This window comes from Notolabrus celidotus, chromosome 3 (genome assembly GCF_009762535.1).
Source record: "Notolabrus celidotus isolate fNotCel1 chromosome 3, fNotCel1.pri, whole genome shotgun sequence".
NCBI lineage: Eukaryota > Metazoa > Chordata > Actinopteri > Labriformes > Labridae > Notolabrus > Notolabrus celidotus.
Window position 1 is genome coordinate 20,987,324 of NC_048274.1, and position 288,358 is coordinate 21,275,681.

At 39.0% G+C, this 288,358-nt stretch overlaps 14 protein-coding genes and 1 long non-coding RNA gene across 19 annotated transcripts; 11 read left to right on the forward strand and 4 right to left on the reverse strand.

The window, feature by feature from the left end:
* Window positions 1-6,643: 6,643 nt before the first annotated feature.
* On the reverse strand, window positions 6,644-24,266 carry LOC117808965 (fibulin-7-like). Its single transcript, XM_034678631.1, has 9 exons — window positions 24,171-24,266; window positions 14,244-14,351; window positions 11,458-11,617; window positions 11,202-11,372; window positions 10,536-10,661; window positions 8,545-8,736; window positions 8,320-8,457; window positions 7,784-7,919; window positions 6,644-7,616 (listed from the first exon to the last, which is right to left on the reverse strand). Exons 2-9 carry the CDS (start codon window positions 14,307-14,309, stop codon window positions 7,253-7,255), a joined length of 1,353 nt encoding a protein of 450 aa, XP_034534522.1. The 5' UTR covers window positions 14,310-14,351; window positions 24,171-24,266; the 3' UTR covers window positions 6,644-7,252.
* Window positions 19,669-36,344, forward strand: LOC117808972 (C-type lectin domain family 18 member A-like). Of its 2 annotated transcripts, XM_034678634.1 has the most exons (12): window positions 19,677-19,951; window positions 20,988-21,079; window positions 25,385-25,618; window positions 25,752-25,849; window positions 26,271-26,392; window positions 27,256-27,363; window positions 29,660-29,752; window positions 30,749-30,855; window positions 30,960-31,089; window positions 31,251-31,347; window positions 31,892-31,983; window positions 35,284-36,344. In XM_034678634.1, exons 1-12 carry the CDS (start codon window positions 19,828-19,830, stop codon window positions 35,319-35,321), a joined length of 1,335 nt encoding a protein of 444 aa, XP_034534525.1. In that variant the 5' UTR covers window positions 19,677-19,827; the 3' UTR covers window positions 35,322-36,344. The 2 variants fall into 2 exon arrangements, 1 of the variants encoding a protein (XP_034534525.1); XR_004630414.1 differs by lacking the exon at window positions 35,284-36,344 and having other exon boundaries at window positions 19,669-19,951; window positions 30,749-30,866; window positions 31,892-31,911.
* A 22,247-nt stretch (window positions 36,345-58,591) lies between these two features.
* LOC117810972 lies at window positions 58,592-60,894 on the reverse strand. Its single transcript, XR_004630895.1, has 2 exons — window positions 60,792-60,894; window positions 58,592-58,765 (listed from the first exon to the last, which is right to left on the reverse strand). It is a non-coding gene; the product is annotated as an uncharacterized LOC117810972 (long non-coding RNA).
* Window positions 60,895-76,118: 15,224 nt separating this feature from the next.
* On the forward strand, window positions 76,119-135,101 carry si:dkey-234i14.2 (heterogeneous nuclear ribonucleoprotein C). 2 transcript variants are annotated; one of them, XM_034680986.1, is made up of 7 exons: window positions 76,123-76,409; window positions 84,692-84,767; window positions 123,976-124,026; window positions 130,839-131,008; window positions 131,509-131,622; window positions 132,799-132,956; window positions 133,701-135,101. In XM_034680986.1, the coding sequence occupies exons 1-7, from the start codon at window positions 76,388-76,390 to the stop codon at window positions 133,737-133,739; spliced, it is 630 nt and encodes a 209-aa protein (XP_034536877.1). In that variant the 5' UTR covers window positions 76,123-76,387; the 3' UTR covers window positions 133,740-135,101. The 2 variants fall into 2 exon arrangements, with proteins under 2 accessions (XP_034536878.1, XP_034536877.1); XM_034680987.1 differs by lacking the exon at window positions 123,976-124,026 and having other exon boundaries at window positions 76,119-76,409.
* A 1,306-nt stretch (window positions 135,102-136,407) lies between these two features.
* Window positions 136,408-138,245, forward strand: LOC117810973 (5-hydroxyisourate hydrolase-like). Its single transcript, XM_034680988.1, has 4 exons — window positions 136,408-136,609; window positions 137,415-137,554; window positions 137,681-137,816; window positions 137,964-138,245. The coding sequence occupies exons 1-4, from the start codon at window positions 136,556-136,558 to the stop codon at window positions 138,051-138,053; spliced, it is 420 nt and encodes a 139-aa protein (XP_034536879.1). The 5' UTR covers window positions 136,408-136,555; the 3' UTR covers window positions 138,054-138,245.
* A 1,204-nt stretch (window positions 138,246-139,449) lies between these two features.
* On the forward strand, window positions 139,450-142,883 carry pdcd5 (programmed cell death 5). The gene is made up of 6 exons (XM_034680837.1): window positions 139,450-139,697; window positions 140,807-140,847; window positions 141,229-141,290; window positions 141,737-141,828; window positions 141,925-141,996; window positions 142,080-142,883. The coding sequence occupies exons 1-6, from the start codon at window positions 139,632-139,634 to the stop codon at window positions 142,125-142,127; spliced, it is 381 nt and encodes a 126-aa protein (XP_034536728.1). The 5' UTR covers window positions 139,450-139,631; the 3' UTR covers window positions 142,128-142,883.
* A 1,884-nt stretch (window positions 142,884-144,767) lies between these two features.
* Window positions 144,768-149,679, forward strand: mvda (mevalonate (diphospho) decarboxylase a). The gene is made up of 10 exons (XM_034680370.1): window positions 144,768-144,968; window positions 145,170-145,240; window positions 146,473-146,587; window positions 146,699-146,845; window positions 147,058-147,257; window positions 147,398-147,472; window positions 147,585-147,803; window positions 148,335-148,450; window positions 148,642-148,750; window positions 149,135-149,679. Exons 1-10 carry the CDS (start codon window positions 144,908-144,910, stop codon window positions 149,213-149,215), a joined length of 1,194 nt encoding a protein of 397 aa, XP_034536261.1. The 5' UTR covers window positions 144,768-144,907; the 3' UTR covers window positions 149,216-149,679.
* A 454-nt stretch (window positions 149,680-150,133) lies between these two features.
* On the forward strand, window positions 150,134-153,169 carry LOC117810506 (cytochrome b-245 light chain). The gene is made up of 6 exons (XM_034680371.1): window positions 150,134-150,329; window positions 150,737-150,806; window positions 151,488-151,562; window positions 151,680-151,763; window positions 151,898-151,979; window positions 152,389-153,169. Exons 1-6 carry the CDS (start codon window positions 150,272-150,274, stop codon window positions 152,578-152,580), a joined length of 561 nt encoding a protein of 186 aa, XP_034536262.1. The 5' UTR covers window positions 150,134-150,271; the 3' UTR covers window positions 152,581-153,169.
* Window positions 153,170-155,751: 2,582 nt separating this feature from the next.
* tcf25 (transcription factor 25 (basic helix-loop-helix)) lies at window positions 155,752-182,571 on the forward strand. Its single transcript, XM_034680485.1, has 18 exons — window positions 155,752-156,132; window positions 158,006-158,140; window positions 158,248-158,319; window positions 158,580-158,704; window positions 161,494-161,559; window positions 161,661-161,746; window positions 162,865-162,995; window positions 164,949-165,048; window positions 167,240-167,333; window positions 167,483-167,575; window positions 171,962-172,067; window positions 172,183-172,342; window positions 172,512-172,599; window positions 172,899-173,057; window positions 173,154-173,244; window positions 174,858-174,937; window positions 175,097-175,172; window positions 181,022-182,571. The coding sequence occupies exons 1-18, from the start codon at window positions 155,908-155,910 to the stop codon at window positions 181,187-181,189; spliced, it is 2,055 nt and encodes a 684-aa protein (XP_034536376.1). The 5' UTR covers window positions 155,752-155,907; the 3' UTR covers window positions 181,190-182,571.
* Window positions 182,572-185,429: 2,858 nt separating this feature from the next.
* mc1r (melanocortin 1 receptor) lies at window positions 185,430-189,459 on the forward strand. Its single transcript, XM_034679581.1, has one exon. It carries the CDS (start codon window positions 186,349-186,351, stop codon window positions 187,324-187,326), a length of 978 nt encoding a protein of 325 aa, XP_034535472.1. The 5' UTR covers window positions 185,430-186,348; the 3' UTR covers window positions 187,327-189,459.
* Window positions 189,460-195,748: 6,289 nt separating this feature from the next.
* def8 (differentially expressed in FDCP 8 homolog) lies at window positions 195,749-209,935 on the forward strand. The gene is made up of 12 exons (XM_034680857.1): window positions 195,749-195,936; window positions 197,979-198,102; window positions 201,344-201,438; window positions 201,580-201,729; window positions 202,775-202,916; window positions 203,864-204,028; window positions 205,272-205,399; window positions 205,803-205,916; window positions 206,220-206,300; window positions 206,641-206,781; window positions 207,952-208,061; window positions 208,374-209,935. Exons 2-12 carry the CDS (start codon window positions 197,988-197,990, stop codon window positions 208,465-208,467), a joined length of 1,335 nt encoding a protein of 444 aa, XP_034536748.1. The 5' UTR covers window positions 195,749-195,936; window positions 197,979-197,987; the 3' UTR covers window positions 208,468-209,935.
* A 1,585-nt stretch (window positions 209,936-211,520) lies between these two features.
* Window positions 211,521-223,092, forward strand: LOC117810775 (AFG3-like protein 1). The gene is made up of 17 exons (XM_034680732.1): window positions 211,521-211,725; window positions 213,039-213,129; window positions 213,250-213,309; window positions 213,412-213,527; window positions 214,070-214,219; window positions 214,321-214,395; window positions 215,934-216,058; window positions 216,150-216,423; window positions 216,582-216,719; window positions 216,830-216,983; window positions 217,065-217,172; window positions 218,629-218,754; window positions 218,876-218,986; window positions 219,442-219,557; window positions 219,704-219,904; window positions 220,822-221,016; window positions 221,174-223,092. Exons 1-17 carry the CDS (start codon window positions 211,615-211,617, stop codon window positions 221,399-221,401), a joined length of 2,379 nt encoding a protein of 792 aa, XP_034536623.1. The 5' UTR covers window positions 211,521-211,614; the 3' UTR covers window positions 221,402-223,092.
* A 1,202-nt stretch (window positions 223,093-224,294) lies between these two features.
* On the reverse strand, window positions 224,295-246,282 carry dbndd1 (dysbindin domain containing 1). Its single transcript, XM_034680064.1, has 4 exons — window positions 246,202-246,282; window positions 240,719-240,865; window positions 234,919-235,056; window positions 224,295-225,682 (listed from the first exon to the last, which is right to left on the reverse strand). Exons 1-4 carry the CDS (start codon window positions 246,230-246,232, stop codon window positions 225,528-225,530), a joined length of 471 nt encoding a protein of 156 aa, XP_034535955.1. The 5' UTR covers window positions 246,233-246,282; the 3' UTR covers window positions 224,295-225,527.
* A 5,811-nt stretch (window positions 246,283-252,093) lies between these two features.
* mthfsd (methenyltetrahydrofolate synthetase domain containing) lies at window positions 252,094-258,814 on the forward strand. 3 transcript variants are annotated; one of them, XM_034680060.1, is made up of 9 exons: window positions 252,094-252,298; window positions 252,444-252,547; window positions 253,211-253,324; window positions 253,412-253,486; window positions 253,822-253,935; window positions 254,053-254,143; window positions 255,050-255,162; window positions 255,396-255,521; window positions 256,981-258,814. In XM_034680060.1, the coding sequence occupies exons 1-9, from the start codon at window positions 252,271-252,273 to the stop codon at window positions 257,713-257,715; spliced, it is 1,500 nt and encodes a 499-aa protein (XP_034535951.1). In that variant the 5' UTR covers window positions 252,094-252,270; the 3' UTR covers window positions 257,716-258,814. The 3 variants fall into 3 exon arrangements, with proteins under 3 accessions (XP_034535951.1, XP_034535954.1, XP_034535952.1); XM_034680063.1 differs by lacking the exon at window positions 253,211-253,324 and having other exon boundaries at window positions 252,095-252,298; window positions 253,373-253,486; XM_034680061.1 differs by lacking the exon at window positions 253,412-253,486 and having other exon boundaries at window positions 252,096-252,298.
* Window positions 258,815-260,834: 2,020 nt separating this feature from the next.
* Window positions 260,835-264,429, reverse strand: foxf1 (forkhead box F1). Its single transcript, XM_034680460.1, has 2 exons — window positions 263,057-264,429; window positions 260,835-261,898 (listed from the first exon to the last, which is right to left on the reverse strand). Exons 1-2 carry the CDS (start codon window positions 264,033-264,035, stop codon window positions 261,735-261,737), a joined length of 1,143 nt encoding a protein of 380 aa, XP_034536351.1. The 5' UTR covers window positions 264,036-264,429; the 3' UTR covers window positions 260,835-261,734.
* Between the last annotated feature and the right edge of the window lie 23,929 nt (window positions 264,430-288,358).

Here is a 288,358-nt window from a genome sequence, read left to right on the forward strand (position 1 = left end):
AATTACTCTACAGCCAATCCATATCATCCCCTGATTGACTAATGTGGAATTTGGAGGTTCATTCAAACATACCACATGGATAAATAGCCTAGAATAAATGGCTGACTTCAACGTCTTCCCTGCAGAGGGCGCTGTTGTTGGACACAAAATTCCAGCGGTGTAACACTCTTAACAACACATCATCAATAATATTCATACAACCCCAAACTCTAATTACTGGCGTAATAGCATTAACTTACAAATGATGTCTACTGATGGCAAGAGGAATCATTACTACTGCTGCATTTGCAAAAGTTAATAACTTGTTCAAACAAGCATAGACGCATTCAGAGGGGCGGCCAGCTGGCTTCTTTGAAATGATGCACAGGAATATAACAGCTGTGTGATACTGAAAGAGTAGTTGTTGAAGCAGATAGTGAACAGGAGGGGTAAGAGATGGATGCTATTAATTTGTGTGTGTCTGTGTGCACACATCCCCTGGCCTCAGTGCCTTTGTACATGGACACCCCAGTCAAAAAAAGTCTAGACACACCCCTGTGCTCAGAATGAAATGTATTACCTTGTGTGACTACAGGGCTCCGTAATGAGCAGAGGTCTAAAATCAGACTTCATGGTATCATGTCACCTGATGAATAATGTAAAGGGTAAATCGGTTGTGTGCATCAGTATCCATCCAAAGTTTCCAGTGTGATGTTCACTGAGAGTATGTCTTGAATATTAAGGAGGACTGTGACTTGTTGTCTGATTGAACTTGCAACAACAAAATCGCTGGTCTTCCAAAGCATTCAACACATTTTCTTTGACATTTCTTCTGTTTAAAAAAATAGAATTTGACCCTTAAATAAAAAAGGAAATAGAAAAAATGTCAAAGCATTGAAAAAATGATGCTGGATTGTATCAATAAAATGAATGATTCATGCAGCCCTTGAAAACTTCCCTCATTCGTGTAAATAATGTTAATTAAACTCTCATTTTCACTCAGTGTGTAGAAAGCCTTTAATCAATATGATTCTGTTTTCATATTCACCTGCATGGCATGAGGATGATAGAACATCACAAAAGGAGGATAATCCATTTGAAGTATTGAGGAGTGATATCACCTTATGGCAAATTGCATATTGTGGTCAGTTTGATCCTTTGATAGGCTAAGCCTGTGAAAATATTTACCTCTAACAGAGTGTCCCAATGTCTCCTATTAGTACATGTCAACATGAAAATAAAAGCAGATGTCCTCAACTACTGTCAGGTCTCTTAGCTCAACAATATGACTCATCAAATAGATGAAACCTTATCAATCCACCTCAAAGATTCTTGGACAGAGTAAATCATGTTTCCTGATGTTGTGTAATATGAAGATTGATCAAGTGCTATTAATCTTATTGCTGGATTGAGTTTCACTCCTGCAGTGCTCACCAAAAACACATTAAGCTTTGGATGCATTTTATACGTTGAAATAAGTATGTGTTTCAGCTGTTGGAAGAAGTTTAGTAATTTCTTTTTACGTCTTCAAATCAGAACAATGTCATTGATTTCATACAGTTCTTAAGTAAATAAAAAAAAACTTAGAAATTGATTGATTTGAAAACGTATGTGCAAGACAATGTGTTTAAACAGTTGATGCATATAAATTGATGTATAATTTTTAATTAACCAACCAGCCATAGCAGGTCACAAGTTAAACAATGAACATTTTTTTGTAAAATAGCCACAATTTAAGTCAAGATATATTTTTTATAATATCTGCTCTTCATTTAACTCTGTTTTTTCTGTCACACATATACACATGGTTACTCACCTCCTTGCAAGAACTCACCTATCTCAACGTATCCCCAGTGTTTGGATGTCTGCCTCTCTGACGCGTCGGCTCTGTCAGTCTTGTGTTCTGTCCTTTATAGAGAAGTTCAGTGACAGGTGACTTGACAGCATCTTGACGCCACGATCCCATAAAGCCCCCAACACATCTTCACTGAATTCCAAAAAGAAATGTGTGGGCACTGTTCTCTCTCCATTTGAAAAGGTGTCAGCTTTACTGCTGCTGTATGAAAAAAGGTGTCACTTTCAATCAATGCCTTTGTTCTCTGACATGAGACGATCATCACACTGTTTATACTATTTACACTCAGCAACCATTCACAAGGGGCTCATGTAAAGTCTGAAATGACTAAATGCTACAGTTCTGACATAAACTTTGTCTGTATAAATACAATAATGTTGAGTTATCACTGACTCTTTCACAGAGGCATTAATCGGAGTTTGTTTCAAACATGATGACCTCCAATAACCGTACATAAAAAGGATCTGCCATAGAACCACTGAACGGCAGTACCCTATCACACAGCCTAAGTAATACAGACGAGTTCAAATGACTACTATTCTGACAAATCCTGGGCATTTCAAAAACTCAGTATAGCTGTAATCTCTTTGTACAGATTTTGAATGAAACTGGATAATCCATAAGTGTGGGATCATATTTTGGTAAGATTTGTTCCGGTGTTTGTTTGTATAGTCCCTGTATAATTATCCACTAGTGTGTAAGCTGACATTGGTGGAAAACAGTCAAAACAAGGAGGAAGAAGGCAACACATCAAAGTGAAATCTTGTACCAATCAGTGAGAATTGAACGAAGATTCAGTTTCAATGATAGACTTTAAACATGACCAAGTACTGAAAAAGAAGGCTCAGGACTCAGTCTATGTGATGGATGAATTGTTTATGCACAGCACAATAATACAACATTGTTAGATAATACACTACTGTCATCTGTTTTTCTTGATTTCATCACTGGGTGTCTGTGTTCAATAATCCTCCTGGAAACATGACAACTTCACAAAAGTTCACACTCAACTATTGATTGTTTCTCAAAATTGTCACCTTCAGCATCTGTGCTGCTGGCAGGCGTGCACTGACAGAAAAGCTCACACCTGATCTGACATCGAGTGACACGTTGCAGTGTGATGCTGCATGTCGTGAACGTGAGAGGTCAGGAATTGGAGGAACTTATCAGACCACAGAGGAGACAGTTAATCATGGTCTCAGCAGGGTTCATCTTTGGGTGTCTGCTGAAAGCAGGGTGAGCTGACTGTACTTCCTTATCGGGGATGTGTTCAGACGTGTTGAAGTGCTGCACACATCAGAACTGATTGTAGGATGCAGTGTTATTTACAGTAAGTGTGATCAGTTATTTGTGAACTTCTGAACAACACATTTTCCTCAACATTGCACACTGTATGTTGGGACTCTGAACTGAATGCAGGAGGTGTGGCAATGGCACAGTGAAAGGATGTGGTGTGGACACTGTTGGATGGACATTGATTAAATATCTATATGTGAAGTATGGGTAGAGGGCATCTGACAGTGGTACGATGGACATTTTGTTAGCTCGCCCAAAATGTCTTGTTAATCCTGATATTTTGTTATTCTCATTATTTGTGCATTTTGTTTTTTTATTGTCTATATGGTATTTTTCTTCTCTGTTTGTTGTTTTTTCTATTTGTCTGTTTGTTTTTCTTTTTCATGACGGTCAAAATCACACATTTTATCGTTATTTATTTGATTTTTTTTCACTCTTCGGCCTGGCACCATTTGGTCCTGTATGTTGTGAATATGTGCTGTTAATAATTTAAAATCCAATAAAACTTAAGTCATAAAAAACATTGCACGCTGTACAATATGTGTAATAAACAACGAAAAGTTACAAGTGAATCATAATTATCAGATACAACTTCAACTGTTTTTGTCTCGTGATTTTCACTTTATCTCATATTTTTATAATTTTTTTCTACTGTACATGTTATAAACAGTGACATTACACGTCATCAAAATAAAATCAACATCTGACTTTCAGTACATTTGCACTATGTCTCTGGGAACAGCAGGGGGCATTGTAACACTGTGGTTTGAATATGTACAAGAACAAACAAAGGTTTCCTTTTGCCATAAGTTCAACACATCAACAAAAAATGAAATATACTTTTAAATATTCGTCTTGAAATAACCTGGTATTGATGTATCATTACATCATTTATGAAATGCATCCTGCAAATGCATTCTTATAGATGACGTGATGATATAAACACAGAAACTGTTAACAATACTGAAGACTCCTCAACCTCTTCCTGTACAGCTAGCCACCAGACATCCACCACTAACTAAAGTATCGACATGTGAGAGTGCATATAAGAAAGAAAAAAACTTAAATCTGAGTGTTTCTAAAAACTATCAGGGCCTAAATGTCCTGAAATGATAGAGAACATTTTGGGAGTCTCTGGTTCAAACCTTTGCTTTATGTCTTCCCCCGCTCTTCACGCTGCACATGTCCTGATAGAAAAGGAATATTTGGCTGAGGTCTTTTTTAACAAGCACTGGTTACACCGGGAGTCCCCAAAAGTTGGCTGATGCCTCCAGAAGTGAGAACATTTTTAATGTTTATTACTAGGGCTGTCAAAAGATACATCATGTTTATTCCAAATCACATACAGCTATTCTTACAGTGTCATTTGTCTCATCCACAGGAGTGTGGAAATTTGCATTCTCCAAAATAGTGCTCTTTCAGCTTTTGTGACATAGTTGGCGACATCAGTCTGGTAAGCAACACCTGCATGCTTGGCTTAAAGTGCTTTGGTGATATTTTAATTCCATTTGACATGAAGTGTATATTCCTTTTGACTTGTCAACTGAGTCATATGGAAGTGTAATGTGCCATTCAAAAGTCCAATGGTTTTATTTTCTATCACATCAGCAGCAGGAAGCAGGAAGATGCTGCAGCAGCTCAACCACAGCGTGCCAAAGGGAAAATAAAGTAGGCTAGCACATGATTTAAACAAAAGAAAAACGTTAATTTTAGCTGAATCACATTAAAATTAATACTGACAGCTCTAGTTATTACACAACATTTTTTATGCTCATGTTATTTGTTTGTAAGCCCTGTTGCCTTTAGTGGTGTGCTGATCCTCGGGGAATAGTAGAGGCAGCCTTACACCATCACATTTTGCCCTCTATGTACTATACTTACCCTCAGCAGAGAGAAGAAGAGCTTTCATGACCAAAACAAGTGTGGGAACGACGGGCATGCCTCCCCTTTCCCCCCCTCCTCCCTTCACCTGCCTGTATGCCCACATCTAATGGCCCGGAGCCGACCTGATTGTTTAGTCCTGTCTGCACTCTCCGCAGACCCAGTCACACTCTCCTTTGTTCCATTAAACTTCAGAAGAGGCTGAGGTATTCCCTTTCAAAAAGTAAGAGGCAGCGATAACCTCACAGAGGGTGTGCAGGTTTCTCATGGCCAGACCTCACAACCAGACTGATATCAGGATATTGATTTCAGGCCTGTCCACTCTGCCAGCACTCAACAGGAGAGGTTTTTATCTGTACGGTGTGACTTCACCACACTGGGGAGAGCTGTAAAAAAAAAAATGGTGGAGATGGCAGAGGAGGAGTGGGGATTGACGGATGAGAGGGTGGATGTAATATGATAAGTTAGAGGTGTAGAGGGAAGAGGGAAGTGAGGGATAGAAGATGAAACAGTGCAGCAAAACATTAAGCTCCAGGCAGATTTTCCTAAAGCCCATCTGGTTCCTTTTTCTGTAAGCCACTGTTTGCAACAGGATGGACCTTGCATCAAACAGTGCTGTCATTAAACACAGAAAAAAGGCTTTAAATGAGTGGAGAAGGGGTTTTGTTAGGGTTTAAGGATGGGTGCATTGCAGGGACAGAAGGTAGAAAGAGTCTGGCTGAACTTTGGATACAGAATCATGACCACTCCCAGAGGGACAGACATAAGGACAGCCTCCCTTTCTACCTCTCCCTTGCTTCTTCTATTAAGACAGAAGAGGAAGGGACTGAAGAACAGTGAAAGGTCTATTCTGCTCTGGTAATAAAGACAGCAGCTTTTAATTCAGCCTGCACCCCTCAGCCTGTGACTGACTAGCTCCAGTGAATCGTCCTCTATTCAGCCTCCTCCATTCAGCCATCACTCTCTGTCTGCCTCCCTATCTCCATGCATCGTTTTTCTTCACTCAGCGTGCAATCTCGTTTTCGGGACCCGTGGCTGCAGCTTCCCCCTTTCTGCTCCCTCACTCAGTGGTGTCATCTGTAAAACTCAGTCACAGAAAAGGAGCCTCCTCTGCGACTGAAGGCATCCTGTTTTCCTCCGGTGAACCTACACTTTGCCAAGTTTTCCACTTTAGTGCAGTTTTTTTTTTCCGAGAGGGTTTGTGTAACAGCAAGGAGGAAATAAACAGATGGTGCAGAAAAGACGATACACATTTCATCGCACTTTTTACAAAATGCCACATTTAGCTAAATATACACCTTCCCATGCAAAGGAAATGATCCCACCTACATCACCTACAGGGTGCATGTGACATGAGTGTTTGTTTCTCACATTTACAAGTTCAAGTTATTCGTGAACTGTAAGAACACTGTGGCACTGCTGTGTACGGAAGGAACTGGAGTGCTTCCAACACAACCGCTGCTGTGCACTTTACAGCCTGTGAAAGCTGACGACACATATTAGTGATTTAGAAGGTCTGGTAAATCTGTGGATTCAAATTCTAATAAGCAAGTTAAAAATGTTTTGAGATTGGAAATGCAATGACAAACTTTTCAGGGTTTCAATATTTTTCATTATTAGAATAAGAGGCATTGACAGTATAGCTGCACCAAAACTGGAATAAAAGAAATGATATAATTTAACACATCTTTATGCATCATGATTACATGTCCAGTAAATATAACTCCGTGACAACAAAGCAGGATATTCTGTCAAAAGTAGCTCCTCTCTGATGGACTGTGTCTATGTTCACAGTTCCTTGCTGTACTGTTACCTCATATCTGTCCCTGTCATACCTACCCCATGAAATACATATGTATGAAATAATCAATACAAACTCTGTTCTTGTGGTCAAACAACACAAACAAACATCAAAACATTTTCATGATTACAGCTCTTTTTCAAATGGCCCTGCAGAACACATATCCTACATTTAATGCAAAGTTCTGTGCAAAACTGGTATTGATTTATTTATCACTAGAGGATCAATTCTGTATAGGTTTGTATGTGTATTCTTGCTGACCTTTCTAAACATTTTATACTAGGCTGCAGCAGCTCATGAGACAAACAGTAAAGGCTTCTTTTGATTTACACTTGTATTAAACATCAGATTATATTAATTATGTCATCAAACATTTATCTCAACAAACCAGCCCTGTGAATATTGTGCTTCTGTTTTTCCCTGTTTTTCAACCTCTAGTTTTAGAACTCATACTGAGAAACAAACATAGTGACTTTGGTAATAAACCTCCCCAAGTGGACCCCCTTCTCCAGCTCACTCATCTCCACTTCCGCCTCCAGTGCCGCGGGGCCCTGCACGGGGCTCACCAGCATCAGCTGACCCGTCTGCCGGTCCGAGCGCTGGACTGTGAAGTGCCTCCGAGCGAGCTTTCCCCCCAGTAGGGAGAAGCGAAGTGTGTCACCCATTGGACGCAGTGCTGAGACTCTGAACATGACACGAGGAGCCGACAGATTAGAGACCACAGCCAGGTAGTGGTAGGAGAAGGAGTTTGGGGTCTGGGAGCATGCCTTGTTGTCCAATGGACAGGGGTTACGCTCACAACGCCTGGAAGTAAAAATGAAGAGGTAGGACAGAGCTGGGGGTGAGAAATGATGTTCACAAGCTGATTGTCAAGCATTTTGTCATTTTACCCTTGATTTTTTCTTTCAGTGCATCTAAAAAGAAAAAATAACTGTGCTTGACCGTGGATTTTTGTCAAAGGTGTTTCTTACATTGGGGATGTCTTGACATATGTAGCATGAGGGATTTTGGGGCATTCCACTCGAACACAATGGAAACCTCCATATGTATTAATGCACATCTGGTCCTTTGTGCAGTTGTTTTGTCTGGTGGCACACTCATCAATGTCTGAGAGGAAGCATTAACACAGTAAAAAGTTAGCTGAAGTATCATAAATGCTGCATAAAAATCCAATTCCCATTTTTTGACAACTGTAGCCATTTTTGTGATCATATTTTAAGTAATATCCTGTAAAAGATTTTTCTTGTCAGTGATGAAAAGAGTTATCAAAAGTCAAGGTTTGGTAATGGTGATTTGATCTCCTTCATTTAGACTAAGCAACACACACTAAAGCAAGTATATTATTTGTTGAAATGGACCAAGAAGCCAGGGGTGTGTTGTTTTGAGTTTCATCAGCAACATTAGAGAGTCTTGCTTTCTTAAGCATTTGATAATGATTTGTGAAATAACCAAAAACACAATGTGTTATACTATGTGAAGAAAGAAAGAAGAAAAAGCCCATGTGCACCTTTGCAGCTGCGTCCATCTCTGGTTGAATTGTATCCAGCAGGACAGGAACAGCGGTACCCTCCAGGTGTGTTAACACAAGCGTGCAAACACAGTCTCCCAGTCTGGCCATTATGGAATAGCTCACATTCATCTATGTCTGAGGTAACCAGTGAACACACAGTTAGCTTCCTTTGCTGGGGCATTAAATATGAACATCTGTTTCAGTAACAGGTGTTATGCATACCAGTGCAGGTGTTGCTGTCCCTGCCAGAGATGGTGTATCCTGGATCACAGGTGCAGTGGGTGGTCCCTTGTGTTATAGTACAACGTGATGGACGAACATAGAGCCCTGTGGTGGCAGCAGGTAAGGTGGCAGCAGCAGCAGCATTAGTGGCTGGGGAGGTAGCTGCAGAGGTGTTTGTCATGATGACAAAAACTGAATGAGGAGGACAGGGAAGAGAAAAGTAAGAGGTTGCAGAGGATGTTTTTATTTCTTCGTACTATACTTTTATTGCAGAATCTCTGTCAAAAGCTCAATCATAGTCATTATTACTATTGAATGTACATGCATTGTTCATCTTGGTCTCACTCATACAATGTGTTCAGATATGTGAAACAGCAAGTGAAGTCAGCATTGTCTGTACTATGGATCAAGAGGGGTGGCCAGGGGTGGCATAGGACCCTTTTGGAAACAAATTTGCAACTCCAGGTGCCACAGTAAACTTCTGAACTACGATTGGCTATTTGCCTTGTCAAAGGCTGGATTTGTGTAAAAACAAACTATTTGGGCTGTGAAACAAAAAGTGTAGCTTTCTTTGCTTTTCAATATATATTTTTTAATATATTTCCTTTTACTCTAAATTGCCTGTAGCTGTGATTGTGTGCATGAATGGTTCTCTGTCTCTACATATCGGCCCTTTGATAGGCTGGCTACCGGACCAGGGTGTACCCTGCCTTGCACCCAATGACAGCTGGGATAGGCTCCCGCACCCCGGGACCCCAAACGGGATAAGCAGTACAGCAAATGGATGAATGGATGGACATTTACTCTATAGAGTCCTTTAAATTGGTTAAATATTTTATCTTTGAGTCCTTGTGAATTGAGTTCCCACCAGAGTACGTCGAGTCGCATATACCACTTGAAGCCAAGCACACTACCGATGCAAAGAACCCTCCTCCTCCTCCTCCTCCTCCTCCTCCTCCTCCTCCTCCTCCTCCTCCTCCTCAGTATTATTACTAAGTAATTCATATAAATCTGTCCATCTGTTGTTGCTTGTTGGGCTTGAGTTAGCAATGGTATGCTTTCAACATATCTTTTTAAGCATGCAGTATCTTTGAGGTTATTCTGGAGAATTTTCTAACATCATTTGTCATTGATTTGGAATATTGGAATAATAAAATACTTAAACTTGTGTAGAGAAAGCACATCTGTCCACTCCCAAATTGATTAGAGTATTACAAATTTGACAAATATATCTAGAAGGGATACAACATGTGAAATTAACTAGTGATTAACTAATCTAGTTTAGTTAACTATCGACAATCATGCAATTAATCACGATAACAAAAATAAAAATGGTTTACAGCCCTATCAGTACTCAAATACAAAAATATGCCCAGGTATAAGCCATCTATCTACTTTAATGCTTATATATGAATGATCAGTGGCAAGCGAAGGGATGATTTAAGGCTACTCATTTGTGAGTACACTATACTCCAGGCCACCCCTGCATAATTCATTGCTCCAATTGGATCCCCCTGAAAAAAAGCCTGCACTCACCCCTGAATGTCTGCATAATATATGTTGCTCACAGGACTGTTTTCCATAATAAAATGTTCAATCATGCACACATTGCTGTCAAAAGACTGTACAAAATTATTTTTAGGCATCCTCTTCCAAAGAAAATGGTCCATGTGGCATAAGAAGGGTTTCAGATTCTGCACTGGTACTGCCTTCTAATGAACACTAGACCTACAGTTACAAACTATATACTATCGTTCAACTATAAAATAGTTACAAATAAATCACAGTCTCTGTTACCACTGCACCTGAAACATCTTCACCCTGGACTTCAGCCTTGAATTCATTAAGACTACTTTGTTGCATGTTGCAATGGCCTGTGCAAGCAAGCCAAACCCTTGGACAATATAATCACCTTTAACAGACTTGAATCAAAACATTGTCTTAAGTACAACAGCAAAACATTTGTGTGGTCTGAGTGTGTATATACCCACATTTCGGCAAAGGATTCTGGCAGGTAGCTCCAGCCCAGCCCTTTGCACAGACACAAGAGAACTTGCTTGTTTCATCCACACATGTCCCTCCATTCAAACATGGAGAGCACGCACACTTGTTGTTGTCTTAGAGAAAAAACAGGAAGATATACCCTAGATGAAACTCTTTATTGGAGTATATGAACTTTGAAGGGACGAAAGACCATATGCAGCCTCTTTGATGCCCTATAAACATGATAATACAGTATGTGCCTTCAAGAGGGAATTAGGACAACATGTGGTATTGTAAAGGGCAGCCAAAGTGTACATAAAGCCCTGTCCTGATCAAACAGCCTTTTAGCTGTTATCTTTAAGTTAGCAAGCTGTCAGACGAGGGTAGAATATCACATATCACAGAATCCAATGAACTCTTTGGTCTACAACTAAAATACATAAAGAGGAAATATGATCATGGACCACATCTGAAATGTATCTCTGCATAGAAAATGTTGGTGACATGCATTGAGCACAAAAAGAGGAATTGCAATAGAGAGCAGAAGAAGGGAGAGTAACAAAGAGGACGATGACAGGGCTGTAAAATGTGATCAGTGGGATAGATAACAGGATCAGTGGCGGCCAGAATAATAAAGAGGAAGGTGAGGCAGAAGATCAGTGCTGGTGACTCACCTCGACAGGAGGCCTGCTGACCACTCCAGGTCAGGGTTTCCTGGCAAACCCTGCTCTCTGATCCTACAAGCTCATAACCAGGGTCACAAAGGAAGTGAACCTCATGGCCCACACTTTGAGACTTGCCAAGTTTCCTTCCATTAAGGGGTGCCTCCAGTTTTGGGCAGGTACCTGTAGGTAAAGTAGAAGGTGACGCAAAAAGACATGGCAGATATAAGTCTGTCAATTGAGTTAGATTTTGAAAGGTTTTCCGAACTGTTGGTGGCTTTTGTGGTTGGCTTCCCTACTGCGCTCTGCAACAGGTTAATTTTCTTCTTCAGGTTGCGAAGACTTTGCAAGTTGGAGGTTTCATATGCCGATAGGAGCTTCTGGACCTGCTTCAGAGATCCCTGTAGTTCCTGTCTACTTGGACAGTCCTGGAAAAAAATAGAGAGGGTGACCAGTTTAAATAAATGTAGCTTTTTTTTTTTATTACACAATAGCTTGATCAAAACAGCATTACAATTAACCAACAAGATCACAAAACATTTAAGTTTGTTTGAATCAAAGATGGTTATTTTTTAAACTGTACTGTGTCCAACATCTGCAGCGTCTAGTGCGTTGAGCTATTCAGTGTTAATAATTGGACCTTAAAAGCAACAGAAATATGGTCATAGTTTGCCACTTCCAAATATCCTGTGCTATTCTCCACCTCTCCATCAGATATCCTCGATCTTTCCCAGTTTTCCTAATCAACACACATGTTCCCATTTTATAAGCATCCATTTTTTCACCCTACCCTCTCCACTGTCATGCCTCCGGATTAAGTTGTTTTATTTAATTCCCTCATGTTTCTTTCTTGTGTTTCCTGTTTTATTTTGTTACTTACCCTGCCTCTGTTTCAGGTCTGTTTACTTTCTTCTCCTCTGAGTTTTTCCTGAATACCCCAATGTGTTTCACCTATGTCTTGTTAACTCCACTCCCAAGGTACACTTAAGCTCACTCTCCCCTTCCTTCTGTGTCAGTTCATCTTGTACCCTAATATTTGCATTCCAGCCTTGTTTTCCTTGTGTTTGTTTATACTTGTTTTGTAAGTTGGGCTGCTTTTTGACTTGAAATTTGGGTACCTTTGCCTGCACTGTTACTTCCTGTGTACCAACCTTTGGTCTGATTAAACAGACTTTGAGCTGCCTTTTTAGTTAGGGTCTGATGGATTGCAAATCTTGTAAAGTCTACATGTAATTAGAATAGTGCAAAGTCAACATATCAGATGTTGAAACTGAAAATATATTTTCATTTTAAATTTGATACCAGCAATACATTTCAAAAGATGGGACAAGGGTATTTTTACCAATATGTTACATCACCCCTTGAAGTGGTGAGAACCTTGAGTTGAGGTTGTATATGAGGTACAGAGAAGTTACTGCTTTAGCCCATAAAAGAAGAAGTTAAAGAATTGTTCACATATATATTGGTCTACAGGATCATAAGCTACTAAATTAATTAATATGTAAGAATTAAAACAAGTCAAAATACTTTTTTAAATTTGAAAGGTGTTCCATCTTTGATTAATTTGGTCAATGCACTTATTAGAATGCTTCACAACAACCCCCATATAATCTCAAATGTCAAGGAGCTGCATTCTTTGTCTTACTTTTTTGAATTATAACTAAGAAAATATTCAGCTTATATCAAATACCTAAGAACACCTGAGTTAACTTTTTCAATATGCACACTCTCAATCTCAATGCTCAGCTAGAAAAATAAACAGTATAACCAAAGGTACAGTGTGAAATAAAATCACATTTTTAACCAAAACATGAAAACACCGGTCCTCTCTTCAGCAAGTGAACAGATGTAAGTCTCTGTGCAGACGGAGCAGCACAGAGGCCGGGCTGTTTTATGCATTAAGATCAGATTATGTTTGGCCACTCTAAGTCTTTGCAGTGGGAACCTCCTCCTCTCAAAGCTGCATACTGTAACCCAGTCATAAAAACAGAGACACCCTCTGAAGGTAACCAGCTGACCAGTCTTGTAATGTGGTTTTTGGGTGTGATGCCATGTGAAGGATTAAAGTCTCAGTTATATGAAGTTATGCAACTTTGTGAGAGGGACTGAAATGAACAAAAAGTTAATTGACATGCATTATGGGGTAATACATTTTGTTAATTAAGTGGTGGATTTAGGGTTCTGACTAAGGTTTAAACACCCTGATCATAAACATCACGTCCTTCCTCTCTATAGGCTAGAGTGGCAAGGGAGGGGCACCGACTTGTTTTTCATCCAAGTTCCCTCCTTCATTCAACAGCCACATTAATTCTGTATGCCATGTCCTAAAATGTGTGTTTCTCAGACAACCAATTAGTGTTTTCGTCCTGCCAGAGTTATGTAACTAGAGTCAATATTTGTTGAAAACACCTTTCTGATTTGGACTGGAGTTTGGAGAGACTTCAGTCAGTCAGGGGTTGGCTGGTGTTTATAGTGTAGCTGTCAAAGGCCTCTTTCTGCCTGTGCTAAGCTACATTTCACATGGCTGCATGTTGACTGGTTGTGAAGGAGGTGAGTAGAAAGTACTAGTGCTCAATATGTCCATTCGACCTTACCAGATTTGATCATTCAATTTCATGTGAATTGACTTTGAAACACAGAAGTACAACTTTTTAACAACATATACCCACATGTTGCAGACCTAGACTATGACACTTGTAGTCTTATCAACATATAAGTATGCAGGCCACCTCTCAGTAATGCCCAAAACACAAGAAGCACCTTATACACTCACAGACATGCATGCAAAGTCATAATAAAGTGATACTTCAAAACAGAGTTAGCTTTTTGGAAGTTTGCTGCCTTGAGAGCCTTGAGAGCAGTTGATGCCTCTGCATGCATTGTAGATATTAAAAGGTAATTCGTCATCATTTAATCAGTTCAATATAGAATAGAACTTTCTTTTTCTAATATGTCGAGACTTTTACACTTGATTGATATCATATATACTGTTGCATCCCGCAGTAGTTGTAACTCCTGAAATATTTCATTAGTTGTGACACTTCATAAACTCACCTGTCCAAAAGCAGGATTCAGTGAGAAGAAACACAAGGTGAAGACTATCGCAGCTGAGGCAAACATGTTTCCAATGGTTCCACTCCAGCTGAAGATCAGTCCTCCAATCTGTAACAAGTTGCAGGCAGTAGGTGAGCTTGGGGTGTGTGCAGGGAATGACCAGAGTGGAAAAAGTGCTGCAGCAAAACGCTGAGGAATGTAGGGTCTACTCTTCATGAGCCAATCAGGGAGAGTCATTTAAAAAATAGTAAACACATTTTTACCCCTTTACTTAACTTGGTGTGCACTTCTTGCCTTTTTAAAGCAGCATAGTTAACATATTTTTTAAATCTATAAATTTAGAAGTGGAAGAAAGCTGAACATGCCGGACAATATGTTCTGGATCATGTACAGTCTGTAACAGAAATATGAAATGAGGACATGGACTTTCCAAATGCAAATACAACTGTTCTACCATGCAAAAACTAAGAAAAAAAACCACAGCATTATAGCCTGCCATCACCAGTTCTTAATGTTTCATATTGAAGGATTTCTCATGCAAAAACAATATTAATTACAAGAGTAAAACTGAGTCATATTTTTATCTGCTCTTTAACAAAAATATGGAATACAGAAAAAGTTTGAATTATGTATTTTTACTTGGTTTTTTTTAATATTTATATTGCAGGGAAACATTAGTGAAGTTAAAATGAAAACCAGAAAGCTGCATTTGCTCCCAGAGTTGGACAAAGTGTTCCCTGCAGTGATAAAGGGAGGCTGCTGAGACCCTGTGTGCCCTCTGCAGGAATATATTCATACATGATTTCAAGTACTGTATAACATTTTGACCTAGCAAAACAACTGTGCTAGGTTAAAAAACAAAGGGCCACACATGACATTGGTATATCACGAGAATGTCAGGGAGTACAAAGAAGTCTATAAATATGTCATATAATGATTAGGTCTATGATTTACTGTGAATTAGAAATCTAGCAGATTCCTTCTATTGCTCATTTAACTTGTACTCCACACCCTTCACAGCTGACTTTTAAACAGTGACTTTCAGTAAAGCATACTAATAATGCCACTCTTATACCTGTTATGCTTTACAATAAGACATTAAACTTTGTGTTTGGGAAGCATCATTTCTGTGAAGCTGCTTTTAGAAATGTGAAGCAGGCAGCTCGGTTTCGTCAGTCCTGGCTGTTGAGGCCAGCAAAGAAATGTCATATATCTATTATCTATAAAACGATATGTATCTAAGAATCTGTAAGAATTTAAATTAACATTCACTCTTTGGCCAGCAGGGAGCACTCCACTGGTTGCAAAAGAAGTATAACTGTAAGAACAAGATCTAAAAATGTCCCAACTTTAAAACCGATTTACTTATTGAATGATCACTTTTGAATTCAGTTATTAATGTTATTTCTAATTTCAAGTCTACTTCAAGTTGTTTCAAGGTTTTTATGGAAATTATGGTCTGAGGTTCAAGGTTCAAGGCTACTTTATTTGTTCCTGTAGAAAGATTTGGTTTGCAGTGAGTCAGCCTCCTTTTTAATAATAACCCACAAACAGCATGAGAGCTACAAAGTGACTAAGTGCTCAGTACTACAAAGGTAAAAACAAAACAAGAAATAAGCAATCAATAAGAACAAGATATCAATTTAATCAACCATCAGTCACATTGACAGTAAAATAGAGGATAAGGTGAAGTGTGTTTAATGACACAGCTACCTGTCGTTGACGGTCATTATCATAGCCATAGTCTACCAGGATAAAGCTATTAATGGGAATCCACTCTTCTGTTTGGTAATTTCTGCTTCCCAAAGAAAAAAGGTGGTGACAGCAGAAATGTCAAACGCAATGTTTTCAAGTGTTAGCCAGTAAACGAGTGGGATTAGACAATGTGGCTATGTCTACCCCTTTAGTAGTTTGTTGCATTAATTGTACAGCGAAATCTGTTCAAAATCTAATAAGGTAATTCAATCCGTAAAGATGTGAGTGTGCAAGAGAGAAAACATGTATTGCTTAGATAAGCCTCTGTCCTTACTGTGTTCAGCCAGCATCACTGCCAAGTACTGAGAGAGTATTAAGGATGCTCAGACTCTTGAGCACTGCTTTGAGCTCACACAGGAGGGAGCTCACTGTGGTCCCTGCTTGTTGGATGTACCTGAGAAATCATCTCAGTGGGAGGCTGCATCTGACTGATCCCAGAACAGACTGTGTGCACAGCTGTGGTCTGGCTCAGCAGGGTCAGGCAGTCCCTGACTGATGCAGCAGAATCACAGCGATAAGAGACAACTGATCATCCTGGGGTCTGAATCCTCAGTGCTAAATACATTCTGCCCACTGGGGAGACAAACAAGAGGGAGAGTCCATTGTGTTGCGCTGCAGGCAGACACTGAATCGGCCCACAGTGTGTGAGTCATGATTCTTGCCTCCCAGTCTGGGTTTGTACTAAAATAACTCTTATAGTGTCCAAACAGATACAGATGACCGCTCCACCTTGCACCTTTAACCAAGTAAAGTTATTCTTGTTAAAAGATCTGCTATGATCCGAGAAAACCATATTTGGATTAAAGACAAAAAAATATCACCCGTTGCTCAGCCTTTTCAGGAGTCAGAAACAAATCTTTGTTAGGTGTGACTCATCTGGACATCAGTCTCTCTGAATAAACTCTCCCATGTCTAACACTGGAGGACACTCAACTGAGAATAAATCTCTTTCTGTCATTTGGATCAGGTGATGACGACAGAGATGACAAAGCAAAAAGTTGTAACAAGGTCTGACTGGCAGTAGTGACACACCAGCTGTGGGTGCTGAAGAGTGGCCTAAAATAAGCCCCTTTAGAGATTTTGATTTTTGGTGCATTGTAACCTACCACTAAACCCCTCATTCACTCAACAACAACATTTATTTAATAGTACAACAGTACTGTTATTATCTTGGTTGTGATTGTTGTTTTTTTATTATAAATGTATAATTTTGTGAAATAAAAGTTCTACCTTTTCATATGTAAGTTGTGAAAATCCATCTGTTATGACATTATCACAAATAATCTGTTGTCTGTTTTCTTACCCAAAATAACCAACCATTTGTTCAGTGAAGTTTTTGGATGACACTATACTGTTGTTGCTGCTCCATGGCTCAGAGTCTGACCATGGTCCTGCCTTATTTGACTTTGTAACATGGTGTGATGAGAGCTACTTTGACCTTATTGTATCCAAAACAAATTATATGATTATTGATTTTCGACACAATACTGTACACAAAGTTAGTGTCATTCATGGGGAAGATGTGCAGACTGTCGAGTCGTACAAATATCTGGGAACTGTGTTTGATTCCAAATTGAAGTTCGATTTTAAATAACATTGGTATGAAAAGAGATTATATTGCCTTTTAATCATTGTCGTATCTTACTGTTATTTATTTATTACATTAACTTATGTCCTTCACAGACCCTCTGGTCCCATGTACAGACCCTCTGGTCCCATGTACAGACCCTCTGGTCCCATGTACAGACCCTCTGGTCCCATGTACAGACACGGTGCTTGACTTGTGACTTGTAGCATATATATATGATGGATGTATTGTAGATGTTAAACTTTGTATGGTAAGCTATAAATGAATTGCCCTTCTTGGGATCAATAAAGTTGTCTGAATCTGAATCTGAAAATATATTTGAATATTAGTTGTTTTTTTCCGATAGGAGAGATTTTCCACTTCACCCTGACAAGTTAGTTAGTCTTGAATGTTTAGCTACCTGTTACAATAATTCCTCATTAGAGCCTCTGTTGGCAAAGTATGGGTCCAAAAGACCCCTCTCTGAGAAAAACAGTATATGTAGGTAAATGTATGAAAAAAAAATCTAAATTCATGTTACATGAATGAGCAGTTTGGTTTGTGAGTTTTGACTGACCGATTTGACATGCTTCTATAATCTATAGAAATAATCTATTTCATCAACTTGTTCTGTTGCCATGACTTTCACTATGTGTTCACCAGAAAATAAGATTGTATGCTTTATTAAATTATCAACATATATCTGAATATATATGTAGCCCTCTGTCACTTCTTGCAAAAGTGTAGAAGTGCACTTTTCAGGACCACACATCAACTGACATGCAGCTTTGTTAAGAGCAGCCCATCAAAAGTTTTAAGACCTCACTTAACTATGAACTCAGTTACAAAGTTGGTATGCTTTCTAAAGTGTTAATAAAAAAAGATTTGAATATTTTTTGAATCATTTAAACCATGTGTTTAACTGAAAAAAGTGCAAAGAGAAAATATCAAATGTTGAAACTGAAAGATTTTACTGTTTCATGAAAAATATCTACTAATTTTTAATTTGATGGAGACCAGTTCCTGGAGTTTTGAAAGTAAAATGTTATCACATTCATGACTACTTTAGGATTTGGGCTGCTCAACAGTTCAGCGTCTCCTTTTCATATTTTTCATTTCATGATGCACCAAATATGAACACACTATACTAATGATTTAATACACTTAAATCAAATCAATACCTGGAATATAGGATTAAAATGTTTTAAAAAAAACCTGCCGTGAAAAAAATCTGGGCTTATGACCCTGTAACTATTTTTTCAAGGGTACTGGGATAAATGTCCATGGTTCACACTTTTGTCATGGTTTGCACACCTTGACTGGGGACTCGACTCGTAATATCAGCTAACTATGTTGGACCAATAATGACATTAAAAAGCTTCTGCACAAAATGTTATCTCAGGGCTTGAACTCAAGTTTATAGTGCTGTGTAGGTGCTTTAACTTGTGTTAAAATGTTTTTTTGCATGGACCCCAGGAAGAATATTAAGTTTTCATAAAAAAAGATTGAACTAAGCTGAGCTAATAAAATAATAAATTAGTGTACTGGTGAAATTGATACTGTCATGTTTTCAAAATGGCATTTTTAGCAATTAACTGCAAAAGAATAGCTTTGAATGATTTTCGCCTGAATCAATCAATTAATCAATTAATCAATTAATCAATTAATCAATCAATCAATCAATCAATCAATCAATCAATCAGTCTATCTATCTATCTATCTATCTATCTATCTATCTATCTATCTATCTATCTATCTATCTATCTATCTATCTATCAATCTATCTATCTATCTATCTATCTATCTATCTATCTATCTATCTATCTATCTATCTATCTATCTATCTATCTATCTATCTATCTATCTAAAGAAGAGAATCCAATAATAACTTTCTTGTGATATCTTCAGTGTTGATAAGAATGTGTCTCCTTGCATTAGCACCTATCTGCACTGCAAAACGTGCAGGAGTAGTTAACTCAGGCTTTAGCACTGTTTCCGTGGGCTGAAAATGAAACAATGTAAAATGCGCCTACTCTTCCCATTAATGCAGAAGGTCTTTCAGATGTAACAAAGTTGAGGACATTCCAAAGACTCCACTCCCCAGTCCTTGAAAAGTAGACTAATTGGCTAAACAGGGCATGTGCGTTGCGCTGCAAGCCGGCTGTGAGTAAGAAGAGGGAGGAGGAGGAGGAGAAGAGCAGGAAGACAAGAGAGCTGGGAACAAGTGGTCAGAGTTAGTTTGAGACACTCCACGAGTTCACGATGCGCCCTCTGACAGCTTCTCTGTGTTTTGAAATGTTCGTCGTTTTGTTTCTGCTGCTTCCTTTTATCCACGCCAACCGGATTATCAGAGACACAGCAGACCAGCAGAGCTCCACTGTCAAGGGTAAATTATTTTACTGTAGTCTGTGCGCACGAGTCAGGTGGCCACGAGGGACTATATTCTAGGAGGCAGGATGAATTTCTGTAACTTGTCAACAGCCGAAAAGAAAGTAAATTACTAAAGTAATAGCACGTATGCCAAGTCTAAGATGATACATGTGTTTTGACTCTTGTGTTAGTATCAGGTGGCAACCCTTTAGGCTGTAGACTCAATTGGGCTTAGCTGTCCAACTCCATCTGGCTAAGTACCAACAGAAACTTTCTCTGCCTGCTGTACAACTGAAGTTTGGCATCAGCTGTAATAATTACCATTTTAATGATTTTTTTTCTTTTTTTCTTTTTTTTGCCAAACTCAGGAGAAATGATCTAACTCCTCTGGGGAGCTGATTGAAGGAAACTCTTCAACTTTTTGGATAAAGTTGCTCTGATAATATGAGTAAAATGTAGGGTGTAGAAATAGTGAAGTTGAAGCCTATTCTCAAAGTGTGTGGTCTGGAAAGTCTTTAGGATTTCAGACAATTGAATCTACCACAGATATACTGTTACAAGTGTGTCATTTTGAAAATTAAGAAAAATCTGAAGACACATTTACTCAAATTCAGTAAGCTCTCACAAATGATAATGAAATATAATGAATATTTAAGGAAGAACTGACACATTTAAAGGAACTACTTTTAAGGAATAATCGATCTATGTGCAACATGATCATATCTGTTAATGGTTAAGCATTATTTTTTCATGATGGCTCTTATCAGCAGATTATTTAGACCTGAATATAGTTTCTGTAGCCTAATACGCATTGGAGGTTTAACAGAATAGGCCCATACAGAAATGTGATGATTTTTAATCACAAAAAGTGTATAACAGTTCTTGTAAGATTTGAGTGTTTAACCTCTTGAAAGCAACAGCAGATGCTCTAACTTCAACTCTAACCCTCTCTTGACACTCATTCAGACATCCTGCCTACTCGTTTTAATAGTGTTGCCATAGTGATTGTAGAAGAGCTACACTAACTCAGCATTTGTGTTTTTTTTTTGCAGGGCTCGGGGTAAAGGAGCACTCGCAGATTGTTGCCCAGCACAATAGACTGCGCAGCTTTGTCAAACCCATCGCAGCCAACATGCAAAAAATGGTTTGTGGCATCCATTGTCTCTTTCTTTCTCTGAATGGTTTGAGTGCTGTCTCCTTTATGTGTGTTTAAGACAGTTTGACATTGACCATTTGTAAACAGTCTGCATTTTTTGTTGAAAGAAAAAGGGCTGGTATGTTATCCACATTGTAGATTTTCTGAATAGAGTTGAGTTTCTCTCTGCAGCCCATTTTTGCCTTATGTTAAGACTTACTTTTTTGCAACATAGCCTCTCTTTCTCCACTTGTGAGAGATTCTGTATTTCCCAAGTGTTAGCAGTCCAACAAACATGCTTTTGAGCCAAAAGTAGCTCGCAGCTAGCTGACAGTGCAAAGCAAAGACAGACAGTAATAATGATGATGATGGGAGTGCGGATGAGATATGTTGTGAAGTGAAACCCTATAGCTGAACAACTTTTATGAGCACCAAGGAGACTTCAGGGTGGAGCCGTTTCATTTTTCAGTCCTCTGAGAGCAAAGCTGTTTATTTCACAAAAAGACCTTTGTGAGAAATGAAATGATGAAGCTAATGCAGGTATATCAAATAATAATAGGGAATTTGTGACAGTTTTAAACCTGGACCCTGTTTCAATTATGTTTTAGGGCGTCTAAATGACTGTTAGGTTGAAAATGAAATTTAAGGTTTTGAAATTGCACCATTAGATAACTTCAGCAACCAGCAGCGATTTGGGCTAAAGGTTGCAACAGGTAGACCATGACTTGAAAATGCACCCAACTATGCACACCAAGAATGTCCTCTAAAGTTGATGGTTTTAGCCACTGACAGATTACAAGAGAGATGGATGTTTTTGTTAGGGATCGGCCACCTTTGACTATTTACAAAGCTCCATCAGCGTCAGCGGAAAAAAGCACCTTGCAGTTCGTGCTGCCTCAAACTGCAATTTAGATATTGGTATTTTATGACTTTGGTATTCTAAAATATTAAAAAAATACAACACAATATTTGTTCAGCACAGATTAACAAAAACAAACCAAGTAATAAAGGCAGCCAATAAAGGCTGCTGTAGACTAGCCTCTCACATGTCCTGCAAATACAATTACAGATTTTGTCCGTGGATTATGATGGGACTTATATGAGAACTGCTTGGTGTTTAATAAGCACTCTAATCTTAAACACACTTTCTCTTTCTCTCTAATGGCAGACACCTACAAATAAATCTGTCAGCGTAAATAGCAAGCAGTTTAAGGACATACTGGACAAACTTTGGACAAGCTACTTTGAGGATCATTCAATCAATGTGGAATTCTTGAGACCCCTGTGGACAAGTGGCACCCAAATATCAAGAACCTTATTAACGACATAGTATCAATAGGACTAAAGCCGTCAGGTAGCTATAGAGCTACTGCAGCTGTTTAAGGCACTTCTTGGCAGCTATTGCAGATACCACTTCCCACAACTTCCGTGGAAGCTTCCATTAGCTACCAAATGCGTCGCAGCAAGCTATCATATGCCCTACCAAAGTAATACAGGCTTTGGTCCCTGGTCATATACAAAAGAGACAACAAAGCAAAAATGGTAACTGAAGGAAATAGTAAAAAAAATAATATTATATTTTCTATATAGCTCTCGTAGTTATCAGAACTAATAATGAAGCCACAATGGTCCAGTAGCTTACTGGACCTGTTTCATGACTTCAGGCTGAAGCAATCAGCTCTAGAAAATTCAGAATTTTTTTGTTATAAATCAATGTCTATAAATCATTGAGACCCCAAACATGCAAAACTAAGAAAGTGGTTTTAAGATACCAGAGTTTCCTCATAAGTTAAGCTTTCTTCATCTGTAGTTGTGATAGTATCAGATTCAGCAGTGTGAAACAGTAGAGTTCATGAACCATTTGTTTGCTGTGGTGTTACCGAAGCTGCCTGCAGCAGAGTTAATTAGCTGTGTAAATTCATGTGAGGGTTGCACAATGCATCTATTCTGCTACTGGAGTCAGATTGAAAAAAAGCAACAGCATACATTGTAAGTCTCTTAATGCTGCTGATAAATATATAGTTAAATCATGCTGAATGTACAGCAAATCTAGATATACATTTTCAACTCAGGAGTTTTTAATCCCATGTACACTTCAACCTTATCTGCTCCCTATCTAATTCCATCTACTGCTTTGACGTACAGCCCAGTTGCCTGCATATAATTGTGACCAAGAGGTGTAATGATGGATTAAAAAACCCACAATGCACCAGATATCCACAGGGCCTAAATAAGATTTGTACCTGGGCAAACTGTCACTTTGTTGCAGATTACATCCTCAAAGCCAGCTGCTCAGACTTAGCTCTTTTCTTCGACTGCTCCTCAGCGTAGAGAACTGCTCTCCACTGATAAGGCGGTAATGAGAAAAAGACGATGTGGATAATCACTCTGCGTTCAAAACTCTGGTATTACAGGTAATTTCCCTGTGAAAGCCCTCAGAGGAAGCTCAAGAGGCATATTAAAGAGCTTTACTGATAAACGTTAAAAAGCTCAAGGCCTCGGCTGTGTTTGTGAGTGTCTGAATAAGGGCTTTTTTCCACTCAGGGATGAACCAGTTAGCATTATGATGAGATTGTGCTGAAGTGATTATAATACAGTCCTTTAGGCTTTACTTTCAGGGTTAGATAAAATACCAATATTTTAGCAGTGAATGATGCCCCTCCCTTTCTCAACCATCGCCCTGTCTGCATATTTTCTTTGAGTTCTTCAGGCTAAGAATTATTATGAGGTAATAAAACTGCTCTAAGAGGGAGATATCAACGTGCACCTCTAACTTTTGATATGTAAATCTTGTGTTGTGAGATTATTTCTTTCTTTCATAACTTCTTAAGCTCTAAAATTTCATTTTTGCTGTTCATAAGGTGAAAATGAAACAGCAGAAATATTGAGTATTGTTAATTTAGTTCATTCATCATACAACTGTGCCTGGAACTATAACAAAACAATACTTATTACATAAAGTTAAACAACAGGTATGACAACAGTGTATCTAATTAAATCCAAATACATCTATTTCTCTTTTCTGAGAGGAACAAAACTTTTATTTGTTTTTGTGGTGAGTGATCAAAGTGTAGCGAAATGGTAAAGATGGCCATCTTACTTCAACGACTCACTCCAGCACGATTTCTCACATATGGACTGGGATGTCCAGCAACACAGCACGCATCACCCTTCATGTCTCAACCATGGACTTTCTGAAACAAAGACATAACCTCTATTATGTTGTTGATGTAGCTAACCTAGCTGTCTATCAACTGAGAAACAAGCAAAGAAGTCTGGCAGACTCAAGGGGCCATTGTAAACCACACACTAGTATCATATCTCTGATATCGGTTTTAAACATAGAAATAGTTGTTGAACAGATTGAATAGTTCTAGTTGAATAGTTCTTGTATGTGTGCTTCATAACATGCAAAATGTGAAGAAGATTAAGCATAGCTTCATAGTGTGAGAAATGGGGATGAACACTTCACAAATCTACACCTCTCCTCATCTAATTACACAGTAAGTTATGAATTCCCTGAGATGTTTGCAGAAAAATGAATGTTGGGGAATGTTTTAATGGAAACCAGTCTTTTGTTTCAGCCAACACTGCAAATCTTAGAGTTTTCATGGTGCAGCACACAATGAGTTTTGGTCTCTTTTTTTGGTCCTATCATAGACCAGCAGCCTGCCTCAAGTGTCTTTCTGCATGTTGCCTGCTCGGCTCTGACCGCTGAAAAGGATTAAGCGGGTAAAGAAAATTGCGTATGAAATCTCAGGAACGACCTTCATGTCGAAGAGCTTTTCTTTCATCTGGTTGTAATAAAAATTGACACACTAAAATGTGACCTTCATTTCAGATTTAGAGAGCATCTACAAGTTGACAGACGCTGGTGACATATTTTGTTATTGAAGGAGTAGATAATGAACATTTCCAGTTGAAAGTATTAAATTAAATTGTACAGTTATAATAAAGTGTCTTCAAATTAATTAATTATTCATGTAGAATAGAATGTTTCAAGATGCTTTTATATGTATGAGCTCTTGACAGAACTGTACATGATAAATATGACATTGATCCCTTTACTGAAATGTTTACAAAAAAAAGTCAAAAAGCTGATGTACAGTTTAATCGGAAGGCTGTGTAAAGTCATTTTAAACTTTTTAATCCAGTCATTGTGCTGGTGAACTGTAGACCTCCACTGAAGAAGAGCAGGCAACATACTGCTGTAAAAGGAATCAAACTTTTCTTTTTCTTTGAGCAACTTTTACTGTAGTTATCGATTTTCAATGGCTGTATAGTTATTATTAAATCTGAATGTTGTCTCCATAGGAGTGGAATGAGAAGTTGGTGTTGCTTGCAGAGGAGAGAGCAGCATCGTGTCACGGCGATCTCCCGTCTCTGCACTCCTCACCTGTCAGTCACGTCGGCTGGAACACACACTTTTCTGTGCATGGTGTCAACTCCTTTCAAGACGCCATCGACTCTTGGTTTGAGGAAGGAAAAGATTTTCTCTATTTGAGTGGGCAGTGTGGAGAAAATGCAACCTGTCAGCACTACACACAGGTATTAATACACAGATACAAACTTGACTTATGCTTATGAAGATTGTATTTTGAAAGACGTCATAAATATACATTTGCTTTTCATGCTTTGTTTTCAAAGTTCTAATGTAATGTGTCTTTCTCTTGGTATGTAGATGGTGTGGGCCACTTCAAGTCAGGTTGGCTGTGCCACTCAGCTTTGTCTGAAAGATGGTGACCTCTGGGAGATATTTGTTTGCGCATATTTTCCTGGGTAAAAGTACCACCCTTATTCTCCCCCAAATGAAAGCATTAATTTCATCCCCCCAAAAAAGATGAAAGAAAATCAGTCAACAGCTTTACATTTTATAAAAAACACTCAGTTTTTTAGAAAAGCAGACATTTTAATCTGTCTCAGCAAACAAATTATCATATAAAAGGCTGAAAGCGTGTGCATGTTTAAAAATAGATTATAATCCATGTTTATATATTTATTTCCCAGGAATAATCCTTGTATTATCAATACTTTTTTCTAGGTCTTTGTATGATATGATACTTAAATTAAACAGAGAAGGTTCCTTCTCTGTATATGGATTTGATTTGATATTTTAACGGTAGTTTGAGACTCCTACCACTCCTCTATATTGTGTCCGTTACTATGAGTGAATTTCAGCATATTTCTTATGTTGCTGTAGGGGTAACTGGGAGGTCAATGGCCGGCTGGTGACACCCTATAAGACCGGTTTGTACTGCTCTCTCTGCACCTCCTCCATGTCTGGCTGCTTCAGACTGTGGGACCATGTGGGTGGATTATGTGGTAAGACTATATATGTACAATATACAAATATACTGTGTGTAAGATGTTTGGAGTGTCCAATCGTAGCTAAAGTTTCTTATGTTTAAACCTTTTTATAGAGTATTAGTCAGCAAATTTGGCTTTCTATGGACACATGAAATAACTCTCAGTTAGCATTGGGTGAGGTCTTTACCAAAAAGAAAGTAGAGTTATAGTTTCATAAAAACATTCCTCCAAGATTAAACATAAAACCATGACAGAGATTATTATACATTACTTACAGAGTGTTTTAAAGAGCAGTTATAAAAAAAACATTAGGGGACATTTTTCCTTTCTTGATATGACAGCTGAAGAGAGACTGGGAATGTGGGAGTAAAGAGAGGGGGTGACTGCAGCAATGGGACGTGGCCGACCACCAGTGACTGCTGTGGCAAGGACTATGGCCTCTGTATAAGGGACACACTCTTTTACTACTAAGCTAAACTAGCACCCTTAAGAACAAATATTTAAGTTTAAATCTTCATTTATCACTTCTCTACACATAACCATTGTGCTCCTCAAAGCCATTTCTGCTACCCTGCCATCAGTTACAGGATTATCAACAATGCAAATGCAGTCCAACTACACAATTATAACTATTTCTGCTTATGAAGTCATTGAATTATCAGTTATTTTCAATGCAGTTTGCATGTACTCTAAATACTATATAGTTGCTTATATCTTAAAAGTGCAAGTCAAAAATGAGTACAAAAGGTCACAGTTCTATAGTTAAGTTTAATGCTGACAGGTGATTTGAGATAAGGTTATACATTCCAGATGTTCATTTTGCTCTGTGCATTTGTTTCTGTGTGTGTTTGTCGTTGTCCATGCACATTTGTCATCAGAGATCCCAAAGAATCCATGTCGTATGAGCTGTGGTCTGCATGGCCATCTCAACATTTCATCCTGCAAGTGCAAGTGTGACCCCGGCTTCACTGGACGCCTCTGCCAGGGTAAGCTTAGCAATATCAAAACAGAGTATATATATATATATATATATATATATATATATATATATATATATATATATATATATATATATATATATATATATATATATATGGCAAGCCGTTCAGGAAATTAATATATATGGAATGAAGTCTGAATATATGGATTGAAAGTCTGAATATATTGAATGAAACTTGATATATATGGAATGAAACTCGATATATATGGAATGAAGTCTGAATATATGGAATGAAACTTGATATATATGGAATGAAACTTGATATATATGGAATGAAGTCTGAATATATTGAATGAAACTTGATATATATGGAATGAAACTTGATATATATGGAATGAAACTTGATATATATGGAATGAAGTCTGAATATATTGAATGAAACTCGATATATATGGAATGAAGTCTGAATATATTGAATGAAACTCGATATATATGGAATGAAGTCTGAATATATTGAATGAAACTTGATATATATGGAATGAAACTCGATATATATGGAATGAAGTCTGAATATATTGAATGAAACTTGATATATATGGAATGAAACTTGATATATATGGAATGAAGTCTGAATATATTGAATGAAACTTGATATATATGGAATGAAACTTGATATATATGGAATGAAGTCTGAATATATGGAATGAAACTTGATATATATGGAATGAAGTCTGAATATATTGAATGAAACTCGATATATATGGAATGAAGTCTGAATATATTGAATGAAACTCGATATATATGGAATGAAGTCTGAATATATTGAATGAAACTCGATATATATGGAATGAAGTCTGAATATATTGAATGAAGTCTGAATATATTGAATGAAACTTGATATATATGGAATGAAACTCGATATATATGGAATGAAACTCGGAATATATGGAATGAAAAATCACGTCATGTATGGCCTGCGCCATCTTGTCTTTCTGGGGTGTGATCATAGGGGTGTGATTTTGTTTTCCGGTTAGACGTAGCTTTTAGTAATGCAACCGTGAGGGAGGCACGAGATGTTTTCACTGCAATTTTAATTAATGAAGGGGTTATCAACCCCTTGGGTAATGCATGTGCTGTTAAGTCAATCCGTATAGGAAAAAGGAACCCACCCCTCCTCTATATTAAGTTGGTTTCATCCAAAAGTGATGATCGGACCGTCTGCACAGAGAGACGAGAGGAACACGAAGCAGTGGGCTGCAGAAGCATTTAGGAGGGTAGTAAACAAGTGAAAATACGAAAATATTAAATATCACAGGTTATACACACTTCTACAAAGGCTAAAGATATTGCCCCTTCTTTATTCAGGTGGTTCAGTCCTCTAGTTCGCTAGCTAACTTTTGTTATGACTTGTGATAATGTAGCATCCTGTTCAATCTTAACAGGTGGAGCTCATACCTGTGTGCATCATCTGACAGTGAGTGAGTGTAATGGAAAAGTACGACCAAATTACCACAGGTTACAGAGGTAGAGGAAAATGTGTCCCCTCAGAAACACTAAAAAGAAGTGCAAAAGTTTATTTTCAGAGAGACATTAATAAAAGATGAGTCTCTTTGATGACAATAAAACAATACGATTATAAGTGGTGTTCAGAGTACTTATTTAAGCTTTCATTCAATATATTCAGACTTCATTCCATATATATCAAGTTTCATTCAATATATTCAGACTTCATTCCATATATATCAAGTTTCATTCAATATATTCAGACTTCATTCCATATATATCGAGTTTCATTCGATATATTCAGACTTTCATTCCATATATATCAAGTTTCATTCCATATATTCAGACTTTCATTCCATATATATCAAGTTTCATTCCATATATTCAGACTTTCATTCCATATATATCAAGTTTCATTCCATGTATTCAGACTTTCATTCCATATATATCGAGTTTCATTCCATATATTCAGACTTTCATTCCATATATATCGAGTTTCATTCCATATATTCAGACTTTCATTCCATATATATCGAGTTTCATTCCATATATATCGAGTTTCATTCAATATATTCAGACTTCATTCCATATATATCGAGTTTCATTCCATATATTCAGACTTCATTCCATATATATCGAGTTTCATTCAATATATTCAGACTTTCATTCAATATATTATTTCCTGAACGGCTTGCCATATATATATATATATGTATATATATATATATATATATATATAACCTACCGACCTCATCAAAATTAGTTCTCATTTATATCCTAGTATTTAAATATTTAAAGTAGGGAGGCAGATATAACTTTGCTCCGTGTCTGTTTTTCAGTGCGGTGCAGCATGCAGTGTGTACACGGCCATTTCAAAGAGGAACAATGCTCTTGTCTATGTGATGTTGGCTATGGTGGTGCTGAGTGTGCAGGTGAGTGCAGATCCCTTTATTGTACTTTATGTGTTCTCATTTAAACACAAAGAAGCAGAGACATGATATGTACTCTCAGACACTGAGGCTTGTTTAAAATGTAAAGTAGTGCTGCTTAATGCATCAGAGTAACATTATGTGGATGCTTCTGAGTTCTGTTTTACTCTGAGTTTGGTAACTTGATGAAAGAGTGGAGAATAAATGGTGAAAGCAAAGGCATGATAATTAGTTTAAGGTGGCATTAAGAACTTGTAAGCTGCTATGAGATTTATAAGTTTCAGTGTTACTGTTTGATAGCTTTTAGGCACTTTTGTGAATTACAGCAATGAATCAAGGTGAGGCTAAATACGCCAACAAAATTATTTTCTGATTGCTGTTTGGGTTCCTTTTACTCATGTCCTTGGACATAATGCTGCATGTTTCATCTGCATTAAGAACTGCGGTTGCTGTTTATTTATTTATTTAACCTTTGTTTAACCAGGCAGTCCCTGGAGATTTAAATCTCTTTTTCAAGAGAGACCTGAGTTTAAATGATGACTTTATATCATCGTCTGATCATTCATCGTGAGTGATAATAGATGGTCAGAATCATTACTGGCTATTTATTATTTTTTTAAACTATTTTTTTGTTCTTATTTTCAAATAACACACAACAAGCACAACTTAAAGGAGAAGTATTCCACTTACGTTTGTTTGCTTTACATATACCTTAAGAGACAATTTCCTATATCCAAAATATTTGTTAATACATTCTTATCACCTTATTTCAAAATATACACACGTTATAGTATAAATTACACAAGTGTATTCGAGGTAAAATTCAACTGAAATTAAGTCAAGGAAGATAAATAAAAAAATAATATAATAACCTTGCTGTGATTTTCTCCATAATAAAGACAGCTTTAACTCTGTCTCTCAGTTGCATAATGCTGGGAGGTTGTGGATTCAACCAGGATGTTGTTATTTTTTACTGGTTATTTTTATATGTGCCCACAGAGAAAGTGCAGTTTCCCTTCCATAGCTGTGATGTGATGATAGATGGAGACTGCTTCATCGTGTCTTCAGAAGCTGACACCTACTATGGAGCTAAGAGTCACTGTCAGGTGAGAGACAGGTGTGTGTTGACAGTTTAAAAAAGGAGACAAGCTCTACATCAAATGAAGACATACTATACTTTTGTAAACATGTATTTTGTTTTAACCCACAGGGAGGAGGGGGTATTCTTGCCCAAATCCACAATCAGAAGGTTCAGGACATCCTGGCGTTTTTTCTCAGTCACCTGGAGACAAGCAACGAGGTCACAAACACTGACTTTGAGACAAGAAACTTCTGGATTGGTACAATCTTTCATCTTGATCATCCAAATGAATATTAATAGTATTTTTGTTGTGACACTATCAGTACCTACCAGCTCTGCTGTGGCTTGGAGCAGTTGTAGTAGCAGGTGGAGGTTGCTGAGATGCTGAGGGGATGAAACAGCAATGTTTTTGCTCCACAGGTTTGACATACAAGCCTTTGAAAGACTCATTTCGCTGGGACACAGGCGAGATCCCCAGATTCAGCAGCTTTGCCTTTGGGCAACCTGACAACCAAGGGTAAGAGACACATTTATCCACAGATGTTAGGTACTGCAGAGCACATCATAAACAGTGAGGGCCAAGACACACAGGAATCGAAAAAACACAAACATGTCATCTGAAGGGTAGAATGCTACTTTGTTCGCAGGGGCTCTATGCATTTTTATCTTCAGATATGTCTGCCTTCAAGATCACTGCAAGATCATTGTAAAATATTATTGTAGTATGGTCTTCAATTTATTACTTCCAAAACATAATAATGATTTTAAAGCACTTAAAATCTACAAAGATTGTTTGTAGGATTCTATTTTAGAAGAGCAAATCAAGAAAATATGATGTTGTGAAGTGCTCACCACTAGATGTCTCTCTCTTTCTGCATACTCCATCTCTGTCTGTCTGTCTGTCTGTCTGTCTGTCTGTCTGTCTGTCTGTCTGTCTGTCTGTCTGTCTGTCTGTCTGTCTGTGTCCTTCAGCTTTTCAGAAAACTTCTTAACTGAACATAAAAAGATGCAAGAATAATCTCAGCAGTCAGAGTCTTTTCCTTCCTCTCTTGTCGTTCTAGTTTTGGAAACTGCGTAGAGCTGCAGGCATCGAGTGCTTTTAACTGGAACGACCAGCGCTGTAAAACACAGAACAGATACATCTGCCAGCATGGTAAGAATCCTTACAGAAGAGTGTGGATGAAAGAGGGGAATAGTTGACACAATTTTTTGACATATTTGTGGCACAAAACAGAATAGCTGATGTTTTATGGTATTGCTTTGTTTTGCTTCTCTGAAAATGTCACTCATTTGGCCGCAGGGTTAAATGCATTTTTACAACCATTTGATGCAAATACAACAAATAAAAACCCAAGACTGCAGACTTCATTGCAAAACAGATTTGTGTCGACAAAACTGTAACGCTAGTAATGTTACCTCAGGAGGAAATGCAGGCGTTATGTGTGTCGGTCTCCAGACAAAAGGTGCTACCCTCAGTTGTCCTTTTCTGATCATGACTGGTGGTGATGAGAAAGATAGTATTTTGAGGGAAGTGTTACTACAGCCTAGGGGCATCCCAGAAGGTGGATGACTATTTAGTGACTAGGTTCACGTCCATCCTTATGTTTCAGCAATGTCACTTCACCCAGGGTCTGCCTGATCTCTAACAGGTGGATGACTTCTGCAACTTTTTTACGTGATGCCAGTTTGATGACCTAACCATACAGGGTCAATAAATGATCAAGTTACAAAGTTATTTTGAACTGTTAGTAAACAAATGGCTCATTTCACATTCTTCATGCTTATCTTACCAATGGTTGTAGTTTAGGGAGCAGTATAAAAAACACACCTACCAATGACACTGAGGGCATCATGAAGTATATATGGATGAGCAGCTGCTGTGTGGATTCATTATAATGGGTAGTTTTACTATCTGTTCAAGTTCAATGAACTGTTCTCCATTATTTTACATGCTCAGAACTTTGCTAAATTCAAAGTTCAGAAGTCTTCAATCTCAATGATAATTTGTCATAAATCTGTGTGGGGAAATTAGATTCAGTGATTTTTTTTCAAACAAAATAAATGGTTTTAATGTATCTTTTTACCAAGCTGATAAGCCCACACCTCAATGAGATAAAGTCTTGGTAGGTCTGATAAACCTATAAATTCATAGTCGGGTGTGACCAAACAAAATAGAGCAGAATATCCAATGCATTTGTTTTGTTTTTACAGTCTTGCACTGCATACAGTAGAACTATATTTTGTTTCCACCGTGGGTGTGTTGGCACTGGTAGATTATGTAAATTCTCAGGGTTATTTTTTGTTCACTGTGCTACAATGTTTTCTTGGTGCTCTTGTGCATTACAAAGTTGGATGTGAAAACTTGGACTCTTTGATAGACATCTTTAGAGTTTTCTCTTTCAAACAAGAGCAGTCAGTATGCTTAGGTACAGCAACATAACAGTCATGAACGTAGGTATTAGGTGTCAGTGGACACCATAAGATGGTTGAGATATTGGTACATTACAACAAAACATTTTAACATTTCAACTGTCTATAATTAACTTAATGTCCAAGGAACATGTCATTTTGGCAGCAACCTATTTATTAAAACCAACATTGATGACAACAACAACAACAGCTTATATAGACTTATGCTGAGTTCCAATAATAAAAGTATTTGTGTAGATATTATTGACTAATAAATGAATACAACTTAACAACCTCAATGAAAGAGTAAAGGGATAAGTCTTATTAGGTTTGCAAAGTATGTAAAGAAATATAAAGTTTAATGAGCATTAAATAATTTGATAGCAGAGGGACTGAAGGATAAGTTGTTAGTTTTATGAACAGGTACACAAAAAGACGTCTTCATTGCTACAGAGATGATTCACCAAAGAGAATATGTCCAGAAAATGCTAAAATACTTGTAGCTTTCTTTACAATCTGGTGGTAACATATGGAATTAAGAATTATTTGCCTCACACCTGCTATTTTAAAAAATATTAAAAAGCATAAAGTTAATTTTACTATTTGGCTGCTCTTTTTGGGGGAAAGCATCTTCAGTGCCAACAGCTTCAGAAATGTTTCAAGAAATGTGCCAACAGATGACAGGAGGAACAATACGAAGGAGGGTTGCAGGTCATGGTTGTCGCCTCAACCAAAAAAGCAAGCAGCAGTCTGGTTTACCAGTTACTGAGGGAAATATGTGGTCACTACTGGTGGATGGATATTTACAGATATATGTTTTTAGATACGTAGGACTTGTACAGTAAATCAAAAGGGCAGAAAAAACAGTAGAGTGGTTAAAATCAGCAAGCTGCAAACTCAGGTTGCTTTTTTTATCACAAGAACTGTGTCTCTTAGTGGATCTTTAAACATGTATATTCCTTTGGGTCGTTGCATGGCTGGGTTTCAAATTCAAAACAAGCTTCACTGAAGAATTCAAACCATCACACCTGCCACCCCTCTGTGTCTAGACAGTTACTATAATGTTTTTCACAGCCTGTCAGTGATAATCACAGCTGAGTGGAGGGTTAAATGTCAATCCACTGTGTCCATTAATGATGTGAACACAAAATTGATATCCATGTGTGATCCTGCCCACACATTTAAACATAGCACTCAGTCTAAATCAATGGCACTCAGCGCTTCACCATCAGAGCCTCTGAGTGATCAATAAATGTAAGCCCCACAAAGGGCTGCAGTACTGAGACCCAATCACAACACTTACATTGATTAAGAGGCATCTGGTGGTGGCAGATGTTTGGTTTTGTTTTCTTTATTGTGCTTTTAGAAGTGGTTGATGTCTAATCTGGTATTGATCACTCATAGCTTAACGTCTTCAATCTTTTTCTGACTACATTTTTACAGTTCATATTAAAGTAGTTGCTTTAAGTTTTTGAGACCTCCATTTGTCATCTTCTTTTAAGTTTGTGTTGGTGTAAAACAGCATGAAAACATGGATCAAATAAACTTGAGGCTTGAAATTATATTTGTGGTATGAAGTAAAAAAAAAATCTTCCATCAATCATTTTCCCAGCCTTCCTTTCAAAACAAAAGCAGAATTTCACTGGAGCATCAAAAAGTGAAATGCATAAATTCAGCTGATTAAAAGCATGCAGAGCTCTTCATCCCATCACAGCCAGTTCCAGCCTGCATTGCTGTGTTGTGTTAATTAGCAATAAAATGATAAGTGGATATCACACAGCCTGTGGCAAAGACTCTAAGTTATGATTCTCAAGAGTGCTGTCTGCCAGTGTGCAGCCTGTGTGTGTGTTTATGCGTGCAGTTTCAGTGTTTTATTTTATCTTTTACATCTTCATAGTCACAAGTATAAAGGATTGTAGCTTTATTTAGAATGCATAATGACTGTTTACACTTGACTGTTCTTCCTTTTTATATATATTTTTTAATTTCCAGAACACAAAATGTTGTGTCCATAATGTTTCTTTTTCATTGTTTAACTTAACAGCTGCAGAGCACATTGCCAAATGGGAGGATTTCAGGTGACCTGGATTTATCAGAGTAATGAAACCAGATGGGAGGTGTGTGTACCTGTTTGTTTAGACCATAGACTGTATAAACAAGGATGACTCAACAGATCCCCCAAAGTGAAGCCAAAAGTCTTACACCTGGTATCTACTTCTGCAATGACTGTCATGAACACTTATGTTTCGGAGTGTCCACACCACGGCACTCTCAATGTACTTACAGGAAACCATGGGGAATTAATCTGAGCGTATTATGTTTAAACTGGAGCTGATAAATGTTGATCAGCAGTAGATTAATTGCAGTTGTTATCAATAAAAAAGAGAAGAGACGTCGGAGGAGGTGGAATGTATGGCCGCTGATACCAAGTGGACCGATCACAAGCCTTGCAGTCTGTGTCGTTTTGATGCATAGTTACTTTTTTGGTGTGGTGCATGTCAGATCACTACATAGGTACAGCGCTACATGAACCCACAGTGTATGCTGTAGGTTCTCCAAAGCTGGCTGCAATTGAGGTTGTATCGGCTGCCTCCATGTTAACAGATGAAAAATGGGTCAGACTTCCAAATTCAAATGCATGTCATACATTTTTATCAATCATGCTTTCTATTGTTACAGCAAGCTCACATCATACTGATTCATGTTCCAGCGTTACTTTTTTCGGAGAGGCTTAGTCTTAATTAGTTATTTGAGGGGGATGTGATTTCAGGATTGACAGCTCTAAACTATTGACAAATGCAGCTTTCAGGTTAGAGAAGGAAAAGTGAGAGAAAATATAAAAAACACTGAACACAAGAGGAACAGTAACCATGAGTGTCCACTTCAAATATATACTGTACTCCAAATCTCTTACAGGCATGCCATGGCTCCAAAGTGTATCATGAGTATAAAATGTCAGCGCCCATCATAGTGATAATTTGGCTTCACTTTTCCACAGTGGGAGGAGATTGAATTGCTGTTGTCTGTACAGTCAATGGTTTTGACTGTTCATGTTTTAATGTTAAATGTGAATATTTATCATTAAATGGATGTAAGTAACTTGAAGAAGTCATTGTTTACTTTGCATATCCTCCTCTGAGGCTCTCATCCACTGCCATACATTTGTGCTCTTTCCTTTGTATCCTCTCCAACCTCGGCCTTCAGCTGACCTCAAACCTGCTTTGGTCTGCTATCATTAAAGGATGAACCTTCCTCCAAGTGTTGCTTGGAGTATGACACAGAAAATAGTTTTTTTTTTATAGCAACATCTGTTTCCTTTGACAAAGAAGAGTGGGGACAAATAACACAGAATAAGACAGAATGGATAAAAAATCCACATCTCATTAGTACATTTACTGCCCTGTAATTTCTACACGTTTGTGATTCCTGATTTAGAAAGTGTAAAATCTACTGATGTTGATGATTCCCTGACTTTTCATTTAGTCCAACCACAAGGCTAACATTTTTGCTTTTAGAAATTATTTAATGTGGTGCCAAGACACTTGACCCAGACATTATTGATCAACTCACTCAGGATAACTTGCAATAACTTTTGTGATCCCTTATCTTTTTCCATTAACTGCCAGCGTCAGGTTTACATTTCCAATAATTTTGTTTACAAGTCAATACTGAAAAAAACTCCCATCAGCCAGCACCTGACCCTTGTAGGGTGACGCTTCCCCTGTCAGGCGAAGGGGCAGGACATGAGGTGAAAAGGACCCTGCTGAAGTCATGTTTTTACAAGATATCCAAAATGGAGGGTGAAGAAGAGCAGATAGTTGTTTCAAATAAAATATAAATCCTACAAGAATTCATTATAAAAAGTCAAAAGAGCTGAACATTTTATTCAAACCCTAGACTTTTTTTCTTTGTTGTTTCCAGTAAATTGCTCTAATGTTGCTCATGACGTGTTATTTCAGACAGACACTATTTTATTACTGAGACGTGTCAGGCAGGTTGATGATGCCTAAAGTCTGTGTAAACCTGAAGCTGATTGGAGGCAGTAGATTCATCTAACTCCTGTCAGAATAACACACATTGAATCTGCTAACAGATTCCTGAAGGTGCTTATTGTGTTCTATAGCCGATTCCCCCGCAGCGCTCACCAACAGTGACTCAGCAGCTGCTCTGTCTGAATGTAGAGACACAAAGTAACTGAAACCAGAGGAGAGAGGAGGAAAAACAGTACTGACTGATATATGAAGTAATTTAAAAAATGAGAAGAATAATGGTTGTAAAAAGATGTTCACCTTAAAATATAGGAACAAAAGGTCACCACACAGTTAACCTTAGACCGACTTCAACCCAGCAATTCACTTTGACAAAGAATCATCAGAAATATACAGAGAAAGACTTTTAAAATCTTCTTTATGTGTAAACTTCTAAATTTTAATGCAAACAGAGAAACTAAATACATAGAGTAATCAACCCAGGTGTGGACACAGGACACAGGTGAAACTAATCAGGTTAATCAAAAAGGAGGGAAACACACAAGAGCAGGAAGTAAGCCTAAACTGGAAACACAGGGGATCAAGAACTACTAAATAATACAGGAAACACAAGACCAGACTAAGATACACAAGAAAATACAACAAGAGACATTGATCACTAACACTCTGTAACTAATTGAAGTGGTACCAACCATAGAATATGAGGGATTGTTGTTTTGGAATGAATCAATAAATCATCTTCAAATTAATTATTATTGTCAGATTGTTTATATATTTAGTTGTTTGTGGGATAAAAAGAAAGATGATGAATGGTAAGTGGTTGGGTATGAAAATTGGAATCCTGACAGGGAGAGCAAAGACCTATTTTCTTTGCATCAGGGTCCTGCTAATAACTATTTTAAAATCATCAATCCTTGATGTTTCAAATGTTAAGCATAATTTTTTGAAGTAATTTTTGACAGAGTAGAAGACAGAGTAAATCCTGGGAAATGTCTGTGTCAGACCAACTGGAGGCCATGATTTTCTAATTCAAACTAAAACTGAAAAATGTTACAGTCAGACATCACTGGAATTCCCTGTGTTGGTGCGAGACTGTGTGTATCTGCACTTTGGTTTTGGTTTGTGCATGTGGTTTAATTTGGAAAAGGTCAATGACTGTGTAATGGCAGCCTCCAGGTCTGACACCATGCCGCCCTCTGAGTGAACAGAGGGAGATCCTGCGGGGTGGTGGATGATAATACACTCAGAGAGAAAAGGATAAAGGCTGCAGATAATGGGGTCAGACCAATGTGCACAGCTGCAGTGAAATATAATAAAAACAGGGCTGATGTCACAGGGTTAAACATCTGGGAGCAGGAGCAAACCACATCCTAATTATCTTTCAGCTCCTCTGTGTCTCCGCTCTACTTTTTACTATTGAAAGCACTGAATATTTTCTGTCTTTAAGCCAAATATAAGAAGTTGTCAATATGCATATTGACATTTAACAACTATACCATTTATCTGTCCCACACTGCAGCCTGATCCTCCATAAAGGAACTTTTCCCTACTTTCAATAAAGATTTTCTGTGCTTGACACTTCGCTGATCTGGGGTAGTTCCCTCTCTTCACCTACAGTTCCTTGACTAGATGTTGATGTAAATAATCGACCCATTGGAGTTGGAACCTGCTCTTTGTCTCAACCTCTACCTAGTCTGTAGGTCATCCTGTCATCCTCCTTTGTTTTCATTTTGTCTCTCTTATCTGTGTGAATGATTGCTTCCCTCTACTTTGTCTGTGCTGACTTTCCTTTTTCAAGGTGTCTCCTGAGGATGAGAGGATGGGAGGTTGAAGGAGTCTAAAGTTACAAATGTCCTTCTGAATCCATACCCACCACATGTTTTACGATCTAGATTTTCTGAATTTTGAGCTTTGTGAGTCTTTTGTGAGGTTTTTCTGTACAAACGGCATCTTGTGTTTTTTCTGTATTTCCTGGGCATGGGTTGCTTTAAAGGACTGACAATATAACAGCTTCCCGACAGTGAAACCAAAAGTTCAGAGCTTCCTCTACTGATTGGCTGCGGGAAAGGTACCAAACTCTTTCTCCTCCATGTTAACAGATTGAACATGTGTCAAACATTTAAATAAGTCAACTAAATACATAAAACTTTGAATGTGAATCAAATTCACAACACCTTGTACCACCTTCTACCACTTCATACTGCCTTGTACCACCTTGTGCTGTTGGTCCATTTTCGTTCTGTACTTTTAGAAGGTTTTGAACACAGAACCATCAGATTGGAAGGTAGCAGGCCTAGCCTCAACACCACAGGGCTGCCAGGAAGTGCTTTCTTTTGTAGGCCTTTTCATTCCACGATTTGGATATTGTACTTCAAAAACACATTTCAAACTGCAGTGCGAGGAAAGTGTTTCATTTCCAATCTCCAATGAACAGTCCATGTTGGGATTCGAAACCCAGGACACATGCATGGAAAGGCAGCAGCCCTGTCCACAACATCACAGAGGTGCCTTGAAGTGAATGCTTTTTTTTTGTTATTTTCATTCCACCATTTTGTTGTAGCAGTTTAAAAGCACTGCACAACCACATTGTTAGGAAACTGTTTCATTTCCATCTCCTATTGGAAGTCCGTAGCAGGTTTTGAACCCAGAATCATCAGATTGAAAGGTAGCAGTCCTATCCTCAACACCACAGAGCTGCTCACAAGAGCCTTCTTTTGTAGGTATTTTCATTCCACCATTTGGATACTGTACTTCAAAAGCACAGTTCAACTACAGTGTAAGGAATGTGTTTTCAATTAGTCTCCCATGGACGGTCCAGCATTCGAACCCAGGATCCTTGCACTAAAAGCCAGCAATTCAAACCCCAACACCATAGGCCAGCTTGGCAGTGATTTCTGCTTTAGGTCTTTTTATTTATATCTTCATGGTACTTAAAAGCACAGCTCGGTCTCCTTTGTGATGGAAACATTTCAATCAGGGGAGACACAGTTTGAAGATTAAATGTGATTTATTACAACTTAATGAATAATGAAACTTGACAGAAATCTTTGGCGTAAGAACTCTATGGGGATCATTTTTTGAGCGTAGGATGTGTGAATTTGGCAGCAGAATAAATCCCCCTTAAGTCCAGACACTGGTGGTGGTGGTGGTGGTTGATGAATCCTAGGAATGAAGACTTGCAGAGACCAGGTGGAGATGGGGAGGTGGAGGGGTGCGCACCATCAATGCAAGAAGGAACTAGCTGGAGAGAGAGACACATTTAAAAAGACAGCAGAAAGTTGACAGGCTGACGATTAGGGCGTGCCACTGAGCTATTGGATGATAGCCGCCGCTGATTAACCAATGACTGCTCCGGAGCATGCAGCTGGAAGCGGGTGAGCTGTTGGATGATGATACTTCACACAATAAGCACGCAGTACCCACCACCTCACCACAGGCCTGCCTGGTAGTGCTTATCTTTTAGGTGTAGTAGTGAAATATAAGCTGTTCTTTATTGTTTCATGTCTTTATGTTGAGCTAAGCATAACTCCATTATGAACTTTTTGTGGAATAATATATATCTTCACATCTCTGTTATGGAAACAATACCTTATACCACTTGTTATGCTCAGGTTTAAGAAACTATATGGGAAATAGACCAATACCAGACAACACTCTATTTAACTATTTGAAATTTGCTGTCCTGGATAAACTTTTTTGCTGATGTGTTGGTTCATTTACCTTGGCACAGTCTGAGCGTGTCCTGAATGTTTGTGTGTGTGCGCGCCCGTGTGTATGTGTGTGTGTGTGAGAATGTGTGAGTGTGTGTGTATGTATATGTGTGTGTGTGTGTGTGTGTGTGTGTGTGTGTGTACAGTTAATGTGTGTGGGTGAATCTTCTCCTCAGACGTAATGCTGCGTAGCTTCCTGCTGGTCTCATGGTGCCCCCTGATAAGCCGATGCAGCAGCAGGGTTCAGAATGGCGCTAGTGGCAGTGGAATTAGCTTCCATTGTCATGATAATGACAGTGATACTCTTGCCCCATCCCCGACTCAGACCAGCCATTGTATGGAAACAGGAATGCAATTTCTCCTGCAGCGGCAACCGACAATCCTCTGTGAGAGTGAAAGGTCCCTAAATGACTCTCCATTCAGGCAAGGCTGTGGGGCCAGCATCCAATTAAAGTGGGAGCAGCAGCACCGCGCCATTCTGAAGACCTAAAGCTGTCTCTAAACACACATATTAAGCAATCGAAAAACACACGTACATACACACATCCATTAGCCGCTGTATTTTTCTCTTACAAAGAACATCTAATCCCCTAAACTATCTTTCTCCTTACAGCCTTAATTCTCCTGGGGGACCAGGCAGTTTGTGCTAAATAACACGAGAGCTTTGTTCAGCACAATACGCATACAGACTCAGAAACATGAGTTATTGATTTGAAAACACTTAAATATTGGAGTTGGGAGACAGAGTCCCTGAACAAAGTGGACTCTCTCCTTACCTCCATCCATCATGGTTAAACTCTCTGCTGGTGTTTATGGTATCAGACAGCCTCCTCTGGGCTTTATCTGGCAGCTGAGGCAGAGTCACGATGGAGGGCGAGGGGTTTCAAAAGTGCTCACGCTACCAAGCCAAGAGTAAAGTGGCTGTAAGACTCTGGAGTCTGAGAGCTGAGAAGAGGCCTATCGAGCCAGATATAAAACATTTTTAAGAAACACAACTAATAATGTCTGATGATGATGACTTATAGAGACGCTCCTCAGACTAAAATAAACACTTCCATTGAATGTCATGTTAATTTAGCAGCCACCTTTCTTACTAAATAATTTATATACTGTGATTAAACTAATTATACTGACTGTCTCTGCTCCTATTAAGGAGCTCGTCATTTTTAATTAACTGAAAACACTGTGATAAATGTCAATACACATTTAAATCACTATTCATGGGTACATTACTCATAATGTTGTCGGTTGTACCATCCTTATTCAGTAATGCACACTTTCAGAGTCTCACCTGCAAGATCTCAAGACTCTGTTTTTTTCACACAAGAGGTGGAAGAGATAGTGTAATTACATGGCTGGGTTTAGCACTTGATTAACTTTACAAAGCAACATTTCACAGCAACTATCTACTGTTTCTTCTGAGCAGACCATGGCTAAGGATTGGGTTCTAATCTAATGGCCCTTTTCCACCGGCCCGTCTTAGCCCTACTCCACTCGACTTGACCTGACTCTACTTGGTTTGTGTTGCGTTTCCACGGGTGCGGTACCTCGTGCCAGATACCAGTTTTTGGTATCTGCTCTGCTCTGCTCTGGTTCCAAGCGAGCTGAGCCGAAACTAAAAGGTGACATCGACGGACTGCCGGCCACTGATTGGTCAGAGAATGTCGTCACCGAAGAGTCATGAGCGCGACGCCAAACACAGGAATCAAACACGCCATTTTAAAAAAATGACATTAGTACTGTACAATGTCTGCACGCAAAGTTTCTCAGTGGTCCGTTGACGAGGTCCAGACTTTTTTGGGTGTAGTGGCCGAAGAACGGATCCAATGGGAGCATGTCCCCCATTGTTTGTGTTTGTTGTGTTTGTGTCGCGTTCAAAATGACGTGAGCGCAGTTTCGACGACTCCGCCCACCATGAATTGGTACTTGGGCTGGTGGAAAAGGTACACAAACCGAATAGAGCCGAGTCGAGTAGGGCTGGAACTGTGGAGTGGAAAAGGGCCATAAGACTGGTGGAATACCATTTATTATATCAATACACAGATAGAAGTCCTGTCAGTTTGAAACTTTTTTTATTGTTACATGTGAAGTGTTGATGTACTTTGGTGCAGAAACCTTGTGCTGTCAGAAGCCATTCTATATAGAGTGACTAGGACACCCCAACTGTTTTCAGACATGCACTCTGGAAAATGTCTTGGTAATTGAAGAAGCTCTGTCTCCAAAAATGTTCCTGGGTTGATAGTTCACACGTTCCCTTACGTTGTCTAGCCTCCCGGGGTCATAGGAGGACATGACAACAAAACGACTGGCTCTCAAATGCAATGAAAGCAGATACACCACCTAAAACACACCTTTGAATGATGAAGGACGGAATCCAACCACTTTGTGCCTCACACCTCACTTAGCAACTAGACTAACAAATAACCTTGAATTATCAACTTAACAAGAACTTCATGAAAATAGAGAAACTGGCATCAGTTTTGTTGGCTTTCAGTACTTTGCTGGCAAGCACAGAGAATAATATGCATTTTCAGGCAGCACCAGGCATGAAGTAGAAAATATCCATCAGATGATATTATAAAACGGGGGTGTAGATGAAAGCTCTCATCAGACTGCAGGATTTTTTTTCTTGTTGTAAATTGAGCTCTTATGTGTTGAAGCATCTTGTGATAGTTGTTGAAGGCTGCAATCAGTCTCTAATTATCGCTCTTTACATCTCAATGAGGAAATCCAGCTGCACAGTCGGATCTGATGATACAGGAGGAGTAAGTGTGTGTGTGTGTGTTTATGATGAGAGGTGGATGATACTTACAGCCAGAATTATGGGGTGATTTCTAATCATCTGAAAAAATAAACTAAAGATTGCAGTAAGTACTCCCTTCAAGTCTCCACCTGCTTGTGTCCTCCATTTAATGGAAATAGAACAACGCTGCCATGCTCCTTGTAGCCGTTTTTAACATATTGGCAATTCTGTTTTGAGGTTTTGTTGAAAGCACAGAACATGGTTGTATTGAAAGCACATAACATGAAAGTATTCAAAGAGCCTCCATTGTGTTAGTAAGATTAAATTATGATTATAAATTAAATGTAATTATTTCTCTGAACCAGTTATGCTCCTCTAGTTTCTTTTCTAGTTCTAAAAATCTGAAATAGACAAAGACAAGTATTCGTTCAATGAAAAAAACACAAAAATTATACTTATCAGAGTTTCAGATATGAACACAATTTAATTTGACATCAAACCAATATTCGGTGGAGTCAGGGGACCGCTATGATTATTCTGCTCGTCCTCAATCACCATTAAACCATTATTTCTGTCCTTTATCTACACGATGCCCCCCTCTCTCGCTCTGTCCGTCTGTGTCTCTAAAGCTTGCTTTGTCTTTTTCATTTTCTCTTTTTGCAGCAGACAGTATTGAGCGGTCCACAGCATTTGGATGCAAGATGAACTTTGATAAGAGTTAATGAGAACACAGCATTGTATGGGCAAAGAATGGCTCAGGCTGCACTCAAGAGCCTCCTCACCAGGAAATGGACCGTAAAGAGCGTCAGACACACACTCCTCTGGGTTTGGAGGAGGAGATGAGAGTCAGAGGAAGACAATAGAAGAGGCAGAGGAAAGACAGAAAGAAATTATGTGAAGAGTAAAGAATAGGAAGATTTTGTTTAAGACACAGGAATGTGGTACAGAGCACACACATAATGACAGGTAATTACTGTTATTTTTAGAGTACTACACATGTTTTGTGCTTAGCACCTGTATTTTATCTGTGCTTGAGTACAAGTTGAGTCAGTTCTCTGTTGTGGTTTCTTCAAACCACACAAAGGAAAAGAAAATCAGAATTTAAACTATCAAAGCGATGTATGCTGGGAAGTAAGCTAAAATGTATCTCCAGGCTTCAAGTCATAATGACTCGTGTTTTGAGTCATGGATAGTTGTGAAAAATATGAGTCAGAAAGATAGGTTTAAATAACTTCAGATAAATAATATTTTGCACCATTCAGCCATAACATTATGAATTTTGAGGCCAAGTCAATACCTTGTACTTGCTGTCAACATTCTCCTGGACTTTTGCTCTGTAGTCCATGTTTGATGCTCACGGGTCCATTGTAGGTTCTTTCAGTGGTGGACAGGGGTCAGCATGGGCACCCTGACCAGTCTGCAACTACACACCCCCATAACTGCATCACACACTGTGATGTACTTTGTGTTCTGACACCTTTTTATCAGAACCAGCATTATCTTTTCAGCGGTTTCAGCTCTAGCATGACCCTGTCGCTGGTTCATTGGTTTTCCTTTCTTGGCCCACTTCTGGTAGATACTGAACCCTCTATACTGGAAACACCTCACAAGAGCTGTATTGCAGTTTCAGGGATGCTCTGACGCATATGTCTAGCCATCATAACATGGTTCTACTTAAAGTTGCTTGCATGGGATGAAAAAAACCCTCCATGGACAGCTTTGGCAATTGCCATTTCATTGCAATTTCTTCTAAATGCAGACAAAACAAGACTTTTTTGTTATCATTTTTAGCACTATGAGATCAGGGTTGTCTGAGTTAATTGTCACCACAGATGGTAAACCATTTCTCCTTAATATCTACATGTAAATGACTGGGGGTTTGGATAGATGGTACCCGTCTTATGCAAAGCATATCCAGAATGTTACTTAAGAGCTGAAAGGATTAAAGGTGTTGAATCTTAAAACAAGTCTTGCCCCTCTTATTGTCAGCCTGAAACTAATGGAGGCTACCATTTTTTTTACTATTATTCACTGTGTCAGTAAGGGGTACATAATTGTATGTTAAATGTTTTTGACATTGTGATTTGTAGTGCATTGAAATTTATTAAACAAATTGTGGTTTTATTTTTCACCATTTTACTTTGTATGCTAAGGGGAACTGGCCTACTTTAATCCAGACATTGGTTTGTTTTTATTTAGAAATCCCTTCTGGGCAAAATTACCCCTCACTTGTCCTCTCTTTATCTTTATTCTCTAAAGGTCCAAGTCTAATCAGGAAAGAGGGTTTGGGATTTTCTGCTCCTAATGCATTAAAAACAATCTGCAGACTTATCTTAAACATTAGAACTTTCTGAGCCTGAAAATTGTTACATCACTCATGAAATCTATTGAGTCCAGGTTGTCTGAGTGTAAATGGTTCAACTCTTATTTTAATGTTTCTTTCACCGTTGCCTGTTTATTGGTGAAACTACATCCTGATGCCATGGTTAGATCTCATTTTCATGTATGTGTGAATATGAGTGTGTCTGGTTGTTTGTCTTTATATGTCAGCTAGGACCGAGCCCTTGACTATGACTCAACAACGTTTGCAGGCTCAACAACTCGCTTAGCTCTTAGAATTTTGTCCAGCCTGTTGAACCAGGGAGATTTGTCCTTCTCTTCACTAGAACCTCCACTTTTGCCAAGCTGGCCTCATACTCCAAGTAGCTCCAAGTCAACTAATGAGCCATTTTTGTAGGTTAACTGGCTAACATTAGAAAGCATTTTGAAGCCAATATTATGACATAAATGGTGACCATGTCAAATGGTGACTTTCAGTGCCTTTTGTTTTTCCTTGAAATATATATCTGATGGGTGTATTTTGACATTACATCAAAAAGATGAGCTGCATACACAAGACTTTTTCCACAATTCAACAGCTTTTGCTACCATGACAATCGGCTTAAAGTCATCAGATAACGGAGTCACTCTTTTCACCAAAACACCAGCTTCCCACTATGCAAAATAGTTATTTTGTTTATCTCTACAATGGGAGAATATGGCTGTGATGTAATAACGCAAGGACAGCCATGCAAGGTCTGTACTTTGGCCCGCTTTGCAAAGAAAACAACATAAACCTCAAATTCCCAAATAAGTTTCATTAGTGAGGTATAAAACAGTTTCCACTGAAAACCAGGTAAAGTACAGTGTTGGGTCTATTTTTCAGGCCAACATTGTTCCTTATCAGTTTATGAGCTTTTAGCGTTGATCAAGCTTTTTAGTTGTTTCAAAAAAATGCTCCTCTTTGCATCCTGTCTGCCTGTCGCAAAGCCCCTATATTTAATCCCTGTTAAAAGACATTAAGTGCACAGTCTTGTACATTTGCATTTTACTCATATCTTAATGCTCCTAATCTGTGATTATAAGGTCATGGCCCATGGCTGACTGAATAACATGAAGGATTTATAGTTCACAGTTCAGGGCTTAAAATGATGTGTAAGACTTTTCTAAAAAGCAAATCCTAAGAAAAATGATGAATTAGACGCTATCTATGAGAATCCACCCAGACATTTCTTATTTCCAGGTTTATAAAACAAAATGACGGCGTCTAGAAAGCCAGTCATAATGGATGTCTTAGCACATGTATCACAGGGAATATTCCCTGCCTAAATCACCTACCATGGTCTCTGTCTGCATCACTGTGTGCTTATTGTGCTGTCAAACCTGAATGAGAAATCTACGGTGGCCCTGAAGGGCAAAACACAACATTTCAGAAAACACGAGGACATTTCAGAAAACCCAAGAACCATAAAGAAAGCACAACGACATTTCAGAAAACACAACAACCATAAAGAAAACACGACGACATTTCAGAAAACACAACAACCATAAAGGAAACACGACAACATTTCAGAAAACAACATTTCAGAAAACACAACAACATTTCAGAAAACAACATTTCAGAAAACAACATTTCAGAAAACACGACATTTCAGAAAACACAACAACATTTCCCAAACTGGAAAGGGGAGGGACAACACTTCTTGTTTCTGATTAGAACTTGTCAAGTTTTGTTGACCGTTGTGTTTTCTGAACTGTTGTTGTGTTCTCTGTAATGTCTTTGTGTTTTCTGTATTGTCTTTGTGTTCTCTGTAATGTCGTCAAGCTTTGTGAAATGCTGTTGTGCTTTGCCCTTCAGGGCTACCGTAGAAACCACTGTTTCACACAAAGCATAAAGAAAGTTCATCACCAGTTCTATTTTTGTTTAACTAAATGTATTTTTATGATGCAGCTTTTTTACATGAGCCGTGATAGGGTAGCTTACTTTTTTCCATCTGGTTTGGCAGTATGAAGTGTTCACAACAGAAAAGAAGTCTTTAAAATCACTAGATATTCCCTTTCCTCTATCTAAAAAACTTGCCTGTGGCGTAAGAGTTTGAACATTGTGGGAGAAAACTCTCATGTAGAAAAGCTCTTGGGAGTAGATTAAGACTACTTTGGTTCAAAATATATTGATTTTAGAGAGGCCTGTTTCCCACAGCTATTCATCCTCTGAGTGAGTAACTATAGAGCTTGGAAGTATATAAACTATCAATATACTGTCAATGTATCTCTTATTTGTAACATATTTCCTGTTTTTTTTAACTTGTTTTTTAAATTAGCCAATTTGAACTGATTTGCATCAATAGTTTCTTTAAATATATGATTTTCAGAATTTTGTGTGAGGTTATGTAATGCTTATGATACTTATGAGATCAATGTCCTAGCATTTATTTTTATTTGCTACAAAAAACACTAAATGTTAACAGGACCAGATGGTACGTACAGTACACATCTTTTGTACCTTTAATTAGAAGCATGTAAGAAGCAGGGAGCAATGGGGCAAAATATTGAAAAGAGAAGAGGACTGAAGAGCAACCAACAAATCGAGATACTTACACGATATAGAGACAATAATGAAAGAACAGGAAATAATGATGAAATCTGAAGTTGGGTGACATAATGTGAGATGAGAGTAAAAGCAAAATAACCACTACATGTTGTAGAGCAGTGGGGGTGCTTGAAAACTCCAGACAAGAGGGGCCTCAAACAGCAAAGAGGAGAAAAGAGATCAGGAGGAAAAAGGGTGGAACATCTTGCTGCTGATAAATGAATAAATAAAGAGTGGCGAGAGGAGAGGGCTGCTCAAGGATGTCATATCTTAATTGAAAATGACAGCTCCAATTAAAAATGTAATCATTCTGTCCGTTTTCTAATTAAAAGCAAAACGACTGATAGTTTTGACTCATTAACTTCAAAGAGTGATGCAGCCTGACAGAGTGGGGGAAGTGTATCATTGGCAAAGTGGAGAGGGAGCGAGCAGATGAGAGGAGTCGCATCTTCTGGTCAGTGGATTAGTGGTTGAATGATATAACCAGGAGGTAGGAAGCAAGTATTCAGTATTATGAAGAGTGTTAAGTGCTACAAGAAACAGAAAACACTCCCAGCAATAAAAGTGAATTGGAGCAGCCTCTTTATCATTACTTCTCTCCTGGCTCTCAACAAGCCAAGAAGAAGCTCATTCTAAACCGATACTCATCACCTGAGTCAGGAATTGAGTTCTGATAAGGCTGTAAGGTCTAATCGTTCTATTACTGTTAAACGGACGACTTTCAGGTGAGTGGGTCTGTGTGTCTGTAGGTTGAAGAAAAGTTCCAATAATGGCTTCAAGAAAACAATTAAGGCCAACAAGAAAACAACATGTAAACATAAAAGACTTTTGACATGAATCACTTTTATTTTATAGCAGATTAGGCTGATTTAATTAAAAGCAAAATCTTCTAAACTTGCCTTTGCTTAACTAGTCCTTAACCGCCACAAGGACAAAGAAGGATTTCTTTTTTGTGTGTAGAGGCAAAAAAAATAAAGGCTTTAACACGTCTTTTTCTCTCCTGTCTTTTGTCCCCTGCTTGGTGTCCACCAACTCTTGAGAAAATAATCTACTTTTAGCTGTAACTGTAGCTGCTGAGTGCTTCACTATGTTTACAGCTGATATGTCAGAAGAGGATATCCTATTTGAAACCAGCTGTAATTTGGCCAATGTCAATCTGCACCTAGTTAGAGTGAGACCAGCTGAGGAACAGTCTCATTGGCATTACTTGTTGGTTTCTAAAGAGGCATTATGAATCCCACAGATGGCCACTATATTGGAAATATTGTCTCCAACTAACTTCCAATGACTCTGCAAACCAGCAAAGAAGTTGTTTAGTCATCATGGCGAACAACAACAGGAAACACACAGGTAAGTCAATTCAGCCACACCTCTAATGATGCATATTTATGCATAACTCTAAGCCTTAATCTAATCAAAACAGTTCAGCCTCTGTACAATATATGTGAATAAAACAAATGTTATTGAGACCAAAGCTGTTCTTTACCAGGCTGCAAACATGTTTATTTCTATGTTAAAAATTTGGGCATTTTAGTGCGGACTCTAATGGAGCCAGCCTCAGTCTCCAGCTTTGATACAGTTCTAAATCCGAAAAGGATCATCATACAGAATCAGCCTTTTGCTCAAAATGTAAAGAGTGACTGCTCGGACTATGTGTTTCATGTCAAATCAGATGGCTTCCACTTATCAGGTCGGGTTCCTGATAGTTCCAATCAGACTATGGTATAAGCAAATGATTGTGAACACTTGAGTGTCACATTGTTGATTTCATTTTAACATGCTTCCATTTTTCACCAACCAACAAGAAACTCTTTAATTGGCCCTAACAGTCTCTATCTGTACAGGGTATTAGTGATGTCAGTCAAGCTTACATGGGATGTAATATTTGCTGTTTTTAAAACTAATTTAAACATTGAAAGAATACCACACTATTTCCTGGCACAACACACATACAAGATCATTGTGGCTGGGAGATTGCCCAGTCATTTGGATGAATCATAATTCTGTTCTGATTTCATCCCAGCACTCGCAGACACTCAACCAGCAGATGTGCGAGGTGCATCAGACAAAGAAACCTGTCTATTGCTGTCGCTCTTTCTTGATTTTCTCCTTTAAACATACAATGTAAAAGCATTGTTTTGATTATCAGACTAATTAAGCTGAAAAATTGTTGGAGACTAAAAATCAGATCCAAGTAAGAAACGTATGTTTTGTAAGATCTACATACTGTATGTCCAAGGTAACCTCAGTGATATGGGTTTTTTTTCAGTTACAAACCAGAGCTGCCTGGAACTGAACAATTTTCTGCTCCTCAAAAAGCAACAGAAGAGGAAGTTGGTAGCTGATGTGGTCAAGTTCACTTTCCCTTTTCATATGACAAAATTACCCATAGTTCACAAACCTGTAGGATCTCTTCACACTATTCTGGCTAGCATGGAGCTACTATGACAAACCTTACCAGACCATCAAAATTATGGAAATATCTAAATATCACTTGTAATATTTACAGGAGGCAGTGAGAGGTTCAGCTCTTTCTGTGATACTTACTCTTCATGTTTATCTTTTATATAAAAACAGTTGCCACCTCAGCTAAGATATTTTCAAAGCACTCAACAACCCAAGTGTTTATTAGGTGTGTTTTTAATAAAGGACAACTTCAGAAAATGATGGGAGACAGTTATGCTTTATAAATGTGAAATGTTTCATGCATTGTTGCAGCTCATAACTGTTGGTTTTGATGCCTTGCATTGTTACGAATCTGCTAGGATGCTGTTAAACAATATGTTAGTTTATTATCTTTTGGATCATTGATACATTTTAAATGAAAACTTTGCCACATTTCTGCACTTTGTGTTGTTAATGCATCATTAAGTGATAGTAGTGCACTTCAACACAGCACACTTAAAAAACCATTAGGCTTTAGCCAACTTGGGATCGAGTCTGTTAAACTGGATTTAGGTAGCCTCCATTAGTTGAACTGTTCAATACATAACTTTCACATATTTATAAAGTTTTCTATAAGCGCATGCTGATGGTTAGATATGAAAGACACTAAAAAATGAAATTGGGTTAAGGGTTTCAGTCATCTTTAAAAGTTTATAAAGCAAAACCATGCTCTTTGCATTGGAAGTCAACGACTTGCTTGTAACAAAAACAGACTCAAACGTAAAACTGCAGGAGTGAGTGTTTTGAGCTGTTATAACTATGGGTACATTTGTTTTTTAAAGAAGAGGAATCTAGCATAAAAGTCTTTGTGAATGATAAAAACTGAAGGAATCCAGGCCTATGGCTAGGATGAGCCTGGCAGCTCACCTAGCTACTGTAACTCCCCTATCTGCTGAGAAGCTTTGATGAGACTGATTTTTACCTGAATTTGCTTCAATCTGCATTTCAACTGGTTTTAAATCAACAGTTATGTTCATTATGGAGAGAAGAGGAGTGGACCTCTACAGACCAGCACGTCTGGTCAGCAGCTGTTCCTTCTTCTTTGAAGACAACTACTGTGTTTACTTCATTTTTTTTTTTTTTTAGTTATATTTTTGGGGCTTTTTTGCCTTTATGATAGGACAGCTGAAGAGAGACAGGAAATGTGAAGAGTAGAGAGGGTGGGGGAAGACATGCAGTACAGCGGTCGGGAGTCAAACCGGCAACCTCTGCGAGGACTATAGCCTCTGTATAAGCGCCCCAATTGTGTTTACTTCTCATAGTAGCTATTGCAGATGGAGTGAGTGAGGCCTTCACATTCTGCATAAATTTATATCCAAATTTGATTTTGAGCTTATTTTCGCACTGTCCATAAATACCTTCTACGTAGCTTGACTTTTTTGATTGTGTGAATATTTTATTATTACGAAATGCATCAGCAAACATGACAATGTTTCCTGTTCTCAAACACAAAAACACCATGTATACACTGGCTATAAATACAGGTGTTATTTTTTTCATTTTTTGAACACAAGGCCTAAAGCTAAACAAAGCCTGGAATTATCCCAAAGCAAGTTGTCCTCTCACAGACAGGTAATCATTTCCAGCTAATAGAGGAAATGCATCATTAGACCATTAGCTTGCATAATGTTACTTTATGTGGCAAGTGGAAAACAAGGCTGACTGACCTTGATTCAGCCCTAAAACACATAAAGCTTTAGAAAAAGAAGAAAAGAGAGTAGAAAAATAACTATAATAGTCAATAATTATCTTGTATAGTGTCAGTTGTAGGCCACAGAAAATCACCAGAAGCTGGATACTGAAAAAGCTATGAAGTCATTATTTATTCCTGTCTGGATGGCACAATAGAGTGGAGTGTGATCTACCCGACAGCTAACATCTGTTGCAGCTTGTGCTCGATGGAGAATCTCCACAGGATGAATTAAAAGGTTTTCAAATTAAACAATTCATTAACTTCATTACATTGTTTATATATTGAGTGCCTATGATCTTTTCCTTAATTGACAAAGGATTATAGGCTGCAACCTTCAGGAAAAATAACCCAATAGAGAGTTTTGTTTCCCTCTACAGAAGAGTCAGGGCCAGGCATGAGAAGAAAAGGAAGAAGAGGAAGAAGATCGTTTTTATGGTGCACTCTGTGAAAAAAGTTAAAAATGTTGAGAATAAGGCTGTAATTTGAGGGAAAAGCTGAAAAACAGATATCAGAGAAAAGTCAGGTAGCTGAGTGTGTATGTCAAAGCTGCTACGATCACATTTTCAATAGTCTGTGGTGCTGTGTTCATTGCTGTTTATATCTGATCAGGGTCTAAAATTACCTTCATTAAAAATGTTTCCTATATGTGTGATGTGAAGAGTAGAAGAGATGACTGAAGTCGATAATTTCAGTTACATTCTTCAACAAGCCAAACAAAACTTGAATATGTTCCCAAAAAGAAGGATAAAATGATGATATTCAACTGTCGCCCTAATGGTAAATTAATTTCTTTAATGAACACGGCACGCCAGAATTATCTTGCACACATTCTCAGGGGCGTAGAGTAACTTGCCACCAGCTGTGTTGCGAGAAACAAATGGGGGGGTCGTGAGATGTCTCCCAGAATGTTTATTTTTAAAGTTGTCGAAAATAGTACATTTCACCCATTATAATAAAAAATATACTTTTCTTTCACTGAAAGTAGTTTAAATATGTCATGCATTTAGTTAAAAGAGTATGTGTTTACATTTCCTGAGAAAGTTGGTCGTCATCATTTTTGCGTACGCATGGTCTGAGGAAGTTCTAAATTTGTTCGTAGTGTAAAAACAAATTCAAGTAAGAATATATTAATGAATCCCAGATTTGTGCTTCAAACGTGCGTACGCACAGTTTAAGCACGTATTTGTGTGTACGCACTGTTAGTGAATGAGGCCCAATAAGGGTAACCCTTTGTATCAAAATATATCTTCCTCCTCTTATTATTTTTGCGTCACTATCCCTATAGCCCTAATACTATGTCATATCCTTCAGACCTAGGGGTCTTTGAGTTTGTTTTGCACTACTTTGGTCCAGTCCCTCTGCTCTCTTCGTTATTTTACAACGGAAGTAGACAGCTGCTTCCTTTACAAAACAAAGAAAAAGAAAAACTCTAAAATTAACTACACTATCAATTCCCAACATCACAGAGCAGACAAAGTCAGACGTTATCTAGTAAGAGAGAGATACGTCCCATATGAGCTGATAAAAATTCAATAAAAGATAACATTGCTTCATACTGGCAGAAACAGGAAACTGTTTTCCCACAAGTATGTCAAACCAAACTGAATGCATGTCTGAGTAATTCAAATATCTTTCATAAGTCTTGATTTACAAAAATAATGAACACATTCTTAAAACTTCTCATCTTACCTTAAATGAGTTCAATTGTCACAAAAAGTTGACTTATTCATGTTGACTCCATGCAATACAGTTAAGTATGATGCACTTTTGCGCTGTGCTTTTACAATATTATTTAAAGTGTTATCGTAAGTTCAGAATTAAGAGTTAAGATTTGTATTCATGCACACAATACATTGGATACTTGTCAGTACACGCTTTTCAGAATTAAGTCCTCATGCATAAAAAATATGGCATTTAAGGGGGATATTCAGTTTTTGAAGATGTAAAGTTCAAAATACAAGTGCATAAAATAAAGCAATGTCTGTAATTGGACTAATTTTCATGTTCTTTGCAGAGTTTGATGTTTCTGTGTATTTTTTTGTGTGGTTATCTTGTCTCTGATTTCTGTCGGACTCTGGATGAGAAAGAAACATGCGGCCAGGGAAGAGGGATTTTTTTTAGTCTCACCTGGGCAGTCTGGGTGAACAAGACTGTCCCTGACATGAGGAGATAGGGCTGAGGGGGATGATGAATGGGCCTGTTTGAGAATGCTACTCAGATCAGCCGCTCTCTATTGTGTCTGTCTCATTGCATGAGGCAGGGGAAGAGGTGCTAATGCAAAGTTAACCGAGTTCTACACTCTCACTATCTATCAGCATAATTGAATCCTTCTAATTGCTGCTCAGAGGATGGCCGATAATAAATTGGATTATCCTCTGAGAAACCTGCTCTGTATGTTGCGAAGCCAGTTTGTCTTTGTTCAGTACAACAGAAATTTGGATTGAACGTATGGCCTGTCTGTGTGTGTGTTCTGTGTCCCAGTGTAGTCCGTAGAGAGAGAGCCTCGTCCAAAACTGAGATCAAACTGGACAAAGGAGACTGTTATCTCATGCTAAAGTTTCCAGCATCAAAACTAAACCCTATCAACAGAGACACGGTCAAATGTCATGTTTAACAGACACTGTTTACTGGCCATTACTTCCAGGAAGAGAAGATAAAGGTTTTAGCTCCAGGTTTTTTCTTAACTATTCATCATTTTGTGACAATGGAGTTATAAACATTTTTACAACCTCTGAAGAAAGAAATTAATCATAAGGTCCCAAAAAAATTTAAACCTGCACACCACTTTGATTAAAAAAGAAACAATGGTACTTAGGAATGGTTATAAAAAAACAAGAAACTTTGCTTTGCTGCAGGCCCTTAGCTAGAACAGTTAACAGAGCGAATGAGGTGCCAGTTAAAGGCTGTGAAATGTGTATCTGGCCGCAGGCCTCCGATAATCACCCATGCCAATTCATGCTGCTGCCACAGTTACCTAATGCTCCAAAAAAGTGGAAACTTTCACCATCTGGACTCTGCCACACTGATTGAGCCCTTCATCACTGATCACACGTACAGGTAACTGCACAAACACACAAACAGGCATGTATACACCACCATCAAAACTCACACAGACACACAATACAGGCACACGCTGGATCAAACCTGGACTGTAGCTCGCTGTCCAATTGAGTTTGCAGGTCCAGTAGCAGAACATAATGAGGTTTTCACACTGAGACACTCCAGCCAGGGAGAGTGGCGGGTGAGGGCTGCATTGGGGGGGGAGTCAGTGGGTGTGACAGAGAGAGAGAGGGAAGGGGAAGGAAAGAGAAAAGGCACTCAATGATAATGTATGAGCTGTCTGCTGTGCTCTATGTTGGGGAAAAGAGTTCAGTGTTGCATTTAAAAAGAAGATTATCATGTCAAGATACAGTAATACCTCGGTGAACACTGATTTTCATTGTTACTGCTGCTCGACTCTGTCTGTCTGGCAGTGAACACTAAGAGGGGATAATCAGGAGAGGAGGGTATAACAAGGACATGTTGTCTCATAGTCATCTTTAAAATGATCACATTGACTCAAACCAAGTTTCAACATCAGACGAGTTCCAATGTGTTTTTTCAATTAAACTTTACTGCCTAATAGAGTTTACATTACCATGGTTATGATTAAAAATGTAGGGCCTGATTCATGACAGGGTTGTGCAGCTTTTACCTGTGCAAGTGAGACAAAAAGACACTGCCCACTTCACAAAGTGCTCAGTATAGGGTAAAATGCAACCTGAACTCTATGCTGCAGAGCCAACAGTATCTCTAGTGTTGCTAAATGAGCCATAATGCATTTATTTGGGGCAAAACTGGCCCAAACTACCACAGAGCTGGATAATTGTATGGGTATCATTAGCACTATAGGTGGTATGGACCTGCACATACAGCAGCAGATGATGGGCAGTTCTTGGGGCTATAAGCGGTTGTAATCCCTCCTCAGTGAATTCCCCACTATGGACTGAAAGATGAGTTAGCAGCCCTTTAGATTAGTATGTAGGTCACCACAGGTTCCAGTAGCACTGAAAGCTTTGGTTTTTATTAACAAATTGATTTCATATGATTATTTTCATAGCAGTGCAGTTCCCAGTGACAGTGCCATAATAAACAAATCACCCTCTGGATGACCCAGAAATAATATATCTGAACATAAAGGCTGTTTATTTAACTCTGATTCAACTAATTTTAAAATAATTAGCAGTTAAATCAGTCAAGCTGCTCTTTGTTAGCACACTCCAGGAAGTTGGCTGTATTTAAACTGTGAAATTCAGTCATGTCTGTCATGAATTGACTCCACAATAAACTGAAAAGGACTTTCAATCTCCATCCACCTCATCATATACTGTATGTCGATATATTTCAGGATGAGAGCGCACGGCAGAGCTTGGTGTATCAGGGCGTGGAGATGCTGACAGCTCATCTCAATCCAAAAAAATGGAAACTGGAACAAACTGCACAGACCTGCAGATTTGTGTGCGTTTTGGGGGGCTTGAATATCATAAGTGCAGCTTGTTTTGTGGATTGGACATTGTGAAGTTTATTTTCTTGCTATCATTGGTTTCCTCATGGTTAAGTCTGGAGCTGTATCATCCTTAAGAAAGGCTTGTTGTACCCCCGACACACACTGTGCCAAAATTACGCTATCCCCAAACACAGAGGGCATGTTCGGTCCTGGCCTTTCCTATTACTGAGATTTTGGGGAGATAATGGAAGCAAAACATTGCTCTGAGCTTGTATTTAATTCTGACTGCCTCCATACCTCACCTTCCCTCCAGCTAAGTTTCTTCTTCTCTTCACTTTCCAAACTTATCAACTGACCCCACTTTTCCAGAGAGACTGCTGCTGTGCATCTAGATGCCTTCACCTGCCTCTGTATCTTCTGTACAACCACATTACTCCAAGTAGACTCCATTTCTTTGCCCCATGAAGGCTGTGCTATCTTCGGCACAAATCCCACATGCCTATGTTGTACCTGCCCTACAATATCCTAATGTCTAAAATCTATCTGAGCTTGTAAAACTGCCTCCCTCAAATGATGTAGCCCTAACCTATGCTTTATCTAAAGATAACCATAGCATGCATTATTTATTTAGCTGCTATAAACAGATACAAGAGTGAATATTAAATGGAAAACTGATACATGAATATTTTTCTATCTTATTTGGAACTAACATATTAAATCATTTATCAATTTTTAACCTTTGCCTGGTAGAATTAATCTTGTTAAAAATCATGCATGGTCCTCTGCTCTTTGTCCTTCCCTTCAGTCAGAATGTGGTAGATTATAGATCTGGCTTCTGACCTTGGTCAGTTCTAGAGTTTCGCTATATTTAACTTCCCAACCAGCTTGAACACAAAGCTGGACCACTTTGTGTTCAAACAAGGATTTAAAGCAAGTTTCAGCCTTATCCAAGCTTCACTGAGCTGCATCGAGATGTAAGAGGAGAAGGGGAGATGATCTTTGAAAGTAAGTGCACAGACTGTTGCCTTTTCAGCCATGGGACTTTCTCAGAACTCTCCATTGTACCAGAACAGGCATGCACTGCACTAGTAGCTCTAGTGAAAGAGCTTTATTCTGCTATACTGATTCTTAGGTAAGATTTAAAGAGCTCAAATATTGTACTGCATGCATCCTTTCCATCTATAGATGCATTAGGAAGTGTACCACTCCATGTAGCCGAGAACCATAGCAAGAAAGCAAAATGAAACTGAAATGCAATTGTAAAGGAGAGTGCCCAGAACCCCAGTTACTTACTGGTATTTTTGTGATATGTGTCGATCAGATGGTTCTTTAAGCTATAGTGTCAGAACCAAGAGAATGACTTCAACTGCGTAAACCTACTTGGGACTTGAGTTTATTCGACGTGCTGTTGGAGAGTGGAGTGGAGATCAAAAACATTTTTGCATGTGCATGAAGATCAGGCAAGAGGTTCACTAGCTGTGGAGCTAGCTGAAAATGATGGGACTGGTATGGGATGTGGATCGTATTGTCTGGGACCAAATGTCTGAATTTCTGAGAAGAGAAACAAGAGTAAGAAGTAAGAAGTAAGCGATGGTGTTAAGTTAACTGGGTATGTGAGTTGCTCTGAGAATGAACTGATGGTGGGCTGAGATTAATAAGAGTCTTTTGAAAGGATGTATGTGCATGGAGATTTTGTGCAGCCTGTGAACACAGGGATGTAGAGAAATCTGTGATAGCTTGAGAAAAGTCAGACACAGAGGGAGCAGGCAAAGGGGTTTGATACGACCTCTCCACCAGGGAGAGCCGATGATGCCAGTAGAGGCTGTGGGAGTAGTTGAGGCCTGGTGACGTCACATCTGATGTCGCTGGCGTTAGTAGGCGCGGGTGAGGAAGCAGGAAGCGCTGGAAGTTTTATTGTTGATGCTGTTGCGTTTGCAGAGGAGTACAGACAGAACAATCTTGCCTTTTTGTCATAGCTGTGGAAGATAATGCCTTTCAAGTTGAGGAACCGTTGCAAGCGCACTGCTGAATCTCCTGACCGTGGTCTGACTGCCCGTATCCAAGTGAAGGATACCTGGTTTTGAAAAGTTTGGTGTATAGATCCTCATCAGTCCTATGTCTCTCTGGATTTTAATGGAATTCAAACAATTAGTACAATTGTCAATGTTTAGACTTAGACTTAATTGTCCCCTTGGGGAAATTCTTTTCCACAGTACCTTTCTGCATCTCTACAGACATAGACAAACACAAGCACATACACATACACTGTAAGCTCAACAAAGTATCCACAAAGACATCAAAACTCAGACAGTCATCTCATTCAGCGAGGCCTTTTGTTCAGGCTCTCTATGACAGCAGGAATCAGGCTCCTGCCAAGGCGTGCCCTTCTGCACCTCAGTGCTCTGTACCTGCGTCCTGGGAGGAGTGGGATGAGGTGGGTGTTTGGTGGATGTCTGATGTCCTGTTCTATTGAGGTTGCGATGAGTCTGATGGCCCTGTTGCTAAAGTCTGTGAGGTTTGATGTGGGGAGACAGACAATTTTAGAAGCTGTGGTGGTTATGCGTGTGAGTTTGGCCTTGTTTTTTTTACAGATAATATGTTGTAGAAGCAGGTGGAACAGTACAGGAGGATGGATTGAGTCATGTTTTGGTATAGCAGCAGAAAGAGAAGGGGGGAGACATAGAGTCCTTTTAATTTACGAATGGCTGACAGTCTTTGATGGTTCCTTTTTTGAATGTCACTGGTGTGCTGGTTATACAACTTACTTACGACCATAGACACAGAAGTAAGTTAGTATTTGACCTGCCGACTTTTAGTGTGACTTCACTAGAACATGGCCTCTGTGAGAATATGATTTATTCCTTGAAGATTGAATTAGATGAACTTGATGATTTCAAAGAATTTTGGATTTACTGAAAAAAAATCATCACATCTCTTTGATGTTTTAGGTTAGAATACTATGTTCTGGCTTGTGCTAAAGGTGCTTTTTTTGTCTCAATAGTAGAAAGTGCTCAACAGACATTAACTCAGAAATTATCTGCACGATAAAATCTTGAATGTTTGTGGCAAGGACAACATCTGTACTGCAGGATTTGATCAGATTGAACTCTGCAGGAAGGAATTTGTGGAGTGTGGCAAGGTGGAGGGGGGAAACTAAAGGTTTGACATAAAATAATGAAGAAACAAAAATCTAATTGACCCGACAACGCCACCTGGGGAATTTCACTCAAGGAAATAAATAAACACCTTAAGTAAAAAGGCAACACGGGTTCAACAACTGAATCGAGACAAATTAAATCACAGGCAAAACAGTCAAGTAGGGAAAATGTTCAATACAGGCAAAACAGCAGCCGATAAAGGTCTGAAATACAAAAAATAATTCAATACATATTAAAACTTTTTTTTATAACCATTTATTAAATATGCAATCAACCCTCAAGTTGCCTGACTTACCAGTTAACTGGCTTCACTATTACAATGACAAATGGGGACAGCTACCCAGACTTTATTTAATTTCAAGTAAATGCAAAATTACTTAAAACAATGTGGGAATAATTATTTTGAATGTTTAACCTACCTCAGTGCAAGGAGCATGTGGCAACCAGCAGGCAGACAAGACAAAGAGGCACCCATGTTGCCACAGGTGCTTTATATCTGGTTCAGCTAATTAAGGGGCTGGACCTGGGGAGGAGTTGACTTACTTTCAAGAGGCTGCATTCAAGGCCAATGATTAAAACCAAGACTAGATGCACTGCTCCCACAACAGGAGCATTCTCCACATTTCAATGTGAAGTGTTAGTGAAATAAACAAATTGAAACATTTGGTTTACCTTGACAATGTCACTAGTTTTGGAAAAACAAATGACAGCAGCTTTTTAAACTACAGACTACAGAAGGAAACACATAGGCTTTCTTTGCTTTTAAGTCAGCTGGGCTGCCTTGTTGTAACCTACCTTGATCAATTGTATCTTGCAGATCACAGAGATTCGTTTTGTTCCTTGGCTTTTGTTTACTGTTTTGGAAATAAGTCTCTTCAGGGCTCCATATCGGCTGTAAATCAAGAGAAAAAAGAAACAGATAACTCTGTTACCACCATTAAGAGCCATTTGTGCATAAGTGGGATAAAGACTTCAAGTAAGCTTTAGAGATTTTAAATAGCCTCACAGAAGCTCCAGTTCTTACAACTGCCAAAACAAAACTGCCTTAATTTTGAACACATTTATAAAGGCACAATGAACTCTTTAAGTCAAGTTAGGTATCTTCATACAAAAGAAAACCTGCCAGAACAGCTATGTTGGATGCAGCAGGATGTCAGTGGTTGGTCATCATAAGTCAAAAGCATTGCTCTAAAATACACAAGATTGATGTTGATCCACTGCCACATTGTCTTCATTTCAACAACTCTTGGCCCAGTTAGAGGCATCTGTCAGATGTCTGAAATTAGGATACACAGTCACCGCTGCAGAGGTGTTGATCTCATGGGTTTATCCAAACATGTTGTACCTAGAGCCTATTGCAACGCCTCTTTTCTGAGCACCCAGCAACTGCCCAAGATGACAGTAGAAAAAGACATACAAGGCAGGGGGAATAATGTGTCATGACATTATTCTAAAGAGTGCTGATTGTGCCAACAAGGGAAAACATCCTGATATGTCTTTGTTGCATGGAGAGTGGGATGTGTTTACTGTCTAAGATTCAACATTGTTTAGAGGGAAGAAGCCCCCAATCAAACCATTCTGCCTGAAATGATCACAACAAGAGTTCAAACAGACTGTCCTTACATGATTAATCAAACACCCCCTGATTTGTCAATACCTGTGGCCTGAAGAGAGTGATGGCGAACTGGTCCTGATGAAGGTACTTGTAAGTTATCCAAGGTATATTAAGAGGGAGAAAATGGCATGTGAATGCCATGACAATATTGTTACACTACACAATCAGAGTTGATCGGATGGGCTACATTATTGTTTTTGTGTTGCTTTGTTCTGTACTTTTATTTCATTCACTCACTTATGGTAGAGGCTGCTACAGTGAGGGACCGTCAGTGTTAGCTAATCTCATTCATACACATTCACACACCTCTGAACAACAAAAGGAGCAATTCGGGGTTTAGTGCCTTGCTCAAGGACACTTCGGAGCTGGGATCAAACCTCCAACCTTTCGACTGATAGGTGACCGACTCTACCCACTGAGCCACAGCCGCCCCCAGTGGGGAGTCATAAAGGCCAAGGCTGTCTTTTCTGTTTGTAGTATTGTTTAGAGTCTGACTGTAGACAGAAGAAGTGAGAGGGGAATTGGAGCTGAGAGACATCTGAAGCGGTTGGTTCGCTGTATTTGCATGCAGACGAGTCAGGTTGGCTTTTGCCGAATACACTGATGTGTTGTGAATTTTGGTTTTTATTGCATCTCAGTTAAACATTCAGGGTTCCCACTCTTTTCCAGAGATCATTTTCCAGGACATTTCCAGGACATTTTCATTGATGATCAAGCTGGTATGACCGTCTAAATTTAGTTCATAATTTAGTTCCTAAATAGTCTAATATGTTCATCTCAGTGGAAGTCTACATTGCAAGACATGTAGTCTATGACTATCAATGAAATCATCTCTTACATACTTAAAAATGATGGCAAATTGATAATAGAATAATGCAACCACAGATGTACAGCACTTCACTTTATTAGTGCAACCAAGTAACAATGATGGGCAACTCTCATCTCAGCTTTCTCTTTTCTCCAAAAATATAAAATGAACAAAGAAAAAAAGAAAAGAGCCAGCAAAGGACTCTGGAAGCTGCCTTACTAAAATAAATAAATAATAATAATGATCAGAGGATCAGTGCTTTAATGACCTAAATAGAACTGAATGACAAAAATGGCAACAAATGTTTCTCAACTCAACTCAGACTCAGACTTAATCCTGATATTCATCCTGCTAAGTGGTCGATATAAAACAAAACAAATGTCATGTTTTTTATTTGAGTTAAACTCTTCCTGCATGGCGATGTCTATTATGATCAGTGATGTCAGCGATACAGCGTGGAGTTTCTGTGTCGCTCTGTTTGTTCCCTTTGTTTTCACTATCAGGAGTTTGCACTCCTAATAGCTAGACCAGGGGTTCTCGAACTCTTTGGAGCCAGGGACCCCTTACAGGTGAGAAAATAATCCCAGGACCCCCTCATAATTGTAACACAGATTAAACACATTAGTGATGTGTCATGATCAAAAGCTGCGGCTCTGAGAGTCGATGCTTTATAGTGAATCAGAAGAGCCGGCTCACATCCAGAGAGAGCCGGCTCCCAGTTAGTTCCTTTCCCTGCTTAGCTCTCACAGTGCTCAGCCCCAGCTCTGCTCACAGCAGAACTTTGTTTTGATTGGTCAGCATGGCGGCCATGTGGCCAATCACATGTGAGGATATAGGATACAGGTGATGGAGGGGAGGCTGTGTATCGTGGCTTCATCTGTTCCTTCTGAGAGGGTTAGGGTTAGGGTTCTTCTCAAAGACCGGGCAAATACTCACTGAGAGGAGAAACCGGATCTGACCATCCAAGCTGAGGCATCTGATTTTACTCAATATCAACCTGAGGACATTAATAATGTTTGCTTGAGTTGGTTCTGGTTCCGTTCTGGTTCCATTCTGGTTCAAGTCTGGTTCGGTTCTGGTATGGTTCTGGTACGGTTCTGGTTCAGTTCTGGTACGGTTCTGGTTCGGTTCTGTTATGGTTCTGGTATGGTTCTGGTATGGTTCTCGTTTGGTTTGGTTCCGGTTCGGTTCCGGTTCGGTTCTGGTTCAGTTCTGGTACGGTTCTAGTTCGGGTCTGGTTTGGTTCTGGTTCGGTTCTGGTACGGTTCTGGTACGGTTCGGTTCTGGTTCAGTTCCGGTTCGGTTCTGGTTCAGTTCTGGTACGGTTCTGGTTCGGGTCTGGTTTGGTTCTGGTTTGGTTCTGGTTCAAGTCTGGTTCGGTTCTGGTACGGTTCTGGTACGGTTCGGTTGGGTTCTGGTTCCGTTCCGGTTCGGTTCTGGTTCAGTTCTGGTTCAGTTCTGGTAAAGTTCTGTTTCGGTTCGGTTCGGTTCTGGTTCGGTTCTGGTTCAGTTCTGGTATGGTTCTGGTTCGGTTCTGGTTCGGTTCTGGTTCGGTTCTGGTTCGGTTCTGGTTCGGTTCTGGTTGAGTTTGATTCTGGTTCTGTATGCTTAAGTTTAGTTCTGGTTCTAACCCTAATCACAACCCTAACTCTAAACCTAACCCTAATCCTAACCCTAACCCTCCTAACCCTAACCCTAACCCTAATCCTAACCCTAACCCTAAACCTAACTCTAATCCTAATCCTAATCCTAACCCTGACCCTAACCCTAATCCTAACCCTAATCCCAACCCTAACCCTAACCCTAATTCTAACCCTAACCCTAACCCTAACCCTAATCACAACCCTAACCCTAACCCTAATCACAACCCTAACCCTAACCCTAATCACAACCCTAATCCTAATCCTAATCCTAACCCTAACCCTAATCCTAACCCTAACCCTAAACCTAACTCTAATCCTAATCCTAATCCTAACCCTGACCCTAACCCTAATCCTAACCCTAATCCCAACCCTAACCCTAACCCTAATTCTAACCCTAACCCTAACCCTAACCCTAACCCTAATCACAACCCTAACCCTAACCCTAATCACAACCCTAACCCTAACCCTAATCCTAACCCTAATCCCTAACCCTAACCCTAACCCTAATCCTAACCCTAACCCTAATCCTAATCCTAACCCTAACCCTATCCTAATCCTAACCCTAATCCTAACCCTAACCCTAACCCTAATCCTAACCCTAACCCTAACCCTAATCCTAATCCTAACCCTAACCCTAATCACAACCCTAATCCTAATCCTAATCCTAACCCTAACCCTAATCCTAATCCTAACCCTAACCCTAATCACAACCCTAACCTTAACCCTAATCCTAACCCTCACCCTAATCCTAATCCTAACCCTAACCCTAATCCTAATCCTAACCCTAACCCTAATCACAACCCTAACCCTAATCCTAATCCTAACCCTAACCCTAACCCTAATCCTAACCCTAATCACAACCCTAACCCTAATCCTAACCTTAACCCTAACCCCGACCCTAATCACAACCCTAACCTTAACCCTAATCCTAACCCTAATCCTAATCCTAATCCTAACCCTAACCCTAATCCTAACCCTAATCACAACCCTAACCCTAGTCACAACCCTAACCCTAATCCTAACCCTAACCCCAACCCTAACCCTAATCCTAATCCTAACCCTAACCCTAACCCTAACCCTAATCCTAACCCTAACCCTAATCACAACCCTAACCCTAATCCTAACCCTAACCCTAACCCTAACCCTAACCCCAACCCTAATCACAACCCTAATCACAACCCTAACCTTAACCCTAACCCTAATCCTAACCCTAACCCTAATCCTAACCCTAATCCTAACCCTAACCCTGACCCTAACCCTAACCCTAATCCTAACCCTAATCACAACCCTAACCCTAATCACAACCCTAACCCTAACCCTAATCCTAACCCTAATCCTAACCCAAACCCTAACCCTAACCCTAATCACAACCCTAACCCTAATCCTAATCCTAACCCTAACCCTAACCCTAACCCTAATCACAACCCTAACCCTAATCCTAACCTTAACCCTAACCCCAACCCCTAATCACAACCCTAACCTTAACCCTAATCCTAACCCTAATCCTAATCCTAATCCTAACCCTAACCCTAATCCTAACCCTAATCACAACCCTAACCCTAATCACAACCCTAACCCTAATCCTAACCCTAACCCCAACCCTAACCCTAATCCTAATCCTAACCCTAACCCTAACCCTAACCCTAACCCTAACCCTAATCACAACCCTAACCCTAATCCTAACCCTAACCCTAACCCCAACCCTAATCACAACCCTAACCTTAACCCTAACCCTAATCCTAGCCCTAACCCTAACCCTAATCCTGACCCTAACCCTAACCCTAATCCTAACCCTAATCACAACCCTAACCCTAATCACAACCCTAACCCTAACCCTAATCCTAACCCTAATCCTAACCCAAACCCTAACCCTAACCCTAATCACAACCCTAACCCTAATCCTAATCCTAACCCTAACCCTAACCCTAATCCTAACCCTAATCACAACCCTAACCCTAATCCTAACCTTAACCCTAACCCCAACCCTAATCACAACCCTAACCTTAACCCTAATCCTAACCCTAATCCTAACCCTAATCACAACCCTAACCCTAATCCTAACCCTAACCCTAACCCTAACCCTAATCACAACCCTAACCCTAATCCTAACCTTAACCCTAACCCCAACCCTAATCACAACCCTAACCTTAACCCTAATCCTAACCCTAATCCTAACCCTAATCCTAACCCAAACCCTAACCCTAACCCTAATCACAACCCTAACCCTAATCCTAATCCTAACCCTAACCCTAACCCTAATCCTAACCCTAATCACAACCCTAACCCTAATCCTAACCTTAACCCTAACCCCAACCCTAATCACAACCCTAACCTTAACCCTAATCCTAACCCCTAATCCTAACCCTAATCACAACCCTAACCCTAATCACAACCCTAACCCTAATCCTAACCCTAACCCTAACCCCAACCCTAACCCTAATCCTAATCCTAACCCTAACCCTAACCCTAACCCTAATCCTAACCCTAACCCTAATCACAACCCTAACCCTAATCCTAACCCTAACCCTAACCCTAACCCCAACCCTAATCACAACCCTAACCTTAACCCTAACCCTAATCCTAACCCTAATCCTAACCCTAACCATAATCCTAACCCTAACCCTAACCCTAACCCTAATCCTGACCCTAACCCTAAACCTAATCCTAACCCTAATCACAACCCTAACCCTAATCACAACCCTAACCCTAACCCTAATCCTAACCCTAATCCTAACCCTAACCCTAATCACAACCCTAACCCTAATCACAACCCTAACCCTAGGATCAGGATGAGAATGATTTTGTAACAGAATAAATGCACACAATTGGTCAATTATAAGTCTTCTCATAAAAACATTGTTAAAGGGTTTTCAACACAAACCATTAGTTTTTTAAAGTTAAGGTAAAACATACGGCTACAAAAGATCCTAAATTAAGAGCCGTTCGGGAGTCTAAAGAGCCGGCTCTTCTTTGGGAGTCGAGTTAAAAGGGCCGGCTCTCTGTAAAGAGCTGAACTTCCCATCACTAAAGCTCATGCTTACTACCATTTGCACTCTTAGTTCCCCTTGGAACTATTTGTATTGTAAAACGTATCAATGTAAATAATTTAGACCTGTACCATAGTGATAAACAGATAACACTTATCACTCACATATCCCTTCAAGCCACCAAATGGTATCATAACAATGGTGTATGCTGTTTGTAATGACACAGCACAATTTATCATTTACTAGAAATGTATTCAAATTATTTCACGGACCCCCACGCTATGGTTCAAGGATCCCCAGGGGTCCCAGGACCCCACTTTGAGAACAACTGAGCTAGAGTACAGTAATTGAGCCAAATGTATCATAACACATAAACAATATACCCCTGTTTCCTGTGAATGCATGATTATGAAGTGAAGGAGAAAAGATGTGAATTTAAAGTTGTGCAGTGTCGCTGTCTTTTCCAGCACAGTGTGAACTCAACTTTCAATGAATGGGGATGTGTTTTGTTAATAGGGTCAGGTCAAACGCAGCCATGTTGGAATCATTTTCCAGGACTATATGTGATTTTCCAGGACATTTGACTTTTTCTCCCATTTTCCAGGAGTTTTCCAGTACTGGAAAACTGGTCAACTGTTTTCCAGGTTTTCCAGGTTTTCCAGGACGCGTGGGAACCCTGAACATTGTATAAAGCAACATATTCCAAACATTATCAGGCTAACGCAGTATGGCTCATGGGCACGGGCTCACAGTTTAATCATCTGTACCACCAGGTAACTTTTGCTCTCTCCTGCTCTCCAGTTAGCACAGAAGCTTTTCAGCTTTTGGCTTCAGTGTTTGTCACAGACTTTCCTCAAATTAGCAAAGTTACAGTATGTGCCAGTCTTAAGCAGTTTTCTCAAAGGGCTGAGCTGACCAGCCTCCCCTGTAGGTAATACACTTACTTTTGACTACTACAGCATTCAACCCCACTTAAAACAACGAAATCATCTCCTTTAAATAAAATAATCCTTGCATTTTAATGCAGAATCTGAATTCGAGAGCGTTAGAAATTGTGTTGTAATGATATTAGTTTGTGTCCTTTTTTATTAATGAGGCAAATTTAGAAGCATCCCAGAGGTCAGGGCAGCTAAAGCTTAACCAAATGTTAAAACAAAGTACAAGACAGAAAATTTAAAAATAAAAGCATATTTTCCTAAATATAAATATAAAAAAATAGACGTGACAGGTCAAACTGCAGCTAAACAAATTAGCATAAAATAGCAAGCGTTTTAATATGTTTGTAAAGCTCACTGGCAAAAATAGCTTTCTTTCTTAGTCACCAGTTACAGTTCAATGTCAGACCCACACTGAGCTCTACACTTTTGATATCTTATTTTTAAGTCCTCCCTTCAACCAATTTGCATTTCAATCTTTATGCCAAGTCATCTGTGACTAGACTTCAAATTATACTGCTTCTGAATGCAGCAGTGGTTAGTGGTTCCAACATCAATGTGAAAAGAGGGCCAAGGATTCTTCATTATTAATCTAATACTGACTTTCAAAGATGCGTCTCACAACTAATAAAAAAAGCAACCAATAGTTCTGTTGTGTGTTTCCATGCAGCAATGATTTTCCCTTTTGAGGACTGTACACCAACAAAGTTCTATTTTTTTTCTTTGTTTTCAGTCATTACTTGCTGACTGCTGAACCTCAGCGTGGCTGCCTGCCTCCTCATGAGAGTTCATCATCAGCACATAGCCCGCAGCCAACATACTAAGCTACGTGGTCAATTTGTCAGTTGGCTAAGCACAGCTTGAGTACGTCAGCTAAAACAAACCTTTCTGCAGACCCACAGCAAAGTTTTAACATAAATGTGGAGCTATACTATTTATTACAGGAGCACTTACCTCACACAAATATAATTTAAAAGCAGTCATTTTTCAAGAAGTAGCGACCTTCATCAATAGTTTTTTGAGAAGAAAAATAACACAAATAGTTTTCTTCATCTGTTGTTGCTTTTAATAGATTTTTTGTGGAATGTCAAACCTGCTGCTATACCTTTATGCAAATCTAACCTCCCACCGGCTCCTGTGTATCAGCTTTAGTATCTTGTTTTCTCTAAAACTCTAAGTTCTTGTCCCTTTTATCCCTTACAATTTCATTCTATTTCTGTATGTGTTCATATGCTTGTACTCCTACATTCATTAGAACAATTTTCTCTGCATGCAGGCTAATTTCTCTCTTGTCTCCTCTCCTCTAGCTCAGGCCCTCTCTCTAACCCCTTTATGTGTTGGTGAGTCAGTCAGGTCTGCATCAAGTTGGGTTCTACCTCTTTCTCTGTCAGCCCCCACACCTCTCTGCCGTTTCTCTTTTTAATCCCTCTGATAGCTGACCCACAAGCTCCTGGTTTAGAAAGTCACACACACCACAGTCTGTAGAGTTATAAATAGTGAGTACATTTATTTTTTGGTGTGTTGCATATATAGGGAGAACTGTCTGTACATGTTCATGATTTCCAGCCTCCAGGAGCAGCTTTGGCAGTGCTGCAATTTTCACACGGGGGTGACAGTTTGAATTCTTGCTCATTTGATGCAGTCTGGTCTGGAAAACCTATTAAAAACCCCTGACTGGGAATGAATAAGAAAATACACTTATTCAGTTAATCTCTTAGAATTACAGTTTTATAAGCCAACAGGAGCATTATTAAGATGACTGTGACTGTTTGCCAGAGTCAGACTCATATGTGAATTCAGTGAAAAGCTGTTTTTGGCATGATGAATTCATCTCATCCTTTTCATGACATCTTTCCCCACTCTTCTTAAGAGGTTTTATTCCCCTCCTGTTAGACCTCCACATTGTCCAATAGTGTGAATTTTAGCATGGTACACTTACACTGGTATGCTGCTATTGGAACAACTTTCGGAGCTTTGATTTACGTTTTATGAAGATTAACAGTGGTTTAAGGTGCGCAACACAAAGACTAACAACTGACCTGTCTGCTATGGAAAGTGCTGTCTCAAAATCTATACACATATTGGTCTGACTATAGGACAACTCTTATCATAAGACAATCCCCTCATTTCATGATGATTTTTTTGGGGAATAAAAAATGGAGACCAGATCTTGTTTTTACGAAGAAAACAATTGTTTTTGAAACTAGGTTAATGAGAAATTGAAGGAAAATAAGGAATGCTGTTTTTACCCCATTTTAAATAATACTGTGTTCTCTATCTTTTAGACTGCAGAGTTACATTGAGATTAATCTGAATTGTTAGTCCGTGAAAATGATATGGTACCTGTTGTACCTGTATTTAGCAATAACACCATGAATATGAAAATAACCTATAGTTTATTAGTTATTACTCCATCCCTCTCAGTTAGGAAAACAACAACCATAGCATCTATGGGGATCTCTAAGTCTTTCTGGATGATGGTAATGGGCATACCTTTGATCCATTTTTCAGCAAAATACACATTCTGCTGTCAATCTCTTGGAAGCCGCTGCTTTGAGGGAACTGTTAGTAGTTTTCAAGATGGTCTTTTTGGGCTCACAATCTTTAAACATCACACTCTGTGATACAATAATTCTTGGCTGCCTGACAGTTGTTTAATGTCTGAATTAGTAACTATTAACTTAGAAATATAACAAACCCCCGATGTCACCAAACAAAAAAAGAAACTCTGAAGAGTTGCTCCATAAATGATCCTGTTAGAAGGTCAACTTTACTCCGCCTCAGTTGTTGGTTAACTTTTCTTACTTTTGAGCCACTTTGTTCCAGACGATCACCCTGCTCTGTCTCTTTCATCCTCCTGGTAATGTAGTTATTAGTAATGTCTGATGTTATTTTTTTTTATTGAAGTGAAGTGAATTTGTTAAAGAATCGCCCCTTGAGATGCAGCACCACATTTTCAAGGGGATCCTCAATGCTGACTCAAATCAGAATTAAGACAGTAAGACAGAAAAGCACAACCACACAGGATCATTTCGCATTACAGCTGGGTCTCCTTCACATGTGGTCCTAATCCAAGATAAAAGTCAGGTATGCTATATGGCCTCAGTTTGAACAGGACAAGATGAGCATACAACTTTGACATCACTATCAAGTGACATTCATCCCAGTTCTTTGTTGGCGGGACGGGCAGGAGAAGGAATCAGAAAGCAATTAGTAAAAATCTGATTTTATCTCCTCTTTCGCCTCATCACTGTCATCTGATCATATGTCTGCAGCTTCTGCTGCACATCAATTTCAACATGAAATGGTAAACCATGCTGACTTCAGTGGCTTCCACGTTTGCTTCCATAAACATCGTATTGTGTGTGATATTGACAAGCTCCTGGAGCCCCAACTGTAGACAAAGTTCTGATAAAAAGGTTTCAGAACACTGTGTCAGAGTTAGTTGTATATACTGTGTAGCATGTGTTCGATGGACACTTGATCATCTGAACTGGGAGTTTGAGCAATGGAAGCAGGAGACCTGGGGCCTCATGTACAAAGACTTGCGTGGATTTCCTACTGAAACATGGCGTACGCTCAAATCCAAAAAACACTGTACGCACAAAAATATCCAGATGTATGAATCTGTGCACAAGGATCAACAGCTGTAGAAATGTGTGTATGCCAGCCCTGAAGTTGGCGTGAGGCACCGCACATTTCAACCGTCAATTCACTCTTGATACATCTGACTTTTGCCATGAAAAAGAGCATATGCCACGAACAGGACAACAAATTCAAGGTGTTGACTTGGTTTCCAAATTCTACAGATCTCAATCCATTCGAGCATCTGTGGGTTGTGCAATGTTATTGTTAATGTTAATGTGCACCATGTTATTCAGTAGCAGTTCATAAGAAAAGCATAATGGCAATTTACCCTCATTCAATCATCTCAGGGAGTTGATGTTTTATCAAAGTAATGCTGACGTAAGACACATTTCAACACTGACATCAGAGCAGAGAGGGCTGCACAAAAACAAGACTGTGAGAGCACTGCATTACAACCACTGTGATTTAGGGTAATTATACTGTAATCATTGTCATACAAGCACTAAAAATTCATCACATCAATACAGCATTGTGCTAATATGTGTTCAAACATATTGATCCTCACCTTGCATGATAATTTAGTTTACAAATGAAACAAAGAAACAATCAAAATCTTTCATCCATCTGCATTATATTTGAGCAGGAACACCACTCATAATATTTTTCTGTTACAATGCAGAGGCTAATTTATCCCCCTGTCACACGGCTGAATGCCCAGTTATCCAGGGGTTAACAGCTTAATAATGAAATTGTGCCTGGGTTAAGTGTAGTGTGAAAAGAGGTAATAATCATTTTAGAGTTGACTAAGATTAAAGTTTGGCTTACAGCCAGTCTTACTCTGTGTTGGTTGTTAAAGAAGCTAATTAAACTCACATGAAAGCCTCTCCTCGGGTGCCAGAAAAGATTGAACACCCTCAGGTGAATTCTCTCTTCAACTACAACAAAAATGGAACAACGATTAATCTGCATGCACAGTCTGCAAAAAGTGAGGAAAGGATTTAGTTTGCTGTGATTTCCAAACGAGGCATTAGTTACAATCAGGAACTCAGCAATGGAAATGTTATGCAAAAATAATGATACTGCTGGAGATTATCAGAGGCTTCAGTCTGTTTACATGCAGCTCACCTATTCAGAGTGGTTCAGGCTTACTGTGGAGATTAAGTCCCTGTTTGTCTTAGCATTTCAAACATATAATTGCTCATTAGTTCATCAAACATGCCGAAGTAAGACTGAAAATGTTGTGCTTTTCATTATTCCTTTTTGTCTCAGGTCTTACATAATCACAGAGCAATAAGAGAATACACTGGCAGGTAACATTGCAAGGCAAGAAACATACATGTTTTAAATCTTCTGTGGGGGAATTTGAGCTCATTCTGCAGCCTGCTGTAAATCATGTTGTCCAACACCTGCCCTGCAGTAACAGATTCATAAACCAGTGTTAGTCGAGTCACCAAACCTCGAGCTCAAGTCGAGTCCTTGTTCCCCGTGTTTAAATCTGAGTTAAGTTTGAGTCACCAAAGAAGAATCCGAGAATCTGAGTCTAGTCCTTGTTATTAATATTATTTATTACTGGAGAGCTGCTGTGTTACTCCAAACTATTCACTTTATGAATCTTGATTGACTGTGTGGGACTTCTTGGATATGTAGAGAACATATTTAATTTATCAACATTAGATACTGACTGAACCTGTTGGTGTGTCTGGATATTTAAATTATAAATGAAGATACAGCTCTCATCATCATTCATCATTTCGACTACTTTGGGATCAAACAGGTATCGCTTCTTTACTCTATACCTTCAGTCCACCTACTATAAAACTGAACCTAACCTAACCAAACATCTTGGACCCTGTGGTAGAATCACTTTGGCTGCTGACATAGGCGATAGCTTGCTAACAGTAACATTAACATCCAAGTAACAGGATCCAGTTCGAGTAACTTTAGCATCTCTCTTACTTCTCTGGGTGTATCCTGAACAGGTGGCTGATAAAGCTTGTCCCTGTCTTATCCTCAATGGTAATTTTACATATCAAACATGTTACATTGCTCTTGCTACATTTACTGTAAAATCTATAATGCAATAATTCATGATTTCCCTTTAGTCATCCTGGTAGGAGCTGTTGTAAAAGACAGCACTTGAACTTGCATGCAGGCGAACACACAAGGCCTCATACAAAAACCTAACAAAACAATTAAAAAGTCTTTATCAGTAAATCTGAGTCCAAATCCTATGGTGGCCCTGAGAACTCACAGCACTGCAACTTAACGGTGACATATTATGCTCTTTTTCATAAAAATATATTGGTCTAGGAGGTCCCCAAAACATGTTTTTAAAGTTTATTGCTCAAAAAAACTATTTGAAATTAGATTTTGGCAAGCCTGTAAACCCATCTTTTCCAGCCCTGCTCAGAAGATGTTTTCTGTGTCTGTGCCTTTAAATGAGAGTGATCTCTCTGACCACGCCCCCTCAGGAAGTGGTTGTGGCCCCGCCTGTCCAGCACGCTAATCTAATGTTTACATGTTGGCTGAATATACACGGCTGCTCACAGATCGCATTACTTCAACTCTCTGAATTTGATCCAGAATCTGATCCTGACGGAGAGGCGCCTGCAGCAGGACCTTTCTGAAGGATTGGTCACAGATTTAGTGTTTCTTGTTGTTTTATTTGTCAGTATGTCGACGTGTGTCTTGGTACACAGCTATGAACATGTAGCTTTGTGGCTATGCTAACTAGCGCTAGCACTTTTCCATGAAAAATAAAAATCATCCACTAGATCTTTAAATCTGCAGACGTGGGGAGTAAAACCGACCTTAGTGTTTATTAAGACAGCATACAACTAGCATGCCTCCCTCCTAAGCTCCTTGTTAGCACATACGTGTGCAGGTAATGAAAAAACAGGGGAGGAGTTGAGTTGTATTTTATACAGTCTATGGGCTGAACAAGCTCCGAGCTCTGACTTCCGTTACAGACCGGATGGCGTTGTGACTTAAGAAAAACACAGTCTGAAACGGCTCGTTTCACACACATTTGCAGAAAGGTGGAGAAATCCGAACAGGGGCAGAATGGATTTTTTTAATTCTCGGGGGGTTTGTAGACACGCCAGGGAAACATATTTCAGGTAGAGAACCATTAAAAAGTCGATTTTGCATGATATGTCACCTTTAAGAAAACACATGCAAAAAGAAAACATCTTCATCAATTTGACAACAGATGCACTGCATTTAGAAAACACGCTGCAAAGACCACAGCACAACACATTAGAAAAATGCGCTGCAAATAGACCGCAACACAACAGAAGTGTTTCCAGAGGACACTTAAAAGTGATGCACAGGTCCGAACACGCTTGTTGTTGACACAGATTTTGAGTCACAGCACTATTAAGGTTATCTTACTGTCAGTGGTGTTGGAAAATGAGATAAAAAAGTGAAGTGTTTTTGATTTATTTTAACATTGTGATCGCAAGATTCAGCAGATCACTGCAATAGGCCGAATCATGCGATGTATTTTTCTTACGTTGCAGTGCTGTGAGCTCTCAGGGCCACCGTAAAATCCAGCAGTGCTCGAGTCTCAGTCAAGTCAAGACCAACTAATTCTCCTCACATGAGATTTAAGGAAACATGGACATAAGGGAGAATACTGTCTTCCATGCTAAAACTGATAGGCATCTAAAGAACCACTGAAAATTACATAAATAAATGAAAGAGGAAAAAAAGATCAGTGGACCTCTAACAAGTTTTATTGCTTGTGTGTGTGTGAGTATTATTCCCATAATGCCTGTATTCTAGATAATAATCAATTGGTACATAAATGATCCTGTTAGAATATGTTAAATCCCCCCACTCCCCCAAATCCCTCCGACTGTGTCTATGTACCATTTAGCTGTTTTTTCCTTTTTAATGCAAAGTCTTTAAATCTGTACATTTTCAGAGAAAAGTGAAGCAAGTGCAAAGCTGTGTCTTTGGGTTCCTGCTCTTTAACGTGTGCAAAGTTTAGCGGTTAAGACAAACACACACACACACACACACACACACACACACACGCACACACACACACACACACTTGCACATGCTCCAGCAGTTTCCTCTCCGCCTGGCTGGAATTTGTAAGCCCTGAGCTCCTGTTGCTGAGGGGAAAGCAGCTGCACCCTCATCCAATCCTCCTGCCTGTGCTCCTGCTGATGGAACAGCCCGGTGCACCCCTCTCCACCCCTGCCAGAGGAAGACATTTGGTACATCCCGCCAGTGCTTCTCTAGCTGGTTTGTTACTGACTCAGTAGTATCATCAGCAGTCAGCCGAGCAGCAGCCTAAATTCACACACTATCTCATACACACACACAGCAAAGAGTGAGGACGCTAAAGGAGAGAGTTGCAAGAGAAAAGCAAAGAGATCCGGCTCCTCTCTCCTCTATTTATCTGCTGGTTGTGTTGTATCCCTGATATGACCCTGTTCAGCCCAAGATGTGAGTATACCAAGCTTCATTCCTCTGTCTGTGTGTGTGTGTGTGTGTGTGTGTGTGTGTGTGTGTGTGTGTGTGTGTGTGTGTGTGTGTGTGTGTGTATGTATGCATGTGTTAGAGGATGTTTGTATGCAGAGATGTGTTTCTAAAGGACAAGATTTTCCACCTTTCATTTTTGAGCTCTCTCCTTCCTTCTTCTGCCTTTCCCTGTACAACCGTTCTCTCCACAGAATCAGCCTTGGTTTGCTTCACTGCATATTATCCCAGGTCCTTTTCACTTTTGTATCCATTTATGTTTGTTGTGTATTTTCTTGATTTTCTGTACCAATGAACTAGTTCAGTCAGGGGATGGTTTGGTAAAGGTTCATTGGGATTTTTGAGGTTTGGATTTGAACATTGTGGTGCATAAAGATGCATGCAGGGAAACTTCAAGGCTTAGACAAAACCACACGGGTACATATGATCAAAGCTCAGCCTGTCTCTAACATTGGCAAGGTCAGCACCTGCTCTCCATGCTCACAGAGAAAAGCTTACATCAAACACATTGTTTTCTTTTACTTAACTGTGGAATTATTAGTGCATTTTTATGATGAACAAGTCTAAACAGGCACATTTACAAACATGCAACGAAACCTACTTACAACTTCCACACCAGTTTAGAAAACTCTACAAACCAAAACACTACATTTTTACTGGGGAAGAGATTAAGATAAATTAAATAGACTTTAACACACACATAACAGGTCCTCTCTGCATTCTATGCTTCATATAACTCAGTTCATGCACAGTCACTTTCTACTTTCTCTCCCCAACTGTAATGCCGCACATCTCTTTTCTCACTAATAACATATTCCTGTCAACCTTCCCTCTCTTGTTCCTCTGCTGAGCTTTTGATCTGTTGGGATTTTAACTCTTGTTTTATGTTGCCAGTAATGCTTATGATCACTCTGCACTTAGCTTCATGGTTGTTTTAAGTCTGACCTGAGGTCAGCTGCAGTACAGGATATGAAGAAAATGTAGCTTGACAGAGTGCAGAGCTGGTCAGTAAGAGACATGCACTATACACTTTGTATCCACATTCAAAAAACGACGTCCTCCTTATACTGTGGATTCCTGACTGCCTCATTAAAAAAAAAGGCAAGTGAGTTTAAAAGGTAGTACATGTATTATTTCTGAAGTAGAAAAGGTTTAAAACACTAAGCGTGACAACACAAGATACACATTACCTGGAAGTCCATGGTCTAAAACTTCGGACTTAACAGTAAGATTACAGAGAGTTGAACATTTGAATGAAGCAGATAGAAAAATCTAGATTATTTTTTTCAAAGCAATTAAAAGTATTAGATTGTTTCTCATTGTGCTTCATTGCAAATTGCATTTTATCTTCTTTAATTCCAGACTTAAGGGATCAAAAAGTTGTAGTTTTTAGTAGTGCCATTACTGGTATGCATTGAAGACGTATCGTGGAAGTTTTTTCTCCAAAGCAAAAAACAGAAGACAACAAAAGACAACAGGAGAGCGGTTTTCTTTTTTTTTTTTTTTGTAGTGGCACCAACCAGGCCCCAGAAGTGCTCCGGTATAGCTTTCTTGAGCCTGCCTGTTGTTACATTGTCCAAAACTTCACTGACACTTTAGGCTGTATGTCTCAGTAATAATTGAAACTGTGCAACTAATAGGAGACACAATGAAAAAACTTTGTGCAGCATGTTTTTCACCACAGTATAAGACTTATTCACCCATCTGCCAGAGTGGGATACATTTTTCCGTCCCAGTTGTCTGTGTAAATAATTGTTGCAAAGACGTTCAGTTGCTGTCGTTTTGTCATTTTGTCTTGTTGGGTGGGATGTTTACAAAAAAGCATGTGTCAACAGGATTACAGAACACTGTGTTGTCTCGGATTGAAATAAGCATGAAAATATGTGTCACTCATCAATCAGAGCATTTGTGTTCTGTCCTGAAATTATTTTTGATAATTATTGAAAAAAAAAATGAAATTGTAGTGATGAGTTGCAACCCATTGCATGAAAAATGACTGTAGGAGGACAGAAAATGATGAAGGCAGACAGAAAATGCAGCAATATTTTATTATCTGATCACGCCTACATGAGTGACTTCAAAGTTCTCAGATTAACACAATTTACAGGAGAAAATATTCTTGTGCACATTACTGTGTTTTGTTCTCAATGCAAATTATTTTGTTTTTTTTCCCAGAATTCAGAAGTGATGGCACGTGTGTTTGCGCTTGTGGTTGCACAGACGATGGGGCTGCTTGTCAAAAAAGGCTGTTTAAAAAGTCTCTGTTTCTACAGAGGCTAATAGTCTTTTGTGATGTTTCACTCTTGAGTTTTTTGATTGCACATGAATAATACATGTGCAGAGAAGTTAAACACAGCTTCATGCAGTGCGCCTTCCCTGTAGCTGGTACAGAATTGAAGTAAACCACAGCAGGATGGATTTAGAGTCTGGTGAAGCACTTCTGCTTTTTTTTTCTATCCAGTATCTAAAAAATGTTGGAATTTAGGAAATCTTGTCCACATAGTAACTGTCACTTTATTGACGAAGTAGTGTGATTAAGCAGCTCTCACTTTGGCTCATTATGACAGTCTGGCACTCAGCCTGATGTCCGTTGATACAAAATACAGTGACAGATTGTAGACTGTGGAAGAGGCTTAGCTTTATTACTGATTATGGCTGTTTGTGTTACCTTGATGCGTCCATCCGCTCTCTCTCTCTTTCTCTTTCTTTTTACAAATATGTTGTCTGCTTAATTTCTATTTGATTTCTCCTTCCCATTTTAGCTGAAGTATTCTAAACTTGTATCAGTTTCAACTGGCCTTTGTTAAGAATCATCCCATCAGTGTCACATGATGTTATTGTGAACTGCCGGGGGTGATTATATAAACATGCTAAAATGTTTGACGGGTACGATGAACAGTATCTGTCTTTAAGGTATTCAAACATGTGTGTCAACAAAGAAAATGTACCACTATTTCAGCAAATATTATTTCAGAAATGAGACACCAGTTCTTAACTACACCTCACATGTGGTGTGTTGTTGTCTTACTTTTGTTTGGCCTCGTTATTTGGTTTCCTATGATTGTACCTTCTGAGTATCCTTCTCAAGCTTTGTCTGACAAAGCACTCACTTAGCTCTGCTTTTAATGTGGACATTAAAAATAGAAATGTGATTTGATCTTTGCATGAATTCATCAAGAACAGATGTGATAATAATAATAATTGTTTCAAGTCTGGTCAGTTTCAACACAGACAAAGAGTCTTCACAGGAGAAGCTGCATATTTGTCAACATTTGATCAGTCATTAAATCTGCATTCAACAATATATTAGCAGAGTGTTTATCACTGATTTGTCTCTCATATCATGCATAGAAATGTGGAACAGTGTCATTTAAGTCTAAAGGAACAGATAGAGATACAGTATCTATAGAATGATCAAAATAACAACCGAAGCCTCCATTATTAATGCATTCATCATCTGCCACATTAAAAAGAATGACTTCAATATTTGTGTTATCCTCTGAGTTTATAGCCAGGCAGAGAGGGAGGGAGCCTATGTGAGGCCCACACATAATACATCCATCATAATCCTGCCACCACTTTAATTAAAATAATCTACACTTTGCTGAACTGATAAAAAACTTGAACGTTTTGAGTTTGCAGCAAAAGAACAAAGCTGTTAATTTCACAAAAGATGTTCAACCCGAACCTCAGACAGCAAATGACCATCACAAAATGCATCACATAAAAGATGTAATCCAAAGATTTAACTTAAACACAAGAATTGTATGTTTGTGTAGGTGTGTGTGGGTGTCAGAGTTTATAGCAGATGATGGCGTATATGATTCTGTTTACCAAATAGCAGTCTGATTGCCTCCTGAGGTTTAGTTCCCGCAGAGCAAGGCAACTGTGCTCAGCGGCTTCCTTCCCTTCCTGTGTAATGGCTTCCTCTATAGTCAATCATACAGTCATCACGCTGCTCGGCAAACACATCATAAAAACTCTGTTGTGTTTCTGCCTGCCACAAAATCACTTCTGCCAGAATCTGTGCACATGAGGAACTGTCTGTTGTATTTTTAGAGATTCGTTTCTGAAACATATCACACTCTTCTATTGTTGTCATTTTTTTTTCATCTTTCTGTTGGAATACACTGTCAGATGAAACTAATACACTGGTGTATTACAAAAAAAAAGTATATCCAGTATAGGGATAAGCAATGAGAGGGAGTTAACAGTTTCATATGTTAACTTATAGGATCACAATCAGGCATTTACTTCCTTAGAGTGCATTATTTCGGCACTGGTTTGTCTGAGTGGTTAAAACGCACACAGCATGTACAGTGCTCTTCACAGAGGTAGCTGGTTCAACTCCTGGCTTTGACCCTTTGCTGCATGCCCACCCTTATTCTCTCTCCCTACATTACTATCTGTCTCTTTTAAGCTGTCTGTCACTAGGCAAAGGCAAAAAATGCCCAAAAGATAGTTTAATAAAAGAAATCCATTACAAACTTTATGGAGTAGTTTAGTTTCATGTTCATAGTTTCTTAAAATAAAAAAATGAAATCCTCCTTGGGACCTTATCTTAAAGGCCTATTTTTTTTTTATCTGTATCTAAGACGTGATCACACAAATCTAAGTCCCCTTAAAGCTGCTGTTGGTAGTCACAGAGTAAACATCTGTTCAGAGAGAGGGACTTCGAATGTCAACACTATCCCTCCCAACCAGATTTCCTCTTAGCCCCCCAACACAGATCGGCGTGTGCAGTCATGATAGTGCCGAACTCATAACCAATCAGAGGATGTAGTAGGGGCCGCCCCTTAACCAATCAGGACAGAGGATTGGAGATTAGCTCTGATTGGTCCATCATAACGGCAACGAGGGGAATAATAACATTGCTTGATACAAAGGCATTGGAAAACCGGGAGATTTCGCAATAGTCTCAAATTACTCCACTTACCGATGAGTACCGATGGTCATTATGACCTTTTATCCAAACCCAGCAGAAAAAAAGCAATGTTTTTTACACCATTCCTACCAACAGCAGCTTCAACACTGCTCTGTTAATACTTTTTTGACATGCTTGAGACTTATCCCAAGTTGTAGTATTTAGTATTATGTTCCTTTGTTTGATATGTTTAAAGCTACTCTAAGGTATTCTATTTCATATAGATTTTGGCGCCCCCTGTGGATGAAGTGTCTTGTCTCTTTGTTGTTTTTGTCCTGAGTGTGAATGAATGAAATGGAAGTTAACACTGTTGGTCCCCGACTACAGCATCCTCTGCCACCAGTGTATGAATGTGGCGTGAATGGGCTAATTTGAAAAGTAGTGTTAAAGCACATTGAGTGGTCACAAAGAATAGAGAAGCATAACAAGAAATAAGTACATGTCCATTTACTGTAATTATTAAATATTAACTCATAAAAACAAATTGTAAATTGACGTATTTGATTTAAGGAGGACCCGTCCTTTTCGTGACTAATTCTTAGACAAACATTTTTTGAAGACCAGATCTTGTTTTTATAAAGAAATCTATTTAAATTACAATAATGATAAAACAAACACATTGTATGTATCATGAATTAGAATTTCTCATCTTAATAGCATTCATTTAAAATACCCTGAGGTCTATTGGATGGATGGCGGGTCTAGTAATGGGCTTACCTCCAACTCATTTTTCAAAAACATACTTACACGCATTTTAAGATGATTGTTTTGGGCTCAACCATCCTAAAAACATAACACTTGTGTAAGGTCTCATTTGCACTGTTCTGTTTTCTCAAAACAAGCATGACAACTCTGTCTCAGTTGTTGGTTCACTTGTTCCAGTTTAGAGTAGCATAGCGGTGAGTGACTGCTGGCCTCAGTCCTCACGGGTACACTTGCTTTACAGATCAGTGGTGCCGTCTGTTGTAACAAATATTGACAGCTTCACCTAGAATATAAGACGGTTCAACTTCTGTCAAATGTATTTATAGAGGGAATAGTCTTTTATATATATATATATATATATATATATATATATATATATATATATATATATATATATATATATACATGCCTGGCTCCTACCCTGTCACAGCACTAACAGGCATTAAGAATAACCATAAAAAAATGGTAAATTGTGTCTTGATTGTCCTGTTTGATTTTGTTGCTCATATAGAGACATCATTTTGAATTTGAGTCTGTCTCATAAGCCAGTAACTCCCCGCAGCAGCTTTAAAGCATGCCTCATACTCTGTCGTATATTCCTCTAACTACACTCTTACAGTTATCTGTCTGTGCATACATGCATGGCTCAGACATGTAATAGTTTAAGTGCCAGCAGCAGGAGCCAGTTTCTCACCTGCAGAGACTCTGTTGGCTGCAGAGAAGCCATCCAGCAGATCCCTGTTTGACTCTAAACTGTCAGAAAATTATCTCTGCTGCGGGAGGTAGAGGCACATACACGTGTCTAAATTTCTCTTCACACATTCGGAGCCATACTTAATTAATTGTAGCTTCCAGCCATTTGACAGTCACGCTGTGCGAGTGTATGTGCAGCTGGCCCAGTCACACTCCATTCACCACCCATCTGTCCATGTCAGACTGGCCTCCTCTCCCCTCTCCCTATTTTTACTCCTTTGCTTTTTCCCCAACTTTACACTCACCTTTGGTAAATCACTGATGAGCTGTTGGCATTGTCCGTAATCAAGATGACTCACAGTTAATTTGCCAATTCAAGCGGATGTATAGAGGTGTTAGCAGGAGAGAGATGCTGTTTGGCTTTTAAGACAAGTCTAAAGCTGCATCAGTCTTTGGATGTATGCTTGCAGATGGGAGACAACAATGGAGGAGAACAGCTGGGTGGGAATGGCAGAGGCAATCAGCACAGAGTGGTAGAAGATATGCAAGAAAAACAGCCAATATCAGTCCTTGCTGACTCTTTACATGTCAAATGATGGCAGCAACCAGACCAATGAAAATTACACTTATAATAATAAAAAGTAAGCTTGGGTGTAGTTTGATTAATCTGTCCAAACAAAGTATGGGGTTGGAATAATATGTTCACCATGTAAACTAATCCCCCTCCACTGGTGACATGAGCGCTGAATTCTGCCTACAATGATCCAAATCTGGCTCTTTGAACATTTAGTGAAGATGTAGAAACTTTGCAAGCTTGTTAGGAGTCTTGAGGAGTGTCAGCTGAATGAATAAAAGGTTGAATGGGATATGATGAGGATTACAACAACAATCTACAAAGTAAGTGGGTATTAGCTCTAGTTGACTTTTATAATTTCACTCATTGTTTGACTTTGAGTCCATTCATTCGTTACATCAGATTGTAAGCAGAAATCAGGGGAGCCAGACCAAATTAAACAAAACGTTCATTCAACATTACATTTATTCATTGTTAAAGTGTTTGGATGTCTAATTTCAGAGGTCATCGGGTATTTTCAAAACTTTGTTCCAGCCTCTTTTCGCTGGTTGTTGTTCTCAGTCAGACTATCAACTTGAGAGGCAAGAATGGAGATGATGCTGTGAAACAAGATCCAAGTAGGATTATTAGCTACATTTGTTTGCTGATATCTGTTTTTGGAGACTAAAGCTCCTGTAAGGAACTTTCAGTGTGCGTTGATTGTGGCGCCCCCTGTGGACAAAGTGGTACCTCTTATGTCTTCACTGAAATTGTCCTCTATATTTGTAGTTGGTATTTTCTGATGCAAAATCTACCCTGTAACAAAGGCTGTTTCTGCAATGATCTATTGATCATTTCATCGGACACCCACCAAGCAGTGGTTAAGCATTAACAAATTACTGTCTTGAAATTATCATGATATCACTGATGGTCTTGTTTGCTTTTGTAGGTCATAAAGATGCATCAGTATCAATTTTCTGTACGTCTCATTAGCAGCTAAGAAACCCTCACAAGAGCTTTAATTTCAGTTAAATTATTATTAGATAATTGCTGAGATGCAGGATCACATTACAGCAGATTACGTTCTGCCTCTTGTGCTCTCCACAGTGACTGCTTCCCAGCATACAGCTAAACCAGCTGCTAAAACACGTTTATCTGTAAAAATAATAAATAGATTTTATTACAGGTTAAAAAAAAATAGGGAATCTAAATATGTGGTCCATTGGTGCGTCCATTTTTCTAATGTTGCCCTTTAAACAAAAATATACAAACCTGATCCATCATTTTTTTTCTTTGTTTCGTGCCGCTGCTGTATTGCTTCATGATTCTCTTTGCTGTTCTAGTGCAAAGCTAATTGGTTGCTCTTCCATGCAGACATGAGCATGAGTGGAGAGTTGAAGTCCAGCCGCTCCAGGGCAGCGAGTAAGAGGGCCAGCAACACCACTTATGGGTGAGTATGAACCCCCCTCCCCCAACACACACACACACACACACACACACACACACACACACACACACACACACACACACACACACACACACACACACACACACACACACAAACACACACACTTACACAAACATGCAGAAACAGACATAGACATACTCCCACCCCCACACACTCTGAGATAATCATGTGCTCCATTATTTTCTGCAGCCCTTCATCTGTAACTCAATAGCTGAACCTCAGAGTTGCAATCAATGCAGCATTATTGGTTATTAGCTTCATAGCATCAGTGGATGTTAGCTGATATTGATTTTCCACAAGAGGTGCTGTCTCCATCAGTCAATGTTTTAATCTTTCTGTTGATGTATTGCACACGTATGATTGGAGCTGATTACTGTTTACTGCTAGAGGTTCAATACAGTGCTGTGGAGCTACACTAACATTAATTGTGTGCTTAGATAGCTGGTAAATGGTGTGTGTGGGGGGTGTTGGGGGTGTGTGGTTGACAGTGTGTGGGCTTGTTTAAATTAATTCATGCCTTCATTACTCTTACTTCCAAGACTTGGCTTTAACAACACCCCTTACTCCTGCAGCTCTGTGGGCTTGAGCCCATCTAATGAGCATAAACCACTGAAAGAACTGTGTGTGTGTGTGTGTGTGTGTGTGTGTGTGTGTGTGTGTGTGTGTGTGTGTGTGTGTGTGTGTGTGTGTGTGTGTGTGTGTGTGTGTGTGTGTGTGTATGTGTGTATGTGTATGTGTGTATGTGTGTGTGTGTGTGTGTGTGCAGAAAGGAAATGAGTGGTTTCTTATATCTCAGCTCTTGCCCCAATGACTGTGTCTGTGTATCTTCTTTATATGTCCCCTGGAGCCCCATGTGTTGTCCTTCATACATCAGTGAACACTGGACAAAAATAAGTAAACATTTTCAAAAGTATCATTAAATCCAGATAGAGAGGAAAATTTGCAAAAAAAAAAAAAAGTGACTTCAATGAATACAGCAGTGATATTTTTTTCTGCTGACAGTGGAGATAGTGAAAGAAAAATTGCCCACATTAATGCAACTGGGGTAAGCATAATAAATTATAATGAAATACTTTCAGGGACATCCACCCCTTGGACACAAAATGGTAAATAGGTTAGGAACACAAACTGGGATAGGAATTGAAAATGAACAGATGTAATAATATTAATGCCAACTTGTTTGACATAATTAATGAGCTAAACTCATCATTGTTCTATCTCCTGCTTAACAAGGACTCTACATATGTTTCCTGCTCCAGGATAAATGCAGTTTTTCATCCCTGGCAGCTACATGTCCTGTCCATCTGTTATTTTCATCAAATCATTCATTCCTATGTGAAGGTATAAATATCAGTGTGTCCTTCAAAACAGTAAATCCAGCACACTGCATGCTCCCTCCACCGCTCCCTCTGACCGTTTCTGCCAAAACGTTAAACCCCCACATGTTATTTATTTTCCCATTCCACCATGTAGTTATTCAGAAGCGTGCAGCCATGCATTAATGAGGTTAGTCACACTAAACACACACCCACTCCCACACACACACACACACACACACACACACACACACACACACACACACACACACACACACACACACACACACACGCACACACAATGATGAACCACAAATGGAACACACCTGAGGTATCAGTCTTTATATAGCCTGGGCCAGCATGATTTTTCACAGAGATGACATGGACTTAAAGCAGAACAATTTGGCTCCCTGTGGCCATTTCAGGTTTAGGAACACATTCAGTGACTAAACTAAGCTGAAAACCTGTCCAGCCTGTCGACTTTCAGAAAGGAACTGTGATCTACCACCAAGCTCTGAGAGGCTGCATTTAAGCTTGGTGGTATTTTAAGAACAGTGCATCCGTCAGCATGCTAATATTCACAAAGTAAAGATGCTGACGTGCTGATTTGAAGCAGTTGTATTGTGAACTATAATAATTATCTCAGCCTCACAACCTTAGATTTCAGAAGTAGCGCCGTTGATTCTCTACAAGAAGTGGGCATATCAAACATAACGCCACCCTTAGGCCTGTCCTTTTTAAGAGCTGTGATTCTTGCATTTTGGATGTTGCTGTCATGGTGTTTTTGGAACCAGAGGTGGGAATACATTTTCAGCTGTGATAGAGACTTGTAAATCAAAGGTAGCACTGGTCAAAAACATGACCTACCGAAGAAAACGTGTAACTAGCTAAGACCATTAACTCATTCTGAGATATTTATTGTAATTGGGTTGGAAATCACTAATTAATTAGGTGACTCATGATACAATGTGATGAGATGCTTGTGATGCGATAATGTGATGTGATATGATGCAATACAATGCAATGCAATGGGATACAATGCAATTTGCTACGATACATAATGCATGGACCACAATACCAATAATCATGACACAACAGTACTGGGATACACAATATATTGCAATCCAAACCTAACCCATATAATGATACATCATGCAACATCCTATTCTTCCATACAGTCTTTTGATTAGCACTAAACATATCTGGGGCTGTTTGAAATGTCATTCTATTGCACAAATTTTGCCCCAAACCAAACATTTTAGATATTAAAATGTTGTCCTTGGTGAGGTAAATAGATGACATTATAATAATCCTGTTGAGAAAATGAATTTTTGTACAAAATATGAAAGTATGTTCAATATGTTTTGAGAAATTTCAAGAAATGACAACTGTAGTGGCCATTTGTCATAAAAAACTCAAAGAATAATTAAAGTATAAACTCAAACTGTAACTAAACTTAATCAAAGGGTCATTGATGCACCGTGGGGATGTGATGTACACAGGCAAAAGAAGTCTAATGTCCATGCAAAATTTCAGCGGTTTTCAATGGTTTATTTCTGATGGCAAGCAAGCAAACAAAAAGGAACAAAGAAATTCACAGCTCTTGCTGCCTCTCTTGCGCTGGTAAAAAACCATAGGCCCACCCAGGTGCATGCCGACTTTCTGCCACCTACCTACCTAAATAACCTCCGGTGCCCACAGTTCCTAATTACCAAAGTAACAAAAACAAACAAAAGAAATACTAAATGTACAAAAAATCTAAATATACTAAACAAATGACTAGCAAAAAATATAACCCCAAAATCTAACTTAAATGAGTTATAAAAAGAAAAGTTTAGATAAATCTAACAACTAATACTACTTATTAATTCCAAACTAAATAAACAACTAAATACAAAAAATAAACAAATAGCTCCAACAACAACCTTGTGTTGGCACATGAGGTAGAACACCAAAAGGGTCTATCCTCTGGGCACTTTGGATGTATTGAAGTCCATGGAGACCAAAGTTATGTTAGTTTATCCCAATGTGAACCAAACTGGACCAACACACCTACATAGACCCCAGCGTTTCTGTAATATTAAAGCTGAAATCAATCATGTGCACACAACATGAACTGCAAAAGTGTTTTAAATGGATCTGCAGGCAGGCAGCCTCTAAACGTGTCCACTTTAAGTCCTAGCTTTTCACCTCTGGATCAGCCAATCTAAACAACAGAAACAGTATCTATTATACAGCTAGATTCCCAAATGTAAATCATGGCCAGACTGACAAAAAAAATCTCTGAGCCCCGACTCTGATAATCCTGCTCTGTGCTGCTGGCAGCAGTCTAACCCGTCTCCTCTCTCCTCCCACTGTTCCCACAGAGCCAGCCAACAAACACCACTGCCTTTGGCCTAGATTAGTTTCTGAGCAAATTTTCCAACTCGTGTGTAAGGTGCTAAACCAATACAGTGCTCATGCAACACCATGTGGGTTGCTTGCAAGACTGAAATGTTAATGCTTAAAGTTGGCTTACCAAGAGAAAAAAAAAGCTTTTTAAACTAGTTAAACAAAGAAGATTTTTATTTCATGTTACTTTCAGTCTCATGATAGCTAGAAGGGTTTTTTCTCATGTATTTCCTCAGACCCTTTGCTTCAGAGCGACCCTGACAACATATGTTCTTTGTCATCATCTATCATGCAGGCCATGGTTTCTGACAGCTACAGGTCCCCTCCAGCTTGGTGAGCCCCATCTGCGGTAGGGGGGCAGGTTGCATAGAGAGTGGTGAGCATTTCACAGCCCAGATGCTGCTGCAGCCATGGCCTGTGTGCTCCAGTGCACCAGTACAAAAGCTCACTTTACTGTGTGGCATGTATGAGAAGGCTCAGGTGCCAGAAGAAGCACCCTAGAGATTATGTGTGTTCGAGTATATGTGTGTTGTGTGTGTAAATAATTTGCTGTAATGGCTGAATGGGTTAACTGAGATGAAAGGCGAGAGATTCCATTTGGTATCCATTTTTCCATCCAAAATTGACGCAACAGAAAAGTATGCGCTGATAGTGAGAAGCTATCAAATGGTATTGTGATAAAGGGACCTTTTATTACTACTATCTTAAAACTGTAGACTGTAAAACTATAACCTTCTGGATGTGATATGATTACTTGTTTTATTGTTTGGCATGTCTCAGTACATTAAAGTAAACCTCAGCTAAACTCACATCCTCTTTTTACATCCGCTGTCTTGAGAGGAGCATTGAAGAGACCTGACATTTTTTAAACTTGAAATTGCTGTACTTTGGGATTTGGGGAGTTTTTAGTACATTAATGTATATATGGTATCTTATGGAGTATGGTATTGACTGGGGTACCCATCAGTAGAGCTGGGCGATATTGAAAAAGAAGTTATCACGATAATGTTTTTCAGATCAGTCGATATCGATGATTATCACGATAAACATCAAATCATTATTTCATTTACATTTAAAGGCAAATTTTTGAAAGTTTTAGAAATCAGATGGTTTGTTAGCGTGTATCTGGATTTAGTTCTCTGAAAAGCTTCTTGAATCCATCATTTCTGACAGTGCTAACAGGAAGCAGGTCTTTTGTGTAAGACGAGATTTTTGTGAAGTTTTAGTTTGTAGATATTATTTATTATTTATTATTTTTCTCAGATTGAGGTTCTTTACATATTTTGCTTTAAATTTACAACAAAGATATATCACATTGTATGCTGTGTGTCAGTTTATAGAGTATTGTTGTGAGTAGTGCACTCCCGTTTAAGGTTACTATGGATTACGGGCGTTGAAATATATCGATTTTTGTATCATACATTTGTTATATTTGTATTGAGAAAAATTATATCACGATAATTATCATTATTATTGCCCAGCCCTACCCATCAGTACACGGTACAGCATTTTGACAACATCAGAACTATTTCAGATTCAGGTGTCAGTATTACATCCCCGCAAAAGGTTTACATAGGTAAGCAGTTTTTTGTTTACTTTGTTTCACCAATGCGTAAAAGAAGAGACAAACCAATCAAACATTAAAAATTTATCATATTACAAATCCAGCATGAGTGTTAGTTATAGACTCAAACTTAAAATCCAGAATATATTGTATAAAAAAAATATAGCTGTATTTTCTCTTCCTGGAATTTTCACAACCTTAGAAAGAATTCCCTGCTAGGTTGAAACTTTCTCAGTATAAATGTCCAGGTTGTGTTATAGGGTAAGAACAGTGATCATTGTATTATCCACTCCATTGTGAGTCTCAGTAACAAGGGCTCCAGTTTGAATTTGGAATGACAGAGTGTGCTGAGCATCTGGTCTCTGGTATTTTTGACTGCTTTTGCATACGCTTCATTCCTTTTAATATTCTCTCATCTGTTTTAATTATCAGAAGGGCTGGTCATAGAGGAGTTTGATTTAGGATGGAAACCATGAGGCAGCTCCATCTGTCATATAGGCTCAGGGAGGCTAATGGGGGCAGGATAGATGTCGTGATACGTACTGTTCAGTTGCCAGAGCAGTTGGTGAATATGTCTGATCTGCTTCATGTGAAACACAGTGTACTGCAATTTAAAGGCTGATCTGATGGCAGATATTACAAAGATGGACTGGAGGGTGACTGAAAATGGGTTACAGAAGTAGGATAAGGCATCTGCAAAGCAATTTTAAAAAATGTTCTTTTTGGTTATGGAATTAAACTCACTGTATTTCTGAGACCCGGAAAATGTTCAAAGATCACTAAAAAGAAGTCATGCTATTGTGTATGTTAAACCTTCCATACTCATGACGCACATTGGGCTAAATGATTAGATAACACCTTTCCTTACCCCATCAGACTCTGTTGTAGTATTGTTATTGTCTTAAGTTATCTCTGCCAACCTGGTAGCAAAGAAGTACATGAAATGACCAAGGCTTCTTAACATTGTTACATGGTGGTGGCACCTAATGTTTAATGTTGCTAACTGCACAACTTCAACTATGGGATAATATGCCTTTCTTAAAAGTGGAAACACTGTGAAACAGTCACTGTTTGGTTCAGTTATGAGCAAGTGGCAACCTCGGGTCTCAAACTATGAAGCCCATGCGGAAGTGTTATAAACTGCAATTCATTGAGAATCCGCTTGAGGCTGGCAGAAACACCGGAAACCACATAGACACCAATTCAAAAAAGACGATCTTTGCAGCATTAATAAACATGTTTACAGCCTGGTTCAAAAAACAGCTTGGCTCTACGTAGTTAATCTCTCTATTGGCACACACTGTACGGGAGGTGAATTTATTTCTAACGTGACGGTTCAGAAGATATTAAGATTACAAGTTTTTGCCCAAATAAAGACATGACTGACTTGACTCCCGGATGGGAACACATGGCTGTTGGCTCGGAGGCTCAAACTCCTCCCCTTTACGTCACACTCTGCCTGGTTGAGTTCTGCATTTCCAATATGGCTGTCGACGTCGATTGGCTTCAAAACAGCGTTCAGGAACAGATGGGTGACGTCACGAATACTACGTCCATATTTTATACAGTCTATGGTTATGACACAGAAAGTACTGATTTAGAAAAGTGGTTTAGGTCAAAATAAGAACTTACATTTACAAAGTTGAGAAAAGCTATCCATGTGATAAAAAGGCATATGTTTGTGTGATTCATATGATGCCAACCACCAACCATTGACCATTTAAACCAGCGGCGTGTACTACTGTACATAACTTTGTAAATGGATCATACTTCACTTTCAATTTAAATTGTTACCATTCTGTTGGCATGTAGTTTTACCACCTTACATGGAAGCACCTGGAAGTAATGGGAATATAAAGGTTGTGACCGTTTTTTAGTTTTAATGTGACCAAACTTTGTCCAAATTCAAATCTAAATTTAGATTAATCTAATAGCACATTTGCAAACTGAAAAATCAGATCAAAATGCTGTACATTCAAGCATAAAAATATTTTCATCAACATAATAAAATAAAAGACGACAATACTTTATAAAAAGTGTAAAGACTAGGGGTCATCTGAATGTAAATAATTCCCTTGTTGTTTACTCTGAAATTTTAATTCTGAAGAGCCACCCTGCTGACCACGGAATTATAGAATCTGCAGGTCAGCAATGTCAAATTGTTTTGCAGAGTGTGGCTAGCCACAAACAAGAGTTGAGTTGTTGTTAACCTGAACTCTCCTATACTGTTTAAAGAGATGGTATTGTGTTGAGAGTTCTGTAATGCTCCGCTATCTATCTCTTGTTTTTACTTTGGCTGTATTTTTAGTCACATCCCCTCTCATCTCATTTGTTCACATATCACACTTGCCACTTACTTTGTCAGATTGTATGTTTGAATCTAGCCTGAGGCTCAGCTGGCTGACATCTATAAAACCACCACAAGCTGCGAAAAAGCAAAGGGCAAACAGAGGCAATCTGCAACCAAGAAAGAAATGTTGAAGTTCACCCATTTTTATGAACGACCTCTTCAGCCAGTCATATTTCTTTAACATCACTCTGGTTGTCACAACACAGCTGAGTGCAAGCCGCTGTGACACCTTCCTACAGCTCAACCTGTACCCGACATCCTGATCATGTCTCCAAAATGACAGATACAAACACCTTTCAACAGGAGGGGGTATCACAATACTGCAGAAACTGACAGATGAATATATTATATCTTGTTAAGGGAGAAAAATGGCAGGTTGTTGCTTGTAAAAACTTAAATTGAAGTATAAATAATAGACACAGTAGTATTCTTTGTTTACAGCTTTGCCCAGGAGTCATTGCAGCATTTATTGAATTTTTTTTTAAATGTGTTAAATAATTCAGCTAATAATGGAAAACAAGGCAAAACTCTGATACAAAAACAAATCACTTACTGCAGCCTAAATTCCGTTTGGCTTGTTCATTTGTCGTGTATTGAAACGCACTAGACTCCAGTTCGCAGTGATGAATTTCATACACATTTCTCCCATAGAACATTCTGCTTATGTCTGCACCTTGTAAAAAGAGGTTTAATGAAGTGTGAAGAGAGTTATAGGCCTGTGGCCCTGTTTTTATTGGGATAAGCAATATTGTTCAGGCCATGACAGACAACATGCTGCCAATCAGATTGCTTTAGAACAGGCATGAAGCCTTGGGGTAGAGCATGTTTAACATTCTGACTCATTCCCAGCTCCAGAAAGATTTTTTTTCTGCGGAAGATTTAGTCGTGGACTTGATAGAGGAGCTTGATAAAATCTAGACTGATAATGATGATAAAATCAAAATATTTTAACTTAATATGCACAGATCAAAGAGCCTTTCATTACACAGAGATAGCATCAATAAACGTTTGGTCTTAAGTTTGTTATCTGCATGTGAAGTACACTCCAGGGTACAAGCTAACCTCCCTCTGCAAAGCATTGTTTGAGCTGCCAAAGGACAAATATGATGGAAAACACGTACCTACTCTTCATTGTGAAATTATTTCTTCAAGTCAATAGCAGGACACTGATTATAAGGATATTAGTTACAAGTTGGTTGTCAGTTCTTCTGACATCCCAAGCAGGCTTAAGCGTATATGAGCCCTAAACTGAACAGGAGATTTTTTTGTTGTGTTTTTACCTGCTTTAATCATTTAATCTGTTTGTTTTAAAAAGGGGTGACCTCTAAGGGAAAAGTGTCTACCACTGAAACCTTGTAGAGTAAATTTCCTGAAGAGTTAAACATGAAAAATTAGCTATACAAAACAAGCTGTAATGATAGCAGCTCACAAACCAAAAGGGAACCAACACTCTTTACATTGAAATTCTGCTGCTGCACCATAATGAAGCTCTGCCCTCACTACACCTTTGTATGTTTTTAGTGTGTGTGGTTATTTATTGATTTATTTGCGTGACTTGCATTATGGTATTTCCATTGGCCACGGTTACATGATGTTTTTTAATTCGGAATTAATTATTCAGAATTAAATAATTCGTGTTTTGAGTTAAAGTATTCTCCTTTGTGTTTACATGGAAATAATAATTCCGAATTGAGGTTTACAAGGAAAACACATTTAATCGTCTTTATTCAATTCCGCTTAAAGCTAGGGTTGGTAGTCTCGGAAAACCAGCATGAATTTGAATGTAGCTTTTCCTCATGACTCCGTCTAACCCCTCCCCTCCTCCCTCGGAGCTCCTCCAAAACGACGCCCCCCCCCCCCCCCCGCTCACATGCGCGAGCGTCTCCACCATATGATCGTGACTGATTCAAAACCGGTCCTCACCAAAACATTATCATAGTGAAAGTTAAAAACAGAAACAAACATGGCTGCTGTTAGTACTCACAACTGTCATGCTAGCATTATCCAGTTGTACCGGTGACACGATATCAGGAGAAAAGTTATAACACATATAATATTGTAACAGCTCTACTGTTTGTTAAACGTGTTCAGTGTAGATGTTCTTAATTCCTTAGACTCTGATCCGGACTACAGTCCTGAGCAAAGCACCTCATCAGGTCAGAGGGGACAGGCCCGAGGACGAGCAAGAGGGGCAGTAAATAGAGTCAGGGGAAGTAGAGGCAGGAGACGGGGACTCGGAGGAGTGCACACCGGGGAAATGTACGCCCAGGAGGAGGGCAGAACGGCTGGACGGGATTTGATTAGTTTAAAATTTGGGGACCCAAAAAACGGTGATTGGTTGTTGTTTTCCCAGGTTTACTCTGGCTGTAGATAGCAGTTTTTTTCACTCTTTTTTAAGAACACATTATGTATTGATTGCCATCAATAAAGATCATTTTAACCAGTATGACAAAAAGTGTATCTAAATCTGATTACCAACCCCAGCTTTAAGGTCTGAGAGTTAGGAAGGGTTCTGATTGGACAGGGGCATGCGTGACGTATTTACGTTTACCGGAAGAAAACAGACTCCAGTTCCTGCTTCTTTTATTTTCGGTTACAACATGGAAGACCACACAATAAGTACAATTTTCGCTTTGATTTTGATTATAGTTTTGAATAAGCAGCTGGACACAAACATACTGCTTCATTTTCATCAGCTGAGGAGGAGAAGAGTGATAGAGAGCCGGAGAAGGGAGGCAGAAGACCACACTTTGGTGAATCAAAGCCAACAAATATATAATAAATAGTATAGGCTCGAGTCCAACGCTTGCTTCGGGCGGCCATCCTGGAGTATGTTCTCGCCAGCGGGGAATATGTGCGTCATCGCGACAGGACATGGGAATGAGCATGCGCAGAATGACCAGAATTAATTTAAAGCGGAATAAACGTATACATGATCGAGAAATGATTCAATTCGGATTTAAAAATCAGAAAAAAACAGCCAATTACTTCGGATTTAAGTTCAATTCGGAATGGTCATTTTCATTCGGAATTAGGTCTTTACACGGTCATTTTTAATCTTTTTAAAGAGGAATTCTTTTTTATTCTAAATTAAAGAGGAATTAAAAGTCTCATGTAAACGTAGCCATTGTCAAATTAGCAACTCATCAGCAATTTCAAATTTGTGCACACTATCAGTTGAGGCTTATTTAAAGATAAAAATGAATGTGTCATAATATTGCTGTTTGCATTATTGTTGATCTCCTATCTCTTTTTTCCTTTATTTCATTTATGATTTTCACATCACACAGATGTGCATTTCCTAAACACCATAGCTATTGACCATAAAGATTGCTGTGTTATATGATTGTGATTTCAATAAAAATATTGTGTAAAAAAAACAGAAACACATACTCATATACCTCCCTCCTGCCGGCTCTGGTATTTATAACGATGCCATTCCACTTCTGTTAGTCACTTCTGTTACAAACTCCTGTGCTGTCTCAGTAAAACAAAGACCTTGCCTCACAATTTTACCTCTGTGCATTTGACATTGATGGTGAAGCACAAGAAAGATGAAACAGTCCTATCTTGAGCATGCAGCAAAAAAAAAGGGGCTAATGTGCTGGCCAGCGTCAGATAGATAATGTTGTTGCTTTTTCTTTTTTTTTTTTATCTTGACCGTGTTTGGTTCAGTTTTTTGAATTGTTATGAAATTTTAAATTGACTTCAATGCTCCTGTGACAATAGCTGGTTTTGAAACAAATTTTCAATGATACCTCTATATGAACTGCAAAAGTAAGCAAGACCAACAGTTTACAAGACTGATTATTTCAATGATATTGAATGCCTGTAACTGCTGTGAGGGGTAGTTGTCAGACCAAATAATTGATGCACTTTATAGAAACAGCATGTTTTTTTATTACCATTGCAAATATTCACAGTGAAAGAAATGTTTGACTGTAAAAAACAACAACAGGGATGTTTTGTTAGAAAACACTATTTACCCATCGTGAGCACAGATAAGACGTATCACTTCGTCCATGGTGGGCCTCAAACATGTCATGTACTTTTTTTTTTTACCTCATTTGGTCACTGTGTTAAATGAATGAGTGAAGGAAAAGCTGAACAAGGATATCAATGCTATGGTATTATGTACCTGATGGTTTGAGTCAAGCATCTTCACACACTACCCTGAGTGAACAGGCCAGTGACCGCCACTGAAGAAGTACAGGGAGGGCAGGATTTTCTTTGTGCTGTGGAGAAAAGCCCAAACAACCATAAAAAAAGCACCCCTCCATCTATTCATCAACCCCAACTACACCTTCCCCTTTCACTCCAGCATCACTTTACGGTCTAACTGCCTTTTTTATTTTTCTGTCCAGCCATTTCCTCTGTCCTTTATCGGCTCTCTCTCTGCATGGACGCACAGGCGATGTGCTGTCTGCAGTCCATTCCTGGCAGAGATGATGGGGGCTGTACTGTAGGTAAAGGTCAGTGCAGTCAGAGGTGGATGTACTGCTGGGGAAAAGGTTACTCTGTGCAGAGAAGGATGGAGAGTGCATCTGCTGGTTTCAGCACCGCCGCTGAGGCTTTAGAGACAGCAGGGAACAAGAGAGTATAGGAGGCGGTTGGATAAAGAGAGAAGGGGACGGAGGGAGGGTGATATGGTTTCTGCATACACGCTGCTGTGAGGAGAAAGGTCATGAGTCAGCTGTGGTGGCACCAATAGCTCAGGGCATGAAGGTAAGAATTGAGCGTGATGACTTAACTGACAAACTGAAAAGTACTTTCCAGCCATTTAGTTTGTTTGGGCGTGTGTGTGTGTGTGTGTGTGTGTGTGTGTGTGTGTGTGTGTGTGTGTGTGTGTGTGTGTGTGTGTGTGTGTGTGTGTGTGTGTGTGTGTGTGTGTGTGTGCGTGTGTGTGTGTGTGTGTGTGTGTGTGTGTGTGTGTGTGTGCGTGTGTGTGTGTGTGTGTGTGTGTGTGTGTGTGTGTGTGTGTGTTTGTAGGATTGCATCCATATATTCTGTGGCTGTGTGCATTACCGAGCCAGATGAGATACTTCTCCGGTCCTGCAGGCTTATCACTCTGCAGGGGTTGGCCTCTCTGCTAATGAAGTCATCCCTATCCCTACTGACTACTCGACACTGGGAGGTGAAAAGTAAGGGAAGCAGGAGTTAAAAAAAGCAAAACTGGGGATTGATGCTGCAGTTATAAAAAAGGATAAGTTTGAAACAATTGAAAGGGAAGTGGGAAGAAAGGTGAGAAAAAAAATAAAGAGTGAGAAATAACAACAGTCAAGGAGAGTGAGGGGTGAAGAAAGCAGAGGAGGGAAAGCAAGTGAGCACTGCACTGCGTGTCATTGGCCCCCTGGCGTGAACAATCCATCTCAAATTGATCTTGCAGCTCGGCCCAGCAGGGCATTCTGAATCAATCTCAAATTGATCTCTGTGCCAGAGGTCGGGAAAACTAGCAGTGGAGCTTATCAGAAATATAGTGGTGCTGGGAGGATCTGACAGGGAAACTTATCACACTGCACAACAGGAAATGGGCTCCAAGCCCCCGGGGCAGCAAGAGGACGAGCCTGCACCCTGTACTCACACACACACACACACACACACACACAGAGAAAAGAACACACATACACACAGAAGCACACTAAGATTCAATGTCTCTGTGTGTACCCGACACAACCATACACTGACACATGCTCCCCAGCATTCAGCACAGTACAGAGAACATACATAGATACAGACACACAAACAAACACTTTCCAACCAGCTCAACCTACCCACACACAGACAGGCATTTAAAGGCATCAGTACACAGCTAAAGGCTATCTTGGAAAATAAAAAGTTTGTTGACGCACAATATGTCGATATATTTTAAGTTAGACAGGTGAGATTTGAGGCCTGGAGCTCTTAATGACTTATAACACATTTAATGTGTCCTCAGCAAGCCTGCGTGAAAGAACAGAGGAAGGACGATCGATACAGGCTTGCATTTAGACGTTCAGTCAGCTTAAGGGGGCAACCTGCCTCTCCCTGGCCAAGTGAAAAAAAAATTAAACCATAAAAACAATTGCTCAAAAGTGACTTTCATCACACAGTATCTCTGGAAATACTCACAAAACCCAGTCCAAAAGTGACCACAGACTGATTTTATTTCAACTGTCTTTTATTGGTTTTTTTGCATTAATTACAAATTTCACATGACATTCTTATGTGGCAATATCAGCACATCAGCTTACAAAATCTGGTCTAGAATGAAATGAAGTAAGGGGGGGAACGACTCGCCCTTAACATAATACATAATACAAACAGTACAAACATCCCTTGTAAAAATAATACTAAAAAATAAATAAATAAATAAATAGAAAAGATTGGTTCCACCACCAATACTATATACACACACATATAAATACATACATATATACATAAAGAAACATAAAGCCATGATGATGATGATAATAATAATAATAGACTGAAATACACATGTAGATCACAGATAAATAAATACATTAAAATTAAAAGGAAAAACTAAAACTAAAAAAACAAAAAACAAAACAAAAAAAAACAAAACAAAACAAAACAAAACAAAAAAAACACGAGAGAGAGAGGGGGAAGAGGGGGAGGGGGAAGAGGGGGGGGGGGGGGGGGGGGGGGGGCTTCACGAGGGCCTCAGTCTGCTACTTTTGCACCTGGTAAGTTGTTGAAATAGTCCAAAAAGGGCTTCCACGTTTCAGAGTACCTCCTAGCAGAACCCTGGCTACGGTACCGTAATTCTTCTAACTTTAAATGTGTCGCCACATCTCTGACCCACCGAGCGTGTGAAGGTGGAGCCCTGTCCTTCCACTTAAGGAGAATAAGTCGGCGGGCCAGAAGAGAGGCGAAGGCGAGAGAGCTTGATTGACAACCTGAAAGGGACATCCCTTCTGGAGCCACGCCAAATATAATAGTTACAGGGTTAGGTGTTAAGTTGCATGAGTACATAAGAGAGAGAGTCTCAAAAACGGAGGTCCAAAATGGGACAATAGATCGACAAGAAAAAAACATGTGAGAAAGGGTCGCAGGGGCATTATGACACCTCTGACAGGTGGGATCAGTACCAGGGAATAGCTTTGCAAGCCTACTTCTGCAGAGATGTAATCTGTGGAACACCTTAAACTGAAGCACACCGTGTCTCACACACAGGGAGGATTTATGTATTTTCTCAACAGCTAGCCGCCAGGTCTCATCAGACAATTTAATTTCCAATTCCTTCTCCCAGGCGTCCTTAAGATGGCTAAGGGAGGGGTTGCATATATCTTGGACCACATTGTATAACTTAGAGACACATCCCCTCCGATAGGGGTCGATGTTAAGACAATCTTCCAACCACCCCCTTAATGGGGCAGTCGGGAAGGAGGGGACATGTCTACGGGTAAAGTCTCGCACTTGCAGGTACCTAAAGTAATGTGTTCTTGGGATGCCATAGTCTCTAACTAGATTATCAAAAGATATGAATACCCCTTTCTGAAAAAGATCGGCCACGCTCTTCAGATCATTACGAGACCAGCGTTGAAAAGCAGAATCCAACAGGGCAGGCTTAAAAACTGGATTGCGGAGTATAGGAATCAACGGAATCATCTGTTTCAGCCCAAAGTGTACTCTGAACTGCGACCAGATCCTAAGGGAGCTGCTAACCACCGGGTTGGCTGAGTGATATTTTTTACTGAGTGGCAGGGGAGCACACATCAGGGAGGCCAGATCCAGTGGTAAACAAGAATTTGCCTCCATGCTGGACCAAATTGGTCCCGACCCCTCCCTAAAGTGAGACAACCAAAACACAAGCTTGTGAGTATTTACAGCCCAGTAGTAATGCAAGAAATTTGGGAGAGAGAGACCCCCTTCTGACTTAGATTTTTCTAAAAACGTCTTACGAAGGCGTGGGATTTTTTTGTCCCATATAAATGTAGAGACATGCTTGTCTAATTCTTTGAAGAAGGACTTAGGCAAAAATATAGGGATCTGCTGAAAGTAATACAGTAATCTCGGCAAGACAACCATTTTTACAGTATTTACTCTCCCCGCCAGAGATATGGGGAGGGACGCCCAGCGCCTGAGGTCCTCTTTAACCTTTTCTAGTGTTGGTAGAAAGTTTTCCTTGAACAGGTCCTTAAATTGTCGTGTAACGCGCACCCCTAAGTATGTGAACGAGTCCGTAACCACTTTAAAGGGGAAATCTGTATAGGAGAGCTCAGATGCACAGGGATTGATGGGAAACAGTAAGCTTTTGTTGAGATTAATTTTGTATCCAGATGCCGAGCTGAATGAGCTAATTGTATCAAGTGCAGTTGGAATTGATCTGAGAGGGTCCGCACAGAACAATAATAGGTCGTCTGCATATAGGGCCAGTTTATGCATGTGGCCCCCCCTCATAATACCGGCGATGTCAGTCCTGCCTCTAAGGGCGGCAGCCAGAGGTTCTATTGCCAAGTTAAACAGGAGGGGCGACAGGGGGCAGCCCTGACGTGTACCCCTCTGGAGGGGGAAGTACTGTGAAATAACATTATTAGTACGAACTGCTGCTTGTGGTGCCGAGTACAAAATCCTTATCCAGGATACGAAGCCTGGACTAAAGCCAAATCTTTCAAGCGTTTTAAACAAGTATTCAAATTCAATGCGATCGAATGCTTTATGCGCATCAAGTGAGATAAGGACCTCTGCGGTGGGGCTAAAATCAGTATAGACTATGTTATAGAGACGCCTAAGATTACCAAAGGACTGCCTACCCTTCATAAACCCGGTCTGGTCAGGATGGATAATTTTATCTAAAACCGTCTCCAGACGTATCGCTAGGGCTTTAGAAAGTATTTTGTTGTCGCAGCAGACCAGGCTCACTGGCCTGTATGAATCGCACTTTGTCGGGTCCTTGTCCTTTTTGAGAAGGACTGAAATAACCGCTTGAGATAGGGTAGGGGGTAGTGTCCCCCGGCGGAAGGCCTCTGAGTATACCTCCTGAAGTACTGGGACTATTTTGCTAGAGAATTTTTTGTAGAATTCAATCGGCAGGCCGTCTGGCCCCGGGGCCTTCCCGCTTTGCATTGCCTTAATCGCACACTCTATTTCTCTGTTAGATATGTCCCCCTCCAGAGACGCAGCCTCTCCCGAGCCCAGTGTAGGGAGCTCCAGATTGTTGAGAAAGTTAGAAACAGAAGAACTATCGGCAACCTCCGAGGAGTACAGCGACTCATAGAAGTTCCTAAATTGATCGTTAATACACCCCTGGTCGGTCGTAGTTTCCCCAGTTGTTGTTGTGATTTCTGTTATAAGGCTGTCTGCTGCCGATCGTCTTAATTGGTGGGAGAGTAACTTACTGGCCCGTTCTCCATGTTCATAATGAGACTGCCTAGATTTGAGATACAGGTCCTCCACTTGGGCGGTTGCCAGAGAGTCGTATTCCATCTGCAGAGTGATGCGCTCTTTATATAGTTCAGCGGTTGGCTTGGATGAGTGTTTCTTGTCAACGTCGCCAATCAAGCCTACAAGCTCTGTCATGCGTTTTGTTCTTCGCCTGTTCATACCTATCGTATAAGATATAATTTGGCCGCGGAGATAAGCCTTCATAGCCTCCCACACAGTACCAACACTCGTCTCTGGTCGCCGGTTGGTTTCTAGGAAAATATCGATATGCATAGAAATATAGGTGGTAAAGTCCTCGTCCGACAGTAAGCGCGGGTTAAGTCGCCAAGCTCTCTGCGGGGGCGTATGGTCAGGGAAACAAAGCTCCATTACTACAGGGCTGTGATCAGAGACAACTATACTCCCATATTCAATAGATTTGAGGGAAGAAATCAATTTTTTGTCTAGGAGAAAATAATCAATCCTTGAATATGATTGTTGGGCCGCAGAGAAAAATGAAAATTGCTTAAGGGTGGGGTTCTTAAAGCGCCAGGGGTCCAACATACCAAAATCTCCAGCAAAGGAGTTAATGACCCGGGCTGAGTTCGACAACGGCCTAACAGGTACCGCAGAACGATCCAGACTATGGTGGAGGACACAATTAAAATCTGCCCCGAGGATGAGATGGTGAGAATTCAGGTCTGGAAGCAAGGCAAACAGATTACTAAGGAAAACAGCGTCGTCCCAGTTAGGGGCATAAACACAAGCCAATACGACTGGTACATTATATAACAAGCCTTTGACAATGACGTATCGGCCATTTTTGTCTGCAATAACTGTCGAGTCCGCAAACTGCACATGTCTCCGTAACAGGATAGCTGCACCCCTATGCTTAGTCTGTAATTTAGAGTGAAAAATTTTTGAGAATCCGTCCCGCCTAAGTCTAGAGTGGTCCGTCAATCTGAGATGTGTTTCCTGCAGAAAAACAATGTCTGATTTCAACTTGCGTAAAGTGGAGAAAACCTTACTACGTTTCACAGGGTGGTTCAAACCCCTGACGTTCCAGCTTACGAAGGTGGTCGCATTACAACCCGCACTCTGCATCCCTGTCATCTGTGACATTGTAGGTTAGACATCCCGAGAGCCCTGCATGAAGGAAGGGAGGTGGGGGGAGAGGAAGGAAAAAGGGGGGGGGAGGGACTGAAAACAAACCAAAAGTAAACCAACTAGTACAAGGGTTTGAGCAGCAAACACAGACAGAACTAACATACAAACTTGAAAAACACTGCGACATAACAGACATAGTGCATACGGAGTTAGAAAGAACGTCCAGAAAACCTTGCTGGTCTCTCCCCAAATGAGAGACTGCATCCCGCCCCCGATGACACTCACACCAAAACAGCTTACCTAGCGAGACCGAGACTCGCCAGAGCCTTCATACAACAGTATAATATATTAGTAATTTTATAAGAACATTAGCAAACCTCCAAAATGAAAAGCTATGACCCGCGTAATTTTAAATTAAACCCCCCAAAATAAAGATCTGTAGTATTAGTATGCTACTCTAATACAGCGGATATTAAAACACAGAACGTAAACATGCCGGCCTACCCCACGGGGTTATGGGGGGGCGGCTATCGTGCTAAATAGCAGTGGCTCATTAGCCAGCCAAACGGGCCGTAATGAAAGCTAACACCAACGGTATTAAACAGACTTGCGCAAATGTGCCGAGCAAACCGCCTCACAGTGAACAGTATTGAGGCATACCACATTAAAGTTCACATTCTTATACCAACTGTATATCGAACAACAAAACATGTTCACTCGGCCGGTACCGTTAGCTGCTAATTTGTGCTAGCAAAGCTATTAGCAAGTAGTATAGGGCCTGTTAGCTGGCCCACCGAATACCCGAAGCTGTTATGTAGCCACATCTATGTGCTTCGTGACAAAGTCTTTAGCCTCACCCGGGTCCCAAAAGCTGTGTCGTCTGCCGTCAGCGGTCGTGATTCTAAGGGTCGCGGGGTACCACAGTCCGAATTTAATTCCCTCCCAGCTCTTGAGCATGTTTTTCACATCCCTGAAAGCTGCCCTCCGCTTTACAGTAGCTTGCGTGTAGTCAGGGAAGATCCTGATCCTGTCCCCCTGCGGTGTCACCAGTTCATCAGACGTGGCTGCTTTGCGAAGGATTGCCTCTTTCTCACGAAAGTAGTGGCACCTCACCAGAAAGGTGCGGGCTGGTTGGTCATCTTGGGGCCGTTCACGAAGGGTACGATGTGATCTGTCAAGCAGGGGGGGTGACTCTAGTCCCAGCGTCTGCTGTAGCAATATAGCCATGAAGTCAGACGGATTCTTCCCCGTCTCCCGTTTCTCTTTTATCCCGGTGATTCGCAGATTACACCTCCTTGACCTCGCCTCCAGGTCCTCGTTCTTGTCTGATAGTGTTTTTATGTCACTCTTAAGCTGCCGCATGTCGCGTTCCAAGTTGGTAATAGCGTCAGAGTGGTCGTTAGCGGCTGTGTGTAGGCCACCAACCATGTCCTCCAGGGCCTTGGTACGGCAACTAACTTGGTCAATAGTTGCCTTTAATTCGTCTCTAAGCAGGCCAATTTCCCGGCGGAGTTCTTTAGAGTGTGTGTCAGCGTTGTCATCAATCTTCTTCCCCAGGTCATCCCTAAGGGAGTGGATCGCCTGAAGAATTTTAGTGTCGCTAGTACCCGTCATGCTAGCGGGGGGGAACTCCGCCTCATCATCATTAGCTGAGTTGCTAGCTTTAGCCTTCGAGTCCGCGGTGGGGGCACCTTTTCTTCTATGTAGAGATGTCATTTTACATTGGAGGATAGTTGAGCAAATAAAGAACGTCCTGAGCTGGAAAAATATCTGTTGGGGGAGTGTTAGGAGGTTGCTAACAATACAATATTCTCGGCTCTGGCAAGGAGCTCAAAAACGTGCGTCTTCACATGGCACCGCTCAAACCGGCCACAGACTGATTTTAAAAGGTGAATGTTGCCTCTAGCTTTAAAAGTGAAGCCAATGAAGAAGTACCTTTTACATTGTTTTTGTCTGACGATTAGCAAGGGCGACTTTGCTTAAAGAGTTTCATGTCCATTGCAAGATTTAAGTCTTTTCTAGTACATAATGGTGTTGGTTTTTTAATTCTTGGACCCTTTAAAAAAAAATAACAGATCTTTAAGGCTGGCTTCCTGTGATGACAATATACCATCACGGTGGCTTATTAATTAGAATAGAAATATTAAAAAGGCATCATTCTTTTGTTAAATATGGTTACAAAAAGATATGAAACCAACAAAATGCCAAACACAAGGTTTTAACAGTGGGGTACACAAACCAGTGTCTGCGTCCCAGCAGCATGTTGAAGGCATAGATTTCATAAAAGATGAATGTAGTCTCAGTGACATCACCTATTTGTTGCTTAATAGACCTTTTGAAACCCAACACTGGTGGTCGCCATGTTGGTGACCACCTTCTGAAAGAAGTGCTGACGCAGGCCTTCAGCTTCCTGGCAAACAGCTACGACATACCCACCTATCTGTTAAATAAGGCTTCCCCGTAATTATACATATTGCGCCTGATCTACTTAGATCCCAAATAACGAGAGCTAAATTACGTGTGCAATCAAAAAAATTGCACATGCTATTAATGGGCGTGTTGCAGATGATCTATTTTGATTGCGTGCGCGATTGGAGCCCCGAAGGCATCCAGATTGTTATGATGACATTGATCGGGAGTTGCTGCAGCAACATAGAAATCAGATGGAGGGGTTACAGGCCATTGCACAGGAGGTGAGAGCTGTGTCCAATGTGGCGCGCTCCCTCCGCAGTGACACTCCGACCATCGTTGCGCACACGAGGCAGCTGGTCAGTGCTGTGTCTGGGCTGTCAATGGCCGTCAACTCCCTGGCAGCAGTCGGGAGATCATATAGGGCAGTGGTCCTTCAACTGAGCCTCCGGTGAATGAAGAGGGAGGGGAGCGCACAGGAGAAGAACGTTCATTACACACAGGTGGACACTGGGAGGCGCCGGCACTAACTGCGATGGTGTGCTGGAATGATCTGACGCAAGAAAATGCAGTGTTGCAAGGAGTTTTTCCATAGGAGATATGGCATGGCTCCTTCTTGTGACTGGCTCCAAATCAGCCCATAGGTCATCCAGCAGCTCAAAAATGGCTTTGCTGGATAGACGATATGTCTCTACTACTTTTATTTCTGACAATCCAAATATGTGGACACGCGCACGGAAGATTCTCTCTCCGTCGTCTGTCATTGGGCCTATGCCTCCTTCTCGCCACAATGACCGCAGCAATTTGTGCGTAAGGCTGTGCCAGTTTGCACCTGCCTTTCAAACATGCTAAATATAGACGCAAAAACACCGACCACAATCTATTTCAGGTTTGATAAATCAGGTTGAATGTGCTAAATTAGTATATTTACATTTCCTCCTCCCAGTATTTTGCACATTCTGATAATCTGCACATATTCTGCATATTCATGACGGCAAACACCGTAAATGGATTGCGCATGATATTTTCCTCATTTGACAGACGCAATCCTCGATTAATAAATCCTTCAAGTTATAGTAACTCGGCGCATTGAGCATCCTTCATCACAAACACAAAAACAAGACAGTGCACTGTGGCACAAACAGGAAATGCTTAGGAAGTAAGTAAAGTGAATTTAAATAGTAATTTTCACAGATAGTGGTCACAAAGTGCTTTAAAAAGCACAGTAGGCCAGACCTTCATATTTCTGTTTTTGCCCTTGGCAGTCCACGCCTGCTGCATCTTTCATGGCCTTGATCCTTCAAAGGATGCAGCTGCTGGATTTGGACACAGCTTGTCTGAATGTTCTAATAAAGTTATATTGAGAACATTAAGAATCAGCTGCCTGCTTGTATATGGTAACTTTAGAAGGCTTCAGTTTCTCCATTTATGATCGCAAAAGACTGTGGGCTCTTCTTTTTCTCACTTCTCTTCGCTGCTCGGATCATCAGATCGAAGCTGACAGCAACTTTACAGAGCAACACCAGACACTAAAACACACCGAAAACTGACTCCAAGTTCATTTTGATGACAGAGAGAGCTGCAGAACGACACAGAGATTGCGTGAGGAGAGAAATACAGGCACTGAGAGATTGGGAGAGTGCAGTGAAAAGCTGTGAGGAGGGGAGGGGGTGTGTCTTTGAGCATGTCAGCATTTGGGAGGCAGCAGGAGAGGCTTTTCTGTGGCCTGGACTGGAAAAGCTCTCTGTCAGCACTGAGGGGTAATGGAGGTTAGCAGGGTGAAAAGAGGGAGTATGGATGAGTGTGTGAGTTTATAGAATATGTAAGTATGTAGGTACAAGTGGCTGCATGTCCCCAGGAGTACAACAGTATATCAGTGACCCCAGAGACCTTACAGGGAAATAGCCTAAAATGTATACATGTATTTACAGCCATCTCATCAAAAACAGCAGCTCTGTCAGTGATCTCATATGTCAATGCTGCTATAGGCCACCGTCGAACATCATATCTAAATGTGTAGATATGATCTATAAAAATTAACTGTTGAATTCCAATAATGAAGCATGCAAAGTGCAAAAGTTCACTTTGGGTTTTTGGCAATGGTAGGGTAAAATGAATATGGGAGTCATACAGGACATCCTTGTGCAAGTCAACACCAAAACTCAACTTTCACATTACAAGTGTGATTTGTAATGTAGGCTACCTTGTTCCCATAACTTTATTAACACTGACACTTAATTTAACCAATAATGTGTTTGTTTTTTTTCCTCATTGGATCTAAATGTTAAGTATGGGACATCGCACCGACTGTATTACCTTTGCCCAAAGAGGTAAAGTGTCGATGTCAGTGTCTTTTACTTGACCCAACAAAAGAGTTCCCCAGACTATAAACACAAATCTGTGCAAATCAATGCATCAGCAAAAACAAACCTTTCCTAACCTTTGACCCATTATGAGGAAGACACAAGGGCATTCACACATACTTCAAGGTCGCCTTCCTGTAACTTTACTTATCATCTATTTCGTCAGTCTAATCTATGATACCCACCAAATAATGCCCTTCAAGTAATCACCCTGCATCGCAGAGCTTTTAAAGGATATTTCCTTGCTCCCTGGTTGATCCCGTAGAAGTTAGCTGTTTAATACAAATCCGCTGTGCCAAGGAGTATTCCAAAGCTCTTACTGCCACTTAGAGGAGAGGGAATGAATGAGAGAGGAGGGATGTACACATGTGCACACTTAGATGTAATTATTAATTGTTGAGGTACATTACTCTTGATCCCTCACTGTTAATATCTCAGTTTCTTAGTGGCAGTCTAGATGCTTTTTGTCTGAGCTGTACTAACACAAAGTCCAAAAGCTGCACACACTACCTCCGCTTTAATAACATCTCTGTCTACTTACTTTGGATTTCTTTTCTGCTTTTTAATCTCTGTCCCTTTGACAAACGTCATGCAGACTGATACATGGAAGCTGTTGACTTAGCACAGCTAATGTTAGCTAAGGTTTGAGTTTTGTCCAGTGAGGATGGAAGACTGCAGTCGGAGGTTGACTAGGTAAATGTCAGTCCTGTCGATCACAGTTAAAACCATACAGAAACCTCTTGAGGGCATTTCTGAATGGCAGTGAAGTATTTGCCTCCAATGTCTCCTAAATATTTCGATCCCCTCCTGGGGTCTGAAGAGAGAACGCAATGTGTTTGGACTTCAGCAGGATGATAAGTCTAACTAGACACAGCAACTATCACACACACGTTCAGTGTGTTGGCGTCTTCGTGACAGTATCTTTTCTTATACGCTTTTCTCTGGTAGAAGCTAGAAGCTAATTTTAGCCTGTTGTAACCATGCTGCTTTGCCCTTCATGCATTTGAGCTGAAGTGACTTTTAGCTTTTAATTCTTCAGTAAATTCAGGACAACAGGATAGTTCAGGGCATGAAAACGGTGCAGTGGTTTGACAGAGCTGAAAGGGCTGGAAGGATTAATTACTCCAGGCAGCCTTGGGTAACCTTTTAACATTGTGCTCTGAGTCGGTTTTGATTGGGGGGTATTTGCCCCTGTTAGAGGAAGTGTCTTGATATCTGTGTGACTCGTGCTCTTTATGGATAATGGGTTGAGAGGAGGGGGGGTTTTAAGTGCCCTAGATGTCACTTGTCACCTTACCGCTGTGTAATGCCACTAATTAGCTCTAAATATCCTGAACACTGAAATTTCAAATTACTGCTCCCAGCAAGACCCTGAGCTCTTGATGAATGGCACAAAGCCACATCAGGCGGCCCTCCTGCAGAGACGCTACACATATACAAAAGAATACACACACTGCATCAGTAACAGGCTAATGACATGTTAACCAGCCCTTGTTTCCAACTACCTCCTCCTCTCTCATGAGTGTTAAAAAAAAAGCATCAAAAGGATTTATCTAAGTTGGAAGAAAAATACGAATAAAGTGGCATCCTTTGCTCAGTTTGTTCTGTGCTGAGTTTTGTGCAGATGGTCTCAAGTCATGCAGGAGAATCGGACTCATCCCACTCCAAACACTCTGCCTCCAGCAGGATTAGGCCACATTGTCGACACTACTGAGGGGAGCATGTTTCTACATCCAGCTAAACCCACACTTATCTACAAATGCACACATTTGTTCAGTGCAGAAATACCTTCACCAACATACTGCATGCACATATTCAGTCACTGTAGCCAACACGCAGGCATGTACACAGACCTGCTATGGTATAGATTATACTGCACATCTTCTGGTGATTTAAATTCATAGGCTGGATCTTTTGGCTCTCAGATCTTTTTTTATTCTTAGTCTTGCCTTGTGTTTCTGTAGCAAACAGAGGTCAGGAAAATCTGGCACCTTATCTGACTGGATTATATAAAATGTTTTTACCATGACAACAAAACATAAACGGTATTATTTGTGTATTCTCATCCTGTCCTGCAAAAGGGCTTTATGAGTAATTAATGTAAAAGCTCTTTGGGATTTTAATCACAGCAAAACCTGTAACACAGTCTGATTTGAAAGGCAGATTATGCTAATCTTTTGTTTCACAGTCCGGCACCGTTTACAGTGAGCTCATCTCCTCTACTGTCTTGTGCGCTTTGTCCTTACCCTCACTCTGTTTGTGTAACTTCACTGTTTCATCTCACTTTCTTTTATGTTTCTGGTGTTGCAGAGATTCAGTAAAATCTTTTGAACCTTTTCAGCTTTTTTGATCAAAGAACTGCCTTGATGCAGACATTAAGGTTTAATGGTTGCATACCGGCATCAAGCAATAGTAGTTTAGGATTTTTTCCGTTGAATACAGTACACACTTTTGTTTTATGCTGCATCATAATACCAGGAGAAATGCAGGAGTCAGATGGCTGGCTGTACACCTGAAGGTTTTGGGTTAACTTGAAGTTTCTGCAGTTACCTGACACTCACGAACATCTCCTCTTTTTGAAACAAATTGACCCTGTGGTTCCAACCAGTGAGAAAAACTGACAAAAGCAGCCTTGTTTCTGATGCTTTGACAAGAGTGGACTAGCATAGCTGCTGCTAGCTTTGATGTTGCTGAGCTGGATTTAGATTAAGGTTCCCTTTATCATCTTTTTGTTCACAAAGTTTTCAACAGTATTTGATTTTCAGTAAAAGCCACCCTCTATCCAAAATAAATGTCCTTAATTAAACAGAAACATTGAATTAAGCATTTTTATGCTGAAAATCTACTCCTTTTAGATACCCTCTGTGCTGCTAACTTTAGCTCAGTAGCCAACTGAAAAACCCTTAACTGGTTAAATGATTTGGTAATAACGTAGGGTGAATTGAAACACAAAGAAAGTCATCATCTGTAAATTGTACTACAGTCATGTGTGGTAAAACCATAGAATGTATAAAATATGGACGTAGGATCCGTGACGTCACGCATCTGTTTCTGATGCGCTGTTTTGAGGCCAATCGGCGGCGACAGCCATATTGCTGCTGTTGAGCCAGTGTGACATAAAGAGGCGGGCTTTGAGCCTCCTAGCCAACAGCTACAGTGTTCCAGCAGTCAGCTGTGCCTCTCATTGGAAGACTCGTAATCTCAATATCTTCGAAATTGCCACCTTAGAAAAAAATTCACCCCCCCGTACAGTGTATGCCGATCGAGAAATTAGCTATCCAGACTACACTCGTCTTTTGTACCAGGCTGTAAACATGTTTATTTCTGCTGTAAAGATTGTCTTTTCCCATTTCATGTGTATGTGACTTCTAGTACTTCCGGAGCCAGCCTCAAGTGGATCCTTGATGAACTGCAGTTTATAACACTACCGCACTGGACTCGTATTTTTAGACCAGAGGTTGCCGCTTGGGTCTAACATTAGACCATTTTAGGCTGTTACATAGATTGGTGTTGCTCTGTTCTAAAGAAACAAACAGCTAGCTTAGTATTAAACAGCTAAATCTGGTTTGACTAAAAAACATTCTATTGTTGTATAAAACCCAGGACTGTAGTGACATACAGTATTTACGGTCTTTTGTAGGGAAACGTTTAAAATACCTGTTACTTATGACTCAGTGGTGTCTTATAGACATTTTTCATGTATCCTAATGAAACTGCCAGTTCTGATCACTGTTATCTGGTAATGCTAAAAACAGGCTGATTCACGAGGGTTGCTCATAATTTCCAACACTAACCATTCTGGCCGGTTGCCTAATCAAACATTAACCACACTACATTATACTCTGCCTGGTCGCTGCCATGGCTGAGCCTACAAGCCGGCTGTATCAGAAAGGAATGTCCACACCCTGACAGCTGTAGGGGAATCTGACTCATTCCTCTTTATGTCCCTGTCCTCCTTGTCTCTTTGACAAACGAACCACTCATCCTTTCTCACCCTCCCTGTCCTCTGCGCTTTATCCACTCTTGTTTAAGAGCTTTGGCACGGTGGCACTGCCTCCTCCTTCTCCTGTCGTTTGAGTGTTAGTTTACTGAGGATGAGTGTGAGGGGACAAGGAGGATGCAGACTGATGGACAAATCGAGGGTCAAAGAAGAGAAATCTTTCTCCTATGGGGACACGTTTTATTGAGTCTCCTGTTCCCTGATGAGTGTCTGTTGCCTGATAAGTACTGCCTGTTATGCTCCAGCTCTCGTCCTGGCTGCTGTTCAATGGCTTATTGATGCAGCAGCACTCCCCAGCTCCACTCTATCAATGCACTGCTCCTCTTTTTCAGTGTGGCTGCAATCAAACCTAAAGGGCTGTCAGCCATTCACTGCTACTTAAAGTAAAGTGAGGAGGGATGAGTGCAATCTGACACATAACCCTTATCTATGTACCTCTGCTCCTCAGACTGAATAAACTGCCCTGGAGCCGTAATTTAACCTTGATGCATGCAGGATATAAATTTACAAGCTCCTTTGGTTGCCATTACTCTGGTTCCTCTCATGCTCTGGGCCTGTAGCTGTATATCACCATCCTGCAGTACATACAGAGTGATACAGACCAGTGGGCCCAGCAGTAATGGATGTCAAGGAGCAGCATTACAAGGCAATAGGTTATTGATCAGCTACTGTCCTGCACAGGTTATTGATTAAAGCAGCAGAGTGTGTGATCGCTGCATGTTTAAGTGGGTTCTCAGGAAATAATAAAGCTGCTTTTTGTCAAGTGTTAATTCTCCCTCAGGAGGAGCCGTAAAAGCTTTGTGAGGGTGGCTCTACATGTTATTCTAATTGTCAATAAGAGCTTCTACAATGTTGTAGGTCTTAAGATACTTAAATATCCACATTCAGTATAATGCTGTCAAATAATGACAAAGAGCAAAATCAAGGACTCATTGCAAAAATCCTATAAATCCATAAAGCAGTTTTGCTCATATATTTGCCTGTTATGTTTATCAGTACATAAAAGCCTCTAAAATGTAGATTAAAAAAGCATATATATTTCAGTAGTGAGTCTTATTGAGCATATACTTGTGTGAGTGAAAATAACCCTTCATAACCAAATTCAAATCTGAGATCTGAGTAAACACAGCTAATTTTTCTGCTTATACATGTCTTAACCTTGGTCGCATGGTGGACATCAATTCATTTACATCTGCCTGATGAAAACTAAATGGTGCAGATAATCAGACACAGTATGACTAAAGAATGACTTTAATTATCTAAGTTAGAAGGAGACAGAAGCCCTGACAACAAGAACGCATTCATTTCAATGCAGTCATTACAGCTATGGTGGCCAACAAGGCTAACCAATCTGCAACGGCCCAAACAATGTTCAGAAAATGTTGCTGTAAATTCAGAAACAATGTGGCTTCATGAACACGTGCAAAAATCAAGAAGAAATGTAACAATGAAAATGTGCTGCAAAAACGACTGCATTGACAACAAATGTGCTGCAAATGCATAAATGATGTGAATCCAAGACAAAAAAAACACAGAAAGCACTTATGAAAGAAAAATGCTGCAAATGGAGCACCCAAAGCCTCTAGGGGTGCTTAATAGAAGAGTTCATTAATGACGTCATTTCATTTCTATTTCTATCTCTCAATTCAAGTTTAGGGGTTTCCTTACATGTCAATTGATGTCTATGCACAGCAGTCAGCGAGCCTCTGGCTGTTACATTGAACGCTCCCACAGGCCTGGCGCACTTGTATTCTGTTATTTTTCACGTGCAGCACGTTTATGAATTTCTATTTGCATGGTTTCTGAATTTGCTGCAGGATTCTCCTATTTTAGATTGTTTAGACCATTGCAGTGGTAGGTAGCTGAATGATGAGTTATCCAATGCTTTGCTATTTATATCAGAAATGTACACACAGATTGCAAATGCTCCTCGGTGTAGCTATGAATGCTATGCTAAATGATGACTGTTCGATTAGCTAGTACTGTGTAATTATGGAGCTAAAGTCCCCGTGCTAACACTCAGCAACAGCCTCTAAAAAATTACAACCACTGATGAGACTTAACAACAATAGCTGTCAATATTTAGCCTTTGATGATGCTAACACTGGCTGTAATCAGATTAATAGCTGCCATGTGACTTTTTGTATGATTGGTATTGAACTCCATTTAAATCTCACAGTTTGACCATGCCCCATCATCAGGACAGTAAATGATTAAATATGTGACTCTTGGATTGGAACACATATTTGTTATGCCAACTATCATGCACACAAGACCATGTCATATATAGGACAAGGTCTCACATCCCAGTCTTGGACAGTGCACTTGAAATAAGTGGTGCTTCTTAATAACCCAACAAAATCCGACAGCTTGTCACCTTGTCTGTGGCATACAAATGACATAATTGACATGAATCCATCTGAAATAATAGATCCTGTGGTTGCTGTAATTACCTGTGTCCTTGTGGACATGTTTACATGCATGTGTGTATCTAGTGATAAGGGTAATTGAAGCATCACTCATACATTTTGCAAAAAATCTAGAAAGACATGTGAGTAAAGTGGAGTAAATAACAGCGACAGTGATTAAATGAGAGTGAAAGAGGGAGTAGATTAGCTCAGTCTGTCCTCAGAGAGTGTCTGAGAGGACGAGCTGCCAGTTCTCCCTTCATCTTCTCCTCCTCCCTCATCAAAGCCTCCCTGCTCTCATCTTGATCACACTCACCCCTAACATCCCGTCGTCTCTCCCTCTTCTCCTTCTCGCTCTGTGTTTCCCCTGATTGTCAATCCATGAGCACAAATGTAGTTTTCTCCATCATTTTTTTCTGCAGGGCAAGGAGAAAAAAATTCCCCTGCACAGTTTTTACACAAAGTAATCTCATTTATCCCTGGCTGCATGCTGTTTTCACTCTCTCCGTGTTGGTGTGGGTTGTATTCTGACGTGTTTTGTCTTGATTACTCTCCTTTGTTGTACATCTCTCATATTACAACATGACTTTGGTGAGAAGACCATTTCAGAATACACCCTGAGTGTTGCAGAGTTTTTTGATTATGGTGAATATACTGTAGATTTTCTTTTGTACTTTGCATCAGAAAAATCTTACTGACTGAAATACCATTTTGAAGTCAACCAAAAAAATATTGTTTTGTCCATGCCTACCAGTAAAAAAGGCAGTACAGCATTTTCATGACTGATGTTTTGATGAACAGGAGGACAGTGTTTGTCAGTGGCTTCCAAAGTTCTCAACCGTTTGAAACATGAAACTACATGTCAGCTTGATTGAGGTTTGATTAGTTCCCGACCAAGCGGCAACCTCTGGTCTCAAAATATGAAGTGCAGAAACACCAGAAACCACATACACACCAATTCAAAAAAGACGATCTTTGCAGCATTAATAAACATGTTTACAGCCTGGTTCAAAAAACGGCTTGGATCTACGTAGCTAATTTCTCGATCGGCACACACTGTACGCGGGATGAATTTTTTTCTAACAAGGCGGTTCAGAAGATATTAACATTACAAGTTTTTGCCCAAATAAGGACACGACTAACTTGACTGACAGACGGGAACACATAGCTGTTGGATAGGAGGCTCAAACTCTGCCTCTTTACGTCACACTAAGTTTGGTTGATATCCGCATTACCAATATGGCTGCCGCCGACGATTGGCTTCAAAACAGCGCTCAGGAACAGATGGATGACGTCATGGATAATATGTCCATTATTTATACAGTCTCTGTTCCAGACATTGAAACAACGCAAACATATCATGTGTTATTTTGAAAAGGCTAACATGTTTATATTAAGGGACCCTCACATGGTAATGTCATTTACCATCATTAACTATAATGAAGAAACAGGAATCCTGCAGTGGTCTCCTCCTGTCAGGGTCTGATGTTTCATTGACCTATTGATCCACCCTGACCTCCCTCAATCTGCTGACTGTGTTGCTCTACAACAACAAACAACATCTCGCTATTTACTCTTTCCGTAATTGACAAGAGCCATGATACCTATGGCTCTCAAAAATCCAATTGAACATTTGTGGCATTTGATGATTCAATAGTTGTCATTTTTCTGGTCTCTTCTGATTGGCTAGAATGTGTGTGTTGATGTTTTTAGGGCATGAAAACATGCTCTGGTTAAATATAGTAGTGTTATAGGGTTTGATTTCGCTGTGACTTTGTGCTCACCTTTTATAATGTTATTGCAAAAACACTTCATGACTCCGTATTAAGTGAGAACTGGTCTGTCTGGGGTGTTTTAGCTTTCCAGTCAAATAGTCTGTCCTTTAGTTTCATCAGATGGGCTTACATCATGTATAATTGCACTTCACTTTAACATATAAAATTAACATATGCAGTTAACAAACCTCTCTTGACTCATATTTTCCAACACCAAAGTTATGAGGCTCTGTGAGTCACTGTTGGCTATAAAAGAGACCTTCTAACCATTTTAATAGATTATAATTTACTTGCACATATGGCCTCTAATTTAAATGTAGATGATTAGGTGACTAGGGAAGCAGGAGAAGATCGAAAGGGAGAGTGATATGAATGGATGAGGACTGAATGATTGAATTAGAGTGCAATAGTCTTCCTTCTTGAACTTAAACTGAACTTCATATCCTGTTGGCTGAAGTTCAGGCAGTTAAAGGAAAAGAAAACATTGAATTTAATGCAGGAATGATAATAAAAAACAGATTCACCAGACCACCATTGTGAAAAAGTGGAAGAATATTTTCAGAAATGAGCCTTGAGATGTACTTCAAAACAAAGTCTACTGGACTGCATGATGCTGAGATAAACTATTTAACATTACACGCATAAAAAAGCAAATGCTATCCCTTATGTTACTATATGTACTTGGACACTAGCCCAAAGAATCCAGAAATGTTCTCAGCCACTTCTTCCTGCAGTACGACTTGATAGGTAATTACCAGAGTTTTATATTTAATCCTAAACTCTGCTGGTAGATAATGGAGAGAGGCCAATATTGGAGTAATTTGCTCCCTGTGCTTTCTCTTTGTTAAAAGATGAGCTGCAGTGTTTTGAACCAGCCGAAGGCAAGCTGCCGCTTCTTGGCAGAGGCAGGCATACAGAGAATTACAGTAATTTAAGCATGAAGACACAAAAGAAGGGATTAATTTCTCAGCACTTTAAAGGCGGGGACATGTCTCATCCAAGCTTTAATTCTTAACAGGAGAAAGCGTGATTGAGTAAATTTGGTAATACATGTGAAAGAAATCCAGACTAGTTTTAGGGGCAGGCAAACAGCTAAAGAGAGGGGGAGTCTGTAGGGTCTGAAGTTGATTCTTGCGGATTTTGTTTATGGCATGCATTATTTCTGAAGTTGTGTAGTTTCCAGTCTGACTTTATGTTTGTTTTGTTTTTCTGTAGACCACAAATACATTCGGGGGAACTGAGAGGAGTATATAACAAGTAAAAGATTCAGGCGTATCCATAACATGAGACATGATTAAATCTGTTACATCAGCTAACCTTCTGAAATGGCTCTCTTAGAAACACTACGCCTCTATACTGTTGGGTATCTGAAAAAGGAAAGACAGAAGATGATTTTTGTAACTGGTCCAAGAGTTTTTTCTGTCAGGCATTATTAAACAGTTGTGTTCTTGATTCTGTTTGGTCATCATAGCAACGTTTAATAGCAGTAGTCTGCTGTTTCTCAAAAAGTGATCATTGCTTTGAGGAATCACTGCTAGGGATACAGCTTTAATCACAGACTCTGGAGGACTTACTGTAATCTTATCGATGCACAAAAAGATGTCTGGTAAAACTGACATTAGCTTGTTTACGTTGGGAAAACCAAGAAGGGTGAGGAAAACAGTGGAGAAAAGGAAGGAGAGTTTTACCACACAAAAACTGTTGGCAAAGAATCCTACGAAACGGAAGATGAAACTTGAAGTAAACACTTCACAGAACACAGTATGCGATACGGTGCTGTTTAAGGGCTGAGTAATGGGACAGAAAATGTCAACGACTGTGACGTGGCAGGAAAACTCAGTCGGGTTCAGCACTGATTCATCTCGTCCTATTCACCTTGTTTTACATCATCATTGGGGTAAATGTTTAGATTAATGTAAAAAATAACAGATGCATGAGCTCATTTTAAGAACACGACTGTTTTATCTGTTACTATGGATGTGACTCAAACTGTGAAAGTTACAGATTTTAACGTCAGAAACATAATCTTTAAAAAAAGAAATTCCAAATCATTAATTGGGGTAAAATAATTGATTTCTCTGGTAAGTTGTCATGTCTGATGCAGGATAATGTAGGGGTTGTTCTGGGGGAGGGTTCAGGGTGAGCAGGACTGTGAATGAAGAAGAGGAGTCCCTTACGTCATCAGTGTATGACGGAGATGATCTGGACTCCTGATGTTTGTCAAAGGTTTTCTAAGGCTCGTGCTGTTCATGGCTGGAATGAATTGTTTGTCTTTTTGTAAATAATTTCAAAGAACATGTCTATGCTGATGATACCATTTTCTATCTGATATCTACATCCCTGAGTTGTTTAGTTTCCAAACTTGTTCACTAAGGCTGGTTAATATGGCAAGGTTTATTGAGGGAGCTGCTAGATTTGTGGAGATTGTTTCAAACAGTTTCATCAACATAAAAGAAAGACATTTAAAATCACTTCTGTGTGATTTAACCCGACCGTTTGCAATAATCTAATAATCCTCATTTTTACCTAAAACTGCAGTCAGTTTTATCTTAAATCTATATTCTAAAAAGCATACAAGACAGTCATGAAGCCTGTCTGCTTCTTCAGTTATTCTGGCGCAAAGATCATCACTCCTCATAGATGTTAAAATTAAGTAAGTGTAACTAATTTCCTCTTCTCCTGTGACAAGCATGCTTTACAAATCTTTTCACAATGCATGACAGATTAAATGTAATCATTATCCCATTTCATTAATGCTTGAGGATTGCTTCACAGATAGTATAACTACAGGAATCTGAGTATGTTTAAATCATTCATTCATCACTACCTAATGGGCAGCAGCAGTGGAACAGTATGCACTTCAAAACACAATGTTCATCTTCAAAAATAGTAAAATGTGAAAAGGTTCTAAAATGTATTGAACATGTTTTAGCTACAAAATACTTCAACTTGATGAGGTTGAGCCCAAACATTGGTGCTGCTTTCAAGATGTACTGCCAAACTCAGTCCATGTTATACTCTGTAAAAATTATGTTGAGTAAACCTGATCAGCAGTGTTATGTCTCATAAACAAACTACTTCACTATTAACTACTTTCTAGAGCTGTGTACCATCTCTGTAAAAGTGAATCCTAACCTTGATTGGACAATTATTTGTGCAAACTGTATGAACTGTTCATTTCACAGTGTGCTAACCTTGCAAAGAACAGATCACCGTGTTTTGAATTGTTGGGAAAGAAGCACAGTACAAAAAGACCAAAGCAGTGATTATTTATCACCCGAGTTGTCACCACTATCAAGAAAGCATGAATCCAACCAAAAATGTCACTTTGATTCATCGTCAACCAGATTTAAATTGCATCTGTCAACCCTCTGAGCCAATTGAATCTCTAATAATTCATCTCACACACACACACACACACACACACACACACACACACACACACACACACACACACACACACACACACACAAGCGTGCATATACACACCTTTGAGGTTATCTGACTGATTCAGCTGCTGTGACTGAACTGGTGGTTTTCTGCCTTTAGAGGAGGGTGAGTTAGCATGTTGGAGGAAACCTATGAGTTGCTCTCTTCACGAGAAACAACAACTCCTCTTTGTTTAATGTACACACATACTCATTCTCTCTTATACACATGCAAACACTGTAACACACTCACACACACAGGCAGGCACACTGAGGCTGAGATGATTTATGGCCGACTGTGTCTAATGGATTGCTTTGGCACTTGAGAAATTATGAAAAGAAATTAATTAGCCTTTAGTGACCCTGCTGTCCATCTCTCTCTCTCTCTCTCTCTCTCTCTCTCTCTCTCTCTCTCTCTCACACACACACACACACACACACACACACACACACACACACACACACACACAACCACACACATGGTGACCAGGGCACTTGGCTGCTCAGTTCAGCAGTAATCAGGGTCTAAATGGGCCGTGCTTACCTGTCACGTTTATTGTCTTTAAATCACGTTTGTGTCATATCATCCTGTACACTTTTGACATTTTACTGACCTGACCATGATTTTAATCCAAATGATCAAGTATTTAACATTCAGCATTCACCTGGTGAACAATAATATGCTAAACACTGTGAATATAATTGTATTTTGACTACTTAATCATCTATCTCAACCTTGAAACTGTGCATAATGTAATTTGTTGAGAACACATTAGCTTTTGGTTTTCAGTATGTAGCTATATATCTTAAAGATGTAGAATACTATACTATACAAAATTACTCACATATTTACATAGTAAAAGTAAGACTTATAAAAGTAAAGAACGTTTTTTTTCTTTCAAGACAGTTTAATGATATAGATAAAGGCTGATGTAACATTTAATATAATAAGGTATGAAAAAATGTGAAGCTAAATGTGCAAACAACAGCAGATAAACCAAGAGAGGTTATTATGACAGCTTACAAAAAGTGAAAGAAGTGATTCATCAAACGAGAAAAATTATGAAGCCTATGAAGATGCAGAAATTGAGTTAACAACAGCTTTGTTCCCTCACAGTGAGGATTTGTGAGAATAACTGTAATTTCTGTCTTTCTTCGGGTTAAATTCACTCACAGAACAAAAAGCTGCTCAGCTGAGGACATTTATATTTCTTTTGTCCTCTGTCCTTCTGCCTCAAGTGTCTCCTTAAATGCCTCCCAGCTAAAAAAGAGAATGAACTGTTCTGCTTGTTATTGTATCGCCAGTGAGTCAACATGTTACAACTGGTTTCAGAATGAGCTGAAACAACACTTATATTTCCTCTATTTTCCACAGGATAACACACAGCAGTCTTTAAATAGGAATGAAATTATGTTTTCCATTTTAGGCAGGAGTCCAGCTCAGACACGAGCAGTTCTCATGAATTATTTCGTGTTTTCCTTTCTCCGATCTTTGGAAACCAGCTGGTCTGAGACAGAGACAGGGTCAGTGAGAGTAACACTGGAGTCGATGTGAATGTAGTCCACTCCAAAATAAATCCGAAGATCCACAGAGGTTCAGTTGATTTCAATTCACCTAACCCTGCATGTTCATTGTTTATACCTACATGAGCTTCGACTGTAGTCCCTTAATGTTTATTCTGACATAAGTGCAAAAACCTCTTTACTTTAAGATAAGTTTCACGACTACAACAAGAAGGATCGTCACCTCCCTCAGTATCAACTAAGCAGATGGCAAAAGCTGCATATGCCACTTTTCAATAATTAAGTGTTTTGAAAAAACAAATTTTTTGAATGACAATTTTTTGTCCATTTATGTTTTAATTGACAGGAAGGCTTAAGAGACACTGGAACCGTTGGGAGGAGAGGGTGGGGGATGACATGCAGTAAGGGAATGAAGGTAGTCGAGCTCAGGGAAGGGACTGAAGCCTCTGTGTGAGGCTCTGACATTTATTCCTCTGAACTAAATCGGTGCCTCAATTACATGTTCTTTAAACTTAAAAAAAAAGGATTTCAATTCAAAGGCTGTGTATTAACTTCAAATATTTGGTGACAAGTCATTCTATCCGCAATCTACTTCGTTCTGTATGTTTTTGTCATATTTTGTATACTAGTGAAGTATCTGATATTCAACCACATAAGATTAAGTATATGTTGCTAGTCTGTGTTGTTTAAAATAATTTCAGGGGCCCACAAGAATGAGTTACAGTATGGCTTTAGAAGTCTCTAGGGAGGGCCTAAAAAAGATCCCCTTTGACCTAGACAAAAAATATGATTGACTGTGACAGTTGGCATCTTTGACCAATGGTCACTTGACTGCTGTCATTTCAAGGTTTTCATAAATGGTGTCAAATAGCAGCTAACGTTAAACTCGTATTGAAGAGTCCATATATGTGCATGTTTTGAGGACACCCTCATTCTAATCTGAGTGCACCTTCAGAGTATTTAAGTCTGAACGTAGAGATAGAAGAGAGGCAACTTCATCTGGCTCGGTCGTCCTCCAAGCAGTCGCGAAGCTTGTTACTGATGCTGATGTTGTTCGATTGTAATAAATCGAATTACTATCCAAGCTGGCCAGTGTCACGAGGTTCATTCTACATCTGCACATCACGGGCTGTTAAGACACGCCACTAGCTAAAATTATATATATATTTTTTTATCAACAATGGATCTAAGGACTGTCACTTTTGAAACGGCTTGCTTGTGGCTTCTTGTTCAAAAGTAAAGGCAAGACCGAAGTGCTGTCAACTTGTGATCTGTCATATGGTCAACAGGGGGAGACTTCACTGTGTGCAAAAAGAGTACTTGAGTCAGTTCGATCAACACTCTCGATCATAGTTTTAAGTTTTTTCTTCAATAAAGCATTATCGCTCATGTAATCATGCCTCCATTTAGAGTACAATAAATCAAAAAAAGAAAGTTAAACTTAAGGGTTTGTTCAATCTGTAATTGACAAGTCACCTTAGCAGCTCCCTGTTAACCAGGGTAGAGACAGTCATTTATTTCTACCAAGCGGCAACCTCCGGTCTAAAAATATGAGTCCGATGCAGAAGTGCTAAAAACTGCAGTTCAATGAGGATCCGCCTGAGGCTGGCTCCGGAATTATTGGAAACCACATAAACACCAATTCAAAAAAGCTGATCTTTACTGCAGCAATAATCATGTTTACAGCCTGGTACAAAAGACGAGTGTAGTCTGGATAGCTCATTTCTCAATCGGCACACACTGTAGGGGGGAGTTTCAAACATTTTAAGATTATGAGTCTTCCAATGAGAGGCACAGCTGACTTGATTGACAGGCGGGAACACTGTAGCTAGCTAGTTGGCTAGGAGGCTCAAAGCCCGCCTCTTTACGTCACAATCGCTCGACAGTAGCACTATGGCTGCCGTAGACTATTGGCCTCAAAACAGCGCTTCAGAAACAGATGGGTGACGTCACGGATACTACGTCCATATTTTATACAGTCTATGATTTCTACCCAGCGGTAACCAGAGAAATGAAGCCTATGCGGTGCAAAAAATGCAAATCCTCATGTGTCCACGTGAGACTCCAAAAGCCGAAACATCCCAGTAACACTGATGATAAAATACAATTTTTACAGCAAAATTTAACAACCAGGTTCAAACTGACAGCCAGGCGCATTATAGCAGTTTACAAGGCAACTCAAGGCCAGCCTTAGCTCCACCCCTTTACCTGTGTTAGTTTGAGTCAGCATCTTCATCATGCCATCGAAATTGGCTTCATAACTAGCCATGAGAAACCAGTGGGTGACATCACTGAGACTGCGTCCATGTTTTATACAGCCAAAAATATCAACCCATATCTTCCAAATATAGTCACGTCTAGTTCTATAACAAACAACATGTTGATATCCCAAGGGTACATTTGACAAAAATGGCCTTAAAATGTGGGTTCACAAACCAATGGATGACATTGTGAAGGCTATGTACATTATTTTTAAACAGGTAAGGTCTCCAATGTAAGAAAAGTATTATTTATAATTTTGTATTTAGTGACAGAAGTAACCCCAAGGTCAGTATATACAAAGTAAAATCATTTGAGATTCATGAAAGAGCGACTATGATAGACAGAGGGGATGAGTCAGCCAGAGTGACAAAGGGAGACAGAAGAAGGGTGAGCAACATGAAGGGATTATTAGCAACTCTATGTGAGGATTAGAGAGGACTGCTGAGGTCTGACACACAAGAAATGTGATCTCACTCTGGCTTAGTGTCACTTTTCTCCCCTCCACTTCTTCTGGCCTTTTCTGCAGGTACACACACCAGCCACCAGCGCATAAGTTCACTGCTGTCACATCTCTCTCCCGACGTTAACTCTCAAACACACACACACACACACACACACACACACACACACTAAGCTGCTCCGCAAAGCTCACACACGGAGTTGTTCAGTGAGGGGTACAGTTGGAGCAATGACATTTTCTATGGATTTTCCACCTTGGATGCTGCAGCAGAACAAATCCATGCATTTGTCTAGCTGACTGTAGATCGTAATGCTTCATTCTTTCCAGATGAGGTTATTGTAGTGTATAACTCTGATGAAACCCATACACATTTGCACACTGACTTACAAACTTAGCTTACTCTTTGTTAAGTGAGACTGCATTTTTGACAGCTACTTTCCTGACCACCTCCTCTGTCTTTCTTTCTGTAGTTCTGAGTTGGATCTGGACTATGACAGCTACCACGAGGACTACTATGACAGGTACTGTCAGAAAGCTTGGCATGGCAGCTCTCATACATTACTGCTTGTCTTTATGTCACAGGAGGCTAAAGGAAGAGGGTTAAAGTGGATTCTTCATCCTTGCGGTCTCCAAAAGTCTTTGCAACCCATCACTGTCTGCCACAAAGCTGTCACTCAGCCTGTCGTTGCTTACAATGTTGCCTGCTACTGCTCAACAGCCACACACACACACACACACACACACACACACACACACACACACACACACACACACACACACACACACACACATATCACACCCCCACACACACACACACACATATCACACCCCCACACACACACATCACACACATCACACCCACACAGACATACAATTGCAAAAAAAATCGAATATGTACACAATATATGTACTATTGCAGATATTGTATTTTAGAGACAGGTCAGTGTTGGTGATGACATGTGACCCTGTGCTGGTTGCTGCCATTAAAGGTTTCCAAATTTTTTAAAGAGCTAGTCATAACTTTGTTTACACTTGTTCATTTTCCATCAGGGTAGGGTGGCAGAAGGACCAGTCCTCCCAAAATATTTGTGTCAAGTAAAACATACTCGATGCAACATGAAAAAAGGTCAAACACAAAAAAAACAGCTGCAACAGGAAAATGCTGAATATTTAGTCATCACAACAGAAGTCTCCAGATCTTCAGGGGGAGTGCTAAGTGGAGCAGCCTGATTTTTTACCTGAGAGTGAGAGTGATACCAGCTCTGAATTAGATGAATCCACTGTTTATAAAACCAGAATAATAGACAGGAATAAGGCCAGAATAACAATTCAAGTCACTTCAGCATTTGTAAAAGCCTAGCCTCAGCGACTGCTGCCCTTGAAGCTGTTGTGTGTCTGTATGTGAAGCCTGTTTCTCATGGCAAAGTAGCTTAGTGACTTGTCAGTAATCATATCATATAACATATCATCATACGTTGGACCTAGGGATGTGTGATGGGACGATATCAGAAGGTGAAGGAATCCTGTATCGATACATTCTGTTGTCATCTGTTGTAGGTTTATGCTCACAGGGATGCATGTCAACATTGTTTATAATGCACAGACTGAATGCTCTGATGTAGACTATGAGCTGACTAAACAGTATGTCCACCACATCGAGTGAATCCATTGCATTTTAAGATGCGCCCACTGACTATGACAACACTACATTTCAAAAGATTGTGGGTTTTCAGTGCTGATAGTAGCAGAGCAGTGGCGTTGTGTCTAGGTCAGATGACACACAAGTAGTGCTCTGCAAAGATGGTAAACACAAAGACAGATTTTCACTCCTTTTAAAAAAAAAAAGACTGAATCGCTTCCTTGCTTAGTCATAGGACACAAATTCAAATTTGAATATTTGTAAAAGTGGTTAAGATTGGTTTTAAAATGCTTACATTTGACAAACATGAATTCAAGAAGAATAAAATGGTGATTTTAGAGAGAGGAGATTGAAGTACAGCAGATTCAGCGTGTTTTGGAACTACACTGTCTGGTAATGTAGAAGTTTGAGTTCCTGCCTGATTAGTCCGGGATTTCTTTATCTTTTAGGTTTACACTATCCTCTACCTATTTTGAGAATATCATTAGACAACTACATGAATATTGTTGCTTTAAATCTTACCAGACAGTGAAAAGCATGCTGGAAGTTTATTATTAAGATGAACAGTTACATACTGAGTGCTTCATGAGAGACAAAATGATGGGAATGGACCGATATGCTAACTTGATAAACTATCTTTTTAGCAGGAGTCCAATTACCTGAGTGTTGCTGATGTTTTTTATCTTCTCAAACCATTTTGAATTTTGAATCAACCAACAAAGTCTAAAAACTGAGTAAACCTGATGAAGACTTAAGCATGTCGACATTTTGTTTTTTGTCCCCTGTACTTGGTTCGAGTTGGTCAGATCTCACACACAGATTACATCTATTCTCAAAGGTACTTTTGCCTAAATGGTTTTTTCTTCTTTTTTTTTTTAAGGACTTTATTTTTTAAAGGGGGAATTAGTTTGGTTTGGTAAGTAATTAGCAAAACAGTCTCTAAAATAAACGTGATAAGAAGATAATATAGTTTAAAAAAAAATGCACCTTTAAAATACATTCAATTTTTTGGCACTTATCATGGGCAGTGGGTTTGTTTTGTGTGTTTACCTTTTCCGTGTCCCTGCAGATCACACTCCTGTGCATGTGTACAGTTCTTGCAGCGGTTATGTAGATGAAGTAGATGGTTAGACTGTGGCTCTGTATTACTGGTCCTCCACTGAAACTGTGCAGGGACCTTCATACATCCCCCAGGCCCCACTCATAAACACCCCACTCAGCACATCTGAATAAGAGAATGCAGTCACAGTACGCGCACACACACACACACACACACACACAGAAAAAACACCTAATTTCATTGCCTTTCTTGCACATATCGATGCTCTGTTGCTCCCAGTATTAACTGTCATCTTTTCTTTCTTTCTTTCTTTTCTTCTGTTTTTGCTGTGGTTTTCCTTGCTCTGCATTTTTCTGTTTGCTCAGGGGGGAACACTCACCACTGATTTTCAATTTGTTTTTAACACAGTGCATGATTATTCCCTGTGCTGGTGGCTAGCACTGCTGACAGCTTTGCGTGTGTTTGTGTGGGGGAATAGCAGTGTACTTGTGCATATTTATGTGTGTGCCTGCATGTGTCTGCCTCTGGATGTGAGTGCGTGGGGATAGTGTGTGTGTGTGTGTGTGTGTGTGTGTGTGTGTGTGTGTGTGTGTGTGTGTTTTTGTGTTTGTTATTCGTGCACATCGATATGTGGGAAGGAGAGAAATGACTTTTTTTTCCAACTGTCCTCTTGTGCAAACGCAAAAGAAAAGTGTCTTCCAGCACACAGATAACAGCCTGAGCTGACAAAGCTGCGTTCTGTGTGGGCTCTAATCCACAGAGACAAACACTCCCTCTCACATCCACTCACACACTTTTCTGTAATCCTCACTCGTCTACGCTCCCTCATTGTCTGAGCTTCCATTCTCTGAGATGACACTTCAAAGCCTGTGTAACAACACATTGTATATCTGCCCCTGCAACTCCCAGGAGCCTTTGGTGTCTGTGTCTCCTCACATGGACAACACTCAAAACGTCTAATCTCACACTCGTGGTAGCCTCATGTACTTTATCCTCATGTAACACGTGTGTGTCTCTGAGTGTGGGGCTAAGGATACAGACTGTGCAGGTTTCATTATCAAAAATAGACTTCACCGAATAAACCAGAATGGAAAAACAACTGAGAAAATACTTTCCAGGAAGCTGAGCTACATCTGACTGACTAGCTAACAGCTCAATCAGTTAATCTACATTTCTGTCCAACTCCATGTCCTTGAAGCTGACAGCTTGTCCCCCTGTTTCTGGCTCATGATAAACAGCAGAAGAGCTTTTTACTTCCATAGCTTTGCAGGACTGACCAGACTGTCGCTGAACCAGGTATACCCAGATTGTGTCTGGATCCAGTTATGATGGATTGTCATTACGAAAGTAACACAAATCATATTGCATCATAAAGTCCTCTGATCTGACCATTTGATCAGAATAATCAGGATTATTCTTTCTGCAGGTCTTTAAAGAGCACAGCATTCAATTCCCTTAAAAGTAGTATAGGTTAAGAAGTCTCCACTTTCATAAGCAACCATGTTTCAAATATGGAAACAATCAGGATAAGTTTAACATTTGTAAACTAGAAATGAGACTTTTAGGCAACATACTTTGCCTGCATGATGCTTTTATTGTCATGTGTCAGTCAGAACCATCACACAGCTAACATCTGATAACAGTAGCTGGGAAACTCATCATTTTACACAGACAAATCAAGTGTTAATCTGGATAGGTGAAAGCATATAATAATAATAATAATAATAATAATAATAATAATAATAATAATAATAATAATAATTAATAAAACATTTTATTAATATAGCACCTTTTAAAAACATGTTTACAAAGTGCTTCACAGAGTGCAAGACATAGTGAGTGAAAACAAAAACACAAAAGCACATGACAAAGGTAAGGAGAGCTAAAATGACAATAATAAAAATCATGCAGAAATTAAAAAGTCAGTGATGAGTTAAGAAATAAAAGCACATTTAAAAAAGTGTGTTTTTAAAAGAGATTTAAAAGAGGACAAGGATGTGGCTTGCCTGATCTCCTCCGGCAGGTCATTCCAGAATGACGGGGCCCTGACTGCAAAGGCCAGGTCGCCTCTGGTTTTTTTCTTCGCCCTTGGGAGTTCCAAGAGGGACTTGCTAGAGGATCAGGCAGCAGTTGGGGACATACATTTTAAGGCATTCACTTAGGTACTCAGGGGGCAGTCCATTTTTTGCTTTAAAAGTGAGAGTTAAAATCTTAAAACCAATTATAAAACCCACAGGCAACCAGTTAAGGGAGGCTAAAATTGGTGTGATGTGTTCCCTTTTATTGGTGTGTGTGAGGAGTCCATATAAAGTATTACTCCTAAATGAAAGCAGAACTAATATCATACTGTTTCCCCACCAAACTCCTACAGCACCTTTGCCCTGTCTCTCAATCAATCATCCAATCACAAAATACCCTGTGCAAAACCCCTTGAAATCATATTGGATAACAGCCTGAAATTTGATAAACAAATCAGTACAGTCATCAAATCCAGCTTCTTTGAAATCAGATTAATTTCTCAAATCAGGACATTTATATTGCACATGACCTAGAAATACTAGGCTGGACTGCTGCACTTCTCTGTAATGTGGTGTCTGCTAGGCCTCCATACAATTATTACAACTTTTCCAAAATGCCGCAACCAGACTGCTATGCAGATACAAAAAAAGGGAACACATCACACCCATATGAGCATCCCCACTTTGGCTCCCCATTCATTATAGAATCCCTTACTAAATTCTTCTGTCTGTGTTAAAAGCCCTTCCTGGCCTCGCTCCCAGCTATATTACAGAACTCTTATCCCCTTACAGTACAGCCAGGCCCTTCAGATCATCTGATTAAGGGCTATTAACCATCCCACATGCACACTAAAACTTTTCAGAGATAGGGCTTTCTCTGCAGCTGCTAGACTTTGGGATAGTCTCTTATTGCATATAAGAACAGCTGAATCGTTTGACTGCTTTAAAAAATCACCTGAAGACTCGCCTTCACTATAGCACTTAAAACCTTACCTGTCTTGATTTACAGCATACATGCCTGGTCTAATGTAAGCTAAAGGAACTGAAAAGAAGTGAGTGTGTGTGTGTGTGTGTGTGTGTGTGTGTGTCTGTGTGTCTGTGTGTGTCTGTGTGTGTCTGTGTGCGTGTGTGTGCGTGTGTGTGTGGTACTATGCACGTGCCAACATACATGTGATCATTTTATAAAAGCCCCACATGTGTGTACGCAAGCAAGTACAGGCTGCCAGACAAACAGATGCACATTATTTCCATAGACTGTATAATATTATGGACTTAGTCTCTGTCATGTCACTGATTTCTGTAGCAGAGTTTTGAGGCCTTAATTTGCCTGTGTTCTTTTTTTCTTTGTTTCAGTTTACTTTGGGCGATGTTCCCTTTATATCTAAAGAATATATTCTTTAATTGACATCAATAGTCAGTAGTGCAGGGATTTTGGTGGGTTTCACGTTGGAAACTTTTCTACAACCTTCAGATTTATTATTATGCGTTTGTTATTTTCTATTTTAAGGACATTCTACTAATGCTGAAACATGAATCACTCACAAAATAAAAAATAAAAAATGAAACTCAGTATGGAGTACACAAATTTTTTTACAGAAACATTTTTACAGCCTTACTACCATTTATCTTGAATTGTACTCTGACACAGCTAAAAAAAATACACAAAACAAAAACACAGTGTCATCTCATAAAATGCAAGTCATCTCAGGGTCTTTTGAGTGATTATCTGAACTGTCAACCCCTTCGAGGCAGCCTTAACTAGTTTCTGTGCTTCCTACAGCTTCTCTCACATGTGATTGGTTGGTCATGTAGCTGTAATTTACTTGGTCATTGGCCTCACTGATTGTTGAGGTCAAATGCCCTCTGCTTTCATCACAGCATCACCTCAGTTTGAACTAAAACCAGCCCACATGCACAACTACAGTGTGTTTTCTGTAAGCAGTATAGAGTTTGACTGTGATACACCCACTGTCAGCAGCACTACGAGCCCGGCAGGGAGCTATTGATTGGCCTTGACAGAACCAATTACATTCAGTGACAGATAGAGACATGGAGCTGTCCACAGGGAGGAACTATGCCAGTGTGTGCGAGTGAGAAAAAGAGATAAAAGACAAAGAAGCACAGAATATAAATATCCATATTTATCTAGGAGATGTTTGAACAGTTGCTTTCCAACTTGCTCTTCCTTTATATCTTTTTTAACCGCTTGTATAGCAGCTTGTTTGAGCAAGGGCTTTCTTTGAATATTAACATTGTTACTGCCAATATCAGTGAAATTCAATTCTATTCCAGCGAAATGTCATACATGTAAAATGTTGGCTCAATAAAAGCAGTAAACATGATATAAACACAATCTTTAAATGGCAAACATGTTGTTTTTAATTAATCTTTACAGAGACCACAAGCTGTAGGCAGCCCAGACTATCTGCAACAGTATCATTTTCTCATGTATTTTAAGTTTTCAACAATATTTGAAATGATGTTGCTACCTTTCCTCGTGATTTCGGAGAAACATCTTTTTATTCATTTTTATTTTTTTTGCATTTCAAGGAAGAATTACTGCACAAAGAGTTTAAAAGTTATGTTATTTTAAAAATGTATCTACTGTATTTCCAGGATGTATGACTACCAGCGTGTGCCAGCCTCCCTGTCTCCTCTCTCTTTGGGACCCAGTCTGGCCAAGCGATCCCGTTCGTCCTCCCACTCCACCGGACATAGACGCAGTCGAGACAGAACCCACTCCAAAAGCTCCAGAGCTCACTCCACCGGTTCATCCACGGCCAAGTGTGAGTTCCCTCAAAGGTCCAAGTCAAAAATTGAAAGGTTATATGAAAGCCTGTGGACTTACATCACCTGCCTCTCTGTAATTAAAATCCAGTGCTAAAAAGGTTCAAAGCTTGGAGCATTACATCTTTGACTTCAAATTATGATGTTAATTTAAAGCTCCTGTGATGAACTTTTGGTTCATGTTGATTTTGGTGCCCCCTGTTGACAAAGTGGTGCTGTCTGGTTGATTTTTTTTTCATTTGGATTGTGTCAGATACACTGTTTCTATTTGTCTCCAGTCTTTTGTCTTGTTGCTAAACTTACCACTGGTTACATTGCAAAAATGAAGAGTCAGATTTAAAGCCCTTAGATTCATGGCATATGACAGTGGTATCAATCTTTTTCTCTAGCTCTCTGCAAGAAATAAGCACATTTCCCTTAGCTATGACTTTAAAACTCTCCCTATTGACATTTTCAGGTAGTCTAATATGTCCTCTTGTTCTCCGCTCTGTCCCCGCAGTAGGCATGGAGGAGTTGCAGGTGATTAAAAAGGAGCTGACTCTGATAAAGACACAGATCGATGGGCTGCTCGACAGTCTGGACAGGATGGACACACAGAAGAATGACCACAAAGGTGAGACACTCATTCTCAAAGACACTGGAGGCAGGTCTGTGTGCGATCCAGTGATGGATAATCTATACAAACATCAAAAACATTTGATGGGAGACCCCAGGAATATGCCTCTTAAAGATTTCTGCCTGATTAGCTTCATCACTCACAACCCTGATCGAAATGATTCAGGAACTGTGCCACAGGGACACAGAGGGGGGAGTGAAACTTCATTGCACCGGTGGAGTCACTCTTATTACTCCTGACAAATCAGTTATTTCCCTCCAGCCAGGACGCTTTCAAAAAGTTGAATCGAGGCAGAACTGGAGAGCAGGCCTTTTGATTTATGGCTGGGTTAGGAGGAAATTATAGAACATGCTGAACAAACAGTGTTGTTGAAGTAACTGACTGATTAAGCTTAAAAAAATGGACAAAAAAACATGGGCCGAGTCTAAAAGCAGAGTGGTGTGCAATGAAGGGATGGGTTGCTGCTGCCCCCTTGTGGACATTTGAAGACAATACCGGCACTGTGCTGGACCCACAGAACAGAGAGTAAACTGAACAAGAATTACTATCCTTCCTGAGGCGACAGGTTTTACTGCAGTCTTATTTAAACTGATCGTAAACTGTAACAAAGTTCAGACCAGTCATTTAGTGCAGTCTATTTACCTCAGGGCAACATATCCCAAATCACTACTACACACTAAAATGTTACTGTAAAACTCGAGACACTACTTTCACCACAAACCTAATAATATGGTCTTTATTAAACAAATAAATATAGTATTAAAAATAAAGTTCGAATCTGTTTAGTCATGTGCAGTTTAGCTGATGAAGGGGCCCACCTAAAGGAAAGTGTGTGTGTGTGTGTTGTATCTACTTTGAATAACCTTGAGTCGATTGATAGCCCTCATCTTCACATTAATTTAGCTCCAGCTCTGCTTCATTCCACTGTCCCTCACTATCGCGCTCCTCTCCCTCTATATCCTCCCTCACACCGTCTCCTTATCTGTCCTTCATCCTGTCACTCCTACTCTTGTTTTCTGCCTGTCATCTACGGCAAAGTTAGTGGGAAATGTTTTATTTGCCCTACTATATATATGTGTTGTTTTTTTCTTCAGGTCCCTAGCTTAATGAAAACCCGACTCAAGATCACCATTAGCCTTTGTCACTGACCCCCATGTTACCGCTGTGTTGCAGGTTCCCCCCTGAGAGAGGAAAGTCCAGCCGGCTCACCGTACGCTCTGTCTGCAAGCAGCCCCGAGCATTCCCTCTCCTCCCTCTCCCCACCCAGCTCTCGCCATCGAATCCACAGGGAGAGCCCCGACTTGAGGGACCATGATGATGACCACCACACGGTAAACACACCTGAAATTATAATCTTAATGGTCATACATTGTGATCCTTTCTTTTTTTGATTTTTGATTTTTCTTATTTACTTTGTTATAATTCAACACAAACATACTATTTTCTTTGGTGGCCTATGAATACCAAAGTACACAATGCCAAAAAATAAGACATATGGCAGGTCACAGCACCTCATCTTCACCTACAACTCCCCATTGTATATGAAGGTTCGCTTTAGCTATTTATCAGTCCTGACCAATACTGTAGTACTTCTTGAGAAACTACCCCACATTCTGGTAAATTTTGAAATTATTTCAGTTTCGGTCTGACATGACCTTTAGTGTAAACTGTAACTGTCATATAAGTTTGATCCAGTCCTGGTGGACCAAATTTATATGAAAGTATACAATACCATATAATTCATACCAGTAATCCATGAGAAAAAATCAGCCTTCAAGCTTGCCTTAGATCTGAAAAATTAAAGATACATTTCAAGCTTTGAATTTTAATCACATTAGCCTATCACAAGAAGAAAAACAGCTCTAGTTTTAGAATAACACAGACAAGATAATCAGATGTTCCCATCTTGAAAAGAGAGCGCATATGTAACAACTACTGCGTCTCCTCAGCTGTGGAATCAATCTATACTCATGCATTTCATTTTACCAAGTCACTCTGACTTTGCACTTTAATGAATCGTCTCCTTGTTTTTCTTCCTCTGTCCTGTCTCTCATTGTCTGTCCTGTCTGTCATAGATGAGCAACCACAGCTCTGACCCTGAGGAGGAAATATGAAGCACAAAAACTAGAGAACGTAGAAGACGTGGATAAAGTGCCAAACATGGAGGAAGAGAACAAACAACCACAAAACCAACATTCATATCAGAGGATCATCTCCCCTTCAACCGGGTGCACATTTCAGACAACACAATGCATTCATTGTATCTCCGCTGCTCTGTTTCTGTGAACATACTTTCGAGGAACAACACTGACTGGTGACTTATACGTGCACACAATTTAGTGGAATTTACTTTGTCGGGCTGAGGGTGAGTGACAGAGAGAGACTGATCTTATCCAGAGAGTAATTATAAAGATTACCTGGAGGCATGGTGGTGAATTAAACTTTCCATAATCCTGCCTAATCAGGCGCTTTCTTTTTCTCCGTGTGAGCAGGGTTTCAAGCAGCACCAATATTCCAGTAATAATCCAGATATTGCAATATTAATCCAAACGAGACAATAGACTTTCTGATTGGAGCGTTATGTAAGCAGCTTACCAGTGTAGCTTGCTCTCATTAAAATCTTCTGAACAGAAAGCAAAATGTTGGACTGTACACACAGAAATAATGTATCATCATGGTGGCGTACAAGAGGAACTGCACTGTTTGGGCAGCATCTCCAAAAACAGAAACATTAAAAAAATTAAAAATAAATCTTTTTTTTAAATAAGTATACTTCTGTACAAGAAAGTCATCATGCGAAATCTTGATTAAAACCAGGTGCCAACTTATTTCAAGAGTAATGTAATTTTTTAGTATGAAGAATAGTGTGTGCACGTACTGTAGAAATGGAAATCTCTCAGCAAATGTGAAAGTATTCAGACCCGTCAAGGCAAATTCATCTATAAATTCTCAGCCTAATCACTGAAGAAGGGGTTTTTTTTTCATGCTGAACTATGATATTTTAAATTATATCAAAATGTAGCAATCAAAGTGAATCAAAGGGATCCTTTAATAATTCCACTGATCATTATCATTCAGGAGAAAAAAATGTTGTTTTCTGATCAAAAGTCTCACAGATTCTGAAAGGAATGTTCTAGAAATGATGTTGTAGCAGAAACAAAGGTGTTTCATCTGCTTTAATGTATAAGAGGAATGTTAGAAATGCTCTTCCACCATGTATTTGGCACTTTAAGACATGCAGACTCCCAGGTCAGTGTGTTATATTGTGTATTACTGTAAACTTTTCTGTAATTGTTCAGCTGTCTGATTGGACTTTTGCTTTAGGATTTATCATGTTTTTGTTCTTTTTTTTAACAACAATGTATAATTATAATTCCTAAGGTGTTACATGTTTTTGTTTGCATACTTAAGATGAGCCAAGTGGAAATACTCATTGTCACAGTAGTAAAAGTATTTTCATATTGAGTATAAATACAGTACATGAGAGTGTGTTTTTATTCTGAAACAGATGCAGAGGAGACAAGTGAAAGAGAAATTAACTTATGAGGGAAATGGTGTTAATAATGTGAGGTGTTCGACAAATTCTGTTATTGTGACAGTGATGAAAGTACAAGGACACTACTGTTTCAAAACTGGAGTAGTAAAGTGCGTCAACAGTACAATAATTGTAACCATATACAGTAAGTATGATAGATAGATAGATAGATAGATAGATAGATAGATAGATAGATAGATAGATAGATGATAGATAGATAGATAGATAGATAGATAGATAGATAGATAGATAGATAGATAGATAGATAGATAGATAGATAGATAGATAGATAGATAGATTACTATATAATAAATGCAAAATGCCCCAAAAGTATCTTGATAATAGATACCCAATACTGATACTATCCAAAGAAAAGAGATGAAAATATTTGACAACATTCTCTATAACAGTACATGGTGTATATCTGACCTACTACTTCCACCAATTTTCAAGTTTTACATGAGGCATCTCCACCAACAGCTGTTTGCTGTAAAGACATATTGTCCTGCTTTTAAGAAAAATGAGTTGGAAAGATGTAGGTTTAGTGTTCAAAAATGAGACACTAAGGGTCCTTTTACTGATATTTACTCGTGGTTCTATTTATTCCTAACAAAAAAATACTTGGGCATAAAATGAGAAAAAATATATATTTTAAACTGTGAATACAGGCGATGGGTTATGATAGCAAGTTCTGGGGAATGGTCATGTATCCCCTTTATGTATGCATCACAGCCTTAATTAACTCTTTTTCTTTCAAATATAGCAATTTGCATATTTATAAGCGTGGTGAACAGTAATCTTAGAGAGATTCAACCTGCTTCAGAGGGATATGGTCAGTTAGTGAAACGTGAAAAAAAAGTTAAGGTAGCCCTGCTACTCAAAAAGGCATCTGCTAAATAAAATGGTCAAGGTGTATCACTGTTGATGCCTTTCTGACAACGCTTTTAAGTTTTACACAGAGGCTGTCTTGGGATGATAGCAGTAAATAGCCTTTGTGTAACTTAAGTTGGAAACTCAAACAAGAAGTTGTTGACTGTGTGTTTAGGTTTCAACCCAGCAGTTAAATACATGTTTGTCAGGAAGTTAAAAAAAGAAAAGAAGATAAAATGAAATGCTCACTTTTTATTCATTTTTTCTTAATCTGCCTCTGAGCAGTCTGATGTGATCATCTGTTTCCACTGAGTTCAAAGTGTGACTAAAGAAGCTCTTGCACAACCAGTGTTCTGTTGACAAAGAGATAAGCACATGTGTGCTGAATGCCAGACTGGACAGATAGTCGGTAGAACTGCATGACTACAATGTGACAAAATATCTGATTCCATTTTATACATCTGTGTAAAATATCATTTTTTGGTTAAAGCTGCTGACCCAGTCTGGATTCATTTATCAGAGCTCATGAGTGCGAACAGGCTGCTGCAACTCAAGGGTCATATTTTGCCTGAAAATAAGGTAAGCATTAATCTTAAAAATGGATATATGATTTGATTTACAAGCTAAATTGAAGTGACTTTAAGATATGTAGCACTATAGAGAGTAGTTCATAGAAACCATGCAAACTCAGCCGGAAGAGATGTTTTGTACAAGTGGGAGAGGGAACCACATGGACTGTCAACATTACAGTCTCTTTAAAATGTTTGATTATTGCTCAAGTATGGATATGTTTATAAAATTTCAGGGTTTCTTTTCCCTTCTAGGTAACAGTAAACTATTAATATTGAAACCTTGTACTTACAGTGTGCTTACAGTGTACCTACAGTGGCGACAACATGTCCAGTTACACAGTTTTGGACTTCTGGATTGTACATAAAGGATAAAATACGATATAAAAATAGGAGAAAAATTGAAGCATACACATTGCACAATTTTTATTAATGTATATTTTTCCAAAATAATATAATCCAAAATCCATTAAAAACATTATTATCAATTATGTTTTAAGGCAGTATTACCATACTGCTTTCTCAGATAAAGGTTGCTCATACAAGCTTCGTTTTATATTCCTTTTTCTCCTGTTTGCATTGGAAGACTCTCTTTTAACTTTCCATCAAAAGTTAATTAATATTAATTTGCAAAAACAGATGCTGTAGATTATCAGATCTACTCAACTCAACAGTTTGAGAGGATGCATTTTTTTTTACATGATCAATAGAAGATGTGGGAATTCTTTTGAATCATGCAATAGCTTTAAAATAACATAATCCTTGTCATACTTCCTCTCACCTCCTTTTATACGTCTAATTTTTTTTCCCTGTAGATTACAGGAATGGCAGGCCCACCCAGTCCTCTGACCACCCATGTGCTGAATACTGCCATGGGTGTCCCAGGATCAAACATGGTGCTCAATCTCTATCGACAAGACCCATCCACTAATGCCTGGAGTTTGATAACTGCTGGGTAAAATCCAGATGACAACTGTCATGTGAAATGTAGCACCAATAGTCATAAATTATAGTCACAGCAATATCCTAAAAATTGATTATGCTGTACAATCTCAAATTCAGTCATATTTTGCCTCAACAGAACCACTAATGATGATGGCCGTTGCCCAGGACTCATAACTAAACAAATGTTCACACCTGGTGTGTATAAAATGCATTTTGAGACTGCTCAGTACTGGCAGAGTATGGGAGAGACCAGCTTTTACCCATATGTGGAGGTGAGGAAATTCACATTAACAGGCATTCAACTGCTTTTCGTCTTTGTGATGATCATATTCTTGTCAAGATCATTAAAACACATCAGATCATTATACATATTAAAACTTGAGATACCTGTTGATCACCTTGATTTTGCTTGGTTTCAGATTGTTTTCACAATTATTGACCCTGGTTCAAAGTACCATGTCCCTCTGCTGCTGAGTCGCTTCTCCTACAGTACATACAGAGGGAGCTAGAGATCAGGCTCGGTGCTGAAGATACTTCTATCTATTACCCAACACCGCAGAGGCAGCTCTACTGAGACTTATCCACGTTGCAGTTGAAATGCCACATTTATTCATTTGGAACTATTTTTACTTTTTAATGTTTTAATCAGTTTATGTAAGCCTATTAAACATTAACCTAATAAATAAGGTGTTTATTGTCAATTGAGTTTTTCTTTTCGCAAACGAGCATTGTAAACCATAATACTGATACTAGTTGTGTATTTCATACAACATAAAATGTACTGAATTTTTGTGTAAACACCAGAAAATCTATTACATAACCTTAGTTCACCAAAAGAAAAGAAAAAAACATTCCCGTGAGCAGATTACCTTTGACTTGTAAGACAATTACCTTACCTTAAAGCTGCTGTTGGTAGTCACAGAGTGAACATCTGTTCAGAGACAGGGACTTCGAATGTCAACACTATCCCTCCCAACCAGATTTCCTCTTAGCCCCCCAACCATAGACTGTATAAATGATGGACGTAGTATCCGCAATGTCACCCATCTGTTCCTGGACGCTGTTTTGAAGCCAATCGACGGCAGTAGCATTGGAAAAGCGGAACTCAACCAGGCAGTGTGACGTAAAGAGGCGGAGTTTGAGCCTCCTAGCCAACAGCTATGTCTTCCTGTCTGGGAGTCAAGTCGGTCCTGTCCTTATTTGGGCAAAAAATCGTAATCTTAATATCTTCTGAACCGTTGCATTAGAAAATAATTCACCCCCTCCCTCGTACAGTGTGTGCCGATAGAGAAATTAGCTACGTAGAGCCAAGACGTTTTTTGAACCAGGCTGTAAACATGTTTATTAATGCTGTAAAGATTGTCTTTTTGAATTGGTGTGAATGTGGTTTCCTGTGTTTCTGCAGCCAGCCTCAAGCGGATTCTCGATGAATTGCAGTTTATAACACTTCCGCATGGGCTTCATATTTTGAGACTGGAGGATGCCGCTTGGTGCAGTCATGATGGTGCCAGACTCATAACCAATCGGAGGACGTAGAAGGGGCCGCCCCTTAACTAATCAAGACAGAGGATTGGAGATTAGCTAAGATTGGTCCATCATAAGGGGAACGAGGGAAATAATAACATTGCTTGATACAAAAGCATTGGAAAACGTTGAGATTTCGCAATAGTCTCAAATTACTCCACTTACCAATGAATACTGATGGGTATTATGACCTTTTCTCCAAACCCAGCATAAAAAAAAAAAAAAAAAGTTTAAATGTACACCATCCCTACCAACAGCATATTTAAAAACCTGTTTTTCTTTTGTCGAAATATTGAAGTAAACTGTCTCAAAATTTATAATAAGTTAAAATACCAAAAATGCATATATCTCGGCCACACTAGCAACTTCATTGTTCAATGTCTATTGGCTACAGGTGATCCTTGCTCCGTGTTCGATTGCTTTCCCCTGTTCTGCCTCAGTTGTTTGGCTTTTGATTACACCTCCTGAGCTAGGGCCTTGCCTCTGATGGGAGTTTAGGGTGCATTGTATTTGACCACCGCTTCTCTTCAGAATCTCCTAAGTCTACAAAACTATTGTAAATCATGGCCGACGACGAGTTAGATGCCATAAGGCAGCAACGAATGGCGGAGCTGCAGGCAAAGCATGGGGTAAGTCAAAACACGGGCTGTAAACGTGTTTGTGCCCGCCTTATAAGGAGATTCTGTCCTCTCCAGTGTGCTGCTAGCTAACGCTGGTGTAGCTAAACTGGTCACCACAACTCAACTGATTTGTCAGACACTCAGGGGATGTACATGTTTTACTTGTGAAAGCCATACACTGTTAAATAATTGTTAAGACCTTCCGAGAGATAAATCAGAGTAGAAAACACAATCTCACTGCTAGCTTGACAGCGCACACCCCTCTGACGACAAAGCTAGCTGGAAAAAACAGAACAAAGAGTTTCAGAAAGATCAGTCTTATTAAAGTAGACAGAGGACTGACCACTATCAGATTGGGGGAAGCAATTCCTTATATTGTCTGCGCTGACGAGACGTATGAAAGCAATATCTCTAGCTTACATGTCAAGTTAAACCCTGAATCCTTCGAAAGAGCTGTCAGGCTCAAGCTAACTTCAAAACATTATTTTATAGCTCTGGAAAACAATACTGCTCAATATGTCATATGATGTTTAGTAAAGCACGACCGATCAATTGGTTTGACTGAAGTACAGAAGCTGTCGATGCAGATCAATTAACACTGCAGTAGATGGTGACAGCCATGCTACAAGACATCAGCACTCTCGAGGCTACAAATATAGTTTCACCTTACACACCTTTGTTTTTTTTTTAAGTGCTTTATTCCAATGTAATCTTTTTAAAATAATAGATGTATCTATGTTTGTGTAACACAGTGGCCAGTTCACACACATTAGAAATAAATTTGGCTTGATTCAACTTCAGAATCTGAAGTGTCCAACGCACTGCACATCTCAGTTCACAAATATCATATTATTGCCAATGAATCATTGTATTCAAAGTCTTGTCAGGGTTTAAATATGTTCATGAAAATGTGGTTTTGTTGAATAATCAAATTGAGTTTCCATCAAGTTACTTGTAGAGAAACTCATTTGGACCTAAAACTGCTTTGTTAGGGTATTCACAAACTCGAAGGAATTGTGTTTGGTATACAGTTGCTTTTCTAAATTAAGTTTACATCGTCCATTAAGCTGAATACAAATATCCAACTTAAATGTCTTAAATGTGTTATATTCTTTCAGAATGCTTCAAATAATCAGCAAGGAGAGGAGGCCAAACAAAGGTAAGATTTGTTAAAACATGTTCAATTTAAAAGCAAACAAACAAAGTGATTAATAATACAATTAAAGGTTTACATTAAAAAAGATATATTTTATACACACTAATCATCTTGAAGAACATTCTGTGCTATATATGCTGTTCTACTTTTTGCTAGAATGTAATCAAAAAATCTGAGTTACACCAAACTATTTCGCAAACAAAGTGCTACATAAGTCTAGTCTATATGAAAATGAAAGAAACAATGAAACATAATGTTATGTCTGTAAGTGTAGCAGGAGCATTAGGTCACTGTTCTGGTGGCTTGAAAGTTCAATAAAACTTTTGTATTCCAAACAGTAATTGTAGTAGTGAAGTGATCATGTTATTTGTTTTATATTTACAGAGAAACGGACATGAGGAATTCTATACTGGCTCAAGTCCTCGACCAGTCTGCCCGCGCCAGATGTAAGTGTGCGCTCAGATGTATTGTTGTACTCTTAAGAGGTTTCCTTTGGAAAGTAATCATGTTTTTGTTGAACAAATAGATGCCCCAAGTATTTATTCTATTGTTTTTGATACGTTATTCTTTCACAGTGAAACAGAGTGAAAGACAGTTGTGGAAAAATCTGTATGACACACTGTGAAAGCTGCTCTTCTCAGCAGTAGAATTACAATCATATCTAGCCATGTCAATACCAGCATGCCAGCATTAATGGTGTAGATGTAAATAACAATGTTTGTGACAAATCTTAAGTGATTTCACTATGTCATGTTTCAGGAATTGTACGACTTGTTACTTACTTAAAATAACAATCCAGTATTTCATTGCAATTTTTGTGTAATAAAAAGTTTTGATATATATTAATTTATTCCAATCAAATGAGAACACTGTGGTGTTTTTTTTCCTTCAGTGAGCAACCTTGCTTTGGTGAAGCCAGAGAAGGCTAATGCAGTTGAAAATTATCTCATTCAGATGGCTCGCTTTGGAAAATTAGCAGGAAAGGTAAGAAAATTACCTCTGATGCTTGTAGCATTTAGGTTTTCAATATTGCACATTTTCACCTTGCAGCTGCTTAATGATAGAGTTTCTCATTTTCAGATTTCAGAATCGGGCTTGATCGAGATTCTAGAAAAGGTCAGCCAGCAAACCGAGAAGAAGACAACAGTGAAAGTAAGTTACTGAATTATCAAATATGTTTAAGTCATTTTCACCTGCTGGTCAGTCTGATATAATTAATGTTCTCGTTTTTTCAGTTCAACAGACGGAGGGTGATGGACTCGGACGACGAGGATGATTACTAACTTTAAACTGGAAGCCAGAAATGAGTCAAGAAATCTGAAGAGGACATGCTTTACTGGGACTCTAATAGCACTTTTGACTAGCTGAATCCTGGGAGTCTACACAAGCTTCTGTATGTCTGGAAACTGTATGCCAAGAGGGAAGATCAACAAAATCAAGTTGACAATGCTGCATAAGTGGTGGGGCGTATGATAAACACAGTGTCATTAGGTGTTCTGTTCACATCTTGTTTGGGACACAAGCTGCGTTCTGCTTGTGACTATCACTGATGGTTCTTGATACTATTTGACTCCATGAGAAATCCATGATTATTTCCCAATAGTTACTACTTTTTATTTTTACCATGACTTCTGTTTTTCAGACAAAAAAAAGTTTGGGAAATGCTGCTGCTGCATTTATTTGGACTGTGCTAAAAATACAATACACAGTCTTCAATTGAGGGACAGCTTTCCATTAGAACTAGATTGTGCTTGAATATTTCCTTTTTGCTGACATGTATCTCAAAGTTTACATCAAAAAAATTAATAAAAAGCCTTACATCTTTTCTTACGAACCATTTCTAAAACAATTAGTTATATGAACAAGTGTTCAACTCAAGAGCATCATCACACATTCACTTTGCTGACTGTCTGTTAATGGATGATTGACTATTTTGGCCAACTAAACCATCTCAAATATTGGGATTCTCTTTTGAATCTATAGCTGACAGATTCCTCAATGTACCCAACTACTTTTGAAATAAAAGTTCTGAAAGAGAATGAATGCATTTTTCATCTGTAAGAAACACTCCAATAACACGTCTGTTAATAAGCACGCAAGCTTTGTTTCTTCGAAGGACATGCATTAAAAAGCCATGGCAGAACAACCAAAGAAAATACTCTTATTGCTGTACTGTATCAACATTCTTTAAAAAATACCACAATTGATTGATATTTTAATTTACTTATATTGTAAACGTCATCTTTGCTTTGAATGTGCATGTTCCTTCGTGGCCATGTGTATTAAAGGGTCATCTACTTCTACAATTTCAAAAGTAGACTGATGTTGCAGGGAGAATGGCCCTTGCCAGTGTTTTATTGATTCGATTTTACAACCAATGCATTAAGCAGTATGTGATGTTTTAGTCTAATCACATTCAAACTTCTCTTCAATCAGTTGTGTAGTTTAATATATAATAGTAAAATAGTAGTAAAAGTAAAATGTGTACTTACAGTTGTACTCCTAAGTTTTCATACCCTGGCAGAATTTGTGATTTTTTTTGCCATTTTTCAGAGAACATGAATGATAAGAGAAAAACTTGTTTTTCACTCATGGTTAGTGGTTGGGTAAAGCCATTTAATGTCAAACAACTGTGTTTACTCTTTTTAAATATCATAATGACAACAGAAACAACCCAAGAAATCATAAATTCTGCCAGAGTATGTAAACTTATGAGCACAACTGTAAGTCTAAGCAATAACTTCCAACATAGTGCTCATCACTTACCACAGTACAGTGACCTTGCTCACTAAAAGTTTTAGTTATTTGGTTGTTTGCTTATAGAATAGAATAGAATAGAATGTACTTTATACATCACCGAAGGGGGGAATTCAGGTGTCTGGCAGATACAATTATAAAAATCACATAAAACAAGTAATTCAGGTGTCTGTCAGCTCATCTCCCTTTGGCTAGATAGTTATGAAGCCTAATGGCTGCAGGGATGAATGATTTTCTGTATGTCTCAGTCCTGCAGCGCAGAGAGATGAGCCGTCCACTGCTGCTGTTTCTCTAGTCCACAAAGAAGTTGTGAAGTGGATGATCTGTGTAATTTGGAATGGCCTCTAGCATCTTCTGTGTGCATCTCTCCACCACAGCCTCCAGTGAGGCCAACCTGGTTCCAATCACAGCGCCAGCTTTTTTCACAAGTTTGTCCAGTCGCCTCACATCCTTGTGTTTTATACTGCTTCCCCAGCAGACTGCAGCATAGAAAAACACACTTGCCACCACAGACTGATAAAACATCTGCAGCATCTTTAGGCAGATGTCTAAAAGGATCTGAGCCTCCTTAAGAAAAAGAGGCAGCTCTGCTCCTTCCTGTAGAGTGCATCTGTGTTAAGGGACCAGTCCAACTTATTAATAATAATAATAATAATAATAATAATAATAATAATAATAATAATAATAATACATTTTATTTATATAGCGCTTTTCAGAAACTCAAAGACACTGTACAACTGTTAAAATCAATACAAGCAAGGAACAAGGAACACAGATCAAACAAAACAACAGTACAATCACAAATTAAAAGCTAACTTAAAAAGGTGAGTTTTTAAAAGAGATTTGAATGCTGAAGGGTCAGAGCAGTTTTGGATACGGGAGGGAAGTGAGTTCCAGAGGGTGGGGGCGGCTACGGAGAAGGCTCTGTCCCCTCAGGTTGTCCAATTATTTATTTAAATATACTTATTTCACCAATCTATCATAAATTCCATATCACATGAATTATAAAGCAATTCAGAGGGTTGGTCTCTGTCATTGCCCCATTTCGCCCGACCGTGGTCAGATGACTTCTCATTGGCTGTTCCGCATGTTTACTGAAGACTGCTCGGCTCTGATTGGTGGAGGAGTAAGCCATGTGTTCGCCACCAGCCAATCGAGAGAGACCTCCGGGGAAATGCTATAGTAAGGTTGAACCATTGGTTGAACACTGTTAGCATTACACGCGAGAAGCCTTGTACAGTGCATTTTACAATATTCAGGTACAGTTTAATCAATACAAACTCCTACAGTTATACCCGAAGGTAGCATGGAGAAGCCAAATATAGTGACATGCACCGCTCCTGTGAATATAGCTGTGATAAAATACTGTAAGTATCACTTCAACTTATATTTAACCTTGTGTTTTAGGTTTGTGAATTGGCGTAAACTTACCCTGATTATTTTCTTGCATGGTGACTATTGTATGTCATGTAACGTCATGTCTGTCCATTAAATGAATACTTATGTTGTCGAGCATTCACATACAATTCCATTGTGTGGACTTGATTATCCTGCTCGTTTCCTTTCAGGGGGGAAGAGAAACGAAGAATTAATCCTACCCATCAACTCCTCTTTGAGTGTCACATTGCATCAAGACCAGGTGATTAAGTTAACTTGTTTTTTTTGTTTATCAATAAGACTAGTCTTGTTGCTCCTGTCCAGAGCTACAACAGTGATTCACATTTTTCCTGCAATCATTCAAAGACTACAACATAAATATGTTGCTATTCAAGTTATGTTTGTAATGGCACTTTTCCTAGTCTAACAAAACAGTGTATAACCATAATGTATCAGAGCTAATATTACAGTGGTGCCTATAATGTTTTAAAAGTGTTAAAGAGACATTAACTCAACTCAACTTTATATAGCACCTTTCATACATAAAACCCAAAGTGCTTCACAGAATAACAGAGAGACAGAAAACAACAGCAATGGTAAAATTATAAAAGGCAGGATTATAAATAAAATACTTTAAAATAAAATCAATACAGTAAAAGTAATATAATAAGTAATGGTGGAAAGAAAAGTTAAAAATAAGCTTGCGTTAACAAGATCAGGTGAATACAAGAAATAAATAGATAAATAAATAATTAAATAATTAAATAATCAATCAATCAATCAATCAATCAACCTTTATTTGTATCGCACCAAATCACAACAAAGGTTATCTCAAGACGCTTTTACAAACATAGGAGGTCTAGACCACTCTATGTCAAATTATTAACAGAGACCCAACTTCAAGACAGGGTAAGACTCAGTCTGACCCCACCTTAATCCATCATGAGCATTGCACATCACAGTATTTAGCTAGTTACAGTGGCGAGGAAAAACTTCCTTTTAATGGGCAGAAACCTCAAAATAAGATAAATATATGTTAAAGCAATGATTCAAATAATAATGTTTAAAATAATAATACAAATAATAAAAATAATAATGCAATCCAGGGCTAAGAATAAATGACTCCAAATGAAAAACTAGATTAAAAAGGTAAGTCTTAAGTTTACTTTTGAAAACACACAGAGAGCTCGCTGTTTTAATGTCCAGAGGCAGAGAGTTCCACAGCTTAGGGGCTTAAAAACAGAAAGCTCTCTGGCTGGCACTTGTGTGAGACACACAAGGAACATTTGAATTACAAGACTATAAAGACATATGATCCTGATAATCAAACTTTGATCCTGTTCTTCAATAATGCCCTAATGATAACTACCTTAAAATGTCTGTATGATGTGCAAAAATCTTGATTCTGTAATCTTAAAGTCTGGGATTGTGGGATTTAGTGATAATATATAACAGTTTCTCAGATATCTGCTTTGTCTCCCTCTTTCTGTCCAGCTCAAAACAACCACAACAGTTGCCACCAGCAGATCTTTTCAGGAGGATCGAATATGGCTCAATGGCAAAGAGGAGGACATAAACCATCCGAGACTGCAGTCCTGTCTGAGAGAGAGTAAGTTCTGTTGGTTTGTGTTTTTCCTCTTCAAGCTTGTGTAACATAAGAAACTGAGAGTTTAAGAGAGTGTCTTGGCCGCTGTGTCATTTTTCTGTGTTATGTGTTTAGTCCGACGATTAGCAAGAAAAAGACGTAATGATGGGGAACTCGCTTTGGACTCCACTGGTCTTTCTCACAAAGTCCATATCTGCTCTGTGAACAACTTCCCCACTGCCGCCGGGCTCGCATCCTCAGCTGCTGGATTTGCTTGTCTAGGTAAGTGTGTGTAAGAGTGTGACTGAACTCCATGACTAAACTCTCACAAACATGATTAATTCAAACTCAAATTCAAGGGTTAAGCATCTAAAAAATGTCTATGCATGTGTTCAGCTTTTATCAATCCGAATTATTTGAATACTTATTTAATACATCTCCATTTAGTGTCTTCTGCTCTTCCTTCCTTCCTTCCTTCACATTTTGTATCACAGTTTACACTCTTGCGCGGGTGTTTGGAGTAGAAGGGGAGCTATCTGGGATTGCTCGGCAAGGCTCTGGCAGTGCATGCAGGAGTATGTATGGAGGGTTTGTCCAGTGGATCATGGGGCAGAAAGAAGATGGCAAAGACAGTCTAGCCCAGCAGGTGGAGCCAGAGACTCATTGGCCTGAGCTCAGAATCCTTGTCCTTGTGGTATGTCCATTTGTGTGTTTGAAAGAGACATACAGTGACAGAATGAATAACATTAATGTTAGTCTTTTAGGACTTGGCACATTAGTGCTCTATTAAATTATCAGTTTTTAATATTTGGTGTACTTAATGCATATTTCCAGGCTAGTGCTGAGAGGAAACCAGTGGGAAGCACTTCTGGGATGCAAACAAGTGTACAAACAAGCTCTCTACTGAAGGTACTCTATTTAACCTCTGTGTATTTACATTACAGCATTGTTTAAAGTGTAGATTGTGCTGGTTTAAATCCCTCAAAGACTGTTTATCTCAATCTTTTTTGTCTGTGTGTAGCACCGTGCTGAGTCCATTGTCCCAGGCCGGATGGCAGAGATGATGGAAGCAGTGCGAAGAAAAGACTTTGTGGCGTTTGCTGAACTAACCATGAAGGACAGTAACCAGTTTCATGCCACCTGCCTTGACACGTACCCTCCCATCTTCTATCTCAACAGTGTGTCTCAACAGATCATCAATGTGGTTCATAGATATAACAGACACTATGGGGAGACACGGGTGAGCAACTCCACACTTCCATTTCTAGCTCACTTTGTTGAGTGTTCAGACTCACTGACGTTTAGAGTCATTTGGACAGTTCTGCATTTTCCACTCTTTAAAAATGTAATACTTTTCACTGCATTCATTATTACGTAGCAAAATAACAGATATAAAATAAAGGAAATCAAATAATGGATTGTGATTGTTTCAGTTCTCTGTAATATTAGAAACAGTGAAATGAATAAAATGGTGCAACTGAAGGGTAGAACATAATTCAAAGTTTAGACTACAAACATACTTTGAATCTTCTTTGTGTGTATGTCTAATAAGGACATGACTATACGCTCCATTCAGTGTTTGTAACATAGACTTTTTATTTGTCTCACTACCAAGTCTATTATACTCTTTTTGTCTTGTCCTGTTGCACACAGCTGAATTTCTGAGATGGTGTAATGAAGATGTGAAACTCATGGGTTTGGGGTTTTTTGCTGTCAGGGGAACAGAAAACTCTCTTTATATTGTGGTCACAGTCTGTTTGTTTCCATCTAGCTGGCTTACACATTTGATGCAGGACCCAACGCAGTGATCTTCACACTACAGCAGCATGTTCCTGAGTTTGTACAAGTGCTTCAACATTTCTTCCCTCCAGAGACCAATGGAGGACAGTGAGTTGAGACTTAACAGACCTCTGCAATATATTGCTGACATGCACACTAATTAATTTATCTGAAAAAAAAAATTCTTGACATAAATACAATAACATAATAAAATATTTTTTTATCTCCAAATATAGCCGTTGTTTACTGAGGTGTGTTTCTGTAAAATGAGTCACTGAGTGTTGTTTCCTTCTCTGCAGGTTTATTAAGGGTGTTCCTGTTAACAGGGCTGCCCTTTCAGAGGAGCTGAAGCAGGCTATTGGCATAGAGCCAATACCAAAAGGAATAAGCTACATTATTAGTACCAAGGTAACGAGGACATACTGATGTATAACTCTGTTTCCCTGGTAGATATCAGTGTACTTTGAACAACAAATTACAATCAGAGTTATTTATTGTTGATTTCTAATCATGGCATGTCAAAAGATATCTGCAAGACAAAATCAGATGTATGTCAACATTTCCTTCCAACATGCTTGTGCAGATCCTTGTGTTGCACATATTCAGTTGAAAATTGTGGCACACTGATTGTGATATACAGTTGTTCCTCTGTTGTGCTGTAACTGCACTGCATCTAAATCCAGTCTTTCCTTTTTTAATGCTAAGGCTGTATTAAGAAAAGACATCTGAGGGTCTGACAAATTAAGAGTCTGGTAATTGGTATGAATTTTCTTTTCTTATTCTGTGTTGAAGGCTGGACCTGGCCCCTGTGTTGTGACAGATGCTGCTCAGCATCTACTCCGATCTGATGGGCTTCCTAAAGAAAGTGTGTGATCCCCTGAGTGGACAAAGTTAACTGGCAGAATGATGAAGACAATCAGCAGAAATTTAATTTGTCTTAGTAATATGTACAGTAACTATTTTTTTACAAGTGACAATAACACCAGGCACCTGCCATTTGGTTTGCTCATGTCTTTGATTATGAGTAGGCTGGTCTCTTGTCCCAATGACTAATTTGTTCGTGTGTACTTTTTCAGCAACTACTGTTAAATGTTGTATAAGAGGTATTTGACTAACAGCCCAGATGCACTGAACTTGAAATACAGGTGACCAGAACAGCTGGCCCTTTACTCTCAAAATGTGGATATTTTCTATGAGGCTAAGTTTCCATGTGTTTCATGATGGTGGTCACCTAATGTTGTGTTTACATTTTAAATCTATGAAAACATAAATTCAGATATACATGTCTGTTAATCTTAGTCCAAATCATAAAATAAAGTTTATTTTAGTCAATGAAAGTGATTCATGTTTTGTTTTCAGCCATTCCCAGATTCAGGTTTGCCTGTGTTGCAGGGACAGGTGCAAAGACAGTGAAGTAACTGTCCAAAAGTGTACTTCAGTATCATGTCTTCAATCAAGAGCAAAGATGACCAGACTGTTCAGTAGCCTGGCAAGCTCTAAAATAAGAAGGAAAAGCTTTATAGAGATACCTGCTGTCAACTGTGGAAAGATAAATGCAGTGCCATTACACATAGTCATACATCTTGTTTTTTTTTTTTTTACTTTTGTCTGCATGCTTTCATTCAAGTCAGATATCCACTAGAGCCCAGATTAAAGAACCTTAAACAGGATAACCAGCTGAAGTTGAATAATACTAGATGCACCTGTTGTCCTTGTCTATTAATTAACCTGTTTGGTTTCTTTGGTTTGCCCTGCCCATCACATATTCGGAAATGACGACATGGTAAGAGCCGCCCCCTCCTGCAGCCGCACTTCCACACACCTCACATCACGTAAATACATTTGCTTCCTTGTAGAAACAATCAGTACCGTGAGCCACTGTACTGGAGAGTTGAAGCCGTCTCTCGAGGTTTTGTTCAGGCGAACACGATGGGGAAAATAGAGTGGGCGATGTGGGCAAATGAGCAGGCACTGGCCTCGGGATTTAGTAAGTATAAAAATGTATTCTGTTGAAAAATAACTGACAAATAACTTTTATTTAGCAAAATCCTAAAAAAAAAAAATCCCCGAAAAACTTTTCTTTCTTTTTTTTTTTTTTTAGAGAGAAATTTTTGTTTTAGCGTTGTTTTCGCACTTTTGCCGTCAAGTCATAACTACTCAATAATAACAGTAGTTGTATGAGGTTGGTTGTAATTTAGATTTTTTTTTTTTATTGCAGCAGTATATTTGACACTGTATATTCTGCTGGCTGTGAATAATAGTAAAGTATTTTAATGAGAAACTAAAAGTAAAGCCAATCTATAACTCCAGCTGGGCTTGCTTCTCTAAATAATTGTAATTTAAAGGAACTTTCTCAAATTTGTAATTTTTTTTCTTCCTGTTTCCTTGTTTCAGTATACCTCACTGGAGGCATTGTTGGAGTCGCTGGACAGTTCAGAGGCTGGCAGTTTGCTGCTTACGCTGTGTATCCTTTATTGCCAACCAAGACTTTCAACTAAAGAAGAGAAACATAAGTTGTTTATTTGTGAAATTTAAAATGTCCACTTTCCCTTTTCAAAGAATTGCTGGCATGGATGTGTATTTTTATTACCAAAAGAGTGTGCAGAATATATTTCAAGTGATATGCTTTGCTACTGTTTTGCAACCATTATAAAACAGTCTTTCAGTAGCCTACAAGTACATGTTGTATATGGAAAAATAAATCTATATGGGATTTATTAACGCCCTCAGGTTGTACAGATTACATTTTAGTGACTGAAATGACTAGAATACATGAGATCTGAGTAAATATAAGCCTGTACATGTATTTGGTTTGTGCAACAGGTAACAAATTTGAGTTTACAGCAAGAGCTGCTGTATGTGTACATAATGCATTCTAAATCTTAAGGCTTGATAATGTCTCTATTAGCCAAAACTGAATCATGACACATTTGGATTAATGAAAACTGGTAAAACGTTAGAAATTTGAGGAAGAGTATTTTATTTTTACTCTGGCATTCCCTGCATATTCTGCATACTCTCCTTTATATCAGACACAACTAGTCTATCCATCATTTTCTTTCACAAATTAGCTTTGATGTCTTATCATAGGTTTAATGTGACCTAGTGAACCATGTAATGTGAGGCAGCCTTGACAGATAACCAGTGCTGCTGGCGTGTTTGTGTGCCTACTGGAGTATCCCAGAAGCAAGAGGTCCAAAGGCACGAGTGTGGCGAGATCGTAAGTGAAGATATTTTGATATAACTAAGTGCTTTGCAGGTAACAGACTCTATGCATATAGTATTAATGCTCATATTTGAAGTTTAACACTCACTGCTACCTTATCTTTTCTCACAGAGGCCAGTACTGCTTCACCGTGGTCGTCAAAGCCTTTGGGCCACTGACAAAGAACTATTATTTCAGAGCATTTCTACATGCTGCGTGAGTGATTGTTTCAGATACTTTCTTTTGCCAGACAGCATTCCTCATATTCACAGCAAGTTTCTGAAACAAAAGACTCCAGGACTTGTATTATTTTGTCTTCTAAATCCCTCTCTGTCTATCTGCCTGTCTAGTCTCTGTGTACCTGGAGGTTTCATGCTTGCTACCGTCCTAGGATGCGTCTGCCTCGGCATCGCCAGCATCATCTACCTTGTGGTAAGTTGTTGGCTTTTACAACATTATCCTCCAGTAAGGCAGGTTAATTACAGACAACACTGATAAGGTTGTGTGATAAAGCAGGAAGTGGAAACAAGGAAACAGCAACAAGGAAGAGATTGTTTCACTAGCTCTGTTGAGACATGGCCCTGTAGTTATGAAATCTCAGAAGTCAGGGGTGTGCCTGAATTCTTTAACTGAACTAGATGTGTCAACCAAAGCTATAAATCTTTACTGTATGCACAATTTGTCTTATGCATGTATACAAGTGTACAAGATAAGGGCAACTGCTCCTTATCATTACTTTATCACTACATGTATTGAACAAAAGGCTTCAGGCAGCTTTACTTTGATAATACCCTGAACAGCCAATGTAATACGTATTCCTTTTCTTCTATTTGCTTACCAGGCCGCTATTCGAGGTGAACACTGGGAGCCCATTCTACCAAGAAAGGAAACCTATAAGCCAACTGGTGGGAGCATCAATAAACCTCCTGAGAATCCCCCACCTAGACCTCCTCCAGAGATGCGCAGGAAACGGGTAGAAGACCTGGAGGGAGCAGCCTACGACAACGCCATCGATGTTACTGCTGATGAATAACCGGTCCAGTACCTCTTTTCTCTCTATCTAATCCCCCACCTGCCTGATCTTGGTACAGCTAAAACCAACAAAACCAGTCAGCTGTCACTTTACACTGGGGCTCCGGACAAATGAAGAGTTTTCTGAAGTTTACTGAAGCTAGTGGCTCGATCAAAATGTTGGGTCCACACCATCAGACCTCAGCCGGCAGAGAGATACCTTGAAAACATGAAGACGATTCTTAGTAATGGCTGTAAGGTCAAAGAAGAATAGGTAAAGCTATAGTACTATTTTATTTTTTAAAGAGAAAGTGATGCCAAAGGAGGATATGTGGTATTGGTATTGTTCCAAAGCTGTTATAAAAGTAGTTTTCTACCACCATATTTGTTTACCCACGTTCTATCAATTTAATTTAGTTGACATATTTTACAATCAACTGTAGTCCATACCTGCATTGTTCTTACTCTCTGTGTACATGTGTATTACTTGGAGTCGACGGATCACAGTACTGTAGATTTACATAAATTCATGGCATCACGTATGTGGCTGTTTGTAGCCATTTTTCCCTGTACTTCTGTGTCTTGTAAATAAATCTTATTTGCTCCTTGAATCATGACCTCTCTTGGCCTTCCACTTTCAAATGTCTTGTTTGATGAGTCTCCTTTTGAAATGTATTTTAAGTTATGACATTTGCAACTTCCTTCTTTCGAAACACTGAATTTCATTACACTAGAATTTCCGTCCTATATCTGAAGTGTTTCTCCTCTGACAGTCACACTGCCAGCCATTGTTTGTCTGAGATGTTATACTAATACATCTGGCATTACAGCTGCTTGTCAGACAAGTCCTGCTGGTTGGTGTCTTATTGTATCTGTCATGTCTTGAGGTTCTCTCTTTGTTGGCTACAGCTGACTTGTTAAGCAGCTGAAGACTGTGTGGAAACAACAGACACACAGTGCTACTTCCTCATTTGACTTTGTGGGGCTGTATGGTACTTGTTTATTTAAAGCTTTAATCTTCATATTTTTAATATCTTATATATTTATGATTTTCCCTTACAATCTCTGTGCTTCTTTGTATTCTAATAATAAATGTAAAGCTGTTTTTTTTTAAACAAATTAGGTTTTCAGCATGAAGTTTTAAATGAATAATGATAGGATGTGTCTAAAAAGCTTGATTGTACTCTTGAAACACTTTACTATCGACTAATGCTGCCACCTCCTGCTACTCAAGGGAACATGCAATGCATTGAGTTTGTTTGGAGCAGTGTGTGTGTGTGAGGCACAAGCGGTTTTATACAAGTCGGGCTGTTCAAAATCTTTTTAATTAAACTTTAAAATAAATCAACAGGGTCCAAGTTAAATTTAATGATATAAAATATACATGTGCGTCAAATATGAAGCTTATTAAGAAGTGCTTGAAATATATCAAAAACATGTAAAATGATATAACTGTATGTCCAAGTAACTTGTATTTGTCATGATTCATATGTAGAAGGAAAAGTACCACTCGCTGAACAAAATGTAAATCATCAACTTGACAGAGTGGAAACAAGGATATAAAATCAATTTGAGTTATCCAGTGTGGCGAACATATATTTTCTGTTAAGCCTTAGTAGTGTAGGAATTCTGTATATAAATGTGATCCTTGCAGATAGAAACAGTCACATGAAAAGACTACTATAAAGGGCACAAAGCAATCGCTGTGGTAAGCTGAGACAGTGATCTCTTCTCTCTCTGAGTCCCTCCTTAAGACTTTCTTTTATCAGCAAATCTTTTCCTTTCCTTTAGTTTCCTTTAACATGAATTTGTTGCAGTATAAAATGTTCTTTATTCCTTTATTCTTATTGTTGCTTATTCTTGGCTTGCTTTGCTTTGCTGCCCTGGCAAGGAACTGTAACTCAGATTTCAACTTGCTCTATAAGGTGTTATTATTGTGTTGATACAGGGCACGCAGTCTGTTTTTATGATTTTGCTTGAACTTCCTGTTATTTTTTTTATACAGCTATACTGTATACTGACACATTTGAACAAGTTGTTCAGGTTGCTCATTGTGTAGATGCTTGCTTTTTTCCACATAGCATACTGCTTTTCACACTTTTCCCTATATTGCTCTTTTTAAATATTATATTTAGCAACTGCCCACAACTGTTCTGATTTTGCACAGAGGTTTGCTATTGATTTAAAAAATAATAATTTAAATGATTTAATTTGTATTTACATTAATTATTATTACACAATTTTGATGCTGATATTTTGATATATTTTACACTTGTTTGAATGTCTAATTGAATATCTATTCTTTCCTTTATTTTTGATCTCATACTTCAGAATTTAGGCATTTCAATTGAAATTGGTGATACTTTAATTTGTATTATTCTAATATTTGAATGTGTTATAATAATTAATAATAATACATTTTATTTATGTAGCACCTTTTAAAAACATGTTTACAAAGTGCTTTACAGAGTGCAAGACATAGCGAGATAAAACACAAAAGCACATGACAAAGGTAAGGAGAGCTAAAATGAGTTAAGTAAAAGACAATAATAAAAACAATGCAGAAATAAAAAAGCCAGTGATAAGTTTAGAAGTAAAAGCACATTTAAAGAAGTGTGTTTTTAAAATAGATTTAAAAGAGGACAAGGATGTGGCTTGCCTGATCTCCTCTGGCAGGTCCTTCCAGAGTGACAGGGCCCTGACTGCAAAGGCCTGGTCTCCTCTGGTTCCACTTCACCCTTGGAAGTTCCAAGAGGGACCTACTGGAAGACCTCAGGCAGCAGTTGGGGGCATACATTTTAAGGCATACACGTAGGTACTCAGGGGCCAGTCCGTTTATCGCTTTAAAAATGAGTGATACAATATTAAAATCAACTCTAAAACCCACAGGCAACCAGTGAAGGGAGGCTAAAATTGGTGTGATGTGTTCCCTTTTATTGGTGTGTGTGAGGAGTTTGGCAGCGGCATTTTGGACTAAGTGGAGTTTTGAGGGCTTGTGTTTGCGTATGTCCTCTCTTTCGTGTTTTACCTTTTATCTTCAAATATTTTGTATTTTATTTTGTAACTTTTTGCTTAAAGACATACTTCTGTTAAGGTTCTGAATGTTTTGTTTATAAGTTTGTCGAGTTCAATGTGATTGACGCCCATAGAAATAATAATACATGCAATTCTCCTTCTGTCCTGTGGGGGGCAGTGTCACGCAAACAAACGTTTAAACCCTTTGAAGAAGAAGATAAATCAACCAATACTTTGGACCCTCATCACATTGGCTTGTAGTGTATGTCAGCGAATGAAAACAAGACTTTTATTATCTAACATTTAAGTGTACGTTTTCCATGACAAGTGGAAGATGTCTACCCGGGCTCTGCGAAGGCTAAAGGGAAAGCAGCGGGGTCAGGAGGCCTTAGACCTCGGGGACCTAACTTCGGGTGACAGCCCGGAGGAGCAGGCTGGAGCCGGGGAAGAGGAGCAGCTGGACCCAGCTAATGTTTCTCCCCCGGTTGACAGAAAACCCAATAGCCGAAAGTCGAAGAAGAACAAGGCTCAGAAAAACTTCAGCAACATTTATGAACTGGTAAGATGGCGGTATAATACCCCGAGCAGCATTTAACTTCAAACATTAAACCAGGATGTGGTCCTTCCTAAATCCAAGTGAATCCCTCTGTTGACAAAACTTAGCTAACACCAGCTAACGGTGTGGCGTTAGCTCATTCCTCAGCTCATTAAAGTTGAACTAAACAGGTTCATTAAGAGGTTAAGGTTTGCTAGCAAGGTCTCAATTGCGTTCAAAAAGCACAGGGAAGAAGTGTACATCACCAGCGTTACCTGCAACTAATAGGAAAGTTAAGAGTACAACCTTGTAGGCAAATGTATTACAGTATTTCTCAATTGCTAAAACACTAAACCCTATTGTCTGAATTAAATTCCTTAGAAGCCTGAACCCATGTATTGAATCAGTCACTCCTTTGGCAAAACCATAAGCACTTTTCACCTGTTAGACACAACTTCAAACACATTCTCACTCCTTATAACACATGTTACACTGTGATGCTCTTGTGTTGCATAATGGTAAGCACAGGTAGCAAAAGTGAAACATATTTGAAGCAGAGGTGTCACAGCTTAAACACAACCACTCAAAACTGATCACACTTGTGGCTAATGATGTGAGGAAACCAATATAAGCCAGTTCAGAGAGCACTGGTTGTTGAAGGTTGTACAATGGGCAGATATAATCTGAGAGGCAGAGGAAGAGTGAGGTGGTCAGATATATTCTGAGAGGCAGAGGAAGAGTGAGGTGGTCAGATATAATCTGAGAGGCAGAGGAAGAGTGAGGTGGTCAGATATAATCTGAGAGGCAGAGGAAGAGTGAGGTGGTCAGATATATTCTGAGAGGCAGAGGAAGAGTGAGGTGGTCAGATATATTCTGAGAGGCAGAGGAAGAGTGAGGTGGTCAAGGAGGAAGAAGAGGGGAGCGAAATCAAGAAAGACAAAGAACAGCTACTGAGATAGACCATGTTCTTCTCATTTATAGTTGTGTTTACTTTATTGTTACTGTATACAGGAGCTACATTCATTTAGCCTACTGTTAACAATAAACATTATTTCTACAGCTTCGTGTCCTGAGCATTGTGTTTTCAGTTTTTTGATGTAGTGTGTAATGACTGCTCAGTATTGTTTTTAATTTTGATTGACTTGGGGTATGATCTGACAACATTGTTTGGTTTTGCAGGATGAGTCAGTGGTTTGTTGAATGTAGTTTGAAAATTGGGTTTTGTGCTTATAGTGTTGAGAAAAGCGTGGTGGATGTCAGGAAATGTGTTTTAGCAATTGAGAAATACTGTAACTCAGCCTTTAAAACTGTATTCTTCTGGGCAAAATGTGGAGATGGGTCGTTGCGAAATGTAAAGGATGCAACCAGCCTCACCTCCTTCACATTTGTAAATAGTTGTAAGTATTCAAAGCTTGTAAAATCAAGCTGATTGTTGTTCTTACAAAGATCATTGAATGGTGGAAGAATGTAATAGGTGAACTGAAACAGTTTAATTGATTTAACTTACCTCTTAGGTATGTGCAGCATGGCATGTGATGGTCTGGCCTTCCACATTGTCCAGCCTAGTATTTTGCTTAATAGTTTACCAGAAAATTATCCTGTTACAATCAGAGAATCAGCTTTGTTACCTCAAGATAAGAGAAGTAAGTCAAGATCTAAAGAAAAAAGGCAGAATCCAGTCATTATAATGGGAAGATGGTGTGAATAAGATGTGGTTGAATACACAACTTTTCCATGAGTAGGTGTTGCATCTAGGTAGTTATAACTGTGGTAAAGGGAAGTCCAGGGAAATATGTCGCCATGCTAGAAATGGTTAAATTGCAGTGTCATTCTATTCTATGAGCATGGTTTTATTCAATTCACTTTGCTTTGCAATTTCTCTTTCTTTTTTTTCTAGATCTGTGACACCGACAACGAGGCAGAGAAAATCTCACCTGATGAAGAGGCAGAGAAACCAGATGAAAATAAAACAAGTGGCCCCGAAAAAGATGATAACAGAGATGCTGAGAAATCAGAGGAAGCCAGTTCAAAGGTAAAGAATGCACATTGCATGAAAGATTTATTTCTGTGATGTTCAGATTAGACCTAACAAAATATGTTTCTTTGTATGTATCAAACTCATTTCTCATCTCCAAACAGTCTTTGTCTGGAGACAGAGTTAAAAAGAAGAAGAAAAAGAAGAAGACAAAAGTGACATCAGAAGGTGGACAGGTATATTTGATGAGAAGTGATCTTTTATTTTCTCTGCCACTCATTTATTAGACTATAATTCTAAATGAAAAGCCTCACTTTTCGATAAGATAATGATCAGGTATAAATGTTTTTCATCATCACTGGTAACGACATTGTCTTATGATCTTTATCTTACAATAAAACTGAATCTCCCCCCCGGGATAAATAAAGTGATTTCTGATTTTGATTCTCAACTTTTGTCCAACTGAATTTCCTGTTTAATTTCTTTTAACTTCCAGGAGGCTGCACCTGATGATGACATTGATGTATTACTGCAGAACTTGGAGCAGTCTAATGGTTTCAGTCTGCAAAATGATGATTGTGGAGGCCCTGACAGAAGATCAGTGCTACATGTGGAGCACAGGTAAGGCAGGTCACAGACTTGACAAATTTAGGCCAGATTTAATGCTTGTTTTGCCTACCCCGAGATCTGGGGGCGTGACCTGACTCAGGGCTTGTTGTGATCGATCATATGTCTGAATAATCAAGTGTGGGGTGCCAATACGGCTATTTTTGACTGCATTGAGGCCTCCACGACCTGTGATCATAAATATTAACTTTTGATATTTACAATCACAAGTGGGTTGATTCCAGGTTGGACTTCCTCCTACAGAATACCCACAATATCAAATGAGAGCCGACTGCATCACAAGCCAGATGTTCCCTACTTTTATAGCCATCATACATAGCAGCAAACATAAACACAAATGTATACTGATACCATATTGAAAAAGACGACTAGTCTGTGGCATTATTTACTTATATTCTTTTCCGCATCTTTTCCACAAAATAGAGCACATGCCAGGACAGCCAGTTGATGACGTTGATTGCCCTTCCAAGTTTGTTTATCTTCTGAAGTCATGTTTGATCATGCGAGTGTCTGTGGAATTCACAAACTTGAAGTGTGTGGTCTTGTGCTCATATGGAATCGTTTAGTGCGTGTCTTCAGAGGATTGTGATGTTAAAAAATAGGTCAAAATGTTCTTTACAGGTGCATTTTGACCAAGAGTTCTGGGGTCTTTTTGCTCCCAGAATTACTTTCCCCAGAACTAAAAGGTTCCTGTGCCCCCATTGTTGTCTGCGTTTCGACTGCGGGCTGAAGTCCCGGGTTGTGCAAATCAGGCCAGTGACGTATGGAGAAAAAAAATGATATAAAATAATATTTTGAAATCTTAATAAAAAGCTAAACTAGTATGAATTCCCAGGAACTTCGTCTGTGTTTCAACAACTGTGTAAACTCCACAAACACCGTTACGTTCAACCGAAAGTCCCAGGATCTTTGAAAAGTACTACCCTTCAAGCAGGGGCTTTTCGGGGGGGGGGGGATTATCTACCCCTGAACTAAATTTGTTCCCCTGGTCAAAACGCACGTAGTTCAGGGGTAAAGTTCCTGCGGTCAAAAAATGCCTTATGTGGGATGTCCCATAGTTTTTAAAGTTGTTAATGTCTATATACAATACATATGAAATTAATTTAGAGTGTGGCAAGCCAAAGGGGCAGACTCCCCTCGTGTAGAGAAATAAATATATCAATATCATATCTCATTATTATTTTGTATTTTTTGACTAAAATAATTGACTCTAAAAGATGTGATAATCACACTGTTTTTTTTTTGTTGTGTCTTATTCTTGTATGTTAAACATTAAATGATTTAAAAAGAAACAATTACACATTTTGTTAATTTCAATTGGGAATCTACAGTAGAGAAGCTCTTGACCAAATTGCTGCTGACATGTCATGATTAAGTCAACGTCTGACTGAAGTAAATGAGAGGCCTCACTGTGGGATATTTCCCTGTTATTCTTTTTGGCACCATGTGGCGGAGCTCAGCTCAGAAGAAAAGCAAGCTCATTTTGAACAAAGCTGTCCACCTTGGGGGATTTACAACAGTGCATCAGTTTTTCAAAACTATGTTTTACCTCAGACTACTTTACATGTGATGTCAGAGCAGACCATGTCAGTCTGCTGTCAGTCTGTGCTGTGCGGATTAAATGGGATGAAAATTACAGTTTTCACAGTTAATTTTTTAACTGACTGAATTTCCAATCAGTCATAAAATGCTGTTTTCCTAAGTTCAAAATAGTTTTACAGCATGATAAAAAAAAAAAAACTAAGTCATGAAGAAAAAAGCACTTAGTCAGAAATATCTATAACTCTAAAAAACAACTAGACATAAGTAATAGCACCTGTCAACAACAAAGAGACCAGACTTTTCAAAAACAATCAACTTAGATTTTTTTGAAGAGAATTTAGGATTTTGAAATAATTTGGGCCTTAACTTATTGCACGGATTTTTAGTGTTCTTGGAAAATCCTCACCAGAGCTACAGCATGATCAAGACCAATTCTTACATGGAGCAGTTGCATGGATAGCCATGATTACAAATAGTGGCTGGCTAAACTAGCTATCGGCTAAAAAGCAATAGTTAATGTCTGAAAACAACAAGACAGAATTCTCTCAGAGAATAACTTATGGAAAGAAGTTATGGAGTTGTAAGACATTGTCCTACTGAATTAAATAGACCATGAATGAATGTAGATGAACAAAGTCATTTTCAAATGAACAGATGCATGCACATACTGGATAAACGAATAAACAGACATTCTCAAAGTAACATTACACTATCCCTCACTGTAGATACTGATATACAATATGTGGATGATTATTTGTTGTATAAATGCACATAATATCATGTGTGATTATGTGTTTACAGATAAGTAAATATATGATGAATCTATAGTTCACCCTTCCTCTTTTTTCGTTTCTTCTCTTTCTGTTTGTGTCATTGAACACGAAAAAAAAGGTGTCCTACTGTAATGAAAGGTGTATGTGTAGATTATAATTTCAATCCCAATGACTACAAAGAAAGCAGGGAAAACATCAGACAGATTTACAAAAAAAAATCTGTTTTGTACATGTACAGCCATAAACTATTGTCTGTAATGTATTGCCTTCAGTATGTGTGCTGCTGGTTTAGTATGGTTATGCTTTTTATTGCTGTATCTGTGTTCTAGAGTTAGAGCGTACATTGACTACAGTATATGAAACATCTAAGTGACACAGATTGTGTCTTGTGAGGTTTTTCCTCAGCTGGGTCACATTGTCAGCTGTCTCTTTAAGATTTTTCCTTCTTTTCCTGTGTCATTTCTTTAGGAATCTCAACCCAGAGACAGAGCTGAAAAGGTATTTTGGAGCTCGAGCTGTTCAGGGGGATCAAAGGTAAATAGAAATAAAAAATGTAAAGGTTGTGTATTTTAATTTGACGCCATCTGTATGCTGATAATAAGTTGTTGTGCTTCTCTCTTTTTAAATTCTTTCAGCCGACCCCGGCAGAGAAACCGGCAGTTTCACCGCAGCACCTGGATGACCAATCCGAAAGACAGCTGGCCTCGATTTAGTCGTCCAGGTAGGCTCTCCCCGTCATGTGAACAATAGTCGTCAGCTTTTTGGAAATGTGTCATGCTGAAACTGAATATCTACACATTTAAGTGATTGCCCTTTTTTGATAGTTAAAGTTGTCCTTTTCATAGTAGCATATGAATTATAAATACAATGAGTGTAATAGAATTGGAAATATATAATATATAATAATAATAATCTTTATTTGTTGTTCAAAATAAAAAAGTTTTCTGCCCAAGTTGCAGGAATTGTTTACCCCAGTACTCACACAGTCCAGCACACATAATTGAGACATTTTCAAATGCTCTGGTCATTGTTAATGAGATAAATTTTTATGTAATAGTTTATCCTCTCATAAAGCAAATTATAGCATTTGTGTCTTTTGCTTTTATTTGTCATCATTCATACTGACAAGGGCACAAACCACTCCTCGTACATCTGAATTCCTCTGTCCCTTGTAATCTTAACTATGCACAAACAGCAATTAATCACTCATGGAAGCTTTTCACTACCTCCATAATAATAAGAATATGAACCTGTAAAATGAACCAAAGTTCAGTTCCATCTATACTTCCAGTTTGTGATGGAAAAGAGTTTTAACGTGGGCATATTGTTAAAGTTTCCGCGGTTTGTTGTTTTCTTAATTAAGACTTCTTTTAGTTAGTTACGTGTAATATGAACTTTACATGCAAAGTAGGCTGAATGTTGTTGTTGTTGTTGTTGTACACACGTCATCAGAAATACTTTCTCATTGTGTTCACACTGAAAGTCCCACTTGATGTGTTATGTAATCTCTGTTTTTTGTTCTAACTTTGGTTTCATTTAATCCACATCAGAACACATAGTTCATCATTCAGAAATTTACTGACTCACTCAGACTGCAGCTTCTTTGAAAACATTCATCTTCTCAGAACTATGGTGGGCTCTAATTGTGAGATGTCTGAAATGCTTTAATGATGTAACATTTACGCTAAAATCCAGGGTTTCAGATCAAGATCTCATCTCAAGCAGAAAATACTATTCAGTCTTCACTGGGAGCTAGAAGACGATTAATCAAATTGTCACCTTGTGTACTCTCCTTTTTTCAAACGTGGTTGTTCTTAACTCTGCTTGGGGTCTTTACAGGAATCTCAATGACCTTACTGCAGTCAAAGGACGGCATTCATTACTTCGCTTTTGAGCACGGCCGGGACTACCAGCAAGTACAGTTCAAGTTTCTGGATGCTGTTGAATCCATGGATCCCAACAACATTGTGGTAAAAAAACAAGTTAATCTTTCTGATGCAGTTTGATGTCAGTGATAAAGTTTTCCTCATCAGCATTAATGTAGCCAGACATATGTAATGCAATGGATGACATGGGACTGCATGAATGGTCCCAGAGCGTTTAGTGAATAATGTTTTCCATCTAAATCTTTTTCCGTTCTTGACTGAAACCGCCCCCTTAAATCTTCAAATCAACAGATATTATCTCTCGACTTCATTCATATACAGCAGTTTTTGACTCTTTACACTTTTAAGACACAAAGGCCAAGAGTGAACTCATGACCTTTTTTTAAACTTCAAGAAACAACCATATGATTCCTGTTTCACAATGCAAACTAATGCGCACATATGTTCTATTTAACATGTTAAGCCAAGAGACATGCTTACCACTATGTTAATAAATCACCAGTAAGAGATGTAAATGACTTAAAAGCAAGTGAAAACAGTGGCCTATTTAATAAAAGTCCTCTTTTTCCTTGTATTGGTGGAAAAGGGGGTTGGGAAAAAGTTGCATAGAGAATTTAAAAATGTTTTTCATGGTGTGTTTTTATTTTTTCCCATCATCAAAAATAGATGAAAAAAGGTTTTTGACCCCATAATCTTGTCGCTGCCACACTTCCGAATGTTGTTGATTATTCTTAAAAGAAGAAATACATAAACCAACAGAAGGAAGATATGGCTGGAAATTGTTTAGTCTTTTAATACCCATAGATTTTGTTGTACTGGCTTGTCTGGCATATGTGTATAAACATAGACTTTATATATGGGGAGATATGTTTCTGTATATTTGCAATTTACAGTCTTTTTAACATAAGTAGGCATGATTTACAGTTTTTTATATATTATTTTTTATCTTCCCCTCCTTTTTCCTTCTTCTTATCTGTTTTTCTAGGACATGAAAAATTAGTTCACAACCGTATTTCCATAAGAGGTGGGGTGTTGTGGAATATGTTGATAAAAACAAATCTGATGGTTTGCTAATCCTTTAAATTGTACATTTAATTGAAAATAGTGCAAAGAAACTGAAAAATTATATTTTCATTATTTTAAAAAACACGCTTACACTAAATTTGATGCAAGCAACATGTTTCCTAAAAGCTGAGGCAGGAACATGTTTACCATTGTGTTGCATCATCTCTTCTTCTAAGTGCAGTCTGTAAACATTTGAGAACTAAAGAGACCAGTTTCTGAAGTTTGAAAGTTAAACTTGTCCAAGTCTTCTTTGATAGTGGTGAACCTCCTCCCATCTTTACTTGTCAAAGAGACCTCCTCTCTCTTTTCCTCTGCCCGTTTTATAACCAATCACGTTCCTAACCTGTTGCAAATTGATGTTCGGAGATGTTCCCCTTGGTTGTTTTGTTTTTTTTACAAGTTTGTCCCAGCTGTTTTGAAACATGTTGCTGGCATCAAATTTATGATCATATAGTTTCATAAAACACTAAAAATTTTCAGTTTGAGCTGTTGTTGATGATGTTACAAACCATCTGTCGGTTTTAATCAGCATTTTACACACCGTCCCAACTCTTATGGAATCGGGTTGTAATTATACTTAACCATCAACTTTATGTTTTCTTAGTATTTGGCCCAATATTATCTTACTCTTTGTAAAGGAACATTTCCCTTGAGCATGAAATAAACAAATCCAAAAAATAAATTCAGGATAACTTGCTTCACATTATGTACAGTGGACATCATGACTTACGTTTACTCTTATTTAATACCCATAAGAACAGTATAGAAAATATTAGTGTAGACTGAATATTTTTTCCATTGCCTCAGTGTTTTCTTGGTAAACAGGTGATCGATGTTCATGCATTGTTTTCTTATTTTGATCTATGCCCCGCTTGGTAATCCACCTTCTAGGAAATATATTGTCTACTCTGACATTACAGTCTCATGGAGCTCTATAAATTCAACCATTCTCTGTTGTTTTCTTCATTCCAGGCTCTGCTGCAGCTGAATCCGTACCACATCGATTCCTTGCTGCAGCTCTCTGATGTCTGCCGCATTCAAGAGGATCAGGAGATGGCCAGGGATCTCATTGGTGAGCATCGACATTTTATTCCATTAACATACTTTCTCAAACAACAACATCACTGTTGATACTTGAAGAAGAAATAAAAAAACTACACAAGAAATCTTCAAGCTGTGATTCTGGAAATACAACAGGATTCCACTATATTGAAGTCAGTTTTCTAAGCTGACTGCATAGTTTTTCCTTGCTGAAAAGGAGCCTGCTCGATACACAAGCTCCTTCTTTTCAAGTGTAATCCTTTTACCAAGTTTTACATTAAATAAAACAACCCCCTTTTGACATTAATACTCTATAGTAAGTCAAAGTCTGTTTTTCCTCATGGGTAGGCAGACCAGACACATGCTGTATATATTTTTTAGATTGGTTCATGTCTTGTTTGTCCTTGGAGAGGGATTCAGCCTAGATCTCTGTGCACATAAGAGAGCATTTGCTCTTTCCAGTTTTTAACCATTTCAATGTTAGAACTGAGTTAGCATTTTTAATATTATTATTTCTTTATTAAATTACATTTAATCTTTCTAACTTACAGGCATGCACAAAATCCTTGACAGTGTATTTTCCCCCCTCTTAAGTTAGTAATAGATGAAATACCTAGATATTAACATTGTTCTCTCTTAAAAATGTTTAACTTTTCAGGTGTTGGTTGAAGCACAATTCATATAATTAGAACTTAGTTCATTCAGAAACATTACACATGTTTTTAGTTTAACCCTCCTGTTATGTTGTGGGTCAAATTGACCCTTTTAAAAGTCCATTTCAGGCAATATATGCCTTCCAAACCAGCTAAATGCAGCATCAAAATCTTGGGAGCATGTGACAGAAGAGGTGTCGTGTTAATTTATCAACATCACTTCATAAAAATAAATAAATAATAAAAATGTAAAATAAAATAAACAAAAATCTATGTCATGTAAAACTATTGTATTTATATTTAGTGCTTTCCAATGTATATTAAAAAAAAGTTTTAACATGAATTTGAATGAAAAATGAGTCAGTTATCCTCATTGAACCATGATCTGTGAGAATTAAAACATCAATGGACTAAATCTTGATTTAAATGGTCAGTAATGGAGTTAAAATTAGATTTTAAAAAATGTGTATTGGGATTTTTTGGGGTTCTGACACTTATGGATAATTGAATATGCCCCGGGTCTAACTGACCCAGGAACATTATTGCTCTTCCAGAGAAACGAACATAACAGAAGGGTTAAAGCAAGTGGATGGTTTATTAAATACAGCAACTATACGCTCCAAACACGTTAGGTTAATCTCAAAACAGTGGGCACTCAAGGTCGTTAGCTTCATCCTGGTATTGAGAGATCACGTTTTCTTGCCTGTTAAAATGAATCAAGATATCACTATTTTATCAAACTCGATGAGTGCTGATTGTACTTTTTTGACAAAAAGAGTCATTGTCAAGAATCCGGGCTTCATGCACCATGCAAAGAACAGTACAACTTGGTTAAAGACCACAGGCCCTGCAAGTAACAGGATTGGCAAAATGGATAATGTAGAAAACCAAAAGGGTTATTCAACAAAAGGTTTGTCTCATTTCTGGTGTGATAACATGCCACCACATGAACTCTGACATAATACAGAGAAGTGATTCAGTTTGCTATGTAAAGTCCCGTAGGTGAGACACAGGTTTGTGATTGGGAACATTTGTAACACATTCCTGCACATGCGTTGTTGTTTTGCTATGTGAAGTCATGCTTATATTAATGTGACTTACTAGATATGCTTTGGTTTCATTGTGTCTTTGCTCTTGTGGATTAACTGATGAAATGATGCCTGAGAGCTAGTTCAAGCAGGCAATTCGAGCTGTGCTGATTTCACACTGGATGTGGGTCACTATCACCTGACAGATGTACTTCTTCATCCGTCTTTTTAAGCTGCAAGATTTCGGGTCATTGCCTCTGTTCTGCCATTTGCCCCCACTGCTCTGTACCAATACTGAGCTCATACTTTCAGCCCCAGTACCTCACCAGCATCCACCTGCAGGCTCTGGTTAGGGGGTTGAAGATAGTATGACGTCCTCAAATTACTGCATGTTAAATAACACTACAAGCACTGATGAGCTCAGAGCCTAGGCACCAAACACAATGTTGTGCTGCTAACAGTTTCAACTGACATAACCTGTGTTGTCTATCTGAAACATGCTTATTATTGCACTAATAATGATTTTGTCTTGTTTCCTCAGAGAGGGCCATGTACAGCTTTGAGTGTGCTTTTCATCCTCTATTCAGTCTGACATCAGGAACCAGCAGACTTGACTACCTGAGGCCAGAGAACAGGTCGGTACTTTCTTATTTCCTCGTTTTATTTGCTTTTCTTTAACAACAATGCTTTTGTGAGATAAAAGTGGATCACTGGGTTAGAGTTTCTGTGTTAAACCTCTTTAGAGTGCCCCAACTATCCCCTGACACAGTAATCTCTGTTGCAGGGCTTTTTATCTGGCTCTTTACAAACACATGATGTTCCTTGAGAAGAGAGGTTGCCCACGAACAGCTTTGGAATACTGCAAACTGATCTTGAGGTAAGAGGAAATGCTTACACTCAGCTTTATCTGCTTTTCTGCTTTTCTGCTTTAACTTCTGAAAATTGAAGAATGTTGGTAAGACGCTGAAGTACTGTTGTTACAAGCCCTACTTGTGTAAACTTGGAGCCCATGCTCTAGAACCCAGAAAGCTACGGCTGCCACATCTGCACCACCAGGTAACTTGGAATCTGTCCAGCTCTCCAGTTAGCACAGTCTGCTGAGTCTCGTTCAGTAAACAGTCATCGTCACTGTCAGAATCACTTCATTTTTACTTTGGTTGTATTATTGTATCTCTCAGAGACCACAAACTCAAACAGTTGATCATTTCACTGAGAAACTTATATATGCTGTATCCACCAATAGTGCAAAAACTATTCAGCTTTCTGACCACAAAGTAAAGTGCTGAAAAAATTCCAAACATAGAGTACGCTTAGATCAACTTTAAATCAGCTAGATTACATGGTAGAATTGACCCTGTGTGCAGCGGAAAGTAGCCCAGCTCCAGTTCTGGTTCTACCGGTTTCTTAAAGGGGCAGAGCCAACTGGGATCCCCTTTGGTTAATATACTAACTATTGAAAAATTCTTCATTTACCTTCAAAAAACAGAACTATCCCTTTAGACATGCAAAGTATTTTGTGGCAGCAGTTCTTTGGCTAAATGTCTTCCATTGTTAAACCCTGGATTCATGAAAGGTCCACAGGCCTGCTGGTCTGACCTTTATGTTTCCATTTTTCAATAAATCGAGATTGCTGAAATCAACTTTTCGAAGTTATAATCATGTCTTAACAGTGAAAACGATTACGTTTAACCTTTAGAAAAACTCTGTTGCTCTGTAATGCTGTCAATGAAAATGGTTCTCTATTGTGTATAGTGTCTAGTTTATCCATTTTTTTTATTTTTGATATCCTCTGGTGATGCTGGAAAATCAATCAAGCCTTCTATGAATCTGATAGAGATTTGATTATACTCTTGAGAGTTACCATTCAAAGTGTTGCAAATTTTGTCTGAAAAAAGGGTACAATTTATGTCAGGGACAAAGTACACAGAAGAAGTTTTGACTTGTTTCCAGTGAATATTATGATAAACATCATCAATCCACAATGTGTTGAAGTTCTTAGCTAAATCATTTTCGTATGCAAAACTTCTTGGTATAATTTGTCCTTGTGTATCATTCACTTTGGATCCTTGCTGTGGGAAATATAAACAAAGGCTGATTTTGCAATATGCTGTTAAACCTTCAAGATAGCATCGGTAACAGGCATGACTACATTATACAGATAATGTCAAGCTTCCTGCTGATGGTCTTTTTTGCTTTTATAGGCCATAAAACGGCATCCGTTTAATCGGTTTTACAACTAGAGAAAAAATCCTTACAGGAGCTTTAATAAAAAGGAACAAGATATACGCCAGCCCTGTAAAAACTGACCAATAGAGTTAAAAGGAAATAAACCCCATAAAAGCAAAGAAAGACACAAGTTGGCTTCTTTGAAAAGCATTACATAAGATCACATGCATCTTCTAAACAAGAAGGACATTTTTTCCATGAATATAATCAGTGTGAATAGTCATCGGACTTGGAAGATTGTTGACTCAACTCTAAGGTTTGTCTTCTGAGTGTTAATCCTGCTCATGCAGAGTCCACATGTAACAGTTAGTCGTGTGAAATGATTTCTTTGTGCTTTACATTGTGATCATTAAACAAGTGTGACTACTGATGCTGATCAACAACATACCCGATATATCGATTTTTAAGTGGAAAACAACTGAAAATGTTGATGTCTAACTTCTGGTACTTACAGACAAAAATTTTATTTATCAAAGGAATTTAAATTTGATTACCTCCTTATAAACTGTGACATAGTGAGACAGTTTGCTGGTCTGAGACGTTACTCCTGTTAACATGATTTTAAACTGACAGCAAAATCCAGTGCTCATATATATATAGCCTAAAAGCCTCCATCTAACACTACAGAGGCATTTACTTAAGGTTTTATACACACTAAGAGGAGTGTTCCAACACACTGCTGCCACCAGTCTGGCATTACAGCATTTCGAGCATTTGAGCATTACATCTGCTTCATTTATTGGTCAGTGCTTATCTCAGACTCTGATCAAAGTCTGGCTTACAGACCTCATGACTGTTGTGTTCTGGTCTTTTTGTAAAGCAAGACTGTGGCAATAAAAGCTGACAGCTGTCGCTCTACGACCACAAGAGTCTAAATCACTGTTATCTTATAACATCCAGCATGAATGATACCAAAGTTTTAAATAGAAGAAGAAGTGCCAGACATATGATGTTATTAAAACTGTCAGTCCCCTTTTGTAAAGAACAGTAATGAGAACTGTAACTTTTGAAACATGCATCCATTTTTGGATCATATTAAATGCATAGTTTGAGGGGGAACCAGGTACGTAAATAGAGAACTTAATTCACGACTATCTCAAGTGACAGTTTTAGAGCAGCAGACTAGCAACTTGGAGCAAAGCCACTCTGTGGCTACCTAAGTCAGTCAGCTACCCAAGCTGCAAATGAACTCTGAGAGGCAACAGATGGTGTCTTTAAATTACATTTGGTTTCTGATGCCGTTTATTTACAGCAAAGTAGAGGAAGTAATTTAATAATGTTGCAAAATATATTTCAGCTTGAATCTGACGTGATTCTTACAAATTGTTGCAACTTAAGATTTGAACATTTAGATTTAAGTCAAAGTCATTAATTTTTTATGTTTTGCAGAAAGATAAGGCAGGACATGACATGAAAAGCACGCCAAAGTCATGATGTAATGTTTGACAATCTTATTCAAGATTAAAACTGCTGATGCTGATTTATTTTTCTCCTCCATTTGTTTTACTGAATATTTTATACGGTGGCCCTGAGAGCTCACAGCACTGCAACTTAAGAAAACACATGCAAAAAGACAAAGCACAAGCATATTAAGAAAACATCTTCATCAACTTGACAACGCATGTGCAGCATTTACAAAAACGCGCTGCAAATAGACCACAACACAACACATTACAAAAACGCGCTGCAAATAGACCACAACACAACAGAAGTGTTTCCAGAGGACACTTACAAGTGATGCACACTTCCGGATATGCTTGTTGACGCGGGTTTTGAATCGGAGTGCTAGTTCTCTTACCGTCAGTGGTGTTGGAAGTGAGATAAAATAAGTAAGTGTTTTTGATTTATTTTAACATTGTGACCGCATGATTTACTCTATTTTATCAGGTTATTAGAATTGGCAGGCTAATTACAAACAAAAGGCTAACGATAGTTTAACAGTGATCACTGCAATAGAGTAAATCATGCGGTCACAATGTTAAAATAAATCAAAAACACTTACTTATTTTATCTCACTTCCAACACCACTGACGGTAAGAGAACTAGCACTCCGATTCAAAACCCGCGTCAACAAGCATATCCGGAAGTGTGCATCACTTGTAAGTGTCCTCTGGAAACACTTCTGTTGTGTTGTGGTCTATTTGCAGCGCGTTTTTGTAATGTGTTGTGTTGTGGTCTTTGCAGCGCGTTTTTGTAATGTGTTGTGTTGTGGTCTATTTGCAGCGCGTTTTTGTAATGTGTTGTGTTGTGGTCTATTTGCAGCGCGTTTTTGTAATGTGTTGTGTTGTGGTCTATTTGCAGCGCGTTTTTGTAAATGCTGCACATGCGTTGTCAAGTTGATGAAGATGTTTTCTTAATATGCTTGTGCTTTGTCTTTTTGCATGTGTTTTCTTAAGTTGCAGTGCTGTGAGCTCTCAGGGCCACCGTAATTTTACCTAGTTTCTTATTCTCTTTTTTTCTGTTTCTCTCAATCCCAGGTATGTGTGTTTATTTGAAAATGAACCCCCATGTTGTTGTCAATGATTGCAATAAAGGTTTTTTTAGTTTGCAGATGTAGCAACAGAGTCGTATGCTTTGATAAGGGTTTTTGTGTTTGTATCAATACTATGAGTCATTCAACATACCAAACATACTGGAGAGCAGGAGTGAGTATAGGGCAGTGTCACATTCTGTTGATGTTTTGTTTCATCCCATTAACCCAGACAACCATTACGATGGATGTATGCTGCAGAAGCATTTATTGACCAAGCTGCAAAACTTGACAGAACACCGATCACATGATGTAAACATCATCAATCCCCATTGTCATGGCGAATTTCCCTAAATACTCCCTGCTGCGTTCACACAACAGCTCACCCCAGCATCAGAACTTTTACAAGGGGGCTGGCCGGAAAAATTATTTGTGCATATATGAAAGCATTAACTGTATCTTACAGGCTGGGATTGTTGTGATCTATGTTCCACAACCCTGGAATTTGGAATTCATATTTTTGTACTAATCATTTGCTTGTGGTCTTGTGTTCCTCCTTCTCATTAGTCTGGACCCAGACGCTGACCCACTTTGCATGCTCCTACTCATTGATTTCCTGACGCTGCGCTCAAGAGAGTACCAGTCCCTCCTCCAGTTATATCAAGACTGGGAGGTAAAGTTTTTAATTATAAGCACATGCTTGCAGATTAATTTGAGTGGCTCCTGCTATGCCAATTTAGTGCTTTGTTGTCAATCTGACGTAGGAAATGTTTGTTTATGCATTTCAGGTACACAGAAATCTGTCCCAGCTGCCAAACTTTGCATTCTCCTCTGCACTTTGCCATTACCATCTCAGTCAACAGGAAGATTTGGATCCCGAAGAAAGTAACAAACTGAGACACAAAGCTGACGTGATGCTGCAGAACGCTCTCATCATGTTCCCTGGAGGTTAGATAATTGGCATGATTTCCCCTCTTGCTTTTCTCACAACGTTTACAGCATGACTAAAAGTATTTCCTATAAAATCCCTTAAATTTTATGAGTTGCAAATTAATTGACATCAGGGAAGTTGTAAATGTGTATCCTAATGATGTTACTGTAAATATATTTTCTGCAGTCTTGATGCCTCTGCTGGATCTGTGTACTGTGCAGCCAGACGCTACAGTCACCTCACATGCCTTCTTTGGCCCAAAGAGTCAGATAGGGTAATGTATACTCCCTCTGTTTTCTAAACCGTTGACAATTAAGCATTTAAAAACACATTGACAATTAGCCCTTTATAGCTACACAATATAGTAGTATACTTTCATTTTCCAACCATCTATGCTCATTTAGTGTAACGGACACTTTTTTTCATAGCTATATAACCTTCCATGGCCTATTTTTACCCTAATGTTGTATTCATTCTATTAGATATATTTTTGTGTTACATTTTCTATACCTTTTCCATCCTGACTAAGAAAAGCTTGAAAGTCATTCTCCCCCCTCTACCTTATGTTTCCAGGCAACCTGCAGCACTGTCTGAGCTGACCTCACTGTATGTGGGGAGGACCTGCAGCCTGTGGAGGGAGGCAGCAGTAATGCTGTGGCTGGAAGAGTCTGTGAAAGAGGTGCTGCGTCGAGTTGATGCCAAAGACCCACTGGTGGAGGACTGTCAGAACAAGTAAGATCTCAGTGAGCTGCTCTACTGCCACAAGTCCACTGCTGTGTGCTTTAATGCTGAATTGAAGCATTGAACCATGATCTCTCTTTGTTCCAGGAGAAAGCAGAGGTACCAAAGTGCACCGAGGAACATTCATCGTCATGTCCTCCTCTCGGAGATCAAAGAAGCAACCTCAAGTCTACCTCTAGTGAGATCACCTGTCATAACTTTGTTAAACTAGTCATTAATAGACACCAGAGGAGTGAGGGGCAGAAGCAGGTTTTAAATCCTGTCCATATAAAAAAAATGTTCATGTTTAAATATCCAAACGATAAAAAAATGCTCCTAAAATTAACCCCTACCATGCTATATCTGTGTTGTTACAGCTGTTTGTCCATGCTATCTTTCTGAGGTCATGACCCCGGTTCAGCCTCAAAACATGTGATTAGAAAAACCTCCTTGGGGCTCTTTTTTTTAAACACCTGAGGAAAAGTCCAGGAACTTTTTTTTGCTCAGAATATTTTGAATATTTTACATATATTTCAAAGGAGTTTCATTAATTTTAAATATAGGTTTCATTCATTAAGCAAAATTACAGGCAGTTTGGCAAAAACAATATTATGAAGTGTTAATACTTTGTGTACACCCATATTGAATGAAAGGCCCATCATGAGCACTGTGCCATTCAGACTATCTTTACAAGACTTTGAGAGATGGAAAAGCTGAAATTGAGCACAATCTGTTTAACACAGTTACACAAGCCAATCTGGTTTAAGGAGTGGGGTTAAGATGAGCTACCATTAGCTATTAGTTAACGTTTACATGCATGTACTGGACTTTGGCCTAGTCGTTATATGCCAGTTTATCCAGACACAGACTACATCTAACTGCATCTCCATTTTCTCAATCAGAACACAGCGCTGCAGAATGCTATCTGTCACCTGTGTTTTTTTTACATCCAACTCATAGAGCATTGTGGCATTAAAGCAGTTACCATCACTAGCTACAGCCCTGGCTAGTGGCGGGTGGCTGTGCTACAGCTTAGACACAATATTTGATAGTAGGGATATAACGATACACTCAACCCACGATTCGATTTGAATCCCGATTTTTGCTTCACGATCATTTCACAACGATTTTCAAAAAACTGGACTGAAATCAAATTTTAAAAATGTATTATTTTATTTCAATTCTCAGATATGGACAGTTGCAATATATATTTGTTCTATTATATTTCTTTGTAAACAAAGTAATCCTTTTTCATTTTTAAGGTGTGTTGTAACTCAAATAAAACCACTGCACACTTTTTTTCAGTACCTTGCAAAAAAACTAAAAATGACTGTACAAAAATACCTTGCTTGAAAAATTAAGAACAATAATAGAGAAATGGAAAGTGAAAGATTCCCAAATGAAAGTATTAAATATTAAAACATATAAGGTAAATCTCTTTAAATTAGGGATGTAAATTTCAAGTATTCTCCTTGATCGATCTTTGGAAATAATAGCGCCTTCTACTGTTTAAGAATAATATCCAGATACAAATTCTGTTGAATTGATTTTAATCCACCCTTATTTGTATCGATTTTTTTTACTGATTTGCGATATATCATTACATCCCTTTTTGATAGGCATCCTAACACTAATAATTTGTTTAACAACTGTTTATTCTGGTGCTGACAGGTGGGATGAGGATGTTTTATTATTTAGACGACTGTTGAAAGCCTATCCCTGTCCATTTCCCCTGGAGAGTTTATGTATCTCTGAAATCATGCATCACTGAGAAAGTGACCCTAAACCTGCTTGTTTGTTTGACACTCTCAGGACGTGACCAGTCAGCCTGTGATGAGCTTTGACCCTCTGCCTCCACTGGACTCAGTGATGTCATACACCCGACCAGAGAGGTAAAGAGGGACCTTTACATCTGTGCTCATGAATTCCTTTTGTGCATTAGCAAACAAAGAGCAGAAAATATTGCTGTCCACAAACCAACAGCTTTTTTATCCCCAGATTGCTTTTTCAATTTGACAATATTTCTTTGTGTGTGTGTTTATCGTCTCCAGGCAGCATGTTGGTGCCTCAAATGAGAGCACACTCTCCCTGTTTTTTCGATCTTTGCTGCCAAACTTCAACCTCCAGGTGAGTTACATCAAACAATCAAGATAGATTGAGTATTTAAAGTATAACCTATAGCTGAATTGATGTTTGCTGTTTTCTATTATGCTTTATTATGGGTAATGCACAGTAAGTGGGTTGTTATTTGCACGCCTTCTGACTTCTAAGGAATCAATATTTCTGCACTAAATATGAATCTGGCAATGATTTTATTGTTTTAAAAAAATCTCACATTTCTTCTGTTGAAAATCGTCCACAACAGTCGCAGTCTGAGCTGTGCCTACACTAACATTTAACTCTGTAACCTTCTTAAAATGAGCTAACTGAGTTGTTATTACTCACATTAAACTGAACATTTCCACTGATGGTGTAGTAGAACAAGATGATCTGTGTCATATGAATCAATGCAGCACCTGATTGAGTTTTCTGCCTTGACACTGTCAGAGTTTATTCCATTTTATTTTCAATTTATCAGAAAAATGTTCTGTATCTTATTCAGTGGTCAACACCTTTCAAATGTGTAGATGTATCTCTTATAGCTTACAGTTATTGTGCCTCTCCTGCCTTTTCTCTGCTGTTTCCGTCTCCTTTCTTGGATTCCTTGCTGTAAAGTTAAACAAACGGACGTCAAATTGTCTGGACTTCTTTCTGAGCATTAATATGAGTACAGCATGATTAGAGCCATATCCATTTGTCAATGGTCTGTTCTTCATAGCAAACCAATCAGAATCAAGTAATACACACTCAAGTAAAACAAACACTTAAACTTGGTAGATTTGAGCTCAACATAATGGTATAAATACATCAGATATATAGTGCCAGTTTGGACAAGCTAACTTGAATATCAAAGAACTTAAAATTTAGAATATACACTCGAGAGGAAATCATGTTAACTCTTTAAAACAGCTCACAACACACTTATTTTCAGTGTTTTTATGTCAAGAGTGTTGGTATTATAAAGTGCAGTATGTTTCTGTTGCAATTTCACAAATATCTGTGAAATTTACAAGATGATCTCAACAAGTATTATATATAAATGAGCATTATATTTGCCATAGTAAAAGCTCTTAATGATTGTTTACACTCACTTTTAACATCTTAAACCCATTTTTTCTCAACTTCAAGAGCAAGCTTCAGCGACGTCATTTGAAGATGAATGTTGCTCAGAAATAGAAACACTGTGGGACAATAATAAAGAACCCGTGGTGTGGATGTGGGGAAATCATGTGATTAACAACTATGAGTGCTACATTCAAAGAAGACTTATTTTACGACTTGGTTTTATGAATAACTCACCATGATCTGTCCTGCAGTTGCTCCATCTGATAAAGTTAAAAACTATCATTTTGATTATCTTATCTGCCAGATTCTTCCTTCCAAATTGTGTTTTCTGTCTAAAATTTTGAAGCAGCACATACATTTGGTTTGAGGTGTTGTTCAACAAATACTAAAACAATGTATGCATCATTGCAGTATAGCGGGAGCCCCTGGGGGCTAGTGGGAAAATCTGAACTCGTTAAACATCAGAACCACATCCTTTACTTATGGAATATTTCCTCCAAAGACTCAGTTACCCTACGGGGATGACAACTGCTAAATATCAAAGAAGGCATATGACCTTGTTCCAGCTAATCCTGTCTCACCGTTTCTCTCTGTTACTGAACAACAAAACAATAACAACATTCATAAAGTTTTTGAATGTGACTTTTCTGTCTCTGTCCTAAAATTTTATTGGAATGATTGCTTGATTTATGAGGCCAAGTTAAAAAGACATGGGGTTAATCAAGCTTAAATGTGACCTGTTTTATAGGAAAAAATCTCCAGAACATGATTGTGTTTTATGAGAGCACATTAATCTAACATACTGTGAAGATCTGCTATCCTATGAAACAAACTGAAATTAATGTTGATCTCTCTTTATGACCTACACATGCAAAAAATATATACCAGCAATGCAATTTATTGTTGATATGTATTTGTTCTGAATGTCCGCCATTGCTGCTGCAGGGTCGGTATCTGGTGCGGTTTACAGCACACAGTCTAGAAGAGCCTTTGGTTTTGTTATCTAAAGAAAAGCTTCTCCTTTAGTGCTGTTGATAGTTAAGAAAACAGCAGGAGGATTATCAGGCTTTAAAAAATATTCCACAAGAGTCTCCTAAGACATGAGATGTACATCTTTGTTCCAAAAGTTCACAAAAGTCATTAGAAAGTTATCTGGCTGGTTAGTTCAGAGACTTGCTTGTTGCAGTTTTGTGGGGAAAAAAAAAACACCAATTGGTTTTAAATCTACAGATTTATTGGTGGTTTCATATGGATGTGATATAATTTAAATCAAACCGCAGTCTCATCCTCAATCATACTGTCCTCAGATACACGTGTGTGTTTACATTATTTGCTTCAGCCTCATTCCCTCATGATGGACTGCAGTTTAGCAGATATTGTGTGTGTGGGAGGACAAATATACACTCAGACCTCATGGCTATGAGCACAATGTCTCATAGAGATAAGTCTAATGGATCCTGATCACTTTTGACAGACGAAAGAACAGGATGTTGACTCTCCCCTCCTTGCAGTTAAGTCTTTTACTGTGTACTGTTTACTGTGCACAGAACAAGAGGTCCCACACATTAACTCACCTGAGGCCTTTTTATGTGATCATTTCATAATATCAGCTCTCGGAGCTTCACAGCTGAATGTAGACACCATTGCTGTGGCAATAAATAGATATAAACAGATTACTCAGATGTTTATTTAGTAGACTGAGTTTGGACATAGATCTAACTTTCCTAACAGGCTTCACAAAGACCCATCGTGCCGCTCTTTGGGAGGAGGGTATAAAAGAGAGCGGGAGTCATTCACATCAGAGTTATGCATTGTGGTGTACAAAGCACTTCAAAAGACTGGAGTTTGTGTTGATAGATTGCTATCTCTTACCAACAATCAGTACAGGTTTCTTAAAACCACTAGGATGATCTTTACTTACCCTTTAACAAGAAAACATGGACCTCAGCATGATACAAAGCACGCTTAAATATTGTTACAGTTACATTTGAGAACTTCAGAATGCACAAATGCATACTTTACCACTTTGATCTGATGTCACTTCTCCAGGTTCAGTCTCATGATAACTGTGGACCCTAGCTATCTGATTTTTTAACATCTAATTTAGTGCAGCCAATCCTCAGAAGAGAATTAGGGGATGAAGAACTGATTAGCAGTGTGAATCTGTGGTCTTGAAAACATCAATGGCTTACTCTTTGTAATGGTCTTTACCAAAGTGGAAAAATCTTTTAGGAGACAGTGATGGCATTATATGTTTCAACAAAGGTTGATGCTTGACTTTATAAACGAGGAAATCATGCACCACTTTTCACATGCAACCGTATTACTTAAAAAGCTGAGTGTGGGATAGTATTGCTTCAACAAAGAAGAAGGCAGCATATCCTCAGACATACGGAGCTTCAAAACACTGAATAACAATACCGTTATGTGTGTCAGCACGTACGTTTATGTACCTTTAAAGTATGTCCCAAATGGTAGTCTTTTAGGAGAAAAAAATTATTTTGGATCATGATCAAAGGTACCCTGATTAGGGATAGACCGATTATTGACTGGGCCGATATTCCTCGCCGATATTCCACATTTTGACGCTTATCGGCGCCGATATTCTGCATTCTTAGGCGTATCAGCATCTGCCTTTTTTTTTTAAATCCGATGGCCGATAAGAGATCAATTTAAAACTGGGTTATTTTGGCTCTGATGCAGCGCCTCTCTGTCTGATGTCACTACTCTGTCTCCAGCATTGTCCCACCCACAAAACCATCTGATTGGTTACACGCAGAGCCACGGCACGGGCAACAGCCAATCAGCCAATGAGAAACTGCAGGAGAAATGGAGCGCAAGCTAGGCTGTTGTTTCTGCAGATGTTGTGATTTCTGCCACCTGATTTATTGAATTTTGAAAGATTCCAACCCGAGCACTCACTTCGGTTTAGGTGTACGCTCCACTTGTATTTTTTCAGCACTTTAATTTGCTGCCAGAAAGTCTGTTCATTTTTGCACTATTTACGGCCGCAACACAGACGTGCTCTTCCACTTGAATATCGGCTCCAAATATCGGTTATCGGCCTCCTTGACCACTAATAATCGGTATCGTGACGGACCTGAAAAAAACACTTCGGTCTATCTCTAACCCTGGTGAGCTGCGTATCAATGAGTGCTGTTCTTCTCAAGCAAACACAAAGAAGCTCAAAGATAGCAATGTACATAGCACCAAAAACATCTTCTGCATTAATATTTGCAATTGTGTAATGATCTGAGAGCAACACATTGATTCAACTTATATCAATAGACTTACTTTTCGGTTTCTCTAAAAAAAACTTAGCAGCATTGCAATTTGAAAGATTCCTTCAGTACCATAAGAGGCAGCTTTGGTCCTGTTATCAGGTACAGTAAATGTTATAACAGCTTGTAATCACAGCTACTGGGTACACCAGGGGGCTTTGACAGACATAAATGTTAGGTAAAGGTGAATATGTTCAAGTTGCAGTCCAAAGTATTGCCCATCGTTCATTGTTCTGTTAGTTTCCAGTCTGTAGCATAAAGCATCTGCACCTACTTAAACAAATATTTTATGTCCTCTCCTGCAAAGAGCTTGTAATGGATCAGCTGTACATGCTTACTGTCAACAGGCAGCCGGATTCCATAAGTTCCATCTATCTTCTTTAAGTTGTTCACTTATTAAGAGATACCATATGGAGAGAAGAAATGCAGTTGAGCCAATCTGATAAAATAAAGTCACATATCTGGATATTATGTAACAAAGCTCCATGGTCCAAATTTAGTTCAGGGGTAGATGATCTCCTCACTGAAAAGCCCCTGCTTGGGGGGGGAAGTACTTTTCAAAGGTCCTGGGACTTTCAGTTGAACGTAATGGTGTTTGTGGAGTTTACACAGTTGTTGAAACACAGAGGGAGTTCCTGGGAATGCATACTAGTTTAGTTTTTTATTAAGATTTCAAAATATTATTTAATTTTTTTTTTTTTTCTCCATATGTCACTGGTCTGATTTGCACAATCTACCCAGGACTTCAGCCCACGGTCGAAACGCAGACAACAATGGGGGCACAGGAACCTTTTAGTTCTGGGGAAAGTAGTTCTGGGAGCTAAAAGATCCCGGAACTCTTGGTCGAAATGCACCTTAACACAAGCAGAAATATTTCTGTTGACGTTCCTGTCCCTATTCAGCTCTTCCCAGAGATTTGTAGTTTTCACACCTTCAAAAATAAATGAGGCAAATGTCCAAACGGTTAAAATTGTTGCTTTTATCACTACCACTTATGGTTGATGGTACTATGCAGAGATTGGCAATTTAGAGATGCTCTCACCAGCTCTGCTGCTGTTGCCTGGATTACAGAACAGGATGTTGCTCCTCTTTCCCTGTATCAGAGATGGTTTAGGTTCAGTAGCTCCTCAGGCTGCTCTCCCATTTGTGCCCATTCATTATTTCCTGACTCTCAAGACCAACCTGAGACTGACACTAAAGTTTTTATCACTGTGTCATCAGGCAGAGAAAAAATGTTCAAGACTCCTTTTCATGGATTGATTTCTTTTCTTTTTCACACGTGTAATCAGGTTTTCCGTGGCATAACTTTTGCTGTTCACTGTTGTCATTGGATTTTGACCAATCAGAACCAACAGCTGTGTATTAAGATCCTTTGCTCAATACACAAATGTTAGATAATGATTGCTCTGGAATCCTAAAAACAACAGGGTGATTTAAGATGTTAAAGAATTTGTTTAGCATGACCAGTGACAGTTTGTACTTACAGACTTACCATTTCTTTATTAACCTGACATCTCTTCTTTTTTTCAGGGTGGACCGAGGCAGGAGGGTGACATGGAGGTGGCACGAGCTGGCCAGGAGCTGAATCAGGAGGTGGACCGTCTGATGGTGGCGATGAGGGAAATGCTGGCAAACATCAGGTTTCAGGAGCCGCCGAGAGAGGACAACCCTTACAGAGATGAAGAGGAGTGGGACTGAGCGGAGAGTGATAGAGGTGGCATTTTATATGAGGATGAAGAAGAATCCAACAGACAGAGACTTAATAAAGTAAAGGAAAAACAGAAAATATTTAATGCTGTGTTGTAATTAAAATGATGGAATGGGAATGTCAAATAGTGTATTTCTAATTGTAACAACTTCAGGGTACTGAAGTGACCGGAGGAGATAACTTGTGCACCTCTCTGCTTGTGATAATTACTCTTTGGACATGTGAGCAGAAAACGGATGCTCAGTGAAACCCATTGAGTCACTAAGGTTAATAGTTTTTATAATGATCCTTTAACAGCTCCTGCAGCTTAAGTCATCGTCAATTAAGCAGTTGTAATACACAAAGGACACTACTATTCTTCCTCTGCTTTCAGAGCATTCATCATGTTCTCAAACAGTGAACATCTTTGTGAATGTAGAACAACTGAAACAGTTCTTCTGACAAATTTAACTTTAATAGTTTTTTTTATCTCATTGATTTAGACAAACGGCTCTTATGAAGGAACTGTTGACAAATCATTTTATCACGTTTACTTTCAAATGGCTCAAAACATAGAAGCAATTGCAAAATGTTCCACATTTTTTTGCCTTTTTGCCAAAAACTTTATAGGAGTGTTATTGGGCTGACAATAATTTCAGTTCAGTTTCATCTTGTTTTAAAGTAGGAATGTGTGGAACTGCTAATATCTACAGCTCTTCTTCCAAGCTGTGACAGTGCTATGAATTTGCTTCTCAGCTTTATCCAAGAAGAAACAATTTTGCTTCTAGGTTATTTGTCTGACATTTGTCAAAAAACAAAAGTAATGAAGCTGAAAATGGAATCACATTTTCCTCAACTTTGGGCCTGTTGTTTTACTTTTATGTAAACCATGTTATTTCTTCAGGATGTCTGCTGTGTTATCTTCACTGTAATGCCCCCTCCTTCTCTCCTCTCTCTGTTTCGCTCGGTCCGTTTGAGTAGATTTGCCAATATTTCATTATTTGTGGCTGACTTCACCCGAGAAAACTCGAGAGGAAATTGGCCTGAATTTTTCCAGTTGCCTGCTGCTCTCCATCAAGTTAAATCCAGTCAAAGAATATGGCAGAAATTTGATCAATTTTACTTAACTGATTTTAATATTTCCTTTGCTCCCAGTCCCAAACTCATGACCCAAAGGCTGACACATGGCCATAACTTTACTTCTGTTAACAAAGTTAATAACTGTAATTTCTAACCACCATCACTTGACTTTAATCTTTTTCATCCCCTTTTTACTTTTTGGTTGAGATTATAACGGCAGATTTGCATTTTAGAGAATAATATGAACAGCTATCAGTAAACTCTGGAGATACTGAACAAATAAAGCTCTACTCTTATTGTAGCTGTTCACATACTATATTTGTTTCTTGGTAAACCACATGATAACTCAGTGTGACTGTGTCTGATGATGGCATTATTCCTACTTTACCTGGAGCTATGGGTAAGAAATTTCCATGTGATCCATGGGCAGTATAGAAAGGCTTTCATATTGACCTCTTAGAGGGGCCGTGCCTGGCAATCAGAAACAATCTGTAGTGACTGTAATGGTGCCACAGCTTCTGCACAGAACAACCTTTCTGCAAAGTCGGTGTGAATGTTCACAGGTATTTGGTCTAACATAAATATGACCTGCACTACAATTAATTCAGCCACAAACTCAAAGACTCAACGAAGCAACGATTTGTCTTAACCTTTTGTAGAAAGTAACTTTGATAAAACTATATGTAGTTAAAAAAATCATGTATATGTTAACTGCTGCAGTCAGATTTTTTTCATTATTGCTTAATTAATGCATCAAATGGTCAATTGTGCAAAAAACCCTATAAATAAGATCTTTTTAGCACTCTTCCTTATTCACACAAAATGTAACTGAACCTTATGACTGCACTAAGACCGTCTCAAATACCTTTGTTTCGCTTAGTCACTTTATCTTGATGTAAAACATGATGTGTTTGCCTCTGTCTCATCAGGTCACCACTTTTAGCTTAGCATGCGTGGAAGTTGCATAACTACAAGTCAGGACTTTGTTAAACTGTAATGTCACTTTGTCACCATAATTAATTTGATTTAACGCCCTCTGACTGATGATTGAATCCACGATGACATAGCATAAAACACTGGCTAAACTGTGTTTAAATGTTGCATCCATATCTCAAAGGTTGTACAACTTTATCCAAAAAATATTGCAACACATGAAACAATATTATGAATAAATCCTGCTCCTCACACTGGATTTCTTTCCTATAAAGACTCAACTGTTGAAGTCTGCTCAACTGAGATCAAATTGTGCTATCTTTTAATTCTATTAAATTATTGCACTTCTAATCAGTTTGACTAATTTGTATTTATGTAGCATGTTTTATCAAATGTAATAATGTGCTTTACAGTAAAACAAAGTGAAAATCCTAAAGAGAAAAGTTCAGAAAAAAAATGTTTATTTAACCTGGTAAGCTAATTGAGAACAAATTCTCATTTGCAATAACGAACTGGGCGAGAAGGCAACACAAGGTCAATTTATAAAGTGACCTTGCTCTAAACAATACAGCACTAACACATTTAAAAACAACAGGTCACAAAGTCCAGATCCTTCAGCAATAAAAAACAGGACAGCTGGCTCGCACCAACACTAGTGCATACAGTATATGTATGGACTTTATCCCTGACAAGTCAAAGTTCATATCGCTGTCATGGTTTTCTGTTAAAGGTATTGAAGCGAAGGTTCATCATGTGGTGGGTAAGCATTGATATAATGTTAGAAGAATAGGAATACTTCATTAAGATGACTTAAATACAGTCAGACATGTTTTAAGACAGTTGAAAATAATGTATTCACTATAGTTAAAGTTCTCAAGATACCTAACAGCTCCATTGGCCATCCCTAATGTACTCTTTCCATAGATACTTTTGCCCACAAACCCCAGAAGATTTTGAAAAAAGCTCAGGAGCTCTGTCCCGAAAATATCCTGAGTTGAGTAATCACGCATGTTCCCCACACAGCTAAAGTTTTCCCTGGAGTCTGAACATTATTTTATAGGCGATATTAATCCCCTGAAATCTTAACCCTTGTATTATGTTGAAAAAAAAATTACATTCATTATGTTGCGGGTCATTTTTACCCTTACTGTGTAAATCCACCCCCAAAAAGTAAAAAAAAACAGGTTAAACCAATAAAAACTTTATTTTACACTATATAAACATTTAGAAAAGAGACATACCATACATTTTTAATTCCAACCCTATATTAAATAACTATTTAGTTAATGTTTCCCTCTAAATTAACACTTTTTTTTCATTTAAATACAGGTTTTATATTCTTACAGTAAACTTTCCCCTGTTGAAAATCCGTAAAATATTAAAAATTGCACAAACTGTCAGTCACTGCTTTCAACTTGCACTATTGCTGCATTTTTCAATTAAGCAACTAAACTCAGAAGAACACCAGTGGCTATCAGAAGTCATCAACCCCACCCTCTAACAAATGGTGATTTAAAAAAAAAATGTTGCCTATTGATGCTCTCACATGCAGCCCACCTGGAAGTATTCTGGAAATTTTGTGCATGTGCGAAAAAGACTTAGAATAAAAAAGAAAATTCTTACAAAATGTTTCATATGTGATTTTCTTGCTTTGTTCAGCTGAAAATTCCTTGCTAGAGGTCTTGGAAATATGTATTTAATGTAAATATCACTTACAATGTTGAAGTAAAGAAAATGTACATTTTGAGATACTCTTTAATTAGATCAGTGCCTACATTTTTTAGTATCATAAACACTTGGTTGTTTGTGACTGGTTTATATGAACAACATTCATGTCACAGAATTTAAACCCATTGACAGTTCTTTGTGTGCTGTTATATTTAACTCAAGGTAAGAAAACCAAAAGACACTGATAGTTTCTTGTCCGTGTATGTTCTGAAACATGTCCTAACTCACAAAAGCACTCAAAACGGCTTAAAAATGATTCATCTTCTTCATCACTACAGTGTTTATACTAATCCCTTCGTGTCCCTCTGCTGTGGCTCAGGGGGCAAACACTATCTATATGAAGACAGCAAATATCATGTACAAAGAAGTCTTCAACCTTACCCAAAGAAAGACCCTTAATTTATATTTCACACTGATGAGGCCACAATGCTGGCATCAATTAAATCATTGCCTCTATAGAAAACTATATATGGGTTGATTTCAAGCTGATCCACTGCATGGGAACCAAAATACCTGTTGGATAGGGACTGTGCTTATTAATAGGGAAGAAAAATAATTTGATTACAATGATAACTTTGATCCGGAAGTCAAACTGCAGGTATAAGGTTTAAAATATTGTGTTTCTGAAACGTTATGCAATGAAATAGAAAAACTTCGAAGTGCGTGTGATCAGCAGAGGACCTGTTTAGATTCATTTGAAAAGAAAAAAAAATAACAAAAATGAAATTGAAGGCTGAACAACGCGTAACAGAAACTATCCATCCCGCTTCTTTCCTCTTTTCCTCGAAACGGCCCAGCTGACATTTATGTAAGAGGAGGAGCCCTGAAGTCTCCCATCACTTGGAGAAATGTTAAAGCCAGTCACAACCTCCTGACATACCAGACACTACGTTCACCTACGGCGCGCTGGTTGGCCCCTCTGGACAGACACCAGGAGCTTTTAGGAACGGTTTGTGCGCCATGAGAATAAGAAACATGAATCTTGACTGCAGTGTTTTGATGGAGAGGGGATAGTTTTCGGCCTATACGCTGGATACGTTGCATCCTTAAGACGGGAGACGACTCGAGGCGAAGGACCACGCTTTCCACTTGAACAATCGCTCCAATTCTCAGGTCGACTGCGGTGCGTAAATGCAACTGTTGCAACTGCCGTGCTGCAAGGGGATTTTATTATTCCACAGAAGCGCGTTCATTGACATTTCAACTAATTGCTGTTTAGGGAAAAAACTTAACGAATCGTTGACTGGCTTCACAACTAAACTTGATGGAAAACTCACAGGATTTTTCCACCCTGTTGTGTGACTAGATCAACTGATGCCGAGGAATCCTACAAAACACCGAGATAACTAATTAAACATTTGAATTCAGTTTGACACGTATCTGCTGTAGTCCATCAGGACAGTCTGACAACCCTCATAAAAAGCCAAACATGGATATGACCAACAGGACCCATCACAACCCTTCCATCCTCCATATGGAGTTCAGCCCGCTCAGTGACTTTATGGAGGAGAACGACACCAACTCCACAGCGGGAGAGAGAAACTTGTTCAGCTGCGTGCAGGTCCGAATCCCTCAGGAGCTCTTCCTGGCCCTGGGGCTCATCAGCCTGGTGGAGAACATCCTGGTAGTTCTGGCCATATTCAAGAACCGGAACCTGCACTCGCCCATGTACTACTTCATCTGCTGCCTGGCTGTGTCCGACATGCTTGTGAGCGTCAGTAATGTGGTGGAGACTATTTTTATGCTCCTGAACGACCACGGCCTAATGGATGTGCACCCCGGCATGCTGCGCCACCTGGACAACGTCATCGACGTGATGATCTGCAGCTCCGTGGTTTCCTCGCTTTCCTTTCTGTGCACCATCGCCGCGGATCGATACATCACCATCTTTTACGCGCTGCGCTACCACAGCATCATGACCACGCAGCGCGCCGTCATCATCATCGTGGTGGTGTGGCTGGCCAGCATCACCTCCAGCATCCTCTTCATCGTGTACCATACCGACAACGCCGTTATCGTGTGCCTCGTGACCTTCTTCTGCATCACGCTGGTGTTCAACGCCGTGCTCTACCTGCACATGTTCCTCCTGGCCCACCTGCATTCCCGGCGCATCGTGGCTTTCAACAAAAGTAGGCGCCAGTCCACGAGCATGAAGGGCGCAATCACTCTTACCATCCTGCTCGGAGTCTTCATTTTATGCTGGGGCCCCTTCTTCCTCCACCTCATCCTCATCCTCACCTGCCCCACCAGCCCCTTCTGCAACTGCTTCTTCAGGAACTTTAACCTCTTCCTCATCCTCATCATCTGTAACTCGCTCATTGACCCTCTCATCTACGCATACCGGAGCCAGGAGCTGCGTAAAACTCTACAGGAGCTGGTGCTGTGCTCCTGGTGCTTCGGGGTGTGACCTCATGTGGCAACATTTGGAAAAAAAAAAAGTCGGGTCATCAACAATGTGGACTACCTCCGCTCCCTGAAACGTAGCAGAGGTCGTCAAAGATTTGACTGTTGCTTGCTTGAACAGGCACGAACTTTGACTCTCTGATGAAGAGTTCCGGACATCACTTAGAGGATTTAGTGATTATTTCCACGTATAGGGTTTCATTTGCGTGTTTATTTATTAAATCGTAACGCCAATGCAAATGATAAACTGCGACATTTAATAAATGTTTTACCTGAGAAACACCCTCTACCGAGTCGGTCAGGGGTGGTTGCTTGATAACTGTCAAGCATCTTATTTAAAACAAAAGTACATTCTCATCTCTCCATGTGTATATCGACTTGGGATATTTTTTGTGTAGCTTCTCCATGTGTCTATTTCGTGTTTCAGAATTTATCAAACATAACTGTGCATTTTAAAACAATTACAGGAAACCAAAACCTGATCTGGAAGTACTTCAAACTGTATCCTTAAGCTGATTTTTTTTTCCTTCATTAATGGAGACTGGCGTTTTTGGAGTACAATGTGACAACATGTTTTCTACGCCTTCATATGAAATTCACAAACCAATATCATACAGGCATATGACAGGCTGTGCCATTAAAAAGACATGCATGAAAATAGGTGTGTGGAACTTTTGCTATAGCTGCACATAGCACCATGCCAAAAGAGAAAGAATGAGGCTTCTTTTCACTTTGTTGCAGTGAGAATTTGCCTGAACAAGTTTGCATGGTTCAAGAAGGATGATTTTAGACAAGCATACAATTTTAAATGGAGCATGTTATCTACGGTTATTACAAACTATTTGAAGACTCAGAGCCTCACAAAAATAATTTGTCTGGATTTAAAGTTTAAAAAGATCACATGCACGGCCCCGCTTGGTGATAGGCTTGATGCCCAGGGCAGCAGGATTTATGAAAGGAAGCACATAAGATGTGTTTGGTTTTCAGAAATGTTCAGACAGACAGTGGTCTTTTAAAGATTCTTTGCCTTATTTCACTTGTGTAATCATGCAAATGAGACTGCATCTCATGACATGTGAGGGAGTTTCACAAAATATCACTTGAAGGTAAAACCCACTGTGATTACAGTTTGTCTCTGTCTCTGAAAGTCATGCCGATATTTAAGTAAAGAGCATAGGATCTGTATCACTGTCTGTATATAAATAATTTTATACAGTTTATGGTCTATATAGAACTTCCATAAAACAGCATAGGCTTACTTAATTATGAAATACATGAATCCGTCCTGTGATGTATGCTATGAAACTTAAAGGGTTTAAGCCTAATATTTATTTTTACAATTATGTCTCAGTTTTAGCCTTTGATTCATGTTTGTAAGTAGGATCTACAATTAAGACTCTCATCAATTTCTCCTTTGTATTTAAGCCATAAAATGTGGTCATGTTTCATTCCCTGCGCAGCATGTGGCTGGAAATGATTTGGCAAGGGCTCAGAGAGCCCATGATCAGGCAGTGAGACAAGACAAAATAAATCATACATTATTGGTTGGAAGAATGCTTTCTTGTTATGTGAATTGTGCTCGTTTACATTGACAATAATGCAGACTGTTATACACTACTTGAATAATGCTTGCCAGATATGCTGCTGAGTATTCATGTGATGTCTGATGTCACTGAATTCAGTCCTTGAAGCCACTCAGTGGGATTTTTCTACTGACCTGTATTTCATGATTGGCCTTACTTTTTCTTTCATTTTTTATATGTACAGTTTAATGTAGTACCTTTGACATCTCAGCTCTATCATCTTTATCGTGTAACTATGAGAGTTGTAACATATTGTGAATGTAAAGGATGTGGTTGTCATGTGTATAATATGAATATTTAGGAATAAGCTCTGTGAGAGTAAATGAGAGTGTGGTTCTATATGCTGAGTAAAGTGAAGTAAAGTCAGCATGTGAATTTTGTGGGTATACCAGTATATAGCTGATGCACTGTGCAACCCATGTTAACTTAAAACCAAGTCAAACAGGTATATGCTGTACAGTTATTTTATAGAGGGAGCCGGGTTACGTGGTGTAATCTTTAGTGACAGCATTGCATGTTATTTGTTGTCTCAAATAAAGAGGCCTACACAACAAGACTCTGAGCTATGTGGAAAATGTATCTGATCTATCCCTTCTATATCATTTTTCTGGCATTACATCCCATGAGAGGGAATTGATGGCACAGTCTTCCAGTGAATATCGACACTCAAAGCTTCATTTGCTCACTTCTAGATCAACATCTGCTTTTTCTCTTACAACCTTGCTGTGTAGTTAGCTTCATGATGTGTCTGAAGTGCCAAAAAAAAGATTTTTCAGATTTTGATTTACGTTTTTACGGTTTCACTTTATTACACCACAAGTAGTCCCGTTATGACCAAAAGCCAAGACCTATGAGATAAGCGTTGTCCTCAAAACTTCAACACATGAAACACGATCACAGTTTTGTCTCCTTCACTGAAAAAAGTGCGATGCAACATTTGTCCTCAGCAGACAGAGGGGGTATTGAAATGAAACACAACAGAGACATTTTTGAAATGTTCTGTTTTTAAACTCATGATCAAGTTCAGTTGCCACGCTGCAAATAACATAATTGGAGGGAGGGGATTTTCCAAATTCATGTCCTGAAGAAAAAAATTAAAATCTTAATTGTTTGAAGTTATTCCATTGAGTGTTTGGTTTAATATGGGTCATTCAGGAGGGGCAACATTTGATATATTTCAATAAGAATTATTCCTGTTTCAGCTATTTAAGATAAAAAGAGAAAAAAATGAAGAAAGTGGCACAGAAGTGATGTCTGCAGCATCAATTTATAAATTCTTACAAACTTTTAAGAAATACTTATTTTATTATATTTTTTAAATTGTACTGAAATGTTTATTTTATTATTCATAACATTATTGTGTGCATTTAACTTTTATTTGCCTGGAAGATCATGGGGGGCATAAAAATGTAACAATGAATGAATGAAGAACTCCTGTGGGATGATTGGCCGTGGTGAGTGAAGGAGTTTGGTTCAAATCACAAAAAAATAACCTGGAGATGATGAAAGTTTTTCCCTCTTCTAAATTTTGAAGAAAGAGCTTCAATTTAATCACAAAAGTGAAGTCTCTTTCATTTCCGCAGTTCCACGGAGTTCTTTTTTGCATTGGATTATAAAAAAATCCAGTTCATGCCCTTTGCATAAACTGGGTGCTCTTCTCCTATTACTTTAGGCACCCAGAATTAATTGAAGCTTCCACAACTGCTCATGTGGTGTGTTCTCAGCTGAAGGTCTTATATATACCGTACTTAGTCCCCTGTGACATAACATTTCTATCTAAAAAAGAAAAGGTAATCATATCATTAAGAGTAAGGGTGCCAGCCACATATCTGGGAGAAGCAAAATAATTGGCATTAATATGAATGCTACAATGTGTACAAATCCCACTGCAGAGTGACATAGGATTAATGGTGGTACTGGTAATATGATGAACTGACTAACGAAGTTTCAGAAGTTAATCATGGGGAACAATCAAAGAGCCAAAAGTAAACAATGCAAGAAAAAAACACTCCAAGATTGCCAAAAAGTTGAGGTATTCACAGTTTCTTATGTGCCAAAGGTCCAGAAAGATACAGGACTGGTTATCTATGGATCCAGACAGAGCCCCGTCGCAAACACCAGACAAACACTAGGACAAAATGAGGGAATTTCAGGGAAATAAAGGGTGAAATGACTGGAGACCATTACTTTCCTCTCATTATTGCAATTTGTTAGATTGTATTTATGATCCAAGAGTGTGGATAGATACATGCAATGTTTAAAAAATGTGTAATTTAAACTCAAGCTTGCAGTTTATTTCATGTTATTTAGAAAACGCATCATTCAGACAGTGTACAGCAGCATCCCTTCTCAGTTTTGAATTTTTTAATAAGGACAAAAGGCTTGAATATGTTGAGCTTTTGTTTCCAACATCTCATTACATTATGTTACTTCTCACTGTAGGAGACCAATATGGGGATGCAAAAATACGGGGATACCCTCACTTCTGTCTCCTCACATTCCTGCTTCATCTCATAGTCTTCAGCCCTTCACAGCCCTGAGACTTACACAGGCGCTCCACTCACTCACTTGGAAGAGCACTCTTTCTAATACCCAAAAACAGACACAAACTCAAAGGTAATTAAACAAACTTGAGATTCTGTCCAATGTTGTTGCCTTAAGAGATTTCAATAATTTGTGAAGTTATGGCAATATGCGTAAATGTACACAGAGTCTCATTTACTTTCTCTTTGTCTCAGTGGCTTTAAAAAAATCCATGCATCCAAATAATTAGAATGATTATTTAGAAAGACCCTTCTGGGTTTTAACTTGTATGCCAAAGATTGTAGATGCCCCTGGTTGATGTATAAAAAAAGTCAGGAAGGCTAATCTCTGGAGGAACACTAACAGTTGGGGATCCAATTACATTTAATATCAGATTTCTTTCATTTGGTTTCATTTTTGGGTAATTTTGCCTTTTATGGATGGGAAAGCTTAACAGAGACATGAAATTTTGGGAGCAGAGAGTTGGGAAGACATGTAGCAAATGGTTGAGGCCGGAAGTCGAACCTGCGACTGCTGAAGTGAGGAGTATGGCCTCACATGGGGTGTGGGCATAAACCGCTAGGCAAACGCCACCCATAAGTTTGGTTTCTGAGTGTTATTCTCACAAAGTTGCATGACTCTGGCTTTGTTATATAAATCACACTTCCTCTAGTTTGTGAACCCACAAACTTAAAGTCCAAACTACACCTATGCTTGGTACCCTTGTTAATTTTCATGTCGAGAGAGATATTTATCGCTATGCTGTAAAAGTTATAAGCAGACATTTTTTGTACCTTGATTAGTGTGTGTGGACAAAGAAACAAAAAACACACTCAATCTGAGAACATTTCTGTTTATAGACTGCTCTCAGTGCAGACACTGTTTTCTGAGCTAAGGGTGATCATTGTTAAGTAAAGGAAGCAGACAGACAACTTGACTGCAATAATCGCTGATTAGCCCAAAGGATGTTCAAAGTGTGACAGTATTATCTGCATGGAGCATTATATTTACAGTTTGGAACAGGGTTCTGACTTCTCCCTTCATTTCTGCACAAAGCTGCTCTGTTCCACAGCAAAGAACAGCTGCCATCAAAACAACAAACACACTCAAGACAGAATGATTCAAATACATATGACTAAAAACCGAGACTCAGACCCACAGGGGGGGTTACAAATAACATGTCTATAAAAATGCTTTGATACTCATGTTAATGAAAGTCCCTGGATATAATTGTTCTTTTCGGTATCTTTGAAACCACTAAGATAGATCAAGAGAATAAAATACAGAATGTCAGTTTGGTCGTTTTTTATTGCTACAGCCAGCAGAAAAAAAAAAACTGAGTTCATCTGAGTAGTTTCTGTCAAGCAGGCAAACTTCTCTTACATTGCTTGACTTTACATTGACCCATTGGTGTTTACACTGATTTATCAGGTTGAAAATGTGTTATATTTCACCATACAGTAAATGTATTTTCTCCATAATGGTTGTCTTCAACCCATATGATCACAGCTTCCAGGAACTTCAACATGATGTTTGTGAAAACGTATTTTTAAAAATGTTGTGGTAACTGGTGTTCAAGAGTTGTTTTCGGAGAAGTTGACCTTTAAACTGTTTGAGGAAACTGTAGTTGATTCAGTTATTTATACATACAACTTCATGTCCATGAAAAATCCTTGCAGCTTTCAAACTCCATAACTCACTTAATTTAGTCATGTGGGGTTAAATGGTCGGTGGAGGTGGTTTGTGGGGGTTTGGTTTGACTTGGACCACTTTTGTGACTGGGGAGCATGTAATTATTTATTCAGTTGTTGAGTAAATTTGATGTCAATAACAAGATTCAGTTATCTTTTGTGTTAAAAAGAAGAGTTTATGTGAATAATAGGCCTTAATCCCTTTTATGTTTAAGTACATTTTGATTGTATATCTTGTCTTTGGCGGCAGTAGCTCAGTCCATAGGGACTTGGCTTGGGAACCGAAGGGTCGCCGGTTCGAGTCCCAGTATGGACGAAGTTTGGCAAGTGGACTGGTGGCTGGAGAGGTGCTGGTTCACTTGCCTGGGCACTGCCGAGGTGCCCTTGAGCAAGGCACCGAACCCCCAACTGCTCTGGGTGCGCTGGTTGACGGCAGTATCCTCACTCCGACATCTCTCCCTAAGCATGTTCACTGCATGTGTGTGCATTTGTATGTATATACAAAAAAAAACTGTATGTGTAGCATGTCCAAAAAAATAGCATGAGTGAAAAAAAAAGTCCTCCCTGGGGATCAATAAAGTACCTTTCTTCTTCTTTCTATAAATAATCCCTTAATACTTGGAATACACTGAAATAAAAAAAATGTGCTTATGTTTTAAGGGTTAGCTTACACTTACAAAGACAATAGTTCACTGGATACTTAATATAATTGATTCAAATGAAAATAAATATGCAGAAACATGTTTCAAAATAAAAGACAAATATCAAAAAAACTCTTCAGCCTCTCCATTTCTTCTAACCCAAACTCAATTGCTTACCAGGAATCTCATGCAGACAATAATTAAAATATTTCAGCATAGAAATAATCTCTTCACTTGTGGTAGTAATAATAGAGAGTTATGGTCCCTGGGAAAAGTGTTTGGACAGTGCTGCATAAAGATGTGTACAAATATACTGCAGCTATCTTAATTTTAAAGTGGATTCATGATTAGTTTTATTCCTAACTGAATAATTTAACAATCCTGTTTCCTACTTAATCAAAGAGGGTTGCTTGAGACCGGGGTAAGGTAAGCTTTCTTTTTTCAAAGTAAAAGCATCACTCATTTTATTGAAATTAAAGTATGATAAATTTAAACAAGTTATAGACACATATCTTTTTCAAACAATGTTAGTAAGCACCACTGACTAATAAAAAAATCTTAATTTTGACAAAAAAAAAAAATCTTAATTTCTACACATAAATCATACAGTACTACATGAGGCTTGCTGATTTTGCAGGGCCTGCTGGAAGGGGCCTTTGATGGGTCAGAAATGAAAACAGTTTTTGCTTTTTGTTTGCATTTGTTTTCTGTCTGATTTAAGTCTGTCTTAAGCAAAGAATCGCTGTTTAAACAGAAGAACATATTAGTCAAAAAAATAAAATAAAATAAATGAATTGAATATGATTTATCAAAAGAGCTGAGAGACGGATGATGGAGCATCAAATCTCTCCCCAAGAAAGTAAAATCAGGAAAATGACAGAAAAGAAAAACATGAAAGAAAGAGGTTTTTGACTAGTTTCTTATAAAAGAAAAGTGAACCCATACAGTTCAAGAATGGTCTAAGCTAGTGTTTTTCAAAGTGGGGGTCCCAATTCAAATTTAAAGCAGAAACAATTTTTTTAATATCAGATGAGATGATCCAGTTTAGTTTTCAGAGTTAAAGCATTACAGTAAAGCAAACTCAGATATAAGGGAAATTATTCTAGTTTTGAGGTCATTATCATCATCATCTATGGTGGCAAGTGTGTTATTCTATGCTGCGGTCTGCTGGGGAAGCAGTATAAAACACAAGGATGCGAGGCGACTGGACAAACTAGTGAAAAGAGCTGGCACTGTGATTGGAACCAGGTTGGACTCACTGCGCGCTGTGGTGGAGAGATGCACACAGAAGAAGCTAGAGGCCATTCTCAATTACACAGATCATCCACTTCACAACTTCTTTGTGGACCAGAGAAACAGCAGCAGTGGACGGCTCATCTCTCTGTGCTGCAGGACTGAGAGATACAGAAAATCATTCTTCCCTGCAGCCATTAGGCTTCATAACTCTCTAGCCAATGGGAGATGAGCTGACAGACACCTGGATTACTTGTTTTATGTGAGTTTTATAATTTTATCTGCCAGACACCTGAATTTCCCTTCAGGGATTAATAAAGTATTCTATTCTATTCTATTCTATTACGGGGGGGGGGGGGGGGGGGGGGTTAGTTAAGTTAAGTTAAGTTATAATTATTGAAAGGTATTCATTAATGCCAGAGGAAACTCTCATATAAGCATCTCATTCAATAAGATAAATGTACACTGTAAAAAAAAAGCTAATCCACTACATACCTAAGAGGTGCATGTGTAATAATGAAGTAATATAGGCAAGGTAAAAAGTAAAATTGATTCATGGTCTGAAATATTTTGAAATATATGATAGGGTTCAATAGGATTTCTAATCAGACTGGTTAAAGCCATGAAATCCTTTCTTTTCTTTTTTTTGAGGAAATCCTGTTTTGAAATGGTTCAGTATATCAAAAATGATATCTTGTATGGGGCGCAGAATTTCAGGCAACACCCCTGAAATGCTAAAGTCACTGTTCCGAGGTTTTATTCTGAAATCACCAACCAGAAGTCTGTGAACAACACGTGACTTGACGCTTTTAATCTTGTGATGTTGCTGTTGATGTCTGAGAAAAAACAACACGGGTACCACTGTTAACAATAACCACAAGCTTCGACCTGAAGTATATCCTAACACTGATGTCCCTTGATGATTTATAAGGTCAACAACGGGGTAAGTTTCTAACCTCACTGCACCCTGAAAGAAGATAGCGTTAGCTTAGCATCAAAACACATGACTAGCTAACGTTAGCTGGCTGTTTACATCTGTATGTTATTGTTAATGTAGCCAAAGGATGACATAGCTTCATTTGGTCATATTTTACACTCTACACGTTTAGCAATAGCACAATAATAAAAGGCAAAATCGGTGTCACCGCATTTTAGAAAATAACTAGTTGGTTATTCTCTATAAGGCTAACATTTAACCTGTTTTAAACCTGTAAACGCTTTTATATTCTGATTACTAAATGCAAGCTAACAGCTTTCAAAATTCATGCTAGCGATTCATGCTTGATTTCATTGTTTTTAAAGGGTCTCCTGTCAATCAGATCTGCAGCCTGCTAAGTGACAGTGTTGTTCTTGCCTACCTAGAAACTACTCATTGGTGTAATAGGAGGGGGTTGTGTTCATTCAGATTCAGAATCAGAATCAGAATCAGCTTTATTGGCCAGGTATGCTTGAACACACAAGGAATTTGACTCAGGTAAACTGTGCTCTCTTTGTACAAGGCATAAGAATAAGGCATACAAATAAAAATAAAATAAAAATAATAACAATAACATCAGCTATAAATACAAAAGAACAACTTATAGGCATGACTAATATGTACAGGCTAAAATAATATGAGTTAAATAATAAAATAAATAGAAATATGGAATTCTGCTTGGAGAATTGTTGCACTGTATATTTACATGTATATTAACAGAGAGTGTTTATCTGACAGGTATGACACTGTTATGGTTTAGTGTTCATCAGAGTGACAGCCTGGGGGAAGAAACTGTTCTTATGGCGGGTTGTTTTGGCGCACAGTGATCTGTAGCGCCTGCCGGAGGGGAGGAGTTTGAAGAATTTGTGTCCAGGGTGTGAGGGGTCAGCGGTGATGCTACCTGCCCGTTTCCTGGCCCGGGACCGGTACAAGTCCTGGATGGGGGGCAGGTTGACACAGATGATTTTTTCTACAATCCTTATAGTCCGTTGCAGTCTGTGTCTGTCTGGTTGTAGATCCAAACCAGACAGTGATTGAGGTGTACAGAACAGACTGGATGATGGAGGTGTAGAACATGATCAGCAGCTCCTAAGGAAGATTGAACTTCCTGAGCTGACGCAGGAAGTACATCCTCTGCTGGGCCTTTTTCCTGATTGTGTCTATGTGGTAGGTCCACCTCAGGTCCTGGGAGATAGTGGATCCCAGGAACCTGAAAGAGTCCACAGTAGACACAGTTCTGTTCAGGATGGTGGGGGGGTGGGGGTGGGGGGTGGGGGTGGGGGGTTCATCACAGCCTACAAAACATCAACATCTAACCTGAGAAAGCATGTCCAGGTCTGTAGCTAACACACTGGTTTGATTCCAGATGAACATTTCAAACTGTGCTTGGAGGAACTTAGTTGACTTTTAGATTTTATAGTATACTTTTTAGATTTTAAATCATGTTTTCTACGTATGTTTCAGAACGTAGCTGAATATACACCCATGCATCCCTGACTGCACTCGCTTTGTGAAAATACAAAAAAGTGCTTTGAATATTTAAGTATTTTTAAAAAAAACAAGTACTCCAGGACTTTAACTCAAGTAATAATTTGACTGAACAACTTTCACTTGTATTGGAGCAATATTAGACCAGAAGGATCTATACTTTGACTTAAGTAATGAAACTGTGTACTTTGTCCACCACTGGCAAACATAAAGTTATAGGAAATTATTTTTCTAATCTCGTGGATTTCACTATTCATCTCCTTGAGGTGGATTACAGACTGCTAGCCTAAGACTAGCCTCGGTTTGAAAAGCTATTAACATTGCAAAACATAATTCAACATAAGCTTGAAAGAAAGGCAGTGTTAAAGTCTAACCAAGGGTAATAAAAGTTCTTTAATTCAATGTCTAGGTCAAAAGTCAAAGTCGGAGAAAATAAATGTGTGGTAATTCCAGCCTTCTTCAAATTATAAACAAAATAGAAGGACAGTTGGTCATTGAGACTTTGTTTTTTATTTCCTCAGATGTAGCCTATGGTCATGGCATATGATGAGAGACTTGCACATTTCCGCCAAACTCGCCTCAATCCCTTTGATCGTGGAGAGGAAGAAGATGGCCCCCATGGAGGCAAGGCGCCCCCGCAGCACGGTAAATGTCATCACTAGACTTAGTCATCTACAGCGTGGAACCTAACTTCAAGGCAAATAGACAAAATAGAAAAAACGTTCTATGCTTTCATTGATAGTAGTACATAGTAGGGTGCTATGCTTTGATAAGATGCCTATTTGAGGAGAAAGAAGAGCGATTAAGGGGGGAATTTTACCAACATTTTCATGTAAAAATTACAAATATTACAAATAGTCAAAGAAAATAGCAGCCAGTCAACACTCACACCAGTAATATGTTCCCTTCAGATGCCATCGACTAGCATATATTGCACCTGTGTGAATGTTGTGCCAACCTCTTCGGGTATAGTATGTATTAGACCTTATAAAAATTAAAAGGATGGCAGAGAGCCAGAGGGTGAAATAAAGAAGGAAAATCAATAAACAGTAAATATACAAATACAGCTCACACACAGGGAAGAACAAAAAATTAAACCAAGGCAAAATCGAGATTGATTCAATGATGATACAATAAGAAGAATAAAAACAGTAAAATGAATAGACAACTGAGTAAAAACAGCCAAATTGAGATTGACTGCACCAAGACAAATGAAAGAGCAGAGGGCGCTAAACTATTAAGGATGATCAGGTTGTTTTTTTAACAGAGCGCTAGATTTTAAAGATTACTTCGATATCTGCTGGGTCTAGCCCATCTCCCTGAAGGTATTACTTCATATTCTGAGTACAGAATATGAGTGGCGGGCCTTGAGTTGTTCACTTTGGAACATTTGATAAGAAACAAAATAATTTAATCATTTTCTTATTGGAAACCGGATGTAATAATATTCCTTTTATCAAGATTCCAATACTCCTTTCACCGAACACCACACTGTCCTCTAACATCATGGTTTCTCCAATTTTAAATGTCACCCACACGTAGATTCAGGATTACTTAGAGCACCAAATGCAGACAGAAAACTTGTAGCTTAGATTGTATTGAGACTCAATCACTGTAATACCTATCTCATAAAACTGCTTTCAATAAATGTATTCTCTCAATTATTTATGCAGGTTAATCTGTTCTTTGTTCAGTCTAGCTCTGAGTGCATTAGGAGCAATAACACTGGACTGTTGCAACTTTAAGTTCATGGATAAGGAAGTTGGAAGTACTGTTGCTGAAGCATAGGAAATGAAAAGCATTACTGTAAGCAGTACTCCAGTAACACTTCCTGTATTTCAGGTTTTAAGGAATTAAAACATTTCTGCTTGATTAAATGTATTTTGTCTTGCATACCTGACACGCTGTAAGACCAGCTGATTTCTGTGAGCAGCTGTATTTTCCTTCTTCATTGTCCTCTCTCTGAGACGCTGAATTCACCCAACATGTTTTGCCCTGAGGTGTATGCAGGTAACAACCTCATATGTGTGCTCTTTTTCTTAGTGAGATGGAGAGTTAAGTTGTTGAATGTCTGTAACGCTGGAGTTTAGTCTGTATCATTTGAAGACTATGAGATGTTAGGCTTGATTTTGTATAATCTTGTTTAATTTGCTCCATTTATGTATGTCTTGGCTTGCTTTTTTACTTGATATTGTATTTGTGCTAATACATTCAGTTCAAATGCAGCATTTAAAGTAGCAATTCAAGTTTTAATATGCCATACATTTCATCAGACTTCTGCTGAAAATGAACTTATGCCCCCCCCCCCCCCCCTTTTTTTAATTGTATCATCTCATTTTTTTCTTATATTGTTTGTGTGCTGACAAAACCTCCAAAAATTTTATTGCCACAAATCAAACAATTCTTAAAACTTAAGATTGCACAATTTCATTGATGGATCAATAGGCAAGGCAAGGCAACTTTTCATATGCGACGGCAACTCAATGTGCTTTACATTAAAAGATTAAAAGCATTGGAAACATTCAGACAAGCATAAAAGAACAGAATTAAAATGACAAATATAATATAACATAGAAAAGAAAAGGAAAATTAGAATATATTAAAAAATTCATTAAAATTTGAATTTAAAGTGAGTTAAAATAAGCTAAGATAGGAAGGCAGTGGCAAATAAAAAAGTCTTAGTCTTTGATTCATAAGAGGTGAGAGTTGGAGCGGACCTGCTGCTTTCAGGGAGTGTGTTCCAGATATGTGGTGCATAACAACTAAACGCTGCTTCACCATGTTTCCTTCTGACTCTCGGGACTGAAAGCAGACCAGTACCTGATGACCTCAGAGGTCGAGGTGGTTCATACAGTAGTAGCAGAATAGCAATGTATTTTGGGCCTAAATCATTCAGTGCTTTATAAACCATCAGCAGGATTTTAAAGTCTATTCTCTGACAGACAGGAAGCCAGTGTAGGGATCTAAGAACTGGAGTGATCTGATCTACTTTTTTGGTCCTTGTTTGTTCCATTACATCAGTTTGAATTTTAAAAACTTGATAATGAGCAGAGCTTCAGGTAAGCCCATATACTGGATTAGGCGGTCAATATTTCAATGTTGGAGCAGTTTGAAGTGCTCGAGCTCAACAACTCAGCGCTCTCTGTGGCTTCACTTTTAAAACCATGTGCTCACTTCCGCTTCTCGTATACAGTCTTTGGTTTCTACTTGTTCTAATGCTAAAGGATAAAATTAATTAATGCAGCTAATATGGTCACAACCATCAGTTGAGGGAAGCTCATCTCCATGTAGTGACCACACTTTACATCTTCTCACAGTCTTCTGCCCGGTTGTTATGTCTTCAGATTATGATGTTAGTTCAACCTCTTGATCTTGAATATGTATGTCTATGAAACATAATCTTGTATTAGCTCAAAAAGTGAAAAATCAAACACATTATTTTACAGAAGCACGTGATAACAGTAGTTTCCATTTATAATAGAATAATGTGCTAGAATTTGTTTTAGGCGAGAATCATGAGCTTCAGAGGTAACCAAAGTGCTCAAAGTTCCAGACTTCATGCAGCTCTGTCAGCACTTTGAATCGTAGACTGTAAATAAGTCTTTGAATCGGAATAAAGCAGGAGTCTGTCTTGCCAGCTGGCTTGGTTACACATTACCAACACTGTAAAGACAATTACCTTCATAACTGATAACTTCACATGTCCATTTTCTGCTCTCTTTGTTCTTCTTGACATCTTTAGTGTTGACTCAGAGTGTAAGGGTTTTCCTAACCACAGTCATGCGATGCGTGTGAAGTTAGAACGCACAACCGAGTGCACTTATCATTCAGCAGTGTGTATGCTAAGAAAAGAGCTTTAGTTTCTGATGTGTGTCCCTCTTTTCAGAAGCAAGACCAGAGCTGTTCTCTGGGACCAGAATCCACAGCTCAGACCGGACCATGGACCTGGGTCTAGCTGAAGACCACTTCTCAAGGCCCATGGTGAGTTAAGCTCTATTTCGGTTTTGAAAATCTAGGCTTAAAAAGGTGTTACACTCAATGAATAGTTTTTGAACTGAAAGTAAATTTCCTGTCTTTTACTCTAACTCTTGATGTGCTTTTGCTCTCACTTACTTGTTTCAGGGTTCATTTGTGGCGTCCGACATTGAGCAACTGAAACTGGCCATCGAGGAGTGTAAAAAACTAATCCTGGAGCTGCCAGAACACTCAGAGAGACAGAAGGACACAGTAGTGAAGCTTATCCACCTCCGTCTCAAACTGCAGGAGCTTAAGGTTGGAGCATGGGAGGAAATAGAGAAGTAGATGACATGATATTGTCTCTGTTGATGTAATCAGGACAAGACATTCAGAACTGATTCATTTCACTCGCATGTTATTGATTTTGTGGAATGCAGGGCCTTTTACGCTAGTTTGCAGAATGGATTATGTAAAGCATGCCTTCCTACTTTGTTTCTGCGGAGCTGTTTCCTGAAACCTACGCTGATTTCAAGTGGAAAATGCAGCATGTAGAGTACATTTATATGTACAAAAGTTCAGGAGGAGAATGAAATGATATTATTATTGGTAGCCTGTAGTTGAGAAGTGATGCTCATGTGGATTAGAGAATATGTATAACTATTGAAGACTATTAAATTATATGATGAAATGAAGTCTTTCTTCAGCTTTACTTGGATCAATAATGACATTTTAGCTGTTAATCAAGCTTAAGCATTGCAGACATTCCAGTACACTGTTAAGGTGATAAAAAAAAGTTATTTTGGAGCCACGCAAAACCTCTGCAAATTTCAAATACCAAAGTTTCTATTTGTCATGAGTTTCAGGAAGTTTTATATTCTTACATTTCGGTGTGTTGTGGGGCAATAAATCAATTACTTCAGAGTCAGGTTGAGATTTGAATGCTTTTTATAGAAAAGAGAATTTTGATTCAATCACTTGGCTTGTTTCAAACCATCCAAACTTTTTCCTTCTTGATGGTTTTAACTGATATTTAACGAATTTGAACCACATCATTTAAAGGAGCTGACTAAAATATACTACACTCCAGACTGTGTTATGTAATAATGCAGCGTTATGTCAAATTGCATGATGCAAGTTGAACAGTCAGTCATGCTTTGTTGATTCTTCCGGGGAATCATGCAGTGATGACAGACGCATATGAAATATATAGACAAAGTAACACTGTGCACGTTTTTATATTGTTTGTGTTGAGTTTAAAGGAAATGCACATTATTTGCTATAACCATGAATTAACTGTAAATTGGCACTTTGTTGTTGCTCTTGGTGATTTTTTTTTCCTTCACATTTTGTGCCCTTGAAGGACCCTGAGGAGGATGAGCCTAATCTGAGAACTCTACTGGAGCACCGCTTTTCTAAAGAGAAGAGCAAGAGCGTGAAGCAGACCTGTGACAAGTGTAGCACTATCATCTGGGGTCTTATCCAGACCTGGTATACTTGCACAGGTGAGATACACTATGCAGTGAATCAGTCTGCAGTAAATCTGAGGAGATAATGTTGTCCAAATTATAAATCACCCTGTTGTTCAGGATGCAGTATGTTTTTAAGTCACACCAATTTTTTCAAATCTTAGACTTTTACAGTATTCAAGATCAATAGCCCCATGTGTGCTTTCAAAGTATCACACGCATGCTAACAGTGTAGTCAGTTATTTTATATCCTGAGGAGCTCGGTTAATTTGCTATGAATTTATTTCCTGAACAGTAGCCTCATTGGAAACTCAACTCTCAACTCAACTCAACTTTATTTATATAGCACCTTTCATACATAAAAACATGCAGCCCAAAATGCTTCACAGAATAACAGAGACAGAAAACAACAGCAGTGATAAAATTATAAAAGGCATGATTATAAATAAAATACTTAAAAATGAAATAAAATCAATACAGTGAAATTAATAAAATAAGTAATAATTAGCGTTAACAAGATCAGATGAATACGAGAAATAAATAGATGAATAAATAATTAAATAAGATAAATATATGTTGAAGCAATGATTCATATAATAATGGTTAAAATAATAATGGTTAAAATAATAATAATAATAATAATAAATAAATAAATAAATAAATAAATAAATAAATAATAATAATAATAATAATAATAATAATAATAATAATAATGATAATAATAATAATAATAATAATAATAATAATAATAATAATGCTGTCCAGGGCTTAAAATAAATTACTCCAAATTAAAAGCTAGATTGAAAAGGTAAGTCTTAAGTTTACTTTTAAAAACACCCAGAGAGCTTGCTGCCTTAATCTCTAGAGGCAGAGAGTCCAGAGGCAACATCGTAGCTCTTTGAGTCTGTTAGCCAGATATTCATATCAAACCAACTCAGTAAAATTATGCTAAATACAATTTTATGTCCCTTCTTGTGTTTCAGGTTGCTATTACCGTTGCCATAGTAAGTGTATGAACCTGATCACCAAGCCCTGTGTCAGGTCAAAGGTCAGCCACCAGTCGGAGTATGAGCTCAGCATCTGTCCTGAGATTGGACTGGATCGGCAAGACTACCGCTGTGCAGAATGCCGTACACCTATTTCACTGAGTGAGTGCAACTTTACAGTGTTGGTCCATCTTGGCAACACCTCTGGAGCCCACAACAGCACCTTAATGAAACTTTGCCATCATTACGCCTTTGTACTTTCATTTTGACCCTGTGATGGGGTAATATCGGTGTGTCCCCATGTGTGATTACGGACATTCCATTGCTGCATTGCAGAAGCAGGAGAGGTTAACACGCAACTGGCGGTTCACATACAACCTTGATCATGTATATGACATTTTAAACAAATGTTGTATGAGGGGTTTACTGTACTATGGCTTCCTGTTTCATGGCGAGATGTCGACGTTTGAGGAGCTGCAGTTCAACAAAGAGTTGCTGTCTGAACCACGGTGCTTCATCAAGGAGTGAAGGTCCTTTCCAACCATATTTCAAGTAAATAGAGGGAGAGAGGTACATTGGAGAATAATGCATGTCAGGGGGCGCTACTGTTATAAGTAGATATGATATCATCCATGACTATTTTGGACCGGATCCATATATGAGACTTGTAAAGATTTAAAGTGTTAGCAAAGTGCCAAAGAAACCTACCTCTTTAATTCTTTGCATTGCCACACCCTAAAATACAGAAAAACCCTTTGATAACTTTGAATCTTCAAAGTGCCTACAACACCTTCCCTGACTGATGTTGGAGTTGATTGGAAGACATGCCAAGGACAAATATGTTCAAAAGTGAACCCTGTGAATCGGCCCAAACTGGGGACATCAGCCATTCAACCAAAATTTGAGGACTTCCCGTTGGGATTTTATCACGACAATGAAAGACTTTCTTGTAAGTCTTGACATGAAACATAATTTTTCATGCACGTAGCTTGAACCAACACCAGAGGCTACATTTTTGAATTCTTTGAAGTTGCTTGAGAGCTCAATGGAGCTATTTTTGCAAAGTGGGGCACAAGACCCATAGAATGTGAAATTTTTCAACAGGCTTTGTGAGTGCGTGAATTTTGGTGAGTTTCGGGGTATGTTTATGCCACCAAATATGCTATTTGTTTGGAAAAAGAAGAAAGAAAGGAAGAAGAATAAAAAAAACCAAACAAACAAACATACAGAAATTCACCTGGTTCCAAAAGGGTCCTCACACTATTTTTGCATGCTTGGGCCCTAAGAATATTTCAACTTCTTCTTGCTGGTGGTCTTGTTTGGTCTTGTAGCTCATATATTTTAATTTCATTCTTTTAACCCTGACCCTTTGTTTCATAGTTTGACTTCCATGTTTATCTTTTAGGGGGTGTGCCAAGTGAAGCCAGACAGTGTGACTACACAGGCCAGTATTACTGCAGCACATGTCACTGGAATGACACAGCCATCGTACCGGCTCGCGTCATTCACAACTGGGAGTTTGAACAACGAAAGGTACCCCCATTAACCTCAAAGAAATACACTTTCAATATGAAAACCTCTCCTGTGCTCTATGTTTTATTTTGTAAGACTTCAGCTGTACTGTCATACATGTCTCTGCCAAACATCAAAATTCTGTTAGAGAAGTCAATTTACCAGTTATGAGTGCCACTGCCACACAAACTGAGACTCTTTCTAGGTTTCTATCTTCTTTCTAATGTTAATCATGAATGATATTAAATCAGATCCACATCTGTAATAGAAATGCCTGTTTTATCCAGTTTTGGTCTTTTTCACTTGAAGGTCAGATGATGGTTGATGATGTGTGCTAAGCTGACCATAAATACTACTTTTAACCCCATCACTCTGCTCAGACTCCAAACACATCTATATACTGACAGCACGTCTCTCTTCGAAGGTGTGTCGCTCCTCGATGCGTTACCTGGCCCTGATGTTGGCACGACCTGTGCTGAAGCTGAAAGAAATCAACCCGCTGCTGTTCAACTTTGTGGAGGAACTGGTGGAGATCCGGGTATGTGAGTGGCTTCACTTTTGAGATTAGTGGTGTTAATAAAAAGGTTACATTATTTCAGATAACCAAAGTTTTCCTAAAAACAATTTGATCTTCATTGTTGTCACTATCACTTTTTGTTTTGTGAACCAAACCACCTGAGTAGTTTTGTCATTCGTCATATTGTTTAGCATCAGATGCTGTTTGGCTGAAAATCAGATGACTTAATTTTAGATTTCATGCAGTGAGATAGGAAAAATATGACCTCTCCGTGCTACAAGTTCAACTTACAGCTGTGTGTGTGTGTGTGTGTGTCCTTCACAGAAACTGCGACAAGATATTCTGCTGATGAAACCTTATTTCATTACCTGTAAGGAGGCCATGGAGGCTCGGCTATTGCTGCAGGTCAGGATCACTTTGCTATCTACTCTGCACAGAGTAAAAAGACTCTGTGAGGTCCTTTAAGTAATATGTTATAACAACACCATCATGTGGTGAAAGAGGAGAACACTCATTACATCAAGTAAGGGTTCTGATGTAAAATAAAGCATGGGTGTGTAATATTAAGTCTGTATAGAGGATGTAAACTTGACTTGACTGTTCTTGTTACATATTCAGTGTTGGCTCAAACATATGTATCATTTTTATAGTTTGTGTTTGAGAATTTTATAATCCCACACACATTTTTGCAAAAGTTTTGAATATTTTGGATACAAAATCAGACAGTTTTTTTTTTTTTTCCCAGCTACAAGATCGGCAGCACTTCGTGGAGAATGATGACATGTACTCACTGCAAGATTTGATCGACATCTCAAGCGGCAGACTCAGCTGCTCCCTCACTGAGATCCATACCACATTCGCAAAGCACATCAAACTAGATTGTGATGTGAGTTCAAACTTGAAGCAAGGCAATAGTAGTCTGTTCATGCATTACAGTTCACCAAATTATTCAGGGTCTGTTGGGTTGTTCACACTTCTGCCGGTTGGATAATATGTTAAAGCTAGGGTTGGTAGTCATGGAAAACTAGCATGAGTTTGAATGTAGCATTTCCTCAGGACTCAGTCTAACCCCTCACCCCTCCCCTCGGAGCTCCTCCAAAACGACGCCCCCGCGACCATATGATGGTGACTGATTCAAAACTGGTCCTCACCAAAACATTATCATAGGGAAAGTTAAAAACACAAACAAACATGGCTATTGTTAGTACTCACAACCGTCATGCTAGTATTATCCAGTTGTACCGGTGACACGATATCAGGAGAAAAGTTATAACACATATAATATTGTAACAGCTCTACTGTTTGTTAAACGTGTCCAGTGTAGATGCTCTTAATTCCTACAGTGTTGATGGTTAGTGAAGGCATCAGGAGAGGTGTAGAGTGTGCAAGCAGGGAGAGGAGAGACATGCAGGAGAAGTTTTTCATTTATCCAAACATTGATTGTTGCTTTGTTGGTTGGCATGATCATGGCCGACAGTGACCGGTTAGTAAAGCTCAACGTGTTCACGAATTGGCTCGTCATCCCTACAGCGTCCGGACGGACGCTACAGTACATATACATTTCTGTAGGACTTACTAAATGTCATTAATTCTTTTGCTTGTCAGAGCCCCCGTGGTGAGAGCTTTTTAGACTCTGATCCAGACTACAGTCCTGAGCAAAGCACCTCATCGGGTCAGAGGGGACAGGCCCGAGGTCAAGCGAGAGGGGCAGTAAATAGAGGCAGGGGACGGGGAGTGGACGCCGAAATGTACGTGCAGGAGGCGGGCAGAACAGCAGGACTGGATTTGATTGGTTAAATAAATTGGACCCTAAAGGCGGGATTGGTTGGTGTTTTCCCAGGTTTACTCTGGCTGTAGGTAGCAGCTTTTTTCACTGTTTTTTAAGAACACATTATGTATTGATTGCCATCAGGACATACAGATCATTTTAACCAGTATAACAAAAAGTGTATCTAAATCTGACTACCAACCCCAGCTTTAAAGGAGTATAAAATGTATATACCTGTGTAAAACACTGACTTTCTGTCCTTTTCTGTGTGTATGCTTTTGTGTGTAGCGTTGTCAGGCCAAAGGATTTGTATGTGAGCTTTGTAAGGAGGGCGACATCCTGTTTCCTTTTGACAGCCACACCTCAGTCTGCCATGACTGCTCTGCTGTCTTCCACAGGTAAGGCACTACCAACCAGTCAGTGTGAAAACTACAGGAAAAATAATGTGAGGACTTGTAATGTTGTGTAATATGTTGCTGCAGTATGTGGTAACGGGTCCAATCTCACACTGAAACGTCCAGTTTCAGTGATAATCTGCACATAGTGGATTAAAAAAGGCATTTATGTGTTTGCTCTACTCAACATACGTATGATGCCAAAGTAGAGCCATTGTCCAAACACTGCCATTAAAAATGACATAACAAATCGATACCATGATTATGGTGTATTTTTCAACAAAAACTATCTGTGTGTTTTATTCTTTTCTCCAGGGATTGTTATTATGACAACTCCACAACATGTCCTCGGTGTGCAAGGATGACTGATCGCAAGCAGGACGAGGTGACGGATGTGAAGGATGCATAACTCTGGAGAGGACGGCTGGATTTTGCACTTTGCCTGGTGGTGTTCTCTTCTCTGACTGAAGACTAGCTTTCCGTCTTGTTCTTGGTTTGTTTTGTGCGTATGTTTAAACTTGTAGTGTCTTAATGTTCCTGTGCACTACATAATGAAGCAGGGTACCCCAAAAACCCACTTGAAAATTATTAATATATATATTTTTATCAAACTTTTTAATTCATACTGAAATGGTTGAACTGAACACTGTTTGCGTGTGTTTGTGTGGGTGTCTACTTGTGCACGATAACAGAATACATTACCTAGAGAGAAAAGACACCCAAACAGTCGGTGATTTTGCATGCAGGAATTGTATATCAACAGTTGGAAGCCTCAGCTGCATTTATCTCTACTGCCAACTTAGATAGATACTTAGCATAATAGTTGCATATATTTAAAAAGTAGAAGCATTACGACTCCAGATTCAAGAGACAACATCACAAAAATTATATCAACCAGAACTCTGCCTTCAGCCTCAAGTTGTGTGTATTTCTTTTAAAAAACGGTAAACACGCTCAAAGCTGAGTGGGTAACCTTGCACTGATCTCCCTGATAACATGATTTCAAGACATCAATTTGGGTCTTATGATTTATATTGTTTAATGTTTTACATCAGGAATTAATTTAATCTATTTGACAATGTGAGCATAACACCACCAACTTCTTTTCTACTTTTTACTTACATTCCAACATTAGCTCATATATATTTTTTTATTTTCATGCCTACTTTCTTCCTAGAGTTGTATTCTTTTGATCAGTTTGACATTTTCAGGTTTAATCAAGTCTTGCAACTGAACTAAGTTGTAACTAAGTAAAGGCCAGTTGTTTCTCAGTTTTCAATAAGAAAAACCTAGATAATGGGAAAACTTACCGGCAAGTTATGAAAAAAATATTACATATAAGCAGTAATTAAAACCATCATGTGAAATATACATACATATACAGTATATCTGCAACAGAAAACAAGCATGCATTGTTAGTATATTTATTTGGTAGAAGAATCATGAACTTTTGTTTAAAACTGTGAACTCATTGTAGCCGGTCTGATCTGTGTTGAACCAGGTTCAGTTTAGTGCACTGTGTAGCAAATAGATGTGAAATCTTCTGAACATTGTGTGCCTAAGTTCATCAGGTTACAAGCAGCTGTTATCAAAAATGTCTTAATACACTAACCATCATGTTAATGGTTTCAGTCTTACATTTCCTGTAGCACATTATATCCTGATATGATAAAGATGTGAAGTGACACCTTTGATAATGTGTAAATGTTTAATGCTGAAGTATTTGTTTTAAAATAATCAGTTTTGGCTGTGTTATCTTTCAGCATGAAGTATAGTACTTTATTTTTTTTTAAATTATGCGTAGACATGGTTTCTGTAAGAGCTGTGTCCTGTTGGAAAAATCGTGGAATAATGCATGAATAAAGATATGAAATGTATTTAAGCTGTGGCTTTGTGTTCTTATTAAGTTAAATTTCTTCATTAATAGATCTGGATATAATTGTCACAGAGGTATAATACCAGAACAGTGATTTTAAAGAAATCCATCAGATTGCTTTCCGTGTTTAAGTTAGTCGATGCACATTAAATCCCTTGTTTCAAGTGAGCCACTTTCCTGTGCAAGACAAATATCTACCATCATTACTTTGAACACAGGGTCTGTATACTCTGACCTAGCCCCGTACACCCCTGCAGCCCCACCGGGTAGGACTGTTTGCTAATCGGTCCACTTTGAAGATGCGTGGTTAAAGTGTAATGATTATAAATCACTTGCTGCATGGCTTGCAATACTGAGAAATGGTTGCCATCTGATACACATGATATTGGTAAGAAATATTTTTGTTCCCTGTCAGCCAAATACTAAAACAAGGCAACATTTTGCAAAAGTACAAACAAAAACGTGAATAACTGCCAATTTTACATAAGGTTGACCATGTTACCTTTTTTAAATGTTTTTTAACCATTTTTGTTTGAAATTTGCAGCGTTTGTTTTCAAGTGGAGTAAGAAGTAGCCTTGAATATTAACAGAGTGTGAGCATCTGTATTATTAAGAATGATTAGATTAGAATTGTATTTGTCCACAATGTAGAAAATTGCCTTCGGCTTCACACACACATACAGACAATACAACATTTGTAGACAAGAACAGAGATAGCGCTTGGGGTTCTTCCTTAAAGGAGCTGATATTAAATATAAAACATATATATGTACATGCACATACATAAAGATACATATATACATACACACATGAATACACATGCACATAGACACATGTACATAGCCTACATACATAGGCTTTATATATCCTACAATTGAGGTCATAAAAATTAGGAAAGCTCCTGTAAAGAGCGGATGCTACAGTTTATTATTTTAAGAGCTTGCTGAAATTAAAAAGTTAGGTTTGATTTTGCAATCTAACAATTCAATAATTGAATTGCTCTTGGGAAAAAATAGTTCTTGTAAACATTATTGATACAAAAATTAACTGATGTTTGGTTCTTAAAAGTGATAATGAAAAGATACAAATAAAATGTTCCACTTCCCCATATTCCAAAGGGGCAAACTGATAGGTACAGCTTCCCACAGTGTTCATGAGGATCAGTTGAGGACTCGTCGGGGACTTGGACTAATGCCAGTCATTATGCAACGTTGACAAATGTACAGTACGTCCTATACAATCTTAAAGATAAATTAAAACCCGACTGTTATGTAATGCTAGAATAAAACAAATACTCCAGGCGACCTAGTGGAGGCTGGTTCATTCATAGAGAAATATTTGTTGAAAAAAGATTAAAGCAGGATCACACTGAACCCAGTGCACCCACTGCAGCTGACTCTGTAAACAAACAAAATACTAATTTCACTGCTTTATGCACAGAATGTACGCCCCAGCCTTTGTCCTGCGCAGATATCTTCTTAATAACAACTTATTGAGCTTTAGGTTGAGAGAGTAAAAGATGAACTAAATTCACAGTAGAATCGTCCAACACATGAAAGCTCACGTTGTCCTTCTGTACGGAAACCTCGCGAGAGGACGGTGGGCTGATGGCACTGGGTGTATTGTTTGATACTTTTACTAGCCGTGTAGTGCGGCAGAGGTAAGGTAACTGGAGTAATAATGGGTCTCCTCTCCATAAGTGTTGGACCTTTTCGGAACCGGGTCCGGTCGTGGAGCAGAGACTTATCCACAATTTCATCCACTTTTCGCAACAGCAGGACGTTTACGTCGGTATGTTTACTTTGTTTTGTTTTTCTGAATATGCCAATAAACGTGGTACTCCCATAGACTGCACAATCTATGGGTACCCTCAAGAAAAAAAGCATGCAAATTGTTCTTTTGCAACAGTTACTCGCATGTTTGTTATATAAAAGTGTGTTGCATGAGCAGAAATTCTCTAAGACTGAATTTGACATCTGTCGTGTGAATGAACCTATGGAAAGAACACGGTGTTCCTCCGTGCATACTGAAGAACCCTCTCAAACCTTTACAAACTAGAAGCTACAATGTGTATAACTTATTTAACTTATTTATTTTAGTCTGTATTTGTGAAAGATGGCGAACGTGTAGTTTAAAAGCTACTTTTGTCCGTTTCATAATGTTGCATCCGGAGGGGGTGTGTCCTAGTTGCTTTGGTGAAGGGGGCGTGTTCGGCCATGTTCTTATTCATTATTTGTTTGTCAAAAAACAATGTTTGTAGACCTGCATAGTGTCATGCAGTAGTAGAGGTTAACATATGAAAATACGGACCACTTCCTTATTAGATGGATTTTTTTCTCCATTGTTTTGATTTCATTGTAGTCTTACTTTTGAAATAAGATGCAATAGAGTACCACTCTCTGGGCTGTGACCTGCATATTTGGGGTTTCTGCTTCCCATGGAACAAGCTGTTCTTTAATAATGATCAGTATTCTTTGAATACAAATCTGTTTGGGATCGAGGGTGAAGTGTTCTATTAAAATATAGGATGGCACATGGTCCACTAAAGTCGAAACTGTTGAACCACAAAGGATAATTTTATCTCTGCTTGGCTGCTTGGTTATAAGAGCCCAGCTGACACAATGGCAGGCTAAATTAAGCATACAGTAGGGTTATTACAGGCTGAAAACGTGCCCCAAAAATTGTTTTGGGACAATAAAACTGGAGACTATATTTGTTTTTTGTATTGTTTCTTAATGTTCATTTGATCTGTTTACTTAAGTCATGGTAGGAGTTATTCTCTGTTGCCATACTATGATTTTGTCCTTAATTAATCTGCACAGGCAACAGATTTTAAGTAAACCTTATGTGACTTTAACAGCATAGGTGTATGGAATTAGTGTATCAGCAACAGACTTTATGAAATCAGATTAACTGGGCCACACTACTCTTAGGTCTTAATGGGATTATAGTAATCCTGAAATAATGTTGTGAGTTGTTGTTTTGGACAAAAAACTTGTAGTGGAACAGATTTCTCATTAGAATAAAATGTGTTTTGAATGTCTTTACGTATAAGTCTTTATGGCTTCACAGCTTAAAAATGTATCTTTTGTTTATAATTTCAGAAATCATCACTGATCCAAAGGAGATGTGGAGGATTATATCAACACAGTTTCCCACTAACCCGATGCCTGAGCTCAAACAAACCACCAAGGGGTAATGTATCAGCTAATGCTTCAACACCCTGTACAATCAGTACACAATGACATCAGTCCTGAAGTCACTGTATAGCTTTTGCCCCTAATTCTTTTGTTTTCTCTTTCGCTGCTTCTTTAGGTTTTGAGAAATTTTTCCCAAAGAGTGAAGAACGCTCAGGAGTCAACAAATCTGCTGAAGGTGAGGAAGATTTAAATTATCTTCCTAACAAGCAGCATTTGAATTTCCTCAGTTTTCTGTTGTTTGCATAGTATGGTACAACCTTCTGCCACTCTTTTAAAGAAAACACCAAAGACCCAGAATCTCTCGTGAGTGAAAGACAGAACACAAATGACGACGGGGACGAAAGACAAAGAGAGGGAAAGAAGGAGGAAGGGTATTCATGGACACGCTTTCAGGTGTGAATCATGGCGAGGATTATTTATACGTACAACATTTATTAAAAACAACACCCTCCAAAGTCTTTATAAACTTTTCTAACCCTGTTTGTTCTGATTTGACTTATTCATGCAAAAAAAAGTTGCATGTGACATACTTTGTCACTTAAAGCAGTCTGCTTCGACCTACTCAGGTCTTCAGCACTCTTAGAATAATATATGTTTAATGATATGATTGTAGATGATAGAGTGATGACTCTTTCGTCCTTGAAAATGTCCCTGTCACTTTATATCTTTGTCAGATTTCCTCATTTGCTAAATTTAGATTAAAAAACAGACGCAGTCAGATCAAGAAGTGTTTCTTGTTGAAGATGAAAAATAATTAAAGCTGCTACACCAGTGACCCATTTGTAAACCTCTCAAATGTTACAGTTGATATTATAGCACATGTAGTTCGTCAGTCTTCACACAAGTTTGAGTGTTTTTAGGACATGCTGATACAAACTCCACTTTGCTCTGTGGTTCTCTTCTGGATATATAAAAAATATTTCATTATCTAACAGGAGGATTTCCCCTTGGATGCAAAAGTGGTGCGTAACATTGCAATAGGAGCAGCAGGCATGACTTCAGCTTTCTTGTATTTCTACTTCCGGGAGACAGGAGTCCAGATCTCCTGGAAGGACTTTGTGCATCACTACTTGAACAGAGGCTTGGTAAGAGGGAGAGAGGGTTTAAGTTTTGGTATCTTCGGCAAACGTGTATTTTTATTCTGCTTATTTGTGTGAACACATTGGTAATTGTGCTTTCTACACAGGTGGATCACCTGGAGGTTGTCAACAAACAATATGTCAAAGTGATTCCTTCCCGGGGAGTCAAGTCCTCAGACGTGGTTAGTAATAGTTTTTTCCTTGTTGTATGTCTTTCTGTTTAGTTTTAGGTTCTACTCTTGGTTTAGGCCTGACTAGGCATGTCCAAAATACGGCCCAAGGTCCATTTATTTATGGCCCCAAGCTTCCATCTTAAATTGTGTTATTTATATCAAAGAAATTAATCACATTCTGAATCATCTGTACATTTGCAGTTTCTTTCAAGCGCACAAACAAAACTAAAGACAATCCAGAAACGTCTCAAAAAGCTTCATAAGGACTACCTGTCTAAAGCCAAAGCACTGGGAATTCTGCAAGACGGCAATAAACAAGAAACACAAGAACTCTTAAAGCTGACAGGTTTTCAAATTAATGTTTTTGTCATGATGTGAAAATGTTCTTGATGAACACTAAAAGTTCAGAAGAGACAAAAGAGGACACAAGACAAGATCAAAATTATAAAATTGTACAGAAAAGGCAAAATTTGGTGCTTAAAAAATGTTCAGAACTCTGGAAAATAATTATTTTGTTCTTAAAATGTTGTCTGCTGTTCAGAAAAGTCTCAAAAACAACATGAAAAAGAAGTGTGATAAAATCCAGATCGTGATCCTGCCATAGGAAAATAATGATGCAATATTTTTTTTCCACATTGCCTGAACCTAATGAAAAACATTTCCTCCAGAACAAGATAACGTTTGCTAATGTTTACATGGCTTGTGGAGAACTAAGGACTTAGTTACTGTTTTATTGAGATTTATTTTTTAAATAATTGTTATTAAATAGAGATTTCATATATAACTTTTATGATTCCTAAGTCTCATTAGGAGCCACTGGCACTGACAACATCATATGCGACCCTCTTTGAAAAAGTTTGGACACCCCTGGTTTAGACAAACAAAAAGACCCTCCAGTATATGAAATGCTCTGCGATTATTGTGCAGTCATCTTTCTCTCTAACACCTTGCCATACAGGCTGATAGACTTTAACAGGCCTTAGGTTGACCTATGTACTTAGCCATTAGCGGAAACACTAAAAAAACAGAAGAGTCATACATTTGACAGGATCAATTTTTAAACTCAATGCCCTTCCACTGTGATTGTTTTGAACTTTCGAACTTTTCATCCCTAATGCTATGCTTTAAGATTGATTTGAGCTGAGAAAATGTGCTCAAATTATTTTCAGGGCCTAACTGAAATCTATAACTCTAGAGTTGCTTAGCCACCATAAGCTACTGGTTCTCCTTGACCAAGAAGATCAAGTGGAACCTCAGAGTGCACTGAACGGAGCACTGGTACAATTAAGTTCCTTTTTAAGATGAAGAATTAATTTGCTCCTTCCTTATGTTTCCTCATAGTGTGAACTGTCTTGTTTTCATTCAAGTGAAAGCACTATCGATAGATAAATACTTTATTGTTCCCAAAGGCAATCGAGCAAAGTGTGCACTGCCTGGGAATCGAACCTAGGTCGCAAGAATGGGAACATTCCATGATACCACTACACTAGCGGTGCAATATGATATATCCTGCATGTAATCCGATTACTGTCATCTGTATGTTTCAGAGCTTCTTGTGGTTCAACATTGGCAGTGTGGACTCATTTGAGCATAACCTTGAGATGGCCCAGCAAGATTTGGGTGTAGAGCCTACACACAAAGTCCCTGTTTTCTACAGCAGTGAGAGTGACGGGTGAGGATCTCATCTGAAAAGCTGCTGAACTTTTTCTTTCTGACTATTAGACTATCTAGTCTAACTGAGCTTCTTTCTCCTTCCCTCACAGGACTCTCCTCTTAAGTGTTATCCCGACATTACTACTGGTCGGCTTTTTGCTTTTTGCCTCGCGGCAGGGGCCAATGTCGGGAGGCCGTGGAGGGAAGGGCCGAGGAAACCCCTTTAGCATGAGTGAATCCAAAGCCAAGGTCATAACAGACAATATCAGTGTCCGATTCAAAGATGTGGCCGGCTGTGAGGAGGCCAAACTGGAGATTTTAGAGTTTGTCAACTACTTGAAGAATCCTCAGCAGTATAAGGAACTAGGAGCAAAGATCCCAAAGGTGAGCCATATGGTATAGTAAATTCCTTTACAGTTAAGAATTGTGGTAAAGAATAGGATTGTTAGGTTTTTCGTGGCATTGTCATATACTAGAAAGAGTGCAGGCTTAAAATGATTTACTTATCAGCTTCAATTTGATGTGCCTGCCTTTGTTTTCAGGGAGCAGTGTTATCGGGTCCTCCTGGCACTGGCAAAACCTTGCTAGCCAAAGCCACAGCAGGAGAAGCCAACGTCCCCTTCATCACTGTCAACGGCTCAGAGTTCCAGGAAATGTTCGTGGGTGTGGGACCAGCAAGGGTCAGTATAAGGACTGAAGTCAGGCCTCTTGTTTGAACTGGTAATGCAGAAAACACATTTGAAAGCCTGTTTGATAAATTAGATGATTTATCTTCCTTGTCCTATGATAGATAAGAGATATGTTTGCCACAGCTCGTAAAAATGCCCCCTGCATCCTTTTCATCGATGAGATTGACGCTGTGGGCAGAAAAAGAGGCAGAGGGGACTTTGGTAACCAGAGCGAGCAGGAAAACACCCTCAACCAGCTGCTAGTGGAAATGGATGGTAAGCACGATATTACCTGCTTTGGTGTTCAAACCTTTCATTTGCATTTTCTCATAACGTTATTTGCTTATGTCGTTACAGGTTTCAACACTAGCACTAACGTAGTTGTTTTAGCCGGCACCAACAGAGCTGATATCCTGGATCCAGCTTTGATGAGGCCCGGGCGATTCGATAGACATATATACATAGGTAACGTATCTGAATCCTGCCCGTTATAGTATACTCTCTAAATCTGCATTGTTTGTGGTTACTACATCACTAAAAAGCCTTTATGAAGTATGACCAGCAGGTTTCTATTTAACCGTATGTTTCTATATTCTCCCCTAAAAACCATGCTGACCTCTCTCCCTGTTTTAAACAGAATTTGTTTGTAATGTCTTTTCATGATTCCTGGACTCATAAGCAAACACTGATTTTGACAAATTTTGTGCTGTTCTTGCCATCTGGTGTAAAGCAGTTGAATGCATCTTTCAGTAGCATGGTAAGACATGCAACTGGGGGCTGTGCAACAGAAGCAATTTAGTGTTAGTGATGTGCATGCAGACCCAGATTAAGCTGTTTGTGTTTTTCACTGCCTTAGAACAGGTGACTCTCTTTACTCATAATTGTTTGGTTTCCATTCAAAGCAGCTTCAAGCCTCTTAGACTGCCCTCTGTTCTTTTGCTGGCGTCTGTTCAATTATGTCATCATAAGCTTGTGTTGGAGACTGTGTGCTTTTATCTTCAACATTAAAGTGGTTAATGCTTTTCTGCTTGCTGAGATCTAATTAACCTTTACACCAGCAGTGCTGGACTGTGGTGGACAGGGCAGTTTTTTCTCTGACAAAGAAAACAGGGTCAAACGGGTGAGCTGTCTTTTTCACAAAAGAGAGATTAGATAACTGAGGCCATCATGAGGGAGCCAGTCACCACTCTGTGCGTTGTTGTTGACTTCTTTTTTTGTTCCTTCTGTGGTTACATGTAAACAGTCAGATTAGAAATAAAAGTCTGACCTTGTGACTTTGATAACTCCTGAAAACAGTTCCCTCTTTGTTAGTGCTCAAGCTTTAGTTTGAAGGTCTGTATGTCAGTCGAGCCAGTGTGACGAAAAAAGGCTGAGTTTGAGCCCCCTAGCCAACAGCTGCAGTGTTCCCGCAGTCAGCTGTGCCTCTCATTGGAAGACTCGTAATCTTAATATCTTCAAAATTGCCACATTAGAAAAAAATTCAGCCGCCTATCCATGACCTATCCAGACTACACTCGTCTTTTGTACCAGGTTGTAAACATGTTTATTTCTGCTGTAAAGATCATCTTTTTCCCATTCATGTGTATGTGGTTTCCGGTACTTCCGGAGCCAGCTTCAAGCAGATTCTCGATGAACTGCATCTTTTAGCACTTCCGCATTGGACTCATATTTTTAGACCGGAGGTTGCCGCTTGGGCTGAGTCCACAGACTGTCAATAAATACATTTAAGTTCCGTGAAAAATTGCTTATACTGTTTCTAAGCTGTATCAACAGTTTAGTCTCTGCATCAGTAACTTTAGCATGTTATCATGTTATAGTAAAAATACATTTTATCCCTGCATATCTTTAATTTATTTTAAAGCTACCATGTGCCAAATCAATAAATACCTATCTTTTGTTTGCTTGTTTCTTGTATTTGCAGGTCCACCAGATATCAAAGGCCGAGCGTCCATCTTTAAGGTGCATTTAGGACCTTTGAAGCTGGACTCCAATATAGCAGAAGAGGCTTTGGCCAGGAAGCTAGCTGCACTAACCCCAGGTTTTACTGGTAAGAACAACGTATGCTCATGTGAGCTCAGTCGTTTGACAGATTTCCAAGGACCTTAGAATTTTTCCTAAATGTCTGTTTACACTCTAAGTGAATTTTTGTCTGTCTTTGTGTATCTCAGGGGCTGATATTGCTAATGTATGTAATGAAGCTGCTCTGATCGCTGCACGTCACCTCCACCAACATATAATCACTAAGCACTTTGAGCAGGCAGTGGACAGAGTTATCGGAGGTAAGCTCACAACCACATGTACCTGATAGTATGACATTAATAATGTGTAATAAAGCTTCATTAAATTAGTGTCTGGTAACAGAAATGGACTTAAAGGGGTTAGTTTTTTGTACACATCTGTCATGTACTATTATGATATACAACACTAGTTCACTTTAATTATTTATATATTAGTTAATATTTTGTATTTACCCCTCAATGCTGTAATCTAGGAGAGTCAAACAAATGTAAAAACGGCCCTAAAAACGACCTCCCCTCCATTGATTTAAATCTAAGATACATTATGTGATGTGATTTTATGTGCTACTACAAGTTAAAGTCTTTGGCACACTCACCCTCCTCTCATCTGAATCCACAGTGTCCCAGAAGGGCACATAAACCCTGATAACTCTTGCATGTACAGAAAATACAAAGATACAAAGTGCAGTTTGGTAATACCTCCTTTCTGCTCTCAGGTCTGGAGAAAAAGTCTCAGGTACTTCAGCTTCCAGAGAAGACCACTGTTGCGTACCATGAAGCCGGGCATGCTGTTGTGGGCTGGTTCCTAGAACACGCAGACCCTTTACTGAAGGTACTCAGAGCATTTCCTATACCTCTGCTACTTGACTGTCTGTATACACTGACATGATCCTCTGTGTTTTTGCCTTTTGTGTCACATTGGGATATTCCCAAAACTTCTCTTAGGATAATAATATTAATAATATTTTACCCCATCAGGTGTCCATTGTTCCCAGAGGTAAAGGTCTGGGTTATGCGCAGTATCTGCCTAAAGAACAGTACTTGTTTAACCAGGAGCAGCTGTTTGACAGAATGTGCATGATGCTGGGAGGTCGAGTGGCTGAGCAGGTTTTCTTTCGCCGAATCACCACCGGAGCTCATGATGACCTCAGGAAAGTGACACAGTCTGCATATGCACAGGTAATAATAATAGAGTTTGACTCAATCTAAGGCCATCAAGCCCATTTGCTAAAGAATAAGATATTAACTATGTGGTTATAATATATTTGGGCCTAAAAAGAGTTTAAGTCATAGCTGCAAGCCTTCATGTAGATTGCTGCGTTAATCGAACACTATAAAACACATAGTTTGGTAAGTACGTTAACTTCATTGTTAATATGACTGAATGAACATGTTGATGCCTAACAAAAGTCAGAATGCTTATAAAGCTGCGAGGAAAACAAAAAATACTGAGGCCTGTCACGCCCTCCATGGTAGATTAGTATGATGGAATTTATGACATCTTTATAATAAAACAGATCACCTTTTCTGTGAGGCTTCAGAAAACCAAATTTGAAGTATTTTGGGAGAAGTGGAAATCACATATTGCCCCAAACTGCTGATCCTTTATTTGAATATGTTAATGAGGTTTATTAACATTTGTGTGTATAGTTATCTGTCACCTTTTGCTTTTTTATGAACAATGAAATTCCATTTTTAAACTTTTGTTTTCTGTTTTTTTAAATTAGTGTTTAATCATATCGTTTATAACTGAAAAGACAGATAACACTGGTAGACACACAGAAACAATGACTGTATAACTGTGTGCTCATTTGATTCTAAATACCATAAAGAAAAAAAGTATCACCCTTTAACCAAAATTGTTTTCTAAGGTTTTCAAATATATGACACATGTTTCAGCCACAGTTTACTTTCAAAGTGACCCAAGAGTGAAATTGACGTACATTAACAATGATGACCATGAGTTAATAAGGCAATTTAGGCGGCCAGTGCTAGTTCCTGTTCTTTTAACAATAAAAATTGTAATTAACAAGACTAAAATTATTTCAAATTGAGCACTTCCTGACCCCCAGTTCCCATTTATCTCTCTGTTTCAGGTTGTACAGTTTGGAATGAATGATGCAGTGGGTCAGATGTCCTTTGACCTCCCTCAGCAGGGGGATATGGTTACAGAGAAACCTTTCAGTGAATCTACAGCTCAATTCATAGACCAGGAGGTCCGTCTACTTATTGATGATGCCTTCCAGAGAACGCTTCAGCTCGTCACCGATAAGAAGGACATGGTGGAGAAGGTGAGAAAGGTTGTTAGTGTCTAAAGAGAGAGACTATAGAACCTAAAACTCCTTGGCTGATGAATTCAAGGAAATGGCTAAAACTTAACTCGAACAGCCAGCTGTGCTAACACAACTGCTGATATTGAAAATAAATCACTGTTGTTATGTATTGCAGGTGGCAAAACGTCTTTTAGAAAAAGAGATTTTAGACAAAGCCGACATGGTGGAGCTGCTAGGAACTCGTCCCTTTCATGAGAAGTCATCGTATGAGGAGTTTGTTGATGGAACGGGGGACTTGGAGGAGGACACGTCTCTACCTGAAGGACTGAAAGGCTGGAACAAGAACATAGGTGAAGAAAAGCGCATGCAGGATCAGCCAAATAAATCAGCTGTGTACCTGTAGGTGGACTTGAGCTGAAAGAAATATTCCATTGGATCCAGGTTAGTGTTCCTCGTGTGCAACACAATCTGGTCCAGACTGCAGCCTTTCTGGGCTTTGAAAAAAACCTTGTTCATCTCAATGACAGCTGCAAAGGGAAATCTTGTGATCTGCTGCATCGGGTCTATAACAGCCAAAAAAGTGATATTTGTTCTGATTGTTTGAGTGTTTGTAGCCTGCATTTTACTGGAGAAGCCTTTCTTCCACATTCTGTGCCGTCCTTTGCTGCAATGACATCAGGGCTGAAACTGGAAACCTTTTTTTATTTTTGTAAATCTGCTGACTGTTTTCAAGATTATGAAAACTTTTTAAACTATTTCAAATTTAGTGAAAAAAAAATTCTAAGAAGCTAAGATCTTCTTCAAAATACTGCTTTTATCCCTACACAAGTCAAAATCTCATAGGCTCTTGACAGAAAAAATAGACTTACTCTAAGGCTTAATATCCTTATACAACTTTCCTAAATTCCAACATAAAAGTCATCACTTTTTGGAAATTTAAAAACGTTTTTACCTTCTAAGAATGCTACAGGTCCTGACCACCCTATGGTCCTGTGAGTAGCTGAATACTATAAATGCACTTGAGTGAGGAACCAGGTTTTTTGCTTTGGCTGTGCCTGTGATTATTTTAGAGCTGTCTCCAGCTGTATGGACTCTTTCACATTACTTGTACAATGTATCTCAACTTATATTAATACACCTTTATTTTATTATGTCCTCAAACTGGTTCTCATGCATACAAACCAGTAAAGGCAGCTGTTAGAACTAAGGGTTTGCTTGAAGGTGCATATGTGAGAAATGTTGCTAATATAAAAGGATCTTATGTACTGTAGTTTTCTGTTACTCTTTATTCAGGACTCAAGCTTTTACTCTAAAACAGATTTTTAACTCTTCACTCACTCAAACTACCTCGCCCTCTCTCTACTCTGAGCTCCCTCTTTAAAACAGTTTTTCTGTCCATTATGAAATGACTTCTATGCTGACACTTTGTATGCTTCACTGCAGTATATCTGGATAAATAAGGGCTGAGTAAGGGCTTAAAGAAAAGTGAGGATTAAACAGCTTTTCTTCCAACGGATTAGGTTTTCTTAAATCCTCTCATATTTAGTGAAATGACTATAAATTTTGATGTTTAGAAAAGTATCCCTTCAGCCTATTGTAGCTTGCTTATAGTGAAATGTCTCCTGATTGTGAACCAAGAAAGCAGCAATCCCATCTCATGGTTACGAGAACTACACCTAGAAACGCTGTTAGCATTACACAATTAGTCTGTTGGGTGTTTAAAGCATTTGCTCCTGAGATGAGTTAACAGATTTAATATGAAATATACTTGAACTATTAATGCCTTGCAGTATGAATAAGACTGTTATCAGGATTTTCTGGTTTAAAGGGCCCTGACCAGCAGACACTGGAACATTTTTGTCTTTCAGATTAAAGAATAACATAAATGAAAATGAGCAGGCAGGTTGTATATAAAGGAAATGTGTGTTTAATGCCTGCTTGGCAATCCCCTTTTTATTGTTTTTGTTTGATGAATATTTCTTTTTACATGATGTAATGATTGTTTATTTTACATTGTGATTTCAAGATTGACGAAGCTACCTAAATGTGAGGCTGTTGTGACTCACACCAATAATAAAATGTTTTTATACCACACTGATCTTACTTTTCATTTCAAGGTTTTAAATTGTGACCTCTTGGCACAGTTTCTCTTTCAGCACAATATACAGTTTGAACACAAGTCTATATTCTATTATAACCAAACAACCAACATGTGTTTCAAAACCTATACTAAGAGGCTGTTATTAAAGCTGGCAGGTTGGGAAAAAAGCAGAAGTCCCCTTGAAGACGCAGTGTGTAGTAATGATCTGCATTTAGCAGAAAGACTTTGTAGAAAAGGAATATTCATATAAGTGAGTGTATTATCACCTGAATTTAAAAACTGGTTTTGTTTTTGCAAATTTAGAATGAGCCCTTTATATCTACTCGGGGTGAGTATTGCCAAGAACCTCTCGATACGATACACATCACGATACTTAGGTTACAATATTAAGTATCACGATATATCACGATATTGTGATATATTGTGATATTCTACACAGTTAACTAATAAAAAATAGGGATGGTGTATGTAAATCATACAATATTACTCAAAACTGAAAGGAAAAATTGTGTCAAAACTATTTGATTGGAAACAACTTTTCCACTTTATTGTTTTTGAAATACTGAAGTTGTATTGTAGTTCCAACTCGACTAAAATGTGAATTTTTACTATTACGAAAAAATTGATATTAAGAGTTTAAATATCTATCATATTGGAGGTCAAAGTATCGCGATATATTGCTGTAGCGATATTTTTTCACACCTCTAAAACCTACATATGAGCGGGCCCCGTCCATGGCAGCCATCTTGAATCACCATGGACAAACTAGTAACATTAACATTTTGGTATTTAGTGAGTAGCTGCACAAAATGCACTGGTTGAAAGCAGTAACCTGCATGGAGAACCAAAGGCTTGTGGTGCTAGCTCTGCTGATGTGAGCCACACTCTGCAAACCAATTTAACATTGTTTGCTCAGACTCTGTTATTCCGTTTTTACCAACGTTTAAAAAATTGTGCCCAATTCTGAGGGTTTTCTTTATCCTTTAAACATATCAGTTTGTCAGATTCTGAGTTTCTATTTAACTACCAAACTCAAATTAGTTGCTTGTTACAATCCTAATGCTGAATAGAACTAAGTATAAAGTGGTGCAAATTACTTTCATGACATCAGACACATTTGCTCTTTCCCTGCAATGTAGAAAAGCGTGTGAGTTATGAGGAACAGTTAATAAATGAGACAATAAACACATTTTTTCAGGACTTGTATTTATTCTTCTATCATCCCAGTGTCATTTTGATCCATCGTGTCACAGCATTCAGAATTATTGGCACTCCTGGTGAAGACAAGCTGAGGGTGAGATAAATAAATCAAGTAATCAGCTATAACCTTTGCCTAAAAAGATGTGAAATATTGCATCAAATGTTAAATGCATCTTCAAAACAGAATTAGAAAATTGTTGGCACTTTGTTGTATTTTTGGCATTTATGCAAAGCTCACAACTGGTGCAACTCTCCTTTCACATCTAACTTCAAGTATTTACCATCAGGTTAATGCATCTCTGTCAGTGGAATGTAACTACAAGCTTAGCAGGAAACTGATTAAGTGGAGCAATAGTTGCAGCCATGTTTCTAAAAACCATTTTGAAAGATTGAAAAACAGCTTTGGAAACATAACGAAAAACAGAGTAGAAGTATGGGAAGGTGTGTTGCAGATAGCTCTCTACTTGGTCTGTTTATCTTGTGTGATGTCTGCACCGAATGCCAATAATTCTTGAGGGCATCGTAAATAAAGTTAAGTGAAAGAAGTGCAAAGTAATCATTTAGGCAACAACACACGTTCTTCATCAAGATGGAGAAGGTGTGGAAGATATAAAGAGCCTCACTGGTATCCACTTCATCTGATCAAGTTACCTTAACTGCAGTCAAAGAAAGAAAAAAACCCTGTAAATTTTTAAGCCAACACATTTAGCAGCAGCCTCAGCATGATATTTTACTTTGAAAAGCTCTTTTGATTTGTGTTTCTTATCCTGGGAATTCAATGTGAATCCCAGTGTCTGCACTTCAACACACACACACACACTGTAGGAAGCAATCTTGCTGTCCTGGTTGTTTCCCACCCTGAGAGGCTGTAAGGATGGAGGCTGACCTCATACCCTGTCTGTCACTCAGAAACAAAGCTTCAAATCATTGGGCAGCTCAGAGTGCATTAAGAGCCCCTTGCATGTAAAACACAATGATTGTGTGTGTATGTGTGTTTAAAAGAAGGAGAGAGGAGAGAGTGTGTACTGTACATCTCAAAATCTGAAGTTAGAGCACAGAGTTCTTTGTCCAGAGTTCACCCTGAACTTGAGCACCATGGAACGTTATGTGAGTGCACAGTGGGAGATTGGAGGCCTCTTGGTCCACTTTGTGTTCCCACACTGGCTGTGCCTCTCTTCTCTGGGTTATCTCTTTCTCTCTCTGCTGATCTGCTGCTTCACTGCAGATTTCATGGCTGCTTCGACCTCTCCAGCTTCATTAAGGGCTCCGCGGTGTCCGAGTCGCTGTGGTGCTTTCTCTCTCTGGGGGTCTCAACTTTGCTGCAGCGTGTCCACGAAGGAGAGCGCATGTACCCACCTCTGGGGAGCATAGGCTGGTGTGAACCTGGCACAGCCAAACACACACACACACACACACACACACACACACACACACACACACACACACACACACACACACATACACACACACACACACACACACACCAATGTGTTAACAATGGGAGTCCAAGGGAGGGAGGATACAGATTCAGGAAACAGTTATAAGAAACTCACTCTGCTCACTTTACCTAAAAAAAAAACTGTCTTCATGTTTACCATATTTTATCAAGCTCTTTTATTTTTTAAAGCATTTTTACAATGACCTCCAGAGGTCAGCTGTTAAGATGCTACAAAGACCTTCTAAGACACAGGAAATGCAGATTTCCCGTCTTGCAGTTCTTCTTTGTACCACTTGGTGGTGATATTGAACCTACAAGCCGGTCAACAAAGCAACAGAAGGAAGAGAGTAGAAACCTCGCTCTGAAGGTCACACTCAACATCAACCTTGCATGTCTACCTAAAGCTGCAGCTTTAAATTCATTCATATTAGAAAGTGAGAGAAAAAAAAATTGAAAAGAAAATGAGAAAAAAGGTGGGCTGTTGGAAAACACTTATTGATCTCAGAAGATTGATGGTGTCTCAGCTGGATTTTAATGAGCATGAGTCTGCTGCTACAAGAGCCATGGACACCTGCTGATGGCTGCTTGTAGTGTTTATGTGGTGAAATATGTGTCTGTGACATGCACATACTGTATAATGTGTATGAGTGGGCGACGCAAGTTGTATTTTTTTCCCGTCTGCATCGCTTAGATCTGTACTGACCTGTTTGTCATTACATCTAATTAAAACCCCAGAGAAATACACACAGGAATGTTTACACAGCTCCACACAATGTGCATAGATTTTCTCTTAGTTCTGTCACATGATCTATGGGGCACAGCACTGTATTCTCTCTGGCAGCCAGTAGATCTTCACTTCACCAGAAACAGCAGACTCTTCTACAGAGAACCTGTGCAGGCACAAGGAAAGAAAATGTTGCAGAACGCCAGATTTTGCTTTTTTGTGCATACCCTTGTATCTGTGCCTAGCAACCCCCTTCTTTTTAAACCTTTTCAGAGAACACTACTTGTTTTTTGTGCATGCTAATCCTAGCTAAGCCTAATCAATGTCTGAGAAGTAGGGCAAGAGTTTTTCAACTGCTATAATCTGTAATGTCTTGAATGCCTGAAGCAACCTCCAAAAGCAGCAAATGAGCTGGAATTGGTCTATAAAATGTGGTCTGGAAACTTTCTAGCTCCATCTGAAGCAGTGACATCACTACAGGTGTTGTATCCTTGACAGCAGAATGTAAACACCTGTGGTGACATCATTGATTCAGGTGTGGCCCGTTATAATTCATCTGTTGTACAGATGTGAGATCTTCTGTCCTCTGCTGCAGACACCAAACATAAACTATCAGGATGGAAACTCCTTACTTAAATAATGCAGTCAAATTTTAGCCCCATAAAGAATTAGTGTCCTCCATTTTTTCTCCTCAAAACTCTTAGTCAAAGCTCTGAACAAATACCAAATACTCAAACTCAGCTCAAATTACTTGAACATCAAAATAAATAAACCCTGTGGTGGGTTTTCGGGGATGTGGGTAAATTTAATGGTTGATCAAGCTTGTTTGAGTGAGACACAAAGAGCAGACCTGCTGGACAGAGTCAGCCTTTTGTTCTGTGGCTCTGGAGCCTAGAACGAGAGACACACATGTTGAAACACTAATTACTGCATGTTCTCCACTCTCATGGTTCTGACTATGATGTACAGCTGATCCTGATTTTTCAATTTTAAAACATCATAGAACTTTAATCTGTATCAGCTTTTCTTAAAGTGAAGGGGATGAATGTGGGAGTGGATGAGGGGAAAATGGGGTTGAAAGACAGCAGGATAAAACATACAAACATGATAAACATATGTATAAATAATGTGCTGGTGTTGCTCTCAGGTTATGATAACTGTCTAAATGGCTTTGAAGGGGTGGCCTTGTATCCAGCAGGGAGAGTGAATTATTCAAGAACCTACATTTAGCATGAACCCACTAACCTAACCCATCCTCTCCTCTCCTCTCCTCTCCTCTCCTCTCCTCTCCTCTCCTCTCCTCTCCTCTCCTCTCCTCTCCTCTCCTCCTCCTTTAATCTCTCTCATCTCCTACATGCTCAACACACACTCAGCAGTTTCCTACAGAGTCTATCGGTCACAAAGCACATCACAGCTCAATATTACCACATTTGCAATTCAAACTCTGACACCAGTTAATTAAATTACACTCATCTCTTTGTCCCTCACCCTGAACTTACTGATGACTTAAGGACAAATACACTAGCTTTCATTACACTACTTCTGTCAGTTTGCATAATAAGTATGCTATTAGCAGGGCTGTACAGACTTATCTAAAGAGGTCTTGCATAAAACTAGTGAGCTGAATAATGAATAGGGTTTTTAGGGACCTTGATAATGAAAAACAGCTGAGTATTTTGCAAGAAGTTGTTGTTTGGATAAATCCTCTGCCCACACAATACTTTAGTGATCAATTTAAAGGGACAGTTTGTTTGTTTTTGTTTATTGAGTGGGTTTGTATAAGGTACTTGTCAACGGGTACCACCAAGAGATGCTGGTCAGCTTGGCCCTTTTATTACAGTTTTTCTCAGTCGCCTTGGTACATTTCTCAGATCAGAATTGAAATTCTCAAAACTACTTGTTCAATCTTCACATCATTGCGTCACTTGTGCACATCAAAAAAGCAGTTTCTCATTTCTTTGAACAAGTTGCAAATGCTTTGATACATCCATGCAAATGATTATGTACAATTATCTGCTGTTTCCTACATTATCAATTGCTTATGTCATGTTGATCAAAATGTATTATAATGGGTCTCTGTTGAATAGTCTCACCCTCCACAACATTTAGGCATTAGTTCATCAAATAAGTCTTCACATACAAAATGGTTGAACATGTTGTCAGAATATATCAGACATATTTCTGTACATTTCCATTAGACTTTTTTTCTAAATCTGTCCTGAATTGGTAAATTGCTCCCAGGTGAATCTTGACTTTCTTTAATGAAGGGAAATGTGTGAAGCATTAGATCAACCAATGATCAACCAGTTTTCTGACATAGCTCAAAGGTGCATCTCATGAACCATCAACTGGCAAGTATATATACAGTATAGCCGGAGCACAACACAATGTTACAATGTCTGACAATGGAAGGACAAGGAACTGGACTGGGTCAACAGCCAGAGAGAAGAAGAAGAGGAAGAGGAGTGAGGCTGCGTGGTGGAGGAGTTGGGAGGCAAAACAGAGGAAGAGGCAGAGGACAGGTGTGCATTCCTGATGAGATAAGAGCCACAATACACTAAGGTGTAACGTACAATTTATAATAACTGTCATCAGAACTTTAGCCATAGTTTACATCAGAACATCCCTCCAGAGTACACTGTTATATTGACAACATGACTAAGCTGTCTGTCTTATCCGTACACAATGACACAAGGACTCTGATGGCACTGACATGTTCATTGACACAGATATTTACTTTTGAGAGATGAACTAAGAAGTTTGAGCAAGATACTGGCTTCTGCAGGTAATCCATGGTATTTTGCTATTTGTACAAATTGTTTTGAGAAATGCACTTACTGTTTTGCAAATGTTGAGGAGGATTCGAGAAATGTACCAAAGCGACTGAGAAAAACTGTAAAAAGGTTAGACGTGTATGTGTCGCCTCCAAATAACAGTGCTAATATGAGACCTGCTGACTTAAACCGCCTTGAATATTAAAATCAGTTTCCTGCAAACAGTACACATACTTTCACCATCATTATTGCCACTGTATCCGTGAGTCTAAATGTGCTGTTGTTGTTTTTCTTTGTCTCTTTCTGCAACTCCATCTCTCCCCCTTTCCAACCCTACACAACTGAGGCAGATGGCTGTCTAACACAAGTCTGGTTCTTCTCAATGTTTCTGCCTGTTAAAAGGACATTTTTCCTTGCTACTGTGACTTGCAGTTCTAGTGTTCCTTGTATTTTTAGGTAGCCGTCACTAAAATCTGCATTGTCAGAAACAAACTGTGTGTTGACACCAACGACTGTAAGTTGTACTGTAAAGACATCAGCAAACATCATTTGTTTTAACATGCTCTACAGATGCTTGTGTAACATGGCTTTATTTCTGTATTTTTTCATTGACCTCACAGACATGCCATGTTAACCCTCCTGTAATTATGTTGCGGGTCAAACTGACCCTTTTTAAAGTCTTTTTTAGGCAATATATGCCTTCCAAACCAGCTAAATGCAGCATAAAAATCTGGGCGGCATGTGACAGAAGAGGTGTCGTGTTAATTTATCAACATCACTTCATAAATAAAAAAATGTATCAAAATTTAAGATAAAATAAAACAATCTATTTCATATAAAACTATTGTATTTATATTTAGGGCTTTCCAATGTACATTAAAAAAGTTTTAACATTAATTTAAATGAAAAACGAGTGAGTTTTCCTCATTGAACCATGATCTGTGAGAATTAAAGAACACCAATGGACTAAATCTTGATTTAAATGGTTAGAAATGGAGTTAAAAATTAAATTAGAAAAAATGTTTCTTCGGATTTTTTAGGTTCTGACACTTTTGGATAATTGAATACGCCCCAGGTCAAATTGACCCAGGAACATTATTGCTGTTGCAGAGAAGCAAACATAACAGGAGGGTTAATAGCATTATAGATCCCTGCCAGCTAAGATATGCATGAGACTATTTTTTTCAAATAAAACTTCACATAAATTCAAGTTACCAGGAACATGATGTAAAAATAAGTGTGATTCATTCCTTCCATGATCATATCATTTTCTGTAGGCCTTATATAATCTATGAGCAACACTTTGTAGCTGTTCAGCTGTATCTTTTGGCAGACTCTCAAAATCATGAGCATCAATCTCACTCTCTGCATCCATCTGGGATTGTTATCAGTCCTCCATATGATCCCAATCTGTAGCAGACATGAATAGAGACTGATACTTGCAGCAAAGCATAGTGGCGAGCTGAGAGACAGAGTATGATAGAGAAAGAGGATTGCGTCTGCTCTGACTGAAAGACAAAAACAGCTCCCAGGTAGAGAAGCGAGAATTTTAAAGCACTTTGAAAAAAGGAGCCGCACAAGATGATACATCTTTTGTTGAAAGGTTAAAGACTTCTGACAAGGAAGAAAACTTTGCAATGTTCCCAGATGGATGATCTATTTTTATTCATGCATTCATTTATGCAGTAAAATACCAGAGTGACTGACACACGGCTCTCACCTCGAGGTAGTTACATCAGGAGTCTGGGTATGTCTTCCTGTGTGTGCTAACATTAAATCATTGTTGGGATTTAGTTTCAGGCAGTGGAAATGAAATCATTTTACATCTTAACAGCCGTGTACAGCTGTGCCTGTCCTGGCAGCAGGACTTCATCTTGATTAGCTGAAAGCAGAATGGCGGATGTTAGACTTTGGACTGGAAGTGTCTTGGCTGTTGTTTCTCCTGCACCTGTCCACAGGCAGCTGTGTCCTGTGGCTAACAAAGAGGAACCTTGATGTTGTGATATCAGAGAAGACAGCTGAAAATTGGACCTGCTGAAACTGTTTAGACTATGGATATTTGATTCTTTGCCATGAATTCACTGAGATAGTGCCTGTTAGTGTGTAGAGTTAATTAGAAGATCAATCACGCCGACAAATCAGAGCAGAATATGATATTCAGTAATGCATCAAATCTAAACGGCTCAAATCAAATTACCATTTAATTAATTGTCTTGCTTCATTTATATTCAGCCAATGATCCAATTATTGTGTGTAACATGCCTGATTTCTATCCAGGTACTTGATTATTCTCTAAACCTGTTCCCTGCACTAAGAAGACACTACGTTTCTACAGCAGTGAGGAACTTTCATTCAGTGCTGATTATTGCAGCCCAACAGGGCTTGTTAATCCTTTTCATATAGCTTCACTTAAAAGTCTTCTAGCTGTCAAACATTTTATCCACAGTGAAACTTCAGAGAAGATATGAGGAAAGGCACTTAAAGTCGGTATGCTGTAAATAAATAAATAACTTCCTCTGAATCTGACTCTGTGTCAGCATTGACACTTATGTTTGCTTTGCAGGTGATTTAGAGAGAACAGTATTAAAGTAAGACTGTTCAATAATCAGTAAAAAAAGCTCATTTTAGCAGGTTGAACAGACCCCAGTGCTGTTCAGTCATACTTTAAATTTTGTCCCGTCAGATTTAAAGATTCAAGTGATATTAATCACAATAATGTGCTATATTACATTTGGAAATAACATGGTGAGAAGTCTTGAACTTGCTGAAAACTGTTAAAAACAATTTAATTGTTTTGCTGTTTGACTCTCAACTTAACTGATTTGTTTCACCATAATAAAAAATAATTAAATCATGCATTTTACCTTCCCAGCATCAATAAACAAACAGCCACAGAAAGCACCCTGCTCAGGCGCACATGTGAGCATGTGCTGAAGACTTGAGGTCATGAGACTGGAATTTCCCATAATAGAGTGACTATTGGAATTTACCAGAAAATGAGAGGACCCTGATTATAAAACGACATATCTTTTTGAGACTACATTTTAGGAAAATATTTTTTGAAGACCTTTTTTCAAAGAAAATCAAGAAAAACAAATTTAATTGAAAATTACGATAAAAAAACCAAATTGAATAAAACAAATTTACCCTTTAAAAAAAATACTCAAATTGAATCATATTTTCAATACCTGTTGAAATACAATTGTTTTATTTAAATTGAATAAAATCTGATCACGTGTAAATTAGGTACCTATGGAATCTGTAACTAAATACCATGAAAATCAAAATTACCTGCAGTCTATCAGATATGATGGCTCTGATAACAGGCAGAGGAAGAGTGTGTGTAAGAGTTAGCCCAGGACTAAGAGGTGGGGAGCTTAATCGAGAAAGACAAAGAACAGTAACTTTTGATGAAATCGGAGCTACTGTGACATACCATGTTCTTCTCATTTTCATATATATGTGTTTTTACTTTATTTTTACTGTATACAACTGCTAAATTGAAAGAGGATTTTTTTTTTACAAAATTAATTTAGCCTACTGTTAACAATAAACATTATTTCTACAGCTTCATGCCCTGAGCATTCTGTTTTCAGTTTTTTAATGTAGTGTGTAATGACTGCTCAGTATTGTTTTTAATTTTGATTGACTTGGGGTATGATCTGACAACATTGTTTGGTTTTGCAGGAAGAGTCACAGGTTTGGTGAATGTAGTTTGAAAATTGGGTTTTGTGCTTATAGTGTTGAGAAAAGCGTGATGGGTGTCAAGAGATGCGTTTTAGCAATTGAGAAATACTGTAATATCTACAGCTGTGAACGAACGGCAGCATCTAATTACTAAACCCTGACTGCAAGAGGATTCCAATTCTTTCTGATGTATTTAAAGAAAAAACAAGTCTTATGTTCAGGTCAGATCATCCAGATCATTTAGAACTCAAATTACCGACTGTATTACTCTGTATTGATGCTGGATGTGTAGAGAAGGCAGCTAGTAACTAACATGCTTGACACACTAACTTACGATGATAATATGTCAGGATGAAAAAATCTGTTGTTGCAGCTGTAACATCTTTGATTTAAATAACTGGCTGTGGAGCTGTGGATAGCAGCATGCTGCCCAGATGGCCCACAGGGACCACAACTCACTCTTAACAAGCCGCACAATAAAATGGAACATTAGTAACAAACATAAGAGAAAAGGAATCAAGGGAAATATGTAATGGAAGAAGGAGGAGCAGATATGTCAAGAAAACTATGAGAAAAAAGAAAGTGATAGCAGCATGCAGGCACAAAATCCAGATTTATGAAGTCAAAGATGACTAAGAGTTACATCTAACCATACAAGATTTGTCCAGCTCTGTGTTTAACTAGATTAAAACAGTGGAGTGAATCAATAATTAGTTAAGATCTCTTCATACACATGTACACACCCTTCAGCTAATTTTCAGGGTTTGTTTAATCACCATCATGACCATGTCTGCCTCATCACCAGAGTGATGAACAACATGCTTAAAACCGATTACTATCCCAATGCTGAAAAGCAGCTAATGGTTAGACCCTTCATTGTTGCCAGTATCACAAATGAAAGTCTGACATTTTTATCAAGAAATGATGATAATAACTTTCTGACTGGCACAGTTCATGCACAGAATATACCAGACATTTTCGGTGGACCTTTAAATCTCAAAATCCTGTGTGCATGCTGAGAGGCAGTGTCGGAGGAGGAGGAGAGAGTTCACTGTCCGCATGCACGATGAGGCTCCCAGGTCATGAATAAAACATGGCAAAGATTTTGTGCTTCCTTTTGGAAACTGGCAGAAAGACATGCTAACCTTTATCTTGTACCTGCTGCTGTGACACGCACACGGGGTTAACTCGTTCCCCTCTTTTATATGCACATACATAAATGTGCATCAGGTCTATGATCTACATATCATTTACATGTTCCTTTCCTTCTGTCTACGACATGAAATAGATCTAAGAAATGACTCTTAATGTGAACATTGGATAGGATCTACATTAAATAGTTTCTCACAGACATCAGACAAAGGGAGCCAGTGTAGAAAAAGCAAGTTCAACCTTTTTATACTCTGGGTTCAGTTTGTCCATGACACTGTGAAATATGTTTTTTATGAGTCCCTGAAGGAACCATTACAGCTCAGCAGCCCTTTTAAGGACCCTGCTGGGCCATAATGATAGAAAAAGATCATTCCCTTCTCTCTCTTTCCCTCTCCTTGCCTCTCTCTCTCTCTCTCTCTCTCTCTCTCTCTCTCTCTCTCTCTCTCTCTCTCACACACACACACACTCTCTCTCTCTCTCTCTCTCTCTCTCTCTCTCACACACACACACACACACACACACACACACACACACACACACACAAACACACACACTCAAGATATGAATAAAAGGACTGCAGGGTAGAATCTAATTTGGCAAATTAACCCAGCAAGGGCTTTATTGAAAAGATAAAGCTAAAGAGAAAGTCTAAGATGATTTGTTTAACACTAGCATGAACTGAACTATGCATGACCTTTGGATAGGCAGATGTTCAGATATGTCTGCACAGTTATAGATGCATTACTCACAGTTTTTATGTGTGCACTGCTTACATCACTTTAGCTTACAGCTTGACTTCACTTTCCCCCTGAATTGTATCAGAGACATGTCCATTAACTTTTACCTGCTGGGGATTCGTTGTGGTTCGCCTCATCAGAGTCGTCAAAAACTTCAGCTAGCTCCTGGTCCGACATGTCAGTCAGCTCTGTCAGGTCCAGGAGATCAAAGTGCACCTCCAGAGAAGACACACTACTCAGTGGTTCTATGAAGCAGAGAGAAGGAGAATAGGAGAAGTTGTGAGATTACAAAGATGATCCCCTGGTTCTTGCTGACAGTGTAGAGGAAAAGTGTCTCTTCATAAAATAGTGGAGAAGTAGAACTGCATACATTCAGAGCAAAGACCTCCTCCCCAGCTGTACTCGAATATACTGTTCCTATAAACAGATCAATGGCTGGCACTTGTGGTCCTGTTGTAAAATCGATTTCAACAAAGATCATATTTACTGTTAATTTGAACAGGTTTTGTGTGTGAAGTGTTATACTTCAGAAGTATTTCAGATTTAGTACATTTATCAATTTTACTACAGTCTGGGAGTGTCTCTGTCTCAGTGTGACACCTGTGTTTTGACACAGGCAGTGACCAAAGAATTGAAATAAGAGCTGAAGTCAGTGGAGATGAAAATAGCTAGTTCTCAAACGCATTGTGAGCTCCATCTTTCTCCTGGGAGTGTTGCACCTGTTCACTTCTGCACAAGCTACTGCTGCAGACAGCAGGGTCATATCTACATGTGGAGTACATCAACGTGCCGGGCTCAGCATTCCAGTAAGGCTGCCTCAAAGCTGAATTTATAATGTTATGTATGTATTCAACCTCTAGGTATACATGCATAAGCCTAGCAAGGGTACAAGCACAGCTGCTTGTCTCAGCATCACCTGAATTAGAAAGCACTTCTGTGTAATAGGGGAGAACAAAGCTCCTATTATTGACCATTATCATGAAAAAGATGTGTGGAGTCTGCACTGAAGCAGTGTGTTGTGCTTCCTCATGAAGCAGTGCATATCTGTCTGCCATGCAACATCAAGTCTGAATCAAACACTTCACTGGCTGTCCGTGGGCGTGATTTCATGAAGAAAACAACGGGTTGTGTGACAGTTTGAAAGCTGTTATTAACCCGGTTTGTTTGCCTGCTGCTTTCCAGGCTGTTTGAGAAAATGTTTCAGGCTGCTTTAAAAACAGAGCTACTCTCCTGCTGCTCTTTGTCTGCTGCTACATTTCATTCCCTGTGTCCTCCTCCTGGTGGACATGCATTGATTTTATGACTGATCATCATTCTCAAGCAGCAGCTGATCATTTTGCCATGTTTCGTTGAAACACTCAGCACCAGAAATACCAGCAGACGTGTGGAATGAAAAATAAGGCAGCAGTGACTATGTGAGAATACAAATATGGAAAAGCAAGGCAATTTAGAGAGTTGGAAGTTTGAAGTCTAAATGAGCGATCAAGATGATTTAACATCTAGACCAGCTTCAACTGTCGTATATTTCAGATCAAACCCTTTTTTCTACTATCTAAATGAACAGTCCTGCCCTGTTTTAACATCAAAACCAAGACTGTATTACATAGCAACAATAACCCAGGCCGATACAACATGTATGAATATTTAAAATCTATTGGCTCTGTGTCCTGCATGTACACTATGCATCAGAAATGATATAGTCTAAAAAAGAGACAAAGGAGGAGAGATAACAGCAAAATATGTTTTGAAGCTAACAAATGAGCCAGAAGGAAAAGTGAAAGAGAGGATGAGAGGTATATTGTGCAATTTTAATCCTTCAAATGGAAAATTGTAAAAGTTAATGATAACTTCCCTAAGCTGACAAATGATAGCTCAGATTGTACCTCTGCATCACACTATCTGCCCTTAAAGCTCCTGTGAGGAACTTTCTGTTTGTGCCAATGTTGGTGACCTATGTGGACAAAGTGGTATCTCTCTCTGATTTTGTCCAGAATATGTGTAATTGTGTTTCCTGAAAAAACAGTGTTCTCTCTAAACAGTCAGATGTATCACTCATTATGAAAAGCCTACTTGCCGTGGAAAAAGTGAAAAGAGGCTGTTTCTCCACTGTGCTTTAAATCTTTTTGTCTGACACCTACCCCCTTGACGTGGTTAGATAATTTAATACCTATGACATAGAAATAGTCAATCTTGTTGCAGATGATCTGGTTTGCCTTTTGAGGTCATAAATTGGCATCACTGTTTCATAAACAGATAAAAAGAAAACCCACAAAGGAGCTTTAAAATAAATGTTTTTTTTTCCGTACAGTGATAACCTGTCCCAGGGCTCTGTTTCAGGGCTCCCTTTCAGGGCTTCCTCAATTTGATTTTCTGCTTCATTTCTAAAATTGATATTTTAAAAGATTGGGTTTTCTTTTTTTTTTTTTTTTACTATAGCTCCAACTATAGACAAAGCTGAAAGCAAGAAACATAGAACTTGCATGGTAAACATTTTTTTCCTATTATATCACATTACAGGTGACTCAGCAATTTAGGGAGTTAAAGGGCTTAGCTCAGTCTATCTTGATGTATTACAAATAACCAACTTCCATCTTGTTCTGTGGGAGGAGCTGTCTGAGGCTTGACTCCTCCTATATGGTAAACAAACACATTATTCTTCTGAAGGCTCTGAAGCCAGCTGTATGGTAGGTGCAGTGGTTTTCAATGTTGCCTTAAAAGGAGAAGGTTCCTGTGTTCAAATCATGGCTGAAATGTTTCTGTGTGAGGTTTGCATGTTCTCCCCGAGCATGTGTGAGTTCCCTTCAGGTGTTCCTCCCACAGTCTAAAAACATGCTTCTAAAGTTAATTGGTCCCTCTAAATTGTGGTTTACTGATGATCTGCACAGGGCCCTGCCTCTCGCCCACTACCAGCTGAGATAGGCTCCGGTCATCCATGACCCTGGACGGTGTATGTAATGGATGGAAAACTGTGTATGTAATGGATGGATGGATGGATGGGTGGATGGAGGCTCTAGACACATTGTGCTTTATTTAGCTGTTAAGCTAACCAGATTCCATTGTTGCACCACAAACCACTGCAGCACGTATAATTAACAAATTAAAACGGCCGCAACTCAAAAAAGGCTCAGCAGTCAACAGAGCTACTTCAAACCCAAAGTTTCAACCCTTTCTCTGTCTGCTGTCTGATTATGGTTGGCTACACTAAGTGGAGAAACAATAATGACAATGCACTATATAATTATTGGGTGACAAGAATAAAAACATTTTATTCACTTCCCATTTTCATCACTGTAGCTTGCCTCTTGACTGTTTGTAATGTTTTTTTTGCTTTTCCCTCAGGCTAGAAGCTATCTGCTTACAGCTATCAGAGGTTTTCACCCATTTCAGGACAAGTGGAGAAACAGGAGGCAGAGAAACAGGGAGATGATGGAAATTGTGGGAAAGTAGTAAGAGGAAACGGGAGAGGCAGATTGATGGGAGTATGGGGGTGAGACAGAAGAAATGAAGAGAAAGGAAGGCATTATGTAAAGCAAAGCTCTGCATTATTTGCTGCCATTATTTCCAATTGGTTACAAGGGTAATCCATTTTGCCTGCCTATGTTTTTTAACCACCTCTTCCCCATCCCCCTTTTTTTTTCTCTCCCACACCCTTTCCCCTTGAATAATTGATCAGTACGTTTTCTCTCCAAGGCAGACACACTGGAACAACTGCCTCCGTCTCACAAGCCAATCAGAGGAGCTCTGAGACACCAGCGGGGATGACTGACAATGAAGAATTCACGCTGAGACTAAGAGAAAAAAAAAGAGAGGAGTTTGTGTCTGAAGCAGATGGATGATGTAATGGAACACTATCTCTTCTTACTGTGGACACATAAGGCTGATAACGTGTGTTCAGACTCATTTAAAATCCTTCTTGACTTATTTTTGTTTCAGCATAGCTTTCATGTCACACTTAATAACCATGCCTTTGTAGTTTAAATGTGTGAAATAAAGGTCCCGAAATTCACTGAAAATGCAATATGACACTTTTAATCTCATATTATCACAGAGAGAAAATAATTATTCTCATGCTGTCAGTTTGATGCGCTATAAAAATGTTTTCCTTTAAATTTCTATCCCTCATTTCCCTCCCCTCCCTGCAAGAAGTGAGGTGGTAGTGTTGAACTAAAGAAACAAAGAACAGGAGGAATGGTAAGAGGGAGGGGTTCACATTTGGGAGAACAGAGGGAGAGAGCATTGCATGCCGGAACAGTGGTAAATAGTCCAGCTTTAGCAGTGTGTATCAAAGGAGTGACAAGGACTTGAAAAAGATCTGTGATCATTTCTACAAATATATTATACAGGAGGTGTTTTTGCAATCAAGCATTTAATCCTTCATGATAATTTTGTCCTGATTCATCTTTTTTCTGTTGCATTAAATGCTAATTGAGGACCGTCCGGTAGATAAGCTACGTTTTCTAACTTTGAGAACACACACATGCAGGGAAGTGCAGACCAATGAGCAATGTTGCAAAACTCCTCTCCAGTGCATCATGGTTTATTCAAAACCCCCTAAAGAAGGCGAGTTAGCCAAAAATGTTTGATGAATAAAGCATACCAGAAAAGACATGTGGGACATGCTTTAATTTAAGCTGTAAAATAAATTGTTGTAGTTCCAAAATGTTTTGCTTCTTCAATTTGATAGCTGGTAACTGCAATTAAAGATCAATGCAGACAAAAGCCTTTTTTCGCTCTCAGACTTCACAGCAGTGCTATAAATTTTTTATCTCAAATTCCTTCATATCCACCCAAACACAACTAACAACAGACTCGTTATCTGCACTGCAGATTTATGGGTTTGTAAGTTCTGCAAGAAACATTTCCATTATCTAGTTGCAACAAGGCGAATGATATCGTGCTCTTTTCCGTGGTATTATTAGAAGATGTCTTTTTTAGGATGATTGCTCTAGGTGTAAAAATAAATGTTCGTAGACGACTCAGAAGCATCTGTGGTCCTCCCTTTTTGAAGACAAAACTGCAGCACTAAGAATGATTTTGTTTCTCTTTGTCATTGAAGATGATGCTGCAATGTGGCCCTGTCACTTTAAGGATAGAGATTCAATTATCTTTTAAAACTGAAGAGCTGTTACAGTTTTCAGTCTGATTCCTTATCCTGAAATTATAGGAGAGTTAACTCTGTAATAAAAGAGAAAATACATACTAAATGTGTTTTCTATAGAATGGATCTGCAGAGCATTTTGTGAATATTTGAAGCAGCAGTGATTTGTTTTGTTCCTCCTGACCTGCCAGGTGGCCTAGCTTGTTAGTAGGTCACACTCAGTCACAGATACACAGACATTAGCGTCTGGATGAGCTGTCTCTCTGAAAAAGTGTTTAGTTAGTGGAGCAGATAAAGACGGCCTTGTCACCCATGCAGCCCCAGTATCCGTCTCTGTACTTCTGAGCCCTTGGCCCTGAGTCTGACACGTACAGGGAAGCCTCTGTACGGGATGGGTGCACAATGAGTCTTTTCAACCAATGCTAAGCTGCACTGGTCTCTGAGAATGTGGGACCAGAATACCTCGAGTGTGATCATTCAGTGAGTTTCAAGAACAGGAAAGATCTAACTGAGTGAAATGTGAAATCTGTAACTAATGTATACGTTCTCCACAGGCTGATAATGTGGCATTCATTCTATTTTACTGTATATATCGACCTCCACTGTAAAGAAACACTTTCACTGAGGAAGGAGATCCTCTCTCCTCCTCTTTTAACTTTCATCCCTCTCTACTTGAGCTGCTTAGGGCATTTCCATATATAATTAGACCCATAACACCTCTATATCACCTCTTTATCAATGAATATTCAACGCTGTCTGTTTCACATTCATATTATCCCCCTCTCCTCGCCCCTTCTCCTGGTACTCACGTCTCTTCTCGGTGATGTGTAGCAGGCTAGCAGTGTGCCCTAACAGTCCACCCTCTTCCTCCCCCAACGCTGGGTGCTGGAACAGCTCCTTGGATAGGTCACCTGAGCTGGAGGGCTTTATCAACTTCTGGATGTCTTTATTGGGCTCTATAAGGGCACAGAAACATAGTAACAGAGAGTGAAATAGCACAATGGAATTAAAAGGGTTGATATACTGATCATGGCTGTTGTGATTTAAAATGATAGGTGCAGAGTAATTTGCTCCTCCCAACATTCTGTTGACTATTTGAAACCCAAAACAATGAAAAGGCCATTAAAACTTCAAAGATATGAGCAAAATGAATAAAAGACCCCAAAATCATATAACTCCCATGTAGCCATGTATCCATGTTTTTGTGATGCAAAAATATTAGCAAATGGAGTACCAGCCGGCAGCTGGTATCTTCCAGTATCGTGGGTTAGGGTTGGCAGTTCACCTTCGCTATCATGCAATTTGATTGGTTTGTTCATGTCACTGCAAGTCTTTTTGCACTGCAGGCAAACATTTAAGCACTTAAAACTAACATTCATTACTCAACCTGCTACTTAAAGCTGCTGTGAGGAACTTTTGATTTCTATCAATTTTGGAGACCCCTTGTGGACAAAGTGATACCTCTTATCTCTTGTTCTGTACACAAAAAGGAGTGTTTTCAACAAAAACTCACCATAATGTCTTTTAACAGACAGATTTATCACTCAATGTGATTATTTGCCATAAAACAGACAAAAAAGGGTGTTTCTAAAGCCAAATGTCAATCATGTGGTCTGACACCTACCCCCTCTGAGTGGTTTAAGGCATTAAAAATACAACAGAGAAGGTATCAGTGTTGTTGTTCATGGTCTTGTTTGCTTTTGAAGGTCATAAAGAGGCATCAGTGTCGGTTTCAGTCTGTTTCTCAGCTGGTTAAAAACTCCTCACAGTGCCTTTAAATAGTTGGTATAAAGAGTTATGTGTTAAAGCTAATTAGCTGATTATGGACTGCTTAATGTTTTATCCAAACAAAAAAAGTGGATTCAAATACAGATTCAAAGATTGCTTGATTCATCAGTGAGGATTCCAGCTGCAGACTTGGTGGTTACATAGTGATGCAAAACATGAATGAGCAAGAGCGCTGATATACAGAATATTAATCTTATCATAATAAAGTAAAGATGCTCCAGAGGCTGAGAATATTCAGTCACATGGTGTATGCCTTGGCCTAAAGCTAGGAACAGCTGACAGGCAGCTGAAAGCAAAATTGAGTTTATTGCTGTTTCCATGGTAATGTAAGATGTATCTGCTTTATCATATTGCTGTGACACCTCTAGACTGTGAATTATTCTCTCAGAAACGAAATGTTAAGTAAATTTAGTAGTCTTTTTGGCCTACTTTTTGAAGTGTATTCTTCATACTTGCATCTGAACTATACCTGGAATATTTGAAACTAATTGTACTTTAGTGCCACTATTATTGTTTACTCAAATACCATTAGCACCCACCATAAACAATCCAGCCCCTCTTAGCTCATACAGTCTACACAAGCCTACACATTCCAGTATCCATGTCTGTTTACATCAGCTGTATGTGGGCATGTTGACAATGTTTACTAAATGTGTAATGCATTAAAAAAAAAGTATCTTCTTGGCTGCAGGCTTAAATTCTATTTTTATCACATTATTATTGTTTTTAATGTTTGCTGACAGGCTCTTCACTCAAGCCAGCTGAAAAACATCTCAAACATTCATTCAGAAATAGAAAATAACTTCTACACAGGGTGTTAACAAAGCCTGAAAATAGAGGCTACTTAAAATAGCACCCCCTGAAATGCAGGAGTCTGCACAAACTCTGTTCGTCTTCCTGAAACAGCTGAAAGCACAGCAGGGTGTGTGATTTCGCCTGAGTGAGGTAAGAGCAGGACTTCTAAAGATTTGCATATTTAACTGCGAAAAGTCAGGAGACTAAAACTGCAACATAAACTACCTCAATTACCAACTTGCAGCTGGCTAAAATTTTGCTAATGATGAAATAAACCAGAGCTTAATTAAAACAATTTACATTTAAAGGGAAATTGCAAGAGAAAGGGACGCTTTTTTTGTATCTGCAACAAGAATAAGCAAAATGATGGCAGTAAGGCTTTTTAATGAAAACATGTAGAGCTGTGCAAGACGGCAGATGGCTTGTGGAGCTATTTCTACTTTGCTGTACGTTTTTGGACAGTTGAATTTCTTCTGTCTTACAGCCAAGGACGAGGCAGAAAATGACAGATTCCTGGTTCAGGCTGAGAGGCCCACAGTTCATCGTCGAGTCTTGATCGATTTTCCCAGTGGGAGCACTGAAGGGAGTATAGCATTACCTCGGCTGGTATAATGAAATGTTTGTTCAATATTTGGTCTAGCTTTGGTTTCCATTTCCATCACCTTCTTCTGCAAACACAGACTGTAGGACTCATCACTGTTTCTGACCTTTGCATCGTTGCTTTAAGGCATTTTATCATGCACCCATCTAGATCATCATGTCAAAAGCAACAGACCCCTAAAGCAGTGCATTTATCCAGTGTATGTCACATGAAGAAAAGACTCCTAATTGACAAACAAACCCTCCATGACACATATTCAAAATAAAGTCTTCTGTTTTCTGCTAATCATCCTTGACTACTTTCTATTTTTGAATACCAATATATACTCAAATTTTTTATTTTTATTGGAAGATAAGTCTGGCTCACAGTTAAGATGTTTGATGCTGAGGAAAAACAAGTTTTCAAGGAAGTCACAGCGTTATCCTCATGTGACGGAGGGGATTTGTGCATCGATGGCCTGATCTAGCAACCACCTGCTGAGCCAGCTGTGAAGAAACCAGAATCATAGAAGACACTGCCAGTAAAAGACAGTGAGCTGTCACAAATATGGTCTGTTCAGGTTCTGTCTGACCCTTACTCAAGCTGTTGGCCAATGAATCAGCCCACCCTTTGCAGACAGACAGATGGAGATAGAGGGAGAGAGATGGAGAGTTCGAGTGAGAGTGATGTGTTGTATGTTTGCCAAAAGTTGAATCAAACCCAGTGTCTCGGTTCAATAAATCAATTGCTGTTCAATGTGCAGGCAGAGAGAATTAAAACCCTCTCTCAACACCCTTTTAGCCAGGTCATTCATTGTACTTTCTGATTGCAATCTATTTATAGTCCTACTCTTTTTTTCTTCGATTTTACTGCATAGAATCCAATGAGAATTTTTATAGAAAATACGTACAACATTATTGTGCACAGAGGAAGATATCTACTGAATTTATTTTCAGCACTTTAAGATGCTGATGTATAATTCTTTATTACTTCTTTGAATAAACAGGGCTATACTATTTTATGTACTGTACATTTCTTTATTCGGGGCGTTGGCTTAAAACAGCCTCTGTGTCAACCTTAACACAAAGTTACAGCATAACCATGTCTAATGATACATCATCGCAATTGTGTTACCTCTAATTTGATTTCATCGTAATGAACATGTAATATTCCATTATGTCATATCATGCCTGTTGTGTTTAGATGTATATAAACGAGAAAAGTGGAGCAAAGACATGGCAGGAATAAAGCAACTCACATATATTGATTTTTTTTTTTTTTTTTACACATGACAGTGTTACAACATTAGAGCTCCCCTGAGAAAATTGTGGTTTGCATGGATTTTGGCGCCCCCTGAGGACAAAGTGATACATTTAATTTATCTGTTGGTTGTATCCAAGCGGCAACCTCCGGTCTAAAAATACAAGTCTAATGCGGAAGTGCTAAAACCTGCAGTTCATCAAGGATCCTCTTGAGGCTTGCTCCGGAAGTACCGGAAACCACATACACACCAATTCAAAAAAGACGATCTTTACAGCAGAAATAAACATGTTTACAGCCTGGTACAAAAGACGAGTGTAGTCTGGATAGCTCATTTCTCGATTGGCACACACTGTAGGGGGGTGATTTTTTTTTCTAACGCAGCATTTTGAAGATATTTAGGTTACAAGTTTTTCAATGAGAGGCACAGCTGACTTGATTGACAGGCGGGAACACTGTAGCTGTTGGCTGGAGGCTCAAAGCCCGCCTCTTTACGCCACAATCGCTCGACAGCAGCAATATGGCTGCCGCCGCCACCGATTGGCCTCAAAACAGCGCTTCAGAAATAGATGGGTGACGTCACGGATACTACATCCATATTTTATACAGTCTATGGTTTTATCCCTTACATGCGTATAGGGTTATTAGACATAAACTTTCATTCTGCTTTCTGTTGACAGTCAAAAGTTTGACTTTTCAGGAAATATTTGAGGTGGACATTTTTTTAAATGGCTGTATTGGAAGTATTCTGTAACTCACTACGTCTGACACCCACCACAAGTCAGTAGTTTCTGACATTAATGGAAAATAATATAGAAATAGTCAATTTTCTCTCTGATAGACTCGTTTACTTTTGTTGGTCTTATAGAGTCATCAGTCATTTCAGTCTGTTTCATAACAAGATAAATACCGCTCTCAGGAGCTCTATATAGAGTTATTTTGCATCTTGATCACCGAACCAGAGCAGTTCATAATTCAGCCATCTGATGGATGCCTAAGTTTAAATCTGAAGAATGGTGGCACCAGATCTTAGAGAGGGCTTGCCCATCAAATACAACAGAAATAGTACGTTTTAATTTTAGCTTAACATGACATAATGTGGAAAGTTCCAAAGGGTGAATACTTATTCAAGGCACTGTAGTGTTTCTTCACCGAAAGGTTGAATGCACACTGACATGAAAAATGACCCTACACAGCTTTAGCTTACTTTGTACTTTCTAGTATGTGCAGCTATTGATTTCTCAAAGCTTAAAAACTGTTCTCATTGATACTTTAGTATCCTTTACAATGCCCCTAATCTTCAGATAACACATTGCAATGATCATCCTTTGTAGCTTTATGTGTAACAGTGCAATAGTTGCACTGAGGCATTGTGCAGTAGAGCTACACAGTGCAGGCTTCTCTGGATGGACTTTACACAAAGGACCATATGTGCCACTATTGTGCTGCAACTTCATCACCAGCCTGGCTTTTGTGTGCTTGACCTACAGTGTGTGGATATAAAAAGACCTGCCCAGCCAGGGCAATAGATCAAACATGAAGCTTGTAGAAATTAACTCTCCACAAAGCAACATGGAGTACTGGTTTACTTCTGTTAGTAAATCCATCAGTTTTTTCAGAGACTGACTTCTGACTACTAATTCAGAAAAAAAGGTGGGGAAATTAATCAAAAGCAGCTCCTCTGCCCCCTATTCTTTAGTTCCACCAAAAGTGTTGTTACAGTTAGAAGCACACTGATTATGCTGCTTTAAGAAATCACTTACAGCATGCAGGCTATTCAAAGCACAAAGGCACCCTGCAGCAACCATGCATGTGTAGTGTAAAAAATCTGCAGCATAGAGGAAAGAAATAATGAAAAATGGCTCTTACCTGGGCTCCCTGCCCCTCCCTGAGCCTCCATGCAGCTCAGCCGAGAGTGTCCTGCTGTTCACCACGCTTGCATTGGAAAGCGGAGGAGACAAACAGGGAGGGAGGAAGGGAGAGGCAGGGGGAGTGTGTGTCTGTGTGTGTGCATGTGAGTGAGTGAGTGAGTGAGTGAGAGAGAGAGAGAGAGAGAGAGAGAGAGAGAGAGAGAGAGAGAGAGAGAGAGAGAGAGAGAGAGAGAGAGAGAGAGAGAGAGCAGGGCAAGATGGGAAGACACAGCAAGACCTCAGCTCTCCAAAGACTCAGCTCCTCCTTCTTTTTTTGTTCTCTGCTGATCTAGATTTCCCAGACAGGTGATGTTGGTTTCTCCTCTCGTGCAGACTGACCGCCCCACTGAGCCATCTGAGCCGTGTGAGAGCTGCACTGCCTCACAGAAAGAGTCCAGCGCAGAGAGGGAGGTCTGGGAACAGCGACATCATTGCAAATTTCTGTGCCACTTGGTCTAGTAAATGCAGCATTGTGAGGCTTGGATTGCTATGTACAGAATACACAGAGAGATCGAGGGCAAAAAAGAGGGAGAGAGAGAGAGAGAGAAAGAAAGGGAGGGGGAGCTGGCAGTCTGCCCAGACTGACAGAGAGAGTGGGGTGACACTGAGGTTTATGGATCAGTGGAGGGGGGAAATCAGTGTGTGAATGAGCACGTATGTTCATGAATGTGGTAAAACAATGTGTGGATAAACTAGGGGGCAAACTGTAAAACCTGATGATGGGTCACTTCATGCCAAATGCGCACAGTTCAGCCCTCTGCCTGCTTGCACAAAGGCAGATGATCAAATATAACTTTTGGATGAAACAAATTTAAACTTGGTGTCAATTTATGGTTGCTACAGGGTATCATTTATCTAAACCATAAATCTAGACTACTATAATGATCAATGTGTTAGAGAAATGTGAAAAGACATTTTAAAACATGATGTCCCTGCGCCCAAAATGACACCTTCAAATTGCTTCCTTTGTCAAACTGACAGAGGGTGCGTCCTTTACAAAATGACAATAAGTGTCATACTTACATTAACAAACTTGAACCAGCAATAATTGACCACTATGCTGGAAAAAAATTGCACATTGATTTATTTATTACCAAAATATTTGTCAATTCATCATCTTTTGGTTGATAAATGCACAAAGCTTTGCAGCTCTAAAGTCTCTGCCTTAAAAAATACGGATAGGACAAATGACTTACAGCTGCAGTGAAGAACTTTTGGATTATGTCTATCTTGGTGACTCATAACCAATAAAAAAGTCCTCACAGTTGTTGATCAATTCTGACCAAACCTTATTTGAATATTTTCCTGCAGTGCACTAACAGCTTATCTTGAGTTTTCCTGGTTTTATTTATATATCTACTGTCTATCATTTCTCTCTGCACATGCATATTACATATTGCATTTTTGATTTAATTTCTGAATAGAGGTAATGGTGAATTGCTCTGTACTAGAAACAATTTATTGCTTACTTAATTGTTAGTAATGTATTCTTCATAATGAAGCAAAAAGGGGAAGGTCATATTAATTGTGGGTTTTTTAGACAAAGTAAAGCAGACTGGTGAACATCTCTGGAGCCTCTTGGTCCAGCTCACCCTCTGGTGGTGAGACCTGATACGTGCAGGTTATCTTGACTGTTCTGACATGCAGGAAAACATCCAGCAATCACAACAGCACATCAACAAGGAAGATTCACACCCTGCGTCTCTTACTCCATCTAAAACCTCAAAGTTTATAACAACAACAAAAAAACACTCTTGAGAGGGATTTTAGTGGGATTTTGAAATGCACTAAAATGAATCCTGTTACCTCCCTCTGAGCTACAAAACTAAATAGACTACAATTGAAAAGACACATTTAATTTGAAAATCTTATCCACCATGAGTGCTATTTTTTTGGGGGGGGGGGGGGGGGGGGGTTATTCCTTTATTGTTAGAGGATTTGAGAGTGAATAAAGGAAGAGAGAGAGAGAGAGAGAGAGAGAGAGAGAGAGAGAGAGAGAGAGAGAGAGAGAGAGAGAGAGAGAATAACATGCAGCAAAGAGCTGCAAGTTTGAATTGAACCTAGGCCGCCTGCCTTGAGGACTATAGCCTTTGCTCATGGGGCGCTTGATTAACTGACCCTGGGCAGCTGTGGATGAAATTTGTAAAAATGATCAATGAAGAGCTGGGAACCTTGTCTGGACAACAGTTAACAATCACAAATAACAAGTCACATATGGAATTACCAATACAGATTTATTTGATAATATGTATCTAATTTGAATTCATCATTTTAACAACATTAACTTGTATGACTGAGATCAGTTTTATTTAGGTTAAGTACTTGGATCTATAGACACTGACTTAAAACTATTTTTTAAAGTCAAAATGGACCCCCAACAAGAAACTCACAATGCCAAAAGCCTTTTATCCAGCAAATACAAAAATGCTTCAATAAAGTATTGACTAAGATTAGGGATATTCAATAGCTTGCTTGACCTTAGTGTCATTAAAAGCAGCACCTGCATGATCAGCGGAAAACTGTGAGAACTTTGAAACAGATACTGCGTGTGAAATTGTTCAGAGAACTCAGTGGTTCTACTTGTTTACTCCTGTTTACTGCTCCGTAGGCTTGGCCACCAACTTTTGTTTATACTCTCTTGCACAGTCGTGGCATGAACTTTTACACACTGACCAACATCTTTTCTTTTTTTGTGGCATGTCTTGACAATTATGGAATTGATTGTCATAGCGTTGGGTTTAAATAGCCATGGTGCCTAAAGGATCAAACCTGCTGACTTTGGTGATTCTCTGAGGAGGGATGAGATCTGTCTGTATCTCTGTCTGGGATCCTGACAGCTCTGGCTTCAGTCTGCACCCAGACCTCCTACATGCATGTCTCACTGTTTATTGCCCCCAAATTCACGCTCCTCCTGCTACACACATCTATCATTACAACTGGAAAACACGCACATACATGACACAAATACAAACACACTTACCCTAACTCAAAATGTCAGCTTAGGGCTTATCATCTATTAATTATCTATTCAATATCTTTCTATTGTTACCCTAATGTAAGACAGAAGTACTCTCTAAAGTTACAACTACTCCATTCCGACCCTGTGTTTAATATAACTTCTAAAAATAACTGTAAAACTCATAACTAGCCTTTCAAAGAGAAAAGATTAGCAAACATATCCTCTGTTCCAGTGGTTAAACGTCACATACTAGCTCAACCAACTCACTCCCTACTTTATTTTTCATCGCTATGTGCGTCATCCATTCCCCCCTATTGTAGAGGGAGACAGATTGGTTCTCCAGCACCCTCCCGAGGGTGTGGAGCTGGTCCAGTGTTCCAGCATTCTACTCCTCCTCGACCTCAGCGCAGTATTCGACACCATCTCCCACCCACTGCTCCTTGACCACCTGGCTGGCATTGGGATCACTGGTGCTGCACATTCCTGGTTCACATCATATCTCACCAACCGCCAACAATTTGTGCAATTAAGGAAGCGACAAGTCTGGGTGTTCAGTTATTTCACTGGGTGTCCCTCAAGGGTCAGTTTTGGGTCCACTCCTCTTCCTCATTTACCTCCTCCCCCTGGGCACACTCCTCAGTCACCATGGGGGTCCATTTTCACTGCTATGCCAATGACACACAGGTCTACATCTCCTCCAAACCCACCGCTGCCAACCCTCCTACATCCCTCATCATCTGCCTTGAAGACATCCAGAGCTGGATGAGCAGGAACTTCCTGAAACTTAACAGCAATAAAACCAAGGCGCTGCTCATCGCTCCAAATTCACCCTCACCACATCATAACACACCCCAGCCCCACCCATCACCAACGGATTCCCTGTATCCTTCTCCCACCAAGTCAAGAGCCTCGGCGTCATTCTGGACAGCACCCTCTAATTTGCACCTCATATTCAAAACATCATCTGGACTGCATTCTTCCACCTCCGCAACATCTCCAGACTCCACCCATCATTGTCCCAACCCAGCACTGAAATCCTGGTCCATTCATTTGTCTTATCACGTATCGACTACTGCAACGCCCTCCTCACCGGACTCCCCACCGAACTCATCAACAGACTGCAAATCATTCAGAACTCGGCCGCCTGGATCATGACCTGCACCAAATCATCTGACCACATCACTCCTGTTCTCATCTAACTTCACTGGCTCCCTGTACAATACCAGCATCCACTACAAAAACCTTCTCCTCACCTATAAAGCTCTCCACAACCTGGCCCCCACTTACTTTCTTTTTTTCCAGATAAACACAGATACCGTCTGAGTTAACATGTTTCTACAAAAAAAAAATCCTTATAAGTTCAAAGTGGTAATGTGTTTTTTTCCCTCCTTTCTTACAGCACCTTGTATAGCAGTGTTCACTGATGGCTGAAACTTTCCTCAGTTTCTCAATATCTTGGGGAAGACTGTCAAACAGCTCTTCTGTCGTCACAGGAATATTTCAGACCATCTGCAACTACTTCAATACGCCCACACACACAACAACTGGCTCCTAGAAGTCCTCTGCAAAGAACCAGAGGGTTACGGTAAAATTACTTGAGCAATATCAGAGCTGTTACATTCAGTATGGTTAAGTGTTGGGTGTGGAAATGGAATGGCCAAATTATAAGTATATGCAAATGTACAACTAATACCTGTACAATGCCTAAAAATCGATAACTTGTAAAAGAGATAACTTGACATCTTAATAATGGAAGATAGTAAACAATGGCTCTGGATCCAATTATAAACTGGGCTGCCCACATCAAGCACAAAATCCCTTATTGTTTTTACTACTGGTTCCAGCTCTGTACAAACATAGTTGGCAATATATGTGAACTTGATAAGACACAATGTTGTTCCTCCTAGCACTACTTATAAAAGCATTCAGATTCTCGAAAAAATGACATTTTTTCAGTTACTCGCATTGATGTTTTATTTTGTAATCTCTGGTTATGAGCTAAATTTTTTCAGTCTGGTAAGTCATTAAATCATATCTTCAAATGCAAATCTTAATTATGTTTATTCATTTATAGATCGATAAATATTTTTTAGATTTAAGGATGCATCCGTGTTTTTTCAATTGCTATTATTTTCAACAATGCATGCCTTTCATATTGCCATTTTATCACCAGCGTATTTTCTAACATCCCCTGATGTCTTATATAAAGCATAGCCTACATATAATATGGGATGCCTTTTGTAAAGTTGTGCACACTGAAAATAACAGCTACAATTCTCCACATTTAGCTCCCAAAGGTCATACAAATTTAGAGTGCCTTTTTAAGGGTCCCTTTTTTTTTAATCACATTTAGAGGAATATTTGTGATCTTATTCACATTTAATTTTGTTGGGAAAAATATATTGAGTTAAAATTACTGTTAAATCTAAATGCTAAATATAAATGTAAATGTTACATATAAATATAAATGCTAAATATAAATGTCAAATCTAGATTTAGATTAAGCTTTTAGATTTAACTGTGATTTAAACTCAATATATTTGTCACTACAAAATTAAATGTGAAGAAGATCACCAATATTCCTCTAAATGTGATTAAAAAAGTGACTTGTAAAAATGCACTTTAAAATTTTATGACATTTTGGAGCTAAATGTGGAGAGTTGGAGCTGTTATTTCCAGTGTGCACAACTTTACAAACGACGCCATATACCTATATACATAAAGCTACAGCTACTTTGCGGTCATCAGCCTGGATATTGATGGAAGATGACGGTGCTGTTAAGTTATGTTATTAAATACTCACACAAAAAAAGGTACAAAACAAGTCTGCTCTTCAACCGCGATTTCCGGAACGTGCAATAGTACGTGCTCCTGGCAGACCCTCGCATTGATGACGCTCAAGTTTCGCGTATGGTAAAGATTGTCCTCCCTGAGCCGCCGTAGCAATGATAAACACTGACAAGCAGCTGTTCCTTCAGTATTATGTTACAGAGCTCACGTGTAAGATTTAACGTCGTGTAGTGTAGCAGAGTGTTGTACAAGCGATTAGTTTGTGTCAGTAATAAAACAATGGAGCCTGTTATACAAATAAAACCTGGTGAGTGAAATTTTCTTGGCCTTTCTTTTTCGTCTTTAAAAATAGCTGTCGATGCATGCTCATGTAGAGCAGTGCACGGTTTGGCTAGTGTGCTACTGCATCGTGTTGCTTCACTCGTGTTTAATTGATCTCTTTTTGTCTTTAGGGGCGACCAAATGGGACATTCGTCAGAAAATTTGGGACTACATCGAGGAAAAAAATCTGGCCAACTTTCCAAGGCCTGTTCACAACAGAATCCCTAATTTCAAGGCAGGTCAAGACCACCGCTATGTAATAGGAGCAGTTCATCGTAACTAGGGTTTAAATTGAGCTATGATCAAAATCGGTACACTGGCTAATAAACGGATAGTCAGAATTACAGTGGTGTCAATGTCGATACAGTCGCGAAGGTTTTACAAATGAGACTGATCAGTCGTCTTCTGTTTCATTCATTCAGGCTTTACGAGTTGATACTCGTAACATGACTGCACAGGGCCACGTGTATCCAAGATAATCGAAGTAGTGGTAGTATAGTGTATTTTACAGACATGAATAGATCAGAAATTGTACACAGGGAGTTCTTGATATAGTATCGGGTAAGGTACAGGTTATGAAGACTTAATTGTCATCAAGTATCAATCAACTTATATCAAGTAGTTTGGTAATTCAGGCAAATATTAGTCAAATTTATCTTCTTAGTACGAATGTGAATTAACACAATAGGAATAATCTACACAGACTTTTCTGCAAAGTATTTGAAGATGTGACATCATTGTAAATAACAATTGTCATATTTTGAATGCCATTTTAGCTACTACAAATAAACCAGGACTTCAAGTTTGCAAAGTAAATCAAATGTTCTTTCTCAGTTTTTAGTAAATAACCTCTGTGTGTTTATTTATGCATCTCTTTAACTGTGCACTAACTGGGCAGGGTGCTACCCAAGCATGCGACAAGCTTGCAGACCTGCAGGAGTTCAAGTCCAGCCAGACAGTCAAAGTTAACCCAGACAGACCGCAGCAGCAGGCACGCTTTGTCACCCTGGAAGTAAGTTGACCATTTTAGTGCTTTTTTTCTTCTTCTCTTTTCAACCAGGGTGCTTTCACAGCCTGCAACAAAGTGTCTGAGTTGCAGGTGTTCAGCAAGACAAATGAGGTGAAGGTGGATCCTGATAAAACTCTGGAGGGTGTCCGGATGGCAGCACTTCAGGTAGCACTGTACAGCAGAAAAAGGCAGAAATTTAAAAGACGAAAAAAACCTATTGACAGCAGATATTGATTCAATATCTCATATGTTATGTAACCATGTCAGTTTGATTCATTAATAGGATTTTGAATTAAAAATGGTCTTAGAAATGGTTTAGTAATTCAGACCTTCATTTGGCCCCAAACTTTCTAAATAAGCATGCAGGCTTTTGTATTAAACCCCCATTTCAGGCACATCAGTGCTTTACATCTGCGATTAGTTATTTTCAAAACAGAGAAATTTTGTATCTGCAATCATATCTAACGTCCATTGGATAATTTTTTGTATAATCCTCACAGGCTCGGAAAACTCTTCTGGTCCCAACTCCTCGTCTTCGTACTGGTCTTTTCAATAAGATCACTCCTCCTCAGGGGGCCACCAAAGAACAGCTGCGCATCTGTGCCTCTGCTCAGGTTTCAACTTGCTAATTTCACATATTCCAGCAATGTCACCTTTAATTTTATAATGGTGGATTTACATACAATAATTCACTTTTCTTCTCTCCCTTTGTTCTGAAACTCTGTTTTCAGGGTGTGAAGGACTTCAGTGTGCCTGTTGGCCTGGATGCAAAGGTGAAGGTGGACCTGGTGGTGGTTGGCTCTGTGGCAGTTTCAGAGAAAGGTAACAACTGTTAATTATGATTCACTCCAATTTAAAAACATACTGGGAGCTTGAAGACATCGTAAAGAACCTGGTAAAAGATGACCCATTATGGTATTTCATACTTATGATAGATCAACATTGTTGTCTATCTTAGATTAATGTCATGATACAGACTGTAACATATTACCTATACATTAAACAACATACTCCTTACCCAGGAACATGGCATCCTATCACGTTCTATAGTTCATCGTTCATAGTTCATTGGAAATGGTAGGTGGCTGAAATGACATGTTCTGTGAAAAACATCTTGATTTTAATAAACAAATGTTATGATCACTGCATGCGTTTCTAGCACACTGAGCCACCATGACACCTTGTCAGGGAGATTTGAGAAGTTGCAGAAAGGAGCAGAAATAAAAAAGAGGGCTTATGTGCACACTCAGATCCTTTGTGCTGCATGTGGGTTGTACGGAGTTGGACTTCGAGAAATTGTCCCAACACTCTGGATTCATTGTGATTCCCCTGTTTTAAGATAACTGATTCACAACAGACATGTTTACAGTAATGCCCACATTTCTAAAAGACTCCAAATGAACAAAGCCACATGCTTCTGGTAGGCTGGTGCTCACAGTCCATCTGTGCTCCCATCAGTCTGCATTGAGTTGAGTTGCTTTTTTAAAATTGAAAATTCACTCAACATGTGTATCAGTGTTAGCAGTTTTATATATGAGTGCAGTTTTTTAAATGGCAGCGAGCAGTGTTTTAGAAAATACTGAATGTGGTGCAGATGCTCTACGTTTGAAATGGATCTGCCATATCATATTTCACCACAGAAAATGCAACACCAAATACTTGAATTCTTTAAATCACTTACTGCATAACTTGCCTTAGAAGAGTTATGGCTCCTGTCTTCTTCTGCAGGCGTGCGAATTGGAAAAGGAGAGGGGTTTGCTGACATGGAGTACGGCATGATGGTCTCAATGGGAGCTGTGGATGAGTCTACTGTGGTGGTCACTGTTGTCCATGACTGTCAGGTTAGTTAATTTTCTGTAAAACCATTACATTGTCAGAGGTCTGAACATTTTGTGTCATGGCTCCTGATTATTTTCTGCCTGTTGTTCACCTCAAATATCCATGTAAACACAGAATAACTTCACATGAAAATCTGATTTCAATAATAATGTCCTTCTCTCTACATTCATATTGTTACACGTATAACACGTGACCTGATTGATGGTTGCTAAATGTGGTATTTGTGCTCTCTCAGGTGGTGGACATTCCAGAGGAGCTAAGAGAAAGTCATGACCTTACTGTGGACTACATCCTAACTCCCACCAGAGTTATCCAAACTAATTGCCAGTCCCCCAAGCCACTGGGAATCATCTGGAACAAGGTCAATTAATAGAACTTGTCTTTGCTATATAGGGCCACTGCAAGTCCATAGTACAGATGAACAGGTTTAGACTTACATTTCGGATGAGTTTAGATACTTTAAAAAACAAACTGTCAAGATCAGTTTCAACAACAGTTCAAAATAAAGTTAACCCATCAGTAATCAATCTGTAATATTTGCATTTATGTATTTAGAAACGGTATTGATGCATAGAGGTCTACTTCAGACTGAGAGAGAAAGGAATCATGATATGATATGATATAAAATAAAGCCTTAATGTAAAATAATGATAATCTTTACAGCATGTGGTGTACTGAGGTTGAAGTGCTTAGATGTAAATAACACTTGGATATCATTCATCATCAATAGGATAGTATTCATATCATTAATCATAATAAACACAACTCTGTGCAGTAACAAAGCACTAAACAAACAATATTTTTATTTTTTCAGGGTTTTCTTAAATCTTAAGGCCCACCATGATTTAATGTTGGGGCAGAATCCAGCTGATTTCTAACCTTTATGACTAACACTGAAACAGATACACTGTCCTGCTACAAAAAATATTTAGCCTTTCCTCTTAGCAACACTGCCCTCTACTGGAGAGGTATCAATACTACACTCTCTAAGAGAACTCTCGTTCAGCTTCTGGATGGATTGAGTTTCTCTGTGTTGTAATAGTTTAACAATATTCACTTTTTTTTTATCCAACATCTTTTTAATCTGAGGTTTTTTATTTTTATACAGGGCATGTAGTGTTATGTGTATGTAATAAGCATGCATCCAAAGACACATAAAGACAATTTATAGACTGGGGAAAAGCCAGACAGAGAAGAAGTACTTCACTGTGCAGTTATTGTTTGAAAAAAGGCTTTATAATGCATCTGATTCTGACACTGGTAAAGACAAGTTTAGTTTTTTTCCACTTGCTAACCTGTCTCACATCATATCTGATGGAGGCATTATTCTAAATGTGCCAAGTCTGTGTGCAACCTCTGGGTTCCTGAAGACTGGCTTGTAAGTAAACAGGACCCAGTGACCTCACTGACAGGAAGGCCATGTCTGATCATCAAAGGATCCTCTGCCCAGCCAGCTTGGCTCTGCAGGGGCAGGGGAGCGACGGGTCAAACAGGCCAGTGTAAAAACAATAGCCCCGTATATCCTTTACAGGACTGGTCAGCATCAAAGGATGCCAAGACACTTACAGGCTCAACAAATCAGAAGAGAAGGCTTTATTTTTAACTGCTTGGGAAGTGAAATGTCCTGCTGCTATAAAGAGAGTTATTACTTTAGCATAAGCTGCGAGCAGGATGGAATAATACCAAATCATTTGTCAGCTTTGTTATTAATTTAAGTCATCTGTTAGTATGGGGTGTTGGCTCAGAGCAGGTCTATTAGTTTGCTGTGTTGACACCACTCTCACCATAGTGGCACTGAACTGGTTGTGTGTTGTCCTCAGCTGAACACAGAAAAGCTGCAGAAGATCCCCATCCTGAAGAAGCTGCGTGATCTGGAGGAAGAGGCTGGAAAGGATGTGACACTGGGGGCCCCGCCTGAGGACGTGGAGCCAGGTCTGCAGACCAGCCGACCCCCGAGACAAACCAGAAGGAGACCAAGACAGAATGCACAGCAGGATGATGAGGGAGAACCCAAACTGGAGAGAGGAGCAGAGTCAGAACAGAGAGCCAGACAGCGCCCGGCTCGAGTGAGGAAAGAAAGCAGAGGAGATGCAGGTAAAGAGGGAGAAACCAATGAGAGACGGAGAGGGAAGAGTGGGGGGAACATGAGGGAGAGGGGCTCAGAGGAGGGTGGAAGTGAAGTCATGTCTCAGCGTAAGCTCCCTGCAAGTGTGACCACAGTGTACCTTGGAGGAATCCCTGCTGGGCTGCGTGTGAGTGAGCTGAAAACGGCCCTCAGAGAGAGGGAGGCAGCCCCGCTGAGGCTCACCTGGCAGGGAGCTCAGCACAGGGCCTTCCTGGACTACAGTGACCCACAGGCTGCAGACCTGGCCCTGGAGGCTCTGCAGGGTCTCAATCTGAATGGCAGCAGTCTGCAGGCTGAGCTGGCCAAGAGCCAGCGGGGAGGCAAGAGGTCCGGACAGTCCAACAGGAGACCAAGACCACCAATGGCTCCAAAATCTAAACCAGCAGGGCCGGATGCTGAGATTGCAGCCGATGAGGTGACTGAGGAATAAAAGTGACAGATAGCACTACCTGTGGAGCAAAACTTAATGCCTTAAGAAGAGTGTAGTTTGTTTTGTAATATTTTTGGATTGATCAGAAGTCATTTAGATTAACTTTAATATTGAGGCTAATAAGCTTAGCAAACTATGAACACATAAATATGCAGTTGCTGGATTACAGCATGACAAAGCAATTCACAGAGTATTATCATTTTACTATAGTTAAACACCTCTGTGCCTCGTTTATTCACACGCACCACCTGGTCTTTGTCTTTAAAGACTGCATACGTGGTCTTTTGTTGAAATACAAGTATTAGACCCACAGTTTTCAGACAACCAGGATGATCTGTTATAAGACAGTCATGTTTTTTAGATCTGTTTTTTTCTGCTTGAGCTAAGGCAATGGGGAAAAGGAAGAGCTGTTTTGCTAGTTAGTCGTCACCATGTGTTCATAGGTTCCAGATGATTCTTGACCACTACACAGTAGTACAGTAAAAACCTCTTGACTGAACATTTATAAATTCATATAGGCCAATGTTTGACCACACAGATTTATCACAGATTTCTTTCCATCTTCCCCACTTCTTGTACAAATTTCATCAAATCTTCACAACCCAGAGAGGTTTTTTATTCCACTGGAACATAAAGTGAGACTGATGTTGCCCTCTTGACATGAATTGCCATAACACTTCATCAGCCAACATCAAAGAACCTTTAGAATAGTGTGACTTTGGTCTGCACAATCCTGACTCAGTTTGAAATGTGCCCATTTCATCTGTAAAACATTGAAATCTTTCATTTCTAAACATCAAATTGTGTTTTGCACTAGAGCTGTTCTTTTTAACTCTACTTGCTTATAGTGCTTTAGTTTTTGCTTGGGTTTTTTTTTTCTGAAATGTTAAAAATAGATACTGTACATTTAAAACTACAATCTTTGTACCTCTTTATAATAACAATAACATGTAAGGGATTTGTGTGATAGGTCAGTTTGTGTTTGAAGCAATATTAACAAAGAGATTAAATACACTACCATGTCTGAATAAAGAGTTACAGTGTTAATACATCTGTTTGTAAGACTTTACTACATCCTCTACTAAAGCATCGAAATGTACATTTTCTTGATTACTGTCTTTTTTCAGTTTGCCCAGTATCTTACATTGATTTGGACTTGTTTTGTAGGCATGAGAAAAACAAAACAACTCCTGCATTATTGGAGAATCACGTAGAGCTAAACCTGTTACCCCCTAATACTCTTGACTGTTTAATCACAGGTTTTTCAACAAAATAGAACCCGTCATCGATCAAAATTGTGGCATGAAGTGTGACCACTCAATAAAACATACACATATAAAACAAATATGAAAAAACTAAAGTTTGTATACGTTAAAGTGTTTTAATCATTACATAAGCCATGTTGGGAAACCTTTGAATAGTTTTAAGTGGTAAACGGTAAATGTTGTGTTAAAAAAAAACCACAAAGTTTTAATGACTTGAAAATGTCTGCAGAAGTGGTGGTTGAATGATAGATGAACTCAATTGAAGTTCCCACAGTATGATCGACATAGGAGCCACTCCTTGAGCAGTAAGCACCCAGTGACCTGCATGTTCTGCACTGTAATGTTTTAATCAAACTCAGTGTTTCTGCACACACTACTAGCTGAACCGCTTGCTCTCTTATCTACAGATGACTGTCCTGTTTCACTTAAGTCTTATTGCACTGAGACACACGCACACAGCGTGTCTGTCTGCACTAAACACAGAGCTTTTTATGGAGCTGTCATCCAGGCCTGGCGAGGGGAACAGCTGTGGAGCTCCATCTCTCTCCCTGAGCCCTGCCAGAGCGCTGAACCTCGGTTAATGTCATCAGTTTGTTAATGCGCTGCTCCACTGCTGTCCAGCCTGCTAACTGCGCGATTGGATAGCACGACCATTTTACTGAGTTCAGTCAGTGGTCATGTTGTGACATTATAGAGCTTCACAAGTATAAAATCCCAGCAGTTTTTTACGGCCTGAAGTATAGATGTACTCACACCTTGAGTTACTATTCTGTAACTCTAACTTGAAGGGAGTTTGCTTTAGTTTTGACTGAGGTTAACTTCAGGAAAAATGGATGGTTTCAAGATTTTCTACATTTGAAGCACCTTTTGTTATTTTCAACACAGACTGAAAAAGACAATCTAAAATCTTTAGTTAGATCTTAAGTTTTCAGTTTTGAAACTGCTATGATCAACTAAAAAAAATAAAAAAAAAATTTTTAAATTAGCTTGTGTACCTTTCCAAATGAAGCAGTTTTTTTTCAGTATTTCAGTATCATTAGAAGAGACTTATCAATTATTTGAGCACATTCAATTGCAATTTATTCCTGTACACCAACTGCAACGTTAAAACTGGCTTTTTTTGTCATATTTAGTTTTGTTTTTTAGCTTGAAAACTAAGCATTTTCCATCTTCAGCATAGCTTTTTATTTTACTTATTAACACATATTCAACCTCTTTTCTTTATGACTCTTTAGGATCAATGTGTTCCTATTCTTTCAGTAGACTGTCAACATTTGTATGAACCTCATTGGGCCCTAAGCTATGGAGCCAGCAGATTCTTCGGACAAAAAAGCTTCGGAAAGAAACATCTGTGAATGTACCAAAGCAGAAATGGGGCTGCAGATTATCAACCTGTAATTAAACATGGTGAGATCTCTAACTTTTGATTTGTTACACATTAACTCTTGCACACACTTGTGTAACATACAGGGAACATGTTTTTAAAGCTATTTATTTTAAATCTTCTGTCTAATGATGACTGCCTTGTATAAACTGCTTCTGTCAGTTAAAAACAGACTTTGACCCTTGACATGAACTCTGTTCATCACCAAAAACGGATGAAATTAAGCTCACTCTATTTTTTTTTTTAGAACACAGAACTGCAAACTATACACTAATGTGAGAAACCTGTTCAATCATTTAAATAGTGCGTCATTGAGAAAAAGCAGAAATATCTTCACTCTTCAAATCCTGTTCTGATTGTGTTAAAATTGATGCCCAGCTAAAGAACTGCACAGATTTACAGTTTTGCTGGGATACTTATTGGAAATGTTCCCTAAAAATGTATCATGGGTGTGAAATGACATCAAGATATTTTGGTGGATTTAGGCCGAAAAAGCCCAAAACATAAACTTTTATTTTTTACAAATGATTTGATGTATTAAAGCCAAAAGATTAGCCCCCACTGATGGACCTTTGCTAATTTTCCATATACAAGTATACAGTGCTGGAAGTAATGTTCTACGTATATCTAACACAAACGACATAACAGTGCTTACAATATATCCTCCATTTTCATTTAAAACAAATAACAAGCGTCCTGACAAATATTGCCAATAAAGCAGATACCTCCTTGGCCAATTCGCCTGAAATTAAAATACGTCGGCCTACAGAATAAATAAAACGCTGCGCTTATAGGCTATTCAAAAAAGTGCCTTCATCGTTTGTAGACAGTAAATATGGACATAAATATGTGATGTCCAAAAAAAGTTCATTTTAAAATTAAACACTTGTATCGAAGTCCAAAAAAGTCATAGAAAAGAGAAGTAAAAAGTTCAGGTGGAGAAAATGGACGTGTGCATTTTTTTTTTTTTTTTTTTTTTACATGGGCCTACTTTAACACGAGGATTAAACAAAGTGTGATGTGGTAGTCATCCTCTGCGCAGGACTTCGTACCAAACAGCAGCAAGGATTCATACACCCAGTCTGTACCCTGCTGCTTGATGATGATGTCACCAAAATGTGTCATTATTTATTATGTATTATTCTTATTATTATTGATTTGATTTATGGTTGGTCTGCCTCCGGGTCTTTGCCGTTAGTACAGAAAAGTAGTCCGGTCTACCTCAGGCATTGTGCTCCCTCCATCTCCATGCAGGGCCGAGGTGAGCCTTTCTTTCCCTCAGTGGTTTCTTCTCGATTTTTTTCTCGTCTCTGTTCGCAGGCTCGAGTCTGTGACACCATCCTCTTGTCTGTAGAGTGTCCATGAAGGCATCACATGACGCAGGGCTTGATGTCTTGGTAGGATACCTGCTGGTGGTGATAGTAGGAGCTGGTGCTCGGTGTGTGCATCGCTGAGGACGTCATGGCGTTAAACGAGAAGACAAACTCCTTCCGGTCACACATGCTGGGGGACTGGGAATGGTACCGAGGAATACCTGACCAACAAAGAACATTTGACACTTAGGAGTTTTAGTTACACTGTGACAAATTAATAGCATATTTACTAAAATTCTGAGAAAGCAAATTACTCTTTAGTAATACTTTGATATTTCTAAGCATGGCTTTTAAAGCTCTTTTTTTTCTTTTAAATCATACAATATCTAATTGATATAAATACCCTCTGCATGCTGTCTTGTAAATGGGTTGTCGATCAGCCATTCCTCGTCTTAACATATAGGCCAATAATAATAATAATAAGAATAAGTATGGTAAGAAGTATGTCAAATGAAGTGAAAATATGTCCAGACTTGTACTGTTTTTCTAAACCTTCTCTAACCATATTTAAAGGCAAAATGGGCCCCAGATCGAACATTTAAAACTCGCATGAATTATTATACTACAAGATAAATTCATAAAATAAAAATGTAACTTTTCAGGGATATGAAGCATGCATGTTTTTATTCCTCACAGACCAAGAGTCCATTTAGCAGGAACCATTAAGATAGTCAAAGTGGGGAGGCGGGCTTGCTGGGCTAATTGACAGTGGCCCTCTTGCACGCAAGTCCCGGTGGACTTAAGGCCTCGGGGCGAGGCAGGCTGCCCCTAACCGCGCTTGTTTTTCTTGTCCGGAGATTGGCATGGCTCTAAACTGTCCCGCCAGACTTCAGTGCATCTTTTTTTCGTTACAGACTCCAGAAACTGAAATTGTGCAAGTTTAAGCCCTCTGTGTTTTATTTTAGGGCTCTGTGTTCTATTTAATTGGGAGCAGGATAGTGACTAAGCTTAATTTTCGTGGGAGATTTGCGCAGTTTCTCTAACTTGCGTCATTTTTCCTTATGGACTTGATTTGAATGATTCTCCATTGTGCAACACAGATAAGCGTTTGCTTGGAGAAAGCAAAATAAATAGAGCGAGATGCGTAACTGCGTGTTATTCCATTGGGCCTACGTTTGGCATAAAACCACAAATGTGTGAACAACCAAGGGATATTATTCTGAATTTAGAACTTTGTTCTTTGCATTTTAAACAGACATAGGCTATAGTAATATTTCTTCCCGGTAATTTGACTTTTCACTTAGCTTGTCCTTTAAACTCCTCTACGCCTTTACGCGCTTTGTTACACTTTTGAGTTGAGATTGTGCCGTTGATCCTACCTTGTAAATCTGTGGTGCTGTGTCCGTTCTGGTGCAGGTACGGTTGCTCCAGTGAGTGTGTGGGTAGGCTTGGCTGCAGCGGGTTGGTCCCTGGATTACAAGGAGACAGAGGCTGCTGCTTGATGTAGGAGGCCCCGTTATTCAGAGAGGCCGATGGCGCCGGAGCCCACGCCGAGGCGGAACTCGAGTACACGGGGTGAGGCTCCATGACCCCTCCGCTGGTTAGCAGAGGGGAGGCGGAATTGTCGTGGTGGGGATAATCACTCCCAGCGGATCCTGTACAACTTCCCATGTATGAATGTCCTCCGTTGGTCGACAAGTGAGACATGGTGTGTCCGGACAGACCCATCCCATCCATGTTACCTGCCAAGTGTCCATTCATCATCCCGATCCCGCCGTCCAGAGACAGGCTGTTAGGCGGACAGGACAGACCCCCGCCGCTCCCCTGGAAGTTGTAAGACTCGGGGATATGGTTGAATCCCAGGCCGTTCATCATGCTGTACATGGGCTTCAGCGCTTGGCACTTGCGTCTGAAACCTCTGGGTCTCCTTCTGAATGAGCCCTCCTCGAACATAAACTCACTCGCCGGGTCGATAGTCCAGTAGTGGCCCTTTCCTGGCCGGCCGAGGCCTTTGGGCAGCTTTATGAAGCACTCGTTTAGGGACAAGTTATGACGCACGGAATTCTTCCATCCCTGGTATGAGCCTCTGAAAAATGGGAAGCGGCTCTGGAGGAACTGGTAGATTTCACTGAGCGTCAGGCGCTTGGTCGGAGAGCTCTGGATAGCCATGACTATTAAAGCGATGTATGAATACGGGGGTTTCTCCGGTCTGCGGATCCCTGCGTTTGTCTTTTTGGTTTTTGTAGTGGAAGAGGCGGTTTCCATCACCGCTGTCTGGCCGTGCGGCTTCTCCGGAGCAGACATCGGGCTGCTCTGGGCAGGAGGTTGCGCTGGGGGCTGCTGGACTTCTGCCGTCATTAGACAAATTCAGTTTTGGAGATGGCAAACAAAAACTGTTGTTTGACTTGTCCACATATAAGGAATACAAAACAATACTTAATCACGGGCATAAAGAGCCAAAAAAAAAGAGGCGTCGATAGAGTGTAGTCAGACTTTACGCACAAGTCAAAGGCGAGGCTGCTTTCTTAACTCTGACTTCTTCTTCCTTCTGATTGAGTCCTGCAGCAGTCTGTTGACGCACCGGCTTATACGCAGGGTCCGAAATGGGATAAGGAGCAGAACAGGAGCAGCTTTCCACTTCAGTTGGTGTGTTGTCGTGCGTCCGAGGAGCTCACTTTTTACTTATCTGTTGCCATCAGCGCATTGGAAGCTGGATGTCTTGGCCATCCTAATGTTGGGATCCGCCCAGTTCCCTCCTACTCCAGTGGTGGGCTGTGAGCATGCAACATCTGTGTGCGTTCACTTTTCAGGGAAATGTTTTTTCTCCTTTCTTACGCCAAAATATGGACTAAATCTCATAAAGAATGCAAAATACTCCAATATATGCTGTAAACTAAAGGAAATCCAATGTTTTATAGTGTATTACAGGTGAAACATTTATAGTTATTATACATTTGGGGCCTGTAGGTAAATAATTTGATTTCATTGTTACCTAAAATAACTGTATTTTATTTTAAGTCACATTTTGAACACTCAATATTTAGTAGATTCATAAACCGGACTAGAGTAAACGTTAATGTTTCCATTTTAGGCCACATGGTTACTCCGACAGCCCAGCAAGCGGCCCATGCCTCAATTTTAACAAAAGTTATGGAATATTTTATAAAATATTTCTTAGATTTCTTACGAAAAGCAGATAGCAGAGAACATGCCCCTCTTATTCAAAGCCACCCTCCTGATTTCTGTACAAGATAGACAGGAACATGGGCAGGATGTTTATACAGCAGAATGTAAACATTTTCTCTGGCCTTCTTTAAATAAAAAATCAAGCAAAAGCCCCGTTAGATCAGCTAATACTCAATCTGATGAGTCTGTTCGCAGCGTCTTGTCTAGATGTTGGACACTTTTTGCACATGAATATTGTTTGTGTAATGAAGTCATAATATTTACGCAGGGACGCAGGAGGAGTGAGGTGGAAGCTCTTCCGAGCTCTGAGCGCACAAACTCGGACGAGGTCTTGAGATCGACTCCTTCAGAAAGTTTAACATCGAAGGATCCAGGAATGAAGGTAAAAACTTAACAATCACAATATCAATGTGACTGCAGTAATTATGGGCTACATTTGGGAAGCCAGGGATGTTAAGTTTGTTTACTTTGACATGATATCTTATATGATATTTGGAGAAGTGAAGCCGAAGTGAAGCCAAAGTTATGCATTAAAGTCTCGAGAATGTTTTGGCTTCAACTGTAATTCACCCATAAGAAGTCGCGCTCCAGTTTGTTTATCTGTTTGTGTTTCCAACTTATAAAATATGATTGTTTTTTGGTTTTACTGCATTTTCTACAGCTGTAAGCGAAGCCTACTGAAAGACGATCAGTCTCTAACCTTAAACTGTTGACAGTAGGTTGCTTATTGTTCCCTGGAGAGGTCGATAGCTGCAGCCTGCAACCTTTTGCCTCTCCGTGGGTTCAGTTAGTAGTGCTTCTGATCCCTGCTGGCGTTCCTGTTTCTCGTAAAGTGAGTTCTGGTTTTGGCAGGATGGAAAATATCACCAAGTAAAAAACCTAGATGAACACTTGTACAATTTTCACCCTGTGCGTAAAGGCAGCCAATGTTTGGAGACTTTGTTATCTGTGCGTAAAAGTCCCCAGTCGCTCCGATATATTATTCAGTAGATATGTGGCAGTATGTTTTTAGGTGCAATTTGAGGAAAAATATTTTAATGAAATTCTGTTGCACTACTAACATATTCAAAGGTCAATTTAAATTTACCGGAACTGTTCGGTCCTAAAACACGCGCCGCTGCATTCTTGTGTCAGAAATCTCGCCACAGGGAAAAAGAGAAGCCAATTTATAGGCAAAATGTTCATTGTCAAACCAGAGGTGACGGACTTGCCACTGTTAGTTTGTGCTGTTGCTGAGGAGATTGAAACCGGTGGATAAATGAATGTAGGTATTGTTTTAACCGGTGCTTGCTCGGCCTCTCTGCCTGCAGTGAGGGCCACACATTTATCAGCGCAGCAGACCACCCAGCGCGCACCAGAGCCAGGCGCGCTCCCGTCCCCTCTCTGCCCACTGCATTTAATTACCGCTGATGACTTCATTCCATTAGAGCGATTTTTTTCTCTCATGCACACGATCGCATGATGCTATTTTTTCTTACTCATGAATATATTTTACTGTGTAAAACTGTTTTATGTCTGTTTTGAAGCCAGTGTCCACAGTTGAATGTTTACGCACACCATCAGTGTTGCATGGTGATGCGCAACTCCCTCTGTTATCTTCTTTAACTTGTAAAAAAGCTCCAAAATCTTTACTTTTTTTTTTTTTTTTATCTCTCGGGATATTTTTGATGTAGCTTTAAATATAGCAGTGATGATAGAAATAATAAATACACAAATATATATACAAATCGTATATGACATATTTAATACCATGACACTTTCTGAAGAGATGTAGAAATATAAAATCTTTGTAAATCTAAATATTTCAACCTGTCCAGTGTGTTTAAATATTTCACTCGTTCAGAGGAAATAGTTGGCATAACAGCGACGGTGGCAGATTATGTTCATTACTAGGGCTTTAGTCCCGAGGTCAGAGCTTCCCTGTTGCTCCATCGCAGACGCAGTCATGCACTTTTCCATGACGTCCCATCATGAAATATTTGACAGCGCTGCATCCTCAGGAATGCTCGGCCACTTAGGTGGAGGTACACCGCAGAGAGCGCAGTCCTGACAGCCTTTCCGGACTGTCTTAAGTTATTTAGTGCCCTCACGCCAGTTTTGGACCCTTTTAAAATCAAGTTGCTGCAAAGTTGTGTAGAAATGTGCAATGATGTCCTTATTGGTCAAATGTACTTTCTCAGGTCAACTTAATGTTGGCAGACTCTAACAGACCAAAAAGGTATAATGGATGTTTTATTTCTTAAAACCTTATTCTAAAACAACTTACAATATGCAGTTTCTCTCGCTGTGGTGTTTTGGGGTTCAAATTTTACCATCGAACATAAAATCTTGATATTACCACGACACGACCACGAAATGATGATCAACTTAAGAATCATTGCTATTTCATTCATATATGACATGTAAAACTATAAAGTACCCTTTTATTAAAAAATTATCTGCTCTCCCAGAAAGGCATTAAACTGTTAAAAAGATGACCCAAAGTGACTCAGACACTCAAGTATTACATTTTAGATTAAATTGTGTACACAAACGATCTTTTAGGGAGAAATAATCCAGTTTTTTAACTCGTTTGTGAGAGGCAGACGCGGGGGGTCACTGAGAGGCCACAGGGACTTTGTTTGGACCTCAGGGCGACAGAGTGATCGATCAGCTGGCCCTAAGTTCATCCGCCTTGAACTTGAGTTAGATTTCGAAGTAAAACGCAGACCTACTTGTTCAAACAGCTTTCTTTTTTCCTTCCTCGTAGGCTTCTATAAGCATTTTGTAGTTAAAACCTTTTTTATTCCAAAGAGATACATGAAAACGTGAAATTGTTATTATTATTGTAATTGATCTAGTTCGTAAAACTTAGAAAAACTAATCTATTTGATATCAATTTCATGCAAAGGTTTAAAACTGAAATACAAAATCAAATTGGCAGCTTATATTAGCCAAAGGCCCTGACTGGGTTTTGGAGTTAAATAGAAAGCAGTAAAGAAGTTATTTTATTTTATTTATCCTAACTTTTCGTAATAAGCACCAAAAACGCCCATGACATGCATGCAAGTACTGAAAAAATAGGTGCACAAACGGCAGTGGTCAGCTTGTTTGGCGCGTAAATACCTGGGCTTAAAAAAATGATACATTGTAGTTCATCTCATCTGTATAACAGCTCTTAAAATTTATGTTTTTAATGTATTTATTGTATTTGTTTTTGTATATGTATAATCTAACATTTTCACCCAAAAGTATCGTTTTGATAATATTTATATGATAGAAAAAAAAATGTTTTAATGGTGACAGATTTTCCTGTGTACAAGACTTCACAAGTGTCATTGAGGATATTTTGAAACGCATCCTAATCGGTGTTCTTACTCTCTGTCCTCAGTGTCGCCTGTAGTTCACTCAGCAGCGTTGTCGCTTTAATTGAAAACAGTGTAAAGTGGAGGTGGGTACCCCCTCATCACTTTCCCCGCGCTGTAGGTGGCCGTGTATATTTTCCTTTAAGTGCTGTTTATGTGAACGAGAAAAGGACGGGATTGCAAGCAGACCGCTGATTGCGCGCGAGCTGGGTCTCTACATGGATCTGAAGTGTTTTTGATGGGCACCACCCTCTCGTGCAGGCTAATCAGCTGCAGCACGAGTGCAAGAGATGACTTTTTAATTCTCTTGGCGATGTATCAGCTCCTCGCCCTGTTGTGTGTGAGGGCGCATGAGAAAATAGTCCCCTGGCACATCAACTCTTTCAGAATAGGATGACTTGTTAAATGTTTGGGCCAATGCTTTTCTCACTTATGTCCCCAAACGCTCTTAATATTAACACATGTTGTCAGATGTGTTGTGTTACAGGTGGTTCAGCGTCTAACAATCGGTTTTCTTACAATTTTAGTGACGCGCGGTCATCTTCGGCGCATTTAAATAATCCAACAGTATAAGTAGAAGATGATGCTGGTTCTCTATAAAACACGAAGTCCATTATGAAGTTCATTAGATAAAGAAATTATTAGAAATTATTAGAAATTAGGATAAAGAGCGACTCAAAAATCTCTCCGCATCAATAGAAGACGTGTTGACTTTGTTCTTCTCTTTCTTTTTCATCCTTAACGGGTTTGGACTACTGAGTTAGTTTTTGAATTTGTGCATTCTTTGATATTCTTTCAAATATTGCATCAAAAATAAACTTCGAAACCGAAAATATTGAAAAAAAATATTGCTGGCTTAAAAAAATAGTCATTAACTGTCAATTGTAGATTGCACGTGCAGCTTTAAGCTCACCTGCCATCTCCGCTGCACTTCTCAGGCACACAATTAAGAACTGAAAATATCAATCTTAAGTAAGACTCGTCATTAATATGTGCATCATCATTACCATTTAGGTCGTGTTTTACACAGAATAAAATTAATGGTTATTTTAAATGAATACCTGGTCCGATATCCAGCAATGCATTCGTTATTTGAATCATTTCAAACCTCATTAGGACCTCTGAAATAGACCTGGATTGTTTGATAATGTAGCACTCAGCAAAAAAAACGTTTTTTTGTCGAAAGCAATCATTGCTCTTCAAACAGAGAGCTCATCATGCGTCACTGGTACAAACATTACTGTGAGAACCCGGACCTCATCTGATCCCTGGTGTGTCATCCTGTCAAATCTGTGACGGCACACTCACATCGTCAGACTTGTTATTTTTGATCCTGCATTTACGATTTTGATGCCCGTCAAATCTGATCTAAGTTCTGTTTTCAAGGTTGTCTTATTCTGACAGCTCTAGGTAAAAAGAAACAGTTCCTCTCGGACATGAAAAAATAATAAAACACCATGTCAAATATCCTCTCCAGCAGCGCATGATTTGACATGAGGGACAGCGGTGGGGAGGATTTGGCTGCTCCAGAGGTTTTACAAACACAAAACTGTCCAAATGTGCTGAGCACTTTAAGGGGGAAGGTTTCATAGTTTTAAATACCTGTTCAAATCTAATTCAGGTTTCAGCAAGTTCGCAAGCTTTTGTTTTTCTGTGTAAAACAGAAACAAAAAACAACAAAAGCAAAGAGAAAAAACATGTTAATTTGAGCACAATGCAGAGTTAGAACTTATGGTTACAGCATGAAGACAAAAAAATTGATCTGTGTAGTCTGTTTATGCTCAGCTGGTATAGAAATTTTCTTCAAACATCAAAAATATAAGTATTAATTGTAATGTATTCACTTTTGTTTGGGAGAATTTGGGGTTTGGCACTGAGATAACTGCATTTCGATTTGTAGAATACATGTTTTTGGTTTATTGCTACAAGATATTAATCAAAAAGTAAAGTACAGTAAGTAAAAGTAAATCAGACTTAGTCAAGGATAGAGTAATGAACTTGTGCACTCCAGGGTGTTGGTTCATCAGAGCTATAACTCAAGATATCTACACACTTGTGTCATCTCTTCAGTGCTGAGATTTATTTGAGTGTTGTCCAGATTATTGTTTAAGGGGTTAAGGTATGTGATGTTTTAATTTCAAACAGTTTCAAAAGTTTCATTTTATTTTGAATATTTGAACAAGGAAACTCTTTGACTGTTGAATAATATTGGTAGTGTTAGTGATTATTTCACAGTAATTTAGGAAAGGGTTTCATCATTTATTTTCTTTTTTCATGATGTAACATATTAATCAAACAAAAATATTTCCATTATTTTTTCAACCATAACCATAGATTTTCTTTAATGCATGCTGATTCTAAGCAGACCTAATCTGCTTCTATGACCAGAAAACTATCAAATATATATACTGTATAAGATGAAAAGACTGTAGAGCATTTAAAAATGTTTCTTTATTCCCAGAAGAAGTTCAGTAAAACAAATACTTTCAACTTTGCGTCACAGCTTCTCTGTGGCCTTGCTTTAAGGCTCAGCCCCCACGCAGTGAGTGGGAGCCTGTGTGGCGCCCCACCCTGCACCCTGCTCACCTCCTGGGGTCCATCGCAGCGTGTCTGATGCAGACAGAGACGTCAATAAGACGAGCTGAAGCAGAAACCACAGAGGAGAACACAAAGAAAAAGGCAGGGCAAACTCTGCTGCAGGTTAGCTGCTTTGATTCTGCTTTAATGACAGTTTGATGGGTGCACATGGGGCGACATGGGTTTTATATGAATGTGTTTACATGCACGTTTACAGAATATCTATGCTGTTTACGCACAGCCCACCAACTCGTTTTTTCTGTACTCTGAAGGGGGATTTTCCTGTGGCAGCCTGCTTCGGAAAAAGCAATTAAGAATTCCCAAACAGTCCACCACAAAGGGAGATATCGTCTGTGCAATGTGTGCTCTATATCTCTTCAGTTTGTGTCTGGGATGGGTTGGCTATTTTTAATCTGCGCAAGAAAGAACCCACCTACAGTCAAACCACAAATTGAATGGAGGGGAGGGGGGATGAGTGGGACTGGTAATTGCCTATTGTGAAGCTGAAACTCCTCTGTTCTGCCATAAACAGCTTCGGTAGTTCACAACTTGATACCCAGTGCTCCGGCCGGGTTGAAATTACAGCATGTCCTTGTTGTCTGTGGGAACTCAGAGCCAGGCAGCGGTTTGAATCAGTCAGGAATGCTCTGGGATGGTAACTGGATTGGGTTGTAATGCCCGGCTCTCCACAGCCTGAACACGAGGGTGGGAAAAAGGCCGAGGGCATTTCCTGAGTGGAGGGGGGTCCCACTCAAGCATCACACGCGTGGGCATCATGTGACAGGGATCCTGCCAGGCTTTAGCTTATAGGATCCAGAGTGAAGAAGAAGAAGAAGAAGAAGAAGAAGAAGAAGAAGAAGAAGAAGAAGAAGAAGAAGAAGAAGAAGAAGAAGAAGAAGAAGTGGAGTACAGCTGTGGGGGTGGAGGTGTAGAGAGTGCAGAGGACAGGAGAGGAACAAATACTGCAGCCCAAACAATTAAACCTGTGGATGAAGGGATGATTGAGCACTAAAGAAAAGATACAATAAAAAATAGTGTCTGCATCTATTTATTTCACTAAATGAAAAGGAGCATGCACTGGATGGTGCAGAAATCATCAGCTACATTATTCCCTGTTACAGGCTGTCTTCTGCCACTCAGCAAACATTTACTATTTTTAGTTAAGTGCCTTACACTTAGTCAAAAAACATACACAAATCTAAACTTAAACTATAAAGAATGATTTGTTCTAGAAACAAACTTTGAAATGAATCAAAAGAACCTATAAAGCATCAAAGAAAACAGACACAGGAAATAAACAGGTGCATTCAAAGACATGTGGTCTGAAATATCCTGATCTGTTTTTATAGAGAAACCAAAGAAATTTAGAATAATTCAAACATTGACAGAGGCACAGATCATTTACATACATGTATTATACATATTATTATCAATTTGACCTTACATTGTCAGTACTTGAGTTTAACATTTTCATGAAGCAGAGGCCATGAGGTTTTTCATTCTTGTAATTCAAAAAAGAAAATCATAGACTGCTACTCCCCTCTGTAAAATTAACGAGTTAAATGGATCACATTACATGTGTTTATTAAGATAAATATTGTGGATATAGTGTCAGGAGGTGTATATTAAAGAAAATAAAGGTGATTTAAAGTGTCTGTAACTGAAAGAAAATCCAAAAATTGTTCCTAAAACACATCAGTGTCCCTTCTGATGTCATGTTGAACAAAGTGCCAGATTATGATATCAGATCATGGGGTAAAGATAAAAACTGCACAGCTCAACTGTCATAACTAAAACTAACACAAATGTATCGGCTATAAGCCTGATTGAATTTCTGAGTATCAAATTAAATAGTCAAATCATACAAAGAGGCAGCACATCTCCAATTCCAATTTAAGGAGAACAGAACAATAATTTCACTAGTTTTTTTTTTGGCTCACAACACAATAAACAAACACAGCGTTTGGGCAGAGAGCCTTCAGAGTGTTTGTTATACTGAATGTAGAAGTTCCATGCACAAGAGCAGAGTCACAACACGGCTGGGGCTGGGTCCAGTTTTTCAAGAATCAACTTCTTTTAACACAGCAGAAGCCCCAGGAGCCAATAACAAGCATTCACAACCAAGTTAACTTCGAAAGCACAACAAGACTACAGTTCTAAGAGGTACTTATCATTATGCATGCAATGGTACAAATAGGAAAGCATTAAAATATAGGAAGTTGTCCTCATTTGAAAAATCATTTCAAACTGAACTCATCAGGAAGTCCATTTGGTGTCATTCTGCTCTGAATTCCAAACATCTCTCTCAGGGTCAGTCTCTTCAGGATATCACCTCCTCTAATACACATTGTGACTCTCTCAATCCCATAAAACGTAAGTGAGGAGGATGAACCATGACTTGCTTCAGTATAATGTTTTGCAGTTGCATAATCTATGTTATGTGTGTAGATTGATGTTTTGTCCTCTGATATACATTGGTTCAGGGGTCTTTTGGTTTGTTCAATGTATGTTAGGCCACAGGGACATAGTAATTGTATTCATGTTGTTCCTGTGCACAATGAACAATCTCGCTGCTTGGACTAGCACACACTGTACAGACAAAAATCTATTGGACAGTTGAAGCATAAGAAAAAAGTGAATGTGATGATTATGAGTCAACAACAAAAGAAACATGGATTGATTCTTCATTTGAATGGATTTTTGTCCTCAGCAAAAAGAGTAGGTTCCAGTGGCTCGAAAACAGTGTGTGATGTCAGCGTGTTAGGATGTGACTGAGTTCTGGCTCTGAGGAAAAAAGGGGTACTGTTTGAGGTGAATTGTGTTGGTCAGTGTCAGAAAAAATGCTCAAATTTTTCTGTAAAATATCACACAGTTTGCATCATTTCAGGACACATAACTAGCTTCTATTCATATTCACCTTTGACACAATAAACCACAATTTTAATTTTATTTCAACAGAACAATGCAGCAAATATTATAATAGAGTAGACAGTTGTGTATGTTTCAGTATTAACTTTGGGAGGAATCATATCACATTGTCTGTTTTTCTGTGCACATGTGCTTATGCATGTCATGGCAGTGCTGAACTAGTGAGGCATGTTACTGTGGTTACTGTGTTTCTGCATTTGTATACTTAGCCGGCTGTCTATAGCCTCATGTGTACACATATTAGTACATGTAAGAATGTTGCTGACTACATATCTGTGTGTGCAGACTTGTGCTGGCAGCCAGACGTCGCTGCCTTTGGCTTGTGTAAATGTTGTGACGATCTCAGGAGGAATCTTGGCCTATAGTTGTCAAAGGGCTTTTAATTTCCACCTGCTACCGGCCTCTTTCCGTTCGGTCTGCTCTATAACAATGGTACAGGGAAAGCTGTGGAGAGCAGAGTGATTGATGTTGGTCTGTATTTGGCCCTTCTTCAGACTGAGGGCCTGACAGGAAGTGGCTAACCCTCCCTTCCACGCCGACTACCATGTAATAATGTCGGGCTAAAGAGGGCAAAGTGCTGATCATGACTTTCTTAGGCATCCAATCGGCTCAAAAGACAAGTTGGCAGGCAGATGTAAACAAGGTTTCATGACTTGTAAATCATTTTGCCACTAGACGCAACAGAAAGAAGTTTTCGCTGCACATTTGAACCAAACTGTATCCCCTCTATCATGTCTAAAACCCCCACTCTTCCCTTTGTCTGTGGTAAAAAAGAGATACAGGCTCATCACGGCTGAATTCTTTCCATTTCGCTAAAGAGCCCTGAGCAGAGAAGGTAATCCATCACACGATTATTCTGTCCTTATTCCCAACCGTGTTTCTCTTTCTCCTTCCTGCAGGCTGCAATGGACTGGCGTGCGGCTTTGGCCACAGGAAGCCGTGAATTCTTCAGAGAATGGAAGATGTCTTATGGAGGAGACATACCGCCCCCCCCACCCCTCCCTTGACCCCACCCACTCACCACCCTGACGTGACACCTGACCCCTTCATGTGTTTATATCAGAGCGTGGAAGTGAGAAATAGTGATGAGTCACTCTGGCTGAGTGTTTACACTCAGGAGTCACGCAAGGAAGGAAATCAGCCACGGTCTGCTAAAAGTGGCGAGGTGAGAGAGAATAGCTGCAGTCCCCTAGAGCTGTACTGATTTACCTCTCACACACTGAATTTATTTCACCTCATCTTGACTGCAAAGACTTTTGATCCGCAGAAAACAGCAACATTAGCAGCGTAGTGGTTGTCTAGGAACGGGCAACTGTGATTGCAGCAAGGCCCAAAACAGGAGGTCATGATAGACGATGCAATAACTTGCATAAGAATAGATGCATCACGGGTGCTCTGAACACACAGAACACTTAATGTATTACATCAGCGCATGAGTCTTCTTTTTAAACAAACAAGACAACATTTTTGTTTGCTGGTGACACCATTGTTTCATTTAATTTGAGTGCTCTCAAGAACTATTTTCTCTGCTCATTTGGATTACAACAGGACAACCCTGAAAGTCAATCTGTTTTCACCTGATGGTATAGACAAGGACCCATAATATAAGTAGATAGCTGAAATGCCCATTTCTGCACCAATGGAATAACCAACAACATATTCAAATACTGTAATTTATAACAATTTATAATTTATACTGTAATTTATTCTTATCGTGAAATGCTTTGCAAGCAAGCATACAACCTAGATTTAAAGCTTCTATGAAGACTTTTGTTTACCTTCATTTTGGTGCCTCCTGTGGAGGGCTCAGTTATGCCTTTGCTTATCTCAAACATGTATAAATACAGTTTTCTGATCTAGAATCTCACCCTTCTTTCTTTTAACAGTCAAACATATTTATCACTGTTAAGATAAAGGCTGCACACTCTTACAGCAGCACACTGTAACTCACTTTGTCTGACACCGACCCTGCAACAGTTCTTACAAGTATCGACAAAGCTAAAGTCAGTCTTCTTACTGATGGTCGTAAAACGGCATCTGTATTCATTTTAGGCTGTGTCATTAACAGCTGAAAAACTTTCTCAGTAGCTTTGAATATATAATGTTAACCTAAATGTACAACTTATATTTCTAGACAGAGTTTACTGCAAAGAATACAAAAGTAAAACATTTTAACACCTTTAAAAGTAACCTGTAAATGCTTATGAAGCACCTTGTTGTCTTACTAGATAAATTAAAGTGTCTATAACAGTTTTATTCAGGTTGCACAAATAATTAAAAGTTTATGAAATCATCTTTGTAGTGTTATCATGATAGTTTGATTTATATTTAAGTGATAATACTATTTTTGAAAGCAGTTGTTACTGATGATGATTTGAGTGATTTCTGTATTTACACACACACACACACACACACACACACACACACACACACACACACACACACACACACACATACACACACACATTTAACAGAATGTAAAATCACAAGAAACTATAAAAGCTCAGACTGTTTTAGATGAAGCAGATTAGATTTAAAACTGTGATTAAAATATTAAAGAAGCAGACAATGTGTTTAGGTCTCTTCTCTTTTATAATGTCCCCAAGTTTTATAGACGCAGCAGTCTGTGCATGAGTATATATTTTAATGCAGAATAACTGACATGCCCTTCAGAACACAGTTTAGTCTACAATCTCAAAACATCGTATTATAAAGTGTGTTGATGGTGTATTTGAATAAGTGTTGTTACAGAATCACACTGAAGTCATGTTGCATTGTACTCTGCAGGACGCCCTTTCCAGTGCTCTGTACGGTGTGTTTACTGTGTTGAGACCAGTGTTTGAAACAGTGTCACCGATGTCCTCCACTCTAAGCGACTTTAAACGTGAGATTGCACAACTGTTGTTTTCACAGACAGCTGCTGTAACTGCAGTGTGTAAGAGTGACACTTTATTTCTTTCCATCATTACAATGGTGTGAGTACCTTCATTTCTAAACGGAGTCAGTATATCCTGTTACACACCCCCACATGCACACACCGCCACAATGAGAGAGTCAGCAGCTCTTATTTTGGCTGATCTCTCCTGAATTGTAAGTCCTGTCAGGGGCTTTGATTGATAGTTGTGTTTATCACCATATTATTAAGTAATCAGGCTGACCACAGCCGGGCCTGAAGCTCCTTAATTCCAGCTAAAGCACACGGCTTCATGCTAATTAAAGGTTTGGCCAAAGTGTTTATTTTTGTGAATTTTTAAAATATAGTTGTCTGTGTTTTTATGAGAGTGCATATTCTCGGGCACATTTAGAGTTGTGTCTTTATGTGTGAGTTCATGATTACTCACATGGACAATGGAGAAAAAAATCAAGCAGCCAATACAGCATAGTGTGTAAAAAACGCGTCTTTCAGTCCAGAATAATACGCTTTCTTAACTTACCATAAAACCTACAAAATGACAAATTAAGAGTCCACAGCACAGTTATATTTGCATATTTAACATGAGAGGGTCAATCAGTCAGTGCTGTGTGTAGTGAGCACAGGTTTGATCTCACTCTGTTAATAGAGCCTGCGGCAGGCAGCATTTGTGTATCGGTCAGGTAAACACAGTCATGGCAAAGTGGACATGCTGCTGAGTGTGTCCTGACTGGAGACAGAGAGCTCTGTTGCACTGTACAGCCACTCCAGAGCTATAGGGCTAATGTGATGAATGGTTGTTCGGTAATGGGCCATGTATTAGTGTAAAATAGCTGCTCTAAAAGCACAACTCGAGCCGCTGCTATGGACGATTTAATTCAGGAATCAGTCAGGTGGCAGGTGTTTCATGTTGGATCAGTCAAACTGCCTCGAACTCTGATACAACGATATGAACGAAGAAATTCTTGAATGAGTGTTTCGGCAATAAAATGACATCAGTGGTGCCTTTGTGTTAGGAACTGTGTACGTGAGCAGACTGATCTGAAAACAAGGTGAATAATGTTACAGTATTATTTTTCTGTTGGACCTATATGTCAAACTTTGTAAAAATATATTTGCCCATACATTTGCACTCTTTATGGCAACAGCTATCAGACAGTATGTGTCTCTGCTTATCAATGAGTCACTGCTGTGCTAGTTTCTACATCTTGTAGAAAAAACTGTACCAAAGCTAAATTTCCATTAACAAGTATGTCTGAATGTTTCATATTTAACACAAAGTAAAATACTTTACAAGAAGAGTGCTCTTTAAATCTCATATGAATATTTGTATGTAGCCTATTAGGTTTAGAGATTTAGTGCAATCATTTTTCCTCTTTTGCTCACACTATCATACTGTGTTCCTTTTCTTGTTGTGTGTACCAAGATCTCTGAATTATTTTTTATTTGTCTACATGAAATACCTAAAAAATAAAATTCCCCTTCTTCATTATGCATTTCTCATTCTTGTTGAGTCAATACTGTCTATTTGGACAACATTTAAGTGTTAGATTGAATTAGTATGTCACTTTTGTTTTAGCAATACATTTTCAGTTGTCCTCTGTGTCCGGTAAGTTTCCTGTGTTACTAGAGCAGACTTTTACTTAGACCGTCTGTATACTCACTTTTATTACTTCCAGCCTTCAAATGCACGTTTAACAATAATGATAATAATAATATATATAATTATATAGACTTATATGGCACTTTTTTAATACTCAAAGACGTTTTACACAAATGCAAACACATATATAAATTATTTTTTTTTGTTTTACTGTCATCTCTTTTAATCTGAAGATTTTAAATCTTCAACAGCCTTTCTGGTGAATAGAGTGTCTTGCAGTATAAAGTTAGGATGAGACTCAGCAAGCAAATTAAAATACGTTTGAGGGGTAAGGAGTTGAATAGAATGTCTCTGTAAAGTAACAAACAAGGTCCTTTGCGTGTTTACCACTCTATTGGAGGCAAATTTATCCTCAAAGTTTCTCTCTTTTTTCCTAATTCAAGTGAAGAACCACTTGAAGACTCTGTGATGAATTCCCTGTTTTTTGCGGCGTTGCTGAGACTCGTCTGATAAACACAGTGAGAATGAATACGACTGTATTGAAGCTGTTGGTGGTCCATTTGTTTACTTCCATGTTATACAATTTCCCAACAGCCAAAAGGTTATAGATCACTGTTCACGTTGCCAACAGATCTGAGTATGATCCACTACAACTCAAAATGAATCATTAATTATCCCAGCCTGATCTATGAGGATCTTGCACCATAGAGTCCTGTTATCTCAGTTTGACCTGGGATTTATGCCTGACAGTTTATCAGTTCTTCTGTCCAGGTCGTGTGAACCAGAGGCGCTCAAGCATGCTGAGCCAAAAACTCGAGTTGATCAGTTTGCTTATATTCCTGTGTCTTATGGCAGGATCTGGGCATTTCATTGGTTTTGCACCACAGAAATGGAAAGAAATTAAAACCGAATTAATGCAGCAGGGATCTCAGACACTGTGTCTTTTTAGTAAGTGGATAATTGATGAGAGAATACTGTTATGATTATTTCTGCCTAGAGTATTTAGTGACAGACTCTGTGGAGGTGAACTTTTAGTGGACCATAATTAATGTGTGGATTACTCGAGCCAGTGATACGCCTTTTCTCTGTGTCCAAAGAGGCTTATCACAGGTGTCGGGAAGGACAGACAGACAGCCACATGGTTCCACTTCGACGTCTGCTAATTCCAGGGAATCAATCCTAAATGACACCTATGGGATACACAGAGTGGATTTCCCTCTGATGCAGATTGGTGGTGGTTTGCAGATGAAAGACAGTAAAATAAATAAAGCTGTGGCGAGCAGGCAGAGCTCTTCTGTCCGCACTGTGCAACCATAATGGGATACACACTGACAGGAGGGAAGAAGTGGAGGCCTGCTCCTGTTTTCTCCACTGTTGCCATGAAAACACTGATGAATTTCTGCTGCTATTGTCTCAACTATCTTAGTATTTGAAAAAAAAAAACAGTTTTTATTTCAAAGAGGATGAAATAGTCACCCCACAAGGAAAAAGAGATTAGCAGAAAGCTGTTCCTTCTCAGCTGCTCTGTATGCCGGCTCACTGCTGCTGATACAGTTTTAATCCTGAAACACATCGTTAAATTAAATTCAGCACTATCAGATTACTTTTTAACCTCCTCCAATCAATCTTTTCATCAGCTTCGGTGTCTGCAGGCGGCTTGGAGTAAGAATAGTAATTGTAAGACAATACTGGGTTGTCTCATCCTGGCTGGAATCATGCATGATACTCCTACAGGTTGCACTGACCCTCTATTCACTGCTGTGCCAGTAAAACTTCAGCTCTGTGTTGTGCATCATTACAAGTGTCCTGGAAAAAATCCTCCAACTTTCCCTGCATCTTCTATAGGATGTATCTGCAGGTTTTGCATCTTAAAAGCAGTTACACATAAAATTGTCATAAATAGTTTGAAATACAGAAAATGATTCATGGGAATGTGTGAGAGAATTGCTTCAAAGCCCACCTGGGGCTTGTATAGAGCTGCAGTCTCCAGACAGTCTATCATAGTTGATAACAACAATAATCAATACAAATTTGGGCACAATATTTATGTTTCTGCCAATAAACACATAGACATAGAAAACAAGATCTACCATAAAGGATCCTCAAATACCCATCTATTGCACAAGTACAGTGATTCATAGTCAAAAGTCACATAAACTTAACAAGCTGAAGTTTATTGATGTTTGAGTTCAAGACGTGCATGTGTAAGATTTTGTGACATCACAATTTTGTAAACCAACCAAAATGCACAAGTGTGATATGAAAACTGAAGCATGCACATACTGAAAACAGACTTTTGGACATCTGTGTCCACGAGCAGTTGGTTGAAAAGAAACATTTCCATAGATAAAATGACTAAAAATTAGTATTTTTATTCTTAAGCCTCTGAAACATTAATTAAGCCTTTTCTCAGAAATTAAACAAAATAGAATTTTCTCATGGCAACAAGATTCAAATTTCACAAGATATGTCTACAGGGGACTTTTACAAATACAGTGACACTTCTCTCTTTGTAAGGCTATGACTGCCCCTCTAACTTTATTAATGGCTGTTTGGCAATGCACAAACACACTTTAAATAGGAGCATTATCACAGTTTTGTCACTGGTGCCACTAAAGTGATTTATTCAGGTTCTGGTCGACTCCCGGCTGATTAACTTCAACAAATCACAGCCTGAGGTCTGGCTAACCCACAACACACTCATCTCTGTCTCCCTCTTTGACCCCCACACAGCTCACTCGGACAGTGTGCGCATGTAGCACCCATCACAGATAGCACCCAGGGGTCATTTTTAAAGCCATACTGCCCTTAAGACATGTTGCAGTTTAGGGAGAAGAACAGCCAATGTAAGAGTCATATCCTGGACTGATGTTAAACCAGCTTAAGTCGATTGGAATAAGTGATGTGAGGTTTGCTAACACTGCAGTCTGCATTCTTTTATTCTCACACAATTAGCATATTGACAGCTGGTTATCACCCTCCTCATGAAGTCAAACCCTATTTGTTCAGGACACTCACCTTTAAATATACAACTAATTTGCATTTGCAGAGTGGAGCAGTGAGTTTTCATAATGATTAAGAGGCCTGTGACCACCAGCAGAGCCGTGTGACCTCAGGGCTCAGGGTGATAAGACCTCCATAACTCTACTTTATCCCCCTGCTCATTATCAACCTCAATCCCAGGTCTGCCCCGAGCCCTCAGGCTTCAGCAGGACCCACCACTGTGCACCTTTACACAGCTTTCTGCAGCAGGAAGATTACTGAGGAGACACACAGACTGAGTCTAACTAAACCCCAACACTCCACAGCTTCTTTCTGTGGGGGTGGGAGTTCAATATTTTGTCGCCCTTAGCTGCAAAATAATTAGTTTTATTAGACCCTTAATTTTGTATTGTAAGCTCTATAAAGAAATATATATATTCATCATATCTTCACTGATTTTGTGCATTCAACTCAGATTTACATTTTCACTCATGAGACATCAAGTTTATCAAACATACTTTCTTGATACCTCACATCCCCCCTGATGTGGTAAACCCCAAATATACGTGTCACTTTCTCCAATCGTAAAAATAAGTAAATATCATTTTCTTCATATCTTAAAACAAAGTCATCATTTCAGTCTTCATGTGTTTCCTATTGCAGACAGGTTGAATCCTTCCAGAGCTGCAGGTCTGGCTTGAGGTCTGACCATTGTGGCCTCCTGAGACTTTCAGGTTGTCAGGCCAGGCCCCTGCTCTTCTCAAATTTGACTCTTTCAGAGGGAAACTCAAGGCAGCCAGTAGCTGAGGCCTAAGTGATGTGTTAATACATGAATATGAAAACGTTCTTTAAACCTCAGGCTGTTATTCCTGGCCTCCAGTATCTGCCGCACTGCCACATATTTTTCATCACGTTCTTTGAGCAGCAAAACACTGGACTGTTTTCATTTGTTTAACTTTCATGTGGGTGTAAGAGAGTTTTTATGAAGGGAACTGTGAACCAGCAGGGGTGATTCTGATTCTTCATTCTTCAAATTTTCTGAATGAAGTAAAAACGGTGTTGTTATGTCACCTTATATTCTGTACATATTGCCTTATAAATTTCATTTATAATTGATCAGGTTTTAATTTGTTGTGTTTTTTTTTTTGCTTTATGTTCATGCCGGTGATATCCAGAGCTCATATCATTCATATCTCTGTAAGTCCTCCCCTGGTGCTATGGTTTGCTCTGAGCTCTTCCTTCAGCCATCGAGCTGCTTGTTTATGCATTTCTGTTTATGTATGTGTGCCGAAGTGTTCCTGTTAGCATGCATTCGTGTGTGTGTGTGTGTGTGTGTGTGTGTGTGTGTGTGTGTGTGTGTGTGTGTGTGTGTGTGGGTGTGTGTGAGAGGTGGTAAGTGAGGGTGATAAATTCTGCACCCTAGGTGTGAAACGTAAGAAAAAAGAAAAAACATTTTGAGTTGCAATCAAGATCACATTTCAAATTCCATGTGAAGAAAAATAATGCTGGCCATTGTGATTGGATTACCCACTGACATCAGTCTGACTAGCTGCACCTGGATGCTTAGCTTGTAGGTGGTAACTCAAACTAGAATTACTTTCTGATGTTCTAATTCATTTTATATCTCTTTTTACTTGTCAACTGAACTCACTTTTGTGAGTGAAACGTATCAGCACAGTGGTGTGGATATTTTCCATCATGGCAGCAGCAGGAAGCTGGAAGACACTGCGGAAGCCTCTTACGATGGACCAATAGGGACAAAAAAAGGCAGCAGTTCAAATAAATAATGCGTTGTGTTTTTTTTTTTTTTTTTTTACCTTAAACGCCTCCCAATTAAAGCATTAATGCTGACAGCTTTAACTGGATCATATTAGCCTCCAATTTCCACAGGAAGCGTTTAACAAAAATGATCTGTACCCATTGTAGTTGATGCTCGCGATTCCACAGGGAGCTCAGCAGCTCGTCTCAGCTCCATCCTAGAAATGTCTCCCCTCTCCAATAAAGATATGCACGGAGTATCTTTTTTTTAATAGAGCATGCACCAAGTTGAACAGAGACGGTTGACAAGACAGGGAGTCAAACATCAAGATGGCATCAACAATCAGGTACATTTTAAAATAAAACGCCATGTAAAGACTCCTGACTATAATTCAGATTGTACTGTTAAGACATACTTATTGATGATGGATATACTGTGAGCAACCACAAAACAGCTGCATAATTATCGCTGATCCATGGCAAACACAACAGGACTTTTAGCTGTTAGCTTTGTCTGTAAGTAACAGTACAACGAAGGAGAAATTATTTCTAATTATTTAACACATTTCAACTAGAAAATTGATAAATGTATAGTCACAGTTAAAGCAGTGGACTTTTCAGCTATGAAGAAGATGTTGTAAGATTATATGGTATTAGAACTGGGCACATTTTTTTATCATAAGTATTAATTAAAGTTGTTTTTATCCTTTGGAGTAATGTAAAATGTAAGAGAAGGACTACACTAATGAGAAAAACTGTGTCTTTTTTTAGGTTATACAAGCATAATGAATGGTCTTACAGTTTCCAGTCTCATGAAGCTTTTCATATTACAGTTCATAGCTACATTAATGAAGAAACAGCCTGTCAGAGAAAGACACGTGTAACTGGAGAAAAATTACTAGAAAGAGTTTGGCAGACTGCAGAAAAGTCAAAAATCTGGACAATATTTCTGCTCCAAGCCTGAGAATCAATAACCCAGACCCCAGTGGTGAACGCACGCGAGGAGGACCCCACACAGCGGTGAGCTATTCCCTGTCCACTCCCCCTCCCTCTCTTCCATCTTCCCTTTCTTCACATTACACCAGAAAAACCCCAAACTCAGCTGTGTGTGTCCAGTATTGGGGGAAAAACCCTCCATATCCCTCTCCTTAGTCCAGCCTTTCTTGTTTTTCTCTTCTCATTTACTGCTTTTTGGCTTGCAGAACACCAGTGAGGGATACTGGGAAATAGCTGTAAAATGATTCATCATCTGGCTGACCTTTACCACATGCATGGATTTTTGTGCCTGTGAGAGTAAGAGAGAAAAGTGAGGAGCAGGGGAAGGGGCGGAGGCGTGCAAATTTCTTGTTTTAATTTCTCAATTGGCTCTTAAACAGGGGTCAAAGGTTGGCTTAGCACAACAGCTTTGACAAGATAAGCACCTGTTTCTCTGCTGTTGGAGGCCAGAGTTATCCTATTACCCTCAATATGTAAACCTCTCAGCGGACCTGTACACACATGCGTAAATACTGATGTGAATATGAGAAAACACCAGTGCTGCTCTCTTGGGGAAAACACTAACACTGTCAACACCTTACAGTCCCCTAACTTCACACACATCCAGCATTACCTGCCTACAAACTCCTCATCAAGAGCTTTGTTTGGAGCTGTGTTTGATGCTTTGTTTACCTCGTTGGTAGGAAATCTGTAATTGAGCGTTTCAGGATGCTCATTGCACTTCACAAGTCAGGAGATGATACTTGATTTAAATAAAAGGTACTGGCATGGATACATCTTCCTTGGTTTGGCATTACTGTATTTTTAGACACTAAATAGGTATAAAGAAACCACCTCTCTCTGCCACATTTTAGCACCCATAATTTAGCCCACCCCTTGTTTACTCTCCCTGGGGACTGATCTCTTTGTTTTCCTGCTGGTGAATGATGAGGGGGTCACCGCTAACTGGACACACTCACAGAGGCATAAACAGAGAAACCCTCCAATGTCTACGCACTGTGTTTTCTTCATTTTCGCCGTGTTAATCTGTCTCTGTGGGGCAAGAATAGCTTCATTAAGTTGACAGTAATTACACAGTGTGAGCAGCTTCATTTAGACCAAAGCAACACAGCTGTAAAAGTTAGAGCAATTGATTTTAGTTTCAAGGTGTCTTGAAAAAAAGAATCAGAGTCTTGGGTGAGACAGCGTTCCTGTGAAAATAAACTTGATCCAACAGTTTAACTAGGTTTTGCATAAGCTAGCAGGTAGTTGTCTTTTTGTGTAGTTAACTATTAAAAGATGCACATTTGATGCATAATGGTAAACCTGACCTTAGTCCAACTGGCATTGTTTTAAAATTCATAATTGGTTTTACTTGCTCTGCTGTCTGAGACCTGTCTGAGTCGCAACCTCCGGTCTCAAACTATGAAGCCCATGCAGAAGTGTTATAAACTGCAATTCATCAAGAATCCACTTGAGGCTGGCTGCAGAAACACCGGAAACCACATACACACCAATTCAAAAAAGACGATCTTTGCAGCATTAATAAACATGTTTACTGCCTGGTTCAAAAAACGGCTTGGCTCAACAACGTTAATTTCTCTATTGGCACACACTGTAAGGAGGTGAATTTTTTTCTAACGTGACGGTTCAGAAGATAAGATAAGATAAGATATTACTTTATTGATCCCCAGGGGGGGAATTCAGTTGTTACAGCAACCCAGACGTAAGTACAATCAAGAAGAAGTTTCATTAAGTAAAATAAAATAAGTAAAAATAAAATAGATAAATAAAGATAGAATACAATTTAAATATATACAGTGTTACAAATGGATATTAAGATATTTAGATTATGAGTTTTTGCCCAAATAAGGACATGACTGACTTGACTCCTGGACGGGAACACATAGCTGTTAGCTAGGAGGCTCAAACTCCTCCCCTTTACGTCACACTTTGACTGGTCGAGTTCCACATTTCCAATATGGCTGCCGCCAATGAATGGCTTCAAAACAGCTCTCAGGAACAGTTGGGTGACGTCACGGATACTACGTCCATATTTTATACAGTCTATGTCTGAGACCTATGAAACTGGTGTACATGTTTAAACTTGAAATTAGAGCAATCAATCCAGAGTGCAGTGAGGCTCAGCAACGACATTGGGACAAACGTCTGAGCTCCAAGTGTCTGCTAGCAGCAGTCACATCATGTTTTAAATATCCTTGAATGTTGTTACAAACTTTTCTGAATGGTTCCAGTAAGGGGGGGTCTGAAATATAGCTTTGAGATGGCAGGATGCACAGGGAATCCAAAAGACTGCATAAACCCTGGGTTCTCTAGATGGGCTGGTTGTCCCAAGTGATCAAACACCTTCTCTGTTATCTATTTGGCCTTTTAGTCCACAGTTTGTTGCTATGTTCCTTTTGTGATCATTGCATGTTTAGTTTTTTAGATCATATCCAATTTGTAGTATTGAACACAGCTTTACAGCTACTGCCTCGCAAACGATCATATTATACACATGGAAAGTTGTTGTTGGACTGTTCACTTTCAGAGTTTACTCATCTTTGTTATCTGTCAATCATTTAGGGGACACAAATATCAAACCACTGTTTACCCACCTCTGTATTTACCTTTCCCCCCTGATATTCTATTTCTATAGCCTACACATAAACATACAAATATACACATGTAAAAAGAGTGTATAACCTTTCCAGGATATAAATAGTCAAACAGCAACACATGTGGATGAACAGTTTCTCTTACCTCTCATCCACATGTGTCATAAGAGGGGTTGTTGACGTCATCCCCCTCAGCGTCACTCTCATCCTCTGACAATGAGGAGGAAATATCATAACCATCTGCCTCTTCTAGTTCAAAAAACAAGTCGAACGCACAACATACAATCATTGTAGGCCTTTTCTTTTCCACAAACAATCATATGCTTGTACCCAGCAGCACCACGCAAACCTCCTTGTTTCTGTCTCTCGACCTTTTACTCAGCTGCTCCTCAAAAAAAAAAAATGCCAAAGAATACCTGAACCTCACCACTCTTACACATAAACTCCAAAACCGCTTTATTACTTGCTAAATATTGCTTACTCTGTTGCTCAATGTCCTTCTTTCTGGTCCTTCAATCTCCCGCGTTACATGACTTCCTCCTGCATTCCTCTTCCAGTTCTGCGCAGTTGACTCCTCCTACCTACAAAGTACACTCACCTTGAAGAACACAGTCTGCAGATTTGTGCATTTTTTTCCTCCGGTTTTATGCAGGCTATCAACATCAAACCAAAACTGGGAGATAGTTTTAAGTTAAAGGGATATTTCAGTTTTTTTTTAAGTGGGGTCGTGCCGACAACGAATGCCGGTGAGGCAGTTCCAAACAGCTGATCAGCGTGTATCCGTGCTCATGCAGCGGAAGAACACCGGTCTGCGAGGTGCCTCCAAAAATAGTGCCAAAACAAAGGGGGTTCCTGACAGCAAACTTGAATAGCTCCAATTTTTTCTACTGGTGCATACATTTGCACCATGATGAGTGCCTTGACCATATTGTCTCAACTTTAGCGACATTACGCGACATAGGTGTCCCTGTAGGCAGAGAAAATAGCCTAGCTTGCCTGCCGGTCCTCTGGGAATTGTCTCAATAAAGGGGAAGAGCTCACCGGCATGCATTGTGGCTAGCAGAAGCAATAGTGTAATGTAACTCATATAAACCCACTTCAAAAAAACTGAAATATCCCTTTAACACTTTCAGTAGCAATTGACAGCAACGCCTATGCTGTATGTTGTTTCCGCTATGACGTTTTAAATCGACACATGATCTGATCACGCCATTGTGATCTTCGACTCTGTATGTACAGATGTGTAAATACCCTGAACCCTCAGTTACACTAAGTAACTCCTGTGTTTGTATCTGCAGTGAATGGGGCTCAGCAACAGCTTACATAAATGATAGGGGTTTGATGATCTGCTCAAATTGTTGACCGATCAATTAAAAAATGCCCAGATAGGCTTAGCTCAGATAGTTGAGATCAGGGATCAGGACGTCCATGCTGAAAAAGCATTACTGCTGTTCCCAAGTCCAGACAAAGGCAAGAAATGCTTCATTTTGTAAATATGGACTTAAAAACTGTTTTGAAATGCAAAATAATACAATAATTTAACTGTGATAAAATGTGATTACGTAACTATCAAAACCCAGTCATTAATGGTGCTCAAGAAATTAATCATTTTATCTGCTTTGTTCAATATCCCCAACTGAACTCCAGTATCCGTAAAACAGATGGATGAAGGTGCTTTCTTTTGAGGTTAAACTAGTCACCATATAGTGAAGACAAGTGAAGATGTCAGAGCTCTCCCTCTCTCTTTGTCACCTCCTCAGATGTAGCAAGTTTGACATCTTTGTGTGTTAAATATCCCC

Excerpts from the sequence above, each read along its gene's own strand:
- LOC117810506 (XM_034680371.1), top strand. The coding sequence starts at position 150,272 with ATGGGGAAAATAGAGTGGGCGATGTGGGCAAATGAGCAGGCACTGGCC. Across the intron at positions 150,330-150,736 it reads GGCACTGGCCTCGGGATTTA|TATACCTCACTGGAGGCATT; the intron begins GTAAGTATAAAA and ends TCCTTGTTTCAG. Across the intron at positions 151,563-151,679 it reads GGCACGAGTGTGGCGAGATC|AGGCCAGTACTGCTTCACCG; the intron begins GTAAGTGAAGAT and ends CTTTTCTCACAG.
- dbndd1 (XM_034680064.1), bottom strand. The coding sequence starts at position 246,232 with ATGGAGGCTCAGGGAGGGGCAGGGAGCCCAG. Across the intron at positions 235,057-240,718 it reads ACACATCACCGAGAAGAGAC|AACCACTGAGTAGTGTGTCT; the intron begins GTGAGTACCAGG and ends TCTGCTTCATAG. Across the intron at positions 225,683-234,918 it reads CCACAACGAATCCCCAGCAG|GTTCACACCAGCCTATGCTC; the intron begins GTAAAAGTTAAT and ends TGGCTGTGCCAG.
- pdcd5 (XM_034680837.1), top strand. The coding sequence starts at position 139,632 with ATGGCCGACGACGAGTTAGATGCCATAAGGCAGCAACGAATGGCGGAG. Across the intron at positions 141,291-141,736 it reads CCAGTCTGCCCGCGCCAGAT|TGAGCAACCTTGCTTTGGTG; the intron begins GTAAGTGTGCGC and ends TTTTTCCTTCAG. Across the intron at positions 141,997-142,079 it reads AGAAGAAGACAACAGTGAAA|TTCAACAGACGGAGGGTGAT; the intron begins GTAAGTTACTGA and ends TCGTTTTTTCAG.
- si:dkey-234i14.2 (XM_034680986.1), top strand. The coding sequence starts at position 76,388 with ATGACCCTGTTCAGCCCAAGAT. Across the intron at positions 76,410-84,691 it reads GACCCTGTTCAGCCCAAGAT|ACATGAGCATGAGTGGAGAG; the intron begins GTGAGTATACCA and ends TCTTCCATGCAG. Across the intron at positions 124,027-130,838 it reads CACGAGGACTACTATGACAG|GATGTATGACTACCAGCGTG; the intron begins GTACTGTCAGAA and ends CTGTATTTCCAG.
- LOC117810973 (XM_034680988.1), top strand. The coding sequence starts at position 136,556 with ATGAGTGCGAACAGGCTGCTGCAACTCAAGGGTCATATTTTGCCTGAA. Across the intron at positions 137,555-137,680 it reads TGGAGTTTGATAACTGCTGG|AACCACTAATGATGATGGCC; the intron begins GTAAAATCCAGA and ends TTGCCTCAACAG. Across the intron at positions 137,817-137,963 it reads GCTTTTACCCATATGTGGAG|ATTGTTTTCACAATTATTGA; the intron begins GTGAGGAAATTC and ends GCTTGGTTTCAG.
- tcf25 (XM_034680485.1), top strand. The coding sequence starts at position 155,908 with ATGTCTACCCGGGCTCTGCGAAGGCTAAAGGGAAAGCAGCGGGGTCAG. Across the intron at positions 158,320-158,579 it reads TGACATCAGAAGGTGGACAG|GAGGCTGCACCTGATGATGA; the intron begins GTATATTTGATG and ends TTTAACTTCCAG. Across the intron at positions 173,245-174,857 it reads CAACCTCAAGTCTACCTCTA|GACGTGACCAGTCAGCCTGT; the intron begins GTGAGATCACCT and ends TGACACTCTCAG.
- mthfsd (XM_034680060.1), top strand. The coding sequence starts at position 252,271 with ATGGAGCCTGTTATACAAATAAAACCTG. Across the intron at positions 253,325-253,411 it reads CACGCTTTGTCACCCTGGAA|GTGTTCAGCAAGACAAATGA; the intron begins GTAAGTTGACCA and ends TCTGAGTTGCAG. Across the intron at positions 255,163-255,395 it reads CTGTTGTCCATGACTGTCAG|GTGGTGGACATTCCAGAGGA; the intron begins GTTAGTTAATTT and ends GTGCTCTCTCAG.
- def8 (XM_034680857.1), top strand. The coding sequence starts at position 197,988 with ATGGTCATGGCATATGATGAGAGACTTGCACATTTCCGCCAAACTCGC. Across the intron at positions 201,439-201,579 it reads ACCACTTCTCAAGGCCCATG|GGTTCATTTGTGGCGTCCGA; the intron begins GTGAGTTAAGCT and ends TACTTGTTTCAG. Across the intron at positions 205,917-206,219 it reads AGGAACTGGTGGAGATCCGG|AAACTGCGACAAGATATTCT; the intron begins GTATGTGAGTGG and ends TGTCCTTCACAG.
- foxf1 (XM_034680460.1), bottom strand. The coding sequence starts at position 264,035 with ATGACGGCAGAAGTCCAGCAGCCCCCAGCGCAACCTCCTGCCCAGAGC. Across the intron at positions 261,899-263,056 it reads CAGCACCACAGATTTACAAG|GTATTCCTCGGTACCATTCC; the intron begins GTAGGATCAACG and ends TTTGTTGGTCAG.
- mc1r (XM_034679581.1), top strand. The coding sequence starts at position 186,349 with ATGGATATGACCAACAGGACCCATCACAACCCTTCCATCCTCCATATG.
- mvda (XM_034680370.1), top strand. The coding sequence starts at position 144,908 with ATGGAGAAGCCAAATATAGTGACATGCACCGCTCCTGTGAATATAGCT. Across the intron at positions 145,241-146,472 it reads TCACATTGCATCAAGACCAG|CTCAAAACAACCACAACAGT; the intron begins GTGATTAAGTTA and ends CTTTCTGTCCAG. Across the intron at positions 148,451-148,641 it reads CCAGAGACCAATGGAGGACA|GTTTATTAAGGGTGTTCCTG; the intron begins GTGAGTTGAGAC and ends CCTTCTCTGCAG.
- LOC117808972 (XM_034678634.1), top strand. The coding sequence starts at position 19,828 with ATGCGCCCTCTGACAGCTTCTCTGTGTTTTGAAATGTTCGTCGTTTTG. Across the intron at positions 26,393-27,255 it reads CCATGTGGGTGGATTATGTG|AGATCCCAAAGAATCCATGT; the intron begins GTAAGACTATAT and ends ATTTGTCATCAG. Across the intron at positions 27,364-29,659 it reads CACTGGACGCCTCTGCCAGG|TGCGGTGCAGCATGCAGTGT; the intron begins GTAAGCTTAGCA and ends TCTGTTTTTCAG.
- LOC117810775 (XM_034680732.1), top strand. The coding sequence starts at position 211,615 with ATGGGTCTCCTCTCCATAAGTGTTGGACCTTTTCGGAACCGGGTCCGG. Across the intron at positions 214,396-215,933 it reads GAGTCAAGTCCTCAGACGTG|AGCTTCTTGTGGTTCAACAT; the intron begins GTTAGTAATAGT and ends TGTATGTTTCAG. Across the intron at positions 216,720-216,829 it reads TGGGTGTGGGACCAGCAAGG|ATAAGAGATATGTTTGCCAC; the intron begins GTCAGTATAAGG and ends GTCCTATGATAG.
- LOC117808965 (XM_034678631.1), bottom strand. The coding sequence starts at position 14,309 with ATGTTTGCCTCAGCTGCGATAGTCTTCACCTTGTGTTTCTTCTCACTG. Across the intron at positions 11,618-14,243 it reads TGAATCCTGCTTTTGGACAG|GACTGTCCAAGTAGACAGGA; the intron begins GTGAGTTTATGA and ends ATTTTTTTCCAG. Across the intron at positions 8,458-8,544 it reads GGACAGCAACACCTGCACTG|ACATAGATGAATGTGAGCTA; the intron begins GTATGCATAACA and ends TGGTTACCTCAG.